At 48.7% G+C, this 269903-nt stretch overlaps 8 protein-coding genes and 2 non-coding genes across 32 annotated transcripts; 3 read left to right on the top strand and 7 right to left on the bottom strand.

Moving 5' to 3' along the window:
* Positions 1-5915: 5915 nt before the first annotated feature.
* CCL17 (C-C motif chemokine ligand 17) lies at positions 5916-8543 on the bottom strand. The gene is made up of 3 exons (XM_058707208.1): positions 8384-8543; positions 6830-6947; positions 5916-6194 (listed from the first exon to the last, which is right to left on the bottom strand). The coding sequence occupies exons 1-3, from the start codon at positions 8451-8453 to the stop codon at positions 6083-6085; spliced, it is 300 nt and encodes a 99-aa protein (XP_058563191.1). The 5' UTR covers positions 8454-8543; the 3' UTR covers positions 5916-6082.
* A 16067-nt stretch (positions 8544-24610) lies between these two features.
* CX3CL1 (C-X3-C motif chemokine ligand 1) lies at positions 24611-36487 on the bottom strand. Of its 2 annotated transcripts, XM_058706818.1 has the most exons (3): positions 36262-36485; positions 29663-29783; positions 24611-27785 (listed from the first exon to the last, which is right to left on the bottom strand). In XM_058706818.1, exons 1-3 carry the CDS (start codon positions 36329-36331, stop codon positions 26675-26677), a joined length of 1302 nt encoding a protein of 433 aa, XP_058562801.1. In that variant the 5' UTR covers positions 36332-36485; the 3' UTR covers positions 24611-26674. The 2 variants fall into 2 exon arrangements, with proteins under 2 accessions (XP_058562801.1, XP_058562802.1); XM_058706819.1 differs by lacking the exon at positions 29663-29783 and having other exon boundaries at positions 36262-36487.
* A 7470-nt stretch (positions 36488-43957) lies between these two features.
* On the bottom strand, positions 43958-50713 carry CCL22 (C-C motif chemokine ligand 22). Of its 2 annotated transcripts, XM_058707375.1 has the most exons (4): positions 50323-50713; positions 48782-48905; positions 45897-46144; positions 43958-45676 (listed from the first exon to the last, which is right to left on the bottom strand). In XM_058707375.1, the coding sequence occupies exons 1-4, from the start codon at positions 50393-50395 to the stop codon at positions 45621-45623; spliced, it is 501 nt and encodes a 166-aa protein (XP_058563358.1). In that variant the 5' UTR covers positions 50396-50713; the 3' UTR covers positions 43958-45620. The 2 variants fall into 2 exon arrangements, with proteins under 2 accessions (XP_058563358.1, XP_058563359.1); XM_058707376.1 differs by lacking the exon at positions 45897-46144 and having other exon boundaries at positions 50323-50657.
* Positions 50714-87808: 37095 nt separating this feature from the next.
* TRNAL-CAG (transfer RNA leucine (anticodon CAG)) lies at positions 87809-87891 on the top strand. The gene has a single exon. It is a non-coding gene; the product is annotated as a tRNA-Leu (tRNA).
* Positions 87892-88176: 285 nt separating this feature from the next.
* Positions 88177-88259, bottom strand: TRNAL-CAG (transfer RNA leucine (anticodon CAG)). Its single transcript has one exon. It is a non-coding gene; the product is annotated as a tRNA-Leu (tRNA).
* Positions 88260-100568: 12309 nt separating this feature from the next.
* Positions 100569-123282, top strand: PLLP (plasmolipin). Of its 2 annotated transcripts, XR_009255600.1 has the most exons (5): positions 100569-100900; positions 116375-116548; positions 118987-119109; positions 120242-121723; positions 121855-123282. XR_009255600.1 is itself a non-coding variant. In XM_058706177.1 (4 exons), the coding sequence occupies exons 1-4, from the start codon at positions 100766-100768 to the stop codon at positions 120356-120358; spliced, it is 549 nt and encodes a 182-aa protein (XP_058562160.1). In that variant the 5' UTR covers positions 100569-100765; the 3' UTR covers positions 120359-123282. The 2 variants fall into 2 exon arrangements, 1 of the variants encoding a protein (XP_058562160.1); XM_058706177.1 differs by having other exon boundaries at positions 120242-123282.
* Positions 123283-124362: 1080 nt separating this feature from the next.
* On the bottom strand, positions 124363-131713 carry ARL2BP (ADP ribosylation factor like GTPase 2 binding protein). Of its 2 annotated transcripts, none has more exons than XM_058706179.1 (6): positions 131362-131713; positions 130612-130673; positions 127817-127923; positions 125315-125400; positions 125006-125102; positions 124363-124485 (listed from the first exon to the last, which is right to left on the bottom strand). In XM_058706179.1, exons 1-6 carry the CDS (start codon positions 131397-131399, stop codon positions 124411-124413), a joined length of 465 nt encoding a protein of 154 aa, XP_058562162.1. In that variant the 5' UTR covers positions 131400-131713; the 3' UTR covers positions 124363-124410. The 2 variants fall into 2 exon arrangements, with proteins under 2 accessions (XP_058562162.1, XP_058562161.1); XM_058706178.1 differs by having other exon boundaries at positions 124363-124559; positions 131362-131710.
* A 4860-nt stretch (positions 131714-136573) lies between these two features.
* On the bottom strand, positions 136574-182348 carry RSPRY1 (ring finger and SPRY domain containing 1). 2 transcript variants are annotated; one of them, XM_058709207.1, is made up of 15 exons: positions 182228-182348; positions 168856-169360; positions 163159-163211; positions 162374-162486; positions 160707-160833; positions 159606-159664; positions 157642-157708; positions 155872-156003; positions 154382-154497; positions 152832-152975; positions 148098-148209; positions 146664-146766; positions 146174-146326; positions 141316-141420; positions 136574-138151 (listed from the first exon to the last, which is right to left on the bottom strand). In XM_058709207.1, exons 2-15 carry the CDS (start codon positions 169203-169205, stop codon positions 138055-138057), a joined length of 1731 nt encoding a protein of 576 aa, XP_058565190.1. In that variant the 5' UTR covers positions 169206-169360; positions 182228-182348; the 3' UTR covers positions 136574-138054. The 2 variants fall into 2 exon arrangements, with proteins under 2 accessions (XP_058565190.1, XP_058565189.1); XM_058709206.1 differs by having other exon boundaries at positions 181889-182242.
* Positions 182349-182357: 9 nt separating this feature from the next.
* PSME3IP1 (proteasome activator subunit 3 interacting protein 1) lies at positions 182358-214085 on the top strand. 6 transcript variants are annotated; one of them, XM_058709217.1, is made up of 7 exons: positions 182358-182518; positions 192704-192845; positions 193381-193479; positions 193881-194003; positions 198510-198642; positions 205336-205400; positions 213722-214085. In XM_058709217.1, exons 2-7 carry the CDS (start codon positions 192719-192721, stop codon positions 213937-213939), a joined length of 765 nt encoding a protein of 254 aa, XP_058565200.1. In that variant the 5' UTR covers positions 182358-182518; positions 192704-192718; the 3' UTR covers positions 213940-214085. The 6 variants fall into 6 exon arrangements, with proteins under 6 accessions (XP_058565200.1, XP_058565203.1, XP_058565206.1 ...); XM_058709220.1 differs by having other exon boundaries at positions 182485-182597; XM_058709223.1 differs by lacking the exon at positions 182358-182518 and adding an exon at positions 182559-182647.
* A 5986-nt stretch (positions 214086-220071) lies between these two features.
* Positions 220072-267074, bottom strand: CPNE2 (copine 2). 13 transcript variants are annotated; one of them, XR_009256205.1, is made up of 18 exons: positions 266847-267072; positions 251287-251501; positions 248317-248496; positions 246528-246602; positions 244604-244675; positions 243662-243745; positions 243304-243393; positions 241792-241890; positions 241157-241243; positions 239614-239673; positions 237638-237771; positions 236338-236385; positions 235459-235513; positions 230248-230299; positions 228809-228942; positions 225792-226022; positions 225371-225461; positions 222035-222163 (listed from the first exon to the last, which is right to left on the bottom strand). XR_009256205.1 is itself a non-coding variant. In XM_058709208.1 (17 exons), the coding sequence occupies exons 2-17, from the start codon at positions 251464-251466 to the stop codon at positions 220526-220528; spliced, it is 1695 nt and encodes a 564-aa protein (XP_058565191.1). In that variant the 5' UTR covers positions 251467-251501; positions 266847-267067; the 3' UTR covers positions 220072-220525. The 13 variants fall into 13 exon arrangements, 8 of the variants coding, with proteins under 8 accessions (XP_058565191.1, XP_058565192.1, XP_058565194.1 ...); XR_009256207.1 differs by having other exon boundaries at positions 225847-226022; XM_058709208.1 differs by lacking the exons at positions 225371-225461; positions 225792-226022 and adding an exon at positions 220072-220633 and having other exon boundaries at positions 221927-222163; positions 266847-267067.
* Between the last annotated feature and the right edge of the window lie 2829 nt (positions 267075-269903).

The raw sequence follows: 269903 nt of genomic DNA, 5'->3' as shown, positions 1-269903 counted from the left end.
AGGACCTTTAACAGTAGAGGTGTCTGATGCGCTTGACCATTCTGAGTCAGTCATGAGTCTGAGATGGGGCTGAGAAATCTTAATCTTTTTTGTGTGTAAACTCTATCAGGTCTTTTAGTTAGAATTTTACCCTCTCCCTGAAGTCACTCTAAAGCACTAAGTGGGATGGACAGCAGAGCAAACCACACCTTCCTTGATTATAACGGGGTTCAAGCACGCAGGCAGGCAGTGGGGCTGAGGGAAGAATCGTACAGGGAACCTTGCGAGCAGGAGGCACTGGTTGTTGGGCAGGAGAAGAGAGGCTTTGCTCTGTGACCGTCTTATAGCCACCTGTCTGCTGGGCAGGGAGAGGTGGGCTACACATGGAACCATTACCAAGGATTGGTGAAGTTGCGGCCAGGTGGGATTCTTACACGCTGCCGATGGGATTGGTTTGGACAATTACACCCTACAGTGTCGGTTTCAACTCTGGCTGTGTGTTAGAATCACTTGGGTAGCTTCAAAAAACCAACAAAAACACCTATGCTGGAAGCCCTCCTTGCCAAGGACCGATTAAGTCCATCTTTTAGGATAGGACTTAGGGTGTCCGCATACATGCAGAACTTTCCCAGGCAATCAATTCTGAAATGCACCCAGGATTGAGAACCACTGCCCTGGAGACACTCTACACGTGCGCCAGAAGACAAGCTAACCAATGCAGCACTATTTGTAATAGCTGGAACCTGGAAGTAGCCCACATGGCCTTTAACAAGAGGATAGATGAATGAGTCGTGGTGAGAAAGGAGGAGGGGTAGCTGTGCACACCAGCGTGGAAGAGTCTCACACCACGCAGAGCCACAAGAGAAAGTCACGGGAGAGTGTGCGGATGAAAAACCTCACCTCTCCTATAAAGCGCAGAGTTTGAAAACATACAGCATGCATCAACGTTAGAGATACATATCATACATATATTGTGTATACACACACATATGTGACAAACTAAAGAAAATCAAGGATAGGGGCACCTGAGTGGCTCAGTCCGTTAAATATCCGACTCAGGTCATGATCTCGCAATGCGTGAGTTCCAGCCTCGTGTCAGGTTCTGTGCTGACGGTGCAGAGCCTGCTTGGGATTCTCTCTCTCTCTCCCTCTCTCTCTCTCCCTCTCTCTCTCTGCCCCTCCCCCACTGGCACTTTCTCAAAGTAAATAAATTTTTTTTAAAATGGAGGATGATAAACACAAAATTCAAAAACATAATTGTCTCTGGAGGTCGATGGGAAGATGGTAAGAGGAAATGGGTCTTCTAAGCAGAAGGAAGATTCTATTAAGCTGGAGGGTGGGTGTACAGGTGCTCATTCTATTATTGGTTTGTATACCTTACATATACATTAACTATTTTGTATTTATAAGAAATTTCATTAAGAAAAAAAACACCTAGGAAAATCCATCCATAAAAACCCTTGGTCTTCAGGAAAATGCCTGCCAGCCCAGAACACAGTCCTGCACTTCTCTGACATGAACCTCCAGGAAATCTTTTGGCCCAGTTAAAATTTCATTCAAAATTGTAAAAGTGGAACCGACACCAGTCATAAGAATAACAAAGCAGATGAGTGTTGTCTGTGACCAAAAACATTGCTGCACATCACACAAATGTAGAAAGTGCGGGACAGGGATACAAGAGCTGAGAACTGATGAATAAGGCATGAGGAGAAAGAGAGGGATTCCTGTGATGGAAACCTGAAATAGCAGAGTTGAGGCAAGGCATGAAGAAATTGAAAATCCCAAAGATGAAGTCGATGTGAGAAGGAGAGCTAGGAGGAATGGATAATGCTAAAAACGGGCGGTGAGGACAGGGGTAAGAAAACGAAGCAGGGGTGCCTGGGTGGCTCAGTCACTTGAGCTTCCAACTCTTGATTTTGGCTCAGGTCATGATCCCAGTGTCATGGGATCGAGTCTCACATCGGGCTCTGAGAAAACCAAAACAAAGTGTAAATGAGAGAATCAGCTAGAAAATGATTTAGTCACAGAAGGTAAAAGAAACATAGCATCTCAAAATAATCACTTAGAGACAACTCAAGAGGGGCACCTGGGTGGCTCAGTCGGTTAAGCGTCCGACTTTGGCTCAGGTCATGATCTCACTGTTCTTGAGTTTGAGCTCCATGTCGGGCTCTGTGCTGACAGCTCAGAGCCTGGAGTCTGCTTTGGATTCTCTCTCTCTGCCCCGCCCCCACTTATGCTCTCTCTCTCTCTCTCTCTCTCTCTCTCTCAAAAATAAACATTAGGGGCGCCTGGGTGGCTCAGTCGGTTAAGCGTCCGACTTCGGCTCAGGTCATGATCTCACGGTCCGTGGGTTTGAACCCCACGTCGGGCTCTGTGCTGACGGCTCAGAGCCTGGAGCCTGTTTCGGATTCTGTGTCTCCCTCTCTCTGACCCTCCCCTGTTCATGCTCTGTCTCTCCCTGTCTCAAAAATAAATAAACGTTAAAAAAAAATAAACATTAAACATTTTTTTAAAAAGATACAATTCAAGGAATTTTCCAGAAATAAAGCAAGAGTGGATCTACACATTGAAGGAAAAAGTGGTACAGAACGTTCAATACTAAAGATAACGGTTTTCCTAGCTGCGGTGCCTGACCCCGGCACATGCAGAGTGCTGTGTGTTATCGAGGAGGCACTCGCTGTTAATTCTGAAGTTCCCTTACCGCTAAAACAGGGTGATGCGATTTGTAAATCAGTGCAATGAAGATTTTTGTGATCTAGAAAAGTTTCCGGTTTGTGCTTCTCTGTTCCCTCCGTCTTCCCTTGCTTCCATGGCTGTTCTGTCACAGTGACAGACTTGGGAACGGGGAGGGTGGAGCGCGGTAGGGACAGCTGGACAGTGGGCTAGGGACCGAAGGCTCCACTCAGCCCCTCCTTGGCGTCGGATCTCACTTTCCGTTGTCACTTCCGGGTGTTCCAGGTATGACCTGACCCCGCACCCACCGTCTAGCCTGAGGCTTCCGCCTTGGAGGATCTGGAAGCGGCATTTAGGCTCAGCGGGGCTCAGAGGCGGTCAAAAGTCCCTTCCTCCCTTACTCTCTTCTCCGTTTACAATTACTTCAACATTTTTTCTTTTACATTAAGCCAGATTTCAAATACAATTAGATACACTGTAACGCAGCTGGATTTGTTTGTTTTTAATTCAGATCAACTCTTTATAAAAAAAAAAAAAGGAGAAGTTTATTGAAAACACTGCAAGGAAGCAGCTGGCAGGACAGCAGAGGAGAGGCCGTCTAGATCAACTCTATTTCTTTTTTTTTAATACGTGTGGCGTTCACAGCTGTGTTAACCCTTTCTCTCCCTTCTCTGCCCTCCCCAGAGGTGTTCTCTCTCCTGAAGTTGATGCACGGCATACCCATGCTGCTTTTACATCATTTCTCTGCAGAAAAGAGCTTATATGAAACGTGTCCTTTTGAGGTCAAATTGGCATAACACAAAATTAACCGTTTAACGTGAACAACAGAAACTCTACAGTGTTGTGCAGCCATCACTTCCATCTAGTTCCGAACGTTTCCATCACCCCCAAAGGAAACCCTGTACCCGTCAAGCATCTGTGCTTTATCCCCTAGCCTCCCTGCCTCTGGTTACGGCCAGCTGCATTGTGTCTCTGGGGACTTGCCTATCCTGGGCATTTTATTGGAATGGTAGGTGACCGCAGGGACCTTCTGTGTCTGGCTTCTCTCGGCATGTTTTCAGAGTCCATCCGCCTTGCAGCCTGTATCAGTACTCCTTTCTGGGGCTGAATACTATTCCATCGTGTATATACGCCACTATTTATCCGATCGTCCACTGATGGACATTTGGGCTGCTTCCGCCTTTTGGCAATGGTGAATAGCGCTGCTACGAACATGTGTGTATGGGCACTGAACACAGACACCCTGACCCCGTCCCTGAGTGGCTGCAATCAGAAGTGGGTAAACCGGGCCGGCCCCTGGAGAGAGCAAAAAGGCCTGGCCTTGGCTGTCAGGCACCTCGGCTCAATCTTTATCGGGAAGCCGACGCGCCCTCTGGTGGCCACGCGCAGAGCAACTCGATTCTAAATTCTGCTTAAAGGCCAAGTTTGAAATCTGGTGGTTTTATCACCGCACCGGTTCCTCCGGGATTGCTCCTTCTCTGTGTCTGCCCCTCGTGGCGTTCAGCCGGGGGCTTGCTGATGAAGATGTAAATCAAATGTCCACTATGCACGAAGCACCTCTCTCCCACCCCCTTACAAATGAGGCAGGGACTGAGTCAGGCAGGGCCTGACTCAAATACCAGCCCCACCCCCCCTCCCCGTGAGCTCATTGGCAAGACAAGTGCGCAATAACTATAATAAAGGGGGGCAGGGTATGACAGAGGTCAGGCTGAAGGCAGAGCGGGGAGGGGGCTGATGGAGGGTCAGTACAGCCACGCTGAGCTCTGAAGGGACACTGGATTTCAGTCAAGGGAGGGGATGTGCCTTCCTGGTGGAAGGAATGATGTGATGCCAGAGCCCTCACTGTTCTCTGTTCTCTGGTCCCTTTCTGGTCTATTTCTCACCAGTCAGGGGAGTCCCCGAGTCACAATTCATTAATGGCCCCTTTGCAGAGGGCTATGGTGGCTAATCCCTTCTTCTGCATCTCGCTCGCTGCCTCTCAACCCACGTTCCATCCTGATCTTGCTGTTAAACATCCTCACTGTCCACCACGCAGCTCTACTCCTCCGAGTTTACAAATGGGCCTCTGAGGAAGTTTTCACTTGGACAAAAAGGTTTTGTTTCTTTTAAAACAACTTTTTTCTGTACGTGGATGAAATGTGTGTCCTCTGAGTGTCTTAGGCTCTGGACGGCAAGGGTGAGGGGTCCCGCCCCAGCCCTTGTTCTCCTTTGCTGTCACAGGGGCTCCTTCTTGCCTCCCTCTACTTTGAGATCATCTTTCCTCCAATTCCCACCCCCCACCCTGCGGCCCCACCCGGTGGATCCAGAAGACACTTTTTCACAAAGCACTCAGACGAGGCTGTCCCAGGATTCCAGGTCCAAGGCAGTCGTTGGCGGGGTACTCCTTGGGATCAGGGCAGGGGAAGAGCCCACCTGGGGGCAAGGAGACCCTGGGGCTACAAAGAAGCCAGTTCACCATCAGCCTTATTATTGTTGTTTTTCTTTTTTTTATTCCTGCCCCTACTGGAAAGTGGGCTTGGGTCTGTCATCTGGCCTGCAAGAAGACAACTGACCACAAGGGGGAAACAGGAGGCAAAACTTTGCCTAAAAATAACTCCTAATTGCAGCCCCCTCGGACAAGGCAGATCACAGACCCCTAGGAAGAGAAGGACCCCGTGCTCCTGCCCCCAGACAGCATCCCAGAGAGAGAAGCCATGAGGCCCCGGCTGATCAGGAGAGTGAAACAGAACTAGAATCCAAAGACCCTAATTCTCCCCAGCACCCTACGCGCTGTGGCTCCAGCCCTGAGTTGGGCTTGCACAGAGGGGTCTGGGGGAAGGGAGTCCATAACTTTCCCATCCCCCATCCTTCTTAACATGTAGGCTGTGGGGTGCCCTGGCTGGCTCACGGAACTCCCTTCAATGGAGGAGTCAGGACTGACAGACGCACAAAGGGGTCAACTGGGAGAACGATGCCATCATGGCAGGCTGCCCCACGGTCCACAAGAGCCAGAGGCATCGGAGCAGGAGAGAGAACCCGATGGGCAGCCATTCTTGGGGAAGGCCTCCTGGAGGCTGGGCTCATCCCACAGACCCCCTCAGCTCCCCTGCCTGGGCCGCTGTCACCAGGGCCTTTGCTTTCCCTCACATGTAGTCTGCGGTAGCCATGTCCCCCTCTAAGCCTCAGTTTCCCTTCCTGGCCTGGACAAGGCAGGACCAGGTAGATGTTCTTGAGGGCTCTTCCAGTGTTGACAGGCTAGGTGGACAGAACACGCTGGCCCAGACTAAGGTACAAAGAGAGACTTTAATCAGGGCTCTTTCATGCCATGGTTCCAGACCAGAAAAGAGGGCAGGGGTCTTCTTTGTCCTTGTAGGGCCTTCACTGGACTCAGGCAGCTTGGGGTTGGGGTTGTGAACTGAGGCAGGAAGTCTCCAAATGGTCCAGGCAGAAATCAGGACTCCTGGGGCACAGGGTTCATGATGCTTTGCAAATATCTGACTGTCTTCTTCACCCTGGTGTCCTTGGGGTCGGAACAGATGGACTTGCCATGGATAGTTACAAACCTACACAAAAGGGAGAAACCCCATCCAGGGGGCGTCAGGGGAAGAAGGCCTCCCAGAGCCCCAGGATCAGCCTTGCTCTGCACTGATCAGGACCCTGAGGCCTTGAGAGGAGCAAGAACTTGCCTGAAGTCACATAGCACATTGGTGACAGATCTAGGACATCAGGCTCTATCCTCAGTGATTCTTGACCTTCCCAAGGTCCCTGCCAGTCCTGGCCTTCCCAGGGAGCCATAACTGCAAACCTCTGCCCCCCTACTTCAGCTACACCCATGCCCACCTAAAGCCTAGGAATTAGGGGTGCACAGGAGGGGCCCGGCTCAGACCAAGCCATGGGAAGTGACCACATTGGCTTTGGACTGCCCGTGTGACATGGGGCTCCTCTGTCTCTCTCAGGGCCTCAGTTTCCCCATAAATCAATGAAGAGTTGAACCTCACAGCCTGGGGCTTTTTGGGTCTCACAATGTGGGGTGCAGGGGCTTCCCTGAGGAGCAGGGCCCGAGTGGGAAGGGGACCACAAAAGCCCTGCTCTCTCCTCTCCCCAGTGGCCCTTCTGGGAGGTCCTGGGTCTGCGTTCTCCCAGACTGAGCTCCCAGGAGCAAGGGCAGGGACAGAGGGTGGGGTCAGGGCACACTTACACGATGGCGTCTTTGGAACACTCCCCCGAGGTCCTATACCACCCTGTCAGCCTTCTGAGAGGGATGGCCCCTTTGAAGTACTCTAGGCAGCACTCCCGGCCCACGTTGGTTCCTCGAGCTACGGAGAGGGGAGACAGTAACAGGTGTTCTGTGAGTGTCTGTGTGGGGGGTGGGGGGGGTCCGTGGCTGTGGAGGGGAGTCCGTGTGCATGTCTGTGTGTGTGTGTGTGTGTGTGTGTGTGTGTGTGTGGTATCAGAGGGGGTCCACGTGTGTGTGTTTGGGAGTCTCTTGGTAGGGGGATCTTGTGAGTGTGTGTCTGTGTGTGTCAGTATGTGCACACGTGTGTGCATGAGGTCTCTGTGCTTGGGGGGGTGTCCCTGTGTGCTTATGTGTCTCTCTGTGCGTATATCTGTGTGTGTTTGGGAGGAGTTGTGTGTGCATGTCTCTGTGTGTGTCTGTGAAGGTGTGTCTTTGCGTGTCTGTGTGTGTGTGTGTATCTGTGTGTACACATTTGTGTGTGAGATCTGTGTGCCGCGGGGGTCCTGGGTGTTTGTGTGTGTGTCCTAGCACGTCTCTGTGTGTGTTCAGGGGGTCTGTGCACATATACTGGCATCCATCTATGTGTTGTCCCCGTGTGTGTGCATGAGTGTGCACCTGTGCGTGCACACACTCAAATACCAGCCCCAAACCACCCTGGAATTTCCTCCGGGCCAGGCTCTGGGCTGGGCCTCTGCCTGCAGGAGCTCATTTGGTCCTCCGCAGTGCACCTAGAGACAGGTACTATCCCTACCCCATTTCACAGATGACTATGGGGAAGCCCAAGGCGTGAAGACACTTTCCTGGGGCTCGGCTTCCTTATCTTTGCACAAGATAAAGTACCAATACTTGCAAACAGGCAAACCAGAGACGTGTGGCTTTAATTAATGCCATGCTAGAGTGTTTTCTAAGAAGCCCCCAACTGTCCTCCAGCCATCTCGGGGGCAGAACTTGGTCTGACTAGCCCACGATGCTGCCCTGGCCGGTGACTTACAGAAGTGAGAGTAAACGAGCAGTCACGGGCAAAGGCTGGGCGCTAATCAGCTGTGTTCCCACATCCCGTCTTACTTTATCCTTTCCCCCCCAACTGCATATAAACCTCCCTCTTGCACATGCTCTGGGAACTAGCCGCGTTCATGCTGATTCCCTCAGTGTAGACCCATTAATAAAACAGATGCTAACCAAGACTCCTAAGAAGGGGTCGTGTTCCACTGTCAAAACACAGCCATGGTCATTGCCCCACAACCACTGTGGTGCGAGACGGGCCAGAACTTTGCTCCTCCCCAAGCTGATCCCCAAGCTCGGGGCCCGCATCCTCCTCTCCGTCCTCCCCACCCTCCTCCTCATTTTCCCTTGACTGCCTCCCTCAAAGTCCTACAGCTGCCACCGGCCTCCCCCTTCTGCAGGAGCAGGTGGGCTGTAACTCATGCATAAATAGTGAGTGTTGCTGCTATGATCTCAGTGCCCCCACCCCTCCTGTCCAGGGCACCTTCCTCGGCCACACTCCTCTGCCCTCACCTGCATGGGTGACCTGCAGAGAAGCCCCCAGGAGGAGGGTGACCAGCAGCAGCAGCTTCAGGGACATCATGGTGCCAGGAGCCCTGGAGAGGATCTGTGCTTGTGGATCCCTCTGCTCCAGGAGAGACGAGGATGACAGCCAAGTGTGGAGGTGACCTATTTAACCTCTTTGGGGACCTTGCCCCACCTCCTGTCACCTCCCCCCCCAAAATGCCTCCCTACAGCAGTGAAGTTTGAAGATGATTCAGCACAAATGCGGTCTTGGAATGTTTGTGGCTTTCCAGAGAATGGGCACTCAGCTGAGGACAGAGGTGGGGTATGTGTGTCCGGGGGCTACGACAGTGACATACTTCTCTTTTCACAGGGACATTTCTTGGTTCCTCTATTAGCAGGGCTGAGAAGCCTCTATCCTAAACCGGGTTAGCATCTGCCCCGAGGCTGGTGAGCCTCCTTCAAGCACCATCGCGCCCTGTGTGTGGGGTGGGGACAGCCAGGCAGGAGCCAAGAGGGCTGCTTCGGCACCTGAGGTCCAGGCCTGGAGGAGCTTCCCCCTCCGCCTCCAGGAAGGCCTCCTGGGGGGGAGGGGGAGTCCGCAGGCCGCATGGGCACAGGGCGTCTTCACAGGGAGTGCCCCTGCTCCATCTCATTCTGAGAAAGGCCTGGGGCCCACACGACTTTGGTTGGGGGGGTTCCCCAAGCAGGGCCCTGACACAGGAGACCAGAGCCCGACAGGTTTTAATCACCATTTAATCCAAATGGGCGCCTCTGCAGATTGGAAGCCCGGTTCCCCCACATGGGGCACCCCACCCTGGGTTGCAGAACAGCACGCAAGGGTCTGTGAGGACCTGGTCTACAGTGGACACGTGGTCAGGGTCCAGCACGAGCCAGGCCCTGAACAGACTTTCCATCCACCCCATGGGCTGCAGCATGATCCCCGGGGCGGCCACACCCCCGGGGGCCACACCCCCGGCCACCAGAGAAAGTGGCCAATTGTCTGCCTAGGGCTCCCCTGGGCCAGACGGTGGGAGTCCCTTAACCAGGAGGAGAGTCCTGTGCCCGCTTCCAGGTGGACAGCATCTCAGCAGGGTGACCCCTGACCTTGGTTTTAACACACGGGATCCGGGCGTGGCTCCACTGTATCCCAAGGGACCAGAAGCAGCTGAGGTGAGGCCCCTGCAACATGTTGTCAGGTGCACGGGGCCCTCTCAGCACAGCTGGCTCTGGGTTAACCTGGAGCCATTGTTAAATTGTCATCAGCGGTGATGATAACCACAGCAGGCACTGTTTGTTGAAACCCAGCCCCACCAAGGGAGGTGCTCAGACTGTAATCCTGCCTGCCAGTCCTCACAGGGCACCTGTGAAAGGAAGCCATGGTCAAGATCAAGGGAGGGCAAGGCCAGTGCTCCTCCTTGTCCCCCAGGGCCACTTTGGCAGGCTATGGCTGCTTCGCTTCATGCGGGGAGGAGAGGGGGAGTGCCCGTCCATGGCAAAACGTCCCTCGGGCAGGATCCTCTGTCACCATCTTGCTATGTGACTTTGGGCAGCTTATAGACCCTCTCTGGGCCTCACTTCACCACCCGTGGAGGGATGTTTGGACTGTCCCAGGGACCCTGCCGGAATGGCAGATCTGAGAAAGATGGGGTCCTCTCTTAGTGGATCTCACAGCAGCATTTCTCTGCTTCTCATAGGCTCACATCACCCACTCCTCAAGCCGCAGCTAGAGGGGTTCTTTCCCCCAGCCTGTCTGGCTGAGCCATTCTCCCTGTCTCTGGGACAGGCTGCCATCTGCCTGTGCAGCAGAGCGGAGAAGGGAGTGGATCTTCCTGCCTATACTCATCTTCGGTGCTGGCTTCCTGCAGACAGTGGGGGTAACCTCCACCCCAAACAGAGAGGTAGCCGGCAGGCCCCATCCTGCAGAGCTGGAGGAAGCCAGTCTGGTCAGGAGAACGGGTGCCGGTGCCCTTGGTGACTGTGCCCAGGAAAGAGCGGCTCTGGCCTGGAGACAGAGCCTTAGGCCCAGCGGAAATGCCAATGACCAGAGGTGCTTGGGGAGGGCCTGGGGCCTAGGAAGGGCAGAGGATGTCTCTGCCGATACTGCCCCTGATGGGCGGAGTGTCTCATGACCGTCTCTGTCCTCCAGTCCCTCTGCCCAGTGGCTTTTCCACCCACCACAGAGGCCACGGAATGCTCTTCTGTGTTGGACAACAGGGGACTGTTAAGATGACAATTAGCAGCTTTATTACCGGCGAGGCCACCCCAGCCCCCACTGCCGGGGAAACCCCCTGAGTGGGGTTTGAGTCCCCCTTGTTCTTCCACAGACTCAGAATTTTTCTCCAGAAGGACCCAAATTCCCCTGTTCCTTCTAGGGAATTGGTTGTGACAGCAGGAGCAGAAGGTTCTGGACTAGCCCTGGGCTGGCGCAGGATGCCTAGCAAGGGAGGGATCAGAGCAGCAAGCATGCCAACAAGAACCTGCTGCATGTCAGGTGCTGTGCCAGGGGCCGTGGGAGGGTGTGCAGCAGCTGCCAGAGGGGACGAGGCCTGGCCCCAACACAGGAATGTGCAGGTGACATAAAGGGCTGGGGCCCATGGCAGGGAGATGTTGCTTCTGGCTGAGAAACCTTGGAGGGCTTCATGGAGGCGGCAGTCAGTGAGCCTTGTGACTGGGAGGATTCACACCGGGGAGCTGGGTGGCTCAGTCAGTTGAGGTCCGACTCAGGCTCAGGTCATGATCCCACAGTCTGTGAGTTCGAGCCCCACGTCGGGCTCTGTGCTGACAGCTCAGAGCCTGGAGCCTGCTTTGGATTCTCTCTCTCTCTCTCTCTCTCTCTCTCTCTCTCTCTCTCAATCTCAAAAATAAACATTAAAAAGTTAAAAAAAAAATAGAGAAGGAGGAGGGGGCATTTCACACGAGGGAAGCACTTAGCGTGGGTGCAGAGATAAATGAGAGAAACAGCACAGGACTCTGTTGGGGGAAATGGTCCCGATGTGACATGGAGACCATAGACCATGAGACACATCCACCACCGTGTGTATCCCCAGCACCCGCACACAGGACGCTTTCAGGGAGGCTTGACCGGGGAAGAGGGGGCGGAAGACGAGGACAAGGAGGCGAGCCGGAGCTGGAGTCTGGGGAGGAACCGTGGGGCACAGAGCACCTCTCCGCCTCACTTTGGAGGCAGCACAGACCAGGGACATTTTAGAGGTGGTTTCCTTGCCCGGGATTAAGTGGCTTATTCCTCCTCGGTTCTCCCAGCTATGAAAACATTCCTTCCAGATGGAATGTCCTAGAGTCCGTGACTATGCTAAGGGCCTCGAGAGACCTTTACGGTGCTGTGCAGACTCTAGGGCTTGGAAGTCGGTCAGGGGAATCAGGAACGCTCCCTGGAGGAGGCGGTGGTGAGGCAGAGTTCTATGGAGGGTGGCAGCGGAGAGGGCGCTGGAGGAAAGGCCAGGGCACAGGCAGGGAAAGCAAAGCAAATGCAGGCCTAGTAGGACCACAGAGGTAAAGGGGAATTGGACCTGAGTGGGAGGAGGAAGCCAGGGTGACTGCCTGTCTCAACACCTCTGACTCAAGCTGACTAGACACGCCGCCTGTACACCTGTCACCCTTCCTGCCCCAGCCCCGAAACCACTGCCACGGGGAGTTCCTTGGGGAGTGGAGAGGATCGCTATGTCCCCACTTTAGCTTGAAGGGGCTGCACCGGCCAGAGTCTGGGGCCCTCACCCTGAAAGCGAGGGAGGGAGGGGTCCCACACCACCTCTGGCTCTGCTGTGGGCTGGGAGGCTGTTGTCACAACCCCGAGAACTTAGCCGCAAGCCCTTGAGCAGGGGTCAGGTTTCTGAGATGGAAGCTCTTTATCGTCTTCAAATTGCAGATCACAGTTGTCACTGGGGTGGCATGTCCCATGTCAGCTGAGGCTCCAGGAGATGCAGTGACTTGCCTGGAACACCCCAGTAAGGATCCAGCCTTTCATCCATTCAGCCCCATCCTCTGACGGCTGAGACTGTATGGTCTTGTCCTGCCCGTGGGGGCTGAGACGCGAAGGTCCCAGATGTTACCCCCATCCCCCAATCCCAAAATGTGTCCCACCCTCCTGTCCAAAGGGCCTAATGTGCTCACTGGTGAGTCGGCCTTTCCTGACAGGTTGTCGGTCGGCTTGATTCCTTGGGTCAGAAACACAGCAGTAGTCATTACCCTGGGCTTCCCCTCCCCTCTCATGGTCAATGGGCAAGGCCTGTTCAGCCTGCCACCTGGCTGTGTCTTGAATCAGTCCCCTTCTCCCACCATCTCTCTGTTGGACCACAGCCCAACACTCGTCTCCCAGTTCCCCCACGTACCCCTCCAGTCCACTCTCCTCTCTAAAGCCCAGACCTCTTTCCAGAACACAAATCTGAGCAAGGCTCTCCCCTCTCAAAATCCTTCCATACCTCCCCCTTGCCCTCAGGATGAAGTCCAGATTCTCACGGACTTTTCCAGACTCAACTTTTGCCCCCAGCCCCACTGCCCACCCCATTACTTTATTCTAGCCACATGGACCTTCTTTCAGTTCCTTGAAAATGCCAGACTCTCACTGACACCCAAGCCTTTGTACAGGCTCTTCCCCCTGTCTGGAACACTCTCTCCTGCTCCCCCACACCCCACTTCCTTCCACTCCTACCCTTCTTAGATCACAGCTTAAATCCCCACTTCCTTCCTTTGGCCCCCACCTTCCTCTGTGTCCTCACAGGTCACTGGCTTCCCTATCATGTTTTCGTCACGTTGCACTGTGAGCACTGGTTTGCTTCCCGGTCTTACATGGAAGATTGTGAACTTGAAAACAGGATCTTTTCTGTGTTCCGACCCATAGCTCCAGGACTTAGCACCCAGTAGGTGCTCAGTAAAATATGTTTATTGAATGGATAAGAGGTGGATGGTCAGATGGATGGGTGGGTGAATGAATGGATGGATGATGGTTGATAGATGAAGGATGAGTGGATGGATGGGTGGACGCTTACAAATTTCTGAACTATAGCTTGAGCACAGCTTACATTCTATCTCAGGGACACCTTCACTCCAGCATGAATTCTTTTTGGTTCAGTGTGTGCCACCACTTCATGAGACACACCTGAATTCTCCTGTCTTGAATGAGGCAGAAGAATCCAACCAAGGCACTCATTGACTCTTTCCTATCTAGTTTACAGCCTCCTTGTGGGTTGTAGCCATTTCCTGCCTTCCGTCAAACCTAAATTTCTTCAACTGTGGCTTTGTTCTCATTCCTTCTCCACTCCAGGAGGGCTCCTTCCCTCAGTTACACTCCCCCCTTCTGGCTCTTTGTGTTCCCCCTTTCCGTGGTCCCCTTCCCCTCTGCTAATGACACGATCTAGGGTCTCTGCTGCTATAAAACCTCCCCTTGATCCCCAACACGCTGTCCTCCTATCTCTTCTTTAATTCATGACCAAACTTCTCCCATGTGTGGTCTACACCTCCCACTACCATTTCCTCTCTGCTCATGTGTGATTTAATTTTTAGCACTAAGGCCCTCACACTCTGGGGAAGCCACTTTCTCTGGGCCTTTCAACCACCCATGGCCACTCTCTGAACTTCCCATCCCCTTTAAGAGGGGATGGGTAACCGCTGCCCCACATGGCAGTGGTTACCCGCAGACGCTCTGGAAGCATTCATTCTCTAGAGCCCTGGGTCCCAGTCCCTCTCCCACCTGTTTCTGATTGTGTGACCAAGAACAAGTCCATGAGCCTCCCTGTCTTCATCTGAAACGTGGGCATGTTGATATTGCTAGGAAAATTAACTGAGGTGATTTATGTAACCTTCCTCGTCTCCAGCTGGTTTGATGAATCTCCTTGTCATCACTGGGAACCACTTCCCTTTGTGACAATCCTCTCCATTGGGATTCGGGCTAGGGTTCCTCCCTGCACTCTCTTTGGGCTCCTCTTCTCAGTAGCATCTCTGAGCTCTCACCACAGGCTGGACAGGCTTCTCAGCAATTACATCTATTAGTTTATTTTGTTCTCACAACAACCCTAGGAGGTAAGAAGTATATTATCTACATTTTACAGATGAGGAAATTAGGGACCAACCACAGTGGTTAAGAAACTGGTCCGAGGGTACACAAGGCTAGAAGCATGAAGCGTGCCTGGGGCTCCGTCCTAGGCTTTTTGTCTCAAGCAACCTCTCTCCCTCCTTGATGTCATTAACTCAGGACTTTGACCTTGAGATGGATGTTTCCTAACTCTCCCAGCCCCAACCAGTTCCGATCAAAGACACCCACTGCACCCCACCCCATCCTCTAGCCTCCTCTTGCCTGCTGTCAGATACCTTAGCTCTCTCTACCTTGTAGCCTGGCCAGTCTAGTCTGTGGGGTCCTGAAAAAAAAATCTGTCCCTCTGTGGTTCACTCAGCCCAAGAACAAGAAAGGCGGGACCAAGTTCCTCTTGACCAGCTTCCCCCTTTTTTTTTTTTTGTTCAGGCTGGCGTCATCCCCCACCTCCCATCTGCCCCACTGGTCTGTAATTTTGCCCTTGACTCATTTCTCACCTTCAGCCCCTACGCCGCATCAAGCACTGATTCTGCCAGCCATGTCTGGTGGTGCTCAGCTTCCTCACTCTCTCCTCGTTCTCACTGGCTCAACCTGAATCCTTCACACCTGGGCAGTGTCTACAACTTCCAGACCTATTTCCTCCTCTCTGGTCCTCCTGCATGCCCATGTCTGAGGGGTCTTTTTCAAGAGTTGCTCTGGCTACATATAGCATATAGCCCTCAAGAACCATCAATGGCTCCCTGTTCCCTGTCCCTCAAAAGTCTTCAGGTCAGTCTGTACACCCTGCCATCCCTCCTGATCAGTCTTACCTCAAGGATTCCCACAGATTCAGTGTGTGCCCTCACTAGGTGACTCGGTTTGCTATGTCCTCCTCTTTACTGGATTACTCAGCGCCCTGAACCAAATTATATCCACTTTTCATATACGACATGCCATAAAATATTAAACAAGGGCGTCCCTGTGGAAGTGAGGGGCTAGGAGAAAAGACCCTTGGTCAGGTACCCCAGGTTTGAATCAGCTCTGCCATCAAGGAACTGTGAGACTTGGAGCAAGTCACTTCTCTCTGAGCCTCAGTTTCCACATCTGCAAGATGAAAATAATAATAGTAAGTACATTAGAAGGTTTTGGTGCATATCGACTGCCTTAGTGCCTGTATCTGGCAAATAGTACATGTTCCTGACTTTAAATATCATCTATATGCCAGAGACTCCCAAATTTCTCTTGAAAACTCCAGGCTTGTATGTCAGCTGCCTACTGAGCATGTTGAACAGGCATCTCAGACCCATCAAGTCCAAAGCCGAATTCCCAATTCCCATCCACCCCCACACGTGCTCCCCCCTGTTCCTTGCCAGCCCCTGCCTTCCCGTTACTTGGACCAGAATCCTGAGCACCATCCTGACGCCTCTTCCCTCTCACCCCCTACTTCCCATCTGTCAGCCGATCTCCTGGCTCTGCCTTCAGAATTCATCTGGAGCCCACCATCCCTCCCCTGGATCCCTACACTGGCTCCTGGTGGTGTCCCTGCCTCCACCCTTGCCTGCTATACTCTATTCTCAGCACAGTAGTCACAGGAATGTGAATCTCCTCTGCTCAGACCATCCCCCAGGCTCTCCCCTACACTCAGAGGAAAAGCCAAAGAGCCTACAGCAGCCACGAGGCCCCACCTTGCTTTCCACGCTCTGGCCTCGCTGGCCGCCTTCATGTTCCAAACGTGCCTGACACTCTCCCTCCTTAGGATACTTCCACTGTTCTTTCAGCCTAGAATATTCTTCCCCACATGCATGCATGACTCACTCCTTCACCTCCTTCAATCTTTGTTTAAATGTCACCTTTCAATGAGGCCTACCCTATTTAAAATTGCAACCTACCCCACCTCTTTCTCTGCTTGCTTGCTTGCTTTTCCTTTCTTTCCTTTTTTTCTTTCTTTCTTTCTTTCTTTCTTTCTTTCTTTCTTTCTTTCTTTCTTTCTTTTCTTTCTCTTCCCCCCGCCCCCCAGTACTTACCACCCCCAATCACTACACCATTGACTTACTTGTTACACCTGCTGTTTGTTGCCTGTCTCCCCCTGACATCCCCACTGGAATGTAAGTACCATAGGACAGAAGCTCTTTCTCTTTTATGCAATGAAGTATATCCCACGGCACGTGGTAGGCCCTCAATACATACTTGTTGAATCCAGTGAATGAATGGATAAACGGCTGCTATTATTCCCAAAGCCAAGTACATAAACACTTCTCAATGGAGTCTTGCTCTTACTGTGGACTTGTCTCAATCTCTCTTGTGCCTGGGCCTCAGCTCTCCATCTGGGCTCCTCCCTCAGCCCTGTAAATCAATTACTTTCATTCACTGCTCGAGTCCAACCCTCTCTTTCCAGGGAAACTTTGTCCCTGGTTCCAAGTTATCTCACAGGCAAAGCTTTGGTCTCCAGACAGCACTGGCACAATCCAGGGCTGTGCAGTCAGGTGACCAATTCAAGGCTCACCCCTCAGGGTGCAATGATGGACCCTTCCTGTAGAAGCTAGAGGCCTGCTGCAGCCTTCTCTGAACCTGGCAGGCTGCCTGGGGAGGGCGAGGGGGGAATCTTTCCCACTAAACGGGACCCTCTCTGCTCTCAAGGAAGGTTTGTTCAGCACCAGGGTCAGCGCCAAGAGCCCAGCCTCCGGGAAGAACACACATTCTGGAAGGCACCTTTTCTATGGATCTTGGTGGATCTGGCCCCTTTGAAAGGTGAAGGATCTCCCTGCCTTCCTGTCCAATCTCAGCCACTGCAAATAAGCCAGCAGGGGAAAGGCCAGCAGCATTTGGCCATGTGATACATGGCACAGTCCTACCTGGATCCTGGCTCATCCAGGGGGAGCTGAGGGTGTGGAAGGGTGTGGCCACTTCTGAGCAAAGTCCAGACCTGGAAAGCATGTGCCTCTAGAAGAGAATGAGGTCCTGTTCTCTTTCGAGAGAGAAGCAGGCACTTCAGCAGCCCTCTGGGCCGGGCCAGAACAGGCTGTGACTTGCCCTTCCACAGACAGACGCTCTCTCCTCAATCCCACTTGGCTTAACATAGGGTCCTCCCTTCTTCCTGCTTTGCCTGGGCTTCTTACAGCTCTCAGGACTCGTTGCTTCTTTTTCCCTCAATGAAACGAAAGTGTCTAACCTAGCTCCAAAAATAATTTGGTGTTTTTATTGATGTCACGTTCAATTTATAGGCCTTCTTAGGGAGCTGTCTTTCCCGTTGGTTTCCCATTCCACTGCTTGAAGTCCTTTTCACTCTCCTCCCCCAGTCAGCAACTCCTCATTCCAGACCCCAATGTGGGCTGCAGGCTGGGGAGCATGGTGATTGGCTGTGTCCATTGTCTGAGGTTGGGTTCATTAAGGTTGTGCTCCCAGGGGAGGCGGGGAAGAGCAGGGGGGATGGAGGCAGGGAAGGGACTGAAGCCCAGCAATGGTGTTGACCTCAGGCAAGTCCCAGGGGCAGCTCCCTCCTGCCCCCACAGGGGCTTCAGACTGTCAGAAATAAAAGCAGGTGAAGGGGAGAGGCTGTGGCTGGGGCACCCACAGGTGCCCACCACTGGGTTCAGAGGTAAATATTACCATCACTGAGGCCCTGTGTGCCTCTCCTATTCTTTCCCTCTACAGACTAGCAGAAACTGAACTGGGCGTCCATTAGTCCCAAGCATTTCTTCATTTTCCTAACACATGCCTGTGTGTCCTTAAACAATGTATGGCATTGTTGATACAGTTTTTTAAGCTTTATATTAACATTACCATATAGTATCTGTCCTTTCACATCTTGCAGTATTGAACCTGAGAGTCATGTGTGTTGACAGGAACCAGTGTGTTTATTTCTTTTTCACCAGTTATGCAATTCCATACAATGACTGTACCAGACTATAATTTGCTTTTTTTTTTTAATTTTTTTTTCAACGTTTTTTATTTATTTTTGGGACAGAGGGAGACAGAGCATGAACGGGGGAGGGGCAGAGAGGGAAGAGAAAGAGGGAGACACAGAATCGGAAACAGGCTCCAGGCTCCGAGCCATCAGCCCAGAGCCTGACACGGGGCTCGAACTCACGGACCGCGAGATCGTGACCTGGCTGAAGTCGGACGCTTAACTGACTGCGCCACCCAGGCGCCCCATCTTTTTTTTTTTTTAAGTGGGGTCGCTAGAGAGGGACTGCCTGCTGGCCTAGTCACTTACTAGCTATGTGACTTTGGGTAAATTCCTCACTCTCTCTGTGCCTTGGCACTTCCATCTAGAAAATGGGGATCATATTAGTAGGATCCATGTTAGAGCTGGGGCAGGGACTATATGAGAAAGTTCCTTCAAAGGCTCACAGCGGTGTGTGATTGGGACAGTGAACCCCACAAGGGGAAGGCTAGTGTCTTATCCATCTCTGGAAATAATTGAATGACTCCTCCTCTGCCCTTGCTTCCCTGCAGGGACCCACTGCTTCTGCCCCTGACACCTTGGGGACCCTAGGCTGTCTACCTGGCATCTCAGCGCTCATGTGCACGGGACTCCAATTCCATCAATCTGATGATGCTCATGACCACACATAAAAACTGGAAAACAGGCTGCACAGGTACAGATGAGAAGCGGGGGGTGGGGAGGAGAAGGGGAGACCCAGGAAGATGTCTAGGGGGGCAGACGCTCCCACTCTCAGACTCCGGAGATTCCCAAGGCTGCTAGACTCCACCCTTCCCTGTTCGCTCCTCTGGAGAATTTGGGAGACAGTCAGGGCCTTGACCCAGTTCAGGCCTCCTGGTTGTCCTGGCTGGGCCCGGGGAGCAATTTCTTGACCAAGATGTGATGGTGGAGGGTCACAGGGGTTCAAGAGTGACTTGGACACACCTTCACAGATGGCCCCTCTCAGTCTCTGACATCTCTTTGAGGCAATTAGATTTTGGTTTTTTGCCAGGAAGTGCCTTGAAATGCAGCTCCCCACATGTCTGGGTGGCTTTCCATAAATCAGAAAAGCATGTGGTACCAGCAGCAGGTCAGAAAGTGCCACTGGAACGTGGATGGTGGTGGGGGCTGGCCCTTCCCCTCTTTCACTTCTTCCAAGACCTGTGGTTGGTCACTGGGGCACAAAAGGGAGCAAGACACACAGATGTTCGGCCTCATGGCTCTTACAGAAGCTCAGTGAAACAAGAAGGCACAGCCAGGTCATGTGAGGGTTACCATGGGTGCAGGCACAGTGAGGACCTGTAGCAGGGAAGCTTCGTGAAACTGAGAAGTCAGAGAAGGCCTCCTGGAGGAAGCGGCATCTAAGCTGAAACCAAAGGATGAGTAAGAGTTGCCAGAGGAACAGTGAAGGGGGATGTTATTCCAAGCAGGGGGAATAGCCAGTACAATGGCTCAGAGGCGCGAGAGAGAAGTGTGACCTAGGGATATAAAAAAATGTGTGGCCAAAGGTGGTGTTGGTGGCGGAGTAAGCAAGATGGAGGGAAGAGCAGCAAGAGAGACGGGGCTGGAGTCAGTGTGCCAACTGAAATCCTCTAGGAAGACAAAAGACATCGATCATGGCCTTGGCCCTTAGGACTGTGGAAAAGAGCCCGAGTCCTATGCCAACAGGCCCGGGTTACCCTGGTTGGGCTTTTGGCCTTAGGAGGTCCATGAAAGACTGGCTGATCCAGATCATCTGGCAAACAGCTGGTACTCAGTAATGTTAGTACTATCTCCATCTACTTCCTTGACTGCTGACGTGATCACCAGCACATCTGAGCCATTAGAACTCCCAAACATCGGGGCGCCTGGGTGGCGCAGTCGGTTAAGCGTCCGACTTCAGCCAGGTCACGATCTCGCGGTCCGTGAGTTCGAGCCCCGCGTCCGGCTCTGGGCTGATGGCTCGGAGCCTGGAGCCTGTTTCCGATTCTGTGTCTCCCTCTCTCTCTGCCCCTCCCCCGTTCATGCTCTGTCTCTCTCTGTCCCAAAAATAAATAAAAAACGTTGAAAAAAAAATTAAAAAAAAAAAAAAGAACTCCCAAGCATCAACATATCTCAGGGAAACTACAAAACCCTTCTTCCCAACTCCACTTAGTGAGAATTCCAGACAAATCCAGACAGCTGGCAGGATACTGTTGACCACCCCATCTGCAAAGAAAGCAAAGGAAGAGTAGAGAGCTAGATAGCAGAAAGCCTATTTATTCCCCTGAAATGAATGTTTCAAGCCTTTAACACCATCGTGAGATTATTGACAAATCATCCCTACAACATATTTCTTTTTCTTCATTGCTGTACCCATCTGGATGGGCTAGGTTATGTTGCAATAACTTTTCCCTGGCTCAAAGTCAGAAAGGTTTGTTTCTTCTGCAGAGATCAGTGGGAGTTTTTTCTGTGGCTGGAGACTCTGGAGCCATCATTGCTCTGAGACCCAAGGTAATGAAGCGATCATTTTCTGGAATGCTGCCAGGTGCTGAGCCAGAAGGACTGAAAGTTCTTAAGGGTCTCTCATCAGAAATTCAATATGTGAATCTTGTGATATTCGTTACTTCCACCCCCTAGTTCACTGGCCCAAACTGCTCTTTTGGCCCCCCTAAACCCCTAGGGGGTGGGAAGAGCAGCCCTCCCACATGCCCAAGGGGTAGCAAGCCAGAAATAGGCAAGGAGACTGACTATTGCAGTCTCCCAGGACTTGAAACTAACAAACTTCTCTTTTTAAGTCTGAGATTCAGGCCTCTTGCTCCTCTGGTATCAATTTAGTTGGGATTCATGAGTTTTGACCTTGTCAGTTTCAAAAGCAATGTATAGGAGAAAAGTTACATCAACTTGAACAGCTGCATAATGGCACCATAACATTTCTTTTTTTTTTTTTTTTTAATGTTGGCTTTTTTTTTTTTAATTTTTTTTTCAACGTTTTTTATTTATTTTTGGGACAGAGAGAGACACAGCATGAACGGGGGAGGGGCAGAGAGAGAGGGAGACACAGAATCGGAAACAGGCTCCAGGCTCCGAGCCATCAGCCCAGAGCCGGACGTGGGGCTCGAACTCACGGACCGCGAGATCGTGACCTGGCTGAAGTCGGACGCTTAACCGACTGCGCCCCCCAGGCGCCCCCCATAACATTTCTTTACCCTGCTTTAGCTGAAAACCAAGAAGGCTGCCTTTTTTAATACTTATGATTCCACAGTCTTGTTTGGGTATCCAGTAACCAAAGTGAATAGAACTAGGATGTTTCAAACCCTTTGGAAACATCTGTTGCATGATCATGGGTTCTATTACTGAGAGCTCACTATGTGCAATGAAGAAAACTGAGGCCAAGAGAGGTTAAGCAACTTGCCCAAAATTATGTAGCCAGAAATCTCCATGCTGTATTCTGCTCCTGTATTGGTAAAAAAAAAAAAAAAAAAACCCTGCTCATTACAACATTACAAATAATTCTGTCCTGTCCTTTGCGGGCAAGAGATTCCTTGAATTTAAGAGAGGGGCATCACTTCCACCAATGTGGTGAGATCAAGGAGATCTCTCATGGGTCCAACCACGGAAGTTTGCAGTCAGTTTAAGAAAGCTAGCCTGGCACCAGATCTTTTCTTAAATCCCAGCGGCTGAAACATTCTTTGTCTGGGAAAGCACATGACTGAGCAGAAGTGAATGGGACACAGGTGGTCTCCTGAGCTCTTGTACACGTAGGACAACAGGGCATGTGTACACACACACACACACACACACACACATGCACAGCTCCCAGGAGCCTATTATTCAGCCTCACCCTGGAAATTCCCAGCCATTCATTTCTTTATTTTTCTGCCTGGCCTCACCCATTTGGGGAATGTACAGAGGACACAGGGGAGGGAAGGGACTAACGGCAAAGGGCAGAGAGTGGGAAGGCTGTTAGTGGCTACTGCCCACAGGACCCTGCAAGCCTCGGTGGGGGATGGAGTGGGCGGGCCTTGGACAGGGATGGGGGCAGGGAAGGGGGGGGTCTCCAAAACTTGGGCTAGGTGCCAAATCTCTAACTTGGAGGGCAGTGCAGGGCGGAGGGGGGCAGGCAGGAGAGGAAGGGGTAAGGACAGCAGCTTAAAGGTGCTTTCATCCCTGGAGTCTGGATCCAGTGGCTCTGAAGTGGGGGCCTGGTGTCTGTACTTTTAAGAATCCGTGGTTCAGGGATGCCTGGGTAGCTCAGTCAGTTAAGAGTCCAACTCTTGATTTCAGCTCGGGTCATGATCTCACTGTTAATGAGTCGGCTCTGCGCTGACAGCCGTGGAGCCTGCTTGGGATGCTCTCTCACCTTCTCTCTCTCTGCCCCTCCCCCACTGACTCTTGCTAAATAAATAAACATTTTTTTAATGTTAAAAAAATAAAAAGAATCGATGGCTCATACTTTCAGAAACAAAGACTAACATTCAAGTCCTGGAGAAAGACTGCAGGTCAGACCCCCATCTCTGCCACTTAACCTTGGGCTTGGAGAGCCTTCCTTTCCTCAACTGCAAGATGGGCACATTGTATGCAAAGAACTTAGCACACTGCCTGGCACGGGTAAACACTAAACAAACAGTGGCTTTTATTATCTGATGACGTCTCAGAGACCCCACAGCCCTGTCAGAGATTTGAGAGGCCTCTGAGTCTCCTTCCAACTCTGAGTGAATTTGGGCACCACGTGTGAAGTGTAGCCGTCTAAGTGAAAGAAAACCGAACGCTCCAGGATCCCCAGGGTACTGCTCCGGACTGAGCCAGAATTCAGGTCTCTCCCACTCTCCATCCTCTTCTGGAGCAAGAGGAGTTTAAACCTTACCTAACAATGTGATTAAAAAACAAAACAAATTGCAAAGCCTCTGGTCATGTTCCATGTTGCCGAAAGGATGGGGTTCGAGAGGCTGGAGGCTTGTGACCTTGCCTCTGAGCTCCTCCTTGGGTGTGGAATGGGCAAAAGCAGGAGGAAATGAGTTTGAGGGGGCTCGGGCAGAGCTATGGCTCGCTGCTAAGGGACGTACTAGAATGGGCAGCTTGCACAGAGGCAGCAACCTCAGATTCACACAGGACCCTCAAACCCACGTGTCTGTGGGGTTTGGCAGGTAGTAAAATGAAGGAGGAAGGCAGCAGGGTATAAGAAAAGTCATGTGCCCATCATGACCTTGTCCCACTTTCGGTGCAGACTTGGGTTTGGACAAAAATATCCTTGCTCTAAGATAAACAAGAGAAGGGTGATGAAAAACGGTATTTGACATGGTCACAAGCTCCAAGAGCGCTAAGCGGTTAGGGGATGCTAGAGAACTGGGGGTCTCACCCTGGCCTGCCCCTTCTCAAGAGGAAGCTGCTGCTGGGGCCTGACCCACTGATGTCGTGGTAGGGCCAGACCTTCTGAGTCATCCGAGAGAACACAGAAGAATAGGCTTGTGTGTGTAATTTCCTGATTTTTACATACTGCCTCTAATTTTTAAAAACACCGTGTAGATATCTAATCTAAAATGCCATTGGCTGTAGGGCACTCTGATATTTAGTAAACTACTAATAAATAAAAAAAAGACCTGTCAATTAAACTATGACAAGCCATGGATTGGAGAACAAATCCCAATTCCAAAGATGTCACAATGCAAAAAAAAAATGTGCATCTCAGGATCCATGAAATATTGTGTAATAATAGGCTGGACTTGATCTGTAGAAACTTGTGCAGTTCCCAATCTACACAACTGTACATAGCAGCTCTTATGATGCCACCCTGGGACATTGGACGGCTTAGGGGCCACCAGGAGGTTTGTGTTTGGGTCCTATCTGTGAACACCCAAGTCCTTTGGGAAGTAATCTCTTTTTGATCTTTATCTGGACCAGCAATGAGTCAAAGTAGCCAAGAAGAAAATGTGGCCCACTGTGCTCCCATGGATGACCGGATCACTAATGGTGCTACTAAGGCCCCAGAGATGGAGGTTTAGTAGGCACGGGGAAGCACAGGAGTGGCTTCATAAGAGATTCTGATTCCTGCCAGGGAAGGGAGCCACTAGGAGAAGTCTCACGCCTGATGGTAAACAGGCCCAGAGAGGTGAAGGCACTGCCCAAAGTCACACAGCGGAGCAGAACAAAGCCAGGCCAGGGACTCAACCCTCCTCACCCCCTATCCCTAGTGCTGCTTCTCCTGCTGACTGTAAAGGACTCCTCCTCCACCCCACGCGGGCTGGACCCAGAGATTCTAGGCCCCTCCTTTATGCCATCGCCCCTGAGGTCTGGTTGCTGAGCCTGCCCTAGAGCAAGTTACTTTATTCGATTCACAAGACTTTTCAATTTTATTAGTAAAATACAAAATGGCACAGACATTGGTGATAGGGTTGGAAAAGCAAAGGATCAACCAACTCCTTCCAAAGTCCCCCCCCCCCAAATTGTCCTTGCCCATGTCCTGCTTGGGGGGAGGGGGACTAATCAAGTCTGCGGAAGGGGAACTAGCCGCTCCCAGCTGTCTCCTCACGAAAGTAGGGAGCCCCATCATGGGTGCTCCACTCCTTGAGGGCTCTCCAAACCTGGGGGAGCCCAAAAAAGTGCATTTAGACCTGCTGTCTGCCCTCCAAGCCATCAGAGTGCCCCCCACTAGAGCCAGGCCCCAACATCCCGGGTCGTGTGCAGCAAGCGGTGCAGGAGGGCCCCTCTCTGTGGGCCAGAGCTGTGTCTGCTTCCTCTGAGCATCTATCTGCCAAGTAGAGTGTCACCCACACCTGGGAGAAGCCTGGCTCATGGGAGGCTCCCCAGGTGGGGGGCAAGGGTCACCGTCAGGGACAGAGGGAGGGGGAGAGCTGCCCCTGGGGACTCTGAGGGGTGAGGCCCGCAGGCCCTGCCAGGCCTGCCTGAGTCCTCAGCACCCAAAAAGGGAACCCCTGACTTGGTGCCCACAGCTTCCCTCCCCACAGGACGGAGTCTTTCAGAGGTAAACACGGAACCTCAGGTTTCGGCGGTGGACTCTGATCCCACGGAAAATGTCCTTGCAATCCTGGCCCTGCCTGTGGTGGGCTAGAGGGTGAGGGAAGACCCGGACCGGAGGACAGCAGTGTTGTTAGGGAGTGAGAGAGGCAGAAGAGGACTCCAGGCTGCAGAAACGGCAAACGCAGGGCCCAAGTCCCTCACACAGGCCAGGGGCTGCCCCCTGCAGCCTCCCCCCTTCCTTTTCCTGAGCGCCTCAGCCCCCCCGGGGAGCCCGCAGGCCTCCACTCCTCCTCAGCCTGTCACACATCACTTGGGCTTGTCCGGGTGTCCCTGCAAGCCTGGTGACCCTGAGAGGGCTGTTCTCAAAGCCAGGCAGGGGCCTGCCCCTCAAGTACGCCAGCCCGGTCCCCTCAGGGGGCCCACAGAGCTGACTCCCTCCCACAGAGCAGGACCTGAGCTATCAGATCTCTCTCTTGCACCGCTCCCAGTCTCAGAGCCCAGCAGCATGCCGGGCTCCCCGGCGGGTGAAGACCGGCTGAGGTGTGTTCTGTTGTGAGGCTACACCCAGGGTCTGGGAAAAGGGGGGTCTCTGGACCAGTGAGTGATGCCCGTCAGGACAGGTTACTGTCACACATTTGCCATGACTCTTTCCTTCCCCAGATGGAAAACCAGAGGTACGGATGCCTTGCTGGGTTGGTGATGGGCCCGGGACTAGAACCCCAGCTTTCACGCTCAGAGTCAATGTCCCTCCTCTGCACAGCATCGACTGAGAAGAAACACAAATCAAAGCCACCAGGTCGCTTGGTCTCCCCTTCCCACAATGCCTAACCGAGGGCAGAGCCTTCCTGGGGGCAGTCCCAGGAAACGCCACACTAGCCTCATGCAAGAGAAGACGGGTCCCCGGCTGGGTGTGGGCTCTGTACAGGGGATGGGGGAGATAGCACCGCAGGTAGCCGGGGTGACTGGCGACTGCAGCGGGACCAAGAGACACGATGAGGTCTGAGGGAGTGGGGCAGGAGGGGCCTGGCCTGAGGCTCATTCGTGAGATGGGATGACCGTGGTAACGTGTGGGCACGGGAACCAGAGGGGCCGGGCGTTTGTTCAATAAATAATTGTTTACTGGGTCTGGGACTGTGTCAAAGGGAACCTCTAACCAGCCAGCAGCAGAAGTTTCCTGACTTGGGGACACGGGAGTGAGTTGCAAAGGCCACCACTCCTGTCCCGGGTAGGTCAACAGAGGTGAGGAGTGGCCTCCTGGGGCGTGCCCGGGAGCTGGGAGCAGTTCCTTGCGAAAGATCCTGCGTCCTTGCTCTGATCATCCCAGCTCAGGCCAGGCCTTGGGTGAGGGTGGATATAAGGATGGGGGACCCCAGGCGGCTGTCTGAGTTGAACAACTGGACGCAGGCAGGTGGGCAGCTCACACGGGCACCAGGACGTACGAGTTACTGCCGCAGCTCCGGGGGACATAGCGAAGCCCGTCCACCATGTCCCCTGCCATCTTGCGGGGGCAGCCCTGGAGGCTTTGGTAGGCGAACATGGCCACCCCCAGGCAGAAGAGGAGGCCGAGGAAGGCCAACAGCCCTACTGCCTGCCTCCGGGTGGCCGCCTGGGAGTCAGGGACAGGAGTAATGAGGACTTCCAGCCGCTGGGGGTCCACAGTGGCATGGATGGGCTCCTCAGCCTTAGGGGTCCAGCTGCCTGAGGCCACTGGCTCCCTGCTGGGAACACTTTCTGAGGACACAGGGACCATGGAGAGACGGGGCATGCTGTCAGACCCTCTGAGAGCATCCGTGTGAGCTGAAATGGGACCCATCTCCACGGGCCCTAGAGAGTTCTCTGGCATAGGGCCAGAGGTCCACACAGGTTGGTCCTCTGAGGCTGTGTATAAAATGGTGGGGACCTGGGTAGGGGGGGCCTGGGTAGGGAGGGTCTGGGTGGAGGGGTCTTGGGTAAGGAGGGTCTGGGTAGAGGGGGCCTGGGTGGGGGGGGCCTGGGTGGAGGGGGTCTGGGTGGAGGAGGCCTGGGTGGGGGGGGCCTGGGTGGCGGGGGCCTGGGTGGCGGGGGCCTGGGTGGGGAGGGCCTCAGAGGCCTTTCCCTCAGCCCAGAGGCCCGACCCAGGTTTGTAGGCAGAACTCTGCCAGGACGCCGGGGTGGCGAGGGCAGCGGCGTTGAAAAGCTCAGTCCTCTGGGACCCAGCTGGAGGCCCTCCATATGGAGCCTTTGAAGTGGAGGGGAACCTGGTCCCCCAGGAATCGGCCACTCCTGTCGACAGCTCTGGAGAAGTCCCCAAGGCCCTCTGTGCCTCCTGGCCACTGCTTTCCCGGGTAGCTTTGGGCTCTGTGACTGTAGACTTGTCCATTCCCCTGGCGGCCAGGGTGGTCCTGGGTTCACCCACGCCAATTTGCTTCTCGAACGTGCCACCATTTTGCACCGGCATAGCAGTCTGGCGCTCTAGATGTGCCATGGCTTTCTGGACCCATTTCTCCTTTGGATCAGCACAGAAGGTTTTGTTCTGTTTGGTCCTCAAGCTACAAGGAAGGAAGACAGGGGCCCAGTGATGCCCAGATGCCACGTGGAGTAGAGGCATCGTGCAAATGCTCTGCAGGTGAACAGACCCAGCCGGAAATCCTGCCCCCAACACTTATTAGCTGTGAGCTGTGAGCTGTGAGCTGATTAGCTTGGGCAGCTTGAGTTCTGGGATTTCCCTGTCCTCGCCTGAGAAATAGAGATAGCATACCTACCTTCTACGGGGTGACCAACCCCCCCGGAAAAGCTGGGACGGGGGGGGGGGTCCTCAAGATCTGGAACTTCTCTGTGAAAGTCCCAGAAAATTGGGACAAGTTGGCCACCCCACTTTTGTGTTATTGTAAAAAAAGAAAGAAAGAAAGAAAGAAAAAAGAAAAGAAAATGATATAAAGCACCTGGCTCAGAGTGGGAGACTCAGAGGACCACTGTTAATAAGAATATCGTTACCATTAAGGCAGGGGACTCTGGGCTGTGAGTCTTCTGACTGGGGGAGCCGTCCACAGCTGTTCCCTGCTGTCAGGTGTGTGACTGGTGAGCTCTGGGTAAGTAAGGCCTCCTCTCTCTGGAAGGAGCTGATTTAAATGTCCTCTTCCTCCTCTCCCTCGGTTACAGGCTGCCCTCCAGACCTCTACCTCCTCTCTTAGTGTGCATCCTCAGGCTGAAAACATATTTAGTGAGCTACAGCCACATATATGGTGGTCCCGTCGGGACCCCGAGGGCCATCCAAATCTTGAGCTTCCTCTGGCTGGCTAACTGCCGAGCACACAGCTCAGAGCTGCCTGGGGCTCACGCTCCATGCCACTGTGCCAGCAGGCATTTTGCCTGTTTCAACCTCACACCCATCCTGAGAGGTGGCTACCACGCCCATCCCCATTTTACAGATGAGAAAACCGAGGCTCAGAGAGGTAACGCGAACGTGAGTGGCTCCGGCACGCTGGGAAACCAGAGAAGTGCAGGGAGCAAGCATAAGCCTTCAGGCCCCCACAGGCGAGGTGCTGCCTGGTGCCACAGTCCCCTCCCTGGGGCTGCCTACTTCCCCTTTACCTAGAAAACAGAAGCAAATTTGTGGGGGAGTCCGGGGGAAGCAAGCCCTGGCAGGTGAGCAGAGAGGTCAGGCAGCAGCCCCTCGTGGTAACTGTGCAGTCAGTGGAGTGAAGAACACGACCTCCTTTAGCTGAGCCTAGACGTTGAGAGCCTCTAGCCATTTCCTGACGCCAGGCCCGAAGGTCGGTCTGTGGAAACGTCTTGGGGCTGGGCGACTGGGCGGGACCCAAGAGGGACCCCAGGAGAGCAAGCGGCCAAGACAGCCAAGGGTCCCGACGGCCGGGATGGGCGGGGGCCGGTGGGGGGGCTGGTTCAGGTTGGCCCCTGCCCCAAATCTCACTGGAATCCTGTTTCCTCATCTGTCAAGTGCAGATAATAATCTCTGCCTTTCCCATCAGCAGCTTTTGGGCACCCTGCCAAGCTGCTTATTTACATGATCGCCTCTCATCCTCCCAACTACCCCGTTTTATAGATAAGGAAACTAAAGCCCAGAGGGTAGCGAGTGTGAGCAGGGCCACGCAACCTGTCAGTGGTGAAGCCAGGATTTGCACCACATCTGCTGGAGTCTGGAGCCTGCCCTTGAGACCACAGTGCTTTACCTGCCCAGCAGGTCCAAGGGCTGCCTAAAACATACCACCCCTTGGTGGCTGCTCCAGACCAAAGGCCTTTCAGGAAGCCGCTCCCACTTTTATCTTGGGACACAGATATCAAGGTCATCGAGGAGTCAGGGAGCCAGGAGCAGGAGGAGCATTTGCTGAGGCCCTTGGCGGGAGCCCAGGTTGAGGAGAAAGAATGTGGACAGGGATTAGTAGAGGCCGAGAGCCCGAGTACCTACATGATGGCATGCTTGCCGCAGGATTCTTGATTTCGTTGGTAGTGGACTAGTAAAGCCACAGGGATCTCCGAGGTCATCTTGCTGCAGGTGACGTTGCATTTCTTCACACCGAGGTGCTGTCCTGAGCCCACAGAGGCCCCCCAGTCAGCAGGACTGTCCAAGGGCATCTGGCTTCCCAGTCCCAGGACACAGCCGATGCCCTGCACACCCTGGTCTTCAAGGCCCTTGACCTCAGTCCCCCATCCCCGGCCAAACCTCTCTATGCCTCAGTTTCCCTACCTGTGCAATAGGGACAGTGATAGTATCTACCTCATAGGGATGTTATATAAATTAATGAAGATGCAGTCTCACTTACAAAGCTCTTAGTGCCTGGCACGTAGTAAGGGTTCATTTTAAAAATCAAGTTGTGGGGCGCCTGGGTGGCTCAGTCGGTTAAGCGTCCGACTTCGGCTCAGGTCATGATCTCACAGTTCATGAGTTCGAGCCCCGCGTCGGGCTCTGTGCTGACGGCTCGGAGCCTGGAGCCTGTTTCAGATTCTGTATCTCCCTTTCTCTCTGCCCCTCCCCTGCTCATGCTCTGTCTCTCTCTGTCTCAAAAATAAATAAACATTAAAAAAAAATTTTTTTAAATAAATAAAAATAAAAAAATAAAAATCAAGTTGCAGAGTGCCTGAGCGGCTCAGTCGGTTGGGTGGCCGACTTCGGCCCGGGTCATGATCTCGCAGTCCCTGAGCTCAGGCCCTGTGCTGACAGCACACATCGGGCTCTGTGCTGACAGCTCAGAGCCTGGAGCCTGCTTTGGATTCTGTGTCTCCCTCTCTCTCTGCCTCTCCCCCACTCGTGCTCTGTCTCTCAAAAATAAATGTTAAAAAATAAATAAATAAAAATCAAGTTGCCAGCTAGGGTGCCTGGGTGGCTCAATTGGTAAGCATCTCTTGGTTTTGGCTCAGGTCATGATCTCATGGTTCATGAGTTTAAGCCCCACATCTGGCTCTGCACTAATGGTGTGGAGCCTGCTTGGAATTCTCTCTCTCTCTCTCTCTCTCTCTCTCTCTGCCCCTCCCCAACATGCTCTCTCTCTTTCAAAATAAATAAATAAAAACTTTTTTAAAAGCTATAAAATTTTTTTTAAATGAAATTAAGTCACTGTCGTTGGTCAGTGTACAGAAGGGGAGACAAATCGGAGAGTGACAGGGACCTGCCTGAGGTCACACAGCCAGCAAGTGATGGGACAGGCTCTCCTGTGAGGCCAGGCTCTGATCTCTTCTGGGCCCATGGGTCTACGCACCCCCCCCTTCCCCCCAGTAAGTCACCAGCTCAACTATCAACCCCCCGACCTTCCACCCCCTGCATACACACCCCACTCCTCCCTCACAGGCTGATTCATATTCGTGGATTTCCATGACCTCTGAGATACACCCAGACCTCTCTCCACCACATCTCATGTGCCCACCCTATGACACATACACACACGTACACACACACACCAACAAACAGAATGCACACACATACCCCCCCAAAAAAAAACACATAAAGGCATACATATGATCAGGCACGTGTAATAGATAAAAAATTTTAAATGTGGAAGTACAACCACCTTCTAAGGAAGCTGGGAGCTGGGTCTGCTGAGTAGGGGGTAGGGGATCCTTTGTTCTGCCATTAAGACCCAAGAGGAGTGTGGGAGTAGTTGCTAAGGGGAACCGAGGGGCCATTGGGAGCCCCCTGGGCAAGACAGGGGAGCAGGAGTAAGGAGAAGGGGTGGAAGGTGGGGGCTGTGCGTGGGGTGGGGGCACAGTGGGATGGCTAATGGCCTGCTGATGGCATGTAGCCAGAGAGAAACCCCAGGACAGGGTGAGGGTGACTCAACAGAGAGTTGAGAGCTCAAATATTTTATGTAAACATTTGAAAAGCTGTTTGCATGGCTTTTCCTTTCTTCCTTCCTCTTTGCCCTAAAATCGCCAGCAACATTTATTCTGCTTGGTGTCTTCTCAAGAAGGGTATGTAAAAAATAAGGAAGAGCCTGAGTTTTGGAGCTGGGTCAAAGTCATATGCAGCAGAAGCAAGACCCCAGAGGGTTTTGCAAAATTCTAGAGGCCAGGACTTCCAGGGCAGTGGAGTCCAGAGAGCTGAATGAGAGCCCAGCAGAACCAGGGAGGACCCAGCTGATCCTTACTCATGCACAAGTATTTACACGGACATGGATATGCAAACAGGCTCTGCCTTCCCAAATACAGGTGCAAGCACACGCACATGCACCCCTTCTAGAATGTGCCACCTCCTCTCCCATCGCTCCCCCGTAGCCTCAGCCCACCCCAACTGTGGAAGGGTGGTTCAGGATCTGCAGGGCTGCGCTAGCCTGGGCCATCAAGGGGCGGCACTAGCAGCTCCTGAGGTGGGCAGGAAGCCCTCCAGTGGCCGGTCCCTAAGCCACAGGCTGCCCTTTCTCTCTGAGGAACCAGGATGTGAAAGCGACTTCGCTGCCTTATCACCTGCCTTTGGAATGACTCGGCTGCATACTCCATAGACCCTGTTGAACAGAGCTGGGAAGGCAATTCCCTGGATTGGTCTGGTAGGTGCCCTTCTCTGAAAAACCCCGGAACAGAGCCCTCAGGTGACCTAGAGCCACGGGGAGGCTGCCAGTGGGCAGGAGGGATATGCTAGGTTTTGTGAGTCTGTGTCCTTGACTCTATGTCCCAGGATGGGGCAGGCCACTGCTTACTCCTGGGGCTTTAAAGAGCCACGAAATCAGCCTGTCCCCAAAGTCCCCACCTTCTGCCACAGTGTCTAAATGCCCTTGGCCAGGTTCTGTTCCTGGGGAAGGGTTGTATAACTAACCTAAGGAGGCTTTTCTTCTCAGAACTGAAATTTTCTTTCCTGTCATTGGAGATAATGCTTCCAACCAGCCAGCCATCTACTGTCATATGAGTTTTGAGAAGGCAGGGACCTTGCCAGTCTTGGTGTCACAGTGCTTCCCAGCACAAAGTAGACATTCAAAAAATAGTAATTGAATGAAATAATGTCTCAATTTACTTACCCCTCCGCCTACCTCCCCATCTGTCCATCCGTCCATCCATCCATCCATCCATCCATCCATCTATCCATCCGTTTCCTGATTCAGCCAACACTTACTGAATTACTTTTGAGCATCTACAAAGACCCGGATCCTCTTGTTCTTAACCCTGAGCCCTTCCTTCCTCCCATTGGTGCTGGTGCTGAGCTTAGAGAGAGTGCTTCAACCCCACACTATTAGCTCGTGGTGTTTTCTCAGTCAATGCTGATTTTCCCTCTTGCCAGGCCCCGTGCTGGGTGTTGTGAGGCACAGTGAGTAGAACTGTCTCTGTCCTCAGGAGGTCTCAGCCTGAAGGGCAGCCAAGACATGCCCACAAAGTATCATGACTTATATTACTCTGTACTGGACCCTGTGCTTAGCACAGGCACATCTGCTCTTATTAATTCCCAGCACCCCTGCAAAGGGAGTATTGTTACCTCAATTTAATTGACACAGAAGCTGATAATCAGGGAGGTTAAATGACTTGCCCGAGGCCACACAGCTGCTTAGTGGCAGATCTTGTTTTCCTCCCAACCTCTGGACCTCCCCCCGCCCCCCCCCATTCTAAACAGCCTTAAACACCAGGTGGAAACACCATGTTCCAGAATATACCCTAAATGTTCTGAGATTTGCATGAGGGAGAGACCACTTCCCACTGCAAGTAATCAAGGGAGGCTTCTTGGAGGAGGTATCTTGTAGGCTGGACCTCAAGGACCGCTAAGAGGCTTATGGGCAGGAGGAGACAAGAATGTTGTGGGTCTCTGGGTGAGGCGATAGAGACAGGGCTTGAGCCGTTGCTCAGGTGTGTGTCCTGGACAAGTCACTTAGGCTGTCTGAGCCTCAGTACCCTTACCTGTAAAATGGGCGTGGTAATATCTGCTTCACAGGGTGGTTATGAGAGTGAAGATTTTTGAATATCTGGACCGGGGGTTTACTCAACAGCAACACCATTGACATTTTGGACTAGATAATTCTTTGTTGTGGGAACTGTCTTGTGCACTGTAAGATATTCAGCATCATCCCCGCCCTCTACCCACTAGATTTCTGAGCATCCCCCAACCAGAAATTTGGCGACATTTGTAATAACAAAAATGTCTTCAGAAATTGCCAAATGCCCTTGGGGGGGGGGGGCGCAAATCACCCATTGAGAACCACTGCCTGAAAGAGACACCCATGAAGATCTTCCCTCACCTCCCTTGATGGCTACTTCTCCGGGAGTCCCTCCTGACCCCTACTTAAAATTTCAACACCTCCTCCCCGCCCCCCGCAGCCCCCCTCCATGTTTTTTTAAATCACAGCTTGTTGGGGCACCTGAGTGGCTCAGTCGGTTAAGCGTCCACTCGATTTCAACTCAGGTCATGATCTTATGGTTCTTGAGTTTGAGCCCCACGTAGGGCTCTGCTCTGGCAGTGCAAAAGAATTCTCTCTCTCTCTCCCTCTCTCTCTCTCCCCCTCCCCCACTCGCTCTCTCTCACAGTAAATAAACATTAAAAAAAATTTTTTTAATGTGAATAAATCACAGCATGTTTTTCTTTCTAACAGACCAAATGGTTTACTGATTTATTTTTTTGCATCATCTGTCTTCTCCAGTGAGTGTTCAGCACTCTGAGGACTGGGATCTTTGGCCGTTTTATTCGCTGATGTGGCCCCAGCACCTATAACGGGGGCTGGCACCCAGCCGATGCCCAACGAATATTTGTTCAATGAATGAACAAAATTCACAAGAAAGCACTCTGTGGCACATACAATTTGAACCAACGAAGAAATAGAGGAATTTTTATTTAAATTCGACCGGGGCCTGGATCTGACAGTCTGAATTTATCTTCCCGTGCCTTCCCCATCCACCTCCACAGCTAATCGGGGGGCAGACTACAGCAGCTTAAAACAGGTTTTTTTTTTCCCCCTCTTTCTTGTCAGGGTTTGAGTAGGAGTGAATGCGTCAGTGCTCGGGGAGAAAATTCTCTGCTCTGACTTGTATCTGCAGGTTTGTTATATAAAGCAGAGGAGCCTCCCTCCTGCCACAGCCCCGCAAACCCACATTTGGGGACTGACGCACCTGCCCCCCCCCCCCCCCCCCCGCACCAGCCAGAGCTGCAGCCACAAAGCTCCCAGCACCCCCTGGGGTGTCTCCGGCTTCTGGACCACACCATACACTCCTTCATCCTGCGGGGCCTCCCAGGGGGTCTCTCAGAGCCACAAACGTCAGTGTGGGTGAAGACCTCCAAGGTGGGTCTAGCCCAATACCAGGAGGAGGAAGTGAAATTGAGGCTCAGAAGGGTTGAATTAGTGTATCTTCCGGCAAAGTCAGTGACCAAGATCAGGGCAGGAATAAACAGAGTGTCCAGGGTCCCCCCCAACCCCGACCTGGGATCCCTCTTTATCTTACCATACGAACCCTTCACTCCAGCACCCATGCTCCTCCCGCTTCCAAAATGCCTTCCTAGGCTTTGGGCCTCACCGCACAGGAGGCAATAGCTATATTCGAGGGTGTAGTCGCTGGGACCAAAGAAGGCGAGACCCCACTTGGGGTCACGGCCATGGCAAAGCAACTTCCGTCTGATTCCCTGTCTTCTAGTGCTCACTGCCTCCAAACACCTCTGGCTTTAGGGTTCAAGCCCAGGAGGCCAGCAGCACTTGGCCTCTCATGCCCCCCATCACCACCACCTGCTCCCTGGTCTGCTCTTGGTTTCCCCCACATAGAAGGACTTGAAAGGCAGTTTGCTCCATGGAGGTGTCCTGGCAGCTTGAGACAGCTCTCATTCCCTCAGACTTGCTGTGTGTCCCAAGGCAGGCTCCTAGCCTCTCTGAGCCTCAACCTGCCAGATGGTCTGGCTGAGGCCTCCCTGGGTCTCCATCTTCGTCGTGTCAGTGGGATGCATACCTCATGCCCTACCACGTCCTACGCTCCAGAAAGCAAGTATTTGGAGGTGAAAGCATTTTCTAAGCTATGCTTGGAGGAGGAGGATGCTATCATGGTCAAGATACGGGCAGAGGGACTACAGAGCAGAGCAACAGCAACAAGCCCAGTCCCTGATCTGCAATGACCTTGGTCTCCACGGTTCCTGGGCCCCCTACTCAAAACCAGGGCAGGAGAAAATCCCTACCATGGCCTGGGGCGCGGCCACTGCTGCGACTCAGGAATCTGGGCTGCCAGTTACACATTAACCCCGGGGGGGGGGGGAGAGACCCAGCCCGCTGTCAGCCAGGGCCCCCCACCCAGACGCCCGGCAGGAACTTCCTCAGGTTTCCCTGCCCCCCTCCCTCCTTAGACCCCCTTTGTGCCTGGCGCCCTTGTGCGGTCCACACCACCTCTCGGCACTGCCAGAGGGGTAGCTCCGTTGCTCACTGGGCCAGGCGGGCACAGTCTCCGAGCTTGGAAATCTTTCTAGCAGGAGGGACAGCCCTGAATCTGGGGTCAGGGAGGAGCCCAGCCCCCTGTACCACACCCTTTGGAAGGAGCTGCTATGGACCTTACCCAGGTGGGGTCTGCCCCCCGCCCCATGTCAGGCCTGAAGGGCACGAGTGGGGCTGCAGTCTCCCCCGCACTCACCGGCTAACAGCGCAGTCAGATGGCAGAGGGCGGCCAAGCGGAGCAGCCACGAGAGAGGTGGTGAAGCCATGGCCGAGGGCGGGCGGGGGTCCGGGCGGGGGTCCGGGCGGGGGTCCGGGCAGGGCCGGTGTCTGGGTGTCTGAGCTCAGTGCCGTGCCCTCGCCGCCTGAGCCCTGTCGCTTTTTATAATGGGGCTTGCTGCCTCTGCCTCCGCCTCCAGCCCCCGCAGGCAGTCGGTGGGAGGGGAAAGGAAGGGAGCCAGCGTGCAGCCGCTGGATTCCTCAGGACGTTGCCAAGGAACAGAGCTGGCTCGGGCCTGCAGCAGGGGAGGGGGGGACCGGGCTGGCCGCTCACTAGGGTTCCTCACATCAGACCTGCCTGGGAAGCTGGACCAGGCTTGAGAGCATTCAAAAGGCATCCTCAACCCCCCACCTCCGGGGCTACCCACGTCCGCCCACCCTGGATTCTGGCCTGGGACACCAGCCCTAAGTAAGCAATAAACAAAAGGACGGAAGAACAGAGTGCCGGCTGCCAGCAGGCCAGGAGGGCCTCGGGACCCTACAGTTTGGATCAGACAAGCTCTCCTTTGATCTGGGAGACACATCCCTCCCACCTCATGAAAGACCCCCCCGCCAACCTTTCCCCCTCGAAGCCCCACTTCCCCGGGGGATCTCGTTCAGCAATGTATCCCCGAGCCCCGTATGGAGCCTGGCAAACAATAGGGCCTCGGTACAGTACACATTTGCTGGAAGAATGATCTGGCCCAACTTCATAGGGACAGATGGTGAAACCGAGGCCCAGAGAAGGGGTGGAATCACCTCAGGTCATTCAGAGCACTAGGGTGGAGAACAGACTAGACATGCACAGGGGCGCGTGTAGTTTAGGCCGCAGGAAAGAGCCCTGGCCTCCCTGCCTCCAGCTGCTCGACCTCTCCTTTCCTCCTTTACACCTGCCCCCATGCCCAGCTCTGGCCCCGCAGGGAACAGCACGGCTGCTGGTCTCGCCCTGGGTGCAGTCCTTGCCTGCACCTTGGTAGGTGCCCTGAAGAAGTCCTCCCTCTCTTGGGGGCGGGGGAGCGGCTCGGTTCTCCCCCTGCACAGGAGGGAGCTGGGCTCACCCACTGGGGAGGGGGGCTTCGCAGCTCTGACTTTCCAGGTTCTCCCTCCGTCACGTGACGGCAGGCCAGCCAGCTCCCACCACGCTGGTGGAAATGCATGGAGGCGTGTGGGTGCAGCACAGCCCGCTTTGAGGGCGGCCCTCCCTAAAGGCAATGGCAACAATTCCTGACACCCTGGAAGAGTTCAATGGTCGCCTAGCCCAGCCTAACTCCTGATGCCAGGAGTTATCAATGAACCCCACTCCTATCCAGGTGTCTTTGGCTACCAGCCAACTGGGAACCAGTTTGTCTCGGAGCCACTGCCCCAGGCTCCAGAGCCAGTTGGTCCAGGCTGGTCTGGGCAGAGAAGTCACAGCCCCTATGGCCAGAGGCCCCCTCGCTCCCCCAAACACAGTGAGGCTTCTGGGGCGTGGAGGTAGGAGGCTGGACGCCCCTTCTCGATGGGGAGGAGCGCCCCTGGCTCGGGCCCATTGCACCAGGCTTGGAGAACCCGTCCCAGCCCAAGCAGATATAAAGCCAGTGACCTTCACTTTTCCGTCGTCCAGCCCCTCATCTTAAGACTGGGAAAACGGAGGTGCAGAGAGGGACAAGCAGTGTAACAACTGAAGTCCAAGGTTCTTTCTACTCTGCCCATGGAGGTAGGAGCAGATGAAGAAGGGGGCAGGGGGAGGGGGAGAAAGAAGAGAGGGAGGAAGGGCAGGGCAGGGCAGGGGGAGGGGGAGAAGTGGAAGGAGGAGGGGCAAGGGAAGGAAAGGGAAGGGGGGAGGCAAGGGACAAGTCCTAGGAAGCCCTCCACTTCACAAAGGACAAGAACCAGGTTGGGCCAGGTGTTTGGGGGCGTTAAGACGCTTGTTCCCCTGGCCCCGGACTTTGCTCCAAAGAAGTATTTAGAAAGCATTTGGAACGGAAAGTATTTGGAATCAGTTGGCCCTGGCACAGTACTCCTTCTGTGTGATCTTGGGCAGCTTTCCTACCTCTCTGAGTTCACGCTTAACTCTGAGACAGGCACTGTGTCAAGCACTTTGTATGAGTAACTTGGGCCACCGTGACCCAGCTTGTAAGCAAAACACTATCACGGTCCATTTTATGGATGGGGAAACTGAGGAATGCAAGAGTTAAGTAATTTTTCTGAGGATCACCAGCCAAGAAGTGAGGGAGACTGGATTTGCCTCAGCCAGCTGGCCCTGGAGTCTGAGCTCATGACCATCAGGCTACACAACCTCTCTCTATCCCCACTGTGAGGACTGCTGAGGATTAAGTGAGTTTACACCCATAAGGTGTTCAAACACCAAGTACGGCTCAGCTTTTCCTTGTTCAGCCCCTGGGGACATCTCTACCCTCTTCTGGCCCAGCTCCGCCCCCCACCCCCCACCCGCCCCTGCAATATCAGACCGGTCAGCCCCACTTATCTTATCAAGGTGTTAAGGACTGAGTTTAGATAATTCAGTTTGGACACAGTAACTAGACTTGCAAGTCAGCCAAGACCTGAAGCCAAACATGACTCCACTACTTGTGGAGCCTCAGCTTCCCCATCTGTAGAATGGGATGCTAACAGCAACTTCACCAAATGGCTCACTGGGGGAGTTCACAAAACTAACGACTTTCACAGGGCCAGGCACGCATGAGCTGTGAGCGTTTGCTATTGAACCCTGGTGTGTGCCTGGCCCTGTGGTGGCACGGGGACTCAAAGGCAAATACACGGAGTCCCTGCTCCAAGGAGCCCTAGCTCGGTAGGAAAGAGAAGTCCTACCACAGACTCTAGGGCTGTGGGCCTGGGACAGGGAGAGAAGGCTTTATTCTTGTCCAGGAATCAAGGAAAGCAGGGGTGAGCAGGAGAGAGAGATCATGTTTCAATCAGAAGATGGGCAGAATTTTGCTTTGTTTCTTTTACAGTGTTGTTTTGAAAAATTCTAAACAATAAAGAAGAAGGAAGGGAACAAAGATCTTTCATATCTTCGGCACCTAGATTCAATGATTAGCATTTTCCCACATTTGCTTTTTTTTTTTTTTTTCCTGCCAAGCCATTTCAGAGTAAATTATGGATGTCTGAAACTTTGCCCCTAAATCCTTCAGCACGCATCTCCACGGTATAAAGACACTGTCTTACATAAATATACTATTACCCCACCTAACAAAATTAACAATAATTCCTATATGTCATGTGATATTCGGTTAATACTCAAATTTCTCCATTGTCCCCAAAATGTATCTTATAGCTTCACCTTCCTTTCTCTTTCCTTCTTTCCCCCCCTTTTTTCTTTCCTTCTTCCTCCCTCCATTCCTCCTTCCCTCCCTCCCCTCCTTCTCTCTTTTATTTTTGAGCCAGGGTTCAATCTAGGTTTCTGCCTTGCAACTGGCATTTATTTTTAGTCTACAAAAGATCCCCTGCACATCCACTTTCTGAAGAGTTTCAAAACTATTGTCTTATGCACTGATCTCATAATTTATCTAATGGTTTCTTTGTGATGTTATCGAATTCATTCCCCTAACCTATTCACTTCCTGTAAATTGCAGTCAGATCTACAGGCTCTATTAGACCCCAGCTACATGTTCTTGGCAAGACTCTGTTATGAATAATGCTGTATCTTTCACATTACACCTGTTATATCCGTCATGGCACACAGGTTGTTCCGCTGCCCTTGGTGGACTGATTGATGGGCACCTACCCTCGGTCTCTCTGCTGGAGAAGGGTTATCCCCATTGTGATTTGTTTTTGTTTTTTGTTTTTTTGTTTGTTCGTTTTGTTTTTTATTTGAGAGAGAGAGAGAGAGAGGGAGAGGGAGGGAGAGAGAATCCCAAGCAGGCTCTATGCTCAGCACAGAGCCCTACGCAAGGCTCAGTGTGGGGCTCGATCTCACAACTCTGGGATCACGACCTGAGTCAAAATTAAGAGTCAGATGCTCAACCAATGGGGCCACCCAGGCGCCCCTGTCCCCTTTGTGATTTGTAAGTAACCCACACTGGGCAGATAGGCAGGATTTTGACATACCATTACTGGCAGAGGGAAAAGCTCACCAAGGGAAAAAGGGGGTAGGGAACGGTCCCATGCATTCGACTCTGAGGACGAAGTGGGCAGGGAGGCTGCTTTGGACACCTTAAAGCTGGTGTGAGGAGTGAGAGTTCGGTTCAGGGGCAGAGGGGAGCTGGGGAGGTTCTGAGCTGAGGAATAACTAAAACAACAATTAGAACAGCGCTGGGTGGCAGGAGAAAGGGTTCCTCGGGGGTCGGTGGAGAGGAGGGGGAGGGGGCATCCTCCCCACACCTTCCTCAGGCCGTCTAGGAGCCCGCCTGGGTGTCCCAGGCAGCAGGCAGCCTGAGTGTTCTTGTGGGATGGGCGGGACTCCCCGAGCCCCCAGAGCAGAACAGAAACAGCAGAGCAGGATGCCAGGGACACTCCTGTGGGGGCCCAGGATGGTTTCAGTTATAGCTTCAGTTATAGCTGGTAGGAGGGACAGGGTGGCCAGTGAGATGGCCATCTCCAGGGCCCCTGGGGGACAGTCCTGCCTAGTTCCTCCCTACCTCACCCAGCTCTGCTCAGCTCACCTCTTTTGGTCCACGAGAAGAGTTGTTGACATGCACTTGGCCCTTCCTCTGTCTGTGCACAGCCCTGGCCATACCTTCTTTTATACTGTGGCAAGATACACATATCGTAAAATTCACCTTTTGCACCATTTCCGAGTGTTCAGTTCAGTGACATTCACATGTGTGTGTAACCATCACCACCATCCATCTTTAGAACTTGCTTACCTTGTGAAACCGAACCGCAGGGCCCATTAAACAGTAACTCCCACCTACTCCTCCCCTGGCCCCCACAACCCCCCGGCCTATTCTCTGTCTCCATGACTTTGACTACTTTAGGTGTCATAGCGTGTACGTCCTTTTGTGACTGGCTTGTTCCACTTAGCAGAATGTCTTCAAAAGTTCAGCCATGCTGCAGCAGGGCTCAGAATTTCCTTCCTTTTTTTTTTTTTTTTTTTAATGTTTATTTATTTTTGAGACAGAGAGAGACAGAGCATGAACAGGGGAGGGGCAGAGAGAGGGAGACACAGAATCGGAAACGGGCTCCAGGCTCTGAGCTTTCAGCACAGAGCCCGACGCGGGGCTCGAACTCACAGACCGCGAGATCATGACCTGAGCCGAAGTCGGATGCTTAACCGACTGAGCCACCCAGGCGCCCCCTGGAATTTCCTTCCTTTTTAAGGCTGAGTCATATTCCACTGTGTGTGTGTACCAGCTTCTGCTTCTCCATTCACCTGTCAGACACTGGGGCTCTGCCCACCTTTTGGCTATTGGGGAGGATGCTGCTATGAACATGGGTGTCCAAATAGCTGTTCCAGCCCCTGCTTTCGATTCTTTTGTGTACATCCCCAGAAATGAGATTACTGGAAGAGATGATAATTCTACGTTTGATTTTTTGAGGACCCACGATACTCTTTTCCCCCATGACCACCCTACTTTACAGTCCCACCACCAATGCACAAGGTTGCAATTTCTCTAGACGCTCACCGATCTTGTCTTTTTTCTTTCCTAAGATTTTATCTTGATTTTTTAAAGACTTATTTTATTTTTTTAATGTTTATTTATTTATTTATTTTGAGAGAGAGAGACAGAGAGACAGAGAGCCAGAGCTCGTGGGTGGGGTGAGGGGCAGAGAGAGAGAGTGGGAGAGAGAATCCCAAGCAGGCTCCGCACTGTCAGCACAGAGCCCAACACAGGGCTCGATCCCGCAAACCATGAGCTCATGACCTGAGCCAAAATCAAGAGTCAGGTGCTTAGCCGACTGAGCCACCCAGGCACCCCAAGATTTTATTTTTAAGTAATTTCTACACCTAAGGTGGGACTAGAGCTTACAACCCTGAGATCCAGAGTTACATGCTCTGTTTTCTTCCTTTTTTAAAACAGACATCCCAACGAGTGTGAGTGGTACAGCCATCGGGTTTTGATTTGCATTTTCTTTTTTTTTTTTTTTTTAATTTTTTTTCAATGTTTTTTTTTTTTATTTTTTATTTTTGGGACAGAGAGAGACAGAGCATGAACGGGGGAGGGGCAGAGAGAGAGGGAGACACAGAATCGGAAACAGGCTCCAGGCTCCGAGCCGTCAGCCCAGAGCCCGACGCGGGGCTCGAACTCACGGACCGCGAGATCGTGACCTGGCTGAAGTCGGACGCTTAACCGACTGCGCCACCCAGGCGCCCCTTGATTTGCATTTTCGTGATGACTAGTGATATTGAGAATCTTTTCATGTGTTTATTGATCATTTGAATACACCTTGTTTGGCGAAATATATATTCAAGCCTTTGCCCATTTTGTGTATCAGGCTGTCTTATCCCACTGGCTTAGGCTTATCTTAGGCTATACCTTCTTACCTACTGGACTCTCACAATCTCACGTGCTCTTGCTAACCTCGTGATAACTGCTTTTATTGCCTCTGTTCACAGAGGGAGAAATTGAGGCTCAGAGACCAGGTAACTTGCTCCAGACTCCAGTGAGAGTTCCTGTGCTTATCTGAATGCATGGCATATGCTCTTCTCGATGCTTCTCCCTGCCTCCCAGACAAGTGCTCTTGAGTGTCTGAACCCACTGCCCTGGAAATCCCACCGTGAGAGCCAGATCGGAAGGGGAGCAAAGGCCACTTGTGCCAAGATGTCCACTGAGAAAATAATGAAGATGTCCCAGGGACAGCAGGGTCCTTTTCTGTTGTTTGGGCAGAATGAGCTGAGGGTAGAACTCCAGGAAAGCAGGTCCAGAGGAGTTGAGGAGCACACGAAGGAGACGCTCCCCATACCCACTGCCACTTTCTCCCCACGCACAGCTTGGCTATGCTTCCCAGCATCCCTTGCAGGCAGGGTGGCCACGTGACTGAGTTCCGCCAATGGCAGGCTGACAGAGGCGAGGAGCCGCGCTTCCTGGCCTGGCTCTTGAAGTCCTCCTACAAGTTTACGTTCTCTTTCCCCATCCGCGGGAGGTTGGGGAGCCGTCCGGGTCCCGGAGGAGGGTGGGGCGGTGAGGAGGAAAGAGCCTGGGTCCCTGAATGACCCCGTGGAAGGTAGGAGCCCACAGACCAGCATCAGGTGTCACACGCGAAGAAAAAAGCTTCTGTGCAATTGAGCCACTGAGATTTTGGAGCGGTTTGTTGCAGGAAACAGCCTTTCCTGACTAACACACCTTCCTCCTCCTTTGCGGTGACGCTTGAAGGGGGAAGGCTGAGGTTGGGTTATTGAATCGGTGACTAAATGACTGGCTGGCTGGCTGGCTGAATATGCTGGTTAAAGCTCTAGACTTAGGGACCGAATGAGTGATTTCATCAGATCCTCCTGACAAGAGGGTGGGGGAGGAGGATGAGGGGCGGGGGATGAAGGTGAGGCCCGGTGGACGCATGTCTGGAGCTTTCTCTCGGCACCGGCACAGCTGCTCCCCAGGTCTGACGTCTAATCCTGGCTTCCCACCGACTCACAGGGTGACCTTGGGCAGGCCAGCTCACAGGTCAGTAATGTTAAGGGCTTCCCCGTGGGAGAGAGGTGGCGATCGTGCCCCCTGCCCCACCTCCCAGGGAAAGCAAATGCCAAGGAACAGAGCAGACACTGTGGTAGAGGGTTTATTTTTCAGAAGGCCCGAGGGACCGGGGCAGGACAGGAGGGGAGAGCAATCCCAGGACGCTTGAGGGCCCTGTGCGCAGGCAGTGGGCAGGTTAACACTTTCAGTGTTCACGGTGGGCAGATGACCCTGGGCTCCGGGCCCTGGAAGACACTGAGTTTTGCTCCCCATGTCTTGGACCTGAACCCCACAGCAACCCCATAATATGGGTCTTCTCATTCTCAAGCGAGGCTCAGAGAGGGTCAGTGGTCTCCTTAGATTCACACAGCATCAACCACCCTGCTAAACTGCACCACGCTCCCTTGGAGAGAAACGAGCACGTGTAAAGTTTATTTCCTTGACCTGGGGAATCTATTGTCCCCAAGGAAGTGCAGAAAAGCCCCAAGTCCCAGGCCTTATCCTGGCCCCTCCCAGCTGAGAACAATCTCCACCCAAGGCTCTTTCCCTTCACTATACCCTACACACTCCCAGGGCCAGGAAAGTTCCACCTCATCCCTCTCCCAAACGGTTCCTAAAACTTTTCCATTCAACCCTTTGGCCTCTTAAGCATTTGCCCTCTTTTCTTATAGAAATATAATTAGAGCTTGCAATGTCAAGCCAAGGGTAGTCATTCACACCGTAGCATAAAGTTGGTTATCAGTTATTTGGGGAAGGAGAAAGGGAAAGTGGGGAACTCTGAAGAGGTCAAGCCTGGGTGTCAGAGGTTAGAGGAGCAAGAGGGAAACAAGAAAGAGTCAAAAAACCCAACACAGAGGTAAAATGGGGAAGAGAGGTGAATCTGGGTAAATTTGAGGTTTCACAATTGACTCAACTGGCTGCTTTCTAGATGAACTTGAGTCTCTGTATTGATGTGCGAGGGCCTTTGGGGGATGGGCCGTGGCAGAGGAACATTATTTTTATTGATTCAGTCTGTAGCCATTCATTGAGCCAGGCCCTGTGCTCTGCGTTGAAGGCCAATGGACAAAGTAACAGGTGTGGGACCTTGATCCAGCCACTGGGGCGGTAGGATGAGTTCCCCAAGTCCTGAGAATTCTGGGTAGACTGTGATCAAGGCTGTTAAGAGGGGACAGAGGGCCGGGGGACATCTGAAAAATAAAACTCAATTGCTGGCTGCTTGGGTTGAGCAGTGCCTCGGAGGGCTGGTAGGGGTGGACACACACAGGTGGTGGGGAGGCATCCTGGGCGTCAGGTGCAGCCTGGAAAAAGACCTGGAAGTGGACATGTATGGCACGGGTTTGGAGAACAGGGAGCTGGAGTCCAACATGTGTGAAGGGAAATGAGGCAGGGCTGGGGACAGGGGTGCCAGGCTCAGGAGCTCTCACCTCAGCTTGGGGCAATGGGGAGCCATGGAAGAGTTTTGAGCAGGAGAGTAACTGACCAGGATTGTGGCCCCTCTGGCTGCGGTGGGGCAGAGAATAGGTTAGAGGGACAAGAGGGGAGATGAGTGACAGTGTGGAGGCTCCTCTGAGGGTGACAGCTACAGGCACAGAGATAAGAGATTGCGGAGAGATCCATCGGCACAGGCTTGTGTTGAGGGGCGGCTGTAACGGCCGAGAGGTGGGGCTCTGTGAGCCTTCCTGGAGGAGCCAAGGCCACGGTCATCAGGGCAGGGCCCTTTCTCATGGGTTCATCTTCTGCAGAATCTTCTTCACCCAGGGCAGCCTGGGGTCAGCACAGATCTCCCGGTCCCTGACCGTAAGGAAGCTGGAAGGAGACACCAGGGAGGCAATGAGGGAGCATTAGCATGCAGCAAGAATGCCACATCCCTTCTCTGGAAGCTTAACATTTATGAGTCACTTACTGTATGCACAGATGCCCACTAGACAGAGTCACTTCACATTTATGAGGCACCCACCCTATGCCGGGGTACCTGCTATCTAGAGCGGTTCAAAGGTTACAAGGCCTCTGTTGTATGTAAACTTACTTCTTAAGTGGGGAGAGGGGAGAAGAGCAGCTAGAATTTCCTGGACTCTTCGTCTAGGCTTGAGGGCCAGGTCAGGCCAAGAAATAGAATGCCCAAGAGTCTCGTGATCATTGCTGATATTGCCTTGGGAGAGAGCCAAGAGCATGAACTTTGGAGCCAGATCCTCTGGCCCAGCTCTGCCATTGTTAGCACGTCCCTTAGTTTCCACATCTGTGAAATGAGGATAATAATCATGGTCCTCACAGGAGCTGAATGAAGATTAGATGAGTTAATATAAACAGAAGTGTTCAGAGCAGTAGATAGTAGGTGCTCTGGAACCCTGTCACTGCCAGGAGCTGGCTTGGACTTTTAACATTGATTTTCTCTTCTTTTCCTTGTCTTGTCTTTGTAAAGGTTACTTCAATGTTTATTTATTTTTGAGAGAAACAGAATGTGAGCAGGGGAGGGGCAGAAGGAGAGGGAGACACAGGATCCGAAGCAGGCTCCAGGCTCCGAGCTGCCAGCACAGGGTCCGAATCGGGGCTCAAACTCAGGAAACTGTGAGGTCATGACCTTAGCCGAAACCAAGAGTGAGATGCCACTCAACCGGTTGAGCCACTCAGGTGCCCCTTAACATTGATTTTCTTTTTTTTTTTTAAATTTTTTTTTCAACATTTTTTATTTATTTTTGGGACAGAGAGAGACAGAGCATGAACGGGGGAGGGGCAGAGAGAGAGGGAGACACAGAATCGGAAACAGGCTCCAGGCTCCGAGCCATCAGCCCAGAGCCTGACGCGGGGCTCGAACTCACGGACCGCGAGATCGTGACCTGGCTGAAGTCGGACGCTCAACCGACTGCGCCACCCAGGCGCCCCTGATTTTCTTAATAAGTCCATACGACAACCCTATGAGGCCCTATCATTCTGTCCATTTCACAGGTGAGGAAAGTGGGGCCTGAAGGGGTAAAGCAGCTTGCCTGAGTGCCTGAGCTGGTCAGATCCGATTCACTGTGCCCCCTGGGGGCGCAAAGCACAAAGCAGAGGACTAGGCACTGGCCCAAGATCGCTTAGCATTTGCGGGCTAAGTCTCCCACTTTGCCCAAGGTGCTGTAAGTACCAGGCCAGGCCCTTGGGGCTCTCAGCTGTTGTGGGCAGGAGTGGACTTAAAGCTGGCCAGTGGTCAGAAACATCCCCCCCACCCCCCCAGCCCTGCTCCCTTCCTGCCTCTCAAGAGCTTGTCCATGAAGCTAGAAGCTCTGGCTTCTCTTACTCCCCTGATCTGCCCCCCACCCCACAGAAAACCAATGAACAGAAAGAAAAAGAAGGCAGCAGTGTTGATCTTGGCCTCGTGGGCAGCTTGCCCTGGCTGCTGTGTGACACTGGGCAAGACTCAGCCCCTTGATCTCCCCATTTGTCAAGACACATCCTTTCTAGAGTCCCTTCTGGCTCAATATCCAATTATCACATGTGCTGTCTTTGAGCATCTGTTATATGTCAGGTATCGAGCATCACACCCTCCACTTACTATTACTGTGCCCTGTGACACTCAAGAGGCCCCAAAACCTCTCTGGGCCCATTTCCTCACCTGCAAAAAGGGGATCATAACACTACCTACAACATAAGGCTGTTTCAAGGATTAAATGAGTTAATACTTATAAAGTGGTTGTAACAGTGCCTGCATTTAGCAAGCACTCTCTACGTGTCTGATAAATAAAAATAAATGAAGGTGATCACTCCTGTTACACTGATGGGGAAACAGAGGCTCAGAGTCAAAGTGACAAAAACCCACTTCAACCTTCTTTGTTATTCACCTGCAGCACCCCCCCCCCCCCGACCCACCGTGAGGGATGGTCAAGAAGTAAGGAGGAGCAAATGAAGAGATAATGAAGGAGCCCCAAAGGGGGTCATGAGCCCCTAAACCCAGACACCCTGGTGAGGGGCTTGGCAGGCAGCAGTCTGGAGGAGCTGGAGCCCCAGGGACAGGCCCCATCACTTGGCCAGTGGCAGGCACAGGCCCGGGCTCCGGGCTAAGGAAAGGGAAGTAAAGAAATGGAGGAAAAGAGGCAAAGGAGAAAAAGAACCCCAGGAGATAAGCCCTGGACAAGGACCCAGGAGTCCTGGTTCCAACAGGGCAGCCTGGAGCAAATCACTTCCCCTCCCTTCACCTCTTTGTCCATTCGTAAAACGGAAACCGGCGCTCAGCCGGTTGAGCGTCTGACTCTTGATTTCGGCTCAGGTCGTGATCTCCCGGTTTGTGAGATTGAGCCCCTCCTCGGGCTCCCTGCTGACGCGCAGGGCCTGCTTGGGGTTCTCTCTCTCTCTCCCTCTCTCTCTGCCCCTCTCCCACTGACACTCTTTCTCGGTCTCTTTCTCAAAGAAATAAACTTAAAAAAAAACCGGAAATAATCGCGCTCCTAGCAGTTCTGCGGGGAGGGTTACCCGAGTTAGCACGGTCACCCCAGAACCACGTCTGGCCATAGGACGCGCTGTCACCTCAGCCTTCTTCTGGTAAGAATAGGCTGCCTCCGCCAACTCCCAGGGTGCTGGGGAGGATGGGCCCCAGATGCTTCTGATGGGAGCACCCCGCACTACGGCTCTGCGCTGCCTCCACGCACTAGGCACTGGATCGTGTAAACTGCCAGCTGGTGCCCTGCTCATTCAGCTCTGCATCCCCGGAACCCGGCAGGCTGCCTGGCAGGCAGTAGGCGTCCAAAATAATTTGTTGAATGATCGCATGATTTTTTTTTTTTTTTCTCGGTACGCCCCCGGCCTGGGCCGAGCCGTTTCAAGGACAGAGACCAGCTGCACTCCTCCCGTCCTTGGGTCTGCCCACCCGCCTGCTCCTGGGCCCTCCTGAGCCAGCCCGGCAGGCTCTCCAAGCCCCTGCGTCCCCAGCTCTGTACTCACACCACGCCGGGCCTCCGGCAGGAGTCCGAAGTCCAGTAGAAATACTTCAGCATACGAGAGGGCAGGGGGTGGCGGAAGTAGTCTCGGCAGCAGACGCTGTCTTCCACGTTGGCGCCATAGGGGCCTGGAGGAGGGAGACGTGCAGAAGACTCACCGGCGGCGCACAGACGGGTGGCTCTCAGCCCCAGCCTCTGAGCCGGCATTTCTGTTCCCGTGTGGCAGGCCGGTGCCCGGAGGACTCCGAGCCCCCGGGGTCCCCATTCTCGGGGTCTCTGAGGGACACTGAGGGCCCAGTGTCTCCGATCCGGGTCGGTCAGGTGGAGACAGAGGGATTCACAACCACTGGGATTCAACGATGCCCGGGGCCTCTAGGCGGGACCCAGAGACTCTGCACAGGACTAAGCCCCGGCTACTGCAGGCGAGGTCCGTGGGCCAGCGCTATCAGTGTCACCTGGAGCTTGTCAGAAACGCTTGGCGCCCAGCCCCGGCCCTGCTGAGTCCCACGCGCGTCTTGACGAGTCCCCGGGCAATCCAAGATGTCTGCTTCGGCTCACGCCTCCCGTGACCTTCACGGTGCACGCGGGGAGGCTGAGATCCAGAGAGGGAGACGATTTGCCCAGAGTCACACAGCGGGACTCTGGAGAGTCAGGATAAGGACTCGGGCAGAGTCCAGTCATGCAGACCTGGGTACGGGGCCTGCTCTGCCCTGAGTCACCAGGCCTTCCTGGGCAAGTCACTTAACGTCTCTGAGGCCCAGTTTCCTCCTCCGATGGAAGGGGTGATAATGGCACCAAGTTATGGGGCCTTCGATGCGGGAAAAGCCCTCAGGAAACCCAAAGACGGCTGCCCGTCTCCCAGCCCAGTTTTCGTGCCTTTATCCAACACAGGGCAGGAGGATTTACACTGAGATGGAGAAGGGAAGGGAAGGCCTCGGTGTTGAGGGCAGGTTCTGGAGCAAAAATGTAGTGGTAGAAGAGCAGGACCAGTTTTCCAAGGGGACATCCCTCATGCCAGCTCCTTCCTTGTCCCATCCCACATGGCTCCTTCTGGTGGCTCCTTCTCCACACCCCAAGCATCTGATGCTTGAGTTCTCTGGAGTAGAAGGACAGCAGGCCATGTCCACCACAGCCCCCCACCCCAGCCGAGACAGATCCTAGACCCCAGGCCTTCAAGACTACCCATTTAGGGCGCCTGGGTGGCAGTCGGTTAAGCATCCGACTCTTGATCTCGGCTCAGGTCACAGTCTCAAGGTTTGTGAGTTCGAGCCCCGCATCAGGCTTTGTGCTGTTGGCACAGCACTTGTGCTCATGCTCCCTCTCTCTCTCTCTCTCTGTCAAGATAAATAATAAACTAAAAAATAAAAGACTACCCATTTAACAGATGTGTAAACCGAGGCCCAGAGAAGCCACATGACTAGTCCGGAGCCAGCGGCAGACTGGGGTCATCTGCTCTCAGTCCACTCCTCTTTCCGCTACATGAGGAAGATACCCCAGTGTCTGACCCTGGCCTCTACAGGGAGTCCTCCCTCTCCCCAGCCTCACCTGCCTCAGTTGCCTGAAGTGTCATAGCAAGGAGGACAAGGACAGCCAGGAACAGAATCTTCAGGCTGGCCATGCTCTTGTCCTGTGTGTCCCAGCTCAGGTGTCTGTAATCACCGGATGACAGGAGGGCCGAGTATTTAAGCACTTCGCGACACCCACGAGCCCCAGACACTCTTAGTCACCGGTGGGTCCAGAATCTCTGACATTCACATTACGAAAGAAGAACTCCCGCTTCCTCCAAATAAAAGGAAATTCTCTGTGGCTTGGAACAGCTCAGAGGGGACCCCCGCCTTGTCCTTCCCTCTGGGTCTCAAGAGACTTGCAAAATCCCCCTTGAGCTGGGCCTCTTAGAGGCCTGTGCTCCCCAGAGTCCTCACACCGTAGGGCCTTCACCATGTCGCTGGATATCTCCGGGATCAGTTCGCCCATCTGGAAATGGGGGAGATGGTTTCACAAGCCCACCTATTTACCCCAGTGGTTGTTTGGAGGGCAAGTGAGAACGTGGACAGGAGCTGCCCAGACCTTAACCCTCACCTGGAACAGAGGCCCATCCGAACCCTTGATGAACTTCATCACTGATCTGTCTTCGAAAGGAAAGGCGTGAGAATCCCCTGGGCTGGTTTCTGTGGCCATTACTAGCATCTTCCGCCGCTTCTCCCCAAATCCCAACTTGGGCCAATGCATGATCCCCTCAACAGTTTCAGAGAGCTTCCACACATTTCCATCTTGCCTGTTCTTTCTTCCCGGCGGTCTCCAAGATCTTCCTCACCCATCCCCTTCTCCATCTCTCGCCATATCCCACTGATTCTACTTCCTATGTGTCTCTTGGATCTGTCCCCTTACTTCCGTTCCCATTGTCACTGCGCAGTCCAGGCCACCTCCACCTTGGGCTCAGATGCTGGCCCCCAATCCCCTGTCCACACCACAGTGGCCAGAGTGTGGCCCAGATTCAGTGCGCAGGCCTCTCTCCTGTTTCAAAACCCAGCTCTGGCCCTTTGACCTGAGGACAGAGCCCAAGCTCCTGACTGTGGCCCTCAAGGCCTCCTTTCCAGACATGCTCCCTTCCACACTGGTCTCCCTCCCCTAAGAGATCACACCACACTCCCCATAGTTCCTCAAAGAGGTCTACAGACTGTCCCTGGCCATCAGTGCCCTTTCTGCTTCCCTACCACACAAACTCCTACTCATGCATCATTTGAAATGTCACCTTCTAGGTAAGCACACCCCCTCAGGACTTGAAAGTTCAGTGGGGTGACTTGGAACATGGGCCTGAGCAGATTATGTCAGGTTTTGTCCTTCTCATACCCCTTCCCAGAAGCCAAACTCTACCTCTTGGAAGGCGAGTGTCTATTGTTATTTGCGTTGGTATTCCCAGGGTCCACTGAGAGTGGGATACACTGTGGGTGCCCAGAACACATCCAATGAAGGAGGAAACTGCAGCTCAGAGAAAGAGGGGATTTACCCAAGGTCACACAGCCAGTAAGTGGCTGAGCCAGCCTTGGAATTCAGGACTCGCCGCTCCGTTTGCAGAGGGGCCCATCCATTCATTTATCCATTCGTTCAGCATGTATTTAATGAGCCCTGTGGTGGATAAAATAATGGTTCTCCCAATGTGCCCATATCTTAATTCCGAAACCTGTGAATATGTGACCTTACAGGGTAAACACGACTTTGCAGATGTGTTTCAGTTAAAGAGGGTAAAATGGGGAGACTTCCTGGATTCTCTGGGTGGGTCCAGTGTAATCACAGAGTCATTATAAGAGTGGGTCAGACTCAGCAGGAGACGGAGTGACAGAAGCAGAAGTCTGGGCGACGCAGGACTGTGAACCCGGGAGTGCCGGCAGTCTCTGGAGGCAGGAAAAGGCAAGGAAACAGATTCCCCCCTAGAGCTTCCAGAAGGAACACAGTCCTGCCAACGCCTTCATTCCCATCCACCGAAACTAATTTAGGACTTCGGGCTTCCTGAACCGTAAGATCATAAGTTTGTGTAGTTTGAAGCCACTAAGTTTGTGGTCACGTCTTCCAGCAGCAAGAGGGAACTAATGCAAGCCCCTGTCATGTGCCAAGTGCATTGCCAGGATCTGGGACACGCTAGGGAACAGGTCCCTGCTATTGTAGACCTCACCCTGGAGGCTGATGGTAAGCAGGCACACACCAAATGGGGTATAATATCAGGCTATGGGGAGCGCCAGGAAGAAAATCAAACAGAAAACAAGAGACCGTGACTACAGGGAAACGTTTGGGCCTCTATGAAAAGGAGACATTCGAGCTGAAATCTAGAAGATACCAAGGAGCCTGCCAGGGAGGAGAAGGCAAGTGCTAAGGCCGTGGCAGAGTGAGAGAGGGCTGAGCAGCTGGGGCAGAGAGGTTGGGGAGCAGGTGGTGGCCAGGTGGGAGAGGTGGGCAGGGGCGGGCAGAGCCTGGCAGCGGCTATTCCTATGAGCCTCCTAACGGAGATGCACCTTCAGTGCACGGCATCGCCTGGGAAGACCTCTTGGCAAAAGGTGTCACCCAAAGCCGGCCACAGAAGGACAGACAGATACTGTATGATCTCACTCCGATGAGGTTGCTAGTAGTCACATTCACAGAAACGGACTCTAGGATGCTGGTCGCCAGGGACTGGAGGGAGGAGGGATTGGTTAGTGCTTAATGAGTCCAGAGTTTCAGTCTGGGAAGATGAGAAAGTCCTGGAGAAGGACGGTGGTGATGGTTGCACAACTATGTGAATGTACTTAATGCCACTCAAAAATGGTTAAAATGGTATGTTTTATGTGATATATATTTTACCAATTAAAAAAAGAGAACAGGGGCTCCTAGCTGGCTAGGTCAGAGGAGTATGCAACTTTTTTTTTTTAATGTTTATTTATTTTTGAGAGAGAGCGCAAGTGGGGCAGGGGCAGAGAGAGACAGAGACACGGAATCCGAAGCAGGCTCCAGGCTCCGAGCTGTCAGCACAGAGCCCGACGCGGGGCTCGAACTCACGAACTATGAGATCATGACCTGAGCAGAAGGCGGATGCTTAACTGACTGAGCCACCCAGGCGCCCCAGTAAATAACTCTTAAAGAAAACAAAAGCATGTGAAAAGATGCTCCACATCATACGTCGTCAGGGACATACTAATTAAAACAACAATGCGATACTCCTGCATACCGATTGGAATGGCCAAAATCCAGACCATACACCGGCAACACCAAATGCGGGCAAGAATGCGGAACAATGAGAACTCCCATTCATCGCTGGCAAGGATGCAAAATGGCACAGCCACTCTGGAATGCAGTTTGGCAATTCCTCACAAAACTAAACACACTCTTACCGTAGGATCCAGTGAGCGCGCTCCTCAGTATGGGTAAGTACCAAGACAAGTTACTTATGTCTGCAGAAAGGCCTACGGTATCGCAGTTTTATTCATAAATGCCAAAACTTAGAAGTAAGCAAGATGGGGGTACCTGGGTGGCTCAGTCAGTTAAGTGTCGCTCTCTTGATTTCAGCTCAGGTCGTGATCTCACGGTTCATGGGACAGAGCCCCACGGAGGGCTCTGCGCGGACAGCACGGAGCCTGCTTGGGACTCCCTCCCTTCTTCTTTGCCCCTTCCCCACTTGTGCACAAGCACTCTCTCTCTCCCTCAAAATAAGGAAATAGACATTAAAAAAAAATCTTTAAAACATTAAAATATTAAAAAAAAAAGAAGTAACCAAGATGTCTTTCAGTAGGGGAATGGATAAAGTGTGGCATATCAAAACAATGGAATATTATTCAGTGCTAAAAAGAAATGAGTTACAATGAGATCTCAGGCCATGAAAAGACATGGAGGAGTCTTAAATTTACTTAAATGTTACAAAGTGAGAGAAGCCAGTTTGAAAATGCTGCATGCTGTATAATTCCAACTATATGACAATCTGGGAAAGACAAAACTATGGGCACAGTTACAAGACCAGCGTTTGCAGTGGAAATACCGTGCATGATACTGCATCGATGGATATGTGTCATTAGCATATTTTTGTCCAAAGCCATAGAAAACACAAAGCCAAGAGTAAACTGTAATGTAAACTATGTGCTAACGACGTGTCAGGATAGGTTTACCTGTGGTAACAAATGGACCACTCTGGTGCGGGATGTTGATAACCCGGGGAGCTAGGCATGTGTGGGGGCAGAAGGTGTATGGGAATTCTCTATACCTTCCTCTCAATTTTGCTGTGAACTTACAAATGAGCTCTAAAAAAATGCTCTAAAAAAGTCTAAAAAAAAGAAAAGAATCTCATCAAGTTTCTAATCCTAACTCCCAGTTTATAAGAAATACAGAGGCTAGAGCAAGATAAATAGCCCCATGAGAAGACAGACATGTCCGGAAGGTGGAAACTTCCAGACCCTCTACAAGATAACTATCCAGGGATCAACAAAAAGTCAATGCTGTTTTTAAAAAAAAGCGGATAGAGACATTTAAGGTTAAAGAGATTTAAGAGACATAGCCGAATATGTGCAATATGTAGACTTTGACTGAATTCTAGTTTTGGAAAACAGCTATAAAAGACCTTCTGGGGGTGACCGGCTGGCTCAGGAGGTTAAGCTTCTGACTTTGGCTCAGGTCATCATCTCACCGAGCCTGCATCAGGCTCGCTGCTGTCAGCACAGAGCTCGCTTTGGATCCTCTGTTGCCCTCTCTCTGCCCAACCCCCATTCCTGTACACACGCTCTTGCTCTCTCTCTCTCTCTCTCTCTCTCTCTCTTCTCTCAAAAACAAACATTAAAGGAACACCTGAGTGACTCAGTCAGTTGATCGCCTGACTTCAGCTCAGATCATGATCTCACCATTTGTGCCTTTCAGCCCGCATCGGGCTCACTGCTGTCAACGCAGAGCCCGCTTCGGATTCTCTGTCCCCCTCTTTCTCTGCTCCTCCCCCACTCAAGTGTGCTCTTTCTCACAAATAAAATAAATATTCAATAAAATAAAATAAAATAAAATAAAATAAAATAAAATAAAATAAACATGAAAAAGACCTTGTAGGGACAAATGGGGAAAATTAAATATTAGATTATATTAGGGTTTTATTGTTGACCTTCTTAGGTGGAATAAAGACTTTAAGAATATGTAGGAGGATGTTCTTGTTCTTAAGAGATGCTCACTAAGGGGCGCCTGGGTGGCTCAGTCGGTTGAGCGGCCGACTTCGGCTCAGGTCATGATCTCACAGTTCGTGAGTTCGAGCCCCGCTGTCGGGCTCTGTGCCGACAGCTCAGAGCCTGGAGCCTGCTTCACATTCTGTGTCTCCCTCGCTCTCTCTGCCCCTTCCCTGCTCATGCTGTGTCTCTCTCTGTCTCAAAAATAAATAAACATTAAAAAAATAAAATAAAATTTAGCTCTCAAGAGATAAATATGTAACTAATCATAATAAAAGTTTAAAAAAAAAAAAAAAGAGATGCTCACTAAAGTATTTGGGGGTGAAGATCGTGATGACCTTACTTTTGAAGAGTTCTTGTTCAGGGGAAATATATATGTGTGTGTGTGTGTATGTGTGTGTGTGTACGTTTATGTGTATATATAGATGTGGGTGTATATATAGATATATGAGTATACGTGTGTATATATGCATGTGCATGTGCAATACATGTGTGTGCATGTATACATATTGCATATATGCGTGTTCTATGTATGCATATATGTGTGTTTGTATATGCAGATGTATGTGTATAAGGGTACGTGTGTGTATGCTTATATATGTATGTGTATGTATATGTGTGTGTGTACACATATATATATGATTGTGTATGTCTATGTATTTATATATGCATATTGGTATCCCAGAGATAGAAAGAGAGAGACAAAGTGAATATAGCACAATATTAACAACGTTGCAGCTAGGTAGTGGATGGGCTAGTGATCATTGAACTACAAAATTCCCAAGCATGTAAGTGTCCCTTTAAAAACATGAGGAGAAAAGAAGAAATGTTTTTTAAATGTGGCAGTCATCGCGTGAAAACTTAGCCGTCATTGGAAAATTGCAAGTAACAGGCAGAGAACCGGTCTGGTGGTTCTTCATCTGAACCCGGGGTTTTCTGACATGGGGCCCTCCAGCACTGAGGCCCCTCCATGGGTGGGCACAGGGGCTCCCCCTGGAGAGCACCTGCATCCCCAGGGACTCAGCAGGGCCCCAAGCCCTTCCTGCTGGCTCAGCCTCTGCCACCCCATCACCCCATTTGCCTGTGGCTGGGAAGGAAGGTGAGCCACACCGGCAGCCAGCCAGCCTCTGCTCCCCCAGTGCCCTTGGCCTCCCTGGAGCAGGAGCCGAGGCAGGTACAGCGTTCAAGGAGCCCTGAGTTCCCAGGCAGGGCTCAGGGGACCAACTTTCAAAGAAAGGAAAGGGGAGTTCCTCTCAGGGCTGAAGGTGGGAATCACCAGCGGTTGCCCATGAAGGGGACATTTTCTCTCCTCCTAGGGGGCGGCTGATGCTGCCCCTAGCCTTCTGAGCTGGCTCTGAAAAGTTCCCAGATCAGATCCTCTCGCTAAACTTCCTTTGTTTAAGTTAATTTTTGGTTATTAAAAAATACATGAAGGTGGAAACTCAAATGTCCACCGACAAGCGAACGGATAAACAAAGTGTGGTATGTACACATAACAGAATCTCATTCAGCCTTAAAAAGGAAGGAAATTCTGGGGCACCTGACTGGCTCAGTCAGTTAAGTGTCCAACTCTTGATTTTGACTCCGGTCATGATCTCACAGTTCATGAGATCGAGTCCGGAGTCCAGCTCTGCACTGGTAGCACGGAGCCTGCTTGGCATTGTCCCTCCCTCTCTGCCCCTCCCCCATTCGAGATGGCGCACGCGCTCTCTCTCTCTTCCTCTCAAAATAAATAAATAAATATTTTTAAAAAAAAAAAAAAAAAGGAAGGAGATGGGGCGCCTGGGTGGCTCAGTCGGTTAAGCACCCAGCTTCGGCTCAGGTCACGATCTCATGGTTTGTGAGTTCGAGCCCCGCATCGGGCTCTGTGCTGACAGCTCAGAGCCTGGAGCCTGCTTCGGATTCTGTGTCTCCCACTCTCTGCCCCTCCCCCGTTTGCACTCTGCCTAGAAATAAAAAAAAAAAAAAAAAAAAAAAAAAAAAAAGACAAATGCCGTGATGATTCCACTTGTATGAGGTACCGAGAGGTAGTCAACTTCACAGAGACAGAAAGTGGCATGGTGGGTGCCAGGGGCTGTGGAGGGGCGGGGATGGGATGTTTGATAGGACAGCGCTGGTGGGGAGGCAGAGAAGTTCTGGAGATGGATGGTGGCCGTGATGGCACAACCACGTGAGTGTACTTAGTGCCACGGAACTGTGCACCTGAAATGGTTAAAATGGGAATTTTTATGTTATGCTTATTTTACCACAATAAAAGTTTATGTAATTACATACAAATGTGCATTTGCATAAATACCTAGTTTAGACCCCATGGGTTGGCCCCTGGGGCAAGAGCGGGTTAGTGGGTATGTATGGGTGGGTGTTCAACGGAGGGGAGACTTAACTTTCCACCAAATATCCTTTTGTAGGATTGGACATTTTTTTTCCATGTACATGATTGAGTTACTCAAAAAGATACCATTTTGGGGGGTGCCTGAGTGGCTCAGTCAGTTAAGCCTCTGACTTCAGCTCGGGTCATGATCTCAACAGTTGGTGAGTTCAAGCCCCATGTCAGGCTCTCTGCTGTCAACACAGAGCCCACTCAGATCCTCTGCCTCCTCTCTCTGCCCCTCCCCCTGTTTGTTCTCCCTCTCTCTCTCTCTCTCTTCCTACATAAATAAAGAAATAAACTGTGCTGATAGCTCAGAGCCTGCAGCCTGCTTTGGATTCTGTGTCTCCCTCTCTCTCTGCCCCTCGCCTGCTCACACTCTGTGTCTCTCCCTTTCTCAAAAATAAACATTAAAAAAAATTTTTTAATAAACTTAAAAGATACTTTTAAAAAGGAGACCATTTTTAATTTATGCAGCACAAAAAGGATAGACTGAGAAGTAATTCTCCCACCTCTGCCTACCACCCTTTCTCTGGGTTTTGTTTCCCTCAGAGAAAAACACATTGAATGATTTCTTGTTGGTCCGTCAGAAATACTGCATGTGGGGTGCCTGGGTGGCTCAGTCAGTTAAGCATCAGACTTCGGCTCACCCAGGTCATGATCTCACGGCTTGTGAGCCTGAGCCCCAGGTCGGGCTCTGTGTTGACAGCTCAGAGCCTGGAGCCCACTTTGGACTCTGTATCTCCCTTTCTCTCTGTTCCTCTCCTGCTCACACTCTGTCTTTCTCTCCTTCAAAAATAAATGAACATTCAAAACAAAAATTAAAAAAAAGGAAATACTGCATGTATATGCAAGCACATATATAAAAGCATTTCTTTGAAAGTAATGGAAGAGAGGGAAGGAGGGCGGGAGGGCAGGCAGGTACAGTAAATACGAAAAGACTGTTCTGCACAGTGTCTTTTGCACCCGAAATGCATCTTGGAAGCAGTGCCCTGCAGTTCATCAGGTACATCGTTCTTTCCAATGGCTGTGTGCTTTCCCACTGTATGGATATACCAAAATGTATATGGCCAGTCTTCTATTGATGGACATTTTGGGTTTTTCCAGTCTTTTTCACTTACATAAAAAAAAAAAATGCCAAAATAAATTTTGGCTTACAAAGCTTACAAAGGGGAATGCATCTGGCGGATGGATTCCTAGAAGTAGACTGACTGGGCTTTGGTTTCCACTGAGATGCGAAGAGAAAGTCCCTGCCTCGAACCGCTGCCTGGGAGCTTCCCCTTTCTAGCAAAAGCAGGAGTGGGGGGTGGCCCAGGAGGGGGCTCCACGTGGGGCTGTGAGAAATCACCAGGTCCCTGATTTTGGAGTGGCTGTGGGCCCCACCCCGCCCTGAAGCCTCGTGGGGGGCATCCTGCCATCCCCCCAACTTGGCTGGGTGAAGATCAGCGCCTCAGTTTTCCCCAGAGCCGGAAGGAAGGATGGGCACGTCTAACTGAGGCACAGGGCAGCGCGCTGGCAGTTCTGGGCGCTTGTGGGCAAAGAGAGTCAGTCAAGAGCCCAACCGGGAGGCAGGGTCTTTGAAGGTCCAGGCCACCACCTGGGCCAGACAAACAGACGATGAGGCAAGTGGGAAATCCTGATATGGACAGAGAGGGGTGGGGAGGAAGAAGTAAAAGACTTGGGGCCGCTAAGACGGTGATGATGGTGGTCCCCCCCCTCCCCAATGTTGCTTCCTGAGTCCCAGGTGTACTGGGTCTTGTACCTTACATTCACTGTCTCCTCGTCTCCCTTCAACCACACTTAGAAGGGGCCACTGTTGGCATCCCCCCTTCTCAGTTAAGGAAACGGAGATTAAGGTCACATAAGGACAGAGACAGTCAGAGCCAGCGAGTGGTGGGGCTTGAATTTGCGCTCGGGTCTGACACCAGAGCCCAGCTGCACTCTAACCGCTCACCGTCTGCAGCCGTGGTCAGATTAGGCACAGAAGCACCAGGGACCGCCGCAAGCCGCGCGTGGAGTTTGTCTCAGCCGGGTGCAGCCTGAGTTACCAACGCCTCGGATGAGGAACCGAGGCTCAGAGACCGGAAGCCATCTGCTGGGGCCACATGAGGGAGTCTGGATTCGATCCTAGTTTTGTTAAGATGCTATTCACGTACTATAAAAGTCACCCTTTAAAAGGGCATCTACTTCCGTGGCTCTAAAGATATTCACAAGGTGTGTAACCACCTTCACTATTTAATTCCAAAACGTCTTCATTACCCCAGAAAGAAGCACTGAATCCATGAGCAGTCACTCTCCAGTGTCCCCTGTCCCCAACGCCTGATAACCACTCATTTATTCTCTGTCTCTACGCGTTTGTCTTTTGCAGGCACTTCACAGAGAGGAAACCTCGAAACACGTGGCGTTTTGCGTCTGGCTTCTTTCTTAGCCTGACTTCTCAAGGTTCACCCGTGCTGTCGCTTGTATCGCTACCTCATTCTTTTTTTGTGACTGAATAATATCTTCTTGTGGACCTACTGTCTTCTGTTCATCCATTCATCCATTAGCGGATGTTTGGGTTGTTCCCACGTCTTGGCTATCGTGAACCATGCTGCTGTGAACGGTGTGTCCGAGTTTTCGCGTGAGCGTGTATTTTCAGCTCTTTGGGGTGTGTAAGGAGGAGTGGAATTGGGGTGTCATATGATAATTCTACGTTGAACTCTTAGAGGACCTGCCAGATGGTTTCCAAGGAGGCTCCTCCGTATTAGATTCCTTCCGGCAATGCCTGAGGCTCCAGTTATTCCACTCCCATGCCAACCCTTGTTATTGTCTGCCCTTTTGATTACAGCCCCCCTAGTGGGTGTGGAGTGATACATCATCGTGGTTTTGATGTATGTTTTCCTAATGACTAATGATGCTGAGCGTCTTATCATGTGCGTGTTCGCCATTTGTATGTCTTCTCTGGAATGTCTATTCATGTCCTTTGCCCTTTTCTTTTTTTTAGTATTTTATTTTCAAGTGAACTCCACCCCCAACATGGGGCTCACACTCACAACCCCGGGACCAAGAGTCACATTCTCTTCTGACCGAGCCAGCCAAGTGCCCCCATCCTTTACTGATGTTTAAATTGGATCGTTTGTCTTTTTGGTCTTGGGCTGTAACCGTTCTTCGTGTTTCCTGATCCTAGATCCTTATTGTCTCCCATTCTTTGGCTTGTCTTTTCACTTCACTGATAGGGTCCTTTGGAGCACCGAAGTGTGTAATTGTGATGACATCCAATGTATCTACTGTTTCTTGGATTATTTGTGCTTTAGGCGTCATCTCTAAGAAACCATTGCCGTATCCAAGGGTATGAAGACTTATCCTTATGTTTTCTTCTAAGAGTTTATATTCTTACCTCTTTCATTTTGGTCTTAGATCTGTTTTGAGTTAACCTTTGTATATGATGGGAGGTAGGGGTCCAACTTCATTCTTTTGCAGCTGTGCCAGCATCACTGGTTGAAAAGACTATGGTTTCCCCCACTTTATTGTCTTGGCACCGTTGGGGCACCTGGGTGGATCGGTTGATTGAGCATCTCTTGATTTCAGCTCAGGGCATCATCTTGCAGGTCACGGGATTGAGCCTTGCGTCGGGCTCCGAGCTGACTGTGTGAAGCCCGCTTGGGATTCTCTCTCCCCCTCTTGTAATTGTTTTGGCACCTTGTCAAAAGTCACTTGTATGCAGTAATTTCTGGACTCTCGGTTCTAGTCTCTTGAACTTCCTATCTATCCTTAGGCCAGTACTACACCGTCTTGATTACCGCCCGTGATTACCGCCCGCGATTACCACCCTACCGCCCTTACGGCCTCTGTTTTTTTTTTAATCTTTTAAATTTTCACATGAGATCTTTCAAACATACAGAAAAGTAAAATAAATCTTGGGACCCACAATCTAGATTTAATGGGAGTTGATACTTTGCTATCTTTTGGTTTGTATTTTGGTTCATTTCTCTCTCTTTCTTCATGAAGAAGTAAAATATTTGCAGTACAACCAAAGCTACCTTACCCTACGCCCATCCATTTCCCCTCCCTTGCTTTCCAAGTGTAACCACAAACCGCCACACTGAAGCTGCTGGGGGGCGCTCCCAAGGATGTCAGTATCCTTTTATAGCTTTATAAGTAAAGACGGTATTGTTTTGTGTACCTTACATAAGTAACCTTTCGCAACGTGCTTATTTCACTCAAGTTCATGTTTGTAAACTTCTTTTCCATTTTGATCCACAAGGATCTAGCACATTTGCTTTCACTGTTGTGTGTAGCAAATTTTATTTTGGATGGATCTATTATTTATTTATCCACTCCCCCGGCAATGGACATTTAGGTTGTTTCCAGATGATCACTAATACTAAGAGTTCTGTAATGAATGGACATCCTTGTCTGGGTCTTCCGGTTCCCTTCATCTTTTTGCTTTTTTTTTTTTCCTAAACTTGGTTCTCCTCTGAGGAACCTGCTTCCCCTGCAGGCTTCTTAGCAGTGGCTGTTCTCACCATGGGGCCAAGACTGGGATAAGCATCCTCCTTGCTCTCCAAATCTACTTCCAAGCTAGCCATTCTTCTTCTCTCCTCCTTGAAGCCCCTAGATTCTTTGAAATGGATGTCGCCAGACTTTACCGCCCCTTACCATTTCTGGTCGCAGCCCTCTCCACCCCCACTTGCTGACAGTTGTAGCTCCCGGATCGTAGTCATTCACTCCAATGTGATTCTGTCCCAATACTGGTGATTTCGACAACCACCTTCTCGGCTCCATGATCTCCTCTACTCCGATGAACTTATCTTCCACCCACCTCAGCCCCTCACTCCCAAGGTCATACCCTTGACCACATCATAACCCATAACTGCACTGGGCGTAATCTCAATTTCAGACACTTCTCACCAACCACCACCGTCTATCAGTCCAGTTTACTGACTTTGAGTATCCAGTTCCAACAATCCTTCCACCCCTCCCAGACCAATCCTGTCCCCTTTCCTTGTCTCTTGCTCCCTGCTCCGGTCCTTACTTCTCTCCTTACTGAGTCCAACTTCCAGTCTTTCATTGCAAACATCGTTTGCCTATGCCCTCAGCTCTCTTGCCCAAATAACTTCAACTCCCAATCTCCTTGCTGCCTCCTGGCACATGCACCAGTGCAGATGGACATGGCTGGAGAGAAGTACGAAGTCATTCCAACTGTCCATTCGAGATCACCAGTCTCCCGTGGTCCTTTGGTGCTGCCCAATAGTCCTACCACATTTCCCTGGCTCCTTCACCCTCCCTCTGCCCCCGAATCATTTCATTCTCTCTTCCCTCCACTCAAACCTTCAACCCTTCCTCCTCAGTCTTCACTCTCAGCTGATGACCCTGATTCTGATTTCCCCAAGAAAAGTTACCAGAAGTTGTCAGCCGCGGCATCTGCCCACCGCCATGCATCTCCCTTGCTTGACTAATCCCCTCTCCTACTCAAGGACATTACTGTCCATTTTCCCATTTCTTCCTGGCAGCATCAGTTTCCCCTCTCTTCTGGAGCATCTCATCTGCATGTACCATACTGTTATTTCTCCTGTCTTAAGAAAACAGTGTCTTGACCCAACGTCACGTTCAGACGCTGCAATTTACAGCAAAACTCAGAAGCAGAGTCTACACCTGCTACCTCCAGTTCCCCTCCTCCAATCTCTGCATCCCAATTCTGATTCTGAAGATCCCCTGGGAATTCTCTGTGATGGCAGATTCATGAAAGGAAGACCCACCCCAGGGAGAAGGATGGGGGATGAAACATTGGCGCCATTGTATTTCTAAAGTACAGAGAGAGGTTTAAGAAAATATTTTTAGTTGATGTGAGATGGAGAAATTGTTAAACACACGAAGGATATACGTTCTGTTGTAGCTTAAAAAAAAAAAAAAAAGACCATTGGAAGCAGGTAAGCTAACGTGCTAGAAAATGTAACACCAGATGCTGTAACAAATAAGACTCCAACTAAATAAGGGCTCAATCATGATAGATGTTTATTTCCGACCACATAGAGTCCAAAATGGGTGTTCCCGATTGGTGGGCAGCTTTTCTGCAAGTGGTGATTCGAGGGCCCAGGGCCCTTCCATCTGTGGCTCTGCTCTTGTTAACAAGTCACTGCGTTCATCCGCATGAAGCCAAGGATGGGCAGACGGAATAGAACGTGAAGCAGGAGAGCTTTTCCGGTCCAGGCCTGAGGGCTGGCACGTCGGCTCTGCTCACATCCCACTGACCAGAATTTAGACCCGGTCAGGTGGCTTCACCTGACCGCAAGGGAGGCTGGGAAACAAAATCTGGCTGAGTGCCCAAGAAGAAGAGGAAACAGGTTTGAGGATGAGCCAACCAGTCTTTGCAAATAATGAGCTATCAAAGTCCCGCAAGGAGCAGTGGCCGGGCGAGGAGAAGGTGATTTATCCTCCAGCACCTTATTCTGAGCCGAGCACTGGCTCTGGCCTGGAATCAGAGAGCAAACCCCCTTGTAAAACCGCAATTGCTTTCTTCCTCTTAGAAAAGCCAGCAGTCCTGCACATTCTGTCTATCCCTTCTGCCATTTTGATATGTTTTGGGGCATCCGGTTTGGGCTTTCAGTATTCCATAAAACAAGAGACACCTTAAAACTTGTAGAACGGGTCTACTGTGGCTACACCCCAAAGTTTCAGAGATCCTGACTCTGACTCAGCTCTGCCACCGCCTGGCAGTGAGAGCTTGGCTGAAAAAGCCTCATGCCCCTTGGGCTCAGGTTCAAGTCCTGTGAAACGGGGATTAGTAATGCTCGCACTGCCAGATTGTTTCAAGACCAAAGACTTACTTGTTCATTCTCTGCTCCCTGTGATCCTCACCATAGCCCTTTGGGGTTGAAATGGGTGGCCATTGCCCATTTCACAGACGGGGAAAGGCTGAGCTGGAGAGGCGACATGCCTGGCCCAGGGAAATCCCAGTTTGCGATCCCCAAACAAGTGGTGGCAGCTGGTGGGCTGCCTAGGTGGCTCAGTCGGTTAAGCGTCCGACTTCAACTCAGGTCATGATCTCACAGGTTGTGGGTTCGAGCCCCGCGTCGGGCTCTGTGCTGACAGCTCAGAACCTGGAGCCTGCTTTGGATTCTGTGTCTCCCTTTCCCTCTGTTCCTCTGCCTCTCTCTCTCTCTTTCTCAAAAATAAAAGGTTTAAAAATAAAATTTTTTTTAAAGAGGTGGTGGCTGGAACGAAAAGAGGGGATGATACCTTCCAGGGAACAAAGTAGAAGACGGTGAGGAATGATGTGGAAGGAGGAGAGGAGAAAATCCATGGAAGTACATCCCCAAATTCAAGGTTCTTTCCATAGTGGCTCTTAACCTTCATTTGCATGTCACTTGTTTGCCCTGATGCCCAGTGATCTGGGTACAGAGGGAGGACAACAGAGACGTAGGAGGAGCTAAGGGCACCTGGAATCCCCAGGAGCCTTCGGGCAGGAGGACGACCGAGAAGAATATGTCTTGAGGAAAGGATCCTCCAGGACCACCCACAAAGAAAAGGGACACTCTCCTTGCATTTCTTCTATTCTGAGCTCCAGGGCGTGGCTGCTCTCGGGATGCTGTCTCTGCTACATGGGCCTGGACCCCTTATCTGGAAAGAGAGAATGATCAAAAAAAGAAATGTGACAAAATGTTAACAGTGACTCAGGGTGCTGGGAAGCCACGACTTCATCATACTATTTTTGTGGGATTGCCGTGAATCTGAAATCACCTCAAAACAAAAGGTAACAAATAAATTAGAAGACTATTAGCACCTAGAAGCCCCCTCATGACCTCTTCCAACCCCTAGTCTCTCAAGGGAAGAGACTCCGTTCATTTTTCTGATTCTTATATGGTATTTCATTATAAGAATTTATATACGGCTGGGACTTCTGCAATGACCAAGGAACTCTGAAAACACTCCCTACCAAACAACAATGATAAAACTGTGCCAAATGGTTGGGGCACCTGGGTGACTCAGTTGGTTAAGTGTCCAACTTCAACTCAGGTCATGAGCTTGCAGTTTGTGGGTTTAAGCCCCGCGTCCGGGCTCTGTGCTGACAGCTCGGAGCCTGGAGCCTGCTTCGGATTCCGTGTCTCCCTCTCTCTCTGCCCCTCCCCCATTTGCCCTCTGTCTCTCTCAAAAATAAACATTAAAAAAAACTGTTTGTTTTTTTTTTAAAGAACCATTTGCAAACTGGAAGCTGATCCAAACCATCTGCAGTAGGCAGATTAATGACCTCCCAGAGATGCCACATCCTAATCCCTGGACCCGGTGAGGATGCTGTTCCACGCAAGGGGGGAATTAAGGTCACAGATGAGAATAAGGGTGTTAATCAGACAGCCAGACAATAAAGAGATTATCCTGCGTTAACTGGGTGGACCCGGGGTAATCACAAGGGTTCCTTAACTGTGCAAGAGGGAGGCAGTGTGAGACAGATTTGACTGGTCGTGGCTGGCTTTGAAGGCGGAAGGGGGACTCTAGCCAAGGAATTCGGGCAGCCTCTAGGAGCTGGAAAAGGCAAGCAAACATCCTCCTCTAGAGCCTCCAGAAGGAATCCAGCCCTCCAGCACCTTGATTTTAGCCTTTGGATTTCTGACCCATAGCACTGGAAGCCAATCAATTTGTATTACTTTCAGCCCTAAGTTGGTGATTATTTCTTATAGCAGCAATAGAAAACTAATACAACACTCAAGAAATTGAGAGAGGTGCTTGGGTGGCTCCATCATTTAAGTGTCTAATTCCTGACCTTGGCTCAGGTCGGGATCTCGCGGTTCCTGGGATTGAGCCCTGTGTCGGGCTCTGTGCTGACAGCACAGAGCCTGCTGGGGAGTCTCTCTCTCTCCCTTTCTCTCTGCCCTCCCCCTCTCAAAATAAATAAACTAAAAAAAAAAAAATTGAGAAATGTTTACTCAAGAAAATCTCTTGAACCATGAGTCTATAGTGTTCAGTCTGAGTCTGCAGCCCTGTCTCTCCTCCCCTCAGCCCGATGGTGTAGAAGGTCTATCAAAGCGGTGGGAAAGGGGTGCCATTATTTGGAGCAAATGCAGAAAATTCCATGCCCTGAGACATTGTCAAAAACAATAGTGATCTCAGTCATACCATGGGGGAGGCAGATATCACAGCTAGTGTGAAGTCTCATTACTGGTTGGGTAAAGCTGTAGACCCACAGACTAGCCACAAATGTAATAAGAAAGCCTGGGCAATGGCGCAGCCAAAGTGGCCGACCTTATTTTAAAAGGTACAAAAGAGGGGCGCCCGGGTGGCTTGGTCGGTTAAGCATCCGACTCTTGATCTCGGCTCAGGTCACGGTCTCACAGCTTGTGGGATCGAGCCACGCTGTTGGCATGGAGCCTGCTTGGGATTCTCTCTTTCTGCCCCTCCCGATCCCGGGGGCTCTCTAGAGAAGAAAAAAAGAAAGAAAGAAAGAAAGAAAGAAAGAAAGAAAGAAAGAAAGAAAGAAAGAAAGAAAGAAAGAAAGAAAGAAAGAAAGAAAGAAAGAAAGAAAGAAGGAAAGAAACTTTAGGAAAAAAAGGTACAAAAGAATAAACAGTGAAGGGTGCCTGGGTGGCTCCGTCAGTTAAGTGTCCAACTTCGCTCAGGTCATGATCTCGCAGTTCATGAATTTGAGCCTTGCATCAGGCTCTTTTCTGTCTCTGCCTCTCCCCCGCTAGTTCTCTCTCTCTCTCTCTCTCTCTCTCTCAAAACAAACTTAAAAAAAAATAAACAGTGAACAATTCTCCTCCATCCCTGACCCGTTTCCTTCCCCAGAAGCAACTGCTATGACTAATTCCTCATGCAGCCCGGAGGGAATTTTCTGCCTACGTAAGCAGATATATATAGGTAATTTCTCCTGCCCTTCCTAATGCTGCAGTCTTCTCTGCACACTGCTCTGTTCCTTTTAGCCCCCCATTTTACAATAGATTTCAGTGGCCTGGAAGAGTGCATGGTTTTGGGTTTTGGGTTTTTTTTTTTTTTCAAAGAATTTACTTTTAAGTAATCTCTACACCCAGCGTGGGGCTTGAACTCACAACTCCGAGATCAAGAGTCACGTGTTCCACCGATTAAGCCAGCCAGACTCCCCAAGAGTACATGGTTTACAAGAGTACATGAATACCTGTAGATCAGGTCATTTGACACAAGGGGAAACTGAGGCCCAGAGAGGTCTAGAACCCAGTCTTATCTCACATTCTGAAGCTCATTCCTCAAGTTAGAGGGTGAAATCGGCAGGAAAAAACTGTCCCTGCTCAGACATATTATTTAAAACATATCATTCATCAAATGAGATAAAACAGACCAAGATTTATTTGTTTGTTTTAGGAAACCGTGGCGTCTCAGAAGGGGGACAGGAAATCAGAGCTTCTCAAGTACAAAATGGAAAAGAGAAACCCCTGCTTTCCCTAGGGGGTCATCTGAGAGCCAGTGCCTGCCCCCCTCATGGATTGCTAATCTTCCGGCCCAAACTGGGGCCAAATCTGCTGAGCCTGTTTCAGCTATGTCGCAATAGCTGTGTGGCGTTGAGCAAGTCACCTTCCCTCTCTGGGCCTCCAGGCCAATCTTCTCCAAGGAGGTCCTCTCTATGCCTCAATAGCCAGAGTGTGTTTCTCCCTCTTCTGGGCTCCCACACACATGCTTTACAACCACCCTCCCTCTGCCCCCACTTTCCCCCTTGCTCTCAAACTATCTTTAATTAATTTGAGTACTTACAGTGTTCTGGGTCTATGCCAAGCATTCTTCATGTGACAGAGTCTCAGAACAATACTGAGGAGAAGGGAGAATCTGGACACATTTTACAGATAAAGAAACTGAGGTTTCAAGAGATCAAAAAAGTTCCCTTATGTCACACAGCTAGTTAGTGTTGGGGACAGAAATCATACCTGGCCAGCTCTGCCGACTTTGGGTCCCTAAGGTGACCTATCGCTCCCTTGGGCCTTGATGTTAAAGTGTAAGCTTAGGCTACTTCACATCAACCCCCGAAGAGGCTGAGCCCAGAGAGGGAAAGCAGATTGTCCAAAAACACACAGCCACTGGGGCAGAGCCGAAAGTGAACCATTTCCTTAGGCCTTTTGGGTATTTGTCCTGTGCTGGATGTTGGGGACACGGAGGTAAATAGAACGCCTGCTGGTTGCCTCCAAGTTGCTCACAGATCTCACCTATGCCACCGTCGAAGCCAGGTACCGAGGAATAAGTACAGTTCAGGCACCGTGTGCCTCACATGTGTATTCTTCACAGCGACCCATGAGGAAAGGCACTCTTGTCCCACTTGACAGATGGGGAGACTGAGGCTCGGAGGGGTGAAGGAAGGGCAGCCCTGGAGCTGGAGCTCTGGCCTGATCCCAACCTACTGTCCTAACCACCCTGCCGCCCTGCTGCCCTGGCTTGGGAACGCGCAGCACTGTGAATGAATGGGGGCGGGGGCCGCATATAACACTTCATAACAATTATGATTTTCAGTGGGGTGTTGTCACTGGCCGACCCTCCTCCCCGGGCCTGGGCAAGAAGAGTAGAGTTTGGACGGAGGGCTCAGGATCATTCCTGGCCCTTCGCCATCCCAGGGAGAGCAGCCAAACTCCTTCCTCAGACAGGAAGGTGACTCAGATGTTCCTTCAGGACATTCCCAGTCCAGCTTGAAATCCCAGCACATCAGGCTGGCCCAACCAGCAGCAACCAGTCTTTCCCCAGAGAGTGGTCTGTGGAGGGTAAGTCCCCAGGTGATTTCCCTGGCAGGGAGAGATGGGGCTTTCAGCAGCTGAGGAACAATTAGGGAAAACTTTCACTCCTGGGAATGGCCGAGTTGGGGAAACTGAGGTGAGGGAAGAGCAGTGATTTATCCGGAGTCCCACAGAAAGTCAGAGGCTGAGGCAACCCTCATCTGGAGCACCGAACAGCTCTGGGATAAGTCTGCTGTGTGCTTGAGGCTGGCGACACCATGCTGGACGAGCCCCAGGGCCTGCTTGGAAACGTTCGTGGCTCGATGTAGAGTGACGTCATCAGTGGGCAAAGACAGCATGGCGTGTCCATGCCAAGGTGGAAAGAAGGGGCAGCCTGGTGGCCCAGAGAAGGATGCCATGGAACTCTGCCTGGTGCGGGGAGGGGAGCATAGAGGGGAAGCGCTCGCTCGTATCCACCTGGAAGGATGCATTTTGTAAGGTGGAGAAGGGAGGAAGGGCATTGCAGTAGGAGGGAACGGCATGACATAAAGCTTAGAGGTGGGATCTCGCCCAAGGACTGCGGGAGGCAGCGGAGCGGAACGTGTGCGATGAGAGCCCGCATTTTGGAATCAAGCTGCTTAGGCTTGAATCCTGGCTCTATCGCTTGCAGCTGTGGACCTCGGCAAGCAACCTAACCCTTTGGCGCCTGTTTCCTTCTCTGCAAAATGGGGAAAACAAGAGCACCCAGCTCAGAGGACTTTTGTGAAGATGAAATAAATGCATCCACAGGAGAAGGGAGTGGGGCAGAGTTAACAATGGCTACTATTCACATGGAAATTGGGCTCGGGGAGAGTTTCAGTGCCGGCCTACGCTCTGCCCTCTGAGCTCAGCTCTATGTTGCTCTTTTGGGGCTCCACGAAACCTTTCCCCACGTCACCCGATGTTCAAGACCCCCTGAAGCATGGGGTGGAGAGAGGGAGCTTCTGGGGAAAGGACTAGTGGAGTTTCGGGAAAATGCCAGCTGCAGGATCGGGCTCCCACCCTGGAGGTTAGGACCAGAGAGAGGAGATTCTCTAAGGAAGATGGGAATATAGGAATGGACGGAACAGAGGGGCCCACCTCACGCAGTGGCCCTCTGGCCTAAGAGCTCTGGAAGATTCTTGCAGAACAGGTCAGCTGGAGAGGGAAGTCACAGATTCATGGCCATCTGTAACACAGAAAGAATTTCCTGGACCTCCCAGGCAGGGACATGGAACACTCACAGGCAACCGGGGTGGGGAACAGTGAGCAAGGGCAGGGAGGCCCTGGGGCTCCCTTGAGCAGCTGAGTCCCCTCGCTTGGTCTGGGGAAGGCAGGAGGTCTCCAGTCACCAGCCTACCTCGCCCAGCCTGGGGGTATGGAACCAGAGGAGGCAGCCACCTTCCTAAGCCGACTGGAGGGTCAGTAGAAGAGCCCCATCGGAGCCAGTGTCATTGAGGAACAGGACGTGCTCACGACTTCTGGGATGGGGACATGTCATAGGGACACACAGGAAACAGGACTTCAGGAGATGGGATGGCCTCTAAGGATCCTATTGCGGGGTCCCCAGCCCTCAGGAATGGGACCTCCTGCTTCCTGTGCCGGGCACTCTGCCATCTTGGCATCTTGGTGCCTTGGCTTCTCCTCGGGTCTGGATCTTTTTCTGTGGCTGCTGCTGCAGTCTGCCTAGGCCAGCCGTGGCTCCCACCTCCTCACATCCCTCACTGTGCACGGCCCCTACTCACTGCTTTCCCTCCGGTGGTCTCGGCTTCTGTGCCACTCTCTTCGTGTCCGAAGCACAGTGGGTTTGGGGCTGACACTCTTCAAGAGGGGTGCCTCCCCAAGAATTGTCCTTTCAACTGACTGATGATTTAATATCTAATTGATTTATTTATTCTAAAATACAAAAATACTGAATGTATTGTTTAGCATGGTTGCTGCATCCAAGGTCAATAATCAAACGTTAATTCTATTTCTTTTTTTAATTTATTTTTATTTTTTAAATGTCTGTTTATTTTTGAGAAAGAGAGACAGCGCAAGTTGGGGAGAGGCAGAGAGAGAGAGAGGGAGACACAGAATCCGTATCAGGCTCCAGGCTCTGAGCTGTCAGCACAGAGCCCAACACGGGGCTCAGTCTCACAGACTGTGAGATCATGACCTGAGCCGAAGTCAGACGCTTAACCGACTGAGCCACCCAAGCACCCCAAAAGTTAATTATATTTCTATAAACAAGTAACATACAAATATATACTTGAATTTTAAAATGGAAACTAAAAATTGTAACTGATATTTTCAAATGTTATACAATACCAGAGATAATTGAAAACCTAGAGATAAATCTAATAAAAATTATACAAGAGCTCAACACTGAAAACTGCAGAATGTTTTGGAAAATAAAATTAAAGAAAAGCTAAACGAATAGAGGAATAAACCATGATCATGGATGGGAAGATTTAATATTGTAAAGAAGTCCACTTCTGCCTTCTTCTTGGTCTATAGATTTAATGCAATTCCAGTAAAAAAATCACAAGATGGTTTTTTATTACATACAGATTCTAAAATATAAATGGAGAGGCAGAAGACCTAAAATGGCCACAGCAATTTGAGGAAGAAAAACAAAGTTGGAGGACATACCCATTAGATTCAAGAAAAAGGAGGAGGGGGAGGACGGGAAGGAAGAGGAGGAGGGGGAAGAGGAGGAGGAGGGGGAGGAGGAGAAGGGAAGGGGAGGAGGAAGGGGAGGGGAAAGGGAAGGGGAAGGAGGAGCAGGAGGAGGAGGAGGAGAAGAAGGAGGAGGACAAGGAGGGCACCTGGATGGCTCAGTTGGTTAAGTGTCAGACTCTTGATTTCAGCTCAGGTCACCATCTCATGGTTGGTAAGTTCGAGCCCTACATCGGGCTCCCTGTTGTCAGCTCAGAGCTCACTTTGGATCGTCTGTCTCCCTCATGTCTCTTCCCTTCCCTGTTCTCTCTCTCTCTCTCTCTCTCTCTCTCTCTCTCTGTCTCAAACTAAATAAACAAGCAAACAAACATTTAAAAAATAGAATAAAAAACAGGAAACATCTTCATGATGATGAAGTAGAAGACCTCTTAATTGGCAATATTAAAAAGTACTAACTAGGGGCACCTGGGTGGCTCGGTCAGTCTAGCGTCCGACTTCAGCTCAGGTTATGGTCTCGCAGTTTGTGAGCTCGAGCCCCAGTCGGGCTCTGTGCTAACAAACAGCTCAGAGCCTGGAGCCTGCTTTGGATCCTGTATCTCTCTCTCTTTCTCTCTCCCCCACCCCCAGCCCCACTCATGCTCTGCCTCTATCTCTCAAAAATAAATAAATGTTAAAAAAAGTTTTTTTTTTAAGTACTAACCATAAGGGGGGAAAAAAACCCTGATAAATTAGACTACATTAAAACAAAAATGTGTGTTTATCAGAAAATACTGTTACAAAAAAAGTGAAAAGTCAAAAGGTGGGATAAAAAAACCCTCCTATCTAGAATATACAAAGAAGTCCTACAAAAATCAATAAGAAAATGACAGACTAGTTAAGGGGGAAAAGGGGCAGAAACGCTTGAACCAGCATTTCCCGAAGAGGATTTCCAAATGGCCAAAAAACAAAAACAAAGCAAATTTGAAATGGTGTCCAATTTTATTAGTCATCAGGGACATGCAAACTAAAACCATAATGAGGCACCATTACGTACCCATCAAAAAAGCTGAAAATAAAATGACAGATAATCCAAGTGTCAGCAAGGATGCAGAGCAACTTCATACATACATGCTGATAGAGATGTAATTGGGGAAGACCCAGGAAAATTCCTTGGCGGTATTTACCAAAGGCGAATGTATGCATAATTCCACCGTTAGATATACACCTACAAAAAATGTGTGCAGATGTCCACCAAGTGACATATACAAGAATGTCCACATTAGCAGAATCTATAATTGCTCCAAACTGGAAACTACTCAAATGTCTATCAGCAGTAGAACAGATAAATAAATTGTATGTTCTTTGGGTTGTGGTTGTTTTGTTTTGGACCAGGTCTTTTTACTTTGTTTTTAAGTGTACAATTCAATGATTCTTATTTATTTTTAATGTTTTTTTTTAATTTTTTTTAATGTTTATTTATTTTTGAGACAGAGGGAGGCAGAACATGAGTTGGGGAGGGGCATAGAGAGAGGGAGACACAGAATCTGAAACAGGCTCCAGGCTCTGAGCTGTCAGCACAGAGCCTGACGCGGGGCTCGAACTCACGAACTGTGAGATCATGACCCCAGACGAAGTCGGACGCTTAACTGACTGAGCCACCCAGGCGCCCCAATGTTTTATTTATTTTTGAGAGAGAGCACAAGCAGGGGAGGGACGGGGGCGGGGGGCTGGCAGAGGATCTGAAGTGGGCTCTGCGCTGACAAGCAGCAAGCCCGACCTGGGGCTCAAACTCACGAACCCAACTGGGAGATCATGACCTGAGCGGAGGTCAGAGGCTCAACCGATTGAGCCACCCAGGCACCCTCAATTCAATGACTTTTGCTAAATGTACCGAGTTGTGCAACCATGACCACAAATCTTTAGCACATTCCATTAAACCTTGGAAGGGCCCTCACGCTTGTCTGTAGGCATTTCCCTTTCTATTTCCCCAACCCCCGTCAACGACTAAACTAGTTATTTTCTCTACGGATTTGCCTTTTCTGGACAACGCACAGACATGGAATCATCCTGTCTGGCTACTTTAACTTAGCATAGTGTGTTGGAGGTTCATCCATGTTTTAGCATGTATCAGTACATCATGCCTATTTGTGGCTGAATTACAGCGTTCCATCACACGTGTATACTATATTTTGTTTCTTCGTTCATCCATCGTTCCTCCATCGTTCATCCATCGATGGACACTTGGGTTGTTTCCACTTTGGGGCTATTATGAATAATGCTGCTTTGAACATTGATATTTATTTTTATATAGATTTTTTTTAAGTTTATTTATTTATTTGGAGAGAGACAGAGAAAGCGCGAGTGGGAGAGGGGCAGGGAATGAGGGAGAATCCCAAGCAGGCTCCAAGCGGATCAGCACAAGCCAACGCAGGGCTCGAACCCACGGAACTGTGAGGTGATACCCTGAGCCGAAATCCAGAGTCGGACGCTTAACTGAATGGGCCACCCGGGGGCCCCTGAACATTTATATTTAAGTGTTAAATATATATATATACGTATATATATATATATATATACGTATATATATATATATATATGCGTATATATAACATTTATATATAAACGTTAAGACCTACGTTTTTATTTCTCTTTGGTAAATGTTAGAAACATCACACAGAACATTTTTGTTTAACTTCTTAAGAAACTGCCAAACTTCTCCCAACTGAACGTTATCATCTTACATTTCCACCATCAATTTATGAGGGTTCTAGTTTCTTGCTAACACTTGCTATTATCTGTCTTTTTTTATTACGGTAATTCTTGAGGTACAAATTGGTATCTCATTGTGGTTTATATTGAACTAATGACTAAAGGTGTTGAACACCTTATCATATGCTTACTGGATGCTCATATGGCTTCTTCAGGGAATATCTATTCAGTTATTTTCCCTGATTTTTTTTATTTTTATTTTTTAATTTTATTTTTTATTTTTTAAAATTTACATCCCAATTAGCATATAGTGCAACAATGATTTCAGGAGTAGATTCCTTAGTGCCCCTTCCCCATTGAGCCCATCCCTCCTCCCACAACCCCTCCAGCAACCCTCAGTTTGTTCTCCATATTTATGAGTCTCTTCTGTTTTGTCCCCCTCCCTGTTTTTATATTATTTTTGTTTCCCTTCCCTTATGTGTCTCTTCAAGTCCTCGTATGAGTGAAGTCATATGATTTTTGTCTTTCTCTGACTAATTTCGCTGAGCATAATACCCTCCAGTTCCATCCACGTAGTTGTAAATGACAAGATTTCATTCTTTTTGATTGCTGAGTAATACTCCATTGTATGTATATACCACATCTTCTTTATCCATTCAGCCATCGAGGGACATTTGGGCTCTTTCCATACTTCGGCTGTTGTTGATAGTGCTGCTAGAAACATGGGGGTGCATGTGTCCCTTCGGAACAGCACACCTGTATCCTGTGGATAAATGCCTAGTAGTGCAATTGCTGGGTCGTAGGGTAGTTCTCTTTTTAGTTCTTTGAGGAACCTCGATACTGTTTTCCAGAGTGGCTGCACCAGCTTGCATTCCCATATTTTCCCTAATTTTTTAAAAGATTTTCATTTTAAGTAATCTCTACACCCAAGGTGGCACTCAAACCCACAACCTCAAGATCAAGACTCACATGGTCTACTGACTGAGCCAGACAGGAGCCCCTGTTTTGCCTGTATTTAAATTGGGTTACTTTTCTTCCTGTTTCAGAGTCATAAGTGTTCTACAAAGTATTCTGTACACCTTTAAGCACATACAGAATTTGTGAATGTTTTCTTCTAGTGATTAGATTTTCTTAATGGTGACTCATAAAGTATTACATTTTGATGAAATCCAGTTAATTAATTTTTTAATTTTATGAATTGTGTTTTTGCTGTCACATCTAAGAAACCTTTGCCTAACCCAAGGTCACAGAGATTTTCTCCTAAATGCTTTACAGTTTTAACTCTACATTTTGGTCTCTGATCCATTTGGGGTTAAATTTTGTGACTGGTTTGCTACAGGGGGCCCAATATCATTCTTTTGCATGTGTGTATCCAGTTGTCCCAACTCCACTTGCTGAACAGACTAATCTTTTTCCATTGAATTACCTTGGCTCCTTTGTTGAAAATCAACTGACCATAAATTTAAGCGTTTATTTCTGGGCTCTCACTTCTATTCCATTGATCTACATGTCTCTCCTTACTCAGTCCCACACTCTTCTTTATTATCGTTGATTTACAGAAAGTTTAGAAATTGGGAAGTTATGCCCTCTGACTTTATTATTCTTTTTCAAGATTGCTTTCACTAATCTAGGCCATTTGTCTTTTAATATACCTTTTAGAAACAGCTATTCAATTTCTGCCAAAAAAAAAAAAAAGAAGGAAAAGAAAGAAAAAGAATTTGAATTTAGTAAGAATTGAGTTGGATCTATAGGTCAAATAGAAGAGAAATTGCCTATTGAATATGTCCTCCAACCCATAGACATAGAATGTCTATTTATTTAGATTTCTTTCATTTCTCTTGGCAAAGACTTATAATATTCACTGTACAAATCTTCTTACACTGTGTTGTTAAATTTATCCCAAAGTATTTTATTCTTTTTGGTACTGTTGTGAATGGAATTGTTTTCCTAATTTTATTATTGGATTATTCATGAGTAGTATATAGAAATATAGTTGATTTTTACATATTGCTCTTCCAGTCTACAATCTTACAGCATTACTTTTGTTTCCAGTAGGGTTTCTAGTGGGGTTTGTTTGTTTGTTTGTTTGCTTGTTTGGGTTTTTTGTTTGCTTGTTTTTTGCTAGTTCCCTGAAATGTTTCTGTGTATATAATCATGTCATCTACAAATGGGGATAATTTACTTCTTCCTTTCCAATCTGGATACGTTTTATTTCTCTCTGTTGCTTAATTTTCTGGCTAGCACCTCTAACCCGTTGTCAAATAAAGGAGGACAGAGCAGAAATCCTTGTCTTGTTCTTGATCAGCGGGGGAACATATCCAGTCTTTCATCATTAAGTGTGATGTTAGCTGTGGGCTTCTCATAGATGCCCTTTATCAAGCTAAGGAAGTTCCCATGTATTCTTGTGTTGAGTTGGTGTGTGTGTGTGTGTGTGTGTGCTTTTTTTTTTTAATCACAAAGGGGCATTGCATTTTTTCAAATTCTCACCTTTTGTAAATGTAGTGCCTGTTAAATTTTTTAAAAATATGTATAATGAGGGGAACTTGGGTGGCTCAGCCAGTTAAGCATCTGACTTCAGCTCAGGTCATGATCTCACGGGTTCGTGGATTCGAGTACCACATGGGGCTCTGTGCCGGCAGTACGGATGGAGTCTGCTTCAGATCCTCTATTTCCCCTTCTCTCTGCCCCTCCTCCCACCTCTCTCTCAAAAATAAAAACATTAAAAATATTTTAATGTGTATGATGTAAAAAATGTGTAAAGTATTGAAATTCATCATTCTGGCATGTTTACAATGATAAAGGGGCGCCTGGGTGGCTTAGTCAGTTAAGTGTCCGACTTCGGCTCAGGTCATGATCTCCCAGTCCATGAGCTCGAGTCCTGCGTCGCGTTCTGTGCTGACAGCTCAGAGCCTGGAGCCTGCTTCGGATTCTGTGTCTCCCTTGCTCTCTACCCCTCCCCCACTCACACTCTGTCTCTCAAAAATGAATAAATGTGAAAAAAAAAGTCTTAATAATATAACAGTGACCGCAGTTTTAATTTCCTTGTAACACACTGAGGTTCAAAGAAGAAAACCCCCAAAGGGTAGGATGTCTGGCCAGAGACTTCCGGATGTCTGCAGGAAGAAGAGGGGGAGACAGAAAGAAAAGCATATATGGTTGGAAAATTCAATCCTTATCAGGAAAGGTACGAAAAGGATAGTGAAAGCTTTCTTCCTGCCCAGAGGTAATCTCTGATAATAGCCTTCTGTGATTCATTGCTTTGGGGGGGAGGGGGAACATGCGGGAGATGAAAACAAAACCAATTATGAAAGGAAGAAATAGAAAACTGGCCTGTGAACCCAAGTTCCCGTTTCATTTAACCCCTTATGTCTTGTAGGACCTGTTTCGGCAAGTCCTGGTCTCCATTCTCCTTGGCCAGGAATGCAAGCCTGGAGGCCTCCTGGAAGCAACATTCCTGTCTTCCAAAAGTTAGACCGTGACATCCCCAGCTGGCTCCTGGCGAAAGGGAGGCCACCTAGGGCCTGCCCAGCCTCAGGTCCTGTCCCCTGGCAAATAACTTCTCTCCCTGGCTGTGGCCACTATGGTCATCTCTCAGCAGAACCACAAGCATCTCCCTGGCCAGACTGAAAAAGGTAGTGAGGGGTCTCCAGAGCACAAATGCCTTTTCCCAATATCTTTTTTATGACAAAACGAATTCACGCTCATGGTTAGAAAGTCCGGGGGCACAGAGAATGGGCACCCCTTTCTCATCACCTCTCCCCAGAGCAAGCCTGAGCTACCAGGTTTCTTGGCATCCCCCCAGAGTCGTCTGTCAGTCACCCCTGGGAGGCAATAAGGGTAATGATCCCATCCTATAGATGAGGAAACCGAGAATTGAAGGGGAGAAGAAACCGTTGAGGCCACACAGCTGAAAAGTGGCAAAGTTGGGATTTGAACTTGACTCTCCTGCCCTCAAGTCTCCAAATTGCCATGAGTCTATCAGACGTGTAAGCCCTGAATGGCTCCATCCCAAGTTTATAGTGCTTCTTTGCACATGCCTTGTCCCACACATACAGGCAAATCCTCACCCTGGCACACCCAGTGACTCAGCCTGCCGCACAAAAATGCCTCCCACACACATACTGGCCCAGCAGGGTGCCCTCACCCCCACAGACACACATCCGTCTCTAAACACACTTAATCACACATGTGCACATTGCATAAACACTGACACACATGTTCTCACACCCAGAGACACACACTTCTACGCACCCTAGTCACAGACGCTGGCACAACCCCATCGTCACCAGACTCCTAGAGCCGGTCCAGACCCCACCCTAGAGAGGCCACATTCCCCTCCTGGCCAAGCTGCCTTCAAAGGTTCTACCTTCTATCCCATCAAATTCCAGTTGCTGTCTTCTAAACCAGCTCTCGTGCCAGCGGATGCCTCCCGTCCGCAGCCAGAGCTGGGCACCCTACCCCTTCCCCTTCTGGCCAAGATTCTATGGCTCTTGTCCTCACCCCTCAGCCCTGGTAGCTCACGGAGTTTCTAGCTCGTGGAGTTTCCACCTCCTGGGGTTTATGGGCACAGATATCTTGAAGGGGACCTTGGCTGAAAGACACAAATCCCAGGCTGGAGGTGGAAGCCCAAGCCTGGTGATCTTTGTCTTCTCCAGCTGCCCGGTGTCACAGAATGTTTCTGAATCCCTTGCCTCAGTTTCCCTCAGTAGTTCTCAAAGGGTAGAAACCTGCACAGTCTAACTTGAAGATCCCTGTAAACATGCCTCCTTAAGGCAACAGGGACATGAAATAGACTTTATGGAAACACACACTCCTGCCCCCACACCTATTTGGGGCCCCCAGGGCTGGCGCAGAGTGGGTACTCAACCGGGGCACCAACTAGGTGGAGAAAGGAATGTTCCAGATATTAGGAGAGAATCGCTTCCTCCATAATATAATCTCAGGGATTAGAACCCAAGGACTGAGGTCTTCAGTGGGGGTGCTGTAAATATCTGGGGAAAAGACTCTGAATGTAGGATTTATCCATTCATTTGCTCAATTAATAAATATTTCTGGAGGACTTACAAGGTGCTGGGTGCTGGGGATCAGTGGGGGATGAAGAGCCCAGACAGGCCCTGCCCATATGCAGTGTGGGGGTCTGGTGGGGACGCATGCGGCCTGAGGGGTTCACACACACACACACACACACACACACACACACACACTCGTACATAACTATACACCCTGCTGTGGTTCTGGTGCAGACAGGGGAGCTGACCCAGGCTGGAGCTCAGCTTTCCAGGGGGAGGGGATGTCCAGTGGGGAGCTGAGGACCAGGTGAAGGCACTGAGCTCCTCAACAGCGCTGAATCTTTTTCAGAACGCCTGACCTGGAAAAATATTGCATCAGGACCCGCCTCTTTTTTATTGGGAGCTTCATAAACCAAGACACTTGCTGTATGTACCTGCTGAAACCTTTGGAGAACACAAGAGGGGTCAGTAATACGTCTTTTCGTTTTCGTCGTTGCTGTTGTTGTTGTTTTAGAATGAGAAGTAATTGTCATGACTTTTTTCTTTTGCATGGCAAAAGCAGTGAATTGGGGGGACATGGCTCCTCCAAGGAGTCTCTGGCTAGAGGACGGGGCACCCCGATTTTGTACTACTCCATAATGACTCCTGGGACCCCGAGAGTCCATCTGGCACTTGCCCAGGCCCCTGCTGGCTGGCACATCATCTGTTGAGGTCCCCAGGACGAGAGTATTTTTTCTAGAATCTGGATGCCAGCAAAGAAAAGCACTGCAGGAACCAGGAAAAAAACACAGTGTTTCTATTTCCTAGATAAAACAGAAATTGTGAGGCACAGTAATAGCTCAGGAAAACCTGCCAGCTATTTGAGGATGAACGAATTTCTGGAAAGAAATGTTAAAACTCTGACTGGCTCCACGCTGATGGGAAAGGCTTTGCAGCTGCTGGTTTCTGTCTCCCCTCCACCCCTGCCCAGAAGTGGGGCCCCTCTTCCCCTCCCTGGATGGGCATGGGCATCGGATATAGCCTGCAATTCTGGGTCCCAGCATTTCGGGGCCAACCAACTCTACACAGCTAGGGACACGGCAGCACCAGCCCTGGGTCCTCATGACGCACAGAAAAAATGTATGGTGGCTGGAGGGAAAGTGGAATGTTCGTCCCTTTGTACTGCCCTCTCCCCAAGATCCCCTGCTTCCCTGGAGGAACCCGTGGCCCGTCTTAACCCTCGGTTCTCCTCAGACCCATCTCATCTGCGTTCAACTCTCAGGCCTTCACTCATGCTGTGCCCCCTGCCTGGGACGTCCTCCCCTTCCCCTCCATCCCTGCAGGTCAGACCTGTCCTTCTTTGCCTATCTTCTCTTTGACACCTTTGGAGCTTTTCCAACACTGCACAGTTTCCTTGGGTAGGCTCTGATCTCCTGCTTCCTGAGGTTTTGCTGGTGAGTCACGAGGCCAGCGCCGTATGATAGAAATACAACGTGAGATGCATAGACAATTAAATTTTCCCAGTAGCAACACTGAAAAAGTAAACGCAAACTGTTGAAATAAATTTTAATAGTGTTTTTTGTTTAGTAAAACACAGCCAAAACATTCTCTTCTACAAGTCATCAATATTATAAATTAATAATAAAGTCATTTCCACTTCTTTTCCTCCTTTCTTTGAAATCCAGTTTGTAGATTACATTTAAGGCCCATCTCAATCCAGTGTGGCCGCATTCCCAATGCTCAGTAACGAGCTTGTGACCACCATATTGGCCAGTAGAGAGATATAGGCTGTATTCATCTTTGGGTTACACGTGGCAAAAGTTGACATTGAAGTGGCTTAAGTGAAAAGAGGCATTAGCTCATGAAACTGAAAAGGCCAGGCATGGGCGGCTTCAGGCACGGCTAGATCCAGGTTGGTAGCAGAAGACTGGAGTGGAGAGGAAGAGGGGCGGGCAGGGGGAGGAGGAAGTAGCCAGAGTGGGGGTTGGATTGAATTCAAAGGGGCTCCCAGAGAGTACTGGGGCATCAGGTAGAACAAGAAAGCCAGAATCTAGTCCTGCGGAGATATTCAAAAGATTTAGTGACTAGGATGGCACCTGCCAACGAGGACAGATAACAGCCTTTGTGCTGCAGCGGGCGGGGTTGGTCAACTGTGGGAATCAGGAGTGAGGAGGGGCCGAGGAGGTGGTGAGGACACAGGGCAGCCCTGTTAACCGACCAGTACCGCAGTAGCTTACTCCATCACGCGGATGTGGGCATGGGGAGTATACAGGAGACTAGCCAGTGGTCTAGACTTCACACACTACGTGTCCCCTCACCACTAAACTAAGCACTCGGCCAGTCCTGAGAGAAAGCCCTGGGCTGGGGTTGAGGGCGGGGAGGTAAGCAGAATACAAAATCTTTTATCTGAAAGAGGAAGAGCAGATGGGGCCTGTGAGGGGGCCTGGAGGTCCCTGAGTACCAGATGGGCCAAATAGGCTGATGTGCCCATGCAGAGGGCTGGACATACTGGTCAGAGATGAAGGCTGCAGGAGCAGGCAAGGGTCGTGGATGGCCTCACCTGGGGAGGCATCCTGGGCTCCACCTGAGAGGGACAGAAAACTGGTTTGAGGAACCCAGGGAATTTACTCATCCGTCCGTCCATCCATCCATCCATTTGTCCATTCATCCACTCATGCAATACTTCTTTGTCAAGCTCCTGCTGGGAATAACTGGTGAACAAGATGGCCAAGGTTACTGCCTTTACAGAGCATAGACCCTGGTAGGAGAGAAGCACGATCATCAAATAAGCCAGCAAGTGAGCCCAGTGGCTTTGCATCTGTAAGGCGGAGGCCAGATGGAAAGCGAGTGGGAGATAAGGCGTGGGGCCACTTCAGCCAGGATACAGCAGAGCTGACATGGGAAAGACAGAAGGAACCAGTCCTGCATACGCTGGAGGGAAATGACTCCACACAGAGGAAATACCAGGGCAAAGGCCCCAGGAGGGCACAGGCTTTGTGTGTTAGAGAAACAGAAAGATGGGGTAGGGGTTGGAGGTGGCAGGTGGGGTTGGAGAGGAGAGCAAGGCTGGCTCATATGGGGCAGTCAGGGGCTGCTGTGCTTGTGGGGAGGGCACTGCGGACCGTCTTTCCGCAAAGTCAAGTTTGGCAGCTGAAAACTTGCCCCACAATATTCACCAGGGGCAAGAAAGGGTACAGGACTTTCTTTTTCTGGGCTAACACGCAAAGCGTGTATTCTATTCCAAGCACTCTCCCCGCTCAGCATGCGTGAACCCTTTCAGCTTTCCAACAGCCCTTTGAGGCAGATACCATTCCTAAATCCATTTTACACACAGGGAAATTGAGGAACTGAGAGGAACAGAGAAGCTAAGTGACTCCCCTGTGGTCACAGAGCTGGCAAAGGGCAGAAGCAGGATTTGGATTCAGATGGTTCTAGAGTCCAAACACATACACACATTCGGCCATGCTGCCTCGAGTTAAAATTGGCTCTGTACCCCTTGCTTATGGTAAGCTACAGGGCCTCCCTCATCCATGGGGTTCTCTTTCTAGGGTGACCAAAGGCTTTGGGGGCATGATATGTAGTCCAGAGAACTTGGAAGTGAGCTTGTGGCCTTCGGTCCATTCTGGTCACCACCGTCCACGCGATTCGTTCAAAATCGGGGAACTGGGCCGTCCACCTCTCTCCATGTCACGGGTGGACCTGGGTGGACGGAGCTTTTCCTGCTTCATCCACTGCACCCCTGGGTTTCCCACTCTGTAAGCCAAGACGCCCAACCCAGGGCCTTGGCAGGGCTTCAGTGCTGGCGCCTGGTGATTTCTGTCTCCCCACCTTGGCCAAGGAAACCAGAGCCTGGACACAAAAACTTGGCCATGCTGCTGAGACTGGCTTGCTGGGCAAATCCTACCCTTTCTTTTAAGTCTCTTTCAATAATAAAAACAGGAGTAAAAATAACATCACAAAGTCCAGCTGGCCAAACTTCATGGTTTTTGTTTTGTTTTGTTTTTTGGTTTTGTTTCCTAAAGGAGACAATGTAGAGAAAGCACCTATCACAGGCCCAGGCCCAGGATGGTTCTCAAGAAAGGGGTATTGAGCCAGAAGAATCAGGCTCTACTTACCAGCTGTCAGACTCTGAGTAAGTTACTTGGCCTCTCTGAGCCTCGTTTTCCTTATCTGTAAAATGGGAGCAAAGACAGCCTGTGTCGTGGTGTTGTTATGAACACCAAGTGAAATAATGGACGTAAAAAAGGCATTCACTAAAACTCAGCTTCCTGCCACCCTTTCTCCACGCAGAGGTGGTGATGGGTGCCAAGGTCACAGGGATGTTAGGATCCCCCTTTCGGGCCCCTCGGCTGGCTGAGCACCAGCTTGTCACTTGGCGGTCTGACTTCATCCGCACTTTGGGGCTGGGCACAGGGGGAGCCATGCTGGGGCGTCCCCACCACCGGTAGACTTTCCAGGCTGAGGTCAGGGGACTTTCCTCTTCCAAGCTGGACAAATGCCCAGAGGGGGCCTGGGGGAGGCCTGTCCCTCTAGGGTCCACTGTTGATGCCAAGACTGGTGATAAGTGGAAAATGAGAAAAACAGGAACTCTCTTTTCCCATTTTTGGTCTTGGGGGCCTGAGGCTGGAATGGGATCCTGAGAAGCTTCCTCCAGGCCAGCAGTCTGGTACCCGAGAGGTGTTGAGGGAGGAGGGCCGACCATCTAGCCCAACCCAGGAGACGGTGCTGAGTGGAGCTCCAGTACTGACCCCCATCGAGCCAGCACTTTCCTCCAGCCAGGCCAGGAGGGCAGCAGGCAGAGCGGGGCTGGCTTGGGCTGTAGCTCTGGCCTGCCTGGTTTCTTATCTCTAAAATGATGTGTAAGGCATGAGGGGAAGGTTCCAGAGCACCTTAGCAAGTCACTCAGAATGTCTGAGCCTTAACTCCTTGCAAAATGGAGCAGGAGTGGGGAGTCAGCAGCACTTGTCTTAAAGAGAAGTTGTGAGTGGCTGGTAACCTGGCCCCTCTATGGCCTTAGTGACTTTCTGTCCTATCCCAGCATCCCCTCTCTCCACATCTGCACCCAGTGCACACACCAGCCAGCCAGTGGGGCTTGTCCTTTTTTATTACCAAAACACATCTTGAATCTTGAATTCAGCCACCTTTTGCAATCGCCCCTTCCCCGGTCTAGCCATCCCCATCTCTCACGGCCTTGGGCTCTGATTTTTCTCTTGGCCTCTCACATCCACCCTCCACATAGCTGCCAAAGGGATCGTTTTCAAAGGCTAACTGGATCCAGTCACCTACTCCCCTGCTTAAAGTACTCCAGTGACAACGATGCTATCACACACAGAAGAAAATCCAAATTCCCCCCCCCCCCCCCCCCGCCCCGGGCATCCAGCCCTGTGTGATATGGACTTCAGCCTCCTCCCACCCTTATCCCTGCCCCACTGGCTTGCTGCCTCTCCAACAGACCACACTTCTCCCTGCCTCAGGGCCTTTGCACTGGCTATGCATTCCACCTAGAAGGCCACCGGCTTTGATTTTGCTTGTCTCTCCCTTTTGAACTGTGTCACCTCCTCAGAGAGGTCCTCCCTGACCACTCTTCCTATGAGAGCCCCTGGGCATTCTTGATCATTGTTAAAGGGGACTTCTTAAAGGTAATACCATGATTCTCATAGAAATGTAAAATGGGGGACACCTGAGTGGCTCAGTCAGCTAAGCAGCCAATTCTTGGTTTGGGCTCGGGTCATGATCTCATGGTTTGTGAGTTTGAGCCCCATATCAGGCTCAAAGCTGCCAGTGTGGAGCCTTCTTGGGGTGTTCTCTCTCCCTCTCTCTCTGCCCCTCCCCCACTCGCTCTCTTTCTTTCAAAAACAAATAAATAAACGTTATATTAAAAAAAGAAATATAAAATGAACACAAGTCAGATGTCATGGAATGCATTAATTTATGAGAAAACCAGAAGGCGTTAGAACTGGTTCTAAGGAGAATTCAAAGACACGTGTATATTGGCAATCAGGAATGATGAAATGAATTTATAAACAGATGCATAGGGGCACCTGGGTGGCCCAATTGGCTAAGCATCCAGCTCTTGATCTCAACTTGGGGCATGATTTCTAGTTTCGTGAGATTGAACCCCATGTTGAGCTCTGTGCTGAGAGCGGGGAGCCCGCTTGGGATTCTCTCCCCCCCCCCCGTCCCCCGCCTCACTCATTCTTGCATTCTGTCTCTCTCTCTGTTTCAGAATAAGTAAATAAATCAATAAATGGATACATGGCCAATATCCAGCGGGCAATATTTAATTGCATTCCACCCCAACAAAATCCACTTGTGTTTCTGTGGATGAGATTCGAGTAAGGAAAGGTAATGAAAGGTGCAGGCGCCTATCGAATCAGATGGCCAGGATTGGTGCTCCAGAGAGTTCCTTGGTTATCTTACAGGTTTCCTGACTTTCTGGCACTTACCAGCACCTGACCTTCTTTGCTGTTTGCCGTTCATCTCGAGGGCAGAAACTGTGTTTTGTAACACCATCTGCAAGCACATAGCAAGTGCTCGGCAAATGTTTGTTTCCAGTGTCCAGGGTAATTTGTATTTCAGGAGAAGATACAAAAGAGGTCATTGCTGAGCCTAAAGAAATAAATTCTGACAGCCAAGGAGGAGGGGGCATTTGTGGGAAGGAAAGGGCGCCTGCAGGTTCATCACTCGTTAAATAACCAAGACCTCTGCGCACCCAGAAGCCTCAGCACCTCTTGGCAGCCCAAGCCCTGAGGGTCCCCAAAGGGACCTGACCCGGAGTTGGTAGGGAAAGTTCTCTGGCTGAGGCTGTTCTGTGATACCATGTCAGGTAAGTCAGAGGGCATGAGGGGCGAAAGTGACTCCACCACGCACATTAGGGTCTGTCTCCTGGACTCTAGGGTCGACCCCCAGAAGTCGCCCTCAGGCGCTCTCTTTCACGTTACACAGCAAGTCAGTGGCCCAGCCACGCCAGAACCTCTGTCTCCTGTGCCCTCATTCTGCCCGTCTTTCTTTCGGAGATGCATCTTCTCCAGGGCTTCTGGGGAGCCTGGAAATGGGGGCGTATGAGATCCTGCGAGAGGGGAGGTGCCTTTTTGCCTCCCGGAAATCCCGCGGAGAAAGGCGCCTTCGAGGCGCCTAAATCTTCTGATCCCGGGACAGAGGCGGGTGCGTGCCTGAATCTGGGGTTATGGCAGGAGGGGGCGGAAGGTGCTGCGGGGGCGGGCGGGGAGGGGTCCGGATCTGCTTCCCGCAGAGGCGGGGTGAGGATGCGGGTGAGAGGCGGCTGCTGGGGAGGAAAAGTGAATCACAAAATGACAGAATGCAGGAAGGAGGAGGCGAGGTAAGGATGAACCCACGGACATTCCCTGCGCGCCCACTGTGTGCCAAACACGGTTTGGGCTCTAAGGACACGGTCAGGGAACAGAGCGTATCCGGTTGTGCCCTGCAGGACGCGGTCTCACCCCGAGCCTGAATAAATGGCTTTAACACGCATATAAATGTGAGGTTGCGGTTCCAACAAACGTTTGGAAGGAGAACGCGAGGTGCTTGCGATTAGACCTTGAAATACCCGGGTTTCACCTGGTAGGGGCGCCAGCAGAGATCTACATAAGCCAGTTCGGGAATGTGGGCTTGACTGCCTCGTGCAGGAAATGCACAGGAAGTGTATGCAGAAATGCAAAGGTGCTCGAAGATATGCAAGTATCAAAGCCGACATGAATCGTAAATGAATGCACGCATGCATAATGAGTACGTGTCCGAGACACGAATGCCTGGGGGCCAAAGTGACAGTCCTCGATTCTCCAGCACGCTGCGCGCGCCCTCTGCTGCCACCAACGCGCCTCGCTCCGCCCTTTCTCGTCCCATTTCGTCCCTCCCCTTTGAGCCAGAGCGCTTTTCTTTCCAGGTCTTCCCAGCACCCGGCGTAAAACAAAGCCCGGGCCGGTTGCTCGCTACGCATGCGCACAGTAGAACTATTCCGAAGAGGTTTGCCTGCAAAGCAGCGCCCGAGCAGTCAGGATGGCCGAGCGGTCTAAGGCGCTGCGTTCAGGTCGCAGTCTCCCCTGGAGGCGTGGGTTCGAATCCCACTCCTGACAAGTGCTGTTTTGTTTTTCACCAACAGCTGCAAGTCAGTTTTGTTTTCCACGAACAGCCGCAAATCAACTTGGGAATACGTTACACCTTTGGGTATTCTTTTCCTCTCCTTACAAAACAAGTATTTCCTTCCTAACAGGCATTTTCTTCTTAGTGACATTCATTTGGTTTTGGATTGTAAAAAGAAAGCCCCGACGCGTGCCGCAGAGCCCTTTCTAGTGTGGTCAGATACACCTTTCTCTAACGTTGTCTAACGTTGCAGAAAGAAAACAGCAAAAGGGTAGGATTGTCAGAAGTGGGATTCGAACCCACGCCTCCAGGGGAGACTGCGACCTGAACGCAGCGCCTTAGACCGCTCGGCCATCCTGACTTCCTGCCAGTGTCCTACAAAGATTCACAGTAGTTGCCATTTCCGTGCCACGTGGTTCGAGAACCCGCAAGTTGTTTTAGGGTAGCTGGCAGCCCCAGGTCCTGCCGCACTGCTCCAGGCGTCCACAGGTTAAAACAAAAAACAAAACAAAAAGCCCCAAAACCCACCCCTGTTGCCGAGACTCGCTGTTATCCTTGAATTTCTTCCGTCTTTTTTCTATGTATGGAAACTGTGTAGCCTGGGAAATCAGTTTCCCTTGCCATCCCTAGAAAATATCCGTAAAAATAAACACAATGGAAACAAAACTATATTGTTAAATTCTAGCCATTCGCCAATGCTCGGAACCTGAAAATGTGACGTGTATTTAACGACTGATACTATCGGTCGCCAGGGTCAGGACTATTGTTGGGCCCCTGAGGGTAGTGGGGAGGGGATTTAGACGATTCTTTTTGGAAGGGAGGTGCTCTGCGAAGAACTTTGCCTTGAGCTCCTCAGGATTGGAAGCCGTGGAATCCCATTCCACGCGTGTTTAACTGGAGCCACAGCCAGAGAAATTTGGCTTTTATACCTTTTTAATAAACTGAACAAGGGAAAAGCCAGAGGCTGTTAAACTTGGAGAGGAGACGATTTATCTGTCTACAAAAGCCTGATGTGTACGAGGGATTGGGATTGTGTCCGTCCCTCCTTGCTCCAAGAGGGGGCAAGCAGGGGGTAGGTAGTTAGAGAGGAAGCTTTTCATAGAAGAAAGAGCTTGCTGGAAAGGAAACAGGCTGTGTAGATAGTGATAACCCCGTCAGTGGAGGCAATCAAGACAAGGCTGGACATCCACTTGGTGGAAAAGCTCAGTATAGGGCTCCACTCTGCTGGTGCAGAGCCTGCTTGGGATTCTCTCTCTCTCCCTCTCTCTCTAGCCCTTCCATGTGCTCCCTTTCTGTCTCAAAATAAATAAACTTTAAAATAAGAAATAAATAAAAATTTATGCGTTAACAAAATGTACTCCACATCCAGTGGGAAAATAGGGTTATTTATCTATAGATGGGTACTACTGTGGCATCTACAGACTGCTGTAGATGTGCCAATTTCCCATTGGGCAGAAGAAGAAGAAAAAAAGGACATTTGGGAGATAATGGAGATGGTGAAGCCCCCTGTCCTGGAGAAGAGGTCTTGGGAATGGTCCTGGAACTGCATGCAGGCTTGGTTGACAAGGATGAAGGGATAGGGACAACTCCCAGCAGCAGCACCCAGGGCCAGAGTCAGGAGAGGGACAGTATTGGCACCACCCCCACCCCTCCCATGGCTGGAGCTGGATCTTCCACCATCTAAAGGGAGGCTGAAGGAGATTAGCAGAGGTTTTCCTCCCCTCGGTTGCTTCTCCTATGTCACCTCCTCCAGGAAGCCTTCCCTGATGCTCCTTTCTCTTACCGAGGATTTTTGGCTTCCTCTGTGTTCCCGCAAGCTCTTAGGCAAACCCCTCCCGACAATGGAATTGGAATGGCCCGTCTAGGTATGTGTGCCTTCTCCTGTTTCTAAAACTGAGCTCTTCAAAAGGGCAGGGATTGCAAGAGTCTTTGCCACTGAAACCCTGGGGCCTAGGACACAAAAACGTGGAGAGGGAGATAAACGAGTGCAGATTGAAGAATGAATGAGACAACAAGATAGGGGTGTGCCCAGGCAGGAAGTCCTGGAAATGCCACCCCAGACCTCCTCGGGCAGCTGGCGCCTGGACAGAATGGGGTCACTCTGCCAGAGCCCTGGCCTGCCCCCATCGCCCAGGAATAGAAGCCATGCATCCTTGAACAAATAGTTAATCCAACGCCCTCTCTCTGGAGCTCTGGACCTCCCATCCCAAACAACCCCTGTTCCAATCCCAGTAGGCAGAAGGGCCCGGGCAGGGAAAATAACCAAACCTCCAGTCTGACCTTTGCCTCCGTCTGAGCCAATCAGTCACTGGCCCAGAGGTTGGCAGGGCCATGCCAGCACCCCACCCACTGCGTCCGTGCCTTGACTGTGTCCTTCAACAGAGACGCGCACACAAAGGGCGTCAGCCCAAACCACTCAGCGTCCTGATGTCTGCTCTTTGCTCTTGGTATCATCCACCTGGAATGCCTCCTCAAATTGCTCTTTTCAAGGCTCTTTTCAAACGGCACCTCCACCCTGAAGGCCCCACATCTTCTCTCTGTACCAGGAAGTTCAAGCCTAGTGGCATTTCATGGAAATGGGTCTTTGCTTCGAATTCGTAAAGCCCACCAACGCTGTTGGCTCTGATTTTCCGGCTCACCCCACTTCCAGCCTGCCCCTTGGATGTACCCAAAGAGGTTAGGAGATTGGAGAGTGACAGGAGGAACCATCTGGCCCCTGGTCACATAGGCTTACTGTGCAACTTGAGGTAACTCCTGTCCCTCCCTGAAATGGACAGATGTCCCAGTGGCGACGGGAGGGAGTTTGACTGGATCACTGCACTTCCCAAACTTTAGGCACTCGTTACCCGCTTTTTCCTTATCTGTATACCATTTGTGCATGTTAACAAAACCTTTTTTTTTTTTTTTTTTTAATGTTTATTTATTTTTGAGAGAGAGAGGGAGACAGAGGATCCTAAACAGGCTCTGCACCATCAGCACAGAGCCCAACGCGGGGCTCGAACTCACGAACCACAAGACCGTTACCTGAGACGAAGTTGGACACTTAACTGACTGAAACACCCAGGCACCCCAACAAAAACATTTTAATTGTAGTAAGATACATATAGGGGCGCCGAGGTGGCTCAGTCAGATAAGCATCAGACTTGATTTCAGCTCAGGTCCTGATCTCACAGTTCATGAGATCAAGCCCCACGTGGCTATTGCAACTCTCACCCCATTCCATTTCCAGAACTTTTTTGTCTGCCCCAAGTGAGACTCTGTCCCCATTAAACATTAACTCCCAATCCTCACTTTCTGCACCTCTTTGCCACCACTGTCCCACTTTCTGTTCCTGTGACTGTGACTCTTCATAGAAGTGGAATCAAACGGTAGATGTCCCTGTGACTGGCTTGTGTCACTTAGGATAATGTCTTCGAAGTTCATGCTATAACATGGGTCTGAATGTTACTCATTTTTCAGGCTGAATAACATTCCGTTGTATGGACATACGCATTTGTTTGTGCATCCATCCATCGGCGGACACTTGGGAGGCTTCTTCCTTTGGTGGTTGTGACTCATGCTGCTGTGAGCATGGGTGTACGAATATCTCGTCCAGACCCTGCTTTCACTTCTTTTGGACGTATACCCACAAGTGGAATTGCTGAATCATATGGTCATTCTGGGTTTTGTTTTTCTAACGCTAATTTAATTTTGAGAGCAAGAGAGAGATAGAGAGGGTGCACGTGGAAGAGGGGCAGAGAGAGAGGGGACGGAGAGAATCCCGAGCAGGTTCCTTGCTGTCAGCAAAGAGCCAGACGCAGGGCTCAAACTCACGAACCCGTGAGCGCATGACCTGAGCGGAAATCAAGAGGACACTTAACTGACTGAGCCACCCAGGCGCCTCCCAGTAGTTCTGTTTTTAATTTTTTGAGAAACCATCCTACTGTTTCCCACAACAGCTTCATCATTTTTGCATTCCTACCACCAGGGCACGAGGGTTCTAATTCCCCACATCCTGGCCAACCCTTGTTTTCTCTCTTGATTGCTTGTTTGTTTTTAATAGCAGTCATCCTAATGAATGTGAGGTGATATCTCATTGTGGTTTTGATTTGCATTTCCTTAATGATTAGTGATGTTGAGCATCTTTCTTTTTTATTTTTTAAATGCTTATTTATTTTTGAGAGAGAGACAGAGCATGAGTGGGGGAGGGGCAGAGAGAGACGGAGTCACAGAATCCAAAGCAGGGTCTAGGCTCTGAGCTGTCAGCACAGAGCTCGACTTGGGGCTTGAACCCATGAACCGTGAGATCATGACCTGAGCAGAAGTTAGAGGCTTAACCGACTGAGCCACCCAGGCGCCCCGGGGGCATCTTTTCATACGCTTGTTGGCCATGCGTGTATCTTCTTTGGAGAAATGTCTATTCAAGTCCTTTGTCCAGTTTTTGTTTTTTGTTTTTTTTAGTTCATTGTTGAGATTGAGTTGTAGGGGGTTCTTTGTATAGTGAGTTAATTAACCCCTTGAGTCAGATATATGGTTGGCAAATATTTTCCCCCAATCCATACGTTGGTCGCCTTTTCACATATTGTGTCCTTTGATGCACAGAAAATTTAACTTTGATATAGTCCGGTGTATTTGTTTTTACTTTTGTTGCCTGTGCTTTTTGGCATGGTTCCCTAGAAATCATTGCCAAATCCAGTGTCATGAAGATTCCCCCCCCCCCCCATGTTTTCTTCTATAGTTTTAGAGTTAATTTTTAGGTCTTTGATTCACTGGAGTTAATTTTCATAGATGGTGTAAGGTAAGGGTCTAACTTCATTGTTTTGTGTGTGTATACTTTTCCCAGCAACATTTGTTGAAAGACTGCCCTTCTCCCAGTGAATGGTCTCGACACCCTTGGCAAAACCACTTGACCATATATGCAAGGGTTTTTGTGCACTTTTCAAAAACTAAATATTTTCTTGGAATGGCCTCATTTTAAAACTAATTAATGTGTTACGGGAAGAAACTTATAATACGGCTAGAATAGAAAACCCACCTCATTACCCAGAAATGGAAGGTTACAGTAAAAGTAAGCACAATGGGAACCAAACCACTGTCATTAAATTGTAGCCAGAATCTTTACTCACTGAAAAGAATGAACAGAATGAGGTGTTGAAGACCTATCAGCACCAAGGGAGGTTTTCTCCTCGGCGTAATCAGATTGATAGCAAAGTTAAAAACAGAGTGCATGTAATGAAGCATCATAGATGTTTGATGGCTGCCCTGGACCATTGCCCCTCAGGATCCCTGCTGGTCATGAGAAGCCTTAGACATTGATTCTAGTTCTGCTGATGTCTCTAATTCAACCGGTGACCCCGGGCAAGTTTCTGCCCTTTTTCCAGCTGGTGTACTCATCTGTAAAACCAATGATGACCAGCCACTTTGGAAAACAGTTTCGCAAATGTCTTGTAAAGTTAATAATACACATAACATATGCTCCAACAATTCTAGTCCTAGGTATTTACCCAAGAGGAATGAAAACATTTGTTCGCACAAAGAAACCCCGGGGGCCTGTGGCTGGCTCAGTCAGTGGAACGTGCGGCTCTTGATCTTGGAGTTGTGAGTTCAAGGCCCATGTTGGGGGTAGAGACTACTTAAAAATAAAATCTTAAAACCAAACAAACTAACAAACAAACAAATACAGCTTGCACTCATGCACATGTTCACAGCAGTTTTATTCATAGCTGCCCAAGCTGGAAAAAACCCCAAATGTCCAACAACTAGTGAATGGATAAAGATATTGTGGTATATCAATACAAGTGAATACATTCAGCATTAAAAAGAAACAATCTACTTAACCTATGCTCAACAGCACAGATGAATTTCAAAAGCTTTATGTTAACGGGACAGAGCTTTTCACCAAGGACTGCTGTATCAGCTTCCTCTGGCTGCTGTAACAAATTATCACAAACTTAATGGCTTAAAAACACACACACGCAGAAATTAAGGGGCGCCTGCGTGGCTCAGTCTAAGCATCCAACTCTCGGTTTTGTCTCAGTTCATGATCTCATAGTTTGAGTTTGAGCCCCTTGTCGGGCTCTGCACGGTCAGTGCAGAGCCTGCTTCAGATTTCTCTCTCCCTCTCTCTCTGCCCCTCCCCAACTTGCTCTCTCTCTCTCTCTCTCAGAACAAACAAACAAACATTAAAAGACATTTAAAAACCCACAAATCAAACACACACACACACACACACAAAGGTATTCTATTACAGTTCTAGAGTCCAAAATGAATCCTAGGAGGCTAGATCAAAGCGTCAGCAGGACTGGTTTCTTCTGGAGGCTGCAGGGATCCATTCTTTGCCTCTTGCATTCCTAAAAGCCACCTGCCTGCCTTTCTTGGCAGCTCCTGGCTGCACCACAGTGGTCTCTCTTTGCTCGCATTGCTTTCTCTTCTATTGTTATCAAATGTCCCTCTCTGCCACCGCTGTTGTCTTCTTCTTTTAAGTTTATTTATTTTTGAGGGTGGGGGAAGGGGGAGAGAGAGAGAGAGAGGGAGACACAGGATCTGAAGCAGGCTCTGTGCTGACAGTAGAGAACCCAATGCAGGGCTCGAACTCACGAACTGTGAGATCATGACCTGAGCCAAAATTGAACCCTTAACTGACTGAGCCACCCAGTTGCTCACTCACCACCCCCACCCCGCCTTTTTAAGTAATCTATGCCCAACTTGGGGCCTCGAACTCATGACCTGGAGATCAAGAGTCACCTGCTCCACAGACTGAGCTAGGCAGGTGACGCTACCTCCTCCTTATCAGTATACAGTACATTTATCACCCACCCAGATAATCTAGGATAATCTCATCTCAAAATCCTTAATCACACCTGCAGAGTCCCTTTTTGCTATACAGGGTAACATTCACAGGTTCTGGGGATCAAAATTGAACACCTTGGCAGGGGAGGCATTATTCAACCTGCCACAACTGTATAATGTAAGACTTCATTTATATGACATTCTAGAAGGCTCAAAAAAACAGTGACAGAAAACACATCAGTGGTTGTTTGGGGCCAGGGTGGAAGTCATAAAGGCAGTTTCTGGGGTGATCTATACTCTAATCTTTGTGGTCATTCCACGACTATCCACATTTGCCAAAATGCTACAGAGTGGGAGAATCGAAGTGGGAGAAAACAATAGCAACATATAAAAGTGACAAACAATGAGCATTCAGAGTATAAAAAGAGCTCAGAGCATTTGAAAGCACAAACAGGGCTGCGGTGTCAGAGGGGAGCACAGTAATCCACGGTCACTTCGGACACAACGGCAGAGCTCAGGGGGTTCCCTAAACCTCCCTCAGGTTCAATAATTCATTAGTTAGAAGGCAATGAAAGCAATGAAAGCAATGAAAACGGCTAGGCTCAGTTACAGTTTGTTGTCGCTAAAGGTTACAGATTAATATCAGCCAAGGGGAGGGCACACAGGGCTGATGGAATTGCTCTGGAATTAAAGAGCAGTAATGGTTCATTACAGTGAATATACTGAAACCCATGACTTGTATAATTTTTAAAAGGGTGCTTTTTAAGTTCTAAACATGGACTTTCCATTGTTCTCTCCCCAGGGAATCACGGATTCCATGCACTGTTTCCTCAGCACTGATGTGTAACTATTACCAATCAGGTACACTCACCACTTCGGTGTCCCAAATCTTTGTAGGCCCTTCATCATGGAGCCACAGTTGACTGACTTCCCGAATAGCTGATCTCAGTTTCCAGCTTTTCCAGGTAGAGCTAAATGAGCTGATATCCAGTTCCCTGACCCTAAACCACACTGTTAGAATGTCTGGTGTGGCCAGACCCCACCCTAAACAAAGAAGGACATTTCTATCAGGCATGACATTCCAGAGGTTTAGAGATTACCTCCCAGAAGCCAAGAGCAAAGACCAGACCTCTCTTTGGGCAAATTTATTTTATTTATTTATTTATTTATTATTTATTTATTTTGTTGAGGGGGGATGGGCAAAGGGGAAGGGAGAGAGAATCCAAAGCACACTCCAAGCTCCCCCGATGCGGACCTCGATCTCAGAACCCTGAGATCCTGACCTGAGCAGAAATCAAGAGTGGAAAGCTTAATCATCTGAGCCACCCAGGTGTCCCCGGGAAATTTTAAATTCCTTACTACACAAGGGCATAAGGTTCAAACCTTAAATTCAAGGAAAAAGAAATATGAATGGCCAGTAGGCTTAAGTAGGAACCCAGCCCCACTAGCTAAGTATTAGAAAATGCCAATGGAAACAAGAGACTTTTTTTTTTTTTTAATGCTCATCACGCATATTGGGGGCTGGGCAAATAGTCAAGCTCACTCTTAACAGGGGCGTCAACAAATATGGTCTTTTGTAGAATCTTCAAAAATTTGGCGGTATCTATCAAAAAATGTAAATACCCTCAATCTAGTGGTTTTGCTTTGAAGACTGGATCCATAGAAAATCTCACATATGAGGAAAGATGTGTAAATAAGGAGGCTTATATAATATTTCTTGTAATGAGGAGCTATTGGAAATCACCTATCAATTGGGGGGGAAGGGACAGGGAATTAGTAGCCACTTTATCAATATTACATGACATGTAAAAAGGTCAGTCTTCGTGTGACATTGAAATTTCCAAGATGTTAAGTGCAAGTCAAGTTTCAATATATATAGTAGAAACTTATTTTTTGGTAAACAAATTTTTTAGGGGCGCCTGGGTGGCTCGGTCGGTTGAGCGTCCAACTTCGGCTCAGGTCATGGTCTCGCAGTTCGGGAGTTCAAGCCCCACATTGGGCTCTGTGCTGACAAACAGCTCAGAGCCTGGAGCCTCCTTCGGATTCTGTGTGTGTCTCTCTCTCTCCCCCTCCCCTGCTCATGCTCTGCCTCTCTCTTTCTCTGAAGGATGAATAAATGTTTAAAAAAAATTTAAAAAAAAATTTTTAAATGACACTGAAAGCAAGTCTTTACATTTCTACACGTTATGTTAATGTGGAAAATGTTGGGGTTCGGAGCCAACCGCCAAGAAAGAATTCTTGAGACGTCTTCAATGTAAAAAGGTGGTTTTATTAAAGCACAGGGATAGGACTCAGGGGCAGAAAGAGGTGCTGCCCTGGGATCCCAAAGAGCTATCGATTATATGCTTGGGGGGCGGGGGTGGTGAAGGTAAAGACCTGGGGAAGTTTCCAAAAGCGTTCTCATTTGCTAAAGATCCACAGGATCCTGGAGGCCTAGCTATAGTCCAGCCAAGGTTGGCAGGAGTTCCTGGAGGAACGTTATAGTGGGCTGCGGGTTATAAGGAAATTTAATTTCAATTTTTTTTAATGTTTATTTATTTTTGAGAGAGAAAGAAAGAAAGAGAGAGAGTGTGAGCAAGGGAGGGGGAGAGAGAGGGAGACACAGAATCGGAAGCAGGTTCCAGGCTCCAAGGGCTTGAACTCACAAACTGTGAGAGCATGACCTGAGCTGAAGTCAGACACTCACCGACTGAGCCACCCAGACACCCCATAAGGAAATTTACTTTTATCTACATTTCCGTTTTGCCTTTTCCCCCCACATCGATGTGGTAGCGAGAGAAGAAGACGAAAGATATGCCAGATATGCAAAGTCGTCTCAGCGATGAACTGGAGGTGAAGGTGCAGCTTTGGAGACGTGTGTGTGCAACAAGATCAATGAATGAATTAGTTGTGTGATTAAAAATAAAGAAATCGAACCAACCCTACTGCACTAAGCATAGAGTCGGATGGAAAAGTGTTCAATTAATAGTTGCTGATTATAATCAGCAACTTCCCAGAGTTGGCTTCTGGAAGCTGCTGGATGAGCCCCAGGGGAACCTTTCTGCGAATTTTTAAAAATTGCAAACTGAAAGATATAACTGCCCTCCAAAGGGCGTTATTTTTTAAAATAATAAAACCCACTCTATTACCGAGGGTTTAATAACCAGGTGGTCTGGCCCCTGGCTGCCTCTTAAACATCATCTCTCCCCAATCCCTTCAGCTCATAATCTTTTGTCCCGCCTCAAAGACCCCAAAGTCTTTCCTGCCCCAGGGCCTTTGCACATATGGTGGTTTTCTCTGCCTGGAATGTTCTTTTTCTGCCTGATTCCTATTCATCCTTCAGATCTCTGCTTAAATGTTTATACTTTCCCTGACACTCTCCAACCCTCAATTATTCTCTCCCATGGGGTCCTGCTCTTTTCCTGTAGTAATGTTATCACAACTGGTAACTATCAATTTATCTGTGGGTTTGTATATCTAGATTGTCTGTCTCCCCCATCAGACTTCCTGAGGGCAGGGTTTCTGGTTGGATGGCTCACAGCTCTGTCCTCAGTGCCCAGCCCATGCAAGGTACACCTTAAACATCTGCCCAGTGCCTGAATCTCCACTGCCTCTCCAGCATGCCCTCATCCCACCCCAAGGGAGGGAGGCTCAGCACACAGTAGGTGCTTGGCCAGAGTAGAGAGTCTTTAGAAAACTGAGGACTCAGACAAGGCTTGCGCTGCTGGTGATCTGTGTGGAGATGGCCTGCTCAGACCCCAGGGACGGAGACTACCCTTGGAAAGGACAGGCATTCTGGGCCTCATCCCTGGCTCTCATTCCCCCACCCCTTCCCAGACCTTCTAAGGCGCCAGTGGAGACTCTGGGTGGGTGGCAGTTTCCTTCCCACTTTTTCTGACGGAGGGGTGGGAGGGCGGCGAGTGAAGTTGGTTTGGAAGAAACTGTCAAAGTAAAAAACAATGCAGTGATTGAGTCTTGCTTGTTGCCATTTGAAAGGAATGAAAGTGGGATTAACCAAAAAAGCAAAATCTAAACCCAAACCAAAACCCAAACACTCTACTGTTCTAGAATCTGCTTCAGAAACAATCATCTTACTGTTTCCCGTGTCATAGTAAAATTAAGGGTTTACCCAAGAGCTGTGTTCTGCACTTGGGCTCCTACAGTGTGCAGAGAGGCTGGTCTCTGAGTCTGCGGCTACCAAGAAGCTCTCCTCATCTCCTGAGTGTGTGTGGGGTGGGCAGGAGGGGCTCAGGTGCATTGTGGCAGAGGGGGTTGGACACCCAGTGGTTCCGTCATCATCCACCAGTGATATTTTCCATCAGATATTAGCCATCAGATCTTGTCACCCTCCTGTCTGAAACCCACCAGTCCTCAGAATAAAATGTTAACCTCTCCCGTCCATTATTGCGTAGGCTGAATAAATGGCCACCCAAAGATAGCAGATCCTATCCCTGGAATCTGTAAATTTACTGTCTAAAGAAAAAGAGTCTTTGCAGATTAGATTCTTGATATGGAAGGTAATCTGGATTACCTGGGTGGGCAGAGATTGGGGAGATGAGGTCACAGGTCAAGGTCAAGGCCACCACCCAGAGCTAGAAGAACAAGGAAGATAGTCTTCTAGAGCCTTCAGAGGAACAGCTGTCCTACTGATACCTTGATTTTGACTCACTGAAACTGATTTCGGATTTCTGGCCTCTAGAACTGTAAGGGAATACATTTCTGTTTTGTTTTGTTTTTGTTTGTTTTTTAAGCCACCATGTTCAGGTGGCAGCCACGGGAAGCTATTCTGATCATCTAAATAGCCCTATGGGACCTGGTCTCTGCCCACCTGTCAAATCTCCCCCTTGCTCACTTTGCACACAGCCCCACCAAGGATCTTTCTGTTCTTCAAACTAACTAGCTTCCCCCAGCCCCAGGGCCTTTGCACTAACGAAGTTGTTCTCCCAGACCTTCTCTAAGGCAGACCGTACTGATGATTCAGTTCTCTGCATAAATGTCACTTCTCTGAGAGATCTTCTGTGCCTAGTTTATCTAAAAATTGACTCCTGGCCATCTCTGTCACATCCTCCTATTTTATTTTACTCACAGCATTTGTCACTGAAGTCATTTTTTCTTCCCAGTTCATTACTTGTCTTCCCCAGTAGAAAGTGGGATCTGAGAAGCCTCGCCTGGCTTGTACCTGCTGTATCCCCAGGGCCTGGGATAGGGCCTGACATATAGTAGGGGTTCTGCAAACACTGGTTGATAATCTGTACAAGCTTCCAAGGCCCGAAGGGTGTGTCTACGTATGCGCATGCGCGCGTGTGTTTCGGGGTGCAGGTGGAACAATGAAACCCTAACTCCAACATCGTCTCCCACCTTGTGAGTGGCTTCCCCCCATCACGGTGTGTCAGGGGCTTCATTTATTTTACACAACAGTCCTTCTATTACAGACGAGGAAACCGAGGCTCAACGATCTTCTAAGTTACTGCTTAGCGCGTTCGGAAGTGAAAACCACATCAGTGGAGTCAGGTGCAGCCACAGTTTACTCAGCCCCTCACCTCCTGGGTGCTAGGTCTCCCGGACTCCTTAGGCGGCGCTGCACAGAGGGGCGGACCTCGCCTTAAGGAGAGAGCTCAGAGAGAAGGGCACCCAGCGCCCTAGAGGCATCCAGGAGAGGGCCTGTAGCACTGCGCTCTGCCAGCCGAGTTTACCCTGGGCTTGGAAGTGACGGGCTAGGAGGGCGCGGAACAGCGGTCAAGGCTGCGGCGAGGGTGAGGGCGAGTCCCGGCAGGCGGCTTTCCTCGCTAGAGAACGGAGCCGCCGTCCAGGCTGGTTGTGGCAGAGACCCATCTCATCGGCCGCGGCCTCGGTGTCCCCGTCCGGAAAGTGGGACGCGGCCTCGAACAGCGCGGGGTGGGTGGGGGCGGCCAGCGGGGAGCGAAGCGTTAAAGGGGCGGGTCCCGCGGCGGGGGCGGGGCCGCAGCTCGACAGCACCTGAGGGCTCGCGGCTCCCCGCCCCTGCACTGCGCGGAGCGCGGGAGCCGGAGCCCCCGGGGAGAGCGGCGCGGCTGCGGGCACTCGCGGCGGGAGGGGCGGCGGCGGCGGCCGGAGCGACGTCAGGAGGCTAGCGGAGCCGCCATGGCCGAGTTCCCGTCGAAAGTGAGCACGCGGACCAGCAGCCCCGCGCAGGGCGCCGGCACTTCGGTCGCCGCGCTGCGCCCGGACCTGGGCTTCGTGCGCTCCAGCCTCGGTGCGCTCATGCTGCTGCAGCTGGTGAGCGCGCGCGGGCCCGCGGGGTCGGGGGCGGCCGGGACGGGAGGAGTCGGGGCTCCGGGGGCCGCCTGGTTTGCTCCTAGTACACCGTCACCTTCGGCTCCCGTGGGCCGCGACGCGCGGTGCCTATCCCGGGGCGCCTCCGGGACGCACGCCCCCGAGACCACCCTGGAGGCCTCTCGCCTCGAGACCTCCCCGTTGCAGACCCTGCAAGCACCCGCGTTCGGGGGCCCGCTCTCGCACGCCCGTCGAGCCCTAAGGTGGTCACTGGAGGCCAACCAAAGGAGCGCTCACAGACGCACAATCGCTGCGCACAACTGTCTTTCTCAGTCTCTGCCTTTGCCAGGACGTGGCCCCAGCCCTCCAGGGCACCCGCCTGGAGTGAGGCAAAGTCCCCTCCGAGTGGCTCCGCGTAGTCACTCCCCAGAACACTCCTTGTCTAATCAAGAGGGCACATCCGTTCCGGCGCGTACATTTAGACGCGGCCCTGGGGGCTCCCGCGCGAGAGCCGGGCTTTTCTGGCTTCCACTGGGTGCCCCACCAGGTTCCAGCCGGTTTGGCCGGTCCCGTGGGGCCGAGATACCCCGCCCGATGCAGGCGGGAGGGATTTGTGGGAAGCTAGAGGCAAGGCTTGGATGCCTCCCCGACCCTGTGCACACCCCGGGAGAGACAGACCGGTGGGGACGCCCCACTCCTCCACACATCAGTTCAGGCCCATAGTACCCTCAGGTGGCAGTCAGGAAGCCGGGTGGTTGCCCTTGTGGGAAGCTTCCCCACCAACTGAGGGTCCGTTTTCAGAGGACTAGGGTGGAACTGGAGGTGGGCCAGGATCCATTTTCTTTTAGGGCATCTCCCGCCGTCCCCTCCTGCTGGGTCCTAGCTTGACTGCCAGGCTGGAAGTCTAGGTGGTCGGAGATTTCCGCCGCCCAGGTGTCTGCCCGCCTCCATCTGCACCTGGGTCAGTGCTAGCTCTGTTTTAGAACTTCACAAATGTCTCCCTGGGGCCCCCTCCTCCATCCCAGTCTCAGACTCTTGGAGGGGTTTGTTTAAAATGTAGATTCTTGATCCCCACCCCGGAAGAAATGTGGAATTGGAATTTGAATCTCAGGAAGTGCAGCCCAGAAATCTACATTTGTAATCTTCTCTCAGTTGTTTGGGAGATTCTGGAAGGTGGGTCGGGTTGGGGGCTGATTGAAGTCTGTTGGTAGAAAGCACCTCTCAGGAGCCGTCCTCCTCCTGGGTGGGAGCCTCGGGCCCTGGGGGCAGAGGAGAGGGGGGATGAATTCGGAGAGGGAGCTTTTGAGTGGGACTTCACTGAACTCTGTGGCAGAGCGAAGGAAAGGGGGTTCAGAGTGTGGGGTGCTGTGTGAGCAGGGCTTGGGGATGGGTGAGTGGAGAGGAAGTTGGGGGGAGTAGGAATCCGGTTGGTGAAGCTGGAGTTGAAGCCCTTTTTCTGAGGAGGTCGGAAGCTGAGGGCCTCGAGTACCACCGTGGGAGATGGGAACCCTGTTCAGCTGGCAGCCTCAGCGGGGTTTGCAACAACGGGGAGATCTCTACTGGGCTCTGCAGAGTCTGGTGGGCTGGAACCCTAGGCCGTGATCCTGGTTGTCTGGCATCTTTTGCATTTGAACAGAGAGCTGGGGTTGAGCAAATAAGAGGGCCCTGCTGTCCCTGCCAGATCCCTGGTCGATTCCTCTGCAGGAGGCTGTTTCTGATTTGGGGGTCCCTGTGGGCCCAGCAGCCCCGCCCTGAGCATCTGGGCCCCTTGCACAGATATCAACACTGAGGTCTACGTAGAGTGTAGAGGCCTGTGGGGAAGCTTGGCACTTAGGTCTCCGGACTCCTAGGGACTGGGTGTGAGTGGGGTGGCCTTCCTTTGCCCTCCCGGAAGTGCCTTTGCCCCTGGAGGTGGGGGGATGAGGGTCTCTCATCAGAGTTCTGAAGACCACCTTTTAGTGCCTTAACCAATCCACTTGTGGGAGAAGCTGTTTCCTGAGCTGTTTCTTTGGCCACAAAAGACAGTTTCAATGGATGGCTTCCTGGTTCCACCTAACAGGCACCGCCATCTGCTGGGAAGCCATGAAAGCTCCCACCAGTCAGGTGCGAGCCGTGCTCCAGGTTCTTTGGCAAGGGCATTCTGTCCTCTTAGTCTCCCCATTTTACAGGTGAGTAAGCTGAGGCTCAGAGGTTAGTTATTTGTCCGAGATTTCACAGAGTGAGAGAGCTGGGATCTAAGCCCTGGGTGGTCAGACTTTTCTGGCTCATGTTCTTAACTACCACGGTCAGCTGTGCTCCCACAGGTGACAGGTGTGGTGCTTTTGAGGGAGTGATGGAGGTCATCCCTGACACCTGCCTGCTCTCCAGGAGCTCTTAGTCTGTGAGGGAGGTGCCCAGAGGATGAACGTTTTGTGCACGGATCAGGGAAGGCTGCATGGAGGAGACAGTAAGTGGGAGATGAAAGCTAATTCTCCTTTATTTCCCAAAGGATTTGGTGATGTTTTCTAGAAATGGTGGGAGGAGGGAGGAGGGGTGGGCAGAAAGGCCCCAGCTCCTTGGGAAGGAGATGTGCTTTTTGGTATTAAATGTGCCCTGAAGAACCTCACTGTTCACTGATTTATCACCCCCACATCTGGGTCCAGAAAGAATTTAAATGGAATGTGATATTAAGCCATGTACAGCAGAAAAGTTAAAGTAATACATTGCTTTTTTTTTTTAAAGCTTGTTTGTTTATTTAGAGAGAGGGAGAGAATGAGAGAATCCCAAGCAGACTCTACACTGTCAGTGAGAAGCCCGATACAGGGCTTGAATTCACGAACCATGAGGTCATGACCTGAGCCAAAATCAGGAGTAGCTCACCCAACCAACTGAGCCACCCAGGCACCTCTAAAGTAATATATTTCTTAAAGTTGGTGTGTGTGTGTGTGTGTGTGTGTGTTGGAGGGGGAAGGGTTGATTTAAAGAGAGCTAAAAAGAGATCACTGTACTAGGAATCTATAGCAAGTTTAAGGTTGTTGATTCTTTTAAATTTTTTTTTTTTAAGTTTATTTTGAGAGAGAGAGAACGGGCGAGTGGGGGAGGAGCAGAGAGAGGAGAGAGTGGGAAGCCGCTGAATCCTACACAGGGCTCAAACTCAGGAACCACAAGGTCATGCCCTGAAGGCTGTTGATTCTTTGTTGAGTTTCCTAGCGGCCTAGGCAAAGGAGGAAACATGATGCATTTATGAGGGTAGCATCTAAAAAGCAAGCAGACGAGTTTGATCTAGAGATAACTCTTGGTCATAAAGAGTTCCAGAAAGAACTGGAAGCTTTGATGCTGCAAATCTTTGTGTGGCTAGGATGTGGCAGGAAAGTTGTGCAAGGTGTGGTCAACTGGTACTTGTGGCCCTGGGGGAAAAGATGATCCTACCTGGGTTTACTGGTGAGGAACTTGTATAAGGTCACACCTGGTAGAGTGTCACAGTCAGAATTTGCACTCAGATCTGGGAATCCGAAGCTTGGCTCTAGCCTCCTGTTTTGTGTTTGGTTTTCTCGTTTTTTTTTTTTTTTTTGGTGGGGGGTGGAGGTTTCTGGGGTGCTTTGGAGCAGAAGGAAAGGAACTTCAAGAAGGGAGACTCATCAGGGGCCAGGGCCACTAGGGAAGGCTTCCTGAAAGAAGTGGGCCCTGAAGGGTTTTGTTACAAGGAAGGGAGTAGTAAGAAGGAGGTTCCGAACAGATGAACCTCAGAACAGGTTGTGTAAAAGTCCAGCAGTCAGAAGGCATCCCTGAGGCCTCAGGCACAGAAGCCCAGATAAATAGACTGTGGCAACAGGGCTGTCAGTATTTGGTACCTTCTGTCCTTCCTTTTTGCAGGTGAATGAACAGCTCTCAGAACCTTCACCTGTCACTAGATCACTGTGATCCATGGGTCTTGCAGAGTACTGGGGGGAGCGAGCCTTCGTGTCCTTGTCGGTAAAAGAGTGATGGTGAGATAGCGAGGAATATGGAAGATGATGCTGTAAAGGGCTTGGTGCAGCGTGTTTTGGAATGAAGGGCAGTTAGGATTCACAGAGCCATAGAATCCTAGGGTTCTTATGCTTGCTTCCAGAGGTCCCTCGAGCTTGCATGCTTCCAGGGACGGGGAGCTCAGTTCCTCTCAAGGCTGCCTGCTCCATCCTTGCGTATTTGGGAGTGTTAGAAAGTTCTTCCTTAAGGTGATCTTGGCTCTGTCCCAAGCCCCCCCCCCCCCCCCCCCCCCCCGCAGGCACTTTGTTCCTCTCCAGGTGGGGGGCAGGGCAAGTTACCTCTCTCCTCCAGGAGGAAGGGAGGAGGCTGCCCGGGTGAGGTGGTTGGGGTCTCAGAAGTGCGTGCAGAGGTCAGCCACATTGGAATTGCAGTGCCGGGGCCTCCCAGGGCTTTCCTCTTTCCTGAGCACTGAGACTTGGGGGTTTAGCCTCCTTGGTGCAGCGTTCCAGGCCCTGCGAGCTCCTCTTCTGCCTCGTGTGTCCAGAGGAAACCAGGGCTTTGTATTGTTAGCTCCACCCACACGCCCATTTGGTCCTGCCAGGAGGGAGTTGAGTATTCGCAATAAATATGTGAGCACACTCTCCTTAAAATGTCAAAACTTATAACACAGAAGGCCAAAGTTATTCCTGGATCACCTGCCCCTCTCCTCAAGGGACCACTGTTGGGTGTTTCTGGTTCTTTTTCCTGTACATTGTAAAAAAAACATGGATGCTTTTATTCTGTATCCTTTGTTCAGCACTTTGCTTTTCTTACACGCCAGGCACCTGAGATCCTTTCTGTCATACCGAGCTGTGTCCCTCCCTGTTAACGGTTTCAGGGTCTGCCCTAGTGTCACTGTTTCTCTGTCGAGGGGCCCATTTAAGGGGTGGCCCAGTCGGTTAAGCGTCGGACTGTTGATTTCAGCTCATTCGTGATGCCAGGGTCTTGGGATCAAGCCCCGCGTCCGGCTGTGCACTGAGCGTGGAACCTGCTTAAGATTCTCTCTCACCTTCTGCCCCCCTCCCCTGCTCACACTTTCTCTCTCTAACAAATAGTATGTCTTTCAAAACTGTTGTATTGAGAAAATTATACAGGCATATGGCAAAACATTCAAACAACGCAAAGGGTAATTAATGAAAGCCTCGTCTCTCTCATCCCGGACGCGTCCCCCGAGGCAGCCACCTGTGCGAAGGCGTAGTCCCCGCTGAGTCGAAGCCTTCTACACATAACCGTGTCCTCGCTTAAAAACCACAGATGGGAACACTGGGTGTGTGTGCCCACCTTGCCTGGCAACACCCTTGGGGATGTTCTATGTCAGCACACACTGCACTGTGTTTCTTTTTCTGATCCTTTATGTTCTTCATTCTTTAATAGGTAATATATTTACTGCGGTTCAGAATAAAATAGCCTGGGCAAGAGCGCGGTGACAAATCTCTGTCCCTTCCTGGTTTCGAGTTGCCCTGTCCACCCCCCACTCTTGTTTCCCAGCTGCTTTGTTTCTCAGACTTTCTCTTTAAGGAGAGAAACGCACATGTGGCACACCACTCCCCACATTACCCAAGGGATACGGTCTCTCCACATCCTTCCGCACTTCGCCTTTTCCACTCAAAAATGTGTCTTGGCAGTCTTTTTGTCTCCGCGTGTGGAGCACGATCACATTGGTCTTCGGGCTTTGCAGCGTTCCATTGTGTGACTTGAGCGGCCCCGTTCCTTTGTGGACAGACACGTGGCGTTTCCACTCTTGCTGCTGCACACGCTGTCGCAAGGAACGATCTCACGCGAGCCCCTGAGCGCGTCTGTACAGTACATTTCCAGAAGTAGGACTGCTGGCTCAGGGTATGTGTGTGTGATTTTGAGCGAGAGTGCCACACGGCACAGGCAGTAAGTAGCGTTTGCATTTCTCTTATGAGTGAGGTTGACCTTTAAAAAAACATGGTTTGCTTTTTAAATTTTTTTTTAATGTTTGTTTATTTGTGAGAGAGAGACAGAGACAGTGTGAGTGGGGGAGGGGCGGAGAGAGAGAGGGAGACACAGAATCGGAAGCAGGCTCCGGGCTCCGAGCCCGACGCGGGGCTCGAACTCACAAACTGTGAGATCATGACCTGAGCTGACGTTGGACGCTCAACTGACCGAGCCACCCAGGTGCCCCTAAAAGCATGTTGAAGAGTTGTTTATATATCGTTGTCTGTTTGTATACTTCCTCTGTTCTATAAAGTTGTAAGTCTGTCTTTCAATTGCTAGGAGCTTCAGATGACTTGCAAACATCTTTTTCCTAGTTTTGTTTTTGATTTTGGTCATGGTGTGTTGTGTTTTTTTTTTTATGCCACACAGACTTCTATATATATATATTTTTTATAAATGTTTGTTTATTTTGTGGGGTGCCTGGGTGGCTTAGTTGGTTGAGCGGCTGACTTCAGCTCAGGTCATGACCTCGCGGTCCGTGAGTTCGAGCCCCACGTTGGGCTCTGTGCTGACAGCTCGGAGCCTGGAGCCTGCTTTGGATTCTGTGTCTCCCTCTCTCTCTGACCCTCCCCCGTTCATGCTCTGTCTCTCTCTGTCTCAAATAAGCATTTAAAAAAAATAATAAATGTTTCTTTGTTTTTGAGAGAGAGAGAGAGAGAGAGAGAGAGAGAGAGAGAGAGCGAGAGCGCCAGCAGGGGAGGGGCAGAGAGAGAATCCCAAGCAGGCTCTGCATTGTCAACACAGAGCCCACTATGGGGCTTGATCTCACGAACTGAGCCGAAGTCAAGAGTCAGTCGCTCAACTGACTGAGCCACCCAGGCGCCACCCCTCCAGTTTGTTTATTTTTAATTGAAATGCATTGGACACTATTACAGTAAATTGTTATACATTTGTACAATGGCGTACCATGCAGCTAGTAAAAAGATAATGTCTTACCCCTTAGAGAAAACAATAAGGCAGCTCTGTATGTGATGGCCAACAGCCTCCAGGCTGTACGGTTAAGTGAAAAAAGCAAGGTGCAAAACTTTGTAGAATACTACCATTTGGGGCGCGTGGGTGGCTCAGTCGGTTAAGCATTCAACTTCGGCTTAGGTCATGATCTCACGGTCCGTGAGTTCGAGCCCCGCGTCGGGCTCTGTGCTGACAACTCAGAGCCTGGAGCCTGCTCTGGATTCTGCATCTCCCCATCTCTCTTTATTCCTCCCCCACTTGTGCTCTGTCTCTGTCTCTCTCAAAGATAACAACATTTTAAGAAAATACTGTCGTTTGTATGGGAGAAATAGGGAGACTGTAGCCAGACACCTGTCCAAAGAGTGTGTGCGTGCTCGTGCACATGATCTCTGGAGAGATGCATAAGAAACCACTCTCTGTTGCCCCTGGGGAAGAAGTGGAGTCTCAGGGGAGGAGGGAGACAGGTCAAAAACACCCTTTTACTGCCTCCCGTGTCCTACAGATTAGGATTTAAAAAATCAGATTATGTATTTAAAAAATAACGTATTGACAAACCTTTAAATGAAAATACAGAGTCCAAAAGTAGTACAGGTAGTTTGTGGGTATGGCAAAAACTACAAAGGTGGCACTTGAAGGCCCCTCAGGCTCAGATTGGGGAAGACACTTTCCCATGAACACACAGCAGCAAGCAGTAGCCCTGAATTCCGGGTTACTGGCTGGGTGACCTGGGGTGGTCTCCTTAACCAGGTATAAATGGAAGGAGCCTGCAAAGCCGTCCACTCTGGTGGATGGTTGCTGTTTCTGTCCGTGTGCCAGGGTCAGGTGTTGGTCAGCCCTTGACAGCTGGTGAGTTGTTTGTGTGGCGGGATTCAGTGAGGACCGGGCCCTGATCTCCTGTCCATAGAAAGTCTAGGGGAGCCACCGGGGTGCCGCCCTGGTCCCCATGGCCACCAGGAACCTGTATGGTGGGCAGGGAGGGGTGAACTATTTTTCTTGGTAGCCCAGTGAGCTCAGCCCTCGATACTAACAAGCCCTTTGCTGTTGGTCTGGGTTGGCCTGTCCTGTTTGCCCAAGGGGGAGAGGCCAGGGTGGCACCCCAGGGTCTCATAGGGAGATTAGGGCACGAAGGCAAGGGCCGAAGGTCATGTAGGGCTCAGCATTCAAGCTGCTAGGCGATAGACCTGGGCCTGTTCTAGGTCATTCTAGCTTTCATTTGGGGGTGAGGGAGTCACACATCAGATGATCTGCCACCCTATATGAGGCTGGCCAGATGGAGTCACCTGTCCCTCCTTGAAGTTAAGATGGGGCAGGGCTTGTGGGTTGTCACCCACAACAGTTCTAGAGTTAGGACCAGAGCCAGTGTCTGAGGAAGGAGGGTCAGGGAGTATGGATGACCTTCAGTTCAGGCTCTCTGTACCACCCCGTTCCCCATCAGGTGGGGCCAGGCTGCATGGGTTTAGCGAAGTTCCATATGCTCCTGACAGCCAGCTCTCTCTGGAGGGTCACTGGCGGGACTGGGACCTGTTTGTGGTGCCAGGCCCCCCAGGGTGCTAAGTACATAAGCTTCTGTCATCCCTTCTGCCCCAGGGTTCAAGGTCTGCCCTGCCCCTTCTCTGCCCTGGTCTCCCCCCCACCCCGTAATATGGAGACCCCTCCTCCTCTGGGCGTCTCCAGCTGGTGGGCCACAGAACTGTCCAGGCCCCACCCCCTACTGTGTAAGACCTTGGGCCAGGTCCAGATCTTCTAAGGGCTTGGTTTCTTCATCTGTGAAATGGGCTGTCTGGCCCCAGAGTGGAGAATGGGAACTGGCCCGGGGATAAGCAGGAGGCAGTCCATTGGGAAGATTTTTCTAAAACTCTGAGGGAGACCACAAAGTAACAGGGTAGCAGCGGGCTCCTTGACAGGCACTGGAGGTAGGGGGCTCTAGGGGCAGCTGGGCCGCTGGGGTGGGTGTGCAGAAATCTCTTCCACCTCTGGGATTTAAAATTTTCAGTTCCGAGACTCAAGACTGAAGAATAACAAGTAATGTGACAAAAGCCGCATTTGGAAAGCCTTGCCTCTGGGTGAGCCAGACCCTGGGCCAGTATTCCCGTCCCCGTGCTCCCTGCCACAGCCTGGAGTGGGAGAGCCACGTGCTGCGTGCGCAGATTCTGGTGGCAGGCTCTGTGTTTCTTTCCCAGGGTCCGTAAGGGAGCCTGGCGCACAGCCGGCCTTCAGGAGACTTTGTTCAATGACCGAATGGCTCTCCCGTGCCTGCTTTCCAGTGAAAGGGAGGCTGAGAGGAGGTAAACACGGTGCCAGGCCTGGTGGAGCCGGGAGGTGGCCCCAGGGCCCCTGAGTGCTCAGGTATACAGTGTATACAGCGAGCGCTCAGAGTATACAGAGTGGGAATTCCGCGGAGCCTAACCCCCAAGCCCGCCTCCTCTGCACCGGGAGGGGGTGGTGCGTGGGGTTGTTGTGGCCAGTTCAGGCACCCGGAGCCTCTGTCCCCTGCGCCTTTGTCTCCTGTGACACAATGGGTGGCTTTTTGTCCCCATAAAGTCCCTTTCACTGTAGGGAGAAGGGCCAGGGCGGGGGTGGAGACTGGGCCTGGCCAGGCCAAGTTCTGAGTGTCCTCAGCTGCCCAGATGTGTCCCTGTGAGGGGGAACCCCGGAAGGGCTCATGTTGCCCCTGGACCTCAGTTTCCTGGATGGTGTAGTGGGGAGAAGGGAGTCCTGGGGGCTCTTGGGCGGGTCCCATCCTCATATCGTCTCCAAAACCTTTGGGTTTATTGTCAACGTTTAAGAAGCTGAAAATTTCACATAGAAATTCAGATGTTTAGTGTCTCTTGGAAAATTGGAAGTCCTGGAACCCTGGGCTGCATTTCCCCAGGTGCCAGCAGGCTGCTCTCAGCTCCGCAGTCCCCACCTGACCCACCTTGGCCATTTCTGTGACCTGCCTGCCTTGGCTGAGTTTGAGTCCCCAGTGTCAGACTCCAGGCTCTGAGGTGCTGTCCCTCCTCGTGGCTCCCTCACTCTGGGGGATGGGACAGTCTGACAGCCCCCGAAGTCACTCCGGACTCCTACAGCTGTTAACTTTTTCCTTTACCTGCAATGACACGCCTGCGAGGTGATCAGGATAGGTGTGCCTGCCCAGCTGTCTCACGTGTCAAATGAGGAAATAGACCAGAAAGGTTAGGTGACTCTCCCAAGGCTACACAGCAAATCCACAAGGGTCTGACCTGGCCCAGAAGTGGAGAGGGTTAGGAGAGTGGGGGTGACTGTCCCTGGGTGGGAGAGGGCTTAGCTTAGTGCTGGGCTGCTGGAGTCCCTCCCGTACTGGGTGGGGGGGGGGGGGAGGGGGAGAGGGCTTTGGGTCCCCCTGGGGGGGAGGGGGTGTGCATTGAGGAGTGCCAGGCCCAGACTGAAGGGAGCCTTGGGGAACACTAAGCAGACCTTCCCTGTTCCTGTTGTACTAAGGGGAAGACTGAGGTCTAAGGGCTGAAGTGTTCTGCCCAGGGCCCTTCAACCTGTGAGGAACAGAGAGTACACTTCCAGGAGGTGTTCTAGAACTGAGCTGGGCCGCCTGACATTCTGGGGCCTCCTCTCCAGATAAGCCCAGCTGCCTTATCTGAAAGACGGGTGGGGCACACGCTTATCACTTAATACACGGTGCCTGGTGCTTAAGGTTAGATACATTCTTTACCTGAGGGAGGCCTCCCCGACTCCCCCCCCCCCCCACCCCAAGGAACTGCACACATTGTTACTACCTCAGGAACCAGGCAGAGAATGGATTGGAAAACCCATATTCCAACCTCTCAGACTGATAATTACAGTAGAACATGTATTGAGTGGTAAACCCATGTTGGGTATTGATCTGAGTACCTTACATATATTTATTTAATCTCAGAACTACCCTATGAGGTAGGCACCTTTTGAAGGTGAGGACACTGCGGCACAGAGAGGTTCAGCAACTTGCCCTAGGTCACGCAGCTAGGAAGTTGGCAGGGCCAGAGCTCGAACCCAGTGAATTAATAGGCCAGCCTTCCGTCAAAACTGATGCCAGTGTCACACAGGTCAGATCATGACATTCATCTGCAGTCAAAAGTTGCTCAGAAAGACATACTGGTTTCCTAGGGCTGTAGAAAATACCGATAAACTGGGTGGCTTCAAACAAATTTATTGTCTTGCAGTTCTGGAGGCTAGATGTTCAAAATCAATGTGTGGGCATAGTGGGTTCCTTCTGGAGGCTCTGAAGGAGAACCTGTTCCCTGCCTGTCTCCTAGTTTCTGGTGGTTGCCAGCAGTCGTGTTCCTTGGCTTGGGGACATATCACTCTGGTCTCTGTCTCCATCTTCACATGGCTTTCTACTTCTGTGTATCTCTGTCCGTTTTCCTTCTTTTTATAAGGACACCAGTCACTGGATCGGGGCCCATCCTAATCAAGGAACGCCTTTCTGTCTGGCATTTGTGATGAATCTCTCCTCTTTGCAGGTGATTTTAACAAAACTATCGCTGTTCTTCAATTGTTTAAAAATTCTTTTGTAGGTGCAAAGGTCCTGGGGAATGCGTGAATGTGTCCCTTTTGACAGTCCTCATTTAAAGAGAAAAATCTCGGATCTGAAGTCTTTAGATTTTTTTTCTCAGGGGGATTAAAAAAAAGGCCTGCACCTTCAAGATTTCCAGACAGTTCTCTTTATCTATAGTGCTTGCCCGAAGGAGATGTTGCAAGGGATGCATTAAAGGAGCGAGGGGATAAGGTTTGGTTCTGTGTTTGTGTGTCTGTTTCTCACAGAGAAACACGGGGGCAGATGATGAATGTGTAGGCAAGAGACAGGGACCCGGAGGTAAAGGCCACTTCGATATTGGTTGAATGAATGATCTCAGCGAGACGCACGTGCCGAGGCCTGTGCTCAGGGCACCAGAGCTGCAAGGTGACTGTCGCGGACAGAGGGGCCCGGGTAAGGCCCTGGAGACAGGCGGCTTCCTGCTCTCTGCCCTCAGCTACCTACCGCTGTCCCCCTCCTTCTGAAAAGTGGTGTTTACTCTCCTAGAGTGGACCATAGGACAAGCCCTCCGACCCCTTCTTCCCGCTAAAGTGTGGGTCCACAGCAGGAGGGCTGCTCAGGCTGGCAGAAGGGTCGGCAGATGTGGGGCTGTGCCCTGTCCTGAGTGGGGTCTCCCTGAAGCCCTGGCCTGGGGTGCCTCGTTGGGATTCTTGGGGGAGAGCGGACGGGAAAAACCAGTCTGTCTGGTTCAGATGGAGAAGTGGACTTTTCCTTGTCTGAGGCAGAAACCGAGGCGGCGGCTCCCAGGGCACGGGGCCAGCAGGGCGCAGCCAGGAGGGACACCAGAAATTCCTGCTGCTTATCTAGCAGCTCATCTCTCCGAGGCTGCGCTTGCTGGTCTGGAAACCAGGGCTGGAGGGCAGGGCAGAGCCAGGAGACAGCTCAAGTGTCCTCATTTTTCACACAACACTAAGTAACCATCAGCAGCCTGGGTTCCAGAGAAGGACAGATCTGGGTTCAACTTCTGCCCTGCCCTTTACCCACGGGTGATCATGGGTGACCACAGGCTCATTTCCCTCTGAGCTTCTGTTTGGAAAATGGGGAAAATAAATAGTACCAACTGGTGAGGGGGTTACAGGGAAACGGTGAAATAAAAGGGGAGGTGCTTTCCAGAGTCCCGCGCGGCACCGAGCTGGAGAGCATTAAGTGGTTATTGCGACCAAATCCAGGAGTAATAATACTGATAATTCATAGGTGTACATTAGGGTAGACCGAATTGGTCGTTTGCTTGCTTGCTTGCTTGCTTGCTTGCTTGCTTCCTTCCTTCCTTCCTTCCTTCCTTCCTTCCTTCCTTCCTTCCTTTTTAGTATTTCCTTACTTTTGAGAGGGAGAGAGAGGGAGACAGGATCCAAAGCAGGCTCTGCGGTGACAGCCCAGTGCATCACTTGAACTCACAGACTGTGAGATCATGACCTGAGCCGAGGTTGGACGCTTAACTGACTGAGCCACCCAAGCGCCCCCGAATTGGTCTTTTCTTGATTTTCATTGCACTGCGTTTTCAACTTCCTTTTAGGTAGTTGGAACCTGCAGCACAATGGCATGGAGGCCTGTAAGGACCCTACTTTAAGATCATTCTTTGTCCCTGATGTGCCGAGTTCTCACCTGGGAGGGTCCTGCTGCTTTAGGAGGGTTGGTTCTCCTTCGGAGCAGGGAGCTCACCCAGCTCGGGGCGGGGGGGGGGGGGGGGGGGGAGGGTGTCTCTGCCCCCCTGACGTGTCTGTTTTGAGCAGGGTATGCTGAGGATGGGTGGTAGAAGGTGGGGGCGATGGGCTGAGACAACCTGGCTCACGGGCCTCACTGGGAACGGCTCTGTGCCCAGTTTGTGTGCCTGTGGGCAAAGCCCTGCCACCTGTCCCACCTTCCTCACCTGCAAAGTGGGCCTGCCCATCTCCGATGGGGCAGCTGAGGCTGGCGTGGTGCAGTATGGGTGGTTTCCCTGTGGACCCACCCCACTGGGTGACAGGGAACAGGCGCAGGGCTCTGGAGAGGAGGAGTGGATGCCTTTCCCGCCTCCCGCCCTGGGCTGAGATCTCTCCCCGGGTGGAGGGGGGGCAAGGCCCGCAGCACATCCACTGACTCACACCTGCTTCCTCTTTTAGTACACAGCACCTGTGCAGGGCAGGTGTCTGACTCCTACTTCATGGGTAAGGAAACTGAGGCCTGTTGGCTCCGAGCACATAGGTATTGAGCAGGTATATGCCAGGCACTGTTGAGCACTGGAGATGCAGCAGTGACCAAACCTGGATTCCTCACGGGGCCTGCATTCTGGTGGACGGACTGGAGTTGCCCCGGGAGCCGCACAGAGAGGGAAAGGTGCTCGCCCGGTGTCCCACAGCATGGGCAGGATTGACCCCCAGCTGTTGGCTCCCAGGCCTGGGGCTCCACCTCCCACTTTCCAGCGGTGCTGTGGGAGGGACGCCAATCAACCACACCCTTCCCCAGCCTCTTGTGCCTGAGCGGCAGGAGGACGAGAAGGGAAGGTCGCAGGTCGCTCTAGGGGTTGCCGGACTCCGGGCCCACTCACCTAAGGCCGTTCCTGCCCTGCCCCCCAAGTGTAAGGGGATGGGTACTGAAACCTCCCTTTTGGTCCTTGGCAGGGGTGCTTCGGTGGGGGTGCCTAACAGGTGCCCAGCACTGGCCGGCAGAGGAGCTTTTGGCCTGGGGGGGCGGGAGGGGGGCACTTTTTGTCTCTGAGACCAGCGGCTAGAGGTGGATCTTGCTTCTGAGGCGCTTCTCTGGGATCCAGCCGACGGTCTGCTCATTCTCAGGCTGTGGCAAGGTCACTGCGAGGCCTGCTGCCACGTGCCTGGGTGCCACCCAAGGAAGAAGAGGGCAGCTCTCTCTGTGCATCTTCATCAGCAAAGGAGCCCCATGGTAGACCCTCCCTGCCTCAGCAGCCAGACCTGAGTCATGCCTAGCTCCAGAGATTCCAAAGAATGCCCTTGGGGACAAGGGAGGACGCCTCAGCCTAGGGGTCTTGGGCAGCAAGGAAGAGGGTAGGAGAGATATGGAGGAGGCGGGGATGGCTACATGTGAGGTGTTGCTTGTGGGCTCTCCTGAGCCTCCTGGGCCGTGCCTCAGAGCAAGCCCGTTGCCCAGTCCCACGCTGCCAAGTTCCCCAAGCCGGTATCAGCCTGTCTGCGCAGAATTCCCCGTGGCCCGGAGGGCAGTGTATCCAGCGGGGAATAATAAAAGCAAACGTCTGTTGTACCCATTTATATACGTGAACTTACGGGTCCTTGATGTAGCCCTGTGAGGTAGGTATGGTCACTATACTCATTTTACAGATCGGGTGACCAAAGCACAGAGAGGTCGTGAACTTGCCCAAGGTCACACAGCTGGGAAGGGAGCAGGGTTTAAAACCAGGTAGTGGTTTTAAACGGCATGCAAGGTCCATGCCGTTAGCTGCTCCACACACTGCAGGGATATTGGAGCCCACCCTGCCATGTGGGAATGGTGCGAGACTCAGTTTCTCCCTGAGAAACTGGGGGTGGTAGCACCTGTATAGAGAGGCAGTTAGGAGAGTCAGAGAAGGTGGGAAGGGCTTGGTAGGGCGTCACATGGAAGTCACCCTGAGGCCCTGGGTGGGAGGACAGCGCAGGCTGTGGGTTTTCCACCTCTGGAAGTTGGACTGTGTCCATCCCTCAAGGATGGCGACTTCACCTTTCAGCAGCTTTTACTGAGCCCGGGTACTGGCTGCCAGGGTGCAGCTATGGGTGAGACAGTCATTGGCCTGCCCCCAGGGAACTCAAAGGCTGGGAAGGAAACGGTATCCCAGTCCTGGGCGGTAGGTGCCGAGGGGGGCCATGCGAGCACAAAAGAACGTTCTAGAACCCAGACTGGAGGAGCAGGGAAGGTGTCCCACGGTATGTTAACATGTCACCTGAGGATTTGGTAGGTGGTGGTATACAGTAGGAGCCAGATAAATATTTTTCTCGACGAAATGAGAAACGTGTCCTGCAGAGGGAGCCCTGTGGCCTCCAGCCAGAGCGGTGGGGGTTCTGGGGGACTCTGGCCCTGTCTCGTCCCTCCAGGTGCTGGGGCTGCTGGTGTGGGCCCTGATTGCCGATACCCCGTACCACCTGTACCCAGCCTACGGCTGGGTCATGTTCGTTGCTGTCTTCCTCTGGCTGGTGACAATTGTCTTCTTCATCCTCTACCTGTTTCAGCTGCACATGAAGTTGTACATGGTGCCCTGGCCGCTGGTGGTGAGTCTGGGTGGGAGCCGGTGGGGGGGGGGGGGGGGGTGGTGGCGCGGGGGTGCTTCCAGGCTGACCCCTCTGCCTCGGGGAGGCGCTGTGACGGTAGGACCTTCCCTACGTGAGGAGTGGCTCGTGGGGGCTGGCCCTCGGCCAGCCTGCAGGGCCGAGTGGGGGAGGGAAGATCGATGGCCACAAACCAGGGAGGACACAGGTTTGGCTTTCTCCGTGGGAGGGAGTAGAAGTGAGGAGCTCTTGCATGGAGAGCCCAGAGGCCATTTGGGATCTTGAAAGTATTTTTCCTTTTTGGGGGGCAGTGGGGATTCCCGTGTTGCCAAGGGTCTGTCGGACTCTGGCAGCCCGGTGTCTGGAGGCTGGGCTGAGCTGTCCGGAATTACCCCGGACGAGGCCCTCACAGCCTGGGAGAGGGTGGTGTCCCAGGTTCGTCCGGGCCAGTCTCCTCGGGACACAGAGCTGAAAGCGTCCGTAGGAAGGACCCCGGCCAGACACACAGAGAGCTGCTGGGCTTTTTTCTCTGACCCGGAAAACCCCTGCAGCTGGGGTCTGAGGCTTTCAGCTCTGCGGCGAGGCAAGAGAGGCACATGATTGTAAGACAAGCGAGGCTGGGACTAGGCGGCATTGTTTGGAATTCAATGACTTTTTAAATTTTTTTTTTTTTTAATGTTTTTTATTTATTTTTGGGACAGAGAGAGACAGAGCATGAACGGGGGAGGGGCAGAGAGAGAGGGAGACACAGAATCGGAAACAGGCTCCAGGCTCCGAGCCATCAGCCCAGAGCCTGATGCGGGGCTCGAACTCACGGACCGCGAGATCGTGACCTGGCTGAAGTCGGACGCTTAACCGACTGCGCCACCCAGGCGCCCCTGGAATTCAATGACTTTTTAAACCGAGGAAACGTGAGTCATCCTCAGGACAGACCGGGTTTGTTAGATCTTGACATCACTGGCAGGAGCCAGGCAGTGTTCGTGGCGGGCGCTGGGCTTGGAGGGAAGATCCTGGGATGAGGAGGGGTGGCCGGACTTCCTGGCTGGGATCCAGCCCTTGCTCTGTGTCCCAGGAGCCTTGAAGAAAGATCTCCCGAGATGGCGAGGCCTCAGTGTCCCTGATTGGGGCTCTAGCCCCAGCTGTTGATGGAAGGAGGCTCCTTTCCTGGGCCCATTAGCAGATAGGGCAGGGAAGGCTTGACTGCATCCAGAGAAGATTGGATTGGGATCGCCAGATGGTCATTGTCTGGGACGGGGGCCACCAGCACCCTACAGGGCCCGGGCAAGATGAGTGAGTGAAGTAGATCAGGAGGGGTTCCGGAGACCCCGCATCCACCTGTAGGGATGCCATAGGGAGCCACCTCTCCTAGTTCCTACTGTTAGCGGGAGTGCAGGCCCCCTGGTGCCAACTCTTGATATTTTAGGATCGAAAGTTTTACATGAAATCTTCAGGTTTTCATATGAAATCTGATTTTAGAATGTTGGTGATTTTTATTTATTGAAAATAACCTTTATTTTTTCTAAATGTTTATTATTTTGAGAGTGAGCGAGCAAATGAGCCAGCAAGCGAGGGGTGGGGGGAGCAGAGAGAGAGAGAGAGAGAGAGAGAGAGAATACCAAGTAGGCTCTGATCTGTCAACACAGAGCCCCATGTGTGAGATCATGACCTGAGCGAAATCAAGAGTCGGACACTTAACCGGCTGAGCCACCCAGGTGCTCCTAGAATGTTGGTAGTTTAAAAAAAAAAAATCTATAGGTTGAACCAGACATGCCTGAGGGCCCCCAGTTTGCATTGTCTGCTAAGACTACTGCCTCCAGGGGCCAAGCACAGGGGAAATGGGACTCAGCCTGAATGTCAGCCGAGGGTCCTCCCTGTCAGTCTGGTCCAGAACCCTGCGGGGTCCTGACCCTGGCATTTGACATGGGGGGCCTTGAGCCGAAGATGTGGCCAAAAGGCAGACATAGATTCCTCCCACCGGGGTAGAGAGGGATGTGAGGTGCTCCCAGGCCCAGCCTCAGGACCAAGGCCTGCAGTGCCAAGAGGGAGGGCCGAGCTTGCGCTGAGCCAACATGGAAGAGCGTGGCCCTGGAGTTCTTTAGCTGGTGCTCTTTAGCAGGCCTTGGTTCAATCTCCTGCCATTGGCAATGGGTTTTGCCTCTTGGGACTGCCGCTGCTTCTGACCAGATCACTTCGGGCCTCCCCATCGTGTCCCCTCCCCCCTGAGCCTTAGGTGTGTTTACGTTCCCAGCTCAGATGGCCACCGGCCTGACCCCATGTGGACTTCCCTTCTAGTGGCAAAGACCCAGGTCTCCCTCCCCTTCCTTGAGCCCCAGCCCCGGTCCTGGATACTAAAGGCAGGTGCCGTTGGGAACCAAGAGGTTCCACGCTTCCTGGAAGAGTCTGCTGTCTTAAGCCTGTTCTCCCCTCCCCCCACCCCCCAGTTAATGATATTTAACGTGGGCGCCACCGTTCTCTACATCACGGCCTTCATCACCTGCTCTGCTGCCGTCGAGCTGACGTCCCTGAAGGGCACCCGGCCGTATAACCAGCGTGCGGCTGCCTCTGTGAGTATGGTTCCCCGGGGCGTCCTTGGCAGTTAGTTACAGGGGAGACGGGCCAGACCAAGTCTATGCCCCAGGACTCCCACCACTCTCTGGACTGAGGCCAGCATCCGCCACCGCTAGAGTTATCATCTCAGGGGTTCAGGGAAGCTGAGCTTTCAGTCTTCCATAATTAACAGTAAAACCTTGAGGAACCAGAATGCTTGGGAAGTACTTTGTGGTAGTAAATGAAGTTCTGGGTTAACCGTTGAACTTTGTTGTTAACCCGGGTGTTCCATACTGATTGACAGTCATATGCCCCCTGGGAGGACCTGTTAAAAACTGTCGGCCCTTCTTGAAAGGGGCATTTGCAAAACCTTTTGGCTTAAACCATTTGGGGGGATTTACAGGGTCTCTCAGAAAGGCCAAACTCGGGCTCCCCGTGAGGTAGCCAGTGAAATACCAGTGACCCCCGCCACACCTGTCCTGCCTGACTCCAAGGGGCCCCACACAGACCTTTCCTCACAGGACCCTTTGACTCCCACAGTGAGGAGGACAGGGACTGGTAGTCCCTGTGGACAGACAAGGAAACTGAGGCTCAGAGAGGTGAGCACACCTAGGGGAAGTCCAGGGTAGAGCAGGAGTTAGACCAGGAAGAAGATGGTTTTGAAATCCGTGGTAGAGACACGGAGCTTCTGGAAATGGCCACCGGTGCTAGCGTAGGGCACCTATGAACCGATTCCAGAAGATTCCCTGGAATCACAATGTTGTCTTTTTAAAACGAAATCCCTGATGTGTGTGTGAACAAGCTCCTACCCCTCGGTCACTCTTAGCACATCATCCAGTCGCCCTCATCACAGTCTGACATACCTTGCCTGTGTGGTTCTTAATAGATTCCCCCGTGAGAATGTAATGTAGGCAGCCCCAGAACCTGGCACCCATCGGCACCCCCACAGACACTTGCTATAGGAGAGTATGGCTAAGTTGGAGTTGGTGCGGGTGCCAGAGCAACTTGTTCTGGTTAATGGAGGGGTGTTGCTCAAGGTTTTGCTGACTGTGGGTCTGAGGCGGTCTGTCTGGCACTCGGATCCCTGTCACCCTACCCCCCAGTGCCACAGCGCACACCAACTCAGCTTTGGTGTCTTCTTCCTTTCAGTTCTTTGCATGTTTAGTGATGATTGCCTACGGAGTGAGCGCTTTCTTCAGCTTCCAGGCCTGGCGGGGCGTGGGCAGCAACGCGGCCACCAGTCAGATGGCTGGCGGCTACGCCTAGGCCACCTGTGTCATGGCCCACCTTGGGGCCGAAGGCTGCAGCTGGGTCACAGCTGGGTCACAGCGCGGGGCGCCCTGCAAGCCCGAGGCCTGAGCCCTTTGTGGAGTCGGCCTGGAGGGACTACGCTTGCTCCGCTCTGCTCCTCAGACCCGGGCTCACCCAGCGCTCCTACGGAATCGGGATCCTTCCTCTGGTTTGGCCCAAGTCGGCAAGCGCCTGGGCTGGAGAGAGGCCCATGGCTGACACCACCTGCCCGTCCCCCGTATTTAGTGGAAGGTGACGGGGGACGCGGGACTCTCTGCTTTGTCTTTAGAAGACTCCAGTGTCCAAGGCTGGAGCCCAGTCTTCTCACCAACACTAAATACACTAATGAGGACTCCAGACCTGTAGCCGCTGGCCCACCGTAGAATAAGCCTAACAAGCCGTGCGTATTTACCTTAGTCTTTGCCCTGGGACTGAAGAGCGAGGTCTCTGAAACCGGCCTCATTCCTTCAACCACAATTCTGACCTGACCCTCCCTCCCTCAAGCCAACAGGTGGCTTCTAGGGAGTCATCTGTGGAAAGAGGGTTAGGATTTCTGACAGCATGGTCGTCCTTTTCCTGCATTTCAAACATACCAGTTATTTAAAGCAATCGGTCTGAGAAGCAACTTCTCAGTGATTAAAAACCTGGCCAGGTTTCCGTCCGGTACCCAAGCCCTTGTTTGTAATATCCCCTCTGGGAAAAGCTAACCGTGCCACCTGCTTCCCGGACGCTGTTGATTAGGCACATGGGACATGGAGGAGGGAGGGACTCAAGACCTTGCCTGGTAAGTTGTCCCGTGCTTGGTGACTTGGTTCTCTTTGGGTTTTTTTTTTGTTGTTTTTTACAAAAATAAAGCTGGAAGAACCTATTTGGAAAAGATGTTGGGTAATCATGGTTGTAGACGCTTATACAGCCCAGGAAGCCGCAGCTAAATGTTGTACTGGGAGGTTCAAAATCCGGTTCTGGACTTAGCACCCCCAGCTGCTACTCTGACTTGAGGCCACCTGAGTACCTTCCTGCTTGCTTTCTTTGCCAGGGACAGTTCCCCTTCATGCCAGCTGTCCTGACAGATTTAATAGACCCCCCCCCCCCCCCCCCCCGCCATTCTCAGAATGGTGTCCTTTTAACACTAAGCCAGTCATCCCAGCTTTAGGCACATCAAGGTCACCTTGCTGAAGGCGAGACTGCCATCCTGTCCCCTGCCTTGAAAGTGCGCAGTTCAGAGATCGTCATCAACGCGAATAACAGGCTGGATCTGGGGGGCCGGCGGCAGACCACAGAGAGGAAGTCCTCCTGACCGAGCTTATGTTTCTGCTGCCACAGAGTAACATGCTTTGGATAGTAAGTAGGCTGAGGGGAGGGCATTTCTGGGCACCCCTTGGTCCTTTTGCAAAAACCCGGGGATAATTAGGATGTAACTCCAGTAGTCCGTAGGCTCCCCTTATCCACGTTCTCGCTTTCTGCGTTTTCAGTTACTCGCGGTCAGCTAGTAGCCTGGGAGCAGGCGGTCCTCCTCCTGAGGCTACCAGCAGGGTCAAGCTGCGCCAGTCACCTCACTTCATCTCAGCCTGGGGGCCAGACCTCACCTCCCATCATCACAAGAGTACAGGAAGTAGGATATTTTGAGAGAGCCCACCGTCACGTAACTCTTAATTACAGTATATTGTTGTAACTGTTCTACTTTCTTGGTGTTAACCTCTTACCATGCCTTTCTAAATTGAACTCTGTCACAGGTGTGGACGTACAGGGAGAAAGAGTGTGAAGAGGGTTCGGTATTATCCAGGATCTCAGGCATCCACGGGGAGGGGGTGTCTCGGGACAGATCCCCTGCAGGTGGGGGCTACTGTTGAGTCCAACAGTTGTGGGGGACCTGCTCCAGAACAGAGGGACGGGGTTAAGTCAGACACCCATGTCCTGGTTAGCCTGGGACAGGCCCATGGCCTGCCTATTGTCCTGGTGTGGATACTAACAGGATCGCTTTTTACTCTCAAGTGGCTCAGAATATGATAAACGGAGTCATTCCATGATTAAGCCATAAGGAGAGAGTTTAGTGTTAAGATCAACTCATTTTCTTTTGGCTTAAGAGGAAACAAAGTCCTAGGTAAGGTCTTACCAGTTTCTGACCTAACACACAGCCCACTGCACTGCGGATATTAACATGCTTCCTCAAACAACTACCTTTCGGTGAGGCCTATGCCTCCCTGATCCTCAGACCCTGCAGTTGAAGGGTCTGCGCTTCCCTGCGCTTCCCATGGGCGAGGAGGTCTGAGCAATATGACAGGGCAGCTGTCACAGAGACTGGGCAGGATGGCGGGCTTTCTCATCCCAGCCACCCCTGAGCCCCATCAAAGGTGGCACACGATGACGGAAGTCCCTGTGTGGACAGAGACAGGTTTCCGGTTTTATAAAATCAGAAAGCCTATCTGCCAATAGTAAGCAACAGGCTTGCTTTTTTTTTTTTTCCCCCCTCTGAGCGGAAAAGAACCGTTTGCCTCTGCTGTTGTTCATTTTTCGTTAAGTCCACATACATGGGTTTTCTCAACCAGGTCTTCATCAAGTACTTCGGATATGCCCAGCCTACAGTGAGTAGCCCTTTATAGAAAAAGGGCAAGAAGGGAAAGCAAGGCCAGGAGGGGCAGCAATGGAAAAAGCTGGCTCTGCGAGGGCCTCTGGCTTTGAAGGACCAAAGCAGCAGTGACCCCGAGGGCAGGGGTGATAGCCAAGAAAGGGGAGGGACTCGTGGAGAATGACGGCTCTTGCAATGCACCTCCGAGTTTATTCATGGTACAAAAGTATTTAATAAGTGCCACGCATGAGTACAGAAAGAGTCTACAGCTCACACTTTAAGACCAGAACAGCCAACCGAAGTTTATAAGTATAGTCTTATTTTTACTTAAAAAGATATATATGGAAGGTACACACTGAGAATTGAAATACTATGTCTTGTCTTTCTAGAGATGTGACATCCATGTTTTCTGGTGATTTCTATGAAACACTGCTAAATCAAGGCATACATATGACTAGTGAAGCTGTTTGCACTCTCCTACTCGTGCTGAGCCAACCCAGCGGAACACCGCCTTGGTAGGGAGATCTGGACAGGAAGGAACTGCAGAGTCCCAACTCCAACAGAAAACCTAACAAACTGATTTATACAGAAGGGGTTTTAGCAAACCTGTACGAACACTTAACATGCTGTAAGAAAGGGAGTCCTTTTAGCCTACTTCCAGCATAAGCACACACTCACTGGTGCCCAGTAAACTAGGTACACCAATGTAGAAAGCATCTTTGCTTTCATAGCACTAATAGCTAAAAAGCACACAGTATATAATACTTTGATCTTTAAGTGGGTAATCATGGAAGCTCCAAGATTATAGCCACTAGGTTAGCCTGAGTATTCATCTATAAAAATAGTTATCTATAAATGCTTAAAAGAATTCTAGAAACAGACTACATCAGGACCAGCAGAAGACAGAGTGATGCAGGGACTGCCGACTGTAAGACAAGGAAGTGATTTTCACAGGTAGCTTCAGGTAAGGGGCATCTCTCGGTTATTCCTACAGCCAGGACCAGCTGGGATGGGAGCTGCTGCAGAGGGCAGCTGTCTTGAGGAACAGCCTAGAGAAATGTTCCCACATGGGTAGAAACCCCTCTGAGGCTGCAGGACTGAAACTGATGCATACAGGAAGCTGTTAGCACACAAAAAGCCCGATGGACAGGCGGGGCCAAAGAGGGGTGGAGCTGGTGGGTTCTTCCAAATGCTGCTGACCTACCAACGTTTATGCTGGGGATGGGGTCCCCGGGGGGGATGCTGGCCTCAGGCTTGCTCCAGAGGAGCCTGACTCAGGCCTGAGAGAGGGGTCTACTTGGGGAGGAGTGCTAGGATTACTGAACACAAGGTGCTTTAGGGGCCTAGGAGGGTCAGATGGACTGTCTTCTGACCCATCAATACTTAACGTCAGCAACGAGTTGTGGAACAGAGCCCGTCTTTCCAAGATGTATTCTGTCACATAGCCAAAGCCTCTTCCAGTCTATGGGGCTGGCGACGTCCAGGAAGATATCTCTGCCTGGTGGCAGGGCCTAGTGTCGCAGATCATTCTGGGAAGCTGGCACGGGATGATTTACACAATGAAGTCACCACTAAACCACTGCTTAAATCCAGTCCCCGGCCTTCTTTTTCCTGCATGAGAAAAAGAATCCCAAGCGGCAAGGAAGAGGGAAAAAACACGAGTCCTTTCCTAGCTCCAAACCCTGCCTATGGCACAGGGGGAGGGAGGGTGGAAGGGGGTTATTTTACATTCTTGTTCAGCACTGGCCCGGTCACTCATAAAAAGTATACCTCTCTTCACTGAAAAATACCTCTTTTTCCTATTAAGAGTCTGCCTTATAAGAAAGGCAAGGCAGTTAGACCTGCTTTTTGGTTTTGTCCCTCTGATTATTTAGGGATTACTTTAAGAGGAACCTGGGTCCTGCCCAGAAGGCAGCTGCTCACTCTGGACACCTTGCTAGCTGCCAGACTGATATTGGCCAGTCATGGGGAGAAACATGGCAGCTGGTCTACTAGGAACTATCTGGAACTATCTCAATGGTTCCATGTGGCTAATGACACAGGCAAGAGGGACTTACTGCTCTGTAGTCCAGAAACATTTCCTTAAAAGCCAGAAAATCTGTGAACGTGAGCAGCATGTCAAATATGTCACCAGCCACTTCATCTTTATGATGCCTGCAAAAGAAAAGGATGGCTGTTTCATGGAAGACTGGAACAGATTCTGTCCCTTCAAGATTCCATTTGCAGATTTTAAGGGCCTGCCCACCCAGGACCTAACCGCCAAGGGCTGTAAACCTTCATGATCAAGCAATGACAAAAAAAGGTCTTTTTTCAGAGTAAAGGAGAAAGGGAAAACAGGCAAAAATGCAGAGTCAAGTTCAACTCACTGCAAAGTTGTCGTGAAAGCTGCCATGTTAAATCCAGGAATCCGTTCCAGGAGCTGTTCTTCAATGTACTTTTCTACCAAAGAAATCTGTAAGAGTGGACAGGATCTTGGTTTTAGGAAAACAAGGCGGCTTTTCAGAAAGCCTGGCCTCCAGCGTTCGCAAACATTTCCTGAGGGCCTATTTTATGTGCCAAGCTCCATGTTGAGCACAGGGGATACTAAAGAGAACCAAAATACAGCTCCTGTCCTCAGTGAGCATGTGCCCTGGCACATCACGGGAGAGAGGCATCTGCAGGTAATTGCCCTGTGACAAGATGAACGCGCTAATGTAGGCAGAGACCGTGAACAGCAGGGCTCCCACCCCCCACGGCAGGAAGTAAGGAACGAAGCGGGGCCTTTTTTCTTGGGGAGATGGAATCAGTGCAAAAAGAGCGTACAGGTGCCCCTGGTTGGTTAAGCGTCTGACTTCGGCTCAGGTCATGATCTCGCAGTTTGTGTCTTTGGACCCCGTGTCGGGCTCTGTTCTGACAGCTCAGAGCCTGCTTGGGGTTCTGGGTCCTCCCTCTCTCAAAAATAAACATTTAAAAAAACGTTTAAAAAGGAATATATAAAGAAGCATACTATTGGAGGTAATCACAGGTTCCTCATTGTAAGCTGAGGCTTGACTTGGGGAAACCATCAGGTATGCCATGCTTCTAAGGTTAAGAAAGTTCTCGAGGCTCAAACCTCTTCTCAGATGAGACTTACAGTTCTAGGAGGCTACTGGAGGCCTCAGCACAATGGGAAGGCCCAAGGGTCCAGAGTTGAAACTCCTGGGGATCTAGCCTTGGTTTTCGCTTCTACCTAACGGTCATGTGCACCTGATTAGATTACACAGTAGAAAAAAAAAAAAAAATGCAGATGTCACTTGAACAGTAAGTGTTTGAACTGCACGGTTCCACTTATTTGTATTGATAAGTACAGCACAATACCATAAATGTATGTTCTCTTCTTTATGATTTAAGTAACATTTTCCTTAGCTCCCTTTATTGTAAGGATACAGTAGTACAGAGTATCTATATAAAATACGTGTTTATCAACTATCTCCATTATCGGTAAGGCTTCCAGTCAACAATAGGCTATTAGTAGTTATGTTTTTCAGGAGTCAAAGGTTATACACAGGTTTTGTTTTTTTTAATTTTTTTTTGTTTGTAACGTTAACGTTTATTCATTTTTGAGAGACTAAGAGAGACAGAGTGTGAGCGGGGTAGGGGCAGACAGAAAGGGAGACAGAATCCAAAGCAGGCTCCAGGCTCTGAGCTGTCAGCACACAGACTGACGCAGGGCTCAAACCTGTTAACTGTGAGATCATGACCTGAGCTGAAGTCAGATGCTTAACTGACTGAGCCACCCAGGGGCCCTTATACGTGGATTTTCAATTGTGCAGGTGTGGGCACCCCTAGTCCCCATGTTGTTTAACTGTGTTGTGTGCAAGTCAAAAGGTCAATATATTGTATATGAATACAATATACATATGGTATTATATATATATATATATATATATATATATACACACACACACATATATATACATACACACAGAGTATATGAATGCAAGGTTTAGCGAACCCATATATTGTAACTGAAAACGGGATTTTGATCAAGCCAAGCATTTTCTAAAACAGACGCTGGAGGAGCCCCTGGGTGGCTCAGTCAGTTAAGAATCCATTCTTGATTTTGGCTCAGGTCATGATCTCACAGTCGACAGTGTGGAGCCTGCTTGGGACTCCCTTTGTCCCTTCCCTGTTCACTCTCTCTCCTTCCCTCAAAAGAAAGAAATAAAAATAGGAGCTGGACAAAAATCATCAAACACCCTCAAGAACTACAGAAGAAAGTAATGGGGGATTCTTTTTTTTTTTATTTAAAAAAAAAAAAATTTTTTTTTTTTTAACATTTATTTATTTTTGAGACCGAGAGAGAGAGAGAGAGCATGAACGGGGAGGGTCAGAAAAAGAGGGAGACACAGAATCTGAAACAGGCTCCAGGCTCTGAGCAGTCAGCACAGAGCCCGACGCAGGGCTCAAACCCACAGACTGTGAGATCATGACCTGAGCCGAAGTTGGATGCTCAACCGACTGAGCCACCCAGGCGCCCCAGCAATGGGAGATTCTAACTACAATTCCTGGCAGTTACTGGTAGCAGCTCCTGAAGTCCTCCAAATGTCAACATCTTAAAAAAAATTTTTAAATGTTTCTTATTTTTTTTATACAGAGAAAGACACAAGCGAGTGAGGGGCAGAGAGAGGGGGAGACACAGAATCCGAAGCAGGTGCTAGGCTCTGAGCTGTCAGTAAAAAGCCCCACGTGGGGCTCAAACCCACAAGCCATGAGATCATGACCCGAGCGAAGTTGGACACTTAACTGACGGAGCCACCTAGGTGCCCGAAATGTCAACATATATGGATTCTGAATTCACATTTTAAAGAAATTCTAATCTCTGGGGAAAGAAACAGAAAACCACTTACATATTCATTAAAAATAGGTGTGTAGGTGAGTTTATTCTCTTCTGTGTCTTCAAACTCCTGGTAGTACTTGTCCATGAAATTCCTCTGTAATAACTGGAACTCGTCATCTGAACAACAGAAAAATTTTATTCTTTTCAACAGAGATTAAAAACCATTAATTTATAAATAGGCCAAATTCTATGTCAGCAGAACTGCTTCCTAATGGTCAGTCTCTAGGAGAGGGAAAGCTAACAGTGTTTTAGGGAAGTGTTCAATAGGACGCCGATGTTCAAGTAGCCCAGTCTTTTGATTAATAAATATTAATATTTTAAAAATAGTGATTTAAAATATTTAAATTTAAAAATATTTTCATAATTTAAAAATATTAATATTTTTAAAACCCAGTCTTTTTATTAATATTTTAAAAATAGTGGTAAAATACACCTAACATTAAATTCATTATTTTTTTGTTGCAAGCCCTTCTAACATGTCACATAAAGTTTAAGAAACATATCAAATGCAGTATGCTAAAAAACCAAGAGTCATAATATCACATTTTTCTAAGTCCTGTATTTAGTATTCCACATCAATGAGTCTTCGAGGAAAGGCAGGGGAGGTGAAGCCTTCTATTAAGAGTTTAGCTACATCCTTACTCTCATACCTCTGTGGTTCCTGATAGTTTGAAACACATTATTTTATTTTACTATTTATCTTACTTACATCCAAAAGTTAGCATATAGAGCCATAATGATTTCCGAAGTAGATTCCAGTGATTCATCCCCTGTGTATAACACCCCGTTCTCATCCCAACAAGTGTCTTCCTTAACGCCCCTTACCCATTTAGCCCATCCCCCCACCCACAACCCCTCCAGCAACCCTCAGTTTGTTCTCTGTATTTAAGAGTCTCTTAGGTTTTGTCCCCCTCCCTGTTTTTATATTATTTTTGCTTCCCGTCTCTTATGTTCATCTGTTTTGTATCTTAAATGCCACATATGAGTGAAGTCACATGATATCTGTCTTTCTCTAACTTTGCTTTTAGCATAATACCCTCTAGGCCATCAATATAGTTGCAAATGGCAAGATTTCATTCTTTTTGATTGCCGAGTAATACTCCATTGTCTCTATATACCACATCTTTATCCATTCAATCTGTCTATGGACATTTGGGCTCTTTCCATACTTTGGCTATTGTCGACAGTGCTGCTATAAACATTGGGGTGCATGTGTCCCTTTGAAACAGCACACCTGTATCCCCTGGATAAATACCTAGTAGTGCAATTGCTGGGTCGTAGGGTAGTTCTATTTTTAACCTTTTGAGGAACCTCCACACTGTTTTCCAGAGTGGCTGTACCAGTTTGCATTCCCATGAATTCACTTATTTTTGAGAGAGCACGGAGGTGGGGGAGGGGGGTGCAGAGGGAGAGAGAGAACCCCAAGCAGGCTTCATGCCCAGTGGGGAGCCCCCGACTGTGAGACCATGTCCTGAGCTGAAATCAAGAGTCAGACCACCCAGGCGCCCCTAAGTGTGGTTTGGTGGCACTATGTACATTCCCATTGTTGTACAACCATTACCACCATCGTTGAGTCCATTTTAAACACACCCATACAGGGTGGCCTGGGAACTCCATCACATTCCTTTTCCACAACGGAATGAAATGGATCTCTTACTTGAATAGGATTTCAGAAGCTGTGGTGGGAACAGTGTAGTGATCAAGTACACGGGCTCTGATCCTAGCTCGGCCACGTCAATTGTGTGACCTTGGGCACATTTCTCAGTTTCTCTAAGCCCCGGTTTTGTCAACTAGAAAATGAGAATGATCCTAGTACCCATCGCATAGGATTGCCAGGTGGAATTCAGAGGAGGGTTGGTAGAAAGACTGGCTTATAGCAAACACCTGAACTTGAGAGAACAGGGAATTTTAACAAGTGCATACAATAATTACTTCTAAAAATAAAGGGAAAGCTTCACAAATGACCTAGACTTTAGGGTAAACACCCTGAGGTCAAAAAAGGCTCATTTTCCCATGGCATACAGGGTAAGCAAAAGACAAAAGAATTCAAGGTATTCCTCAGTATTCCCCAGAAATCTTCACCTCCACACAGGACAAGGGCTTAATGGTGAAACACCTGTATTTAGGCATTAAGGGCATTAACTTTCTTGGGACCTGAAGATGACAAACGTGTGGGTCAGTGATTTTCAGACTAAACTAGACTAAGAAACGTCACTAGCACCACCACAGTAAAGGTTTCTTTTTCGCCTAATTCTCAGAAAACTCAGACAAAAATTTTCTGTTTCCCCTTCCCATACATTTGTCTTAAACCTCGGGTGCCTGTTACTGCTCGTTACTTAGCAGGTCTGTGCACACCAAAAAATGAATGCACGAATAGGAACTCAGAACCCAGGAAAATACAGAACCAGCGGAAGTATGGCATTTTATTTTCTTCACGGACACGCGCGCTATGATTATGGCACTATGCTGTGGTTTATGGCACAAAAATGTTAAAACTCAAAACCAAAAAAAAATGGAATTCCTCTTATTCTTTGAAATAAGTCGCTCCTGAAGTTTTGCCAAGAGGTCCATAACGTCTAGGGCCCCACTACCTGGATAGCTGCCTTATAAGACCTGAGTATGATTATTACTTGTTAAAACAAGGAGAACGTTTGCCTCTAAAACCACTTAATCTCACTTAACATGAGTCTGTGCTACATTAAAAATTATATGCAGCTTGCTGTTTTCTCTCAAAATTAACCCTCCAAGCTGCAAAGGTCTAAGAACTAAAGAGAGCACAGGTGAGACTGTGGTAAGGAAGCTTACCCATGATAATGTCCTCTAAATATCCAACCACAGCATCAAATTCTGCATCGGAGGCGGAAGAGCTGAAAAATATACCTGGATTAGGGGCTGTTTCAAATAATTCACTTTAAACAACTGTATTAGAGACACTTTCACACAGGTGCAAAAGAGGGCAGAAAAATGAACTTCCCATCACCCAACTTCAACAATTAAGAATGATTATTGTCTACTGTAGCAATTCCGAAGAAAACGTATTGTTGTGACATTAGGGTTCAAGGGCTCCATTTTCAGAAAACCTGTTATGACACAAAGAACTACAAAAGGGACATATAAAGGGAGCAAAGGCTCACATGGCACATCTTAAGGCTCCTCGTATTTATGTATTTCCTTCGGGTTTACTCACCGCATCTTCGCTATCACCCCCCAGCTATCGGCTTGTGAGCGTGAAACTGGCGCGAGCGAGATACTGGCCAGGGGACAATTGGATTGGAAGTCCCTGGAGGTGGAGGTGGTGGAGGGTCCTCTGACCCGTGGTCGGACCTTGGCAGCTCAAACCAGGGTCAAAGCCGGGGGAATTGTGATGGAGGCGTTGATCATCGCGAGACACTCGCCCCGCACTCCCGTCCTCAGGGCTTGAACCCGGAGGTCGCACAATCAACAGCGGGAACTAGGGAGGAGCCTTGGGGGTCCCTCACCCCCACTCCACCCCTCGAGGACACCCGTTCCCCAGGGCGGAAGCCGAGGCCTCCCCGGCCCGACGGCGTCACTCACAAGGACAGGGCGAAGCTCTCTTCCTCTAGGGCGTCCATCGCCGCCGCCGCATCCACGCGCGGGGCGAGCAGGCCCGTCGGACTCTTATCCCGCCCGCGGCCCGGGCCCAGCCTGCGCTCCGCTCCTAAGAGCCCCAACCGGCATCTGGGAGGTCTCGCCGCCAACGCCGCGGCCGCTCACGGCCCAAAAGATTGGGCCCTGCGTGCGTGGCCCGTGCTTCAGGCTCACCGGCGGCAGCCTCGCGCCGGCTCGGCCCCACGCGGGGCCAGGCCTCTCCACGCGCGCCGCAGCCACCGTGAAGTACAGGCGTCAGTTACCCACAACCGCCGTGCCCCGCCTCCCGTCACCATGGCCACCACAACCCCATCCGCTGCCTCGTGGCTCCCAAGAGCCAATCACAGGCGCGCGCTGCTCGACGCCGGGGGCGGGGCAAAGATAGGGAGAGGAAGCCAGGAAAGGGATAGAGAGACGCGAGGGGAAGCTCCTTGGGCTTCAAGAGGCAAGCCTAGGGGTTACTGGGTGTTCTCTCGCGGTGTGGGGTTAAGTCTCACATCGCCCCCATTTTAAGGAGGAAGGAATCGAAGTTAAGAGCCTCAGTTTTCTCACTTGCAACTTGTCGGTAAATTACAGGATTTAAGAAGATTAAATAGTTTAAAGAGGGTTGTAAGAGCACTATGAACTGCAGACTTCTTGAGAACCAGTCCCTCAGCTTTTGAATCGGATAATGCAGACCTCTGGTCTGCCTGATTGCCAGATGCCTGTTGGGGCTCTCAAGATAGTTACTCCTTTTCATGGGAGGAAAGCCCCACTGCAAGTAGACGTAACTTACATCATACAGTATTCTCTCTCTCTCTCTCTCTCTCTCTCTCTCTCTCTCTGTCACATACACACACACACACACATCATAAACATTATCCGGCACTTATTAGTTTCTTGGCTAGTTGGGCAAGATAAAAGTTGACACTCGCTTTGGACAACGCAACCAGAAATCGGATAACTTTCAGAAAAACTCCCCTCCCAAACTGCCAGATTTTGCAAAAGGATTCCCTAGAGCTGATTTCTCTTTATTGGATCACTAGGCATGGCTGTTCAGTTGCATTATACTTTTGGGCCAAATGTGTGTTACCTGTCTAGAGTGGTTTAAGGTCTGACTTAGGTTTGATCTGAGAGTCAGATGGCCAGCCTGAATGGACATTTTGAATGGACATAAAATAGATATCGGTGGGGTCTGGAACTAAAAATGGTTACCAAGACATAGTTGTATCCAGGGTGAGATCAGTTCTCAGAGATATATACTATCTATATATCTATATCTATACTATATATATATATATATATATATATATATATATATATATTCAGCACCAAGTAGAGGACAGGTATCTGTAAAGGTTTGCTGATTACCTGGACTGAGTTATGTTTAAGTCAAGTACCCATTTTACAGCTCAAAGCAAACTCAGCAAATTTCCTCATGACCTATTTTCTCTATAAACTATTTCTTCTGGACTAAAGGAACTTGCCCACCCTTTTCTTACTTCTAAACCATATATGGAATCAGAGTAGATGAGAAAACTTTGTGATTTCATCTGTTGCTGGTTATTATCTACTGCATCCGAAAATTGAGTAGCTGAAAACAATTATTGTGCCCACTAATCTTCAATTTGGGCAAGACTTGTTAGTGACAGCTAGTCTCTGTCCTACTTGTCATCAGTTGGGGCAGCTGGAATGGGGCTAGAGGAGCCTCTTCTGACATGCTCACTCACATGGCTGGCAAATAACTGTTGACTCTTGTCTGGGGGCTCAGCTGTGGATGTTGGCCAGTGGCTGGTGGTTGGAGGGGAGGGGGTCCTCAGTTTCTTTCCATGTAAGTCTTCCCGGAGCTGCGTGGGTTTTCTCACACCATGGTTGCTGGGGCTAAGGGCAAATATATCAAGAGACAGGAAGTGGAAGCTACCAGTCACTTAAGGACTGGGAACTGGCACAGTATCACTTCCAATGAGTTCTATTGGTCAAACAGACACAGAATCCACCCAGGTTTTAGGGGAGGGGCATAAACTTCATTTGTAGATGAGAGGGCTATCAAAGAATTTGTGGCTATTTTTAATCCACTTCATCATGTCTGGCCTTAAGAACAAATGGGCATAAAGATAATAATAGGTACCCATATACTCAGGCATGTGCTAGTTACTGTGCTAAACATTTTTTTAAATATTTATTTTGAGAGAGAGAGCATGCACGTGAGCGAAGAGGGGGAGAGAGAGAAAGAGATTGAGAATCCCAAGCAGGCTCTGCATTCTCAGTGTAGAGCCCGACTCAGGGCTCAATCCCATGAATCTTGAGATCATGCATGATCAGAGCTGAAATAAGAGTTGGAGGCTCAACCAACTGAACCACGCAGGCACCCCGTGCTAAGAATTTATAAATACATTGTCTCTTTTTGAAATACTTGAAACTCTAGGAGAAAACAACAACAATAACAACACCCCACAATTCCTGTGAGGTATTATAATCTTCATTTTAGAGATTAAGAAAGGCTAAGCGAAATTAGAGAAAGACAAGTATCACATGACTTCACTCATATGAGGACTTCAAGACACAGAACAGATGAACATAAGTGAAGGGAAACAAAAGTAATATAAAAACAGGGAGGGGGACAAAACATAAGAGACTCTTAAATATGGAGAACAGAGGGTTAGTGGAGGGGTTGTGGGAGGGGGGATGGGCTAAATGGGTAAGGGGCATTAAGGAATCTACCCCTGAAATCATCGTTGCACTATATGCTAACTAACTTGGATGTAAATTAAAAAAAAGAAAGAAAGGCTAAACGAGCTGGAACTGGGTCCAAGCTCACACCCAAGGGCATGTTTTAACCATCATGCTATAAATAGCTCCAATTCCTGAGTTGTCAAATACTCCTGGAAATCAGAATGTGAAGTTTTTCTGCTGAAAACAGAAGTGGCCTTTAAAGAAAAAAAATGAAAAATTAAATATATTAAATATTTTTCATTAATAGTCATTTCTTAAATCCTTTGTGGGTTAGCATTAAAAATTATTTTATTTTAGGGGCGCTTGGGTCTGGGGTGCTCAGTCGGTTAAGTGTCTGACTTCAGCTCAGGGCATCACCTTGTAGTTTGTGAGTTTGAGCCCTGCGTTGGGCTCTGTGCTGACAGCTCAGAGCCTGGAGCCTGCTTCAGATTCTGTCTCTCTCTCTGCCCCTCCCCTGCTCACTCTCTTTCTCAAAAATAAACACTCCTGCTTGAGATTCTTGGTCTCTCTCTCTCTGCCCCTCCCCCCTTGTTCCTTCTCTCTCTCTCTCTCTCTCTCTCTCAAATAAATACATTTAAAAAGTTGTTTTATTTTAGAGAGCGAGCATGAGCAGGGGAGAGGGGCAGAGGGAGGGAGGGAGGGAGAGAGAGGGGGAGAGAGAGAGAGAGAGAGAGAGAGAGAGAATATCTTAAGCAGGCTCCGTGCTCAGCACGGAACCCAACACAGGGCTTGATCTCACCACTGCAAGATCATGATCTGAACTGAAATCAAGAGTCGGACTAAGCCACCCAGGCGCCCTGACATTAAAAATGGTTTTAAGTGAATAATGGACAATCTTGGAAAGAGCTGATCTTAGTTGGATAGTTTGTTTCATGGATACATATTCAAGATGTTTGAAATTCATGCAAAAGTTGTTTTCTGCAAACGAAATTGATTTCTGTGATTGAATCCTGTTTCCTGGTGTGCAAATGGCACCAAATTTACTTTGCTTTATCAATCTCATTCCAAAAAGATGGCAATTCACTAAAACCTTTTTTTTTTGGCTGGAACCCTAGTAGCATTACCCCAATGAATCATTGGAAAAATGCCATTACTTAATCCCCCTCCCTGCCCCAGCCTAGCTTTCAATTTCTCTTAAAATGTTTACATGCAGTGCAGAATATAAAGCTGTTTATTCTCTTCCACATTGCTTGCTGTTCCCTAGTTTTTTTTCTATGTGGTCTTTCCCTTTGAAGCAGCTCCAAGATTATAACTTTGCTTCCATCCTGAATACCTTTATCAATATTGAAGTCCTTTTGTCATATGGTCTAGCAGTGAAGAATTGGAATAGACCATCTTAGGAACAAAATTCAAGGGTAGAATTTTGCATTCCTTTGATTTGTGACAGATTACCTATTAATTCTGTCTACTTTATCTCCACTAAATTTATAGACCACCTTCACCTCTCTGCTGGACTTCAAAGTCCCTCTACTGGTCTTACTAGTTCCATATTTTGCTTGTCCTGTCTTGTACCCCCACCCCACACCTCTTTTCCATTCTCCACATAGATGCCAGAGCTGTCTTTTAAAATGATTTAACAAAGCACTTTAACAAAGCTTAAACTCTTTCGCTTTCTATTGAACTTGGGATAAAATACTAAATGTTTAACATGGCTTCATGAGCAATCTCCTCACCTCTCCAACATGGGAGCATACTATTCTACCCCCTTGTTAGCTACAGGGGTCGTCCATCAGATCCTGAGGCTGAGCTCCTTTTCTCCTTCGTTAGGCCTTCACCTGTAATGCTGTGCTCCCATAGCTACATAGTCCTGGAAGCTTGTCCTCACTCAGTCTCTCTGCCTGGCCATGTCCTACTTTTTCCTTGGGAGTTTTGGGGCGCCTGGGTGGCTCAGTCGGTTGAGCGTCCGACTTCGGCTCAGGTCATGATCTCACAGCTCGTGAATTCGAGCCCCACGTCAAGCTCTGTACTGACAGCTCAGAACCTGGAGCCTGCTTCTGCTTCTGTGTCTCCCTCTCTCTCTGCCCCTAACCCACTCGCATTCTGTCTCTGTCAAAAATAAATAACCATTAAAAAAAAAATTTTAAAAAAGGGAGTTTTTACTAATATTACTTCCTCAAGGAGGTTTCTTCTGCCCCTCCCACCCATCTAAATTAAATCCCCCTCATTCTCTCATAGCACCCTAATCTTGTAAGGCATTAACAAACAAATATATTGTCTTCTCCCCACTACCAGCAGCTCCATGAATAGATCTGTTTTGTATACCACTTAGGCACAGTACCCAGAACATATTATGTGCTCAATAAAGATCTGTGGGATGAGTAAGTGATTACCTTTGCTTCTTAAAATCTAATACTTGATTCTCTCCTGCCCTGGAAAGTAGCCCTGAAATCGGAGAGGATGAGGTCTTGGGACCTTGGCAGCAGGCACCAATGAAAGTTGTGAAATCTTACTCAAAAAAGGCAACAAATGTTTTATTTCTTCAATGCAAATTACTGTATTCACCACAAGCTAAAGAAGAGAATATATATATATATATATATATATATATATATATATATATATATAAACATATATATATATTTGAATTTATGGAAGACTAAAGACATGGAAAAAATCCAGCACCCCAACAAGTACGGCCAGGAAGGAAATCATCTCTATAATAGGACAGTTTAATGAATTACAAACAAGAAAGGGTAGGAAAGGAGGAAAGAAAGATGTGCATTGAGTTTAAGACACTGTAAAACTCAGAAGACGTATTTACTATTCAAGTATAAACTCAGTAAGGACTTGGCATAAATTGAAAGGCAGCTGCTGAGGTACACCATTATAAAATAAGTTCTATGAATTTACAATTCTACCTTCCAATTTTCTGGGAGAAAAAACCAAACTCTTGAAGGTCTTCACCAGAGACCCTGAGAGGGATTAACACTTTTGATGAAGACATAGTCAGCAATCCATGATTGAATATACTATTCAAAAACAGGTATTTATTTAAAACAACAGGAATACGTGCTCTCAGACTGTCCTCTAAGAGTTTTTGAGACTGTTAGTTCAAGAGTTTCAAAGTATATTACTTCCAGAAACAATACTGATTAAAAAAAATTTTTAACAAAAAACAAAAAAACCTGATTTGATGGTACCTTAAAAATACCCTAAATACCAAATTTTCTCCAGTCTAACATTGCAATTAATTTAAGAATTCCTCCCGCATTGTTAAAACATTTTTTCCTCACAAAATGCGGATACTGAAACTGGATAGAAACACCATGAATGTGAAAATACACCAGTTTTCTGCAGTTAAAAAAAAAAACTACAATGTTCTTTGGAATCACGGAAATATCAAAAATTGGGTTTTCTCCACAGTCTGTGCACCTTCTTTCGGGCCCTCCATGTTGCTTGTAGTATTGACCTGTGTGGTTCTGGTTTATAGATTCAAGTTTTGCAGGGCAATATCCACGCTTAACACACCGGGGCCTCTCTGACCGGTTGGAAGTTATGCTTAACCCAGAACCGCTGCCATTTACTTCTCCATGATGACTTCTGCCCCAAATAAAAACTTTAGAATAGGAGAGAAAACATCCTGTTAGACATTCACATGAACCCAACATGGGAGAATTCCGGTGTGGTTTCAGCACTTGGGAGGGCACTGTCTCCTAGCGTGTTCCGTGGAAGTACCACAGGCCTAGCTGTTAGCACTCAGCTTTCCTTGGCCTTAAAAGGAATTTCTCAGGGCTGGCAAGTTGGGTTAGATTCTAAGAGAATTTTGTCTTTGACAAACTACCATTTTTAGCATAAAATCTGGCCATGGCTATAAGTTTCAATGTGCGCACAACTGATTAGAGATGTTTTTTTTTTTTTCTTTGTTTTTTCTCTTCAACATTGGCTGGAATTGAGTAGAAATAAGTCCATGATGCCTCTTCACATGTGTCATGAAATATGAGAAATCTGTCTGACTCTAGACACTATTTCTTTGCGACACAACGGGCAGGTCTCCAGTTGCAAGGCACAATCCATGCACAGGTCACTAAGGAGAAAGATACAAGTGCCAGTTAGGTTAATGCTTCAGGAGGTCAAACTGACAATGTGCCAACTCAGTCTAAAATATTAACAAGCTGGCTAATTGAAAGGGTAATCATTACACGTGGTTAAAAAACGAAGCAAATATATGAACAAACAAGTCTCCCTCTCATTTCTGATCCTCCCTCATCCTCTTGTGAGGAGTAAGTAAAAAGTTCAAGTATATTCTTCCACCAAGTCTGTATGTACACGAAAAAAGCTTACAGACGTGTATGGTAGGTCGAAACACGACATGCTTTGTTTCCCAGACAGCCACTTATCCCAATATCAAACAGTCCATCTTGCACTGCAGATTTGACACGAGGCCTTTATATGTGAAATTTTCACTTGTGGTTAGTTCTATTTCTGGGTTTCTATTCTGTTCTCCACAGGTCTGCCATTCTTTTTATATATGGGGAGCAAACTATTAGCATTTATTTTAATATATCTTAAGATGTGGTAGGTAGTTTGGTCCCCTCTGTAACTCTTCTCTTTCAGAATTTTCTTGTCTTATTTATAGCATGGAAGTTTTTACTTATTTTTTTTAATTAAAGTTTTTAATTTATTTTAAGAGAGTGAGCTGGCAAGCAGAGAAGGGGCAGAGAGGGAGAGAGAGAATCCCAAGCAGGCTCCACGCTGACAGTGTGGAGTCTGACACGGGGCTCCAATGCATGAATCGTGAGATCGTGACCTGAGCTGAAATCAAGAGTCGGATGCTTAACCGACTGAGCCACCCAGGTGTCCCAGCACACAAGCAAGCTTTTAAACTAGCATTTCTATTTTCAGAAGAAAAAAAAAAGTTAACCCAGATTAAACTTACGGTTTAGAGAAAAGTGTCACCTTTAAAACACCAACAGGACTTCCTATCCAAGAACAGACCCATTTATTCAAATCTTATCTTGCATTCTTTAGTAGTTTAAAAGTTTTCTTCTCATAGGCACCACATATTTCTTGGTACGTATTCTTAGACAGCCCTTGTTTATTTTTTTTATGTACTTGTTTAAGTAATCTCTATACCCAAAGTGGGGCACGAACTCACAATCCCGAGATCAAGAGTTGCATGCTCCACTGAGTGAGCCAGCTGGGTGCTCCTGGCCTGGAGAGGTTTAAATAGAATCTATCCAGTCCCTCAAGGTTTGAAAGAATTATCAGTGAAACCATCTGGGCTTAGTGCTTGGGGCAGAGGGAATGGAGGGCAAATATACCTTTGATAATCATTTCAATTTTCTTCTACGGTAATAGAAATGCCTAGGTTGTCCATTTCTTCCCAGGGTCAGCTCACGACATTCAGTTTATCCGGATTTCCTTTCTTAACCCTTTAAAATTGTTGTTGCTGCTGAAAGTTGAGCTAACTTTTCTTATAACTCTTTACATTTCCTCTTCCAATCCTGTTTTGTACATATCTATTACGGAGGCTAAGATACCTGGTTCTAAGTTTTTAGATTTCAGCCCTCATTTACAAGTGCTCATTGTGAGCAAACCCACTGAGAAGGCCAGAGAGCGCGAAGACGAGTTAAGACCAGATACTGCTCTTTGGGATTTTAACATCCTCCCACAAACAAAGATCAAAAGGGGTATCGAGATATCCATCCTTTAAACTTTGCATCTGCCTGTGAGGCCCTAATCACTAAAACCTTCAAAGGTGCTCAAACGGAGAATTCTAGGCTGCAGAGTCGATACCAAGGAAACAGCTACGCTGGAGTCACCGTGCCTTTCTTTTCGAAGAGAAACTGGTACAGTGAGCAGTGACATAAGATACACAGCATGCACCTCCCTTATCAGCCAATTAGATAACAACCCACTGCAAAAGCTGGCAAGGTAGAGTGAAGGGCCTAGACTAAGCCACACCTGGAGGTGACAATTGGGGTCCATCACTCAGACGCTGGACCGTCAGGAGCTCTGGTGGCTAAAGCTCTGTCAAAAATAAGAGCAGGGCAGGAGAGAGGATGTGCTGAGTTACAGGGAGCTGGCCTGGAAGACTGGCCCGGGCACTGCTCACCCACAGTCAGCACACATGCCTGGGCCAGGTCAGGGCCAGCCCGCCGCCCAGCTCCTCTTTCTGTTTCCTTTCTAAAATTTATTTAAGTAGACTCTGTGCCCAGCGTGGAGCCCAATGCAGGGCCTAACCGACTGAGCCACCCAGGTGCCCCATCTCTTTCTGCTTCCAAATTCGGTTGGGAGGCCTTCTTGGGGACATCATACTTGCTGCTCTTGCTGATGTTTAGACACTGTTCTACAGGATCCAGGCTGCCTTCTAGTTCAACTTGGCTACATGGGAGGGAGGTGCTGCCTTCTCAATGGTTAGAGGGTTAAGTAGCTAGTAAATGAGGAGGCCCTAAAAATAAAGCTAAAAGGGATTTCCCAAGAGGATCATAAGTAGTATTAGGCCTTTTACATTTTGTAAAACTGTATTAAAATATAGTACTGAGTAAACAAGATAAAAACAGAGGCCTTCCATCAAACAGCTTCTTCTATTTCAGGTACTTTCTGGAAGACAGCCATGAACTGTCTGGCAAACTTGAATTTCTCAGCCCACTTTGTATATAATAAACCTTAAAGAACAGCTATGGAACTGGTAACATTGTGTGGGGTACAAGGGTAGACAGCCCAAGACGGGCTGCAAAGACACACAGATTATTCTGAGCTGAAAACAATCAAGGTCCAAAAGACTCAGGAAGAAACTTTGACCTCCCTGCAACTGCCTAAAAAGAATTTAAATAGAGGACCTGTTACCAGGAAGAGAGTTATTAATAAGAGATTCCTCTTTACCTAAGAAACATATCTGCACAACGGGGCAACCTTTGTTTTCCAAACATCCCCTCTGCTTCCTGCTAAGGGCTCTCCTTCCCTTTTTACCCCCAGACCCCTACCCCCTTCCTTAACTGAGGACGACACGCATACCTCATTTTGCCTGTCTTTGGAATTTCATGTCTGTGTGGATTCCCCATGTGCACGTAACTACATTTGATTCTCTCCTGTTAATCTGTATCATATATATTTAATTCTTAGTCCAGTTAGAAGAACCCTGGACAGAGGAAAATTTCTTCCTCTCTGATAACCATTAAAGCAATTCAAGAATAGGATGATTGCCTAATGTAATACAAAAAAGAAGAAATGAGCAAACCCTCTTACCTGTGTCCACATGGCTTCAACTGTGTGTCTGCTACTTCGTCACAACACAGGGAGCAGCAGTTTTCCCGGATGCTGACTTGCTTCAACAGAGCAAGACGCCGGTGCCTGAGTAGAAAGTGTAGTTTACAACTTATTTGGTCAACAAATCAATGGGTCTATGAGCAGTGATGCATATGAAATGCTGTGAAAATGCTCTGTCCGTGTGAAGTATGCTACGCACTCCTTAAGCTTTGTTCAGGAAGGTTTGCACACACGCATCTCATTTCAACCTGACAGTGATTTTCTACAGTAGAGAATGACACAGATGTGATCAATCCCATTTTATAGGCAAAGAAACAGTTCATGGAAGTGATCTGCATAAGGTCAACACATGGGAAACAGATTCAGGAATCAAATGCCAACCTTTTGGTTCTCAGACTAGTACTCTTTGTTTTACCAGCAAATTTTCACCTTTGAGTCACAGAGCTCTGAGAGTCTGAAGAAAAGCAGCGGAGTCTTTTCCACGAAAAATGCACACACACAAGTTTCTACACAGTCTCAGGTGCTTGTGATAGGCCAGCACAGACTCTTCTGGAAGTCCACACACCTCAGGTTAGAATCCTTGCATGACACTTCCACTCAGTTTGAAATGGAAAAGTGGACAGGCAGAACTGCTTTGCTAAAAGTGCAGCCCTGACAGCCAGGGGGCAAGAGAAACATGAAACATTCATTCTATTCACTTCAGGCCTTACCAAGTGACAGACACTGTCCTGAGCCTGGAGACTCAGCAGTGAAGAGAGGACTAAAAACATATATGCCTGCCTTCAGAGAGCTTACACTCCAGTGAAGGGAGACAGAAAGAAACCAGGTAAAAAAAGTAAAATATATACAATTTTAAGCGCTGATGAGCAGTATGAAGAAAAATAAGGCAGGGAGAAGAGTAAAGGCAGTGTGTATAGAAGCAGGGAGGTACAATTTTAAATATGACAGCCAAGGAAGATCTCACTAAGGTGACATTTAAGATATGAAGGGAGCGAGGGATTGAGTCTTGTGGATATCTGGAGAGACACCATTTGTGATATTACGATTTATAATAAATACATATTTGGTCTTCATCTGGGTTCCTGGCACAGAGGTCCTAAAATCCTGGTAATTCTCTAAGAGATGAGAGCAATAGATGTCTTTTGTTATGTTAATTAGGCAGCTTTGACAAGCCCCTAGGTAACCTAAGTTTGGGGCTGGCTGCCAGGGGAACCAACATTGTAATCAGTGAGCTGGAACTTTCATTCCTCCCCTCACCTCCCAGGGGGGGCAGAGGGGCTGGAGATTGAAGGTACTCACTAATGACCAATGTTCTCATCAATTATGCCTCTGTAATGAAGCCACCAGAGAAACCCCTAAGGGGACCGTTTGAAAATCTTCAAGGTTGGTGAACATGTGGAGGTTTGGGGAGATGGTACACTCACAGGTCATGGAGGCCGCTTCCCACATGCCTGTCCTCTGCACTGCTTCCACCTGTCCCTGGATTAAATCCTTTTATAATAAACTGGTAGTCAGTCTAGGAAAGAAACTACTTTCCTAAGTTCTGTGAGCCACTCTAGCAGGTTAATCAAACCTGATGAGGGGGATCATGGGGACCCTCAATTTACAGCCAGTCAGCCAGAAGCAAATATAGAAACCTGAACTTGCGACTGGCATTTAAAGTCGGGGTAGAGGGCAGCCTTGTAGGAATGAGACCTTAACTTGTGGGACCTGACACTGACTGTCTCCAGTCAGGCAGTGTCAGAATTGAGTTAATTGCTTGGTGGTGTTGGAAAACACACACTGGCCCATTCTAGCAGCAAGAACAGCAAGTGCAAAGGCCCTGAGGCTATAATAGATCTGGTATGTTTCAGGAGCAGCAAGGAGGCCAGGGTGGCTGAAGAAGGAGCATGAACAAGTGGGAGGGGGTAAGTAGGAGGTAAAGTCAGAGAAGTAATAAAGGAAGGAAGGGGACAAATCATGTAGAGCCTGGAAGGTCACTGTAAGGATTTAAGCTTTTATCTTAAGTGAAACGAGAAGCTACTAGAGTCTTGTGAGCAGAGAAGGGCATGATCTGATTTAAGTTGTAACAAAATCATTCTGGAGGCTGTGTTGAATAGACTGAAGGGGGTCTAGGTAGGAACAGGGAGACTAGCTAAAGGGGGAGAAAAAAAAAAAGGCAGCTTGGACGATGGTAGCAGGAGTGAGGGTGACAAGCTGTAGTTGCATGTGGGATATATTCCGAAGGCACAGCCCACAGTATTTTCTGAGTAGGATGTAGGAATGGTGGAAAGTAAGGTGTCAAAGAACCTCTAGGATTATGGCCAGGGAACCTGGAATGACAACGGAGCTCAGACAAAGGAAGACAGTAGTTCCCCTCCAACCCTGTCTGTGACTAGGTTCACCATATAGTCTGTTTTTCTTTTGTGTGTATTTGAAGTTTCCAAATAATAAAAAGGTTAAGAAAGAGGAAAAAAAAAAAAAGAGTGAATAAATGAATGAGAATTAGAGACAGAGAGTATATACAGAGAGTATATAGAGCAATTTACAAAATCCCAGATAGCAACAGGGCCATGATCTCCTACCATGAAGCCAGAAAGGAATATATTCCAGTGAATAAACAAACACAAGCCGAATATAAGCTTTTGGAACACAGGCTGAAAATATTAACAGCATAGGAAATGGTCTCAGGCACATTCACACCTAATGCCACAATGAGGTGCAACTGAGATGTTAAAGAGGTGAAAGACAGTGGCAGGCTTCTGTGCCATGGAGGACGCCACTCAATGAGCCTCCAGCAACTCCCGTGTTGGTGTCACTGTCAGAGACAGTGCAACGTAAGATGCCCTAACCTGGAACTCTGCTCTTACTCAAGGTAGGCTGCATCTGGGTGCTGACCTGACAGGGTACTGAGTACTTGGAAGCTGCCCGTAAAAGGAGACTTTTGAACAGCTGGCACCTATTGCCATCTGACTTTCACAAAGCTTAATTCTGCAGGGGGTGGTCCTCTAAATGCTGTTGCTGTTTTAACTAAGGCCAGCCTCCAGGGGAACTCCTGGAGCCTGCCCTCACTTTTCAGGGTATACGTCACAAGGCAGGCTTAGTGATGGGCCGCTTCCAGTGAGACAGGCTAAATTAAAAAGGAATGAGGTATGAACAGGCAAGAGAGGTATTACTTCAGACTTTCACTAAATTCAAGAGGAATTTAAAGTTCATAATCTCTGTCAGGCACCAACACAAGTTGAAGGGAAGTTCTAGGAACGAACCTCAGGTCCCTGAGCTGGTATGTAAGGGGCCCTTCTGTTCTTGTGATATTACGGAGGTTCTGCCATAGCAGGCAATGCTGCTGGGTCACTCTGTGACCTTTTCTGGTTCGTTTGCAAATTGTTGAGCCGCTCTTCAGGCTTGAGACACTACGTCCAAGGTGAAGCATGGCCCAGAAGGGCTGTTTATAGACCTGCTTTTTGAGCCAAAACAGGAGCTAGGATTATAACATTATGTTACATATACCTTCCGGGGCATGACAGCTCAACACTGACCGCACCATGGCCAGTGTGATCTCTGTCATTGATATAATACGTGTGGCAAGAATCCCCTTCCCCACAGGGATCTAGAAAACTGCTCTGTTAAAAAATGATAAGCTTTGGTTCATATTGTGAAACAAGCTTCAAGTTCAGATCATTACCAGGAAGCAGCTTGAGTCTTTCTCAGCTTAAGGAACAGACCACGTTCATCTCATAAGAAAGAAAAGCAGATACTCTTCCAAGGAGATAACTAATGTCTATCACACTTTTCGGCAAAGAAGGGCTGTGGAATTTTATGCAAGATGGCATTCACTGTCCTAATGGCTGTAGAACAGTGCTGGTAGTGCAACAGTATGTTTCTGGAGCGCCTGGTTGGCTCAGTCGGTTGAGCGTTCAACTTTGGCTCAGGTCATAATCTCATGCCTCATGGGTTCGAGCCCTGCATCAGGCTCTGTGCTGACAGCTTAGAGCCTGGAGCCTGCTTCAGATTCTGTGTCTCCCTCTCTTTCTGCCCGTCCCCTGCTTCATGCTCTCTGTCTCTCAAAAATAAAGAAATGTTAAAAAAAAAAAAAGAGAGAGAGAGAGAGAGAGAGAGAAGTATGTTTCAACAAACTCCAAAGTTAAAAGCATATCTGCTAAAAAATGTACTTGATTTCCTAATGTTTAAGATTTTTCATTGACATTCAGGTAAAGTTAGTTTGCAGTTTTTTTGTGTGTTTGTGCATGTGTTATATTGCCTGGTTTTTATACCGATATTATTTAGCTCATAAAAATTATTTGGAAGTGCTCTTTCTTTCTGGTTCTGAAACATTTTAAATAGTGATATTTAAATAGTTATCTTTTATTTAAAAATGTGGTGAAGGGTGCCTGAGTGGCTCAGTCAGTTAAGTGTCCGACTTCCGCTCAGGTCACGATCTCGAAGTTCATGAGTTTGAGCCCTGTGCCGGGTTCTGTGCCGACAGCTCAGAACCTGGAGCCTGCTTCGGATTCTGTGTCTCCTTTTCTCTCTGCCCCTCCCCCACTCGTACTCTGTCTCCATCTCCAAAAATAAATAAAAACATTAAAAAAAAAATGTGGTGGAAATCTCCTGTGAAATCACCCAGGTCTGGTGTGTTTTGGGGGACATATCTCTTACTTCATTTCAATTAATTTTGTAATAATAACTGGTTAGTTTATATCTCTTCCAGGATTTGTTTGAGTAATTTATATTTCCTAGGAGGTCATCCATTTTATTCAGGTCTTCAAAATTATTTGTAAAAAGTCTTTCAGGAACTGTTTCAGCTTCTTATGAGATGCACGTGAAAGTCTACAGGTAGTCTAAGCAGATTCCTTACCTTGGCAAAATGATTTTCTCTTCAGCTGTGAGGAAGGCGTAGTCATTAAAAGTGCTAAATTTCATAGATGGTGGATATTTGAATGGTTTCGCTCCAAAATTGAACTCACATTGTTGATATGACATGAAACTAGCTGCAGCAAAAAATCCAGATCTACAAGTGAAAAGGAGTACAGAGGTCAACAGAATTCATGAAAACAAAGTAAAGCTCATACATGGAAGTGGCTTTTAGACATTATCCCCTAGTAGAAAGGAAGGGTAATGGATTCTGTTTACTAACCTAGACAGGACTGTGACCCTGACAATGTCCTAACCTCATCTTCTTATATTAAGCTTCAGGACGGTTATAGATATGATCAAATGGGTCTTTAATTACTCTAAATAAAATGATTTCTCATCACAACTGACTACATAAATGGACAAAGTCTTTTTCTGAAGAAAAGTGAATTCCATGCATCTACTCAAATTTTTGACTGAGGAAAGGTACTTACACAGTAGATGAAAAGACTTGCTTCTCAGGAGGCAGCTGGTTGCCATTTAAAAAGAAGATCATTTGCTTTTCATTCAAGTCTAACAGAAATCCTACTGTGTCTCCTACAGGAGAAAGTGAAACATGCTAAGGGTTAGGGTGTATGCTACTACCAGGATTCTGCTCAGTGTCTCAAGGGTTTTAGTCATTGTATCAAGTCAAGTCTGCGTCTGTAGCTATGTATCAACACATTCACCAGTCTTGCTTCTTCTGCAACTGGTCTAATATTTTAGACTACGATTAAGAAGAAAACGCTGCTGGGGCACTTGGGTGGCAAAAAAGAGCGCGGATTCTCTCCCTCTCTGTCTGCCCCCTGGCACACATTCTCTCTCTCAAAATGAATTTCACACACACAAAAATCATGTTATTTAATAACCTGGAAACCTGTTCAAGGCATAGGAGTGAGACAATAACAAAAAATACATACACCAAATTTTAAGTGTTTAAAAAAAAAAAAATCTCTGGATGGAGGAATTATAAGGGATTTTCATTTTACTCCTTTCCCCTATTTCCCAAATTTTTATGCTAAACATATTACTTCAGTAATTTTTTAAAATTATTAGAAAACAAAAATGAGACAGTCTTTGCAGACAGTGCCTCTTTTTTTTTTTTTCTTCTTAAGTTTTTATTTATTTATTTTGAGAGAGAGCATGAGCAGGGGAGGGGCAGAGACTAAGAGGGAGAGACAGAGAGACAGAATCCTAAGCAGGCTCCATGCTGTTAGCATGGACCCAGCACGGGGCTTGACCTCACGAACTGTGAGATCATGACCTGAGCCGAAATCAAAAGTCAGACACTTAACCAACTGAGCCACCCAGGTGCCCTCAACTCATCCTTAAAAGCTGCTCTAGTGGGGCCCAGAATGTGGCCACTGAATAGTGCCTATTCCATAGCCACCTGGCCTCTAAAAATATCCTCATTTTACTGGCATTACAATATCAGTGTCCTCAATATCTCCCTGAATGCTTTGATTCAAAGCATGTATCTAGAGGGGCGGCTGGCTGGCTCAGTTGGAGCGAGTGACTCCTGATGTTGGGGTTGTGAGTTCAAGCCCCAGTTGTGTACAGAGATTACTTAAAAATAAAATCTCAACAAAGAAAAAAAAAAAAAGCATATACCCAAAGAGAAAACTAGAATCCATATTAATCTTATCATTTTCCCCACTCAATTAAGAATTCTATAGTCTGAAATGCTTTTGCAAAAGGAAGGGCTCTACCAGAAGTAAACTTATCAGAACGCTGTTTACATCCATGAGGGGGAATACAAAGGCTCATATCCCTTTTCATATTACATCTTCTTCCATTAAAACATTTTAAGGCCCAGCATAATAGATGCCTTCATCATAACCAGATGTCTGGACCCAGTCGATAAATTCATGACAGAGAGGAACGGGTACCTTCTTTCCAGCACGGGTGTAGATGAGGCTTACTCCTGGCATTGTACCAAATCAGCTGCCGGCAGCCGTCGTAGGCACAGGAGTATTCGTCGTCCCCAATGCCATAGCCTTCCTGGAGGGAGATAGGGCCCAGAAGATTAGCAAGGCTCTGCCTGCTGCGTTCTGAGAAAAGACGGTGTGTCTTTTGTAACCATACACCTGGTGGCTGGAATTCTAAGCTTTCCGGATGAAGGGAGCCTATGGTTCTTAGAAGATACCAAAATGCTGACCCGGAAGCCTGGCTCTCCATGGCTGGATAATGACCTCACGAACAAATCTGTTAGTTCTTTTAATTCTCATGAGCCACCATAAGGCTGATGGCATCCTGCTCCACTTTAAGAGGAGATAAAGGCTCAGAGAGGTCCACCACATCACCCAAAGACAAATCATTACTAAGAAAGCCACGTTTGGACCTTGGACTCTTCTGATCCTAAGAATGGTGTGCTTTCTACTTCACTGTGGCTGGGAAAACAACTTTCTTGCATGTAGTAGACTTCAAAACAACCACATACACGGAGATTTCAAAACTGGACACAAGAAAAAGGTTATAGTGGGCAGTCAGCTAATAGCTATTCGGAGGTGGGCTCAACTCGAGCATCATACAAGTCCTCGGCAGCTTCTTTTATTTCTTATTTCCTTTTAATTATTTCACAATTATTTTATTGTTAAAAGGGTGGATGGGATCTTAAATTATTTTAAGTGCTTATGAAAAAATAGAACAAACAGAAGAAGCATGCAGATCAGACAACTGCTATCTTTAAAGGTTCATGGTGAAAGATTCTTAGTGGGCCATATCCAAGTAAGATTTCAGGTCCTTGGTGATGTTCTGCTTGTTCTCTGGAATAAACAATGCAGTGAGGAGATCGACCGGAGAAAAGGCTCGAACATATTCCTTGACTACTTGGGACTACAATATACTGAATTCTCATGAGTGTTCTCCAAAGTGAGGCTTCTGAACCAGCTGTTCTGAATGCACTATTCAGATTATTCAAGAGTTAAATGAACTTTCATCTACCTGTCTTTAGGCAGAGAAGAAATTCATCAGTTGACTAGAAAGAATACCTCGCTATCCCTCCTTTCCAAGCCTGAACAAGGAAAAATGGTTTTTTATTTTATGCGTGTTGCTCATAGGCAAAAGGTAAGCAATTCACTTTCTAATGTACTACCAAGTCCTCGGTGGAACAACGTGAAGACATTCCTAGAAGATTTCTAGCCACAAGAGTTGGTTAAGATCAGACTTTTACCAAGCAATGTCTTCCATGCCAGGATGAATTTCACTGGAGAGTGGCACTGTGGGACAAAGGTGGAACTGTAATAATTTCAACCAGAGCTCAACGTCTACAGGCTAAGAAGTAGTTACTTCTACCAAGCAGAGATACACTTGGAAAAATCCCTTTGAGCCGACATCTCTGAGAGCGAGCTAGATGCCCTACACCCTCTGTCAACCTGAAAACATTCCCAGCAGGATTGTGGTTTCCAGCTGAGACAGATAAATGGGAGAACAGGGTAGCTAGCTTAGCACTTGGAGTAATAATTTTGATATGCTTGTTTATGGTCATGTATATTTTAGTAACGGAAACATTACTGAAAACAAAAAGTTTAATCCATAGCTTGCCATTCAGGAAATATTTTGAATTCTTTCCCCTTTTTTTTCTGCTGTCCAGCATCCCAACCCCTTCCTGTTTTAGGGAATTTAATGAAGATACAATGTCCTGCCTCCCGCTCAGAAGTTGGAGGGGTAGGATGTAACCTAGGCTTGGCCAGCTGGATCCGTCCAGCAGACACCTAGCGTGGTAGGAGTGACCCACACGGAGGAATGGTTAGGACTGGTTTGTGGCAGAAATGTTGGCATCTTAGCGCCTAAAACACTGGCTGTTGTACTTCCTGTCTCTTGGCTCTCTGATGTTGCCTTGGTGCCTGTCTAGTTCCCAAACTCCTCAACAGCCTGGGAGTTCCCAATAGGCTTCCGAGTTATTCCCCTTTTCTGTTTCAGAAAACAGACTCATTTTCTCCAAGGGACGAGGCTACTCCAGGGGAAGGAGCATGGGTTATCTTGACCAGGGTCTCGATTCTTCTCTAGCACTTGGAGGCCAGGTGACCTCGGGTAAGTTTCTAAATTTATTTGTCTGAACCTCACTCTCATCTTTAAATGAGAGAATAATACCTTCCCAAACTCTCAAAAAGATTAGAGATAGTACGCGAAAGTATGGTAGATGCTCATGAAAAGGCAAAAGTTATTTCAGATAACTCAAAATGCACCCTTAAAAACTTGTTTCACCCAAACCTCCATAAAAATACACAAGACCAACTATTCTGTAGGTGACCTGAACAAGAACTGTCCTTAAGCTTCTCATGTGAATGAGAGCCCAACACTTTTATCATCCTTTCAAAACTGAAGCCCAAGCAGTAAGAGTTAAAAGAAGAGGCACTGTGGATTGACTTCAAGTCATTAGAGACTGTGTGTATCCTAGGGATGACTTATTTCATAAAACCACACCCGTCTGTACAGGCAAAAAAAAAAAAAAAAAATCAGCATTACCAGAACGTCCATTTGAAGCAAAGTTGTAAGTATGGCAACATGATTAAAATCCTACGTTTGGGAAAAGAGGTATCAGACTTCATTGACTTCTAACAGAGAATCAACAAGTACTTAGATCAGGAAAAAAATGTTTTTTGATTAAAAAACATTTTTTAAAATTTATTTATTTTGAGAGGAGAGAGAGCACACACACTGGGGAGGGGCAAAGAGATGGGGAGAGACAGAGAATCCCAAGCAGGTTCTGCACTGTCAGCACAGAACTCGACGCAGGACTCGAATTCATGAACCATAAGATCATAACCTGAGCTGAAACCAAAGAGGTGGATGCTTAACAGACTGAGCCACCCTGGCACCCCTGGTTTTGATTTTTAAAGGAAGAAATTAAAAGTCTGTCAAGCAATTTAGAGGATAGGAAAACAGCATTTTAAGGATCTTAATTTGAGGAGCCAAAGTTTCTGCAATGATATGGCACAAATTAGTGGCAGCCTCACTGGTAAATAATAAAAAATTTTAATATTAAAAAAAATTTACAATATCGAGAATTAGATATACTACACATAGACTCATGGGCGGCGGTTGGGGGGGCGGGGAGGCGGTGGTGGTGCTGCTGCCAAATGATGAGAAACAAATGTTGTCCTAGAGCTTCCTCCCTAGAGATTTCCATCTTTCTTCTAGTTCTGGAACAACTTTTTTTACACCCAAATGAGGAACCTAGCTAATTCTCTGAGATTCTTTCCATTTTCAAATGCAAAGAAGATGACTCTTAGAGAACAGGAAGGAGCCTGAATTCTAGTCCAATATTCTTTAGGTCCTCCCAGTCTCCATTTGTCATATGTGAAATGGACGTGGTGGCAGTACAGGCTGCTGTGGGAGTCAGAGGAATGGCTCCAAAATGACAACGCTCTGGAAACAAACCTTTTTGCCCCCTAAGGTCTAAAAAATTGTCTTCGGGACCTCCTTTGGGTCAGATTGTCAGGATAATTGATGCTACCTTCTTTAAATCAGTGCCCAAGGTGGGAACTAAGAGACTAACCAGCACTGTTCTCCAGACCCGTGTACTTCTGACCACATGGTGCCACAATAAAGCCTCACGCATCCAGGTGTTAATTAAGGTGCTGTCAGTGAGGAGGCCCTTCATCAGAGAAAGGTCCCGACAAAAGCAACAGCAGACTGGGGTCTAGTTTTCTATCCTGGACAAGAATCTGACCTCTCCACTGACTCTCTTCCTCCAGTTGTCTCTCCAGCAAGGAGTTTAGTAAAAGGCCATGCACAATTCTAAGATGCTACACAGCCTTGCTGAAACGGTCCTTCCGAAACTATACCTACAGCAGGCAAGCAGAGTTTGGTTTTGTTGGTTCACTTCTAACACCCAACCTAGCACCTTACAGATGGGAGACTACTGTTTAAATTAGCAAAATAATCCAAAGTGTTTTCCCAGTTCAAAGGGTAAAAATCATATATCCACACAAAAGATTCCAGATCAAAACTGGATTGATTCCAAACAGCTTAAAATTGGAAAAACACAAGAAAGTCGATCAGGCTGGGCATCAGAAGGGCATAAATTGGCAAGAAATTAATATCTATAGGAAAGAGAGGAAGCCCTGCCCTCACACTCGAGCAGCGGTAGCTGAATCCCGCTTCTTCTAATGGATTTCATCTTCCCTCTTACCTGCCAGCTTTCTACAACAAAAGATAAATACTAAATATTGAAAACAAATGTGCCTACCAATCACAAGATAAAAGTCAAGTTAAAGAAGTCAAGCCAATATTTAGTATTTTATGAAAGGAAGAGAATTCTTACAAGGTTCTTAAAGCTTAAATGCAAGGTAAAAGTCATGCTGGGTCCCAATACGAAAACCAAGCCAGCAATGTGGCTGGGGGAGGAGACACCCTACAGAGACAAAGGACACAGCCAACCTGTCGGTAAAAACGAATGTGAACTTGAAACTCGAGGGGGAAAAAAGCTGACGGGCGGTTTCACTTGTGTTTCGCTTTTTCTGAATCCATTCGGCACCCCCTGTGCGAAGGATCTGGCAGCACGTGGTGCACCCCGAGGCACGATGACGCTGCAAGCCTACCTGAAAAAGCCGTGTCCTCCACCCGCTCACCAAAAGCCTGCGGTTGGCCCTGTTCACACAGTTCTCTAGGGTACTCACGTGATTGAGAAATTTGCTGTCTCGCGTGGCCCAGCCGATCTGCATGACGCCAGAAGTGACCACAGTGACCTCGTAGTACCACACCCCAGCATCCACGCAGAAGGTGCAACGCACGCTTTCAAAAGAGGAAGCATCACAGCGAGCCTGGCAAAACCAAAGCGGGTCATAGTATACCATCAATGCCTGGAGACCACCAAAGACAAGTGACTGCTCAGAGGTGGAGTCTTTTTCCTTATCGAAGCTTCTGGTGGATGGTCATTTCCTTCTCTGTGCATCCCCAGGTACAAAAAGTGCAAAACAGAATGAAGCACACTCTGTTTTATGGTTTTATCCCCAAGGAGTCCTAACAGGGTTGAAAGACCTCAAAGATGGCCACAGGAAGAATTAACGAGGCTACTGGCTTCTTTTTGAAGTACTTACAGGTATTTACCTTCACAGTGGAATCTTTTACAGATGCATTAACATGGCCTTAACCTGCACTTGTTAGGATGGAGACAGAGAAGGACACTGAAGGGTATAAGACGGGATACCCCAAGATAATCTAAAGCAGAAAACTACGGAGGCATTTGGCAATACGCAAGATCAAAGTGCTGTCTGCAGCCACTCTTCAAACAGTTCTTTAATCTTGACATGTCTAGTGCCTTATGGTGCCTTCTTGTACAGAAGCAGCGTTCACCAACGTGCACCACAAAATCGGCAACATTTCCAACACGCAGGGAAGAGGGGGAACATTAGACAGAATACAACTGGTTATGCAGGGATTTAAAAAGGAAGGGCTTCTTTAGGAAACACTAGTCTTTGTACCTTTAGCTGAATAAAATGGCAGAGATTGAAAACAGACATATTTACATCAAATTTTCTTTCTTTTAAAAAAAAATTTTTTTTTAATGTTTTTATTTTTATTTTTGAGACAGAGAGAGACAGAGCATGAGCAGGGGAGGGGCAGAGAGAGGGGGAGACACAGAATCTGAAGCAGGCTCCAGTCTCTGAGCTGTCAGCACAGATCCCGATGCGGGGCTTAAACTCACAGAGTGTGAGATCATGACCTGAGCTGAAGTCGGACACTCAACTGACTGAGCCACCTAGGCGCCCCCATCAAATTTTCTATAGAGAACAAACAATTGCTGGAGGGGAGGTGGGTGGAGGGATGGGTTAAATGGGTGATGGACATTAAGGAGGGCACTGGTTGTGATGAGCATTGGGCGTTGTATGTAAGTGATGCATCACTAAATTATATACCCGAAACTAATATTAACACTGTATGTTAACTGGAATTTAAAGAAAACTTGAAGCTACAAAAAAAAAAAAAAAATCAAATTGTCAAAAAATATTATAGTGCTTACTTACTATGAGTATAGCACGTGTGGGATATAAAAGACTAAGTAATATCCCAAACACCTTCTGTCTGCCAGTTCTACCTCTAAACACTCTTGGAGTATGAAATGAACTTCCATCTATTCTGCAAAAAATTGCTTTTTTGTTCAGAACCAGGGTGTGAAAATGAGACCAAGATTTCTTCCCCCTGAATGTTCCATCCATGAAAGCTTTACCTCCAAGCCATGAGGCGAGATCTTCAGGTACTCGCTGACATCGTTGCTATTCAGCATGGCCCTAATGCTATTCAAGTCCACTTTCTCATAGGTCAGCTGCCTACTGTCTTTTAAAACTGCAAAAGAAAAAGTGGTCATGTTTCTAAGGCAGGCTGTTGTGGGGAAAAAGCTAGTGTCATCACTGGCTGCCATTCTAGTTAAGGGGAGGTGCTCAGAAATGGCAGAATTGGTAGGGAGACTTAAAGACCTTGGCTCTGTTGCTGCACGACCACATGAGGATCAATTAAGCAAAAGTTAGGACAGGCTAGGACAGCACTGTGAGGTTCATGCTTCTGCTCTCTGGATTTGTTATTTTGCATGCAACCAAAGCCAAACTATACTTTCTAAGAACGATTCTTTCACTGGCACCACACAGGCTGTGCACAAAGCAACTCCCCACAGTGCTGTGGCAGGAGCAGGGGGTGCACACATCCAGCCGTGCTTCTACACAGTGCTAACTCTGGAGGGGGAGTGAGGATTAGTACTAGGGGTAGTTTTAGTTCTAGCAGCTGTTGGAAGGGAACAAGAAAAGCTGGGAGCAACCCTCCTGACATAGGTAAGACGCGTCTTGAGTTTTGAAGAGCCAAGTTAGGATAAGGAGGAGAGTAAAGACAGAGAACTCCAAGTGAGGGAAAGGCCCAGAGGCAGGAATGACTGGGGCCCGCTTATAGGACAGTGAGGAGATAGTTTGCGTCAGAAGAGTTGATTAGACACTGCTATTTTTTAAAATTTATTTTTGAGAGACAGAGACAGAGAGAACAGGGGAGGGGCAGAGAGAGAGGGAGACACAGAATCTGAAGCAGGTTCTAGGCTCCAAGCTGTTAGCACAGAGCCCAACGTGAGGCTTGAATTCATGAACCGCAAGATCATGACCTAAGCCGAAGTTGGATGCTTAACTGACTGAGCCACCCAGGTGCCCCACTGCTATTTTTTTTAATGTTTACTTTTGAGAAAGAGGGAGAGAGAGAGAGAGGGAGAGAGAGAGAAACAGAGTCTGCGCAGGCGCATGCACATGGGGGAGGAGTGGAGAGGAAGAGGGAGACAGAGAATCCCAAGCAGGCTCCATGCTATGAGAGCAAAGTCCGATGCTAGGCTCAAACTCATGAACCATGAGATCATGACCTGAGCTGAAATCAAGAGTTAGACGCTTAACTGACTGAGTCACCCGGGCACCCCTAGACACTGCCATTTGATTAATGGCCCTGACGCAGCAGGAAGTAGGGTATCAGTAAAAGTCTGTGAACAGAAAGAGTGCTGGAATTAGAAGCATTCCATATAATTCTTATCTAGAGGGTCCCTAGAATGTTTTTCTGCTAGAATACAGCCAAGCTACAGTATAGGACCTTATAAGGTAAGTGTCACATTCACTACAGAATAGTGGTCCTGTGTAAGAAATGGGTTTGGAAGGGGAAACAGGCTTTTTCCTTTTTGGAAGGACAATTGCTACTTACAGAGATTGTCTAAGCTCCACTGGGCACAGAACCCAACCTGACGTTTCAGATAATCAGGATCATCAGCCCAGGACTCCAATGTGACAAGCCGGTCACTAATACTGGATTCAGAGATAGTCAATTTATTTTCACCTGTTTGGGAAGACATAAACCTTGAATTAACCATGAAAGGGTAGGATGACAAGGGATACAGGAGTACTGATGCCTAGGGGCACTTGTACCCCAATGTTTATAGCAGCACTCTCAACAATAGCCAAATGATGGAAAGAGCCTAAATGTCCATCAACTGATGAATGGATAAAGAAATTGTGGTTTATATACACAATGGAATACTACGTGGCAATGAGAAAGAATGAAATATGGCCTTTTGTAGCAACGTGGATGGAACTGGAGAGTGTGATGCTAAGTGAAATAAGCCATACAGAGAAAGACAGATACCATATGGTTTCACTCTTATGTGGATCCTGAGAAACGTAACAGAAACCCATGGGGGAGGGGAAGGGAAAAAAAAAAAAAAAAAAGAGGTTAGAGTGGGAGAGAGCCAAAGCATAAGAGACTGTTAAAAACTGAGAACAAACTGAGGGTTGTTGGGGGGTGGGAGGGAGGGCAGGGTGGGTGATGGGTATTGAGGAGGGCACCTTTTGGGATGAGCACTGGGTGTTGTATGGAAACCAATTTGACAGTAAATTTCATATATTAAAAAATAAATAAATAAATAAATAAATTAAAAAAAAAATAAAAAAATAAATAAATAATAATTAAAAAAAAAAAAAAAAAAAAAAGAAATATGGCCTTTTGTAGCAATGTGGATGGAACTGGAGAGTGTGATGCTAAGTGAAATAAGCCATACAGAGAAAGACAGATACCATATGGTTTCACTCTTATGTGGATCCTGAGAAACGTAACAGAAACCCAAGGGGGAGGGGAAGGAAAAAAAAAAAAAAAAAAAGAGGTTAGAGTGGGAGAGAGCCAAAGCATAAGAGACTGTTAAAAACTGAGAACAAACTGAGGGTTGATGGGGGGTGGGAGGGAGGGCAGGGTGGGTGATGGGTATTGAGGAGGGCACCTTTTAGGATGAGCACTGGGTGTTGTATGGAAACCAATTTGACAGTAAATTTCATATATTAAAAAATAAAAAATAAATAAAAAAAAAAATAAAAAAAAAAAAGAAAGGGTAGGATGATTTGCTGGGCAGGTTAAGGGGTGGGAAGGAGCGAGGACAGGCAATTAGAAAACTTGGAAACTAGAATAAGGACATAGCCCAGGAGCCTTGACTACTTTCTGGGAAGTAGCAATCTCATCACTAATGTTTTTTTTCTTTTTTAGGTTTATTTATTTTGCATCAGAGAGAGAAAGAGAGAGAAAGTGCAAATGGGGGAGGGGCAGAGAGAGAGGGAGAGAGAATCCCAAGCAGGCTCAGTGCTGTCAGAGCAGAGTCTGATGCAGGGCTCAATCTCCTGAATTGTGAGATCATGACCTGAGCAGAAGTTGGACACTTAACTGACTGATTCACCCAGGCACCCCTCATCATTAACTTTTTAGCTACAAAAAGTCAGTAACCATGGTCATTAAGCTTTGATTCTTAGGTGAAAAACTCTTGGCTTTTGTCCCTGTTATATCTCACTGGCCTTGAAGTGTCTACCCAGACAAATACGGAACGTGTACCTGTTTGATGGGGCTCAAAGCATAAGCTCATCCAGTAAGTAATAAAAATAAGATTTTTAACAGCCAATTCAGAAGATCATTAGTGCAAGAAGTCACTATACCTACTTGTCTGTGCAAACTTTTCCAGCGCAATAAGTGCAAAGAGCATGACTGTGGGGTGGGACTGTAGCTTCTGAAAGACAACAAAAGACAGAGAAACATAAAGCAAAAACATCATTCCCCTGCAGAGGCGGCGAGTTACCAATTTCTTCTTCTTACCCAATATGTGCTTGATTTTTTTGGAGCAACCAGAACAGTTTTACTCATTTGAGTCCTTAATCCTCTGTTTGCTAATACTGCTAGTAATAAGGAACCAAGACAGAGTCTCATAAAATTGTATATTATTTTCTTGAAGCCACCGGGTTCATTTACAGATATGCAAATTTCAGAAGTATTTTGTTAAGTGCACTGTGTTATTCCACTTAGTAACATTTATATTAGGGCTTTGTGAAAGAAAACCACGCGGATTCTTACAGTGATTTAAGCAAGCCAAACAGAAACCTAGAATTGTAGCTAAGAATGACTTTTATTCAGAAGCCTTAAAGGAACCACACATTACTACCAGGTTCCAAAATTATAAATGATGGAATGAATACCTTATGGCTTAGTTTTCAGTCTGTTCTCTGCAAGGAAATCCACAAATGCTAATGGTAGGTGGGACAGCGCTCTTTAAATTACATTTAACTTCACATCACATGTGTTCATCATTTAAAGAAAAACCTACCTGCTTAACATCACACCTTCTCAGAGCCATCCTTTACCGCAGCTACGTTAGCAGCTTGCAAAGGAGCTCTAGAACATCAGGTGATTCCTACTCACTTCCCTGGGGCTCAAAGGTTCTGCAACCCCCATGCAACCACCAGCATGCCCCGCAGCAAAGCCTGTTCGGTACCCTGCTTCCTGCCATATCCACTCTCAATTCCTCAGTGTGGTTTTTCAGGCCCAGAGCCCTCCCCATCAGGATGTTCAGGCCTGTCCTCCTGTCTCTGAACCCTGTCTCCTGAACAGACAATTCTCTGTAATATGCCAGGAGCATGGTCATTTCTATCTCTGAGCTTCTGCTGGTGATGGGCCCTTAGCCAAAACCCATTTTTCCTTCCAGTGTGCACAAATCCTAACCTGTGATGTGACCTGGCTGAGATGCCACCTTCATCCGGAAGCCTGTCTCCCATGGCTCTCCTGGCCCTTACCACCACCATCTTCCACCTCCCCATCACCTTCTCGGCACTCTTATGGCACTTAGTCTGAGAGAGGGGATTTTGCCCTTGATCATGCCCTGTCATAAAATGGAGGCCAACTGTCTTGTCCGAGTAGCTCTGTTCCCCCAGTTAACCAGGAAACTTCTTAAAGGCAAAGGACTGGTTATACTACTTTTGTATCCCCACAGGGCTTGCTTAGCATAGTGGGGTGTGTCTTAGGTACATATCATATAAGTATTGAAAAATAAGGTCTTTGAGATTTTGAAGAAGGCCAATGCTCAGGAGGCCTGCAAAAATAACTTTAACAAATACAGACCAGTCAAGTCTGCAGTCCAGCAGTGTAAGAGATCTGACAGTACAACCTCAGCAAACCGCAAGCTTCACAGACAATAGATCAAGTACTCCACGACAACAGTTGTAAGAGCAGTAGCCAGAGGGGGAGGGAAGAAGTGGAGATCTGTATGCACTGGCAATCTGACCTGACAGTTTCCTGGCTTGGAATGCCATGTAATTTTGTTTCCGCTGCAGAGGTCCCTACTACCATTTGGCCGACCCTAAGGACACACACACAAAAGCCAATCATAGCGGCTATCTTAGGACTAAATTTAAAACCAGACCAACTCAGCTGCTTTTGCTTGCAATAAATTCCTATCCCGCCCTCATCTTTTTTTTTCTTTTTTTTGAACATAGGAGGGAATAAACACTCAGGAAACACCTGCAAATAAAATTTATAACTGATTCCATTCTCTGTGCCAGTGGTTAAGCTGGCAATTTTAGAAAAATGCACAGTTGTAGATGACTAAGAATAACTGGCTCTGATGCCTCACTTACCAGACACTGTAGCAAATATTCCAGTATTCCTGGGCTAAGTAAGCCTATACTTGCAGGACCTGGACAAACATAACAAACACAAGATACAATGAAATGGGCCATATTCTTTTTCATCAGTAACTAATAACAGTAAAATTGTTTTTTAGAACTCTTTGACAAGGTACTCTCACGCACAGTGTCTGATTCAAGCCTCCTGCTCTGAGGCAGGGAATAGTACTGTTTCTATTTCACAGCTGAGCAATGGAGCCCACAGTGAAGTCACTCATTCTGGTGCATTTGGAGTGCACATGGCAGAATCGGAGGCAGTACCCACGGGTCCTGATTTGGAATCCATTGTTTCTTCCACCATACAGGATTCTAACTAGCTGAGCTCTTCACCTGCACTTTGATGCTAACTTTCCTAAAGTGGGTAATGTTCATAAACAAGTTAAATATCTGCTTCTCTTCTCAGGAACTGCTCCAATGACAGTTCCTTTTCTTCGTCTCCTACCTTGTAGGTCTCTATTATCTAGCTAAACTCTATAAAGTGCATAAATGTATATTATCTATTATATGCATAAATATATACCTCCATAATCTTTATTTATTATACTGAATTTAACCTTTTATTCTTAATTTTAAAGCAAATGAGTACAACTTTTTCTTTTAAATGTCTCTCTGGGGGCGCCTGGGTGGCTCAGTCAGTTAAGCATCCGACTTCAGCTCAGGTCATGATCTCCCAGTACGTGGGTTTGAGCCCCATGTCGGGCTCTGTGCTGACAGGTCGGAGCCTGGAGCCTGCTTCAGATTCTGTGTCCCCCTCTCTCTGCCCCTACCCCACTTGTGCTCTCTTTCTCTCTCTCTCAAAAATAAACATTTAAAAATAAATAAATGTCTCTGAAACTCCTCAAAGCTAAATTAGATTGCATTCATCTCTTTGGACTTTGAGTACTTTTTTTCCAGTTAGCTCTTGTCCCTCAGTATTAATTAAATTAAATTAAATTTTTATTTTATTTCTTTTGAGACACTCCTTTCTGATACAGGTTTGATTAAAGACCTGCAATCTTCTCCATCATGTCAAAAAAACTGAAGATCTTTCTTGGTAGAGGTTTCCAGAGTTACCTGCTAGTTTCTCAGCCAAGCAACCTAGGACTGCAGATGTGTTCCTGTGTTTAGCAGGATGACCTGAGTCCTGGCAAGCTACTTCTCCATTTAAATTGAGAATTTCAGTCAATTTCTGGAGTGCATCCTAAAAACAAAAATGTACAAGGGAATTTGGTAAATATATCATCACTTAGGTTTTTTCCTCCAGGGGAATCATTTGAGACAAAAGCTATAGCCAGTTATGAAATTAACTCAGAATGCACATACAAAATGATACAATGCACCCAATGATATCAATGTTATTTGATCAACCTGGAAGTTTTCTTACATGAATTGCTAAATTCTACTTCATTCAAAATGTAGGGGCGCCTGGGTGGCTCAGTCGGTTAAGCGTCCGACTTCGGCTCAGGTCATGATCTCACAGTTCGTGAGTTCGAGCCCCACGTTGGGCTCTGTGCTGACAGCTCAGAGCCTGGAGCCTGCTTCAGCTTCTGTGCCTCCCTCTCTCTCTGCCCCTCTCCTGCTCATGCTCTGTCTCTCTCTGTCTCAAAAATAAATAAACATTAAAAAAAAAAAAATGTACCAGTTGTATTAAAAAAATATGCTGTTTACTCCTGAATCATTAAACAGACTAAATCCACCCAAATGCCAATATGATTGATAATAATAGGGTCTTAGTGATGTTTAAGTAAAAGGTTACTTACATTTTTTTTTTTTTTTTTTTTAATCAAGCAAGAACAAAGCTCACCAGAGTTTTTGAGGCAAATTATAACAGAAACCTCTCATAAGCCTAGGTAAAGGTCATTTCATCAGTGACTGGGCCAAAGGCTTTTCTCTTCTGTTCATAAGTTTTTCCATGTTGTGCCCAAATGTCTGAGGCTCAACCAAATGACAGATGCCAGCACCAAAAATTTAAAAAAAAAACAACAAAAACCCATTCCATAGAAGATATGGACTAAGGCAATGAAAGTTTGATACTTTTGTTCTATTTAAGGGAAAATCAAGGTCATACCAATCTTTAATATGTTAGAGTAAGACTCACAAGGGCTTTTAGTATAATAGCTTTTTCTCTTAATAGGAAACATTAAAGAAAACCTTTTGTTATGAGGAAATTTGTTTAGAGACAGGTAAGAAAATCAGCTCAGCAATTGAACATCGTCTTCCAACTTCAAGAAGATTGCTGTTTCAAATATAAATGTTTTAATTTTTAACATTTTAAAATTTTAAACCAAAGCTTTATAGTAAGTTAGTGATAGAAAGAGGATGTAGCACTTCATTAGAAATAAAAAAGTTTGGGGCGCCTGAGTGGCGCGGTCGGTTAAGCGTCTGACTTCAGCCAGGTCATGATCTCGCGGTCCGTGAGTTTGAGCCCCGCGTCAGGCTCTGGGCTGATGGCTCGGAGCCTGGAGCCTGTTTCCGATTCTGTGTCTCCCTCTCTCTCTGCCCCTCCCCCGTTCGTGCTCTGTCTCTCTCTGTCCCAAAAATAAATAAAAAACGTTGAAAAAAAAAAAAAAAAGAAATAAAAAAGTTTACATAATGCCCCTCAGTCAATATTCAGTCAATATTGAATGAAACAGACCACAAATGTATAAAGAGGAAATGCATTATATCAAAGGTTCTTTGTAGGCATTTATCCTGTGTTTAAGCATAGGTGACAGTTTCATTAAAGAGAAGTATTAACTTACTTTAGTGGGCAATGGACATTCATCTAGTAACAATGTTATAACAGCTGGTCCCAGTGGATCTTCCAATGGAATAACTCTAATTAAAGACTGGACAACATCCAACCATCCTTCATCTAAGAGCAAATCAATAAGATTATATGGTAGAGCCACTATTTCTAAAATGTGAAAATATATCACTTATAACACAAGGTGACTTTATATTAAAATAGAAACACTTTTGGCTTTTATCTTGTAGCTTTTAAGCAGTTAACATTTGGCATAGACAGTCATTAATTGTAGTCATCACGGTAGAACCAAAGATTCTTAATTTGCAGGAGCCTGGTGATTTGGGGGCATCTTTATTTGGAGAGAATTGAAGCTATGGTCCTGGGTTCTCAAATTATAATTAAAATAGTTTTCAGCATCTTGTTTATAACATAGGAGCGTACTGAGAAGATTAAATATCTGAAGCAGTTGGTTCTACTTTCACAATGATACTTAGGAAATTAAGGGCCAAAAAACTACCCTTCCCATTCTGGAAGAGTTTTGGTCAAAGATCTGTCAATGCTCCCCCAAGTTCTCTTTTAATAATTTAGGTGAAATAAAACCGTTACTGAGAGGTGTAGCTACATATTCAGGATGCAATATATAGTGATTATTAATTTTTACCTTTGGATAGGAAAACTTCTGCACACGTTGGTCATGTGTATTAAGTACTTTTGGAATCTTTTATTTAAAAAAAGTGGCCATATTTTCCATAATTATGAATTCATTAGAAAATATTTTTTTAAAAATTTGAAAAATACCTGTTTCTGCCATTTCGTGCAATGTAATCATTGAATAGGGAGGTTCCTGATCACTGAAAAACAAATAGTCAACACATCAAACTTGAAGAAATAAGAAATGACAATTCCAAATAAAAATTCAAACTGACAGGGTGGTATAGAAAGAGAAAGAAGAAATGAACATGGAAGGTTGTGGAGAAAGATGGAAGAGACAACTGGAGATACACGCTGTGAGGACAAATATACACCACATGTGTTCATTTTCAAGACCAAGACCATCATCTGTGATGGCCCTCTAATAAAAGGGGCAGGAGGGCATAGGCACGGACCACCACATGGCCTGGAGCAAAAGCATGGGACTAGAACTGGAGACTGCAGAACTACTTTCAGCTTTCCTCTAGAGGCCCAGTGCCAACCAAGATGAGCTAGGGAGGCCAAAGTCATCTTCCTCCAACTTACCTCAAAGAAACACCAGGAAGGGAGATTACAATCTCAACTGAGGATTTATGGAAGCAAGCGTCTACATAAACGTCTTCATTTTTAAGTGTTCTTCTGGGAGATAACACTATTTGCTTAAGTTTCATAAAATGGCAGTAGAAGGAAAAGAAACCAAACTTAATCAAGGAGATATTTAATATTGTAGATGATGCTCTAAAATGGCATTATAAACTGTAATTTAGTGGGTTTTCAATCTGTGATCCCAGGAATCTTAAGGAAGTGCTTTAGGGGAACTTCACTAATGAACGAAATATTTTCCATCAAACAATGGTAAATCTAATTACTTAGATCTAATTCAGGTTTATTTACATATCGTGGCTCTCTGCTTTACTATGAAGAAACCTGTAAAAACTATTGTTTTCAATCATTTAATCCTCAGAATACTCTTATGATATGGAAATTATTAAGTTAATTTCAGGTACTCATTAGGTACTTGTTATCTGACATACCCTGTACCTTTCCATAACAAGGGAAAATTATCATTTAAAAGATTTGCTTTAGCGGCACCTGGGTGGCTCAGTTCCTTAAGCATCAGACTCTTGATTTCAGCTCAGGTAATGATCTCATGGTTTGTGAGATCTGGCCCTGCATGGGGCTCTGAGCTGACAGCATGGAGCTTGGGATTCTCTCTCTCCCTCTCTCTGTCCCTCCCCTGAATGCGCGCACACACACACTCTCTCTCTCTCTCTCTCAGAAGAAATAACAAGTAACCACTCAAAAGATTTGTCTTAAATGATGTAACTGACCAATTACAAATATTTCTGGAGAGCAATCTGGCAATAATGAAATTAAATGTCCCAACAATGCCAGAGAAACTATTAACACAGGTAATAGATGTGTAGGAGATTATTTGTCATAATGCTATTTGTAGGAACAAAAATTTGGAATCAATGTAAGTGACCATCACCAGATAACAGGATAACAAAATATAAGACTTTCAAACGTACAAAGGAATAATCTGCAGGACTCAGGAGTTGTAGCTTGATACACAGCAACATAGGTCTCAAATAATGTTGACAGAAGTTAAAAACAAAGATTTATGTATCACTTATGTAAGTTTTTAAAATCACACACAAAATACTATTATAAACTTCCTATAGAGACACAAACATACATATGGCAGGCAGACTGGAAGAAAATAACCTTAAATTCACGAGAATGGTTACCCATTGATATTTGGTTAGTGGGTCAGGCAAAGGGGACAACAGGATTAGGGAAAAAGGAAAGAATAATAAAAATGTGGTAGAGTCAGTGACCAATGAGGACCACAACACCTCGATTCTACACAGATGCACTTTAAGGACACACACACATCCTTACATTCAAAAAACAAGACAAACTTCTCTGTGGAACAGAAATGCAGCAGAAATTCCTGGTGGGACGCAGGAGCTAGAGCTGCAGGACAATGGGGCTCACTGTCTGGAACTAGACAGAGGTGACCAGGAGCTCTATGCCTGCAGGGTAGGTAATGGGGACCAAAACCACACCTGTGCAAGGGATGGAACAGACTCAGGAAGTGAAGCTCAGATGGGGTTCCCCTCTCAGTGAAAGAAGTTGGAAAAAAGTTAGGAATGACACTCTGAGCTACAACTGATATCAAGCTGCAAGTCTCCAGTGACAGAAAAGGCAAAGAAAGCCATGTAGCAGGACTCAGGCTATGGGAACGCAGACCTGCCAATTTTAGGTTAAGTCGTAGACTGAAGGTAGATGGAGATAACAGCAAAAATGACAGGAAGAGAGACAGAATGACAGAGAGGAAGACAGAACAGATGCAGACACGCAGACACACACACACACACACACACACACACACACACACACTGAGGAAAAAACTTCCATCAGGAGGAGTCTGTAACTTAAAGTCCCAAACTATATGAGAATAATATTAATACCACTGACAATTTGAGGATAAAATCACTACCAAAAAAAAAAAAAAATGCAAATAAGAGAACTTCAAAACGACTTTAAGTATATTTAAAGTGTGTTTCCAATATAAGCCTCTCACTACAGCTTTAGAAACTGCTCCCCTCTCTCAGATCAACATCATCCTTTCCTAAGTAACAAGCAAAATGAGGAGAACAATCAATACCAATTATTCTAGAATTGTGACATCTGCATACATCCTTTTAGGTATATTCTTACCAAGTCCATCAGTCCTATCTTCCACGGTTAGTTTTAACAGCCTTATAAACTTTATAGGTATGAAATTCTTCTCCTTTAGTAGTTTCTGAAAAACAAGCTACAGTGACTATGTTTGTAACTGTCTGAACGCTGTTTGGCCATTAGCTTCTCGAACAGGTCCCGTCACACTTGCTCTACATCTGCCTTATTTGCTCATTCTCAGAAGAGTTATACCTATAATTTGGTATAAGCAGGTTTACGGTAAAGATGACCCTATTACTCAAATGCACGCTATTTGCCTCAGGTTAGTGAATTAGTTGCTTCATCAACAAGTTCACTTATAATGTGTAATATTTTCTAAAAGATTGGAGATAAATCTCCTACTCTGCTTCCATACTGTCTTCATCACTTTCTTAAAAAATACGGCAAAGCCTATTCTGTACTTCTCGAATGGGCTTAAATAACACTGCTTGTGGTTTCCTTATTTGGGAAGGGAAACTTTTCACTATAATTTTATTGTATGTTTTAAACGTCACCATGCAGAGAGGCCCCCGGGTGGCTCAATCAGTTAAGCGTCGACTCTTGATTTCAGCTCAGGTCATGACCTCACAGGGTTGTGAGATGGAGCCTTGTGTGTGTGCACCCCACCCCCACCCCCCAGGTGCAGGTCTACTTGAGATTCTCTCTCCCTACGCTCCTGCCCTGCTCACGCGCTTGCATGTGCTGTCTCTCAAAAACAACACGAAACAAACGAACAAAAAAACCCAGGCACCATGAAGAAACTTTAAATAACAGTTTCTAGCTTCTTGACTGAGTTTGAGGGATGTAAATGGCATAGATTTATATTCAACAAATATTTTCTACAAACATATGAGCATTAAAATTCATAAAATTAACAACAAAACAAGAGGTGTTGGTGAGGATGCAGAGAAAGGGAAACCCTCTTGCACTGCTGGTGGGAATGCAAACTGATGCAGCCGCTCTGGAAAGAAGTGTGGAGATTCCTCAAAAAACTAAAAACAGAACTACCCTATGGCCCAGCAATTGCACTATTAGGTATTTACCTAAAGGATACAAAAATACAGATTCCAAGGGGGTACGTGCAACCCAATGCTTCTAGCAGCATTATCAACAATAGCCAAATTATGGAGATAATTTGTCCCTTGGGACAAATTTTTATGTCCCAAGGGACATAAAAATGTCCCTTGACTGTCAAATGAATAAAGATGTATATATACAATGGAATATTGCTCAGCCATCAAAAAAAAAAAAGAAAATCTTGCCACTTGCAATGACGTGGATGGAGCTAGAATATGTTATGCTAAGTGAAAAAAGTCAATCAGAGAAAGAAAAATACATGATTTCACTCATATGTGTAATATAAGAAATAAAACAGATGGATATATAGGAAGGGGAGGGAAAGAGAAGAGAGGGAAACAAACTACAAGAGACTCTTAACTGCTAGAGAACACACTGAGGGTTGATGAAGGGAGGGGGGTGGGAGACGGGCTAGATGGGTGGTGAGTATTAAGAAGGGCACTTGTGATGAGCACGGGGTGTTGAATGTAAATGATGAATCACTGAATTCTACCTCTGAAACCAATGTTGTACTGTATATTAACTACAATATAAATAATTAAAAAAAAGAAATAAAAAGAGTCTATCCACAGTATAAACAAAATTGATCCAGATACCAGAACTGCTTCAAAAGCTGGTATTAATAACGTTAGGAAGACCTTTCTGAATTGGTTATGGAGAAGATTTGTAAGAACCTCCTTTCCCCAGCCTGTTCTACAGCAGATATTAAGATGTACAAAATAAATTTATTTCTATAAGGGAAAAAATTCCCCTCAGAAAAATATGCACAGGTATACCTTGCTTAACACTATAATTTTGAGGAATTAAAACTAGGTTTTATAAAAGTGATTATCAAATATTTAGATACTTAAATTTACTAGCAGAGCCTGAGGCAAAAAGAACCCAGATATAACTTTAAAAAAAAGTTGGGGCACCTGGGTGGCTCGGTTGAATGTCTGGCTCCTCTTGATTTCAGCTCAGCTCATGATCTCGAAGTTCATGGGATCGAGCCCTGTGTCAGGCTCTGTGCTGACAGTGTGGAGCCTGCTTGGGATTCTCTCTCTCTCTCTCTCTCTCTCTCTCTCTCTCTCTGCTCTTCCCCCCTGCTTGTGCTCCCTCTCTCTCTCTCTCAAAATAAATAAGCATTAAAAAAAATACTATCATCTACTGAGTGATTGTTATGTGTAAGGCACTATTCTAGATGCTTTACATATATTATGATAATCTCTGTAAGAAAGACATAATTTCCCTCTTATAGATGAGAAACCTGAGGCTTAGAGAATTAATTCGCCCACTATTATGTAGCTAGTCAAGGGGCTGGGCCGAAATTTGAAACTTGGTTGATCATGGTTCTAAAACTTTTGCTCCTAACTACTGAACTGCAGTTAAGTTAAAATATTTTTTCAACTTGAACAATGTTCTTTCATTTCACTGTTATTCAATCTGGGATTTCATACATATAGTTAGACAAAGCAGGGGAGAAACAAAACACGTACAGGTGTGCCCTGCAGTTTCAATTTACAAGCTTCCCAAATGGATCTAAGATGGCCAAATAAGGGATACAAAAAGAGAGGAGGACGAATGCTTTCCTTGATCTATGTCCTTACATCGCCAACAGAAAGTGCACACAGCCATGCTCTCGGAAAAATAACTCATCTTGAATCTCTGGTCTGTGGCGTAGATAGGCAAGCAAGATAAGAATCAGTCTTTGTGAAACCATTTCCTATTGTAGCTTGCAACACAAACTCGCTCCTTATTTACTACATTCCCTAATAAAGATCCTAGCTTTGTGCTTTCTGCTATTGAAATGTTTAGATATTTCCAGGCAGGAGTAGATGTTAGCAAGTAAAAATATCAAAGCTTATAATTTACTCTGCCATCAGAGGAGAAATAAAATATTCTCCCTTGCCTTATGAGCTCAAGGCTTGGTGAAGAGATCCTAATGAAGTGAAGGAGTCAAAGGTTATGGTTCCTATAGAACGCTGTCATCTCATAGGAGGCGGCGAGGAGTCAGATACTTACTTGTCTACAAGAGTCCGTATGACTGCTAGTGTGTCCAGCACTAGTCCATCTACATTTTGTTTCTTTCTCCTTGGCTCATGTGGTCCTCGGCCCCTCCTTGGTGGCCGAACAGGGTCCCGGGGTTGGCTCCTCATGTCAGCAGTGGGTACTGCACTGTTCTCGGCTTGTTGCTGCTGGGTGTCAACACTATCTTCCGCTCCACTGTCATCTCGGCAGATACAGGAATTACCCATGGTAGCAGTGGCACCTCTAGTCCCCAGGAAGTGGGCTATGTGCTCCTCAAGAGTCAACAGCAGACCCTGGCCAAGGCTTCTGCTCACTAAGAACACGGCCCAACCAAAGACAATCATTTAGATAGTTTTCAGTTTTCCAAGTACTGTTTTCATAATCTGGAGTGGAGGAACTTGCATTCTATTTGTTTTTAACAAACGAATATGGAAGAAAGTTGCAGAACCGATCTCCAACATTATCAATTACAGGGAACCTGGGTCATCCAGTGGCAGTTCTAAAAGAGAAGAAAAGAAAAATGCATCAAAGATTCTTGGTCATTTAATTACTCACAGTTTCTAAGTTTGATTTTATAGGCATAGGATTACAGTGGGAAATCATCTCTGGTTATTTTTATAGGTTTCCGACACAAAGAGGTATCTTTACATAAGGGAATTACGATCAAGAACTTCTTTTTAGCATTACAACATAAAGTTGATTGCTAAACCATATCCTTGTAAACCACACAAATTACCACTGATTTCCCCCCCCCCCAAATCCATATGCATGGTTCTACCTATGCAGAAATACATTAGAAGAATGTGTGCCATTGTTGCAAAGACTCCTTTAATGGATTAAAAAAAAAAAAAGAACTGTTTCCTTTTTAAATTTAAATGTATGAGAAAAGTTAATATTTCAAATAAACTATCTAATTACAGATGCTTATTGTTAAAAAAAAGTTATGACACAAATATGTTAGCACCCACTTGATATCAAGGAGAATAAAGAGTAGAGTGTTTCACTTGAATGCAATCACCAAACTGTACACGTTTCCCATTTGGAGGCACTCTTGAGAATTTACAGAAATCATACAAGCAGTTACAAAGTTTTTCTGTTATGTCGGCAAGACTGTTTGGAGAGAGGCAAATACACATTACAAAGTTACATTTTCACAACGCTGAGTTTTTTGTACAATATGTCTGCTGCTCCAAAGTTACAAAAGAGCACATCCATGATCTTTGTCTAAAAATACTGACTAGGCACCCTATGCCTGCACCATGCTGGCACTGGGAGAATAAAAATGAACAAGGCACAGTCCCTGCCCTCCAGGAATTCATGGATGGCAATTCTCATCCCATACAGTCTGGTCATCAACAAAAACCTAATGATAGAACCACCTCCTCATTAAACTGAGAAAATCTGGTTAGGTCTAGAAAGGATTTGGAAGAAGAAAACAGAAGTGGGAGGGGGTTGGCAGTAGAAAGTAAAAAATCATGCCAAGACCCGGAGACAAGACCCATAAGGACAAAATGGACGTATAAGGAAGAGAGACTAGTGTGTACTCTCAACATTTGGTTATTTACAATTAAATCTGTGTATATTGAGCACTGGCTCAGGAATAGCTATAAATAAAATGTGTAATTCAATGGAGCAAGAGAAAAGCAAGAGAAAAATTAACTCCATTATTGGGACAGATTTGCAGCAAATTCTTTTAAATATTTGCCTAGTTTCATTACTGTTCATGGGGGAAAACTAAAGGAAAGGAGATGGAGATAGAAAGCCTTTACTCATACATATAATAATCTAATATAACCCATAGAGGGAGGGGGAGGGACAACAGAAGGAAGAGGAGGGAGGGATGGGAAGAAAGAAGAGAGTTAACACACAGTATCTCTCTCCAGACTAGCAAGATAGCAATGGCTGAGCCAAGTAATACCATAGGTATTTTGGTTCTCCCCAGTCAGGCTGTCTTTAAAATTTGGAGGTTATACTTAAAAGGATGTGACTGAAGTATAGGTAGGAGCATGAGACAAGGACTCTGCTGGAAACAGCTTCTTAAAAGAGAATCAACAAAGAGTTGAAGTAATACCATTCCCATTACTGCAGGGACCATGGTACACATACAATTCCCCTCAGAGAGTAGATAATTAAGAGATCTCAATGCTTAAAAGGACAAGAGACAGAAATCAGAAATAAGGCTTTAAAAGGGTCCCTGCTATAAATTTCTACTGATCTTATAAACTATGCTGCTAAGACCAAAAAGTAACATATTTAAGAAGCAGTGCTCCAGCCCTTCTCACAGAAATTTCAGAGAAGACACTGTTGGAACAATTCAGACGAAGTGGGTAAAGAACCCAATGTTTTCTTTTCTTTTCTTTTTTTTTTTTTTTTTTTACATTTATTTATTTTTGAGACAGAGAGAGACAGAGCATGAACGGGGAAGGGTCAGAGAGAGAGGGAGACACAGAATCTGAAACGGGCTCCAGGCTCTGAGCAGTCAGCACAGAGCCCGACGCGGGGCTCGAACTCACGGACCGCGAGATCGTGACCTGAGCCCAAGTCGGACGCTTAACCGACTGAGCCACCCAGGCGCCCCAGAACCCAACGTTTTCTGATAGGTCTGCCCAGTTGATATGCCACTAGAGCACTCCCATGAAATATCAAAGAATTATATTAAAAGTTTTTTATCTGTTAACTTTTTAATGTTTACTTATTTTTGAGAGAGAGAAAGACAGCGTGAGCACGAACAAGCAGGAGTGGGGGAGAGGCAGAGAGACGGAGACAGAATCTGAAGCAGGCTCCAGGCTCTGAGCTGTCAGCACAGAGCCCCATATGGGGCTCGAGCCCATGAACCATGAGATCATGACCTGAGCTGAAGTCGGACACTTCACCAACTGAGCCATCCAGGCACCCCATCTGTTAACTTTTTAAAACAAAAGATGGATGCACTTTCATTTTAAGACTGAAATGCTGCATACAGTCTACAGAAAAGTGAAAGCCTCTCTTCTGCATAGCCCATTCCTTTCCCAGAGGTAACCCCTGCTAAAAGCTTCATGTGTCTGTTTGCACACTAATATACTTAAAAACAACAACTATTTAAAAAAATTTTTTTTTCAACGTTTTTTATTTATTTTTGGGACAGAGAGAGACAGAGCATGAACGGGGGAGGGGCAGAGAGAGAGAGGGAGACACAGAATCGGAAACAGGCTCCAGGCTCCGAGCCATCAGCCCAGAGCCTGACGCGGGGCTCGAACTCACGGACCGCGAGATCGTGACCTGGCTGAAGTCGGACGCTTAACCGACTGCGCCACCCAGGCACCCCACAAAAACAACAACTATTTTTTAAGAGAGAGGCCGCAAGTGAGCAAAGGGCTGGGATGGGGGGGTGGGGGTGGGGGGGAGGGAGAGAGAGAAAAAAATATCCCATGAGGGGCAGAGGAGAAAGGGAAAGAGAAGTGGGATTCACCTGAAGTGGGGCTCGTGCTCACTCGATGTGGGGCTTTAGCTCACCCAAAGCAGGGCTCGAACTCGAGAACATGAGATCAAGATGTGAGCTGAAGTCAGATGCTTAACCAACTGAGCCACCCGGGCGCAGCACCCCCCCCCCCCCCCCCACCAATTTTTTAACTTAAATAGGATGATGCCATAAACATCTGAGGTTTGCTTTTTTTCTTAACAATACATTTTTTTTTGTTTATTTGAGAAAGAGAGCATGAGTGGGGGAGGGGCAGAGAGAAGGAGAGAGAATCCCAAGGAGGCTCCATGCTGTCAGCACAGAGCCTGATGCAGGGCTCGATCTCATGAATGGGGGAGATGACCTGAGCTGAGATCAAGAGTTGGATGCTTAACCAACTGAGCCACCCAGGCACACCAACAGCACATCTTTCTATACCAGTATATCTAAAACTACTCCTCATCCCAGTTAAGTCTGTATCAGAATCCATACTCTGGATTGTCATAGTTTCTTACCCACTAGGCCATAAAAATCTGTGTCTAAACCAACTAATACTTCGGGGACAGTAGTGGGAGTGGTCCAGGATTCAATACAAGGGAACTCTATTTGGTAATGCTTCATTTCCTGGCCAAGTGCTCTCTTACCCTGTACTGCTCCGTGATGTTGGGGTTACTGGAGCAGAGGGAATTCTACTGGCTTCTCTAAAGCTCCTGAGCCTTTCCAGATGATCAATATGGAAGTTGGGATAGGCGTGTCATGTAAATAAGATTCAGTCCACTCAGACACATTAAATTGGGGAATGCATAACTGCGGAAGGGAGACCAATCAGGCATTTTAAAAAACTGGTAATGATTTGAGAATGTCAGTTGAGATTAAGTCTCAGAAAAAGTGTTGGGAGAGAACACAGAATCCTACAATTACAGTTTAATGCCATCACTTGTAAAGCTATTTAGATTAACAAGAAATGATGGGAATGCTTCTGAGAAATACAGTGGGTTAAAAAAAAAAAAAGCTTGTTGAATCTCGAAGTCTTAAACTTCATTCTATCCAAAAATGTTTTGCTAAACTGGATATAGAATAATTAATCTATGCAGATTTCCTTTTAGTACTGTTCTAAAGGGAAGATATCCAGTACCTATAGGTATTTATAAAAATCTGACTAAATTTGGAGGAAGATGACAAGAATTCAGTGAGCTTTTGCTTATTTTCATACTGAACTCAAGTGTAGTTCAGGTCAAGTTCTTCCAAAGGAGCCATTTTCCCTAAATGACCCCAAAATGATGCCAACTACAAAATCTGTCATAGGAGGAAATGGGAGTAAAAAAATAAAGTTTTCAAATATTTTAAAATTAAAGACTTTCTCTTTAATTAAAGACCAGGTGTAAAGAAGAGGCTAATTAGGTGGGGGAAATCTGAAACATACAAGAAAAAAAAAGAGCTGGTATCTTTAAAAAACTTCTGAAATGAACATACAGAGAATCTTTAAGGGTCACATCTAAAGGCAGGGGACATAAGTGAACAAAGGGTATGATCTTTTAGATTTATTCAGTACTAAAGAATGTATAGGTTTTATCAGGAAATCATTGCCACTTGTTATACTTCTCTCACAGAACAAACTGTGAATACTTTAGGCAAAAGACTAGGTAATGAAGTTAAACAATTATACTTTACACAGCTTTGTTTTATCTCATTCCAAAAATCATTATGTGGTCCTCTTCCGAAGGACCATTGTTTTAAGACAGTAACACTCAGCCTACAGATCTTATACAGGATGCCAGAGGCCACCTCCAGTACAGGGTACGGGGCTTTGCAGTCAGAAAGACTGGGCGCAGGTCCCAGCTCTGCAATATTTACAGCTATGCATTCTAAGTACCCTGACTATTGACACACTTTAAAACATGGAGATAATAATAGTTCTTACACAGTACTACTGTGAGGATTAAATGGAATAGTGCATGTAAAACATGTGGCACAGAGCCTTACACTTACACTGGATCCAAAAATGCAAGATGTTATTATAAAATGAGTGACTAAATAATCTGGGATGTGGGCACTCTGGAGTAAGACCTGATTTAAGAGCACTAAGAAGGGCGCCTGGGTGGCTCAGTCGGTTGAGTGTCCAACTTCGGCTCAGGTCACGATCTCACGGTTCGTGGGTTTGAGCCCTGCGTCGGGCTCTGCGCTGACAGTTCAGAGCCTGGAGTCTGCTTCAGGTTCTGTGTCTCCCTCTCTTTCTGCCCCTCCCCTGCTCTCCCTCTGTCTTTCTCTCTCTCCATCAAAAGTAAATAAACATTAAAAAATTAAAAAAAAAAAGCACTAAGATAACTGTGGGGCACTTGGGTGGTTCAGTCAGTTGAGTATCCAACTTTTGATTTCAGCTCAGGTGATGATCACAGTTTGTGGGTTCAAGCCTGGCGTGGGGCTCTGCGCAGACAGTGCAGAGCCTGCTTGGGATCCTCTTTCTCTGCCCTCCCCTCTCTTTCGAGATAAACTTTAAACAAAGAAACAAACAGCACTAAGATAACCAAAGAAGTTATCTTTTAGAGTTATCATCTACCCTGTACTAAAATAATTTTTACTTATCCATACTTTTAGACAAAGAACCTTAGAAGGGATTGTAGCTTAATCATCCCAAAGGCAATGTCCATTAGAATTAAGTACTTCTTAAAATGCAAATTCCTGGTTCCACTCCAAATCACCAGCATCAGAATTTCTAGGATGCGACCCAAGCAACTATTTTCTTCAAATTCTCCAGTTGATTCTGATGGTGGTCAGGTTTGGAAATCACTGTGCTATAGAACCTAACACAGAAATGTGTCACAATAGGTAGGACCTACTAACTGGAGGAAGGGACAAATTGAAACACTACAGAGTGATTCTTCTGGGGTCAAAAAAGTTAATCTCCCTTTCCAGAAAAATGAACTGATACTATCTTTGAACTTAGCCTTCTGGAGAAGGCAGCCAAAAAAGCCATTAGAGTACAGTTACATCCATTAATGATTATATACAGTACATATTGACATAATGAATAAAATAGCTCCCTATTTTTCCCAACAGACCCACCCTATGAAGCATCATGAATCGAGATGGTACCCTGCTGATGGGTAATGTCATTCAATGGTTGACAGACTGAATGAAATGGAAAATGAATAAGAATAGAGATTATGTAAAGGCAAAACATCTCAAATACCTATATACTTCCCCATAACTTTGATGACTACTTAGCATTAGATGGTTGGCTCGATTTTGAGAACAAAAAAAGCTAGTCACATAATTTAAATATACACAAGGACTAGATCTGTGGCTGTAGCAGTCATCAACTGACGTGACAACCACCAACTGATTAAATTATAATGATGCCACTGGATGCCATTGCTTAGTAGAGACACTTTTTACCATCTAAATGATAATGCGTTTTAAATCATTATACTGTTCATAGCCATTTTGCTGCAAATGCATAATTATAAAACGTTTCCTTTTACAAAATAAAGTAACAACTATTCTTTCCATTTCTATGTCATTTATGATTTATTAGATTTTTACATTTTATTTACTTTAGCGCTGCTCTGAAAGGGAAAAAAAAAAATCAAACTTGGGCTCTCAGAAAGTTCAGTGTTAAAGCAGTGAGGTCTGGTACTCAAAACACAGACCTCTACCATCATAAACTATCCACCACAGAGACATCTGGCCAACTGATCTAACCCTGTCTGACGATGGTCCAGGAATCAATGATTCATCTCTTCAAATATTCGCTTGCATTCAATCATAATAAAGCTCAGTGACATTAAGAACACTTTCTTTTCTCTGAAAATAAGACTTCAGGATTATGCTGCCAAGAAAGGAGAAGCTGGTTAAATGAATGGCTATAGGAAGAAAAAACACACTTTGGGCATGAAATTACCATTGCTGTCATCTTCACCTCATCATTCCAAAACAGTGTTCCAGGATGCAGTAATTTTTTCCAAGCCACTCCCCAATTCTCAAAGACTAAATCCTATAGCATGAAGAGTAACAACATGTAATACATTGAAAATTTTAATGGTTTTTTTTCATTAGATCAAGTTTTGGATTTTATCCTAAGATAGTGAATATGCACAGGACCAGGGATAGCGTCCAGCGTCATGTTTAATGCGCCCTTGACATCTTATTATGGACAGTTTCAAACATACAGAAAAGTTGAATTTTACAGTGAACACCTACATACCCACCATCTACATTCTAACAATAACATTTTACTATACTTGCTTTATCACACATCTATCCTCAATCCATCTGTTTTTGATGCATTTCAAAGTAAATCACAGGTATTAGTATACTGCCTCCCTAAATAATTCAGCATGTATATCACTAACTGGCCTTCAATATGTTTTCAGAGGTTAAATCTACACATAATGAAAGATACAAGTCTTAAGAATATATGTGCCAAGTTTTGTCAAATGCATACACCTGTGTGACTCAAAGGTAGACAACCTTACTCATAAATATTTTTGCTTTTAAAATATTCTACAGAACAGCCCAAAGACCATAACTTTTTTTTTTTTTTTTTCTGAAGACTGTGTCGAAATGGGGAAAAGTTGGAGGTCAACAAGGTTATTTAGTTGTACAATAAGTAGATAAGAAAAGTGTATTATATGTCAAGAGTATACTTACAAGTTGAAACAGAAACCACCTAAAGACATTTTAACAAGAGTGTTTTTCTCTAGACTCAAAAGCATCTGATATTCTGTGGTGGGTGTGGGGGTGAGGGGGGAAGATTGTGAAATATTTGGTTGGAACTTCACTTTTCCCCCAAAAGGAAAAGCAGCTCTGGTAAGATAGTTTTACATGTCACCCAGGTGTCCAAAACTATCTGCATTAGTGCTGGCCACTTGAAGTTTAAGCCAGATAGGGTACTATTATCCCAGAGATCATAACTAACCTTCACATTGTCCGAGAAAAGCACTGGGTAATTTTCATACTTCTGCTATGCACAGAGGTTAGTTAGAGAAAGTACAACTTTGGGAGGAAAAGTAGTTAATTTTTCTGGTTGAATTGGTAGAGAAGGAGTAGCTGGAAAAAGCTTCTAAAACGTTGGGAACTTTTTAACTCAGTAGCAGTGGTGGCTGTGGTCAGGTGAGATTTTTTAGCAGAATAAATTATAGAAGATAGCCCTGACCTGAAACAGTACAAAGGAGAAGAGTCAAATCCTTTTAATATTCAAAAATTGTAACAAGAAATAAAATTTAGGGCTGGGATAGAGTAAGGAATTTCCAGAAGCAAATAATAGTAAAAAAGGACAAGTAAATAATACTTGCCTGGTCTCAAGAATTGAAAATTTTGCCTTGAATCCAAAACGGAAATGCTAAGGAAAAACTGAGGTAAGCGCTAATGATGGCTACAGAACGGAGGGGAAAACCACATGTAATACGCCACACTATTGGGGATTTGTCCCCCCTGGGAGGCCAAATAACAGGAAGTCATATAGATCTGTTACTCAAACACATATATCATCCACAAATCTGAAGGAAAAGGACTTGACTGTTACAGAGAACTCTCTGCTATTAAGAAAACAAAATGTGTCAATAGCATGTATAGCAACACTTTCCTTAAAGAGATCTACTTAAATAGTCAATTGCATACTCAATTGGATACCTATTAGAAACTAATAGGCAGTCAATAAGTAATTTAAGTGAATTTATTCTAAAATCTGTAAAAATGAAATGTTTCCAAAGGAGTGATCACTTTGAAAAACTGAGACATCACTCAATAAATATAAATCCAATGCTTATATGCACCAAGCAAAGCCAAAGAAAGGTCCTCATGTTCTTGGCAGAGGGACAAAGGACACCAACAGACAACACACCTAGTGCCGGACCCATCACACAGCACATGCCATAGAAGCTTACGGATAAAGCACTAGGTCTACTAGGAAGAGGCCTCTCCCTCGACCGTTTTTCCAGTGGAAAAGGAACTTAGTGACCTTCAAGTATCTCTTACAACCAAGTTTTTAGGTGACTATATATACCAGAATTAGCAAAAGGGGAATGAAGATTTATCTGTGCTGCAACACATTCATGTTTTAAATTATAAGCCAAAGCATTTTTGGTACAACTATGCCTGACCACACAGTGAAAAGTTAACCAAAAACCCATAAATTAAATAGATAAAGATGAAGCTAATAGTAATTTAAATGGCAGGTGGGGGAGGGGGGTAGAAAAGAGGAAGCACAATGGAAACCCAAGATCCATTTGAGACCATACTGAGGACACATCCTAAATAAGCACCCTTCCTGAATATGGCAGGAACCCCATTCTGCATATGACATGTAAGAAGCTTTGCACTGTTGCCAAGTTTCCCAGGACAGACTCAGGGACAACAGTAAACTCTAATGCTATACTTACTAGTTTTGGCTTATGAATACCACATTTTAGTAATTCTTAACAATTCACTTCATAAGTTATTAATAAGCAGCCCTTAGGTATATGAAAGTATGAACAACTATGAAGCAATAAGAACTGAAAAAAGGAGTTGCACTTCTCACAAAGAACGGTGGAGTAGGAGCCGTACGTGGAGAGTCACTGCATTAGGGGAGCTCAGGAGCAGAAACTTAACTCTTCCGGAGGTAGAAGGGGTAAAAAAAAAAAACTAACGTTGCCACGTTAAACCGAGGTAATAATAAACTTGCCAAGTCAAGTATTTCAAACGTTCTATTTGATGTGTATAGGACCCATGATATTATGCCTGGAATAATTTCAAACAACAAGAAAGTTACATGCACGGTTCATTCATTAACAAACTTCTGGAGTGCATCAATTCTTTAATTTTTCAAACACATTCTTCATTTTCAAAAGCTCAGAAAGGGAGAAAGGAAAATATTCTCTTACAGCCAACCACTATAAAATGTTTGCTTCATTTAGCCTTGTATATATCACACAGTTATATACAGTTTTCTATAGTTAAATATGCTCTTACATCTTTAACCAGCAAGCATTCTCTTTTGAAATGGACACGGAGAGTAAAATTTAACAATTTTACCTTTTTTCCCAATCATATTGCAAAAGCTATTTCAAAAGCTGACCACCGAATAGATAAACCAAAGTGAAAATATTCATTCTTTTGCACTACTAAAATTGTAAGTCTCCTTCTAATGGTTTTGGCCCAAGTTTTATCATTCACCACTTCCTATTCTGTGTTTCAATTTTCAAAATTGTACACAAGGAAAAAAACTATCCAAACTCAATGGTAAACGCGAAGATGCCAAATATTTGAAGAGAAGCTACACTGATAGTTTACTGCTCCCAAATAACTCTTGATATAGACTGCTGGTTCCATTGTGATTCCCATCTGTGGTGCCTAATGATTTTCCATTTACTTTTTCAGCCCTGTGACTATCGCACCTACTTTACAAGCATCCGATCACGAAACAGAAAACTTCCAATTTGAAGTAGTAATACTGATTACCATCCTTAAGAATTCCTAATAATTTCTCAAACTATGTAGATATTAGAGTATCAAGGAGAGTTGTATTTTAAAGGATGCAAAATGACTTCTCATTTCATTAAAAAAATTACTTATTTTTGTAATTCCTGATAGGCTGAATTAAGATGAGTAGAAACAAAATGAGTAAAGGCACTTCAGGAACACACAACAATTTTTTTGTTATTCTCTTGCCAAAACACACTTCAGAGTTGTATCGAATAACAAACTTTTATACATAATGCTAAGTTTTTATTTCCCCTTGTTTCTTGGCCAATTTACTAAGGTGAAAAGTCATTTGTTGACAAACTGAAAAAGTCCACATAGAGCATGCTGGAACATTTCCTATAATCAATAACTTAAAAATAATCATGGAATACAGAAATAATGAAGGGTTTGTGAAAACAGCAAAAGCAGGCCACAGACATTAAGCAGTAGGTCAGGACAACATGTATCCTGGGAAATCAGAAAGCTCATAAAATCACCACAGTGCTTTTTTTTTTTTTTTTTAAAGACCCACGGAATATAAAATTAGAAAAACAGGAATTTCAAGCCAGCTTTTAGCTAAAAAACAACAACAACAAAAAAAAACCTTCAAAAATCACAAATTATCCAACATCTGGAAAACCAGCTAACAAACGCCATTAACCAAATATTAGGAAAATGTCATACATGGACTCAAGTATTTCATAGCTTCATAGGGGGAGCTACAAAGCAAGATGTCATTCGAGGAAATGTAACTTCTATATATGGGGAAAAATAAAAAGAACCATTGTGGAAGAGAAATTTAAAAGCAATTGCTTATGTGCCTCATAATCTAGTTTGAGGCCACCGCAGAGTGCAGAAAGGCGTAATATTCGTGGGGGGGAGAAAGGAGGTCTCATTTACAAAATCACAAGAGAGGAAGCATGATATTCACTACATGTAGACATCCAAAGGCCATAAATATATATATGGAAAAAGGGGAGGAGGTTTATAATATTGAGATCAAATTTCAGCTGTCAGAGAAAAACTTTCTGAAGGAAAAGATTCTATTCTAGTGCTACCTCCTGCCAGCACCATCAGCAGTTCAGAGTAAATTAAAACTCTGGGGAGCAAAAAACCGGAAATCCCTCCACTCCCATCTAAGCAGGGGCTGAAACCATGGGTTTAGATCATAATATGACCTAGAAAGCTCTGAACCTTGAGGTTTTCAAACAACATGGCTCCCAGTACAAGAGGTGATCAACAACTGTGTTAATACTAATCCCTTACATCTACATACTGCTTTACAGTTTAGAAAGTGCCCTCACTTTTCTTCTCCAACCCCTTTGGTGGTAGAATCGCAGTACTTGACTCTCACACAGCTTGTGGTTTGTAAAGTATCTTCGACACACCGCCCTATTTTACAGAAGGGACCCGAGGAGGTTAATAGGGACGGTACACGGTAGGTGAGGGGCCTGGACGTCTGCAGGACCCTCCTCAGTCACTCGTAGACACTTCCAACCTTCTAAAGTTCAAAGTACAACACTCCAAGGGGGAGCAGCCAGCCTCATGCAGACAGCTCTACGGCATGGAACTGCACAGTTTCAGTGAACCATCTCTGCCTCGCTCTCCCTCCCCGAACACAGGGAAACTGAGGCACCAGGTAGGAACAAAAGCCACAGCTAGAGTCACGCAAGGAGTGCTGTTAGCATGGACTTCCCTCCACCCCACCTGCACTTTGCCCAGAAGCAGCTGAATCCTGTGTTTGAGACACAGGTTCGGTCTCCAGAGAGGAAAACCCTTGCCATTGCTGCTTCCCTCTCACTATTCTCCGCCGGGCTTTCCTACCGATGGTGGTCTCTTCTTTCCAGAACCGCTCAGCAACAACCTCTCTCCAGGGCCCTTACCCATTTTCCACATCGGGCCTCCGGAGTAAAAGAATCCTCTAGCTCTGGCTCCCAACTCCTAGCCCCTCGCCCTGAGGTGTCTCTCGACCCCAAGGCATTTCTATGTCTCCCAGGGGAAGGTCCGACTTCCACCCGTGCCACCTAAACCTTAAACTCCACAAAAGAAAACCCTCCCAAAGCCTCCTCCCGTTACCCCTTCCGTCCAGGACACCCCGAGGAGCACCCCTAAACATCAGGAGCCCCCCAAGATCTACCTGCCTCTCACCTGGGCCCTTTTAGCCACGGCCTCCTCGGAAGGGCGACCCCCAACAACCTCCTCCGGTCACGAATCCGCTAAAGGGGGAACACCCTCTTCCAGGTACCGCTTCAGGCGCCTTCAGCGCGGGCCTCAGTGGAGAACCTCCGGGCTGTTTCCTGGGCTCTGCCCAACGCCACTCCCTCCCGGGCCCCTTCCCGGAGTCTCCCTCAGCCCCAGTCCGGTCTCCCCACCGCAGACTCGGGCGGCTGTTCCCCTCCCTCACGGACGTCCCCAGCCCTCGGACTCCCCCCAGCTCCGCGTCCCCAGTGGTTTCCCAGAGCAGCGCGGCCGGGCTGCGGCACTGACTTCTCCAGCTCCAGGGCCCACCCGAGGGAGGGGGCGGCGGTGGCGGCGCGACTCCTTTGTGACAGGTCCGAGAGAGCGGTAAAGATGGACGCGAGGCCACGGCGCTGCCATTACGCGCTGGGCCCACCCCCGCTTCGTACCGCCCCTGCCCTCCCTCAGTCCCCTAGGAAACGCCCCTTCCTCTGTGGCAAGCCCTCTCCCTTACAGCCAATCATATGTCAGGGGTGGTATCACGTGATCGCCCGGCCCGACCCGCCCCCCAAGCACGAGCTGGCCAATCCCCTTGCTGAGGTGAGAATGGCCCAATCAAGTCTCTCTGGCTAGCTTTCCTGGTACCGGATTTCCATCTGTCTCCTGGGGAGGAAGAAAGGTGCGGATTGGGTTACGCTACCGGAAGCGGGGCGGAACTTTGTTGTGGCGGTGAGGAAGAGGAAGCCCTGAAGGGTCAAAAGGAATACAAAAGCAAAGGCTGTTTTCCTTCTTTTCTTTTTTTCTTTCTCTCTTTCCCTTTTTTTTTCCCCCTAAAGAGCGCGTGGCCTTAGTGGTGGCGGTTTGGGGTGGGCGCCGCCGAGGTGAGGGGGTCTAGCCTCCTGCACGCTGGTAGGTGAGTGCGGCCTGGGCCCTGGCAGAGAGACCTGGGCTCCAGCTTCTTCGCTGAGGAGATGGGGGTGTTGTTGGGCGGGGGTGGGTGGGCTACGTCTGGTGTGAGGTTTAGGGCCAAGCCCGTTCTCAGTCTGCGCACTTGCCCAGTATTCTGAGTCACCGGGGCCAGGGGCTTGCTGGGGGCCAGCCTGAGGGGAGCCGAGGGAACCCGCGAGAAGGCCTCCAAGTCGTCTGGGGGGAAGGATCCCGGCCCTTTCTAGCGGTCTTGGGAGTTCGCACCTCTTGCCGGATCTCTTCCACCGTTTCTGCTAAGTGGGGCCACCCAGGTTCCAAGTGAGGAGCGGGCTCTCTCCCAGGGGTCTTGGAAAGGCTCCAGGCTACTCAGGAGATGTGGGAGTGCCTGGTTGGACATGGTTGAATCACAGAGTGCAAGTGTAGGATGGGAAACACATTTATTATGTACCATGCACCTTTTGCTGTGCTCAATGCGTTTTCTTCTGATAGATAGCAATCCACCGTGCTCGTTTCGCAAAAAAAAAAAAAAAAAAAAAAAAAAAAAGGAAACTAAAACTGAGGGTTGGGTTGAAGGATCTTGATTGAGAGTTTGCTCACGTGAGTTGTCAATGCGCACAGGTGTAAAGGTGGCGACCTACTTGTTGATAGCAGTGGTTCTTAATCTAGTAGAAAACGAGATCTTCTGTGGCCTGTTTAAATGCAGATTCTCGGACCCTACCCCCCAGATAGTCTGACTGAGTAGGTCTGCAGTTGGGACCCAGGGAAGCCAAGTGCGGGCCTGGTGGTCAGAATTCCCAGTGCCCTCTTGTGTATACCAGCTGTGAGGTAAGATTTGTTGATTTTTCGGCTGTTTGACTTGATGTCAAACAGGGACCTCATGAAATAGTTTGGAGGGCACTACTTCTGAAATCCTTGAAAAGAATCAGTGTTTATACTCCCTTTTGATAACCAGGAATTGAGCGGAGATAAAAGCAGCTTTTACAGTCTTTCAAATGGAGCATGAGAGGAGCTGTTAACAATTTATAGGGGTTTGAAAGCAGAGGCTGGCCACCTATTTTTCTCAGCTGAAGTGTTGGTGTCTTAATCCCTTACAATCAGGAAGAATTATGTCAAGACCATTTACCTGGTTAGCAGTCTTCCCTTTTACCTTCTAAGAATCTTGATGATTGGTTAGAGTTAAGCTGCTGCCTCAGAAATTGGAATCCACGTAGCTGGTAAGTGAAGTAATTAAAGTGCGTGGTTCCGCCATTCATGCCCTCCTACTGTAATCGTGCCTTTTGGGCAGCTGCATTGAACAAGTTCGGTATATTCACTGTTGATCGCCTTTTGAAAATGCTTCGTCTTCATTCTTAAATGTGATCTGTTTCTTTATTGTAGGATGTATTTTAAAAGTTGTTTTCTGTTTTTTTGTTTTTCTGCATTTTCCTGGCAATATATCCAACTATGGATGTGTTTTTGTTGGATTTGGTGTTTGTCAGACTTCTTTTTATTCTGTAAAATTCTTGGCCATTTTATATTGCTATGCCCCATTGTTTATCTCCTTTGCTGATTTAACCCAGATCCTTTCACTTTATTGTCTATGCCTCTTACTCCTTTATTTTTCCATACTGCATCCTGGATAATGTTTTCTTCATTAATTCTCAAGTTATTTCTAATCTGTTATTACACCCTTCCATTGACATCTTAAATTCAGTTATTGTGTTTTTTAGTCCCTGAGGTTCTATTTCATCCTTTTTCAAATGTGCCATGCCATTGTTTTACAGTCTGCTGTTAATTTAGAGGCTTGGTTTTTATTTCTTTCAACGCAGTAAGCATTGTTTTATAATCTATATGTGTTAATTCCACTGTCAATTCCCTTTGAGTCTGTTTCTTTTGCTCGTTATTGCTGCTGTTTTTCCTCCCAGTTCACCTTTACCTTTTTAAAAACATTTATTTATTTTTGAGACACAGAGACAGACAGAAGCCCAAGAGGGTGCTGCACTGATGCGGGTCTCAAACTCACTAACCTGAGATCATGACCTGAGCCGAAATCACGAGTCGTACACTTAACAGACTGAGCCACCCAGGCGCCCCCACCTTTATCTTAATGGTATAGTTCTTTGGGACACTAGGTTAAGATGAAGAAGAAGTTGGTTATCAGACTCTGCACCTTTTGTGGACTTCTGGCTTTGACTTTTGTTTCTGTTGCTTCGTAAGTGCATCAAAACAGCAGTTTTCAAGGTCAAGGTCAGAGAAATCCTCAGGATGAAAACCAGTTTGAATGTTGGGTTTAATTTCTGATTTTCTTTCACCTTTCTTGGCTTTGGGCCTTTTTTTTTTTTTTTTTTTTTTTTTTATACTGCCTTTTTGGGTTTTCTGTTTAAGAATCATTTAAAAAATTTCTTCCAGTTTTTGTTTGTTTAATCATAGAGGTAGAGGATTGGTCTTAATTACCTAGCCCACTATTTCTGGAAATGAAAGCCCCCTTTCATGTTGATTTTGGAATGCGAAATTTGTGATTTCAGGCAATCTTAAAGATCGTCTTTCTCCATATACCTTAAACTTCCACCACTTTTCCCTATGTAGTGTCACAGCTGCTGTCAACATGAAGCTTCCTGGTAGTTTTTTTTAGTCTTCCTTTTCTGAACTCCATAGTGCTTAGCTTCTGTTTATTCTCTTGTAGCATTTAACCTCATTCTTTTCCTAAAATTGCTTATGCCAACCTAATCTCTTTTACTGAATGCAACTTCTTCGTATGCTAAGTTGTAGAGTGCCATTTCAGCACCTAGCACTCTGTGCCTTGCACACAGTAGGTCCCCTGTAAAGATTTACTTCAACAATACCACTGAATGAGTTAGTTGGCCTTGTATGGTTTGTGTAATGCAAAGTTTATCTTCCTTTGAACCCCAGGTGAAGTAGTTGGTTGGCATTTAGGAGTCACAATGTGTAAAAAATACAACTAATATTAGCGTCATACATAGTGAGGAAAGTGATTATACTCTGAGAGGCACACATGAACTAAGGAACTGATGATCAGTCAAGGGAATCAATATTTTAAGATCTCTTTTTCTTTTCAGTGCATATAGATGAATTCAAGGTAAAAGCACATATGATGAGACTATTCTTGTGCTATGAAAAGATAAATGTATACATACGTTTGCTTTAAAAGAATTTTTTTTTTATTGCATGTGTTTTTTTAGATGCCTGGACAACCAGAAGATTGTGACAAATTGCTCTTTATAATAAACATTTTAAATATGAATAAAATTGCGTATGCTGTACCCTGATTTTTAGATTCCTTTAGTCTCCTTTGCTACTGGAGTGCATTAAATAAGGCTTAATGTTAGATTGAGGATTACTTTGGTAACAGATGCTCATCTTGTTCTCTGTTAGAAGTTGTCGTGCTCTGAAGTTTTATAATGTATAGGGAAAGTCATCTTGATCTGAATTACTGTGGCTTGGTAGAAGTGACTTCTGGCCAGAAAGCTATCTATTTGGAATATAGTTGAGTTTGCCAGATGGCAAATTCCTCTTAATTGCTGTCCTGCATTTTGAAATCCCATGTGACTTGAACATCAGGGTAAAAATGTTGGAAGAGCAGGACTTAAGTATATTTACTGACGAAAGGAAAGTGGATTGGCCTATTGTTTTTGCTTCCCAAAGAGAAGCCTCAGAACACCATAACAAAGAAATCTGATTCCCCCTGGTGTATTTTTACACTACAGTCTAATGTTAGAATTAGGAAGGTGTAGTGGCCAGTGATGTAAACACTTAAGTAGTCTGCCATCACAAAATTCAATTCCATAGGAAACCAGATCTCATGAACTTGTATCATGGCACTAGCTAAATGGAATAATTTTTCAAGTCAGCAGTAGGAATTACTTTGGGGGCAGCAGCAGTGGAAGTTTTATATCTTATATAGCATGCGGTGTCACCGGGCCCATTTTGTCCCTCCAACCTGGAAATTAAATACCACAGTCTCCAGTACAAACACAGAAGTGCTATGTTTAACAGTTACTTTGGCCTGAAATGTAAGAACTTTGTGTTTTTTTGGCTGTCAAGCAAATTTGAAAACTATTTATTTATTTATAAGTGTCAGTTTGTAACTTTTAAGGGTGGACAGTGATTTTGGTATGGTTTTGGTTTTCCATGAATTGCCTACTTGAAGAACTTAATCCTTTTTAAGGTAATGCAATGTTTAGTTTGATAATTAAACTTGAATCATCTTACAGGGGAAAAAAGCAATGTGAGTAAAGGAAAGTTGACAGCATTTATTCTTTCTAAACTTAAACACTGAAGAAAACGAATATTCCTGTTGTAAATACTCTTCATTCCTACATGAATCTTTATAGTTCGGTCCCAGGCCCCTGGGCTTTGTTTGTGTTTTGTTTTTAATTATTGTAGCAAAGGGGAAAAACAAGAGACTTGTGGAAATTTAGCAGGGCAGTAGGATTTAGAAATAAAGTTTATTTTCCAGTTCTTGCCTACTTCCAGAAGGAGGTGAATGAGCTCCAGGTTCTCATCACCTTCTTTTGCAGAATAAACAACCAATGAAAATTGAACTCTTCAAAGAAAAATGCTTTGTGTGGGAAATACTTATTCTTCAGTGTAACAGCATTTTTCAGTCAGTTGAAATTAAAGGAAAGTAGTGAGTTATTCTTAAAGAAGATATCAATTATGTAATATAGGAAAGCGATTTAATTTTTGGTCGTGTGTTTCTGGCCACCCAAGTTTTGTGTTTGAATAGAATTCCCTGTGAGACACAGGAGCTTGAGCAAATACTTACGTAACATCTACTTTTTTCTGTAACTCATGTGGACATTACCTTGGAATATTCATGTGAGATCATTCTTCCCTGCTTAAATTCTTGAAATCCTCTTCATGGTTGGTTTATTCAGTAAGTATTTATTATTATCTGCCTAATATATGCCAGACACTGTGCTAAGAAGCACTACGAATACAAAGAGCCGTTGGAACAGTCACAAACGGTAAAACACAGTGGGTAAGTGCTGGGGTAGTGTTAGAGTTAGAAACGGCTTGAGTAGGGGTGAATGTAGAAACAGGGAGACTAGTGGAAGGCTATTGCAGTAGCCCTTGCCGGGATGAGGCCCTGAAAAGAAGACATTAGAAAGGAAAGGACTCAGGAGGCCGGGGTGGCTCAGTGAGTTGAGCTTCTGACTCCTGATTGCGGCTCAGGTCATGGTCTTACGGTTCATGGGTTCAAGCCCGGTGTCGGGCTCTGTGCTGGGGGTGCAGAACCTGCTTGAGATTCATTCTCCCACCCTCTGCCCCTCCCCAGCTCTCTCTTTCTCTCTCAAAATAAATAAATAAATAAACTAAAAAAAAAGAAAGGACTCTCCTCTTGGAAAAAAAGGAAAGATGGATAAAAAAGAGGTCATTATGAGGTAGCAACACCAGACTTGGTGACTGGTGAGATGGAAGGCAGTGAGGGAAAAGGTTCATGTCCAGGTTTTCAGCCAGGGAAACTAGATTGATCCATATTTATGCCCTTCATTGTTGCCCCTTACTTGTACTGTTCATTGTAGTAATTCATTATATACACTATTATCTGGTATTAACTAGCTTAAGGGTACTAACTCTTTTAAAGTTTATTTCTTCTGTGCACCTCATAGAATCTGGCTGGACTAGTGGAAGCACAATGTCAAGTTTATTTAAATTAACCTAATAAAAGAGTAAAATGGAGAACCCAACTAAAGGGAAAATATAGAATTACCAAATTACATATACATGTAAGTTTTTCCTAATTTCTCTGTTTGATGTAATCCCTTTGTTCACGTGACTGATCTGTTTCTCCCCCACTCCTTGAGTACAGACAGTATTTCTCTCCTATAATCAGTCCAGAGCTTAGCGTAGTGCTTTGTAGTAATGGCAGACCTTTCAAAGCATTTTTTAGGCATGTGTCAAACAGTGTGCTAAGCGCTTTGCATGAATTACCTTGTTTATCCTCACAGAAACTCTCTGTTGTGCAGGACTATTTTAATCCCCACTGGTGAGTGCAACCTGTGGATGAGGAAACCAAGACTCTGAGCACTTAAGTGACTTGCCCAGGGCATACAGCTTGTAACTGGCAGAACTGAGGTCTCTTGATTTCAGACAGAGTGTAAAGTCTTGATCATTACCTGCGCTGCCTTGTGTAAGGAGACTGGTACAGAAGGTACTTGTTTTCTAGTGGGGAACTTCGATCAAGTTGTGGTGAAAGGTGTGTGAAGTTAAGCTTGCTTCTTGGCGGTATGTATTGACAGTGAAGTTTTGAATCCTGAAAAAATCTGAGTATTTCTGGAGAGGGAATATCCTGACCATTATCTGAATACTCAGGAGTATGGCCACTTGTTCATGAGCATTTTCTGTCCCTATCTTTGACCTCTCCTAACATAGGAAGATGACCAGTAGCCAGGAGGGCCACTGGCAAGGTTGAAGGCAAGGAGGGAATGATGGTTGAAGTGCCAGGGAATGAGGACACGCGGAAGATGTAGAAAGGCTAGAAAGGATAGAGCAATCTGTGCTTTAGTTGTATCCCTTTAATGCTCAGAAATTCATTATAATTAGGTGTGGCCATCTAGCTTTTTAAAATTTATTTTGAGACAAGGGAATATCAGGACTATAATATTAGCTTTAAAGAGCAGGCTTTTTTAAGTGTTCATTCATTTTGACTCTGTTTTCAGGAAACCATCCCATTGAGAGCGGTAGTTTCTCTGTCAAATTCTGAAGCCGTTGTCTTTAAATTTCCCTTTTTCAACGTGCTGCTTCATCTTCTTTCAGTTTTGGTAACCATCTCCGATTCCTGGTTTTGTCCTTGTGGTGTGAAAGATGGTGAATGGCACAGACTCAACCCTTTGGGTAGAAGTTGAATTCTAACACTTAAGTGAAAAAAGATTGATGAGAAAGAGAATAAGGATTTCTTGGAATCCTAGAAGTTTGTCTTTTCCCCAGAGTGAAGTGTTGGAAGATTCTCTAGTTTCTGTTTCAGATTCAAATCTTTTAACATATGTATCTTGAAGGCTTTGTCCCTTGAGTTCAGGGATATTGGTTAAAGTTTAAGTGAAGACAGGTTCTCCTTTTCCAAAAATGCAACAAGCTGTGAAAATTAATGATTTTACTTTCTTAATTTTGATTTATAAGAATAAATCTTAGAGACTGAATTCTCATTTAGATGGAACCATTTGCGAGTCTAGGTTTGGTTTTGTTTTGTTTTGTTTTTGCCTATTGGAACACTTTTTTTCAGTATTAATATGTTATTTTCTTTTTTATTTAAAAATTTTTTTTTTTCAACGCTTTTTTATTTATTTTTGGGACAGAGAGAGAGACAGAGCATGAACGGGGGAGGGGCAGAGAGAGAGGGAGACACAGAATCGGAAACAGGCTCCAGGCTCCGAGCCATCAGCCCAGAGCCTGACGCGGGGCTCAAACTCACGGACCGCGAGATCGTGACCTGGCTGAAGTCGGACGCTTAACCGACTGCGCCACCCAGGCGCCCCATTCTTTCCTTTTTTAAAACGTACAATGAGAGTGGAGAGATGCATTCAGTAGGAATGCCAGGGCATTGCCACATCCTAATATTTATTTCCCAGGTTGAAATCCTATGCAATCTGATAAGCTTACTGCTTTGAGAAACTATTATTTTTCTCTGCTTCATAAGATTAAAAGAACTAGGGATGTTTGGTCCAGAAAAGTGACAGATTAGGAGGACCGTGGGAGTTGTCCTCAAACAGTGGAAGCATTGTCATGTTGTAAATAGGATTTGGCTCCTTTTCTGTAGTCCCAGTGGATTAAACCTGAGTGTGGAATTTATAGGGAGACAGATTGCAGTTTGGTTTAAGGAAGAACTATCCTACCAGTCAAATCTACTCAGAGAGGGAGTCAGCTGCCTGGGAATGAGTGCATTGGTCCCTGTTGAAGTTTTAGAGTGTGGGTTGGATGAAAATCTCCTGGGTATGTATGGTGGATTCGTATGTTGGATGGAGAATCCTGTTCCGTGTGACATAAGGACCGGAGCCACTCTGAATTATTTACCAGGAAATAAGGGTGAGGTGAAGAAACCAGGTGGCCAATTTAGGGTGAGAGGAGAGCTGCAGCCATCAAATAGGATAAGAAAGGGGGGACATCGAGAATCCAGTGTATCTCTCCCATTCATTAGTCCTAATTTAAGACATTTAAGAATATGTCGGCTCATGTTTCCTAAGATGTTACTCTGCAGAACTTGAGAAACTTTTGGCATGGTCAACAGAGACTGAATAATTCTGTGTCTGTAACAGTCCTTTGGCTGGAGACATTGAGGGTAAATCACAAGTGTGCAGGTTGTGGGTTTTAGGTGGGAACAGTAGCTTCTGCCAATTGATTTGGTTTTCTTTCTAGTAAATTTCAAAATTCTCTCTCATGGTTGTTACATTGAACTAAAGTTCAGCTACAGTAGAATTTAGGCTGAAACTGGTCTCTTGTTAAGAATGTTTGGATTTGTTTTCTTACCTTCCATTTTCATCTTTATTAAAATATTTACATGAACAGTTTCAGCCTGGAATTTGGTATAGGAAGAACGCTGAAATTGACATGTCCTTCTTTTTAACCAGGATCCCAGGTTTCTGGGGAAGGGGATGGTGAAGTGGGTAAGAGTATGAATTTTTGATGTCAAACCAGTTCTACCATTCACCACCTTTTATCACCTTGGACGAGTGACCTGACTTCCCTGGGCTTCCATTTCTTCATCTATGAGGAGAGAGTATTTCTCACAGGGTCAATGGAAGCATAAATGAGATAATATACATAAAAATGTATTTGGTGCATGGTAAGAGCTCAATAAATGGCAGCTTCTTTATTTTTGTGCTATCAGTAGAGACTTACATTTGTTATTCGGGATCATCTTGGAATGGACATTGAGTTGATGTCTTAGTAGTGCAGAATATCTGCTTCCTTGTTAGGGTGTAATTCTGTGAATAATACAACATGTCTGAGTAGAGAGTTAATTCCACGGTTCGAAAGAAAGAAAGAGAGAGAGAGAGTGAGAGAGAGAAAGAAAGAAAAAGAAAGAAAGAAAGAAGCTAGCAAAGAAAAGCAGAAAGGCTTAAAAGGAGTAATGTACACTCCTCTATATTTCTTTGTCCCTTCCTTCCGAAGAGAGGCTCAGGTAGAGGTATATGGATTTGGGATTTGGGAATCTTGTACATCAAGATATTCATAAAGTGGGCGAGGTCATTGTGGGAGTGAGAAAAGGGAAGGATTGAAGATAGACTCTTTAGGGGCATAGATCTGTAGCTTACAGGAAGGAAGGTCAGGAAAGACCTGAACCCCACTCAGTGTGGTGCACAGCACATTAAACCTGAAGTTAGGAGATCTGGGTTCTCGTCTCGCTTTCTCCATTTGGGGCTTGTGTGCCTCTAGGCACATCCCTTCCCTGTTGTACAAACTAGACTTTGTTTCCAGGGCTCCTTGAATACCCGAGTTTCTCCATTTTGAACCTACTTGGAAACAATAACGCAAATGGAGGTAGTGGAATGTCCCTGAAACAGGTATTTCAAGAAGGAACAATGTCAGATGTCACCGAAATAAAAGAGGTTGAAAACTGGGGAAAAAGTTAGGGTGCCCAGGAAGCCAATTGGTTTAGATTAGAGGGACCAAGAAATATGTGCAGTGTAAGACTTCCATGTAATCACAGCAGGTAATAAGAATTAGTCCAGGTCCTCTCGCTGACTTCGTAGATAACATAAATGTGAATAAAACTGCCTGATACAGTAGGAAAAATGTAATCATGTGCTTACATCAGTGATCTATAATCTGTTGCTAGGTGAGACAGAGCTAAATCTCCTTGTTTCACCTTAGAATTTAAATTGCGGTTCTCACTTGAAATGTTTCATATGTTTTTTGTAGACCAGTTGTTCCATTATGGATGGAGGGGATGATGGTAATCTTGTTATCAAAAAGAGGTTTGTGTCCGAGGCAGAACTAGATGAACGGCGCAAAAGGAGGCAAGAAGAATGGGAGAAAGTTCGAAAACCTGAAGATCCAGAAGGTATGTGGGCTTACAGTTCGGTATTCAGCGTGACGATCTCTAATCTTCACAGCAGCCCTCAGAGGAGGCACTAACGTCCTCACTTTAGAGTAGGGGGATTGAGACTCAGAGTGGGGCAGGAGCCAATGCAAGGCCCCCGTGGTGGGAGCAGAAGCACAGTATGCATTGTCCATGCCACCATCCTGCCTTCTAGAAGATTCTGCAAGTCTGTTCCATCTTTACAGGGGGATGCAAGATCTGAACGACTGAGAATGCTTCCGCTCTGTGGGGGTTGGGCTGGCCCCTCTTCCAGTTAACTGTCTCGGCCGTGGGTCCTCTTGCCGTTGGTGGTTGCCTTTGAGAACTGCCGGCCCCTCTCTCAGGTCCTGAGGGAAGCTGTGGACTTTGTGCTATTTTTGTGTTATCCTTGCCCTCAGATCATGCAGAGACTTGACTTTATCTTTGAAATCCTTTGTGATTCCAAAATAATGTGAACAATTCTAAAGTATGTACCTTTTCTCCCCCCTCTCTTTCTTTCCCTCCCCCTTTCTTTCAGAATGTCCAGAGGAGGTTTATGACCCTCGGTCTCTGTATGAAAGGCTACAGGAACAGAAAGACAGGAAGCAGCAGGAGTACGAGGAGCAGTTCAAATTCAGTAAGCTTCAGAAACAGTCCAGCACACTCCGCACAGCCTTTTTGGTGCACTTTTGCCTCATGCAACACTTTGTCTGACTAGCCACGGAACTGTCTTGATTATCCAGTCTCTAGGTGTTCATTTGGTGGAAAAGAGATAGCTTGCTGCCTTCCAGACCACATTGAACATTTTTATTTTGAGCTCAAGATACCCATTTTAATTCTGTGCTAATGTCTAGTAATGGAAGAAATGCCTTGATTTTATGCTGTGTTCCCTCTCCAGAAGCCGAGGTGTTTACAAATTCTTTCTTCTAATCCTCTAAAGGATCTGCTGCTTATTAAAAATAAGGAGAAGGAAAAATCTTACTTGACTCTGTTTTCCCTTTAGCCTGCTAAGTGTTCCTTGTTCAATTATTTCCTCAGAAAACATGGTAAGAGGCTTAGATGAAGATGAGACTAACTTCCTCGACGAGGTTTCCCGGCAGCAGGAACTACTAGAAAAGCAACGAAGAGAAGAAGAACTGAAAGAACTGAAGGAATACAGAATATCCTTTGTACCTTGAGACAGAGCTGTATGGTGTCCGTTTCCTCGTCGACGTCTGTGGATTTAAGTTTCTTCACAAATAGAATGAGAATAAGGTTTTCTACCTCGTGACCTCTGAGTTCCCTTTCAACACTGACATTCCTGTGACTGAATAACTGGCAGTGATTTATGGAGTTAGGTCGCATGCAAGAGTCTGTTGCAATCAAAAGTCCAGATCCTTTAGGATTAACTAAAGGCCTAAATCCTAATAGTCAGTACCAGGGTATTTTTGCCTTGTGGGATTAGACTCTGAAACAGATGGGCGATGCAGTAAACTCATCCAGGGGAGAAATTGGCTTCTGAGTTTCAAAAGGAAATGTTTAGCGACTCTCCTGTGTCCTCCTTAAGATCTTCCCTAGAGGTGTAGCCTGTTCTGTTTCCACAGAGGGGAAAACCGAGAAGACAACAAAGATGACCTCGCTTTGGCCCAGTGTTGCCTTTTTGTCGTCCCCTGCATGTGTCAATAGGCATCCCACGTGTAACTTGGCTGAGTCAGAATTCTCAGTTCTGTGCCTGACCACCCCTACCCTCCACTCCTCACACTGCCCTCGCCCCCCGATCTCTTCTTTTTCTGCTCTTTCAGATCTCCGTAGCGGTGCTTCCATGCCCGCACGGGCCTGGCCCAAAAACTGTTTCCAAAATGGACTCCACCTCTGTGCAGTTCGACTCTCTGTGCTTCTCAGGACCACTGTGACCACCAAATTAGTCTCTGCTTCTGCTTTCATCCGCAACAATCCATTCTCACTTTGGTCAAAAGGAACGTTTAAAAACATACATGAAATCTTGTCACTTTCCTATTTGAAACACTAGTGGCTTCCTCTGGCCTTTAGGCTTAAAAGTCTGCGTTCTTACCAGGCCCTGCATGATTTAGGCCAACCCATCTTCCTGTTGCGTCTTGAACTGCTTCCTCGTGTTCACTACACTCCAGCCTGCTGGCCTCCTTTATGTTCCTCTCAGGCTGAGCTTTGTGATTCCATTTCAAGGCCTTTGTGTTTGTCGTTTTTCAGCCTGGAATGTTCTGTCTTCAGATTTTACAAGGCTGGCATTTCATGGCACTTGGGTCTCAGCTCTCGTCTCCCTCATAGAGACCCTCTTCCCTCCGCACCCCCTCTAAAATTTCACCGAAGCACATCAGTGTGTATGATGTCACTTTTTAATAGTGATTCTCATAAGAAAATTAAGAAAATCTTAATTTAATTTGCTTCTTAGTTTCTGTGCCTCTTTTACTGCTGGAATATAAAGATCCATAAGAATAAAGATTTGGTCACCACTGATTTCCCTGGTTCCTGGCATGTAGGTTCTCAGTGTATGTGTGAACAAATTAATGAATGACTCACAGGAGAGCCACCCTAGCTTTTTTCCTATGAGAAGACTTATTTCAATATTTCAAGCTTATAAATTGAATAACCCCATTGGTGTGATGGAGCAGGCTTTACCTCTAAAGTTAGTGATACGGCTGCGTGTATGTGCTAGTTGGTTTTTTTTGCAGGGAATGTGCAGTAGGTTCCGTTAAAGAGCTGTGTAGGAGCAAATGTGGACTGATTCCCAGGGATTTGGCTGAAATCAAGGTGACTGACAACAGTTGAGATAAGGTGGCGGCTTGGTGCCGTGAAACCCACTGTGAAGTGGTGAGAGCCCTGGCTTCCAGTCCCGGTTTTCCTAGTGGGATTCTGGTGTAACATTTAAGATCGGAGATGATGGAGAGTCACACCTCAATCCTAACTCTAGGATTGAAGCTGGCTCTTCTGGCGCTCCCCTCCTCCACTGCCTTCCCTGGCGACTCCAGAAGAATACTGCTCATGTTTGTAGAGATGGGCAGATGTGGTACATACTGCATTGTGTCACGCACCAGCCTTTTTTCCTCTAAGGAAATACATCAGTTACAGTGATCATTAGAATTATGTCTTGTTTTATGTGCTTAATTTGGCAGGCTAGCAAATAAGACATAGAACATCTCCCAAGGCAACATTCTGGAGCGTGGTGTTGGTTTGGCATGAGTGTGCAAAGCCTTCCAGTTTTCAGTTCAAAGGAAAGAATGAACAGGGCAGCAGTAAGGCAAAAAGAAACTTTCCTGCCCTGCTAACATTACAGGACAACACTGGAGAGGCCCCACGGGTAGTGGCTTTTGTTGGAAACTTGGTAAGTTCCAACTGTCTAGAAAAACCGTAGAAAAGCAAGCCTTCCGACCCACTGATCTGTAATGCACGGATCCCTGGCATGCATGCAGCCAGAGACATGTTGAAATAGGAACTGAAGGATTAGACATTTGTTTATTGAAGCTCTAAGTCAGGAGCAGATTCTTGACTTTGCTTGATTGTTATAATAGGAGACATTTTATAATGTGATACTTGTAAAGATGATAAACTGTGGTTTGTGCCATATAAACAATAGAACTTTTGTTTTCTTCAGATTAAACCAGTATTTAGCGATATTATATGTGTTAAAAAGCATGTAATTAAAAAAAATGCCTCATCTAATGAATTCCTTGAGATTTTTGAGGTGTGCTTGGGTATATAGAGCATTCTAGGGAGAGAGGAACTTAAGGGGAAAAATGGCTTATGCTTTGGCTCTGGATCAAAAGTAATATTATTCTCTACCCCACCCCCCCAAAAAAAGGTTGCAGGGGTTTTTTTTCACCTATTGATTTAAAAAATTTTTTTATTTTAGAGAGAAAGAGCATGAGCTGGGGAGAGGGACTGAGGGGGAGAGAGAGAATCCCAAGCAGGTTCCACGCTCAGCTTGGAGGCCCATGTGGGGCTCAGTCCCGTGATCATGAGTGAGATCATGACCTGAACCGAAATCAAGAGTTGGACACTCAAACCGACTGAGCTACCCAGGCGCCCCAGTTTTTCTTCACTTTAAAGGAATAAAAATATTCCTTTTTATTCCAAAAAAAATGAAGTGTTGTTTTTTTGTCTGTGTCCTAGTATTATAAATATGTGTGTTTTGTTAAGTTTTTCCATTTTTATTTTTCAATATTAAGAGTTTTCTCTTAAGAGTTTATCCCTTGGTGCCTGGGTGGCTCAGTCAGTGGAGCATCCGACTTCGGCTCAGGTCATGATCTCACGGTCTGTGCGTTCAAGCCCCGCGTCGGACTCTGTGCTGACAGCTTAGAGCCTGGAGCCTGCTTCAATTTCTGTGTCTCCCTCTTTGCTTGTCCCACTCACACACTGTCTGTCTCTCTCTCTTTCTCTCTCTGTCTCTCAAAAGAATTTATCCCTTAATGAAGGAGTTGCAGGTAAAAATCATCATGCTGGTGGTTTTTGGCATTTGGTACTAGAAAGATGAAATCTGATTCTTTTTTATTCTAAAAGGCCAAACACATAATATTAACCTACAATCAGTTTCCATGTTGACTTTGAAACCCTTAAATTGATGAAACTCAGGATAGTAAGAGTGTCCTGTGTAATCTCCATTGAACACTGCAAATATTTAAGGTAACTGGTGCTTGTAAGAAAGAGTGAGTGCCTGAAGAGTGATCAGAATTAGAATTTCCTTATTTCTGATACCCAGTTTTCTCCAGGATTCAAAGGCCATATACATATACCCCCTCTGCTTTGGGCTGATATTACCTGCTTCTTAGATGTTTTGGTCACTAGGTGTCACTATTGTTCCGTTAAGGCATCGCTGCCTCTTAAAGAATTGCACCAAGTCCAACGCAAACCTGTTGCTAATGGTTTGTGAGAGTGTGAAAGGGAAGGACGGGGAGGGGCTGGCGGAGAGAACAAAAGAAAGTGCCAAAGCTTGACAGCCAGAGATTGAGGTCAAGCCTGCAAGAAGTGATGTTACAAGTGAACTGGTTGTGCTTTTAAAGACATTTTGGTTCTTGTGTTGCATGTGCACTGGGTAAAATCACCTTGAAGAGAGTATTTAAGACAGTTTCCTGGGCCTCTGGAGGTCCTTATTCAGTAGGTTTGGGACAGGGGAGGGACTCTTGTATTTTAGCGAGGCTTAAGGTGATTCTGATGTTGTCTTGCACCAGCAGAGTAGGAGTTAGTCTCTGTGATGTCCAAGATTGAATGCCATTGGTGATAGGACATTCTGCAAGATTTGATTTTACCCTTGGGGGAAGAAAGCAAGTATTTAAAAATTTGGGGGGAAGCCACTTTTTTTTCCTGTTGCATTTATATTAAGATTTTTGTTTTTGCCAGCAAGCATGATGTTTGCCATATCTTTAGGGAGGTTTTCAGACTGTAACTCAGATTTTCACTGAGAGAGGGAAAAAGTTTGCTTCTGTATATTAAATTGGGTCTTCTCCCTCTGTGGTCACCTTCAATCTCTCTTTAAATCAGCTGGATATTCCTGGCAGAATAAAGAGGAGAGGACATTATTTTGAATATAAGTAGGCCAAACATTACATGGCAGAGCTGAAGTCCTAGTGGATTATGCGAGTCTGGCTTCTCTTGATTTACCACTGTCCTGCCATTACTCTTTTTTTTTGCTTAGTTTGACCCTTAACCTACAACACAGTAATCTCAACAAAGTTGGACTTTCTCCAGAAAACAAGAAGGAGGTGGAGAAGAAAGTGGCTGTGAAATCCATAGAAACCAAGAACAAGTTCTCCCAGGCGAAGCTGTTGGCAGGAGCTGTGAAACATAAGAGGTCAGCCAGCACTCACACAACTGAAATGTCCCTCTGTGTACTCTGAAATGCCACTGGTAATGGTAGCCTGAGCAAATACTTCAGCGGAAGTCTTGGTGATGTTTCTTTAGTAGCCTTACCTCTCTCTCCCCCTCCAGATTTGGTGTCTTCTGTAGCCTTTGACCCTTGTCTCTCGGACTGTTCATTCAACAGAACACTAGCTACTCTTCATTGGGCACCTGTCATGTGCCAGGCATTGTGTTAAGTGCTTTCCAGGAATGATCTCTTTACACAAGTCTATGAAGTACAAGTTTGATGGGTTGAGAACATTTGTCCAAGGTTACAGAGTAACAGAGGTATGGAGTTCAATATTTGGGCCTCTATTTCTAGGCAAATGAGGGAGCGAGTTCTGTGAAAAGATTTGGGTAGGGTGTAATGAGAGCAGAGGGGAGGAAACACATAACTCAACTGGAGAGGGCATGTGAGTTCAGGTTGGGGAAGGTAGGGAAAGCATTAGAGGGAGATGTTGATTATATAGAACAAGTAGGGCTTTGGCGGACGAGGGAGAGGAGAAATTTCGGGCAGCGGGAGTAGCTGCTGCAAAGGTACCGTGGCCTTTGAGACCCTGGAAGCTGTGACTGCATGATAGACCTGGCTGGGGTTCTGATGTGGGGTGGCAGCACTGCCTGGAGGTTTTGATAAGTTCTGTCTTACGTTTGCTCCTCCCTTTCTAAATCTTGAAATGGCACCAGTGATTAAATCCGGTCATTTCAGTTTGACCAACAATACCATGGGCGGAATAATGTTAAGTTCAAATGCAGTCTGTTAGGGAAATCAGTAAGGCAACCAGCCACATGTTTTTAAGGGAGCGCATTGATGCACTCTTGTGGTTTGGTGCACCATCTATCTGCTGCAGATGTTCCTAGGACATGGCTTACGTCTAAAAATGTCGTCATGGTTCAGCGGTGGAGGGGAGGAGTAGCAGTAACCTGAAAAGGGCCAATTACCTGAGCCATTAATTATCCCTTTCAAGTTTTCACGTAAGCTTTCGTGCCTTGCCCAGTGTCTTTCAGGATTTGGCCCTGGGTCAGTTTTACTGGACTTCACCAAGAAAGGGCTCTCTAGGTGGGCAGTTAGATACCTCTCAGCAGCGTCTTGCTGCTAGCAGAATGGATGTTACAACCATCTCTTTTCCTTAGTCCTTAGATCACCTTTTATTAGATCATCGGTTATTATTGTTTTTTTGTGGCAAGGTGATAAATTAGTCTCCTGGGGCAGGAGTTCCTAATCTACCCAGCCCTGGGTTTATTAGAATCACCTGGGAGTTTGTTAATGTGGCTTCTAGGCCTTTCATTAATTCTGGTTCATTAAGTTTGAAGTGAGGTCTGGGAGTCTGATTTTCAAAGTTCCGCAGGTGATTCGGATGCTTGTGAAAGTCTGGTGCCTGGTTCGTGCCTAGAACATAATCAACAAAATTGAGTCCACCTCTGTGCTCCCTCTCCATTGCTTTTCTGCCTTGCTGCTCTCACACCACGTTCCCAAGTCTGGTTTATCATATTTTTGCCTTTGTTTACTTTTAGTAGTTTCTGCGTGTGGGGGGTAGGGGGTTGTTCGTGTTTGTTTTTGTTTTAGCTACCTATATACGTATTCATAAACAGTGTAATAGCTTGCTTGTATTTGAACTTTATAAAAACAATTTCATTCTGTATGTGATCTTCTGTAAATTTGGTTTTTCACTCCAATTGTTTCTGTGATTAAAACAGTTTTGTGTGTGTTCATGTATATATAGCTGTAATTCATTCATTTTCACTGTCATATAATAGTGCTTTATGAGATACTAAAATGTGTCCATTCTCTTGTGGATGCATGCTTGAACTATAATAAATGGTGCTGATAGGTCCAGGACGTGCTCTATTATGTATGTGCATATGTTTCTCCAGAGCTGTGCCGGTCAGTGTGGTAGCCACTTGGCCACCTGTGACTATCAAAATCTGAATTAATTGAAACTAAAATCTTCAGGGTGCCTGGGTGGCTCAGTTGATTGAGGGTCTGACTTCAGTTCAGGTCATGATCTCACAGTTCACGGGTTCGAGCCACGCATCGGGCTCTGTGCTGGCAGCTCAGAGCCTGGAGCCTGCTTCGGATTCTGTGTCTCCCCCTCTCTCTGCCCCTTCCCTGCTCATGTTCTGTCTCTCTCAAAAATAAACATTAAAAAAAAAAAAAAAACCTAAAATTTTCAATCCAGTTCCTTAGTCACACTAGTCACATTTCAAGTGTTAAATAGCCACAAGTGGCTAACTGCCGCCCTACCGGACAGCACAGATCAGTGATGTAGTGATTTTGTGAAATAGTGTTTCCTTGCTGTCTTAATTTGCATTTCCAGTTCACATATAGTTGACGTATTTCATATGTTGATTTGCCATTCAGGTGTCCTCTTCTGTGGTAGGTCCGTTCAAATATTTTGCCATTTTTCTACTGGGTTATTTGTATTTATCTTAATGATTTGTAGGTGTGTTTTGTTTGTTTTTAAATATAGTCCTGACATTTCCCTACCCCCCCCAACCCCCAGTTTACAGCTTTTCTTTTTACTTTCATTAATTAATTTTAAGGTTTTTAAATTCTAAGGCAGTCAGACACATAATATTATATTAATTTCAGGTATGCAGCATTATGATTTGATATATGTATATATTGTGAAATTATCACAATAAGACTAATTAACATCCATCACCATACATATTTACACATTTTATTTTACTTGTGATGAAAACTTCTAAGACCTACTCTTAGCAACTTGTAAATGTACACAGTACAGTGTTATTAACTATAGTCACCCTGCTACACATTACAACACCATGACTTTTAACTGGAAGTTTATACCTTTTGAAGATAGTTTTTTTTTTAAGTTTATTTAGTTTACACAGAGAGAGAGAGAAAGCAAGCAAAGGAGGGGCAGAGAGAGAGAGAAAATGTATCCCAAGCAGGTTCCACACCAACAGCACAGAGCCCAGCAAGGAGTTCAAACTCCCCAAACATGAGGTCAGGACCTGAACCGAAACCAAGAGTCGGATGCTTAACTGACTGAGCCACCCAGGTGCCCCTGCAATCAGTTTTGTTTTTTTTTTTTTTTTTTGAAGGTATGAGCTAGGGATCCCTTTTCAATTTTATTCTTCAAGTGAGTAGCTAATTTTCTAGCAACGTTTACTAAACACTACTCTCTTTCCCCAGTGATCTTCAGTGTTACTCTCTGTCTTATAACAAGTTTCCAAACATATATGGCTTTGTTTGGGAGTTTTCTCTCTCTCTCTCTTTTTTTTCTTTTCTTTTTCTTTTTTCTGTTCCTTGGATCTATAGGACCAGTACCACTCTGTGTACTTATTGTAGCTTTATAAATAATTTTGATATCTGGTAAGGCAAGTCCCCTTATACTTTTCTCAGGGGTATTTTGTCTATTGTTGGCCACTTTGTTCTTGCATATAAATTTTAGTTAGATTTAAATTTTATTTTTTAAATCTAAGTTTATTTTTATTTATTTTGAGAGAAAGAGAGAGTGTGTGAGCAAGCGGGGGAGGGGCAGAGTGAAAGGGAGACAGAATCTCAAGCCAGGCTCCGTGCTGTCAGCTCAGAGTAATTCATTCATTTTCACTGTCGTATAATGGTGCTTGATGCAGGGCTCAAACTCTTGAACCCATGAGGTCATCACCTGAGCCGAAGAGTCAGCTGTTTAACCGACTGAGCCACACCTAGATCTAGGCACACCTAGATTTAAATTTTCTATTAAGTTCTTCAAGTTTATTGGAATCTATTAAATGGTTTGATAAATTTATTGGAGGAAACAGATCTTTATGGATATGAGTCTTTCTACACATGGTATATATACATTTATTTGTTTCCTCTAATGTTCTTCAATAAAGTCTTAAAGTTATCTTTCAAAAGGTAACGGTTGTGCATATATTTTATTAGATTATTCTTAGGCATTTTATAATTTTTTTGTTGCTGGTTTGTAAAAGTGCAGCCAATTTTGGAGTATTTATATCTGGTCACTCAGCTCTTATTAACCTTAACAATAACTCTTTAATAACTCTTAGTAACTTTAAATTTTTATTTATTTATTTTTATTTTTTAAATGTTTTTGAGAGGGAGAGAGCATGTGCGTGTGAGCTCACAAGTGGGGGGGGGGGGGTGGGGAGGGGCGGGGACAGAGGATCCAAAGCGGTCTCCTATGCTGAGAGCAGAGAGCCCGATAAGGGGCTCAAACTCTCCAACCATGAGATCACGTCCTAAGCCAAAGTCTGATGCTTAACCAGTTGAGCCACTGAGGTGCCCCTATTCATTTATTTTTTTCATTGATGTTTTAAAATGTTTGTTTATTTTGAGAAGGAGAGCACATGAGCAGGGGAGGGACAGAGAGAGAATCCTAAGCAGGCTCCACACTCTGTCAACACAGGGCCCAATTCGGGGTTATTTATTTATTTATTTATTTTTGAGACCGCACACAAGTAGGGGAGAGGGGGAGAGGGAGAAGCAGAAGGCCAAGCCGGTGCCACGCTCGACACAGAGCCCAATGGGGGACTCGATCTCACAACTGTGAGATCATGACCTGAGCCAAAATCAAGAGTCAGATGCTCAACGGACTGAGTCACGCAAGTGCCCCAGTGTTTTTTTGTTTTTCTGATTGCTGTGGTATCTGTAATTGTGTCCTTTTTCATCCCATATATTGATGGCTTGTATTTTTATTCTTATTTTGGGTGGTTTCTTAATTTCTCCTACCTTCTTTCTCTGGGGTATTCTTTACTTCAAGTTTATTCTTTTATAATTTCTGTTATAAATGAGTGTCAGATACCTAGCTAATTAATTTTCAGCTTTTCTTTTTAGTTATAGGCACCTGAAAGTGTAATTCTTCCTCAGCTTTCACTGTATACGATTTTGTATTTCCAACTATTTTTAAATATCCATTATGACTTCTTCTTTGACTTCTGAATTAGAAACATTTTTTAAAGTTTCCAAACATATTCAGGTAACTCAACTATATTTCACAGGACTAAGATGAAGCTCTCCCCCTACCCCCACATTTTAACACCTTATCAGTGGTATCTTAGAATCTATGACATACAATATTTATCTTTTGTTGTTGATATCTGTCTTAATTGCATCGTGGTTTATATGTGCTAATTCTTTTGAAATTCCTTTAGACTTGCTTTGTGACCTACTCCTAAGGTTAATTTTTACAAATGTTCTGAGTGAGCTTGAGGAGAATCTGTTTGTTTATTTATTTTTTGTAAATTTCTGGGTTCTATGTAGGTACCACCAAATAAGCAGGTTAATTGTATTGTTTATATCTTCTGTCTCTTTACATATTTGTCTGCTTGCTCTGTCAGTACTTAAGTATTTTGAAATCTCCCACTATAATGATGATTTCTTGATTTTTCTTCAGAGTTCTGTTGAATATCTATTTTAAACTCTTTAATTAGAAGCATACAGGTGCAGAATTGTTATTTGTTCATAATGAATTAAACTTTGTTTCATTATAAACTTTACCTCTTGTAATGTTTTTGGTCTTAAAGTCTGTTTTCCTAATACTGTGCCAGGCAGCTCAGCCTTCTTTGGGTTTGGCCTTAGTGACTCTTGCTACTCTTTTGCTTTCAATCTTTCTGGGTCTTGTTTGTTTTTGTTTACTTTTGTTAAATCTTTTGGATTGTCTCATAAATATCTGATTTTAAATGGAGTATGTTCATCTGTTTTTACAGGTAGGCTTGGATTTGTTGGGATTTTTGACAGTTTCTGCTGTCTTAATGTTGCTTGTCTTTTTACTTAAAAGATATTTTTCCTTGTATTTTTAAAAAAATTATGATTTTAAAAACTTTTGTTTATTCGTTTTCTTTCTACTGGTTTGGATTCATGCGGTGTTTCTGTTCTTTTGGTGGCTAACCTTGCAACTTACTAGGAGTACTTAGCACAACCTAAAGTTAAATAGCTGTCTTCCTTTCCTACAAAATTATACATTGACCTTAGAACTTTGCACTCTAATCACCTCTTCCTTACATGCTACTGCTGTCCAGGACTTGAGTATGGTCGTGTTGAACACCACAAATTAGATTGTGTTTGCCAGTTCCTTTGTTCACTATCCCTTCCTTCTGTGATTAAAGCCTTCTTTCTGGGATCATTTCTTTCCTTGTTGAAGTGCATTCTTTTTTTTTTTTTTTTTTTTGACTGCCCTAAATATTAGCAGTAATGGTGGAGCTTGGGGTATTGCACTAAGCTACGCAGCAAGGGAAGTACGTTCTCTAGACAGTCTTTCAGTGAAGGTCTTTTGGGTGACTTTCAGAATCATTAACATGTCACTAAAGAGATTTCCTTTAATCTTTAAGAACTTAAATAAATTTTCATCATGTATGAAATTGTCCGGATATTCTCAAAATCCATCTGTGATTCTAACCAAGATGAATGATAAGGACAACAAAGAATCTGAAGTTTAGGTGATGCCTGAAGATCTACTGCTTCACCCCTTGAATTGGCCAGGGGTTTATGCTGTCCTTATAACAGTAATGTAACTGGAAGGAGATTAAGAACCTGAAGTGAAGACTTTTCATTTCAGATCATCCCAGTTCTTTGAGGCTACCTAAGGCCCATATAATGGTTATTGGAATTCCTGCATCCCAAAGTTTTAATCCCCACAATTGGATATAGCTCAAATTACCATGTTTTTTGTTACAGCTCAGAGAGCGGGAACAGCGTGAAAAGACTGAAGTCGGACACTGACCCAGATGACAAGAGTCAAGGTAGGGTGCAGCTTTCATTTCACTGTTTACTTGTAATACACATGAACCATAGTACAGGGCTGGACCTCAGCACAGCTGTGAAGGAATGCATGGGTCTCTGAGCAAGCCGATCTAAATTTAGTTTACCAAACTGTTTTCTACCAGGCAGGATTTATACCCAAGAGTATATGTCAACTGCCCTGCCAAGCAATATGTTAGAAACCAGTGGAACTGATAAATGACAATTGTGCTTTCCCAGAAGTGCTTACAAAGCCAAAGCCCTGGTCCTATCACTTCTGCTCACAAAGGGTTTTTCTCTGTGTCCCCCAAATGTCAAGTTTCTTGATTTCACCTGGCTGGCTACCAGTGAGAGGTAGAATGCCTGGCTCTTGCTGATGGTTGGATCAGATTGAGCCTGGAAGCTTAATACAGTCTCCAGAAGCATACTTTCTTTGGTAGTTACTTTTATGCAATCAAATCTGGCACTGTTTAAGTGGCACAGAGTTGTAAGTGAAGGTGAGTGTTCCTGAGGGCCGGATCGGGGATAAGAAATACAAGAGCGTTTTTAGTTCTACCCCTGACTCCCTGGGGGACTGAGATTCTGCGCTAAACTCAGTGGGTCATCTATAAAACAGGGCTTACATTGATTTCTCCCTCAAAATATAATGGATATTTAAAAATGTATATCTGCTGAGCACCAGTAATGGTGCGCTGTTGCTGATAACTTTTTGCTCTAGAATTACTTTTAAGAAGGACATTGAGTGAAGAGTCTTCTTTCTACGTATATATCCTCTTCCATCCAATTCTGCTTCCCAGAGAGAAACAGTATTATACATTTCTTATGTGTATATCTGGAGCTATTCTGTGTCTGTACAAGCAATTACAAATATATGCTTTTAAAATTAAAAAAATGTTTATTGAGATAACTTAAACCATATTCAAACATTGAGATAATAAGGAACCCCATCATGTAGCTTCATCAGTTTTTTAACACATATCCAATCTTATTTATACGTCCTTACCTATAGTGTTTTGAGGCAAATGTCAGACATTATATTGTTTTATCCATAATTCTTCTGTACATATCGCTAAAAAATAAGGGTTCTTTGTTTTGTTTTGTTTTTGACATCACAGTGATCTTTTTTTTTTTTTAATATGAAATTTATTGTCAAATTGGTTTCCATACAACACCCAGTGCTCATCCCAACAGGTGCCCTCCTCAATGCCCATCACCCACCCTCCAGTGATCTCTAAATAATATCAGATAGCATATTAGTATTCATTTTCCCCAATTTTCTCACAATTTTTTTCTTGACAATTGGTTTTTCAATTATTTTTTTTAATGTTTATTTTTGAGCCAGAGAGAGAGCAGGGGCTTGAACTCACGAACTGCGAGATCATGACCTGAGCCGAAGTCAGATGCTCAACCGAGTCACCCAGGGGCTCCATTGACAATTGGTTTTTTAAAAATCAGGATCCGGGGGCGCCTGGGTGGCTCAGTCGGTTGAGCGTCCGACTTCGGCTCAGGTCACGATCTCGTGGTCCGTGAGTTCGAGCCCCGCGTCGGGCTCTGGGCTGATGGCCCAGAGCCTGGAGCCTGCTTCCGATTCTGTGTCTCCCTCTCTCTCTGCCCCTCCCCCGTTCATGCTCTGTCTCTCTCTCTGTCTCAAAAATAAATAAACGTTAAAAATCAGGATCCAAACAAGGATCAGTCATTCATTGTATCTGGCCTATATGGCTTTTAAAAAAATATTGAGATACAACTCAGTGCCATAAAATTCATTCTTTGAAAGAAGCACAATTCAGTGATTTTGTTTTAATATGTTCACAGAAATGTGTATTCGTCACCACTGTTTAATTCCAAAATGTTTCATCACCCCACAAAGAGTCCCCATGCCCATTAACAGTTATCCCTGTTCTTCCCTCTCTCTAGCCACTGGCAACCACCCATCTACTTTTCTCTCTGTGGATTTGCCTTTCCTGGACATTTCCTATAAATGAAATCATTCCATCTGCGGCCTTCTGTGTCCAGTGTCTTTTCACGTGTTTACAAAGGTCATCCATGTGGTAGCACGTATCGGGACTTTTTACGCTGAATAATATTCTGTTGTATGGCATGCTGCATTCTGTCCAGTCATCAGTTGATGGGCATTTGGATTGTTCACACGTTTGGGCTACTCTGAATGATGCTGCTAAGAACATTTGTGTACAAGTTTTTGTGTGACCAGCTATTTTCACTTCTCTTGGGTGTATACCTGGGAATGGAATTTCTAGGTCATATGGTAACTCTGTGTTTATATGGTTAACTTTTTGAGGAACTGCCAAATTGTTTTCCAAAACAACTACACCATTTTTACATTCTACCAGCAGTATCTGAAGGCTCCAGTTTCTTTATATCCTCGTCAACACTTGTTATTGTCTTTTTTATTTTATCTTTGTGGATGGGAAGTGATACTTCATTTCTCTAATGACTAGTGGTGTTGGTATCATGTACTTATTGGTCATTTGCATATCTTCTTTGGAGAAATATTTACTCAAATCCTGAGCCTATTTTTAAATTAGGTTGTCTTTTTACTGTCGAGTTTAAAGAGTTTTTTATATATTCTGGTTACTAGACACTTGTCAGATATATGATTTACAGATATTGTCTCCCTTACTGTGAGTTATATTTTCATTTTCTTGATAGAGTCCTTTGGAGCACAAACATTTTTAGTTTTGATGACATCTGACTTATCTATTTTTTCTTTGGTTGCTTGTGCTTTAGGTGTCGTATCTAAGAAACCATTGCCTAATCCACAGCCATGAACACTTACACCTGTGTTTTCTTCTAAGTTTTATGGCTTTAGCTCTTCCATTTTGGTCTTTGATCCATTTTGAGTTAATTTTTGTATATGGTTTGAAGTAGGGATTCATTTTCATTGTGTGTATCCAGTAGGCCCAGCACCCTTTGTTGAAGAGACTTATTTTTTCCAGACTGAACTGTCATGGCACTTTCCTTGAAAATCAGTTGACCAACAGGTATGGGTTTATTTCTGGGGTCTCTCTTCTCTTCCATTGATCTGTATGTCTATCCTTATGCCGTTACCACACAGTCTTGATCACTATAGCTTTGTAGCAAGTTCTGAAATTAGGAAGTGTGAGTCCTCCAACTTTGTTCTCTTTCAAGATCATTTGGCTATTTGAGGTCCCTTGCATTTCCATATGAATTTTGGGATCAGCTTGTCAATTTCAATAACAAAGGCAGTTGGAATTTTAATAGGGATCACCTGAATCTGTAGATCAGTCTAGGAATACTGCCATCAGATAGCATCTTAACAATAGACTAGTGTGCCTTTTAAGTCTCATTTGGCCTATAGGTTCTTCTTCCTTTTTATGTTTATTTTTTGCTTTCTTTGTTTTTGTGAAGAAACTGGGTCTCTTTGTCCTGTGGAGTTTCCCATGCTCTAGATCTTGTTGATTATATCTCCATGGTGTTCCTTTATTCCTGTTTCCTGTGAAAATGGTAACTAGATCTAGAGCTTGATCAATTCAAGTGTTTTGGCAAGAATACCTCATATGTTGTTTTGTACTTCCTGTCATCGTCATTATTTTATTTTATTTTTTTTTTTTTCTAATTTTTTTAACGTTTATTTATTTTTGAGACAGAGAGAGACAGAGCATGAGCAGGGGAGGGGCAGAGAGAGAGGGAGACACAGAACCTGAAACAGGCTCCAGGCTCTGAGCCATCAGCACAGAGCCCGACGCGGGGCTGGAACTCAGGGACCGTGAGATCGTGACCTGAGCTGAAGTTGGACGCTTAACCGACCAAGCCACCCAGGCGCCCCTCATCGTCATTATTTTAATTAACATACTCTGTTCATTGCTTAATTCACCTGTAGTATCTTGGGAATCATTGCATGACTGTACATAAAGAGCTTCATTCCTTTTTAAGACTATGTAGTATCCTGTTATATGGTTGCAACATAGTATGTCTTTTCTATTTTTTATGATGGACATTTAGAATGCTTCCATGCTTTCTCTGTCATGATGTTTTATTAAAAACTTTGTACATGCGTTATTTTTCACACCCATGATATGTTAGGTTAAATAGAATTATTGGGACAGAGAAGATATACATTTGTAATTCTGATAAACATTGTAAAATTGCCATGCAAAGAAGTTATCCCAGTTTACATTCCCGTCAGCAAAATAGGACTTCCATTTCACAGATATCTTTTTAATATATAGAAAACTTGCTAATCTGGATGTGTAAATAGGATTAAGTGTATACTGTGGGCGTATACACATGCACATACACACAAGTACATAAAACTTCATAGAAATCTTAAGTGTACTTCAGCTAGCCCTGTCTGTGTCTGGTGCTTATTCCCTTGTAGGAATTATTTGCATTAGTCAGTGGAAAGGAAAACTTGTGTGGCAGGTTTTGCTTTTGTTTTTTTTTAACGTTTATTTATTTTTAAGACAGAGTGTGTGAGTGAGGGAGGGGCAGAGAGAGAGGGAGACACAGAATCTGAAGCAGGCTCCAGGCTCCAAGCTGTCGGCACAGAGCCTGACGCGGGGCTCGAATGTATGAACCATGAGATCATGACCTGAGCTGAAGTGGGACGCTTAACTGACTGAGCCACCAGGTGCCCCACTTGTGTGGCCTTTTGAAACCATCTTAGGGGGCACCTGAACGGCTCAGTTGGTTGAGCATCTGACTATTGATTTTGACTCCGGTTATGATCTCACAGTTTGTGAGTTTGAGCCCTGCATTGGGCTCCGCACTATCAGTGCAGTGCTTGCGATTTTCCCTCTCTCTCTGTTCCTCCCCTGCTTGCACTCTGTCTCTCTCAAAGTAAAATAAAATAATAATACTTGTTTAAAAAAAAACCATCTAAGGCAGACACCATGTTTCAGAGCCACCTTTTAATCTCTTTGTCTTCCCTTCCACTCTCACAGCAGCATTCTTACAGCTGGGCAAGAGATACCCTCTTTTGGTAGTAAGGCCCCATTGGAAGAATATCCCCTAAAAGCTTGCTTGAAAGTCTTGTCCTTCGCAGTAGAAAGCTTTGTGCCTTTGTTCCCCCCAGAAAAGAACTCTGTGACCCTAATGGAGATTCAGGTTTCCCCCATTGGGGGCTCTGGACTTAGGCTCTGAGCAGAGCCAGTGAACGCACAAGTTGGCCCCATCGACTCTCAACTCACGCATCTGTTTGAATCCCAAGAACATTCCGTATTAGTAATTTTCGGTGTTAATTTGGTATAACAACGTGGTCCTGCAAATGCAGAAGCTGGCAGGAAACTTCACCAAATGGGTGAGATCAGAGGGCACCATTTTGTTCTCTTTGGACAGTTGAACTATTTTTGGAATGAAATTTGTCAGAGTTGCAGTCTCTTTTCTTTCTTGAAACCTAGATAATCAGGAGATTTGGTCTTTTGGCTTAAACTCTGCTGATGCCATTGTGGTCCAGATTTCTTGGTTTCATTTCGTGGCTGGCTTCCGTCCTTCCGTTAGGCCAGCTCTAGTCTTGCACAGGTACTCTGAACTTGATCCTCCTTTTCTATCTAAGATAGACCCTAAAATTCAATTCACCCTTGAAATTCTTAATAAAATGACATCTCATTGAACAGCTTCACATAAATTACTTTTCTGAGTAACTGATTTATGAATCAGGTTTTTTTAAAGCAAATATTTCATTTTTTTAAATATATATTTATTTTGAGAGAGAGAGTGTGTGGGCAGGGGAAGGGCAGAGAGAGAGGGAGACACAGGATCCAAAACAGGCTCTGCACTGACAGCAGAGAGCCTGATGGAGCTCGAACTCATGAACCGTGAGATCATGACCTGAGCCCAACTGAGCCACCCAGGCATCCCTTAACCAAATATTTCTAACAGAATACTGAAAGTATCACTGTATATGTGAAAATAATAATACAGGGAATGTTCAAGTAATGAATAATGTACAATTTGATGTTGGGTCCCAAATTTTCACCCCTCCCCCCCCAATTTAGCTATTTGCAATGAGATGTGTAAAATATCTTTAACACATGGCAAATGCTGGCCTGCTCTGTTCTAGACCCCATGCCATAGGGACGGAGTGGTGAAGAAGGAGCCCTTGTCCTCAAGTGGCTTACAATGAGAACATACAGACAAGCAACCCGTTTTGTTGTTAGACTGTCCATTCTTCTGCAGCCTTCCTGGCTGTAAGAGTGGGGTGCCCATGAGGTTACAGAGATACATGGGGCTGTTCCTCCCCAATTTAAGTAGACTATGATGCTCTTTGAACTTTTGCATTTGCTTTTCTAAAAAATTGTCTGCATTGGCAGTATATGCATAGAAGATTCAAAAGGGGCAAAAGAGGGGCGCCTGGGTGGCACAGTCGGTTAAGCGTCCGACTTCAGCCAGGTCACGATCTCGCGGTCCGTGAGTTCGAGCCCCGCGTCAGGCTCTGGGGCTGATGGCTCGGAGCCTGGAGCCTGTTTCCGATTCTGTGTCTCCCTCTCTCTCTGCCCCTCCCCCGTTCATGCTCTGTCTCTCTGTCCCAAAAATAAATAAAAAACGTTGAAAAAAAATTAAAAAAAAAAAAACAAAAAACAAAAAAACAAAAGGGGCAAAAGAATAAATAAAGTTTATTTATTCATTCTAAAATTTAAAAAGTTTGGAATAAAAAGTTAAGTCTCCCTGTTCCCCAACCGCTCTGCTGATCTCCCCAGGACCACCACTGTTACCAGTTTTATATGTATTGTTTTAAAATTTTTTTTTTCAACGTTTTTTAATTTATTTTTGGGACAGAGAGAGACAGAGCGTGAACGGGGGAGGGGCAGAGAGAGAGGGAGACACAGAATCGGAAACAGGCTCCAGGCTCCGAGCCATCAGCCCAGAGCCTGACGCGGGGCTCGAACTCACGGACCGCGAGATCGTGACCTGGCTGAAGTCGGACACCTAACCGACTGCGCCACCCAGGCGCCCCTATATGTATTGTTTTAGACATCGTCATGCATGTCCATGGGCATGTTCCCCTCCCTACAGATTATAGCTTACACATACCCTTGCCTCTTTCACATAGCATAGTGGTTTGGTACCAGCACGTAGAGGCTTTACTCTTCTTCATGGCTGAATAATAGTCCATTACACTGGTCCCTTATTAATGAACCTTTCAGTTGCTACTGTCAACAGTGCCGCAGGGCATGTTCTCATATGAACATCATTTAAGATTGAAGGACGTTGCCAAACTGCCCCACATCCTCTCAGCAGCATATAAAGATGCCTGTTCCCTATACCTTCGCTCCTTATAGATTGTTTCCTCTCCCAAGTTTAAATGTCTGTTTTGCTTTTTCTGTGAACTATTTGTACCTTGTGTCCAGTTTTCTATTCGGTTGTTGGTTGGTTGGTTGGTTGGTGTCAGAAGAACATGATCTCACAAAGAAATTGACTTTTGTGATATTTGTTGCAAAATCTGCCTCTGCTTTCATGTAGTCTTGTAATCACCGTCTTTACGATCAGTGTCGGCTCTCAGGTCACGTTCTTACATCTCTGTGTTTCAACACTGCCTTTCTTCAGCAGCTTCTTTTTCCCCTATTAGAACTTCCTGTATGACCAGCAAATCCACTGAGCTTCTCAACCCTGTGTACTGGCCCCTGGAGGTCTCTTCTTGCTTCTCAGTGGTAGTTTTGATTTCCTCCTGACTTCATATACTTGGAACCGTGTATCCTTTTCACATTTACATAAAGTGTCAGTTAGGGGCTTGTAAAGGCAAAAGCCAGGAAGGTATATGCTTGTCAGCCTGAGACACTGAGGTTTAAAGTCCAGCACTTAGTCTACAGTGAGCTCTGGTATCATTCTAGTACATTATTTTTTGATTCAGATTTAGTTTAACATTTTCTACTCTAAGTGGCCTTTAACCTTGGCCTGGTCATTTGACCTCCTTCATCAGTAAGATGGGGATACCTACACAGCAGGTTGTTGTAGTGATTCATTGAGTCCGGAAACATTTAGAGGCAACAGGAGTGGTGGAGTAGAGTCCTTAACTTCTCTTTTTACTTCTAAGTGCCATATTCCCCTGGATTGAGGCTTTCCATCACTGGGGTGCTGCAGTGACTCTGGGTTTCCCAGAGCAAAAAGAGCCTTAGCTACGTGGTCACATTCTGCATGGCTTTAAAATGTTCTCTGAGTGTGGCTTCAGTTTTCTCAGTTGTAAAAGAGGAACACAGCTGTCCGAAGCAGGGGACAGTAGTGATGACTGCACAGGGCGGTATGGGGCTTCAGGGTAGAGCCCGAGGCGCTGTGCCCCGCACGTGGAAAGTACCCTGTGAATTTTGGGCAAAATGGTGAAGTCACAGTGCTTCCTCCTGTTTTGCAGAAGCCCCGTCCTGCATGTCTCTTGGAAGCACGTCCCTGAGCACTCCTTCCATCCACTGCCCCTCCGCCGCGGTCTGTATTGGCATCCTCCCAGGCTTGGGTGCCTATTCCGGCAGCAGCGACTCCGAGTCCAGCTCAGACAGTGAAGGCACCATCAACGCCACTGGCAAGATCGTCTCCTCCATCTTCCGAACCAACACCTTCCTCGAGGCCCCCTAGCTCCCGTGTCCCTCCCAAGCTCCTGCCCAAGAGTAGACCGGACGGTTTGTTCTGCCTACGGGCATTACCTCCCTCAGAACTCCTTTGCCTGCTTCCTGTGCGCACCGTGACATTTTTAACCTCATCTAAAAATGTGCCAGAGTCCACTTGTGGCCCGACTTGTGTTTGGTTTCTCTTTTCACTCCAGTGCAGATGTCCAGACCTGTCCTGCTGCGTCTTTCCTTGCTGATGTGCTGGGGGGAGGGGAGGAGGGCTCAGCAGAAAGTCCACTGAAAATGCCCTGGGAAGATAGGCACCCACTGGTGTGCAGAGTGTTTGGATCATGTTGCTTTCTTTTTTTCCTTTCCCAACAGCACAAAGAAGCAAGGGCAGTTATTGGACAGGTATTATTTAAACACTCGGCTCTAGATGACCATCCCGTTTGGTTGTACTGCATTGTGGAACACATGGGGGACGGGGGGGTGGGTGGGAGAAATGAGCCGGGTGACGGAATGGCGACCTCCCTTGGAACTAACCAATTCTCGATGTTGTGTGACTAAGTAAAGATTCTAAACTGCGTCTGCAGGGAGTGTCACTTAACACTCATCACTCATTGTGAAATTTCTCCTTATTCTTCCTTCCTTTTCCTTCTCCTTCCCCTTCCTCCCTCCATCCAGTGGCGTTTAAGACTCTAAAGCTTGGAGAAACAAACAGGCCTTATCTCATCGTGGCCAGGAAGCAGAAGTGCTGTTTAGGTGTGTAGATGCAGTGACTTATTTCTGGCAGCTTGTAGGATCCTGAGTGCACACCAGTGGGACACACCTGCATCTTCTGCCCCTGCTGGGTACTGTCGAGGCCCCTCTCCATTTGCTACGTTTATAGTTGTGGCTTCTAACCACGGAAGCTCTTACCGGCCTAAAGGTGCTGCCCTGTCCTTTCCTCCCCTCTGCTCTTTCCCCTTTGCACACAGGGCAGCTTTAAGGCCGTGAGCAGCGAAGACTTAGAGGTACTGTCCCACCTCGGTCTCCTAAAGGGAAGCAGGCACTTTCCCTCCAGGATGGAGTCAGATGAGGTATGAAGGCCTTATGGACCGAGGGAGGCATGGGCTTTAAAAAAAAAAAAAAAACAAAAAAACGGCTCCCCACTTCAGGAGAATGAATCTGTACGGTTCTCTCTTCCCCTGGGTTCCTACGTCAATTGTTTCTACTTCTCTGGGTGTGAGACGGAGAGAGACACACAGAGAATGTGTTGACACTGTGATGCTGGCAGGCAGAGAAGCTACTCAGTCTTCATGTGGGCAGAGAGGCCCCTGGATCTCCTCCAACCCACTCCTTTTCCCCTTCCATTGCAGTGACACTCCGGGCCTGTTAGCAGATGGTGACTTCCCTTCACCCATAAGTGATGCCTTGTGAATTCTTCCTCCTTTTCAGAACCACTCAGTGCTAATTGTTCCCGTCGGTACAGGCGCATCAGCTTCATCCATCCTAACAAACAAGACATTTAGGTAAAACTGTGTAGGCACCTTCTGCTTCTCTGCTTCATTGTTCCTGCGATCGCGCTGTCATTATTACAGTACGTACCCAGAGCAACCTCACCTCATTTCAGGAGGCAGACCAAGGATTCAAAATCACCGTCTTTGTGTGGTTTGACTTTTAGGAAGCCATTACTATAACTTGTGGCCTCTGTTGTTGTTGGAAGTTGACAAAAGGTTACAGGGATTAAAACTGTATGTTAACTTGAAAGCTGATACATGTCAGAGAACAAGATCTTGCTTTTCCTGTACCGAATCTTGCACTCCCAGCCCCCTGCGCATTTACCAGCACAGCTAGACTGTGTTGAGAAAGTTGAGGCTCTTCAGATGGAGATTTCTGCTCTTGATGTCACAGGAAAGACTGAGAGTAACCGGTGGCACCTCACTGTGTTCATTGTACCTGTTGGTATAGAGTCCTGGAACAGAGACACACGGCCCATAGAAACTATGACTAGCAGAGCAGGATCTGGTCTCCCCAGTAGAGGAAGCAGCCTTGGAAAGCATCCAGTGTAGACAGTGTGGTTTAGACCCAAAGAAGGATGGAAAAAATGGGCTGCTTTAATCTACAAAGTACAGCACTCGGGCCTTAATAGGTAATTGGGGTTTTATAACTAGGTGACAGGGGATAAAGGCAAAGTGTGTGTATTGGGGGGCAGGGGGTGCTTACGTTGTCCTGAGTGGTAGTAGTCTTACAACTCTTGAATCCTTCAAGGGAGAAAGCCTGTCTCTGAGGATCTCTACTGCCAGTTCTCTCTGGATGATCTAGTCTGTGTCACACCGTGCCCTCTCAACCAGTTCTGCTAACTTCTGGCCCTGTCATTTGGGGAGAAAGCATGAAATTCAAAGCATTCATTTTTCCATCTATAAAAAAGCTGGGGAGCTGATGTGACTGGACCTGAGAGGTGGCTGGTGATCTGTTTACATAGGACTTCCCTGATCTCAAGACCCCAGGGGAGAAAAAACCTGGCGCCTCAAATTTAGACTGGGGTGGGGGTGGGGATCTCTAGCTTTCTTCAGACGTATCTTAGACCGGACATTGGAAGTTGGGCCCCTAGCTAGGGATGACCAGTGCCCGTTCTTTGCGTCCTTGTTCTTTCCAGTTTCCACCTTAGGTTCTTCCCTTCTGGCTACCTCCTTTCTACCCAGGACAAGCTGCTTTTGCCTAAGACTTCCCCCACTGCTTCTGCTTCTCCCTGGGAACGACGCCTAGTTCCCTCTTCCCTGGATGTACCATAGTGGTTTTGTGCTCGGAGCCAGACATTTTCTAGCTGGGTCACTGGGACAAGGTCCATAACCTCTCTGGGCCTTAGTTTCCTCCTCGGAAAATAGGAATAATGAGACCAGCTTTCTAGTGACGGTGAAAGATAATCTGGATTAGGTACTTAGTGTGGGATCTGGCACACAGCGCTCAGTAAATGGTAGCCATCTTCAATAGCCCTGTTACTGCTGGCCTCCCCTGTTTCGCGGTGGGCGTCCAGAGTTTCCGTTAGTGCTGATTTATGGCAGGTTTTCCCCATCCTACTGGCAGTACTTGGTTGCAGCTAAAACACTGACATGATGAAGGGTCAGATCTGGTCGTCAAAGCTCCAACCACCAGCTTCTGCTGTATGCTTCCCTCTCAGCTAAATGTTAATTGCTTAGGCACACCCGGTTCCTTGGCTCGGGTGTCCTATTCGTGGGTATATGGCTCAGCTGTTGTCTTAAGCCCCTTCCAGAAAAACAAAAAGGAGAGCTTAGTGGCGGTGCACCATTATTTGGACTTGAACGTTGTCTTGATTTCCTGGCGTGCCCAGCCTACTTACACGTAACAGTATGGAATGTAAGTTCTACTTGGTGGGAGGCTAGAATCTTGGCAACTTCGTTGTAGTCACAGGGTGAACACAAGAAGCCAGTTGCACATTTGTGCCTTACTGACGCTGGCAAGAGCTGGCATTTTGCTCCCTTACCTGCTGGAGCTATGGTTTAGGAAGAAGGGGAGTGTCCCAGCAGTGACAGGCAGAATGTGGCCCAGCATTAGCATTTCACAGAGGAGAAGGACAGCAAAACCCAGAGACAGCCACTACTCTGAGCTGTTGGCTGGATTCCACCCTTACTGTTTTAGTAACAGGCATGTCATTATGCCTTGTGTGGATTTGTTTCATTCATTCATTGTATACCAAGAGGCTGCTATGTGTGTGCCAGGCACTGTTTGGGACATTTGTGGACCATTTTTGTGGACTGTAATATCTTTCATCCTAAAAGTCCCACGAAGCAGCCCTTCTCTACATTTTATAGAGAAAATCGAAATTCGTAGTGGTTCTATGACTTGCCTGTGACTGCACAGTTAGGTGACAGAACCAGAATTTGAGCCTTTAACTCTGTGGTGTCAGTGAAAATTTTAAACAAATGCTAGTGCCCAGGCCTCAGCAGCAGTGATTCAAGGGTGGAGGGGTCTTTTAGATTTTGAAGTTCACTTTTTAGCTTGCTATCCATGTACCAAGAATCAAGTACCAGCATCACCGAAGCTCAATTTGTTTTTGAGATATAATTGACATTAGTTTCGAGTGTGCAGTTTATTCAGTACTTGTGTATTCTGCTAAATGGTCTTTTTATTTTTGTGATGAGAGCCTTTAAGTTCTAGGCTCTTGGCAACTTTCAGATATAATACAGTATTATCAACTATAGCCACCATGCTTTATGTTACACCCTCAGGACTTACTTTTTTTGGCTTGTTGTTTTTTGGTTTTTGTTTTTGTTTTTGTGCGCCTGGTCAGGAGTTCGGGCGCATTCCTTTCCCCTGTGAACTTGAGCCAGCTGGGAGTAGAGGGCTTGCTTGACTGATTTACTCAACCTGGGCAGAGAAGGGGAAAGAAAGCAGAGATGTCAGGGTCTGCTCCCATGTGAAGCCTGGAGGTGAGTGAAGGCTGTGGCCACCATACCTGAGGTAGATGGTCCATAAGAGTTTGAGCTTTTGAGATGGACCCCAGCATAAGGCAGGGATTCTCTCACCAATCTGGTAAATTCTTCCCATGGGGAGGTAGAAGGGAAGGGTCTGCATGAGAAGTGCCCCCCAGCCCTTGCAATATACGTGTCCTGTAAGGGCCAAGGAGGGGATGTGGGGCTGGGAGGAAGAAGGCTGCCCCCCTTTAGAGACCTCTGGTCAATGATAAGTTGACAGATTAGGGGGTATATCTCAGGGGTAGAGCATTTGACTGCAGGACTTGACAGATTCTTCCAGGCTGGGTGGGTACAAACTTCCCTGGATGTGACATCCAGCTAGACTCCTGTCAGCTTCTGAGCAGGTGGGCAAACCAGCAGACTTGTGCTATTTAGCACGCAGTCTTACAGCTGGCATAAGCAGGAGTTAGGCATGACCCAAAGGAGGCCAATACACTAGTCCTGGGATTCCATCCGTGTTGCCAGCTGGCCCCTGGGCCATTGTGCTGTGATTTCCCAAAGGTTCTTTGGGGAGCAGAGCTCCATGCGATCCTGCAGCCCTTTCGGAAGTGAACGTGTCCCTAAAGGATATTTCGACTTTTGGTGGCCACAGAACCAGCAGGGGTATTGGAAGCTTAGAACGAAGATCTCCTTCACTCGCCCTCACCAGACAGACCTCGGTTCCCGAGCCTACCAGGTACCCAGAGGTAGGAACCTGCCTGGTGTGTGCTCTCAGGTCTAGCGGGGCCCAGGGAGAATGACCTGGGAGAGGAGGTCGAGATAATAGACCTCCCGGTTTTTAGTGCAGAGGAAGGACAGGTTCATTAGCAACCGGACCAGACTCCCTTACAGAGTCAAAGGAAGTTGCAGTGGAGTCAGTAGAGGCTTTGGAATTGGCCAGATCCAGATGGAAGTTCTGGCTCTGCCTCTAATAGATTTGATTAGCTTCTCTGCTCATTTCCTCATCTCTGAAATGGTCCTAGGCAGGGGTGATTGGAAGATTCATCAAGATTATGCCTGTAAAGCTCTTAACATGGATCCAGAAACAGCGCTTAGTATAAATGTTGGTTGTTACTGGGTACACAGAAGCCTATGGCAGGGGCTCATGGAAACTCCAAGGCCGGAGGTAGACCAGAGAAAAAGAGGAGGACGCCTGGCTAGCTTCATGAACTTGGGCCTGCGCCAGGGTGTGGCATGCCCTAGAAACCAGTGGCTGCTGTCAGCGGGGACACAAGCAGCCCTGTTTAGCATCCTGAGGGCAGAGGCTTTCACACAGAGCAGACCACAGCCCATCCCCCGATGCCTGGAGACCAGGAGGAGGAGCTAATGGACGTCAGTGACTGCTATCCTGTGTGCCCGTGTGGTGCAACTCAGGACAGAGTGTCGACAGAGGAGGAAGGAGGGGGAGGGGTCAATGGTAGTGGCTGGGCCTAAGTACCCAGAGACTGGTGTAGGCTCTGTATGGGCTTCAGTTACTGGTGGGGCCAGGCATTGTATCCATCCACAGCTATCTAATGTGCCAAGTTCTGTGCCACTTTAACAGAGGGATTACTGTTTGTGTGGAATGTGTGCCCTGCCCACCCCCCACCTTAAGTAGAAATGATTGCACCATCTTGCCGGGCTTGTTGGGAGAAAGAGGTTTTCGTGTTTCCTTTCCCAGATCAGTGAGCCCATCAGGTCCCAGCTGAGGAAGGAGAGGACACAGGAACATCTGAAACTCCTTTATTACCCTGAGTATTACAAATAGAACACAGTCACAGTATAAAAAAACAGAGCAGGAATTAGGTGCAGGCAATGACACAAAGTATGCACTGGGGACACATTCCTTTCAGAGTCTGCAGCTAGTTACTTGGAAAAAGCCAGTTATGATTGTAAAAATTTTCTCTTTAATAACAGTAATTCCACTAAAATTATACAAAGTACATTCAATACTTAAGGGTAGGGAGGAAGCCAGTTTGGCCCGGAAGCATCATCAGTCGACTCCAACAAAGGAAGCCCAGCTGGGCTGGGGGAAGTTGGGGGTGGAGGTCCGGTTGTAAAAAAAAAAAAAGAAAAAAAATGGTTAAAAAAGCCACCCACAAGGAAGCAGGGTGAGCGTGCACGTTCCTGGAGAGGGCGGGAGGCCCAGCCGGCATGCTGCAGCTGGGCACGGGCTGGCGCTCAGGCAGGCTCCGAGTTGGTGGGGGGCAGGTTTTTATGCTTGAAATACTGCACAACTTGTTGGGGTAGTTCCGCCAGCACAGCTTTGGCCAACGTCTCTTTTGCCGCCTGCGGGGGCGGGGGGGGGGGGTAAGGTGGAGAGGAGAGACAGGGTTACTGGAGGAAAGTCGTGAGGGGCACCAGGCCCAGACAGCTGCTGGAGGGAGAGGGTGTCCCTGGAGGGCCAGAGTGGTCTATAACGCGCATCCCTTGTCCCGGCCCAGGCCTGAAACCCCGCTGGCTAGCAGCGCTTTCCTTTATTTGAAGTCTGATTCTTACCTTGAGCACTTGAGATGCCTGGGAGTAACATTTTAGGATAAATTTGTGTGTAGGAAGCTTCTGGGGAAGGAGATGGTGGAGGCGAGCTGCATAGCCTACTCCCCTGGCAGATATTTCCTGAGCACCTCCTTGGCCACCATAAATGGGCTGGGACTGGCTCACCGCTGAACACCCAGCCGCAGGCCAGGCATAGGGAGTCAGTCAGTGTCCTCAGCCTGAATGGGGAGCCAAGGCCCAGCATCGAGCCTCAGGAAGCTAATGCCCCAGAGGAAGGAGCTGGGCCATCTCAGGCAAACCCAGAGGACACTGGGCAGAGTTGTGAGCACCACTGGGTATAAAATATGCAATCGGTTCATGCTGGGACTAGTTTATAGGATCTGAGCCACAGAACCCCGAGAGGCCTTATGGCCAAGGGAACCTAGGCCCAGAGACATCAGGGACTTGCCCAAGGCCACACAGTGAGCTTCTGGTCAAATAAGAGTTGGGCCCCAGGCTGGCAGTACAGGGGTGGCATCTGAGAGACTGCTCCCTCTGGGATCCTGGTGGGCCCAACTGCCAGAGCAGTGACCTTGTGGGCAGACCTGGGGTCACCTGCAAATAGGCTCAGAGCCACCTCCAGGAACAAGGCGGGGCTACCAGTCCCCCTGTGGAGGCCATCCTAAGATGGGCCTCGTTTCCTGTCTGTGAAGGATGCTGGCTGAGGTAAGGTTACCAGGAAAGCCTCTCACCTCTGGGCCTTTGCTCTCACCCCCCCCCCCCCCCCCCCGCCCGGCTTTGACCCACAGGGATAACTCCCAACTTCTGGTTCAGGACCCAGGTTAGAGGGCAGGGCTTCCATGAAACCCTGCCCTGGAGCCCCAGTCTAGATCAGGCAATACCCCGTGTGTTCCTCGAGATCAGGGAAGCAAGTGCTCATGTGGTCGCGAGGCCGCCTCTGGGGGCAGGCCCTCGGGCGGGGCGCAGTCAATGGAGCGGAGGGTGGAGGAGCCTCAGGTTAGGCAGACACTCCCCAGACTTTCATCCTCACTAACTGGTTGCTGGGGTCCCGTAAGTGCCCCCTCCCCAGCCCAGGCCCACACTCACGTTGCGGAACTCTCGGAAGGGCACGAACTGCACGATATCGCGGGCGGCCTCCTCCCCCGTGTGGGAGCGCAGTGTGCGGCTATCCCCGTCTAGGAACTCCATGGCAGCGAAGTCGGCATTGCCCACGCCCACGATGATGATGGACATGGGCAGCTTGGAAGCCTGCACCACGGCATGGCGCGTCTCCTCCATGTCACTGATGACGCCGTCCGTGATGATGAGAAGGATGAAGTATTGCTGCGGGAAGGAGACAGCAGGTGCGCTGAGGCCTCTGCCCCCCGCTCCCCAGCCTCCCCCAAACCTTCGGACCCCTGGGAGGAAGGCAGTGCTCCATCGTCAACAGCTGTGTTCTTGGCAGTCAGGACCATGGCTGAGAAGGGAGACCCATGCTGGCCGACGGACTCGGGGGCCAGCCTCCCTGGCTCTGTTCCACCTGCGCAGAAACCCCCGCAGCCCGCTTGTGCCCGATCGGCACGGCTGGCCTCTGAGACGGCGCACTGGTCATGCAGGCGGGCGCTTCTGGCCCTGTGGGACTCTGCTGGTAGTAAGTGACTTGGGGTCACACGGCAGACAGCATCAAGCCATGGTATTAATTCCGCACAGGTCTTTAAATTCCACAAACTGTACCCAGGAGGGAGTCTTGTTTGATTCTAGTGTGCCTTTAACGCCTACCATTTGCAAACCTTCCTTACCAACAGAGAGGCGGGAAGCACAGCCCTTCGGGGGACCATAGTTTCTAGCTAGACTTCACTATCAGGTCCGGTTTGTTGTGTTTATTTTTACTGTTACTCTCTACATATGGCAAGTGTAACTTTTCTCTTAGTTGGGCTACAAAGTTTCTTTATAAAATTACTTAAAAACACTAATTAGCATGGGTGATGTTGGCCATAGCGTGAACTGCAAAGGGCGGGGGTGGGTAGGCGAATGAGATTCAGGAAGGCTCACTGGCTGGTCTGGGCAGAGACCCAGCATTCTAAGCAGGCTGAGACCTCAGTTTCAACTTGGCCCTGACCTTAGCACCCTCTGGCCCCTTTTTGAGGAATGTGGTTTTCCTCCTCTGTAACATAAACAGAAAAGCCCTATGTGGCCCTAATATTCGGAAGCTTTTGCCTCCTAGCCTGATCCTCCGGATTCTCAGGAGAGGAAGTAGGGGGCCCAGCCTCGTCCAGGTGATTGAGGGCAGACCCAAGCCAGATCTCAGATCAGCGCCTGGCCACCTTCTCACCCAGCAAAGCCATTTGCTCCCTGGGGAACATACAGAGGCCTCTGTACCTCACACAGTCGTAGCGGGAACAAGTGAGCCGTGTGGAGGTGTAGACACACCATCCTAACCCCCCTGCTTCCTGTGGCTGCCGTGCAGCACAGCCTGCACTGTGCCTTTAAGAGACCAAGCCCTTGGCTGGGGATACCTGTTGCTATGGAGATGACAGCCTAGATCCTTGCAGTGGAGGGCAGCTGCTGCCCTTCTCCCTCCCCTCCCCTGCCCCCCCTCCCTGGTTGGGGGCCTTATAACCCCATCTACACCCTTGTTCCCCCCCACAGCCCACCATTGCTCCAGCACCCCTTCCTTAAGTGGCCCTCTGGCCCCCCCTTCCATCCTGCAGGGTAATCCAGAGCATTATTTCCCAGGCACCTAACCTGGTGGGAGGGAGGATGCCTGGCCTCCGTCAACAGGTTCACCACTGGGGGCAGGACTGGCCTCCCACCCTCCTTCCAATGACCCTCCTGGCTTTCCCCTTTCAATCGGCCGCACCTCTACGCTAGGAGATTGGAGCCTGTGGCCCCCAGGCCTCCTCCTCTAAGGAAGGCCTTAGAGCCTTCTTCCCAGGGAAGTGGGCACAAATGGGGCCTGGGTTCCCGCAGGACCTCGAGTACCAACTCCCAGGGTGAAGAAGTCCCTGCTCACACGGCAACAGTGCTGGCCCTCCTCACCCTGTGCTTCCCATTTTAGAGATGGGGAGAGGGGCTGAGAGCGGTTCAGTGACTTGCTAAAGGCCTCACAGCTGGGAACGAGCACAGTGTGGGTTCAGACACCAGCCTGGCTGACTCTACAGCTGGGGCTCTTTCCACAGTGTCCTCCTCTACCACCCACATTTTGTGGCCGAGCTTCTCCAGTAGTGGGCCCTGGCAGGGAGGCGGTTTCTGCACCCCCTCACCCCACACCGTGGGGTCAGACAGCCTTAGTGTCCAAGACAGCAGCCCAGGGAAGAGCCCAGAACCATGGCACTGGACATTAGCCCTTGCTAATGCACCAGCCCGCCATAATGCTCACGACTACGTGCTCGACCGCAGCTTCTGCCCAGCTGGGCAGGCCTTGGCAATGAACGTGCAGCTAACAAGTCCTGGGCTCCTCACCTACCCCAGGCAGAGTCAAGGTTGTCCAGGAGCCTCTTAAGCCACTACAACCCCAGGGGTCCACAGCCCCACCTCCAAGACAGAAGTGGGAGGGGGCTGTGGGAGAGGAGAATGAAGGGCAGAATCAGGAGGAGGGAGGAAGGAGGCTCTGCTGTCCCCACAGAGAGCCCAGGTCTCCCCAACCCCAAGCTTTCCTACCTCCATGCCCTTCCTGGTGCCTCTCCTCCTGCCTGGCATACCCTTCCAGCCACAGCTCCAAGATCCATCTGAGCGTCCACACCTCCATCCCAAGCAGATAGAAGGCCCTTCTGGGCCCTGAGCTCTGCTTCCCCTGCCAGCATTACCCCTTGGGGAGGTCTCCTCTGGATGCTTCTCTCTCCCCCCACACTCTGAGGGCTCCATGCTCCAGAAACACACCAGTCAGTGTTCTAACCAAAATTAAAACCCCCACTATGACTCAGGGATGGAGTATCTTTTGCCTTTACCCAGAGGTTCTTCAGGCTTCTGGAACTGTAAACAGTCACTTCCCCTAATGCATTTAATATGTGATCTGATTTGTAAAAAATCAACCATGACAGTTCCAGGCAGTCTGGGGAAGCTGCTCCCTGGCTTATTTCTGGAAGTTGGCTACAGAAGCTTCTGGTGGTGGGGGAGAAATTCCTAGGATGACTGTGTCCCAGCTCCCCCCGCCACTGGGACAGCAGATACCTAGGTAGCCAACCAGGAATGGGCAAGACCCAGGGTTTATGGGCAGAGGGAAGGATGAAGGTCCCACGATAGGGACCCACCTGGCCCCAGCTGAACCTCTTAATACCCTTCAGTGGCTCCCCACAGCCCTCAAGAGAAAATCCAGATTCCTCACTGGCTTCCAAGGCCCTGTGGTAGCTGGCCCTCATCCATCCCCATTCACCCCTCTTACGTCAACACTCCTTCCCTTCAGTTATGTCCAAACACAGCACCTCCTGGCCTTTGCCTATGCTGTTCCCTCTGTCTGGGGCACTCCACTCAGGGCTAACCCTTAAGCATCCTCCAAGCCTGGACATCACTTTTCCAAGAAGCCTTCCCTGAGCCCCCTTAGGTTAGGCGCACCTTTATAATCCTGTACCTCCGTCACCATGGGTTTGATCACCTTGCACCCGCAGCTGGTTTCCAGGCCAGGCTCCCCACTAGACTGCAAGCTCTGGAAGGGCAGAGGCCGTGCATCACAGTCTCCCCAGTGCCGCACAAAAAACATGATCCAGGAAGACAGGCTGTGTGTGTGTGAACGGGAGAGGACAGGCCTGCATAGAGAGCTGCCTCCCACCACCTGCTCTCGAGTTCCTATACGTGGGTGTGCATACATCTAGGGACAGGGAAGGTGAAGCCACACCACGTATTGCCCCTAAAGCAGCTGTGCAAACGTGTCAGTTAATCCGCAGATTATTTCCGTTTGCCTTAGGTCTAATTGTGCTCAGTGCCATCAAGAGGTGACCCCAGAAGATTCAGCCGCCCACATTTCTTGAGTGCTTACTGTGTGCCAGGCACTGTGCTGAGCAATTTACATGCCAAACTGGTTGAATTCCCACAGTGTTTCCATGAGGCAGCCACTGTTGCATCACCTCCATGGTACGGGTGAGGAAACAGGTTCAGAGAGCTTCGGCAACCTGCCTTGGGTCACACGGCCAGGCAAGTGGAGCAGCTGGGGTCTGAACGAGGTCGCCGGGCCTCTGGAGCCGGAGGCTGAACCATCAGGCGGCACCACCTTTGGAGCACAGTGAGATGTGGGACAGCAAGGCCAGAGGTGGAGAAGCCTGTCTATGTGGACGTCAGGGTGGGAGGGGCTGAGAGAGGCCCTCTGTCCCACTCCTGCTTAGAGGTGGCCCAAGTCACACCGGGGTGCGGGGTAGTGCTTCCATGAGGGGTGAGGGTGCCAAGAGGAGGCTGCCTCCCCAGGGTGGGAGGCCAGGGACGTGACAGAAGTGCCTGGGGTGTTGAGAAGATCAGGGGCTGGACAGAGAAAAGACCAAGTTTCCCCTCTGGGGAGCCGTCAGCAGTTATTCCCCAGGACACAAAGGTCCCCTTCCTGGCCTTGCCCAGGGCCCAAGCCCCTGGCACACCTGGGACCTAGCAGACACAGGCACCTTTCCCCCCAGGACCACACGTCCTGCCCGGTCCTACCCTGGCTGCAGGGTAAGCCTGGCAAGAGCACTGGCTTCGCTCCTGCTACCGTTTGCATTTCTTCCTTTTAAACAAGAGTGCGGGCCTGTTTTTCCATCCCTTTGAAAGCTGACTCAGGTGGACAACAGACTTGGGGTGACAACGGCCTGGTTCACAGATGGCAGGCCTCCAGACAGTGCAAGCCCAAGGGCTGCCTCTCGTCTGCCCTCCAACCCATTCCAGCCCTGCACCCCAGGAATGCAAAAGTAGTCCCTCCCAGGCCTTTCCCTGGTTGCTGTCTCATTCAGGTTGCCCCAGATCCTCAGGGCACCCAGGGGGGCTTTATTTCTCCCACCTCATAACGGAGAGAGGCTCAGAGCAGGAAGCCTCTGGCCTCAGGGCCTCAGCCGTCAGCGGCCGGGCAGGACTGGCACTAGAGCAGACCATGCCCCCTGAGGAAGATGCCAGGACCGCCTTCCTTCTCCCCTGACCTGCATGCCGACCTCCTTCACGTTGTCCCGGCCTCTGGCGTCCTGTCTGCCTGGCCTTGCTCCTCCTGGGTGCAGGCATCGCATGATGTTGCTAATCCGAACACCACCTCCTCAAAGTAGATCCTGTTAGAGTACCCCCATCGTACAAACAAGGAAACAGGCTAAGAGAGGTTACGTGATTTGCCCGAGTCACAACGAGGAAGGAGTGTGAGCAGGATTCTTCAAACCCTGGCAGCCTGATCCCAGAGCCCCCTGTGGCCTTCTGAACAACTAGACCGTGTCCTTCCGTCCTGCCCTCTCCGGGCCAGCCCTGGTGTCCTCTTTCTCGCTTTCATAACCTCCACCTCCTCCATCTTTACCACCACTCCTGAAGCCAACCTCCACCTCCCTAGTGACCAGGTAGGGCCTCACCGTCCCTTTCCCTTTAGGAGAGGCCCTGCTGGGTTCCCTCCTCCTGCCTCTCGAGTCCTGCATAGCGCCCAGTCCGAGGCAGGGCCTAGGACAAATTCATCCACCCCCCCCCACCCCCCACCCCCCGCCATGATGCTTGAGCACCTGCCACAGGCCGGCAGGAGGTGATGGCGGACACAACAGCAGCAGCCCGGGGCCGTGGGGCTGTGAGTCATGGGGAGAGACGCACAACAGACGAGGAAATGGAGACAGCTCAACAGATGCTGCTGCCATCCTCGGAGTCCAAACGAGAATAAACAGAGAAGGTGGGAGAGCAACCTCAGAGGGGTGGTCAAGGCCCGCCACAGTGGGGGCATCTGAGGGGACCCTGAGGAATGGGTGGAACCGGCCGGGCAGAGTGTCACCGGGGCAAAGGCTCTGTGAGGGGAACAAGCTTGTGTGTGAGCAACAGGCATGAGGTTGATGATAGAATCATAAAGGGAGGAAAGTGTGGGGGAAGGGTGGGAGAGGAGGTCTCTGTGGAAGGGAGGGGCCTGGAGGGGCCAGATCTGACATTTGCTGTTAAAAGGATTCCAGGCCGGAGAATGGATTGTAGGGGTCAGAGGGGCGAGGGTGTGGCTGTGATGTCAGATGACAGAAGACGGTGGCCTTGGCCATGGGAAGGAGAAGTCAAGAGAGAACCTAGGCATGGGTGCAGCTATTCTTTCTTTCCAAGGGGGAAGCCCAGAGAAGGGCAGAGGCTCATGAAGGTCCCCCGGGGGGAGTGGCCAGGCAGGAGTCAGACCGAAGTCTCCTGGGTGGCAGCCCAGGCTCCACCCCAGGGCTAGGAGCTGGGTTTCCAGCCGTGGCTTGAGCCTGACCGGTGGGCCTGGGGACAGGGCCTGGGAAGTACTACACAAGACACTGCCCTTGGGGCCGGCGGGGAGAAGACTTCCCACCAGTCAAGTCAGCGCAAATCCCGGTGGGGGAGGGAAGAGTGGACAAGGTGACCCTTGGTGACCCCAACACGGGCATTCGGCCTGAGGCTAGGGAGCAGGTGCACACGATGGCCATCTGCCATGTACTCCAGATGCCACTGGCAGTGTCCGGCCAGGCCCTCGCCTCACCGCTGGGCCAGACAGTGGCCCAGAGGGTAGGTTTAGGGCCCGCAAGGACCACCATCCCTTGGTGTCCATGTATCCCAGGAATACCAAATACCCCCTGTGATCACAACCTTATTCACCACTAAGCATAAACAGAATCACTGTGTCTTTTTCAAGTCTGTGCTCCAGAAAGCCAGCACCAATCGAGTTGAGCTTGGTCCAACCCCCTTGCCAGACCTGCAGGTAAACTGAGGCACAGAAGGCAGAATATCCAGCTCCCCAGCCCTGTGGGGGCAGGTGGAGTTGGAAAGACAGGCCCCGGTCTGGCCCTCCCTCATGTCAGGCAGGGAGGGCCCAGCCAGTGCCCGCCCTCTCCCACACGTCCACGCCGGTGGCTGCCTACTCACCGTGGCTGTCTGCTGCTGTGTGGCCTGGGCTGCAAACCGAGCCACGTGGTTGACGATGGGTGAGAAGTTGGTGGGGCCGTAGAAGCGGATGTGGGGCAGGCAGGCCGAGTATGCCTGGGCGATGCCATCGACACCTGCCTCGAGGAGAAGACTGTATCAGCAAGGTTGCCCCCCGGCCCCTCACCTACCCTCATCCCATTTGCAGACCCGACTGGAAGCTCCCAGAGGGCAGGGCCAAGTATAAAGCAAAGAGTCCTGAATATGGAGTCAGGCGGACCTAAGTTCAAATCCTGCCTTGGCCCCTTCTTAGCTGAGGCAAGTTGTTTAACCTTTCTGAGCTCATGTCTTTGTCTGTCAATGGGACTGATAATCTTCACTCTTGGGCAGTTGACAAGAGGGGACCCAGCAGGCTCTTCCCAGAGAAGGAACTTGGCAGCCCAAGTCTTGAGGTCCATTCTGGACATGCTATGGCTTTGGCTGAGGGTTGCCGTGGGGAACTGAGATGCTTGCACGGCCCCTAAGAATATCCCACTGCCCGGTGGTCCTGTCCAGGAGGCCTTTGTCTGGGGAGGAGGTTGACCAACCCAATTTTGGACAAAGTCTCTAGAGACCTGCTCTAAGCGAGGCAGAGCCCAGGAACAGCAGAGGGCTACATTTTTAGCCAACAGATAGATGCCCATGGCTTCCGAGTCACAGCATCATTTGCAAGCTGGTGACTTGACACCTTTCCCTTCCAAGTACAAACTGGGCCCAGCTTTGGGAACCCCCAGGGAAGGCAGGTGCTATACCCAAGCCAGATCCTAGGCTGGAAGGTCTCGTGATGGCAGGGACCACCCTCTTCCATACCCACCTGGGGCCCCCTTCCTCCTCCAATAGTTTGTCAAATGATTCTGGAGGCTCAGAAATTCTCTTAGGTCAAGGGGGCAGGGGTGAGCACAGGCACCACACTCACTGCCTGCCCCTTTCTCTCCCCCTCCCCTCTGGCAACCCTCAGTCCTTGGGTGCCAAGGCTCTTTGTGGAAGGCAGGGGGAGCAGGGTGGGGTTAGGGCTGGGTCCTCCCAGCAAGGGCGGGTGGGAGGCGAGAGGCAGGTATATAATTTGCCACCCTCACCTCGTCCTGTTCTACACAGGGCTTCCTGTCAACGCTTCCCTTCATTCTCACCTGACCACCCAGTGAGGTGAGCTAAGCAGGTATCATACTCCCTGGGGCAGGTGAGGAGGCAGAGGCCCAGAGAGGTGCAGTGATCTCTCCAAGGTCACACAGCCAGGAAAGGGCAGCAGCTGGCCTTGAATCCAGGACCACCTGACTCCAACCTCCAGCTCTTCCCCATCTGTCATTATGAGCAAGCATGAGGGGGAGGGGAAGGGAGAAAAAGACAAAACCTATACTCTGTCCCTCCCTCTGCCCAGCGCAGATGCAGGTGGGCTTAGCACTCACCCGAGCAGAAGGGGTTGGTAGGGTTGAAGTTGATGGCAAACTCATGGGAGACCTGAAGTGCAGAGAAAATGTTGAGCCGGCAGCCTCCTGGCTCCAAGCCCCACCCACTGCTGGGCCAAGTCTCCCTCTGTGGGTACCTGGCTCTTCAAGCCCCATCCCCACCCCAGGTCAAGGCTATTGACACCCCCCTACATCTGCTTCCACCTTCCAGTGCTGGGGCTGAGCCACACAGAGAGGTCTGACTACCTTCACTTTGTAATGGGCACCACATCACCCCCATCTCTGTTGGCCGGGGGTTGGGGGGGGGGGGTCAGGCTGCTGCCTGTGTCTCCTCGCCCCACCAAGATAGTTCCTGAGTGGGACAGAGAGGCTTCTGAAGGCATCTAGGTGGACTCCAGGAGCATTTGAACTGAGCCTCTGTCACAGGCCATCACTGACGGTCCACTTTGTAGGGCCCTGAGGGCTTTCCCCTGACTTAACAGCAGGAGTGCTAACAAAGGAGCCTGTGTTATGCCAGGGAACCAAACGGGATTAGCGATTAGCGGACAGCCTGCTCAGAGCTGGACTGGGGATGAGGAAGCATAATGGGACCAGAGGAACGGGGGGGGGGGGGGGGGGGGGCAGGGACAGCTATCACAGTTCCCCTGGGGCCCGGTCCCATTTCTCTGCCTCCAGACCCAGCCCCCAGCCCTGTGGGTTATTGTGCACACTCCCGATCCAGGAACACAGAGGAACAATAACTAGACCCCATTCGGGGCTGCGGGGGCTGCAGAACCCGGGCCTCTGATGGGGCCCTCCCCACTCTCTGTCCTGCTGCCCTCTCACAAAATCCCCACGCGGCCCCCTTCCCTACCGCATGCCACAACCCACGTTCAGAGTTTTGCAGGCATCCCCTCACTCCTGGCAATGACCCAATGGGGAAAGGCCTGTAATTACCCCATTTTCAGAAGATGAAACAGACACAGAATGTTCTAGAAAGTTCCCAGGCTCTCACATTTACCGAAGGACAAGGTTGGGACTAGAACCAAGGTTAGGCTGCCTCCTGAACCCACTAACCTCAGAAGGCGTTCCTCTCGGTAGGCGTGCGGACAAGGACTCCATCTTGTGTCTGCACAATGACCTCCCTCAGGGCTACGTGTTCTAGGCCCCAAGGAGGTTAATGTACGCCCACATGGGAATGCAGGAGGGCTTCTTCTGATCTTTATAAAGTGGTGCACGAAGGCCCTACGTTAGCTAACCAGTAGAGAAGGCGCGCACACAGAGGGCCCCACTTTAGGTAACTACCCTGTGACCTCACCACCACGCCCCTTGCTCTGTAAAAGCTGCGGCTGAAGGTTCTGCTGGCCCATCAGTAAGTTATCCTGAATTAAGTTGTGGAAACGGTAGGGAGTGCCTTGCTTCGTTTTTCCCTCTTAAAGTGACTTCTCAGTCCGGAGGATACTTTACTTACCCTCCTCCGCCTTCTAACACTCTTCCACCAGTTTTAAATTAGGAAGATGAAGAGGTCTAGGGGATTATCTGCCAGGTGAGAGCTTTAGTCTGGGCACAAACACTCCCAGATGACTCATTAGCTCCAAGATAATTAGCTCTATACAACGTGCATGTTAGAAGGCCCCCACCAAGTCCAATGTACCCATTTCACAAGTAAACAGAGGCCCAGAAAGGGGAAGCCAGGTGCCAAGGCCACACAGCAGAACAGGCCTAAGACCTGAGCCTCTCATGCGTCGAGTGGGAGTTGGAGTCCTGGCCTTGTGAGCCCTCCTGGGCCAAGAGGGGTGAGACTCAGCACGAGGAGTTCACCCCAGGTGGGCCCTATGGGTGACTGGGTGGCCTGAGAAGACACTTCCCTGTTCTGGGCAACAGCTTTTCTGTTCTTTGCTCCCTCAGCCCTAAAGGCTGGCACGGAGCCAGTCCCCTAATGACCGTCTTGGGTCCTCTTCATCCTGGGACCCTCTTCATCCTGACCCCAATTTGAGCTCCAGCTGTGGGGGCTGGAGGTCCTCATTGCCATGGCAACTTCATGAGCCTCTACAGAGATTAAGAGGGGGGCTTGTACCGAGGGGTTGAGAGAGGAAAATCGTTGCCAAGGAAACAGGCCTCTGTGGGCCAATGACTTCCTACAAAATCAGATTTTAGGAGATTTTAGAGACCAAGGGGGAAAGCCCCCTCCTGATAGGAATGGAGTAATATTCTGCTTTCTCGGCCACCCAGACTCTTGATTCTTCACTGCTTCCCCCCTTTCTCTGCAGGAGGGCTTGGTGGTCCAAGTGGATGGGGCTGTGGAGGTCACTCATCTAGCCCAGAGGTCCCTCAGGTCACCTAGACCAGCAGCTCCATTTTACAGGTCAAAAGACTGAGGTTCAGAATGGGTCAGGGCATGCCCAGGTGACACGAATGAGCCACAGCAGAGCTGGGACCGGATCTGGGAGACAAGCCCTCAGCAGCCCAGCCCCCTCCTATGCTTGCTGCCCTGGTTTGCCTAAGAAATGCCTGTAAACAGGACAAGTTTCCTGGAGGCCATAAGCCAGATTAGGGGCCCCTGGGGGCCTGTTGGCCACAGGTCTTTGTCCTGGGACTCCCTGCTGCCTTGTGACAATCAGTGGTTCTGTTCACCAAGCCTGGCCCGAAGTCAGTGAGTTACTTAAGAGGCTGCTCCCTGTGGCCCTGGCGGGGGCAGGGCATGGGGGAGGGAGCTGAAGGGACCCCAGAGGGACTGTCCTCTCTGAGCCTCAGTTACCCCATCCTTACAGTGGGGAGAGTCATGGACTGTGCACTTCCCCACCGCAGATCTTCGCGTGCCCTCCTTCCCGCCTCATCCCTCTCTTCATCTGACCGACTCTGGCTCATTTTGAACGTCCAAGCCTTCATGTCATCTCCTCAGGAAAATGCTTCCTGAGTCCCTCCACCACCATCCAGGGTAGGGGTCTGCTTGGGGCGCAGCTGGCCCAGCCCCAGGGAGGATCGAAGGTCCCAAGTGCACGTTCCTTCGAGCTTCTCACCCTCAGAGAACCAACACTTCTGTCTGCTCAGGCTGCTAGGCCGCCGATTCACTGTCAACAAGTTCTGCACTCCTCATGTGTGCCGGGAGCTGGGACACAGAAGGGAGGAAAGCAGGGGCCCTCCCGGACCGTGAAACCCTGGAGGGAGGCAACAAACAGGCCAACCCACACATACAGAGGCGACCATAAAGTTCTGTGAGGACAGTGCCTCTCACTGGACGAGAGGAGGGCCCCGCATGAGCTTCCTCGGGGAAGACCTCCCAGAGGGAAAGATCTCTTGGCCTCTAAGAGTGGGAAAGCGGTGAACAGGAGCAACAGGCCAGGGGAAGGCCAGGCGCAACGGCCCTGAGGTGGGGAGCAATGAAAGAAGGTTCAAGAGGCTGGAGCAAGGCCAGCTAGAATGAGAGGGAGGGAAGGGGCTGGGAGGGCCAGGCCTGGCATGTGCCCTTGCCCATCCTGGCTCCCACATCCCTCCTGGCGCCGCCGGGCCCTCCAGCCTGGCCAAGCCCGAGCCTCTCCAGAGCTGCCCTGTGACATTTCCAAGGAGGCTTTTGAGGGAGAAAACATCTCATTCAGCCAGAGTTCTTTCAAAGCTGGCTGGTGTCCTAGCAACGGGCTCTTGCTGGGCCTGGCCGCACCAGCCCGCCCTGCCCCCAGTGGCATCACTGTCTGCCCAGAGGCCCGGCTTTGGTTCTGCAGGATCCTGCCCCCTGCACCCCCACACCGAACGGTGGCCAGGAGGCCACAGAGCCGCTCCCTAAAATCCTAGGTGAAGATGGTCCTCCCTAGAGAGGGTGGGAGGGCAATGCTCACTGGAAGCAGCGTGGGTCACAGCAGGGCAACAAGAGGGGGCACTAGCTGAGACACACGTGCAGGTTAGGAGCCCTCTGTGCCCGCAACAGCCCAGGCTTCTCACTTATGGAGAGGCAGCAGACCCTGAGAACAAATGGAAGCTTCCATTTGCCCAGCTGGAATCCAGGCTCCCTGTTGGGAACACGGCCTTGGGCAAATCACCTGAGCCTCCGTTCTTTCACCTGGAGAATGGACAGCACTCCTTCTCTTCATTCCTCCATCTGGCCCACTCTCACCCTAGCCAGTCCCCACTCAGCAGCCAGAGTGGGCCTTCAAAATGCCAACGGCTCTCTCTCTCTCAAAATAAATAAAAAACGTTTAAAAAAAATCTTTAAAAAGGGGTACCTGGGTGTCTAACTCTTGATTCTGGCTCAGGTCATGACCTCACCGTTCGTGGGATGGAGCCCCACACTGGGTGCTGTGCTGACAGCACACGGTCTGTTTGGGATTCTCTCTCTCTCTCTCTCTCTCTCTCTGCCCCTCCCCCACTCGCTCGAGCCTGCATGCCCGCTTTCTCTCTCTCAAAATAAAGACATTTTAAAAAGTCTTCAAAATGCCACCTGGATTGTAACGCTCTACATGGACCCTCCAGTGGCTGCCCATTGCTGTTTAATTAGCATTTGAGGCCCTGAATGGCCGGCCCCCCACCCTGCTAGCCATGTCTCTCTCCACCCTCCACAGAGAGGCCATCACGGCCACCTTCTTTCAGTTCCTCCAACTTGCCCTGTCCCCCCTGCCTCCCAGACTTTGCAAAGCTGGTTCTCTCTGCTCTGAACACTCTCTCTGCCCCATCACCAACCCCAATCACTCTGCAAACTCCTTCTTGACTTAGACCGTGCCTCTCCAGGAAGCCTTCCCTGCTACCCCCAGGCCAGGCTGGGGCCCTCCTCTAGGCTCCTCCCAGGCCCACGCTGCCCCATCTCAGCACTGATGACCTTCCAGTCCTGGGGGCTTCCAGAAGTATATAGGATACCCAGTTCAATTTGAGTTCCAGATAAACAATGGATAACGTTTCAGGATAAGTATGACTCAGGCAATATTTAGGACATACTTATACTTTAAAAATGTGTTTATCTAAAATTCAAACTTACTGGGTATCCTGGATTTTTGTTTGCCAGATCTGGCCTCCTACTTGTCTTCTTAACCTGACCTGAATACCAGGGGTCAGAGACCATAACTGTCCCGCTCATTATAGCCTCCAGCGCCTACGTGAGGTTCAGGCTGAGGAAAGAGTGTGAGTTTGGGGTAAATGCAGAGAACACAGGGCAGCTGGGTGGGCCTCCAGCAACTTCCAGATTCCAGAAAGGCCAGACACACAAATCCCATCTCGACCAAAAGGAAACAGTCCAGCTCCACTCACCTTCCAGTCTGGGGGTAACTGGGCCCCGAAGCCCAGAGCCGGAAACATCTTATCACTAATCAGAGACAGGAGAAGAAAACTACTGTAAGACATCAGGTCAGAGGGCTCACTGCCCCCACCCACCCCTCCCAGCTCTCACCCAGGGCTGGGCCCACTCTGCCTTGCACACCTCCAAGGACAGAAGGAAAAAGCTCACCACCTCTAGAACGAGCTCTGTGTGAATGATCTACTGAGCTCACACCCACCTCTAAGTACTTGGTGAACGTGAGGCTTGACCCTATCCACACCTGTGGCAGACATGGCTAATCAATCACAGCACTTCTAACCGGTGGGCCTGGATGCAGCTTTTAGGTCCTTCTCAAACTGGGACCTCAGGCATCCGCTAAACCACAGTCGTTACAGAAATATACTGCCTGTCTCTCAACCTCCCATTTCTGTCTGAGAAAAATTCTCCTAAATGAGAACCCTGGCTTAGTGTCAAGGCCCTTCATCATCCAGCCCTAGGACCTACTCTCATCTCCTTCCAGCTGCCCTCCCTCATACCCCACTGGCCCAGCCCTGGCCCCTGGCCACTAGCTGTGTCCCAAACACACGGGGCACCTCACACTCCAATTTCAATCATGTTATATCTCCTTTTGCCCCCAGCCTGTTCCCTGTGGCAAACTCCTACTCATCCACTAAGGCCCAATTCAAATGGCCCCTTCTCTCTGTGGGTTTCCCTGAGGCCTGAGAATGCCTCTCTTTGGTGCTCCCATAGGTCCTGCCTCACATGTAAACCGCTCTCTCGGAACTCCAGTGATTCATTCCCGGTCTTCCTCCCTGCGTGGGAACTCCCTGAGGGGAGGGATCATGTCTCACCTGTTCATTCACTCAACTTACATATTGAGGAATCCCCTGGCTGTTGTGTGAAGGACAAACTGCCAGGTACTAGGACAGAAGCAGGGAGACCAGTGAGGAGCCTACTGAAGGGGTCTGAGCGGGAAGGGATGCTGGCTTGAACAGGCTGGTAGCAGTAGGGGTGGGAGAAGGGGCTAGATTCAACTAGGTTTGGAAAGGATTTGCTGAAAGAACACTGGGGGAGATAAGGGAAGGAAAAAGTGAAGGGTTTTGGGTGAGTGGTAGTGCCTCTCACGGAGATGGGGAAGAGGGTGAGAGGGGTAGGGGCTGGGGCAGGTGCCCAGAGCTTACTGGGTCCTTCTTTGCTAAGTCCGAATGCCCATGAGGAGGCTCAGTGAAGGGACTGAGTGGGCAGCTGGATACAAGGGACTCCAGAGCAGCAACAGCAGGCTGCTCCGCCCAACCATGCAGATGGGGACTTTCACCTCCCTTGCCCTGTGGGCTATACCTCTCTTAATGTGGCCAGGGATCACAGCCCCCCACCCCCCACCCCGGACCTGGGAATCAGACACTGGTAGTAAGGCTGTCTCTCTCAAGGAGGCCAAGTGCACACAGGATTCCTGAGCCTGCTGTTGTTCCTGCCAAATCTCTGGCACCTGCACCTTCCTTCCCTGTTCCCCATGTTTTGGCTTCCTAGTCATTCTGCCCTCTGGCCTGGAGGTCCTAACAAGCACCACCTGTGGCAATGATGCCATAACCTTCAAGTGACTTCTGATCCTCCAAGGCCACACCCCCTACACAGCTTTCCTTCACTGACTTTCCACTGCCCCCCCCTCCTTAGCCCAAAGATCTCCAGGAAGCATGGCCATGGGAAGAGGGCCCACACGTGCTGGCTGCTCCTTCCAAGTTCCCAGCAGGAGTGAGACTATTAGGCCAGTAGGTGCCAGGCCCAGGAATCAGAATGTCTGGGTGCCAGTCCCCCTGCTCTGTGTGACTTCGGATACATTCTCTACCCCCTTCTCAAGCCTACATTTCCCCAGCTCTAAAAGGGAAAGTTGCAGCAATAGCAAACACGTTTCATTTTCCATCTTGATTCCTTTTCTTACTGGCTACTTGGGGTACCATATGGAGAAGGATTCCAGCGTGGATCTGGGCTCCGTAGGTAAGAGGTCAGCAATTGACTAGCGAAGTCTGCCGCAGGTGTGGGAAGGGGCAATAAGGCACGTCATGTGTTGGCCATTCCTAGGTTTGATGATCTTTGGGTCCCTTCCAGCTTTGATAAGCTGAGCTTCCTGGTTGGATGAAGCTGGAGCTGACCTTCATGGTCCCTCCCCAAGTTTACCTGTCATAGTCCTGAATGATCTGCCCGACAGCCCAGATGGCTGACAGATATTCGTTGGTGCCCATGGGGTTGATATAGTGCAAAGAGGAAGGGTCCAGAGGATTCCCATTGGAGGCTGTGAAGTCTATCCCAACCTGTAGCGTGGGGGTAAAAAAAAAAAAACAAAGGCCACTCAGGGTGGTCACAGACCCTAGCTCCCTATCGCATCCCCAGGGAACAATGAGCCTGATGGGACATGGGGAGCCCACTCATCTCCCTGTGCCAACCCACCCTTCCGTAAGATGGTCTGACACCTGGAAACTGTCTGTCATTCCTTTGGTTCCAGTGCCATTTGGTTCTAGTGCCATTTGGCTCCCTATTACTCAAGCATAAAGTCTATTGCCCAGATGTGACACAAAGCCAACTCATAGTCCCAAATTCCTTTCTCCCCCTCACTGTCACTACCCACACACTCATCTGTTTCCATTTCCAGGCCTTTATTCATGAGGTTCCCTCTACCTAAAGAGCCAGGCCATCTTTTCTCCCTAATTCTCCTCCATCATTCAGGCCCAGTTTGGATCTGCTGCCCCGTGGAAGCCTTCCCAGACACCCTCTCCCCTCCCCAAGCCGCCTCCACCAAGAGGCCCCGGGACCTAGGGCTGCCTCGTACAGCAGTGCCCATCTGCCCAGAGTCGGTGCTCACTGTAGGCAAGATACGTGCCCCTGAAGCCAGGTCCGGGACTAGGCACAGAGCACCAGGGAAGATGCTCCACAGGAGCTGGGGCTGATATCTGCTCTCTCAGCCTGCAGAGAACTCCAGCCCAGCCCCTGGAGGGCTAGCAGATGAGTGGGCAAGCCTGCCTGGCAAGGGGGGATTAGGAGAGGGATCCAGGGAGAAAGATGGCCACCTTAGAACTTGGTCATCGTGGGATGGGTTTGGCATAGAGGAGGTGCTCAGTATCCATTTGTTGAATGAACACACACACACACACACACACACACACACACACACGAACAGGAGAGCCCAGCCTATTGGAATGAGAGGGTAGTGGTGACCAGTGGGGTCAGAGATCAACAAGGCCAATCCCATGACCCCATATACTCATGCAGATAACCTCCCGCCCCATGGAATCTAGAGGTGGTGGTGGAGAACAGTGAGGCAAGGCAGGGAGGTGGGCAAGAGCATGGGACCCCAGCAGGACCCCCGGGCCCCAAGGTCCCCTTTGGGTGAGGAGCATAAGACCAGATGGACAGGACAAGTCTGTGGGACCTACACTCCAGGCCACAGGCAGAGGCACAGTTCATTTACTAAATACCTACTGTGTGCCAGGCACTGAGTGATTTGCTGCGGTTGGTACAGAAACAAAACAAGATCCCTGCACTAAAGGTACTCACAGTCTGCAGAGTGGGACAAACAGGGACAAGAGAAAAAATACTTATATAATTTCAGAGTGGCAAGTGTCCTGAAAATCAAACTAGGAGAAGAGACAAGAAGGAAGCAGGAAGCATCAGGGGAAGCTTCCCTGAGGAGGTGACCTCTATGCTATGGCCTGAAGGGTGGTAGGGCAGCAGCCATGAGAAGGTTCCGGAGGAGCGTTTCAGAAAAAGGAAACAGCATACGCAAAGCCCTAGAACAGAAAGGAGTGTGGCATCTTGGAGGAACAGTGGGGTCCTGTGGGCATGGAACCGAATGAGCAAACAGGAGGGGCAGCAGAGGAGACAGGAAGGCCTTCTGACCATTGAAGAGCTTCTTTTCCTGCTGAAGAGGTGTAACCAGCAATCCTCGGAGGGCTGGGCAACCATGCCCTGATCTCTAGCTACACTCTGACTCAGGCCCAATCACCTATGCCCTCTCCTCTGGGCCAGACACACCCTTTGCCCTGGAGAAGTCATTCCCGAAGTTTAGCCCATGTCCCTCCTGCTACAGTGGTGACCCAAGCCCTTAGGGAGGATCCTCACTGGGGTTGGGTGGGGTGGGGTTGGGGGGAGAGACTTACCGTGAACATGAGCTGGCAGCCTCCCAGGATGTAGTCCAGGAAGGAGTAGTCCCGGTTTATCTGGAAGGGATCAGGGGAGTCACTGGGCCCCTGCTCTGCACCTGAGGCCTGGCCCTCTACCTAGTCACAATACCCAAGAATGACCTTTGGAGAGCTGATTGCTCTGTGCCCTGAAACCTTAGTAGAGTCAAGGAGGCCAAGAGAAGACCCGGTCTCATTATAACCAAACTCCAGTCTCTATAACAACACTCAGAGCAACAGTTCCAGTGGGTGAGACTGAGACACACACACACACACACACACACACACACACACACACACACACGCACGATGATTCCAGGCAGGGCCCAAGGGCCCAGTGTCAGTTATACCTACCAATTACACGGCAGAGAAAGTCTCAATTTGTTGCTGTTCAGTCCTTAAGCCCTCTTTAGCCCTGACCAAGCTCCGCTCCGAACGGAGAGAGACCAGGCCTCCAGCTCAAGGCCTTCTGCTATAAATTAATAAAGCTGCTAAAACAGTGTTGGTTTTGATGGTCTTTGCTCCTTTTAGCAAAGGATGCTGGCCTTCTAATTTTGGTGGAGTCAGAGGGGGGTTCCTTTCAAAATAAATGTATTTAAGTAAAAAAACAAAAACCAGCCAAAGAAACAAAAAATCGAAGAATGGGAGAAGAAGGGCTGATTACAAAAAGGAATAAGTAAGGCAGGTGCCAAAAATCATGAAGGGGAATCTGAGGGACAGGAGCGTCAGGTACAAGGACCCAAAATCACGATGCTGTAACCTGACGGATCAGCTTTCACAGAGCACTTCCGCGTTGTGACCTCACTGAACAGTCGTGGAAACCCCAGCCTGTGACAGCGTGGACTCCAGACCGGGACATAGAAGCCTGGGGTCTGGGGTCAGCCAGCTGGCATGGAGAGGGCGCCAGGACTCACTCGGGACCTTCAGGCCCACCGACCAGGGCTCTCGCTGCCCCAGCCCAGGCTGTCTTCCTTAACATCCGGCCTCATTCCAGCAGATGCTTGGCTACCAGACATCCAGGGACAGCCCTGACCACTGCTGGTGTGAACCTCACTCCCCTTCTGGGCCTCAGAGGATCCAGCTCTACCACGGGAGTCACAGTTACCAGAGCCCTCGATGATGTTAGCAGACCCCCACCCGATGTCCCTCTGCCCCCCGGATGCCGAACACGCGGTGGGAAAGCCACCAGCATGGGAAGCAACTTCCCAGTGACCTTCCAACTAGCAGAGGCCCTGGAAGGTCATCTCATGCCCTCTCGGACCTCCTTATATCACAGGAATGTGAGCTGAGACCACCCTTCACATGCTTTACCTAGTTAACACCCCCATTCTACAGATGAGGAGACTGAGGCCCAGAGAGATTAAGCTCAGAAGATCGCAGAGCCAGGATGTGGCAGAACCAGGATTCGAATCCAGGCCTTTCTGGCTCCATCCCCAATGCTCTGTCTGTACCTTCTGCGGTGATACCTCCCTGTGTGACCCCAAACCAGGCCCCTGCCCCGTGCCCACCCCTGTTGGCTCACCTTGCAGGAACGCAAGATAATGATGCCCGAGTTCTTATAGTTCTTTTTCTTCCTTTGCTTCTTGGGGTTGATGCACTCGAACTCCAGCTGGGCAACATGGGAAGAGAAAGAAAAGCTCAGCTCAGCGCTTCCATGGCGACTGACCCTCCCCTGGGCCGCAGGATCCCCTCCACAGTGCCTCTTCCAGGAAGCCTTCCTGGATGCCCACTCCCAGAAAAGGTTCCTGACACTTCAGGCTCACACCAAGCTGTGCCTGCCCAAGGTAGGAGGATCTGCATTGCTCCCTACCCCAGATGACTCATCTATGTCATGTCCAGAACTATGTGTATGCCCAGAACCACCCCCCAGGGCCCAGCTTCTTGGGGGGAGTTAAATGGATAACTCTTGAGTGCTCCCCACATGCTGGGCACTTTACCTGTATCATCTCATTGAATTCCCACTCTCTTCCTCTGCCCCATTAGACAGATGGGGAAACTGAGGCTCAGAGGAACTGGATATTTTGCTTAAGAAGTCCTTCTTGATTTAAGGTCCTACAGCCAGAGAGGTGGGATCTGAGCCCTAGTCTGCCCAAGCCTGTGCCCCTCGCCCGGCCCCCGCTGAGGTTTCAGGGTCACACACACACGGGCCCATCTCACCGGGACACCATCACGAGCCTCACACATCTGCGACACTGAGGTCTGGAACTCGCCGATGAAGTCATGGCCTCCGTCGTTGTCATAGTCGTAGCACATGACCTGGGATGGGTCCAGTGAGGTCACCCCAGAGCAGCCCCCAAGGATGTGCTCTCCAGCCCTCTCAGCTGCCTTAGCAAACCCCATGTCTTCCTTTTGCTTATGCTTCCCCAAACCCTCCAGCATCTGCCTCGCTGGTATGGGATGACACTGTTAGCTCCTGGACTGTCTCCTGCAGGAAGCCTTCCATGATTGCCGGCAAAAGGAGCACCCCAGCAATGGAGGCTGTACACTCTGGAGCAGGAAGCTTAACTCCTTATACACCTGTCTCTCTCCGCTCCTCATCTGTCTGGGGCTGTGATCTACCTGTCTTCACAGGCCATGGCCTGAGGCCCTCCCTAGACTCTTACTTTCCCTGACACAGGTACAAAAAAATCCCAGTTTTCCATGCTCTCTAATCTAGCCACCACTCCTAGGAGGAAGGCAGGAATTATCATACCCATGCCACCGACGGGTAAACTGAGGCTTCAAGAGAGAAGCACTTGCCCAAAGTCTCGCAGTGGCAGTAGTAGACCCAGAACTAGGTTTCCTAGTACTGTGTTTCAGAATCCCCGCCCTCGCCTTGCTGGCTTCCTCTCCGCCATCTCAGACATGGTCCCTGAGGGTTTTTAGAGACCAGTATTCATTGTCCTCATCAGTTGTCCACCTCAAAACACCACAGGGACAACACTTGGTCACCTCCAAGGTGTTTCCACAGTTGTTATCCCAGCTGGCAGCAACGCAGCCCTCTGGGAAGAACCAGACAGTCATTCTGTTCCTGTTTTAGAGGAGGGCTCACAGAGACGGGAGCCTCGCCCAGATGGCTCAGAGGGTCAGGCAGACCCGAGACGAGAGCCCAGGTCCCCTGTCTCTCCCCCTATATAGGTTCTCCTTTCTACCTTGATAAGAAAGAGCTTTGGGGGCCCCTGGGGGGCTCAGTCAGTTAAACATCCATCTCTTGATTTCAGCTCAGGTCATGATCTTGTGGGATTGAGCCCACACTGACAGTGCACAGCCTGCTTGAGATTCTCTCTCTCTCCCTCTCTCTCTGACCTTCCCCTGCTTGTGCTCACTCTCTCTCAAAAATAAATAAATAAACTTAAAAAAAAATCCTAAGTTAAGAAAGAAAGAATGAAAGAAAGAAGAAAGAAAGAAAGAAAGAAAGAAAGAAAGAAAGAAAGAAAGAGAGAGAGAGAGAGAGAGAGAGAAAGAAAGAAAGAAAGAAAGAAAGAAAGAAAGAAAGAAAGAAAGGAAGGAAGGAAGGAAGGAAGGAAGGAAGGAAGGAAGGAAGGAAGGAAGGAAGGAAGGAAGGAAGGAAGGAAGGAAAGAAAGAAAAAGAAAGAAAAGAGCTTTGCCAAGGCATCCCCAGAAAGCCTCAGATAGACTGGGAGGCTGGAGCTGGCAGGGTGGGGTGCAGGGCTCCCAGTGTCCCCTCACCTGGATGGGCTTCTCCATGTCCCCATCACACAGGGACACCAATGGCACAGTGAATGGTTTCCACACAGGGTCCAGCGTGTACTTGATCACCTGCAGTACGTGAGGGCCAAGGGTGAACTCAGGCCCAGGGCAGCAGTGCTCTGGGGTGGGACCCGACGGGGATGGGGGTGGGGAGACCCACGACCACGCTTCTGGGGATGGAAGTGAGGATCTCTGTGGCGGGGAGGGAACAAATCCTTTGGGCACCATTGTGGCCTTTCCTGCTCCCTGCATCACACACAGCCCTATCCTGAGACACTGGGGGTGGCCAGACTAGAGACCCACTGGCTTAGAGACCCCCAGAATCCCACGCACCCACCTCAGTCCTGTGAACCAGCATCCACTTGCCATCATCTCCCGGTTTATAAAACTCGAGAAATGGGTCTGACTTCCCAAAGAGGTCCTGGAGGAGGCAGGAGGATGTGGGTGAGGGAGGCACGACTCTGGCGGATTCAGATGAGAGGTGGGGTGGACCAGCCGCTGCCCCCAGCCCAGGCTCAGGTGCGGGAGCGGTGGGCAGAGCCAGTCGCCTGGGGCCAACCAGCTCCCCCACCATCCTGGTGTTACCAAAGCCTGTGTTCAGAGACCCTGAGACCTGGAGTCCGCAGGAGCTACAACGTAGACCGGCCGGGACTTCCAAAGGGCGATTGTTTCCAGTGCAGGGCGATGCCCATGGGAGGACGTGATTTTAATTTATTTTAGTGGGCATCTGAAAAACTGAAACTATCCCAGCCCATCACAGAAGGGAGATGATGTCCTCTGGAAATCCATTTATTTAAGTTAAAAAGAAAAAAATGTGTCAGGGAACATTCAGGGAAAAGAACTTCCCAGGCAGAGGGAATACCAAGGGCGAAGGTCCTGAGGCCTTTGAGGCCTGAGGAGAGTGCCTGATGTAATCCTGGAACAGTGATGAGGCTGATTTGGCTGAGGCAGAATGAAGGTGGGGAGAGTAGAAAGGGTGAGGTCGGGGGTGGGGGTAGGGGGCTGTGGACAGGGGCGGGGCCCTGTATGTTACTATAAGGATCCTAGCAATTTATACTAAGTGAGACAGGGAGTTCTAAGCAGTGGGTTTCCATCTATATAACGGGAAACTCACTACCTCAGTGGTAAAGAGGTTCTAACTTGGTCCTAAGCTACGGACTTGTTCCTGGATGCGGGTGATAAAGGTGATAGCCAGAAGCACCAGGATTAGGCCGCACACCCCTGGGCTGGGGGAGGGATACTGCTCCCTGATGGAGAAACCCCTCCTTGCCTGCCTTACCTTTTTGTCCAGCTTCCTGCCCGCCAGACTCAGCGTGATGACCTGGTTGTCTGACAGCTCCTGGGCAGCAATCTGTAAAGCCACAGCAGTGTGAGGGGTGGGACCTGCCCCTCTGGCTCCCCCTGGCGCCCTGCCAGGCAGAGTGAGCACGGGTGCTCCGGAGTCAGTTCTCCAGGGCTGGGAAGGGGAAAAAAGAGGAGGGGGAGTACCGGGCCACCCTGGTCATGCCCCTTGTCTTTTCAATGGAGGTTTTCTAAAACCTCCATTGCCATCTTCTGGAAAATGGGGTAACCCATCTGAATATGAGGAACCAGAAGTGACTCTGTGTGGCTAAAGAGAGGAGGCCATGTGAAGCTGTTACCAGACATGAGGGGAGATCTTGAGCCTTGGGGAGAGGTTCTGGGCCAGGGAGCAGCTTGACAGGCCCCCTCATGCCCCACCACAGACCTCAAAATGCCACGGCATTGGGGGATTCCAGCAACCTAACCGTGCAGCTAGGGAAACTGAGGTCCAGGAGTCACCTGAGCTCCCTCTGCTGTCTTATCAGCTCATGCTGTCATCTGTCTTCCATGCCTTCGCCATTGGCCATGACTCTATGGCCCCAACCCAGCCAGTGATGGACCAGCTGAGTGACCTTGGGGCTACCTTTGCCCTCTCTAGGCCTCTGTCTCCCCTTCCTCACAGGGTAGCAGGGAACGCCCTTGGGCCAACAGCAACACAGGTGAGCTGGGTCCTCTCTTGGCTAGGGCTTCCTCTCCCCCCACACCTGTAGGACAGCCTTACCTACAAGATACTTGACCTTCCAAAACTACACAGAAGCCAGGCTGGATGCCAGGCTCCCTTTCCTCTCCTCCAGCAGAGACTTGCTCAACCACCTTGCAAGATAGGTCCTATTACTGCCCCCATTTCACAGAGTTAGGAACTGAGGTTTGGAGTGGCACGGTGGAAGTGCTAGGGGTAACAGTTACACCAGCCGGGCTGGTTTCCAGGTAGAGGGGAGCTGGCTGGTGAAGGTATTTAGATAAGGAGGTTCTGAACCCCAAGAGGTTGGGAGGAGACATTCAAGGCAGCAGGAACAGTGGCTAATGGTCTGTGATATGTGTGGTATACTAAGAATTCAGTTTGCCTTGAAGCCAGAGTATGCACACGAAGGCGTAAAACACGGCTGCGGCAGGAAAGCAAGGTGGGGTCCCTCACAGCCTTGAATGCAAAGCACCACGGGCAGTGGGGAGCCAGGGAGGCTCCAGAGCAGGAGGGGTGACTATATATGAGCACATACAGGTTTGGCCCTCCTCCCTCTAGCTGGCCAGTTCCTCTGGCCTCACGCAGTCTCTGAAGGGAGAGAATCTCACTGAGCCTCACCTCCCCAGGGCACTTCCTCTCTGGGCTCCAGGTCCCTCATCTGTAAAACAGGTTTCCCAGCCTTCTAGGAGACCTTGAGGACCCAGGACTGTTCCGAGCAGAGAGCCTGCGTAAGGCTGGACTCATTGCGCATCACTAGAATCATTGCACATCCCATGGCTGGAACTATTGCGCATCGCGAGGCTGGAACCGTTGCGCATTGCAGCCGCAAACAGAACTCCACGGGTCAGGAGCTCCTCAAAGACCCCCTAGGGCAGGCCAGGAGGGGAGGGCCAGCTGGGAGGGCTAGGGTGGACTCCAGGAATGAGTAGGAGCGCCCCTGCCTTGGGAGTAGGAGGCCACAGGGGCCTCTAGCAAGCCCCCTACTCCCAGCTTGGCGGGCCCCCAACGCATCATATGTGGAGCCAGGAGCCCGTTGCTAAGAGACCTGTTGCTAAGTTGTAAGTTGGGCCTTTTTACTCCAAACAAAGCTGGTGATTATCTGGCAGGGAAGCAGCCCATTGATGGGGGAGGGCAGCGAGCAAAGGCGGAGGGGTGCGGAGAGCAGGGAGGGGGCTGGTACCGTAATCAGGCCCTTCCCTGCAGGCTTGTCATTCATCAGCAGCAGTGGCCGAGTGATCTTCTTGCTGGAGACGATCTGGGGTGGGGAAGGAGAGAGGAGAGTGGCGCTCCTGAGGGTTGGTGGGGAGGAAAAATGCTCAGCAGTCACCACTCACAGCACGCGCATGCACGCGGCTCGGCTCTGCGCTGGCGGGTCGCTGGCTACACCTCCCCATGCAACCAGCAACCATCGCTGACTCCAGGGGGCAGCTGAGGAGACAGACGCCCGGAGGGGTTAAGACACTCGCTGGATGTCCCACAGCTGGGGCGCAATCCCTGCAGTCCACTCCCACTGACCCGGTTGCCCCCAGGCAAAGGCTCTTACCAGGCTCCCATTCTGGAGGCCCCTGCAGGGAGTCAAGCCCCCTCACTGCCTCCCCCAAAGCCACCTACAGACCCCACCCTCCTCAGGGTGTGATCCTGATGGAGAAGAGCAAATCCTATGTATTTTCACGCTCCGAAGAGAGAGGACATGCACACAGCGCTCGGTCGGGGATCAACACAATAGAGAGAGGAAAAGCAGAACACGTTGTAAAGTCGCCCCTCCGCCATCTCTGTACCCCATCCCCACACTCTTCCTGGGCCACCCTGGTTCTCGGTTTCTTGGGTTGGGGAGGGGGGGGATGCCAGTGTTTCTTTGTGCTGCCGTGCGCACGTGCTGGTTTTCCTCCCCAGTCCACTCTTGCCCTGGCCCTTCCCTACCTGCTCGGAGCACGGTGGCCTTCATCACCCCGCGCGCAACCCTGGGCTGTGGGTACAGCCACGGGGGGCGCCAAAAGGCACCAGACGACCAGGAGGAGAGCAAGGCCGAGCGGTGGTTTGGCAGATCTGACGCTCCCATGGCTTCAGCTCTAGTCCAGAGGCCTCCGTGCCGTGGCCACATCTCTCACAGGGCCCTGGCAACCTGCTGCCCGCCCTGCCCCCTCTCCAGGCTACGGGCGGTCCTGCCTGTGGCAGGTGCTGCCAGCTCACCCTCCAGCTCTCTCCTCAGTTACCCTTTGAGGGCGAGGACTCCAGGCAGAATCCCAGGGACACACCCTGCTTCTCAGACGACTGTGGGCCCTTGTGTTTTCCATCCCATCTTCTGGAAGGCCCAGGCCATTTTTAATGTGCACTGTTCCTCCATCATCACCATAGACTAAGCAGCCGTCAGCAGGCCCCAAGTGAAATGGGGGGAGACTGAGGCCCAGAAGGGGGTGGGGGCTTGCCCAAGGGCACACAGCAAAAAGGGCTGGAACTCCTAACCCTGCGATCTCCAGCCTCGATAACTTCACCAAGGACTGAATTGGATGGGAAAGTGTGGCCCAGAGAGAGAAAGGAAGTTGCCCGAGGTTACACGGTAAGCCAGCCACGGAGAAGGATGCCCATGGGTGCCGTGGTTGCTGGTCAGGTGCTCCTAAGCCAGGAAGTCAAGACCGCATCTGATCACTTCTGACAATCAGCAGTTCTGGCCACATGGGGTCCCCATTCCTGTGTGGCAACAGCTCGCAGGCACTGTGCTCAGTGTTTTCCACTGGGAACTCTTCAGCCTGGCCCCAAACCACCAGGCTGCTTACCCCCTTTCGTGCCTGCTGCCCCCCACGCCTATCCGCATTTGTGATGCTAGCTCGAAAGCCAGCCAGGAAAATGGGGCCAGGGAAAGCAGGTGGCAGCAGAGGCCCTCTCCAAGGGACTGCCCTGTCCTTGGGAGCAGGGTGATGCCCAAGGTGAGGACTCCCTTGTCCTCGTCCACCGGGAGGGGCCCGGCTCACCGTGCCCAGGCTGCAGGAGAACTGGCCCAGGAAATCATGCTCATCGAGTTGTGTGCTGGACTTATCCTGGTCAAACAGGGCGAACTTGAGCTTCTGCACCTCCTCAAAGTGGTAGTCGAGGACGAACTTCTTGGAGAACGCGGGATTGAGGTTGTTGACGGCAGTTTCTGTCCTGTCGTACTAGCAAAGGGGCGGGGAAGCAGGAGCCTGAGTCAGGCAGCTGATTCAACTCTTCTCGGGCTGCCCGAAGTCATTCAAACTTGCTAAACACCTACTCTGGCAGGCCCTCGTGGCCAGTTACCTGGGTGGCTGAGGTAGTTATTACTCCCGGCTCACAGATGAGGACACTGATGCACAGAGAGGTTAAGGGACTTACCCAAGATTGAACAGCCAGACGGGCAGTGTCAACATTTGAGCCCAGGTCTGGCTCTAGCACGGACAGTCTTAACTCTTCGACTCTGGCTCCACACCAGGTGCCAGGGGAAGAGCTTGAGCCGTGTCTCTGCCTAGGTAAGTGGCAGACAGTAAGTCCCTTTCGCCTTCAGAGCCTCTGTTTCCAGTTCTGTGCAACGAAGGGATTTGACTATCAGTGCTTTTCAGCCTTTTTATCTGGGAAGAACCCTTTTTTCAAACCACATTTCACATGGAAGCTGAGGGAGGGAACAGAAAGAGGGAGGGGTACGTAGGGGCAGGTGGGGGCAGATGTTGGTACGTTGTACAGATTCCTGGAATGTCCAAACTGGGAACTGTACAGACCAAATCCCCCCCCCCCCCCAACGCAACCCCACTGTGGAAACCAAGGCCTGGGTAAAGACAGGGCCTTGTACTGTGGGTCAGCGGTGGGGCTGGGACCAGAACACTGCCTCCTGGCCTCTACACTGAGGCCCCAAACCACGGAGTCTGGGCGATAGTCTATTTTGGGGCCTGGGCTATGTTGATTTTTCCTCCCACCCAGTCCATTTCCGAGGGCTGGAGCAGGGATGGAAGAAGTCTTGGCCCTGGGCTATTTTTAGCCAGGGTGGCCAGCCTGGGTGAGAGACAGATTGTCAGGGGTGGGGGGTGGATGCCACGAGTGGGGGTGTGGTGCGGTGGGGATTACACCATTCCCTGAGGGGTAGGCGGAGGTCCCAGAGACCCGGCAGAGGGAACCAGGGTGCTCCAGACATGCTGGCTTTAGTCCTCGGCTGACCTCATGTTCCACCTCCCGCTTCTGGCTGTATCACCAACGCACTGGGTGACACAGAGGGGCCCCTACCCACTCTGGGCCCATTTTCCCTCTGTGAAATGGGTCAACAATCTCAGCACCAGTTCCTTGGCATCATGAGAAGGAGCCAACATCTGTGGAAACTCTTTGTAAACCACAGTACGTTCATTGGGCTGCCCGCTGTGGCTCAGCTGGATAATTATTAAAAATAGATATGTATTTTGGAAATTTTACATGCACAAAACTATCTCAAAGGCCGGACACCAAACGGTTAACAGTGGGTCTCTCTCTCTCTCTCTCTCTCTCTCTCTCTCTCTCTGACACACAGGTTTCCTACCTTTGCTGATTACTTTCTTTAGGGCTGTATTATTTTCTAAATTTACTACAATGAACAGAGACCCCTTTTGAAATAAAAACAAAGCCTCTTTTAAAACTTGAAAGTGCTAACAGTTTGCATTTCTCAATATCCTTCCTCAGGCTGCATCTCTCATCAGCCCACAGGCCAAAGTCTTCCAGTTCAGAAGTCCTGAGCACCATCCACAGCCCCAGGTCTGGGTCTCTGCAAGGTAGGCGGGAGGGAAAATATCCTCATTTTACGGATGAGGAGACAGCCTCAGAGAGGGACAGCCACTTGCCCAAGGCCACACAGCAGGGAGTGACAGACCTAGGTCTTGGCCCAGCTCTGGGACCAAAGACTGAGTTTCCCATTTCTCTGTTTGCTTCTTACTGAATATATGCTCATTTAGGAATAAACACGGCGGGGGGGGGGGGGGCGCCTGGGTGGCTCAGTCGGTTAAGTGTCTGACTCTTGATGTCAGCTCAGGTCATGATCGCATAGTTCTTGAGTTTGAGCCCCATGTCGGGCTGTGCACTGACAGTGTGGAGCCTGCTTGGGATCTCTCTCTCCCTCTCTCTCTCTCCCCCCCCCCCCACCCCACTCATACAAGTGTACTCTCTATCTCAAAATAAATAAATAAACTTAACAAAAAATAAATGTGGAAGGTTGTTTTAAAAATGGAAGCATTTTGTAAAACCCTAAAATATATTTTAACTATATATTACAGTAATTTAAAATATTATGATATGGGGGGGGTGTACACCTGGGTGACTCAGTGGGTTGATTGTCAGACTTTAGTTCAAGTCATGATCTCCTGGTTCATGAGTTTGAGCCCCACATAGGGCTCTGTGCAGACAGTATGGAGTCAGCTTGGGATTTTCTCTCTCCCTCTCTCTCTGCCCCTCCTCTGCTTGCGTGCATGCTCTCTCTCTCTCAAAATACATAGGTAAACCTAATAAAATATTATGATATGAAACAATATAATTATAAATCGAAATCTATGAATTATAATAACTTACAAATACAATTATTTGAAATAATAATATGAGTACAATTTTTAAAAATGTTTATTTATTTTGAGAGAGAGAGAAAGAGAGAATGCAAGCAGGAGAGGGACAGAGACGGAGGGAGAAAGAGAGAATCCCAAGCAGGCTCTGCACTGTCAGCACAGAGCCTAATGCAAGACTCAATCTCATGAACTGTGAGATCAGGACCTGAGCCAAAAGCAAGAGTCAGACACTTGACTGAGCTACCCAGGTGCCCCTAAAATTCAATTTTAAAAGCAACAATCTTCTAAGTAACCCCTGGCCCACCCTCCAATGACCTCCAAGGGTCTATCTAACCTGGAGGTCCCAGGATCCAGTGGGAACCCCTCCCCGGCAACCTAGCCACCCTCCACCCAGCCAGGGCACACATGGAGGGGCCTCACCTCAATCCACCTGCCATCATTCTCTGTAAAGAGGACACAGAAGGGGTCAGACTTGGAGGTGACATCCCGGTCCAGCAGGTTCTGGCCACTCACTGACAGTTCCACCTTGCACACACAATACTGGGAGCCCATGGGGGCCGCCCCCGCTGCTGGGGCGCCCCCACCAGGGATGTAGGCCATAGGGGTTGTCGGTGCTGGCAGCAGTTCCTGGCAGTCTGGGCGGGGAGAGAGGTGGGGGTCAGAGAGGGCACAGACATCCGCTCTCCCACCCTACCCCGAGGCGGTGTCACCAACCTGACCCTTCCAGATGCAGGTAGAGACGGAAGGAAAGGTGTGTGCATGGGATAACACAAGCAAAAGCTTGACCGAAGGAGAATGAAGAAAAACGGGTCCTTAGCAGGCATGTTTAGTTTGAAGGTATTATCTGTGCTGGTCAATTGTTACACACACAAGTCCAAGGTGCCCCTGCCAAATCAGCGACAGATCACAGTGGACGTGGGCACCTAAAATATTCATTTTGCCAGGAAAACCTAGGCTTCTCCTGAGCAATTAACAGTTTGGAATCGTGTGGCTACCGTGGGGCTTATCATTGCTCAGGTTTCCCTCATTGCTTTGGCCACTAGGAAGCTCACTTCTGATTACTTATCCAAAACTCGACTTTGTTCATTGCAGTCTTGTTCATCTTGTATCCTGGGCCTATGCACAGGGACTGAGGCACAAGGAGGCACTTAGTGTATGCTTGTTGAATAAAAAAGAGGAACGAGTGTCTAAATCAGTGAATGGACAAACCCTCCACATGGCTCAGATTCTGCCTGAGTTGGTCATTATTCCCAACATAGAACTCTTCCGCTCGTACGTGACTTCCCCAGATTCCATGCCCAGGGCCTTATGTACCCTTCCACTGTCACAGCTAATTACTGGCATTTGCTTACGTTAAGCAGTTCTGTTTTCCAGCAAGCGCAAAGTGTTCATTTGGAGCAAGGGAAGAGAAACCCATCTCGGGGGTGGAGGGGAGCTTTGGGTTCCGCCCATAACAAGGCCCTGCGGACAAGCCATCTGGCTCTCTGTGCCTCAGTTTCCACTTCTACCCACGAGACATCAAGATACAGCCTTGCCGAACTCCTGTGGTCAGGTCTCTTCCACTGGCTCGTGTGTAGTTAACACAAGCTCTGACCCCATGTGGATGAGGCCTTGACTAATATTTCAGCCCCTCCCTGCTGAGTGAGTAACCAGCCCTGTACTCACCCAGGGGGGAGAGGTAAGAGAAGGGTGTTCCCTCGGGGGGGGACGCAAACCCGACTTACTTACTCACAGTGTTGACCACAAGCTGGGCACATGATCTGCACAATGTTTCTAATTCTCATTCAGTCTTGTGGGTCAGGGACTAATATCACCCTGTTTTCCAGACAAGGACCCCGAGGCTCATTCATCCACTCTAGAGTGTTTACTGAGCATCTACTAGGTCCCAAGAACCAAGCCAGGACTGGGATCCCGCAGTAAAAAGGCTGCCCAGTCTCAGCCCTCCCAGCCTGGCTGACGGCTCGGGGACAGCAGCCAGGTCCTGGGGGTACTGGGGCTTTGTTCTGAGTGATGGAAGTCTCAGAGGGTTTTAAGCAGAGAGGTGACATGACCTGATGTGTGTTTGGAAAAGCTGGCTCCAGCCCCTGTGGGGAGGAGGGGATGTTAGGCTAGGAGAGGCAGCAGGGGGGCTGGCGAGGAGGCTGCTGTCATCCAGGGAGGAGGAACCAAAGCACGCCCACCTGTCTCCCTCTGACCCCAGCCATAGCCCGCTCCCTGAGCCCCAGCCTCTGGCTGGGCAGATGCCCCAGTCTACGGGAGGCCCAGGCCAATGTGGGGCTGGCACCAGAGGCCCCTCTCCCTCTGCAGACACAGCGAGCCCCGGGCATGCCTGGGAGGATCCGGACAGTGGCAAAGCCAGTCCTCAGCCCTCTCCCTCCCACCGTCTGTCCCGACAACCTCATCATAATCACGCGAGCCCGGAGCGTCAGGGCAGCACTGCAATTTGCCTGCAGGATTTATTCTTGTCGTGTAAAAATTAGTTTCCACTGGAGGGGCCGGAGAACTGCATTCACTCTCCCCGCGTGCAGCTGGGTGGCCTTCCACGTGGGGGCGGGGTGAGCAAATCCTCGACCCAGTCAGGAGGGCGGAGGGGATAGGGACGTCCAAAAGGGACACCTTGCCGTGCGGCTGGGAGAACACCTGTTTGTGCTCACAGCCACCCTGAGGTGGGGTGGGTCACAAGAGTCACCCCCATTTTACAGATGAGGAAGCTGAGGCCCAGAGAACAGAGGTCACCTGCCCAAGGTCTCACAGCCAGGTAACCACAGAGGCAGGGTATAAGCTGGGTCTCTGGCCTCCCCAGGCCAATCTGCGTGCTTCTGGCCGGGGTAGGGGTGCTGCTGAGCGTGGTAAGGAACTAGGACCTGGGTGGGGACAGAGGGGAGTCGGCCAGGCAGAGGGAACCCCAGTTCCTCTGGAGTCGCACTGTCTGCACTTCTGGGGTCATCACTGAGGGGGTGGGTTCCAGTTTACCCGCCTCCTCTGCACCTCACGGGCCCCCTTCATGACACGCTGGACGGCCCCACAAGGGCCACCTGTCCCCTGCTGCCAAGTCAGAGGCATCTATTTTCCTCCTGAGGGGTGTCAGGACGCACGCCAAGGCTGACACACTTTCTGTGCATGTACACACGTGTGTGGTCACACACACGCACATGTACGCACGCCCCAGACCAACACAGGCAAAGGCACGTAGGCCTATGAACACCGTGGGGCCGCTTCTCCCCTGCCCTCCCCCAGTCCGAGCCACTGTCGTCACTCCAGTGTCCCTTCGCTGTCCTCCTGCCCCACACCGGCTCTGGCCTGGTGGAGGGCATGGCAGGGAGGGCCAGGTCACAGGGGAGGGTCAGGCTGGGCCGAGCTCCTCGGACTCCACCGTGACTCCACCTGGTCTAGCTGGCAGGCCCTGGCTAGAGCGAGCAAGGGGTGGGCAGGGCAGGGGCACGTCTCCCCCAGCCAGGGCTAGGTTCCCCCGTCCCCAACTCACCCTCTGGCTGGAAGCTTCTGGATCCCCGAAATGGGGAGCACATGATGTCCGGAGTTGGGGCAGGCGAGGGTCAGAGTGGGCCCCTCTGTGCCAGCCCGGCAGCGGGCAGGCGGGCCGGACCCTGAGGCCTGACGCAACGGAAAAAGAAATCACAGCTTATGCTGGGCCAGGCCCCCTCCCCTCCTACTCCAGCAAGAGGGCAGGCGGGCAAGGTGTCATTAAGGGAGGGCTGGGCCTGCCACTCGCATCTGGGCGAAATGGAAACCTCCCTGATGCAGCACCCGCCCCACAGGTCATTTGAGGTTACGGGCTGCACAGGGGGCATGGGGAGCCAGGCAGGGCCTGCTCGCAGATGGTCCCGATTCTTGGCCCAGATGGGCACGGGCCTTCTAGGGCGACCGGATCCCCAGGGAAGGAGCTGGAAGCCGGGGATAATACAAAACTAGTAGCTGCTTTTATGGATGGGTCGGCTGAGGCAAAGAGAAGGCAGGGCTTGGGGATTCCCATTCAGTCATTTCACAAACGTTCCCTGAGTGCCCTGCGATGAAGAGTAACAAATGAACAAGACACAGAGGCCTTGGTCCCCACAGGCTCTAGTGGCCCCAGCTAACACATCTTGCCCTTCGGGGAGGACAGGACAGGATTTGGAGACGCTGGCGCTGAACCATAGATCTAGAACATTATGGTCTTAGCCAGAAACCTAGGAACCCATCATCCTTGACCTCTCTCTTTCCTTCCCCCCGCCCCCCGCCACTACCCATATCCCCCTGCTGTGTAGATTCCACCTCAAGATGCAGCGAGCGATGTCCTTATCACTCCCTCCCCCCCTTCCGCTGCCTTGGCCCAGCCAGACCGCCATCATCTCAAGCCCAGCCATGCACTGGTCCCTGACAGATCTCCCGGAGCAACGAGGAGCCAGAGTGAGTCTTTACACATGCAAATCAGAGGCTACCACAGTTCTACCTAAAAATCTTCCAGTGGCTTCGCCTTCCAGGCCACACCAAACCCAAATTCTCTCCAGGTTTATAGGGCCCTGCTTGACCTGACCCCATCTCATGCCACCCTCCCCCTCCCCCTGTCTGTCCCAGCAACACGGGCTTCCTCCTGCTCTGCAAACAGATCAAACTCTCTTCTACCTCAGGGCCTTTGCATTTGCTATTCCCTCTGCCAGATGTGCTTTTCTTCACAGGATGGGTCTTAGTTGTCAGAGGCCTTCCCTGGTCACTTGAGCTAATGCAATTTCTGTCTCAACACAATCACAACCACACTGTTCCCTTCACAGATCATTGTAATGTGCAGTCACTTTACTTGTCTATTTGCCTGTGTATTGTCTGTCTGGCCCCCTAGAACATAACCTCCACGAGGGAGGGATCATTCCCACTTCTCTAGCACCTAGGGCGGCCTCTGCACATACCGAGTGCTGAATAAATGCTTGCCAATGAATAAGGGAGGGAGAGAACCCACCAGACAGGCTCTTTAATCTCCAGCCCCAGAGAAATCACAACCACGTCTCCCTGACATACATCACGAATATCACAAAGCCATTACTCAAACCCTGGAGCCTCAAGATTACTCTAAGAGGCCAGCAGGAGAGGGCCTCATATCCCACTTCGCAAGAGTGGAAACTGAGGCCCAAGAAGGGGCAGTGGTTTTTCTAAAATAGGGAAGGATGATGCTGAGGTCGAAGGCCACCTTGCCTGACTCTATCCTTTCACCCACTATTGGCTCCAGTGGTTCAGGACCCAGGGGCTGGGCTGTGCGCCTCACTCACTGCAGGGAGGAGATGGTGAGGCCAGAAGGGTTCCCAACTCAGAGATGGGCAGGGACAAGGAGACACCGAGAGGCAGGCACAGGGAGATGGGCAGTAGGGGTGGGGGAGGCAGACAGCTGAGCTGGAGACCTGGAGAGCCAGCTGGGGAAAAGAGGGGATAGAAGGGAAGGGAAGGGCTGACCGAGGTGCTCAGGGAGGCAGCAGCCCCCACCCCAGAGTCTCAAGTGGTGGGGACGACGGGGCAAGTGTAACAATGGGACGGCCTATCAGGACTTCTGGTGGGGGGATCACGTGCTGCATGAAAACGCATCTTCAACTTGATATTTAGAAGATGGAAAAGAAATTCTGTTTTTGGTGCCAACTGTGCAACAAAAATGCTCTACAAAGTCTTGTTAGTGGTAGTAACAAGGACAGGGGCTCAGTCCTCTGATCAGTACCCCCAACAGTTAAGAGCACAGATGCTGGACTCAGAATGCCTGACTTTCAATCCCTGGCTCTGCCATTTATCTGCTGTGTGACCCTGAGCAAGTTACGTAACGTCTCTGGTCTCAGTTTCCCCCTCTACAAAATGGCAGACGGTGAGAGTGCTCCCGGGGGGTATTGCAAGGAATAAGTGCAGTAAAGCACTTAGAATGACAGTTTGCAGCTTGTGGTATTATCAGCAATTCTTGATGGCTGGGGGACGCAGGGCAGATCAAAACCCCAGGAGATACGTGAAGTTTGCGGATTATGTAAAGGGGACAAAGAGTTCAAACTGGTTGAGAAATACGGCCCTAGGTTCCCCTTAACTGGAAGACACAGTGCTGGGATACCAGTGGAGAGCAAGGTGGTGGGTGGGGGGCCAGGGAGTGGATAACGGATTCAGACCCCATACGGTGCATCCTTCAGGGCCTCTGGGTCCTTATCCATGCAGCAAACCCCACTCAGTGGGATTTAATCACTGACCACAAAGGTTCCAGAGGCGATGGCCCTAGGCTCTCATGGCTCCCCGTATTTTTCCCAGATGGGCCACTTCAGCATCTCCTGGGAGCTTGGTAGAAATGCAGCATCCTGGGGGTGCCTGAGTGGCTCAATTGGTTGAGTGTTTGACTTTGGCTCAGGTCATGATCTCGGGGTTTGTGAGTTCAAACCCCACGTCAGGCTCTGTGCTGACAATGCAGAGCCTGGAGCCTGCTTCGGATTCTGTGTCTTCCTCTCTCTCTGCCCTTCTGCTGCTTCCACTCTGTCTATCTCTCTCTCAAAAATAAATAAAACATTAAAAAATTGATACACATACACACACACACACACACACACACACACACACACACACACACATATAAAGAAATGCAGCATCCTGGGCCTCACCAGACCTGCTCAGTCAGAATCCCTAGAGTGGCACTTAGCAACCTGTGTTTTAACAGCACTCCTGATGATTCTGCGGTGGGCTAAAGTACACACAGACACCAGGGGGGTTGCCAGGTGGGCATCTTGCTAAAATGCAGATTCTGATTCAGCAGGTCTGGGGAGAGACCTCCATGTCTGCATTTCTTGTTTTATTATGATTATTATTTTTTTGTTTTTTAATGTGTATTCATCTTAGAGAGAGAGAGACAGAGGCAAAGACAGAGAGACAGAGGGTGAGTCGGGAGGGGCAGAGAGAGAGAATTCAAAGCAGGCTCCGGGCTCTGAGCTGTCGGCACAGAGACCAACACGGGGCTCGAACTCACGAACCGTGAAGTCAGACGCTTAACTGACTAAGCCACTCAGGCGCTCCATAATATCTGCATTTCTAACAAGCTCCCAGGTGATGCTGAGGCCACCTATCTGAGCCTGAGCTCCTAGATCAGAGGTTGCAATATGGCCACCCAATGGCTGACCATGTGTCAGGGGTGGCTCTGCTTAGCCCACGCTCGGCAGTATCTGGTCCTCATACAAGGACTGTCAGCCTCACACACGGAGTCTGCAGGCCAGGTCTCTGCAGATCTCTGAGTTTGCGATGTTTGATCTAGAGGGTGACACTGTGAGCTGGAACCCTTGGCTAACCAGATGCCTGGTCCCCACTGGCCCCAATGGCTGCACTGGTTGAACTTCTGGGGTCAGATCATGTCTCAAATATGTCTAGATCTAAGTTGCTCCTTCGCCCCATTTCCTAGATGAGAAGATCCAGAAAGACAGATGGTAGCTGTATTAGGCTTCCCCAAAGAAAACAGAACAAATGGGATATCTATATATATAGAAAGGGATTTCTTTTAAAGAATTGGCTCATGCAACTGTGGGGGCTGGCAAATTCTAAATCTGTAGGACAAGACGGAAAGCTGGGAATTCAGGTCAGAGGTGATGTGGCAGTCTTGAGTTCAAGATCCACAGGACAGGACAGGACAGGCAGACTAGAAACTAGGCAAGATTTCTATGTTTCAGTATTTTTTTAAAAAATGACTTACCCCCAACATGGGGCTCAAACTCAGAACCCCAAGATCAAGAGTTGCATGCTGGGGCACCTGGGTGGCTCAGCTGGGTAAGCATCCGACTTCGGCTCAGGTCATGATCTCACAGTTCGTGGGTTCAAGCCCCACGTCGGGCTCTGTGCTGACAGCTCAGAGCCTGCAACTTGCTTCGGATTCCGTGTCTCCCTCTCTCTCTGCCCCTCTCCCACTCACACTCTATCTCTCTCTCTCAAAAATAAACATTAAAACAATTTTAAAAAAAACAAAGAGTTGAGCCAGGTGCCAGCTGTGTGCCCCTCTATGTTGGAGTCTTGGGGCTGAATTCCTTCTTCTTGGAGAAACTTCTTCTTTACTCTTATAAAAGACCTTCAATTGATTGGACGAGACCCACCCACATAATGGAGGGTAATCTGCTTTAATAAAAGTCCACTGATTTAAATGTTAATCAGATCTAAAACAATACCTAGACAGCAACATCAGACTGGTGTTTTAACCAAACAACTGGTCACCAGAGCCTAGTCAAGTTGACACATAAAATTAACCATCACTACAAACTTCAGCCTCTGGGAGACCTGCCATGGGGAAGAAAAACAGGGTGCTGGGGCTGGAGTTCTGGGCCAGCCCTTCCTAGATGTAGGAGATGGGTGGGCCTGCTCCCACCCTGTCAGCTGGAAGGGAAGAGAGGAGGTGAGTGTGGCTGTGCTGATGGAGAGATAATAATAAAATGAGAGTAATAATAATGTCCGCCCCAGACCCTGTGCCCAATACCTTATGGGCTTAAACTTCTACGGCTTCACAGCATCCTTAAGCAAGAGGTTAGGATCACCCCCATTCTCCAGATGAGCAAAATGAGGCTTGGAAGGATCTACAATCCAGAGCCTCTGCTAAGATGACTCTGGATAAGCTCGGTCCTTCCGAATCTTAGTTTTCTTATCCATCAAACAGAAAGTAAAAAAGGCCTAACACACTGTAAGTGCTGGCTCACAATGAGGAAGACCTCTCCGTGGCTCTGGGCCGTTCTCTGGACGACATCCAAGCCCCTCCCCCGCCCCGACAGAGCCCCTCCCACTTCCGGCTCCAGCTGTGGTGTCCACCACACAGAGGGCCTGGAGCGCCCTTCCCCCTTGTTTACTTTGCTTTTTCATTCTTCCAGCTCAGCAAAACCAAAAGCAAGTGATACTGCTGTGCCCCCTCCCACCGCCCCACCGCCCCTCCCAGGATGGCCAAAAGGAAAAAGGCTGACAATACCAAGTGGTGACTGGGGCGTGGAGCACCTGGAACTCTCATGCTGCCAAAGGGTGTGTGCCCGGGACGACCGCCTTGGAGGGACGTTTGGCAGGGTCTACCTAAGCTACGCGACGGAGCCCCTGTGATGAGCCAGCAATGCCCCACAGAAACATGCACCTGTGTTCACCAAAGGACCCCCCCCCCGGCCCCCCCCTCCGCCCCGCCCCGCCCCGCACTGACTTTCACGGCAGCACTATTTACGGTAGTTCCAGACTGGATGCACCCTGAACTCCCCTCATCAGGAGAAGGGATAAAGAAATGTGAACACCCACGCAGTAGACTATACTGCTGGGGGCACGAGGGCAGAACGAGGGTGCCAATGATCCGGACGGGTCTCACGAACACGCTGAATGGAGAAGAGCAGACATAAAGGAGCGCATGGTCCTGTCTGATTTCATTTATACGAAGTTAAATGCAGGCCAAACGGATCTGTGCTGCTGGAAGTCAGGAGGGAGGGGTGCTTGTGACCCGAAGGGGGCACCAGGGGGCTTCGGTGATGGTCACATTTCTCTTCCTTGACCGGCTGCTGCTGACAAATGCTCTGGTGTGTGGACAGTCACGGAGTTGTACGTGTGGGATGTCTGCTCTATTTTGTATGTTTTATAATGTGATAAGATTCGAGGACTCCTCTACGAAGCCCCTCCTGAGCCCCTGGTCTGGGGGGGTGGGCACTGACATTGTCACCATATTGTAAGTACTGGCTTAGGAGATGTCACCGTCCTTTGTTGAAAGTGAGGAAGAGCGAAAAGGTGAAGGGGGACTACAGATTCTCAGAATTCCAGGGCTGGTGAAGTCTGGGATTTCAGAATCACCAGTCCCCTGAATCCCTGAGCCGAAAGGCTTTTGGTTTATCTGGTCCCACCTTCCCAGGCATACACCAACCCCAACATCCCACAGCCCCAGTTCTCTGAGTTGGGCGGTGGGGGGCGGGGGGCGGTCCAGCCCCAAGCTGCTCATACCCCTGGGCCCTTCCTGCAAACCCCTGCCAGGGACAGCCCCCAGAGTGGGCGGGGCTGGCTCCGAGGTGCGAGGTGAAGGGGGCATCTCGACACAAATCCACAAATCGCCTCTCTACCTTAGCTAGGCTCCCGGCTGCTATACTCAGAAGACACCGCACTCCCAACAGGCAGCCGGGCCATTATGGGGATAAATATAGATGCAGACAGCACAGCGTGGAAGCTGCAGCAGGGGTCTGACACCCCTGGGGTCCCCAGCTTCCATCAGACCACACCCAGGGGAGGCTATTCTCTGCAGCCCCCACCTAATCACTAAGCTCTGGCCCCTGGGGAAGGGGGCCTCCCTTGGGACCCCGAGGCCCCTGGTTCAGCTCAATCTTGGTCCAAAGGGCTTGGCCCCGTGTCTCCCCAGCCTATCCCTCGAGGGGCTGCTGCCGCAGGCTGCACGGTGGCCTCCAGCCCACCCCCCACCCCTCTGGGAGTCAGGAGTCAAGGCCTGCTTCTGCCACCTCCTCCCTCCTAGGCCTCAGCTCCTTCATCAGCAAAGTGGAGCAGGTGATGGCCTGCCCTCCCACCTCCCAGGAGGCGCGACAGAGGACGGGTGTAGATATACTCTGGGATACAGAAAGTACTTCGGGAACTCGGGAGTGGGTCTGGCCAAGCTCGGAGGGTGGACCAAGCTAATGGAGGGTGGAGGGCATGGTGACAGTGAACACCAGCCAAAGTCATTCCAACCTGGCTTCATTTGTAGGGGGCTGTGCGGCAGCCTGAGGGACGGAAGCCGCCCTCGGCCTTGCCCTGTGGTGCCCATGCCTACCTGGGAACTACCACGGGGAGACTAGAGACAGGGGTGCCCAAAAAGTGTGTTTTTGGAATTCTTCCAAGTTCCTTCCCCTCTCTGTGCCTCAGTTTCCCTGCCTGTGAAGAGCCTGGGCTCCTTCCAGCCTTGAGGAGTCTCTAAATACCCCTCAGTCTTTCCTGGGCTGCTCTGAGCCTCAGCCCCAAGCTCCCACCCAAAATCTCTGGACTGATGGGCCCTGAAAGTCATCGGGGCTCACCCAGTACCGAATCCCCTCGTGGGTTCCCGCATGGGGGTTAGACCTCTGCTCACCCCTCCGCATGTGGGGCTCTCCCTACTCTTTGTTAACGGTGTCTTACAGTTCCAGTAGCTTTTATGCTGCCCAGCCCACACCCTGCCACACTGAAGGGGTGCCCCCTGCCCCTCCTCAGCCAGACAGCGCGGAGGGGTGTCTGTGAGCCAGACAGCAGGTGCTACTTCAGGCCCAGGCCCTTCTCAGCAAGTCCTCCTGGTCAAGGACACTGCCATCTGTTCTTCAGCTCTGGGTCCCAGCTCCCAGGAAGTCCTCCCTGAGGAGAAGTAAACAGTAGCATGCACTGGGCGTGCCTGGCCCTGCCCCGAGGTTGACAGCATTCTGTTTAGGCCTCCCTGCAATCCCAGGACATGTGCCCTCTTACTGGCATCCCATTTTACTGATCGGAGAACCGAGGCACAAAGAGGTTATGTAGAGGTTAGAGGTTGAATTATGTTCCCCCCAAAGCTAAGTTGAAATCCTACCCTCCTAATTCCTCAGAATGTGATCTTATCTGGAAATACAGGAGCTGCAGATGTGACTAGTTAAGATGAGGTCATACAGGGGTAGGACTGGCTGTTAATCCAACGCGACTGGTGTCCTTATGAGAGGGACCGTATGAAGACGCTGAGGGAAGGAGACAGAGATCAGTGTGATGTCCCCAGAAGCCTGAAGAGGCAAGGAAACACACCTCCCCTAGAGCCTTTAGAGGAACATGGCCCTGCCCACACCTTGAATTTGGACTTCTGGCCTCCGAAACAGAATATACTTCTGTGATTTTGAGCCGTCCGGTTTTGGGTTCTTTGTTATAGCAGCGCTAGGAAACGAATACACTGCCCAAGGTCATCCAGCTGGTCCATGGCAAATCAGAGCGTGACATCAGGCAGCTGGGCTCCCTATGTGCACGCTGCAAAGTGCACCCCTTCCTGAGGGGCCGCGGGGTGACTTGGAAAGATTGCTGGGGCCCAAAGGAGGGAGAGGTTGAATGGCGTCTTCTGCTGGGAGCTGAGCATGCTCTCTCCTGCATCATGGGGAGGGGAGAGCAGGGATACAGTCGGCAAACCAGATGCCCCCAGCTCCCGACAAGAGCCACCGAAAGGAGAAAGAGAGCTGGGTCATAAGGAGAATGGGCTCTTGGAACACACGAAGCATGTTCCCAACGCAAGGCTTTTGCATGTGCTGTTTCCTCGGTCTGGGGCACGCCTCCCTCTTTCATTCAAAAATATCCACTGAGCACCTGCTGGGCACCAGGCGCGGCTGGGATACAGCCATGAACCAGAGACTAAGGCCCTGGATTAGCATGCCAGCTTGAATGTCACCACCTCCTGCTCTAGAGGCCTCCCTGAGCCTCACACACTGCACTCCCCCATCATTCACTCTACCTTGCTTTATTCTCTTTGGGGCATTTTCCACTACCTGAAGTCTTTCTGTCTCCTTGTCATTTGCTGGCCTCTCTCTGTCCCCCCGCCCATTCCACTCTGAGCTCCCTAGCCGCGCTCCCAGCTTCAGCACAGCCCCAGGCCCAGAGGAGCTGCTCAGTAAACATTTGTTGAGTGACGACAGGTGGCCACACAATGACTGGAAGGTGGGACCCAAAGCCACAGGTGGAAGAGGAATGACTCCATACACTGCCCTCTTCAGTTTACAAGCCCTTTCAAAGCTGCCTAAAGAACCCCATGAAGAGAGCAGTGGGGGCAGCTCGTGGTCTAAGAGTCCCACTTCCTAGACAACGAAGTGGAGGTCAGAGGGGTTAAGAGACGTGGCCCAGGTCACACGGGGAATGGGGACTCTCCCCAGTACACCTCAGCCCCCTGAGTGGGCAGCCCATGGCAGCAGCTGCCACCTCAGTCTCCTCCAGCCCCGGGTCCTTCAGTGCCAGGCAAATCCCACCTTCTCCAGACTCGTACATTTCCCTCCTCCATCAGCAAGGCCACTGCCCTGTGCCGGTCTCCCAGCACTTAGCAGGGAGAGCAGGGCTCCCTCCAGAGACCCGAGAGGGCAAGCTTATGACTCCTCGGGGCTCCATCAGCCAGCATCACAGAGTCCTTTAACAGGAGGCTACAGTGCGGGGCAGCCCCAGTCATTTATCTTCTCTAAGTGCAGGGAAAGGGCCCTGGACAAGATGGACGCTATCCTCGCCTGTTCGTGGCGCTGACACTCTTTGGGAAGGGGGGCAGATAATAAGGTGATACACAAATGAATAAATAAGATGAGTGTAGAAGGTGGCTAACGCCCGAGAAAAATTAAGCAAGGTGATACATAGTGAGTGAGCAAGTAGCAGCTAATTAGCCTCATCTCAGACCCCAAAGGAAGAAGGTGAGGACAGAGCTAGGAGAGAAACTCTCCAGGACACTGAAGAGCACAGTCCACTTGACCCCACCATGGGAGCAGAGGCCGGGTGGCTCAATGAGGGGAGAGGGCACTGGGCTGACAAGGAGAAGGCGCCTTAGACCCCCACGCAGTTCTGAGGCAGTGCAGGACCTCAGGAAGCCATGACCCCCCTTAGGACCCCATATTCTCCCTCTGGACAGTGGGGGTGGGACATGACTGTCCCCTTCTCCTGTTGTTGGCTGCCAAGATCCTAGGGTGACCCAGCCTCCTGGCTCCCAAGGAGCCCATCCTGTATCCTGCAGAGGGCTGAGCAGGAGGGGAGGGAATCCTGTTCCCTTTCTGAGGCCAATTCTCCAAGGGAGAGGGGGCTGGGTTCTTGAAATGATTGGTCCCGATTCAGCAGCTCCTGTAAGGGTTAGAGGGGGACAGAGGGAAGGAGACTTCAGCAGCAGGCAGACGGGGCCCTGGCTCTGGGCTGGGGGCTTCTCAGTAGGGGATGTTTCCTGCCCCCAATGCTTCCTGCTCTGACAGGAGCTTTTCTGTCACTCCTCAGAGCCCTGTGGGCTAGCCCAAGGTGCACAGGGGGGCAACCCTTTTGCATCCAGCATCCCTCATGATGTTCTCTTTGGGAGAACCTTCCTACTCAGGACCCTGCACCTTGAACAGTCCAGAAGTCTGACATTTGGCTTCTGAGGCTCCTCTCTCCAGGGAGGAGGTGGGAGAAGGAGGAGCAGGCTGGCCTGAGCAAATCCCAGAAGGAATCCTAAATGCAGCTGCCCTCACCGGGATTATGGATATTCCCAGGAATAACGATGCTCACAGTTACCAGTCACTGAGTGCTTACCACCAGACCAGTCAAAATGCTGGCATGTGAGCCCTTTGTCACCTAATTTAATCCTCACAACTACCTTTAAATAAATACACAACCACCCTAAAAGATCACAAAGCTATACAGCGTATTGTTCTCACTACTTTACAGGTATAGAAACAGAGGCTCTACTCCCAGCCCTCTTATGTACCTGAGTTTTTCATTTTCATGGCCCCTGGGAGGGGAGGGGTCCCTTGAAACACCACACTTGCCATTCATGAAGTGCACCCCACTTTGCAGAACCCCTGTCCCCTGGTTCCAGCCTCCCAGCAGCCCTAGAAACGGGAATGTGTCATAGTTTGCTTCATTTTACAGATGGAAAAAGCCCCAAGCCCAGTGAATGACAAGGCACACAGACAGGAAGTGGCAGAGGGCAAGGAGAACCCAAGTGTCCACATTCCCAGCCCCTGGTTCTTTCCATGGAGAAACCTGCCTGAGTGACCGCGTGCCTGGGGCCAAAGCAGTGCTCACTGGGCCCTGTGCCAGAGGGATTGTAATAAAACCACTCCTTTATGTCTTCATGTTTGCACCCAGCCTCCAGGCACACAGGTCCTTGACAATTAGCCCATTTTACAGATAAGCACCAGGTCAGAGAAGAGGAAGGGCCCCCAGCCCGCCACCGGGTGGGCATTCAGCCCCAGGTCTCCCCAAGCTGGCCACAGACAGGTTGCAACCGCTGAAGGGTACAAAGGGGTTCCCACGTCCACACCAATTACTGAAGCTGTGGGTGCGCCAAGGAACAGAAAAAGCCCTCCATCCATGGATGACAGCCCACACTCCTAGGCAAGCAAAAACTAAGGGCACACAAAACAAAGGGCAGCTCACATTCTCCCAGATCCCTTGAGGGTGTCACTTCCCAAAATACGCAACAGGGCTGGGAGAATCACAGACATCAGGATGAACCCTCAACTGGCTACCAGAGCCCTGGGTTCCAGTTCCACTTGTGCTCTTGGGCAAATCACAGTCCCCTTTGAAGGAGCCCCTTCCCAAAGGCCTTGTCCAAGGAGGGGGGCAGAGGTCGGGGCTGGGATGGGATGGGATGGGAAGAGGGGAGTAAGACACCTCTATTCTCAGAAAAACAGGGCTGCGAGAAACGGAAAGGAAGGAGTCTTGCTCTCTCTCCCATGTCCCCCCACCCACCCCCCTTAACCACACAGGTGCCAGACAGCTTTTGCGAAAAAACTAGTTTGCAAACACACTTCGACTTCTGGGAAGCTGCCCAGCTCCACGCCCTCCCTTCGTAGCCTCTTCCTGGGCTGGGAGCTGGCTCTCCGGCAGTACGCTGGGGCGGGGGCGGGGTGGGTGGGGGATATGGAGGTTGAGAGCAGGTTGCGGCGCTGGGGGGCGGGGGGTGGCCAGGGGCCAGGGACCAGCCCGACCTCAAGTCTTCGGCAGCTGGGACTTCGGCAGCGGGGACTCTACCTTTCCGGACGCTCCCAGGCTCCAGGGAGGAGGTAGGAGAGTCCCTACACAGCTGGGCTCGGACACCGAGGGGCACCACCCTCCTCCAGCACCCTTTCCTCTTTCCCCCACGGTGGTCCGGGCGCAGCCGGAGCGCCCCCGCGTGGCCGGGTCGCAGCTGAGTCACCCAAAGGCCAGAGGCTGGGTGCGCGCGGGTGGCGGGGGCTTGGGGTGTCACGGCCCCCGAGGCGGAACCCAGCCTCCTTCCAACCCGCCACCGGCTCCAGAAGCCGAGCCGAAAGGCCGAACTTAGCGTTCGCGCCAGGGCGCCCCGCCCGCCCCTGGCCCGCCCGGGCCCCACTCACCACGGGTCCCGCGGGCGCCGCCGCCCTCACGGCGTGGTCGCCGCTGCCGCTGCCCGCGCTCCGGGCCGCCGGGGCATCCCGGGGCGCTCCTCTGCTTGGCGGGGCCCGCGGGCGCGGGACGGGCTCAGGGCGCTGCCCGCGCGGCCCTGGCCAGCTCGCGTGCGCTCCCAGCCGCCTGGGGTCCAGTGCTCCTCCCGGGCGGGCGGGCGGCGGCGGCGGCGGCTCGGGCTCCTCCCTCCGGCCGAGAGGGGGCGGGGGTGGGGAGGCGAGGCGGGCGCTTCCTGGAGGGGCGAGCGCTCCCCACGGGCGGAGCGGGGGAGCTGTCCCGCCCGCCGTCCGCGGCTCGGATCCCGCGGCTGGCGCGCCCTGGCGCTCCGGGCTCTCGGCGCCGCGGGGGCCGGAACCCGAGGGTCCGAACGCTCGAGGCCGGAATCCGAGGGTCCGAACGCTCGAGGCCGGAATCCGAGGGTCCGAACGTTCCAGGCTGGGACTCCGCGGATCGGAACGCCTCTGGTTCGCACCCTCCCGGGCCGGTGCTGCCGGAGTCGCGGACACCTCCGAGTTCCGAGCACCGTGCGCTCAGGGCCGCGGACGCGGGAACCGAGGGGTGGGCTCAGCCCGGGCCTTCGGGGCCCCAGTTCGCCGCCTGCGGCCTCGACCCCGAGGGCCCCGCGCTGCGCCCTCGGGGGACACACCACAGGGCTAGGTTCTGGGCCGTACTGAGCAGCACTAGGACCGCAGTGTCGTCTCCCCCGCCCCCCAGTAAAAGAGCTCGGCATTTTCTTGTCGCCAGGCACTGGGAAGATGACACATATTTCTCAGAAAGGATAAGATAAAGAGTTTGAACAGTGCCTGGGGCTAGTTAGCGGGAGGATAATTAAGAGGGGGCTTGAGGCCCTGGCACCGACTCCCCCCTTTCTGCGAAGGCCATCTTTTCCCTAGAAGAAGCACCGATTCTTAAGAAATGCATCTGTCGCCGGGAGCTCCTGCTGCAGGTCACTCAACGGTATTTATGTGCACCCCCCCCCTCCCATTCAGTGTCTCAGACAGCTGAGCCTCATTTAACCAGATTGTGGGAGATCTCACGGCCACATCCAAAGCCCTTGGCCCTACAGCTCAAGGACTGGGCGACTGAGAGTTAACGCATTGCGCTTGGGTTGTGGGTTTTCCATTCCGGGTAGGAGAGGGTTAACTAGGAGACTCGAGCTAGAGCCTGTGAACCTCCCTCCAGTCTGAGTCACAGGCACTTTGCAGCCTTAGAGGGGCATCCACCGAAAAACACCAGGGCTCTGAGCTTTGTTCTCTGCCTGCCTGTCCCCCCACCCCCACCCCCACCCCCATCCATCCTTCTTTTCTCCCAGCTCTCCTCATCTTTCCTCCACCAAAGTCCTCAAAGCCCTCAGCCCAGCTGTGGGGCAAACCAATCTATAGGCATTCTTAGACCAAGCTCCAGCCCCACCTCCCCCAGGAAGCCTTTCCTGATTGATCTGGCCCCCAGATTCCCTTTCCTCTCCTTGCCCCAGAGCCACAGGAGAGACAGGCACTGGGACAGACAATGGTGAACCCAAGCAGAGTCCCTCCCCTGAAGTTGCAATCGTATTATTGTGTGAAAAGTGCAAAGGTTGGAGGTGGGGTGGCATAGAAGACCCAACTCAGTGTGGAAATCAGGCTTCCTCTAGAAGCCCTGAAGGATGAGGTATGTGGGCCTACCCAGGGTGAAGAAGATACTGGATCCCTGGCCTAATGGACAGAATACAAAGGCCAGGGATCAGAGCAATTCCACTCCTAGGAATTTACCCGAAGGAAATGAAAGCATATGTCCACGCAAAAACTCATACACAAAGGTTCATTGCAGCATGGTTCAGAATAGCCAAAAAGTGGAGATGACTCAAATGCCCATTAACGGATGAATGGATAAACAAAATGTGGCCTGTCCACACAATGGAATATTATTCAGCCATAGAAAGGTAAATATGAACGGACTTTGAAAACATTATAGTAAATGAAAGCAGCCAGTCATTAAAGATCACATATTGTATGATTCCATTTATATGAAATGTCCACACTAGACAAATCCACAGAGACAGAAGGCAGCCTAGTGGCTGTCTAGGCCTGGGAGGAGACTAGGGAGTAATTGTTATTACTATGGGATTTCTTGGGGGCGGTGATTAAAAATGCTCTGAAATTATAGTGATGGTTGAACAACTGTAGGTATACTCAAACCATTCACTTGTATACCCTTAAAGGGGTAAATGTTATATCTCAACAAAGCTGTCTAAAAGAAAGTCAGGGATTAGGAGAAGCCAGAGGTCAGGGTGCCTGGGTGGCTTAGTCGGTTGAGCGTCCGACTTCGGCTCAGGCCATGATCCCATGGGGTTCGTGAGTTCAGGCCCCGCACCGGGCTTGCCGCTGTTAGTGCAGAGCCTGCTTCGAATCCTCTATCTCCCTCTCTCTCTGCCCCCGCCAAAAATAAATAAGCATTTTTTAAAAAGAGGAGAGGCCAGAGGTCAACTGATTAAGGCCAAGTGTCTTACCCTCTGTCCTTCAGCCACACAATATGTAAGGCCGTTAGAGCAAAATGTTGGAGGACGTCTTTCCTTGCCCTGGTAGAGACCTCAGTGCGCAAGCAGGAGGCCTCAATTTCCCCAAATTGGCCTAGTATGTAAAACACCTGCCGTCCGGGTGTTTACTTCCACAGTCCAGGCTGTCGGGACAAACAGATCGGAATAACCAGGGCTGCCTGTACACTTCAGTGTGTTTGTGAATTACAGACACGTGAAGGTACTGCCTGTGTACCGGGCCCTGGCTGGCCTCAGGATGTGTGAGGGGGTAGAGGATGGAAGGGGTCCCAGTTATTTATGCTGCATCCAAATCACCCCAAACTTTATGGTCTCTCATGGCTCTGGGAGTCACTGGGCTCAGCGGGAGTGGTTCTTGCGTAGGATTTCTCAAACAGTTGCAGTCAGACCATGACAGGGGCTGGAGTTATCTAGAAGGCATATGTCTAGCAATTGATGCCGGCTGTCAGCTGGGACCTCAGCTGGAACTGTCAGCCGG

The sequence above is a fragment of the Neofelis nebulosa genome, chromosome 17 (assembly GCF_028018385.1).
Source record: "Neofelis nebulosa isolate mNeoNeb1 chromosome 17, mNeoNeb1.pri, whole genome shotgun sequence".
In the NCBI taxonomy this organism is placed as follows: Eukaryota; Metazoa; Chordata; class Mammalia; order Carnivora; family Felidae; genus Neofelis; species Neofelis nebulosa.
Note: the sequence above shows the minus strand (reverse complement) of the source record. Positions and strands in the feature narration are given on the sequence as shown.

Coding starts and splice junctions, on each gene's coding strand:
- PSME3IP1 (XM_058709217.1), top strand. CDS start 192,719: ATGGATGGAGGGGATGATGGTAATCTTGTTATCAAAAAGAGGTTTGTG. Junction 193,480..193,880: donor CGAGGAGCAGTTCAAATTCA/GTAAGCTTCAGA, acceptor TTATTTCCTCAG/AAAACATGGTAAGAGGCTTA. Junction 198,643..205,335: donor GGAGCTGTGAAACATAAGAG/GTCAGCCAGCAC, acceptor TTTTTGTTACAG/CTCAGAGAGCGGGAACAGCG.
- CCL22 (XM_058707375.1), bottom strand. CDS start 50,395: ATGGCCAGCCTGAAGATTCTGTTCCTGGCTGTCCTTGTCCTCCTTGCT. Junction 48,906..50,322: donor ACTTCAGGCAACTGAGGCAG/GTGAGGCTGGGG, acceptor TCCCTCCTCCAG/GCCCCTATGGCGCCAACGTG. Junction 46,145..48,781: donor TGCCGGAGGCCCGGCGTGGT/GTGAGTACAGAG, acceptor ATCTTCATTCAG/CTCCTGTGAGGACCATGATT.
- CPNE2 (XM_058709208.1), bottom strand. CDS start 251,466: ATGGCCTACATCCCTGGTGGGGGCGCCCCAGCAGCGGGGGCGGCCCCC. Junction 244,676..246,527: donor CAGGGAAGGGCCTGATTACG/GTACCAGCCCCC, acceptor GTGGCTTTACAG/ATTGCTGCCCAGGAGCTGTC. Junction 222,164..228,808: donor CACAGCAGCAGACAGCCACG/GTGAGTAGGCAG, acceptor TCCTTCCCGCAG/CAATACTTCATCCTTCTCAT.
- RSPRY1 (XM_058709207.1), bottom strand. CDS start 169,205: ATGATTGTCTTTGGTTGGGCCGTGTTCTTAGTGAGCAGAAGCCTTGGC. Junction 160,834..162,373: donor AATGTCCATTGCCCACTAAA/GTAAGTTAATAC, acceptor TTTTGTTTTTAG/GATGCACTCCAGAAATTGAC. Junction 152,976..154,381: donor TCTCGCCTCATGGCTTGGAG/GTAAAGCTTTCA, acceptor TGGTTTTGCCAG/GCTCGCTGTGATGCTTCCTC.
- CCL17 (XM_058707208.1), bottom strand. CDS start 8,453: ATGATGTCCCTGAAGCTGCTGCTGCTGGTCACCCTCCTCCTGGGGGCT. Junction 6,948..8,383: donor TCTGCAGGTCACCCATGCAG/GTGAGGGCAGAG, acceptor CCCTCTCCGTAG/CTCGAGGAACCAACGTGGGC. Junction 6,195..6,829: donor TGTTCCAAAGACGCCATCGT/GTAAGTGTGCCC, acceptor CCTTTTGTGTAG/GTTTGTAACTATCCATGGCA.
- CX3CL1 (XM_058706818.1), bottom strand. CDS start 36,331: ATGGCTTCACCACCTCTCTCGTGGCTGCTCCGCTTGGCCGCCCTCTGC. Junction 29,784..36,261: donor TCTGACTGCGCTGTTAGCCG/GTGAGTGCGGGG, acceptor CTGTGGGCTCAG/GACAGCACCTCGGTGTGAAG. Junction 27,786..29,662: donor TGCGGCAAGCATGCCATCAT/GTAGGTACTCGG, acceptor CCTTCCTTGTAG/CTTGAGGACCAAACAGAACA.
- ARL2BP (XM_058706178.1), bottom strand. CDS start 131,399: ATGGACGCCCTAGAGGAAGAGAGCTTCGCCCTGTCCTT. Junction 125,401..127,816: donor CACCTATTTTTAATGAATAT/GTAAGTGGTTTT, acceptor CCACTCTTACAG/ATTTCTTTGGTAGAAAAGTA. Junction 124,560..125,005: donor TGTTTCTGGACTACAGAGCA/GTAAGTCCCTCT, acceptor TTTCTCATGCAG/GAAAAAGAAGGCCGGGGACT.
- PLLP (XM_058706177.1), top strand. CDS start 100,766: ATGGCCGAGTTCCCGTCGAAAGTGAGCACGCGGACCAGCAGCCCCGCG. Junction 100,901..116,374: donor CGCTCATGCTGCTGCAGCTG/GTGAGCGCGCGC, acceptor TCGTCCCTCCAG/GTGCTGGGGCTGCTGGTGTG. Junction 119,110..120,241: donor ACCAGCGTGCGGCTGCCTCT/GTGAGTATGGTT, acceptor TCTTCCTTTCAG/TTCTTTGCATGTTTAGTGAT.